At 36.7% G+C, this 243,793-nt stretch overlaps 3 pseudogenes; 2 read left to right on the top strand and 1 right to left on the bottom strand.

Moving 5' to 3' along the window:
• Window positions 1–312: 312 nt before the first annotated feature.
• LOC100683091 lies at window positions 313–121,018 on the bottom strand (annotated as a pseudogene).
• LOC100688485 lies at window positions 83,070–91,795 on the top strand (annotated as a pseudogene).
• Window positions 121,019–166,245: 45,227 nt separating the features above from the next.
• Window positions 166,246–167,087, top strand: LOC100688417 (annotated as a pseudogene).
• Window positions 167,088–243,793: the final 76,706 nt, after the last annotated feature.

The following is a 243,793-nucleotide window of genomic DNA, read 5'->3' as shown; positions in this document are numbered from 1 at the left end:
TGAAAAAAAGTAAGAAAATGAGGTAGGGAAGGCTGACCTAGAAATTGATAAATAAATGCAAGAAACTTAGAACTTAAAAGAAAGTGAAAAAAATGGAAACTCCCCTATCAAAAAAGAAAAAATTTAAACGAGGATAAACCAGTGTCCTCTTTTTTCCCTCCTATTTAAAGTAAATGTTTAATAAAGTACTACTTTTATTTTGTTACTAATGTTTGAAGAATGATCTTTTTTTTTTTTTACACAGGCAGGTGAAACAATTTTATTTCAGTTGTCTTTAAAACCACAAAGACACTATGTTCTTCATCTAAAAACATTAGTACAGATAACTATACTTTCTAGAAAATGATTATATAGGCCCTCTCAAAGAAAAATGCACACCATTATATGGTTCAGACAAGTTACTTGGGAAAAACACATCTGGACCGATTCCTAAAACATACCAGAAGACCACGCTGCATCTTTTGGTTCAAAGTATAGATTACTGTCATCAGTAAGGGCTCCTGCATTCTTACATATTTGATAATACACATATAGACTGGTTTGTGACTTAATGCTCCATTGGTTCATCAGCATTTTCTGCAGGTTCATCAGCAGGTTGACCAGGCTGTGCCTTTCTCTGTGGTCTTTCTTCAAGACCTTCCAGGAACCGAGATACATCATCATCATCATAAATCGTAAACTCCAAGTCTTTACCAACAATTCCAATGGAAACATTCTTTGTAGTTAGGTCCTGTTCTGCAGGAAGCGTCTCTCATAAGGCACGCAGACCATACTTAACCAGTTCATTCAAATTGCACTCCATAAACCCAGACATATGTCCCTCCAAGTAAGTACGAGCAGATTGAGAACGGGCTCCAATGGACATGGCTCTACAGTCAAAATAGTTGGCAGATGGACAAGTTTGGAAAATGTGAGGGCCCATATCATCATAACCAGCAATAAGCAGTCCAACACCATATGGTCTCCGGCCATACCGTTGTGTTGGTATCTGGGTCTTGCTTCCAATTAGAGATACAAGACGAGACACAGGAAGATGTCTGTCAAATACAAATCTGGAATCCAAACACTCCTGGCACATAAAATTACATAACAGTCTAGCATCAGTAGTAAGTCCCGCAATTGAGATACAATATTGTTATCAACATGGAGAATTTTATTCTGATGAGCTGCAAGCTCTGACTGTGCTCTCTTCAATGCAACCAACACCGCATGGGTTTTTGATTTCAGACCAACTGTGGCTGAGCCTTGTTTGACAGCTTCCATTGCATATTCAATTTGATGAATCCTGCCCTGAGGGCTCCAAAGAGTGACCTCGTTGTCATACTGGTTGCGAAACATGGTTCTGGCGTGGGTCATGCTGCGGCCTCCGGCAGAGGTGGCGGCTTCAGGAGCGCGGCCCGAAGAATGATCTTTTTTTAAAAAAATGTACAAGCCACCTTTAGGTTTATATTTCCTTTTAGCAAACCCAATCCTTCTTTTCTTTTTATAAATAAAATTGTACTTAAAGTATACATTGTGGTGATCTGATACACATATACATATAAAAGAATTCCCATCATCTAGTTCATTAATATCCCACACCTCACATATTTACCTTTTTTGTATGAAAATGAAATTTAAGTCATATTGTTTAGCAAATTTCAATTCTACATTATAGTGTTAATAACTACAGAAATCATGTCTAACATTAAATCTTCAGAATTCATTTATTTTATAGCTGAATAATTGTACCCCTTTACCAACCTCTCTTTTACCTACTCACCACTATCCTCTGGCAACCACTTTTCTCTCTGTTTCTATGAATTTACCTTTTTTTTAGGTTCCACATATAAGTGATGCCACGTAGTATCTGTCTTTCCGTAACTTATTTCACTTAGCATACTGCCCTCCAGGTTCATTCATGTTGTTGCAAATGTCAGGATTTCCTTTTTTATCATGGCTAAATAATATTCCATTGTGTGTGTGTGTATATGTATATATATATATATACACACACATACATATATACACCTTCTTTATCCATTTATTCACGGATGGACACTTAGGTTGTTTTTAGCTTGGTTACTATGAATAATGCTGCAATGAACATGGGAGTGCAGAATTTCTTCAATATCCTGTTTTCATTTCTATTAGATATATACCCAGAAGGTATATATCAAAGTATATATCCAGTTCAAACTACTGATAATATTATAGTTCTATTTTTAATTTTTTGAGGTACCTCCATATTCATTTCCATACTAGACACACCAATTTACATTCCCTTGTGTACTAACAGTATACAAGGCTTTCCTCCTCTCCATTTCCTCACCAACACTGGTTATCACTTGTCTTTTTGGTGGTAGCCATTCTAACAGATGTGAGGTAATATCTCATTGTGGTTTTGATTTGCATTTCTCTGATGATTAGTAATATTTCATACTTTTTCATGTACCAGTTGGGCATTTGTATGACTTCTTTGGAAAAACGTCTATTCAAATCCTGTCATTTTTTAATTGGGTTGATTTTTCTTTCCTACTGAGTGTGGGAGTTCTTTATATATTTTGGATCTTAACCCCTTATCAGATGTATGATTTACAAATATCTTCACCTAGATCAATGTTACTACTTATATTTGTTACTTATATTTTCTTCTAGGAGTGCTACAGTTTCAGGTCTTATATTCAAGTCTTTAATCCATTTGGAGTTATGTTTTGTATATGGTGTTAGATAGTGATCCAGTTTCATTCTTTTCCATGTAGTTGTCGAGTTTTTCCAACATTCTTTATTGAAAATATTATTCCTTCCCCACTGTATATGCTTGATTCTTTGAAATTAATTTACCATATATGCTTAGGTTTATTTATGGGCACTCTATCCTGTTGCATTGATCTATATGTCTATTTTTATACCAATACTATACTGTTTTGATTACTATAGATTTGTAATATAGTTTGAAATCAGGAAGCATGATGCCTCTAGCTTTATTTTTTTTTCAAAATTGTTTTGGTTACCTGGGGTCTCTAGTGGTTTCATACAAATTTTAGAATTGTTTATTCGATTTCTGTGAAAAATTCCAATGGAATTTTGAAAGGGACTGCACTGAACCTATAAACTGCCTTGGACATTTTAACACTAATTCTTCCAATTCCTGAGTATGAAATATATTTCCATTTATTTGGGTCTTCTCCAATTTCTTTTGGCAGTGTCTTACAGTTTTCAGTGTATAGGGCATTTATCTCCTTGGTTAAATTTATTCCTTAATATTTTATACTTTTGATGTAATTATAAATGGGATTTTTTCTTAATTTCTCTTTTTGATGTTTCATTATTAGTGTATAGAAATGCAGCTGGCTTTGGTATATTAATTTTTTATCCTACAACCTTACTGAATTTATTGGTTCAAACAGTGTTTTGGTCAAGTCTTTAGGGGTTTTTATACATAATATCGTGTCATCTGCAAAAAGGAAATTTTCACTTCTTCCTTTCCAATTTGGTTATCTTTTATTTCTTTTTCTTGCCTAATTTCTCTGGCTAGGACTTCCAGTACTATGTTGAATAACAGTGGTGACAGTGGGCATCCTTGTTTAGGTAAGCCAATCCTTCTTAAACTGAATATTCATCCCACTTTATTTCATCTGATAATTAGGCCTACTCTCTGAATATTAAATACTCTCAGAATATGAAATACACATAATATTTGAATAATGGATAGTCTAGACAGCAACTAATAACATCCTCTGAATAACACAAACAAATACCTATGAGTCCAAAATAGAAATATACCATAACTTCTAGTGGGTCCTGGGGAGTTATGTACATTCCCTAATTAGTGTTTTTCAAGAGTTACAACACTACAAAAATACATTCTTGGAATATGAACTGCATAAAATGAATTGTTTTGGTCTAAGAGTCAAAGCCATTTGCTTAGGTTGAGCAAAACTATTTCATGAGCCAAGAGACAGTTTGTCCAACCACTTTCAGAAGCACATTTAAATGCCCTAATGTCCCTATGGATTTTTTCCTCTTCAGTGAATTAGATCCAAGTTAATGGGAACCATTAAATCTACTTTAGTCGAATCTCTTAACTGAGTTTCTTCAAGTTGTTTCTTTTTCAGATGCCTTTTGAGATTTTTTTGTTCCATCAGAGTCTGATTTAAAAGCTTTGCTGCCCTACAGAATGTGTGATAAACCAAAAACACTTAACAATAGTTAGAGTTTAAGTGTATATGATCTGTGGGCTGACCATGTACAGCATTGTATAAAAATGCAGCTTGATGCAATGTCTAATCTACTGTGACATTCAGGTTTTAAGTGATGCTCAAGGAGATGGAAGGAATGGCTCTACATATATCCCAATGTACACTGGTCTTCTGTCTGTTAACTTGCTAATGAACCATGATTGAGTAAAGTAATGAAGAGTTTACAGAGAGCCCCAGGAAACCAATTTCCAATTTTGTAACCAGCAGGCTTTAACTTCACTGCAGCCTTTGCTAATTTTGTCTGGAAGTGGACTTGGATACTAAATGCCATCTCTGCCTTGTGATTCAGACAGACTTTTCTCATCCCCATTAATGGATGTTTCTTCGTAAGATCCATTTTATTTCTCTCAATGATTGTTATAAATAGACTGAGTACTTAAAAATTATTACAATGAGAGCAGCCCCGGTGGTGCAGCGGTTTAGCACCACCTGCAGCCCAGGGTGTGATCCTGGGGACCCGGGATCGAGTCCCACGTCAGGCTCCTTGCATGCAGCCTGCTTCTCCCTCTGCCTGTGTCTCAGCCTCTCTCTCTCTCCGTGTGTCTCTCATGAATAAATAAATAAAATCTTTAAAAAAATTATAACAATGAAACATGAAATTTTAACTACTTTGAAAATTAGAAACATTGAAAAGAACTAATATCTTGTCTGATTTATGTAAGGCAGGAAACCAAATGTAAGAGAATTATCTCAAATTAACTTATGATAAAATTAAGCAAAAATTGCAAAACAATTATGCAGCTTTTGTTTCTATTTTTAAGGGAGATTATGTTTAATATCATTTAATGTGTACGAATTCAATCATTATAATTTTTTACTTATAGTTAACTGCAATCTAATTTTAAAATATCTTTTATATATGCAACAAATCTTCTGAAAAATAAGCATGAAAATGTGTACAAATTGGAGCTGCTGATAGGCAAAAATGTGTAGCTGATAGTAATACCTTCACACAGTAACACAGGAGTACCTGGCCATAATTTCAGATACAGTGGGATATGCTTATGTGTCACTGATCAGTATTAATATGTTTAAGAATCATTTCATTCCATATAAATACTGGTAAATGTGAGCACAGCCCTCTTTAATTCCAAGAACACTGTTCCATTTTTTTCTTTTGGTTATTAGAGAAGCATCAAATTACAATTTATTTCTATACATACTCCTTAAAATTGACTATGCTTTTATTTAAAGTAGAGTGGGAGAAAACACTTTTAGACTTTAATGACTCAAAGAAGGAAGTATTCTCAAAGATAAAGAAAAAACAGGACATTTTAATGCTGGCATGGTAAAGATATAAGTCAGTATTCATCGATAATCACCAGGCAGGTGAATGAGTCAGGTTTCCTCCAGACAAGGCTAAAAATCTTTTAACTGGAAGACACAGTAAAGAATAGGAATAATTTCTCCCTTTATTCTCACTTCCATTAACTCCTGCCTTTAAAAATACCTGTAAATGATCACTCATCATCAAGAGCTCCTTCTGGTTAAATATATCAGAGAAATTGGAGTCTGTCAATAGCTTTTCAAAATGTGAGCTATGCTTCTCAGTTAGGGGGAAAAAAAGAACGAAGCTCTTTTTTTCTTTCTATTTTAAAGATGTAGAAAGTAAAATGCATCATCCAGATGAAAATGACTCTAGACATTCTAGCTATAACATTGTTATCTCTGAGATCCTTTTCCACTTGTTCCAGCTGAGTGAAGACTGCACACCTCTTGGGGATAGAAATCTAAATGCTTCAATGGCACTAAAAGACCCACATGTCCATCAGCATTAGCAGCTGGACATTTATTTTGCATTTTCCTTATTTGGATTCAAATGTCTATTTTTAAATTATAATATACAAGAAGACAAGGTATGCAAACCTCAAAGCCTATATATTTTCAATAACCTTTCTCAAATTTTAAATTCTTTTTTGCTTTCACAGTTCCACGCTTGTCCAGAGTCTAGCCTAATAAATGCTGACACTCTTGGCTCAGTTTGATTAACAATGAGCAAGCTTTGTGAAAACACAGTGGGAGCACTGAAGCAGGGCCATGTAGTGCTCCAAGCATGCTACTGCCAATCAAGGATCTGAGTCCAGCTTTCAAAGGAGCCCTGGGTAAGATATTCTGGCAAAGTCCCTGCTGGCATGACATTTTCATTGAAAGTGCTTTTCATTTGCTCCATAATAATACCTGCCTACACATTTTATAATAATTCCAACATTTTAAATTTGGGAACCTCTCTAGAGTTTACAAATGCTTTCATGCATTATCTCACAAAATTTGTCTGTTTTTGACATAAGGAAGAACTGAAGCTCAACAAAGAAAATGGGATTAATCAAAACTATAAAGCCACAAAGAGTCAAAGCCTGAATTTGAACTCATATTTTCCAGCTCTAAGCCTGCATTTCTTCCTCATTCACAAGAGCTTCTTAGAAAGTTCAAGCACAGGTACACATGATTGCGACCACTGTACATGAAGGTGGCAGCCACAAAGCACACTTCATCCTTGGCAGCTCTAGCTACGGTTTTATCATTTTATACACGGATTCTATGGCAAAAAGAAATGTTATAATAAATTTTAACTGAATGAGCTCAAGTATATGAACACAGCAAACTATCTTGATATTATATAATACATCATATAGATGTCAATGAGTAGATGTCAATGAAAGCATTTTTATTCTTAACTGTTCTTCAACTTGCTCAGCTATCACAGTAAATGCATAATATACAACTTAGATTTTCTAAAGGAGGCAGACTGTCCTAACAATATTACTTACTAAAAAATACTATTGCAGTCCAAAAAATGAGACAATTACCTACAAATGAAAACCCACCTCAAGAAATACAATATGCTTCAAGTAATGATGTTAATTTAGCAATATTTCCTGATGAGGACAAATTCAATTCCCCATCAGAATATCACAGCTTTTTCCAACATTTAATTCTATAAACTATATCTCCAACTGTCATTACACAACATATGGACAAGTAAGGAAGAGATGTTGATCTAGCTCAGTAAGACAAATGGCAATGGAATCAGGAATTCTTATACTTTTACTAGCAACAACAACACTCACACTGTGTGGTTGGTGCTACTTTAGATATGTCTTGCATGAAGACAAGCAAACAGTTGAATTTAAAAGACGTGGTATGGGGTTCCCTGAGTGGTTCAGCTGCCTTTGGCCCAGAGTGCGATCCTGGAGTCCCAGAATGGAGTCCCGCATCAGGCTCCCGACACAGAGCCCGCTTCTCCCTCCTCCTGTGTCTCTGCCTCTCTCTCTCTTTCTCTCTCTCTCTCTCTCTCTATAATAAATAAATAAATAAATAAATAAATAAATAAATAAATAAATCTTTAAAAAAACACGTGGTATTCAGGGGTGTCTGGGTGGCTCAGTGTGTTAAGCATCTGACTTCGCTCAGGTCATGACCTCAGGGTCCTCGGATGGAGCCCCAAGTTGGGCTCCTGGCTTAGCAGCCACTCTGCTTCTCCCTCTCCGCTGCCCTCCCCCCAGCTCATAGTGCTAACATGTGCACATTCTCTCAAATAGATAAAAACTTTTTAAAAAGTGGTATTTAAAAACACATTTAACAAGCATGGACAAGCATATTCCCTATGCCAGAAAGGAGGGGAGAGGGAAGCTCTATGAAGACAGACTATATTCACCTGAGGACACTCAATCCTATATGATTTCCAAAGCTAAGCATGGTTGTGTACACTGCAAAATAGGGAGTGAAAGAAATATATGGTGAATGAAGATGTGTCCTTCTGCAGCACTGATACAGAAATTCAGAGTTCAGTTGAAATAGTGGCATCTTGAGTTATAGCCCTCCTCCATAGGATATATCTATAGATATAGAAAGTATATGCCTAGGGTAATATTAAAATCTTTTCACTTCTACTTAATTAAAGCACCAAAAATACAAGTTCTTGCATGACTGGAAAGAGAATACAATCATGGTTTCTGTCTTAACTCTGAATGAAGAATTACTTTTAAAAACCTATTATGCTAATACAGGATTATGAAAATCATTTCAATCATTGCTCTCAGATATTTACACATAAAATATATTTAGTTCATTGATGAAATTAACAGAAATTACTATTAAAATATATCCTGTGGTAAATGAAAGGTCAAGGAACTGAGAGGTAGAGTGCATTTCTGGGTAAACACCAAATATCAAAAGAAAATGAAGTTTGTAAAAGCAGATTAACACAACCATTTGACCCACTAAAATTGAACATAAATACAAATATTCATTTTAGGCTTGCATTTTTGTCATACAATGGTCTATTTTTATGTAATTTTTAAAGGACTATGTTTTGTACACAAATCCTCTGCTGCTAATTGAAAATGTATTTTGAAGGAAATGCATCAGTGAAACACTTTATTCATTTTCAGTAACACATTCAATGACATTTGTAGAAATAGTTCTCCATTATCTACATTGTATTACTTGGTAAATTTAGCAGAAAGAAGAGGATGGAAAAATATGAAAACATGAAATGTGAAAATAATGAAACTTTAATGTAGCACAAAAACTGTGACAGATGTAAAGTCACAAAGAGTCATTAAATTCTTCCCAGTCCATCTCTTTTTATCTCCCTCATCCTTTCACTATCATTTATTCCTAATGTTGTTCCTTTTTCCTGCTAGATTCATGGAAGCAATAATAACTTAAGCAACTTGCTTGTTACCTCTCCATCTAAACCAATCTCTGGTACTATAAATATGACCCCCCCCCCCCAATCACATGGCATGGAATTTCTCTAAGTGAAAAAAATTACAGTAATTTTATCAGAGATGTTTTTAGTCATTTTTATAGTAGCCACAGCATTTATTTTTACATTAATTTTTTTAAAGGCTAATGTAATTTGCTATAGTTGGGTAACTGATTCATTATAAATTTGTCCATTGTTTCTCAGACACACAACATATTGCAATAAGAGCTGTATTGGTCTTCTTAGCATGGATCGATGCATATGAAAAGAGCCTTAAGCCATACTCATTTGTCACTGTCAACTATAGATAGCCACCTAAATACACTTAAAATAAAATTGTACTAGAATCATCTGATGCTATCAACTTTATTCAAAGTAATAAGAACTATTAGGTCTTTAGGGCCCAATTTTAAATTATGATAGCTGACAAAGATGGTCATTCACCCACATCAATACTTAAAGGCATTACTTAAATAGTATATAAAGAAGCAAATATCTTACAGTAGAAGCCTCTTCTCCTTGGAAGATTCTTGGTGCCAATATCTTGCTTTCTAAGATCTTAAATATGACTTCTAATCCTATAAAATCACAAGAAAAGTCCAGGCAGGGGCAATAAAGATGAGTGACTGGTAGTTGCATGTTACTAAATAATTGTAATATTCAAGCATCTTATATTCTCTAGTGTGCTTGGATCTGGGAATAAGCAGAGTTAGGTAAAGATGAATACCTAGAAGTAGTAAGAGATATAAAAAAGGAATAACAAAAGCTTCCTTTCTTCATATCTTTCCTTTGTACACATCTCTAATTGGAAAATGTACTTCCTGGGGAGGTTAAGCTTGGCAACCTCCGAATTGTAGGATTACCTCAGGAGGCAAAACAGCAGAATAGCGGAGAATATGGTCTTGGAACTGATCTCAGTTTTGGCATACACCTATCATGACTTTAGGAGAATTACTTAAATTCCTTCTGATAATACATACAGTGGAAGGAATCTAAAGAGTCTAAATCAGAAGCAAAAATTCCTGATTGTAAAAATTACTCTTGGAAATCCCCATGTAAGTTTTTATTTGTGCTTTATAAATTATTTCCTTAAGTTCTTCCTCAAAGATGCCAAAAAGCTTTCCTGGCCTATGAAGTAATCATGTTTTACTTTTTTGTTAGTAGATAGGAATCCCTGAAATTACATGTTTTTCATAGATTTTGCTACTAATGAATTCCAATGCTTTTACAGGATGTATAAATTCAGACTTGCACAATTTCATAGGAAAAAATTCCACCACCATGACCATCATTTTTTTCCTACACAAGTCCATAGATTTGAATTACTTCCATAGTAGAGGTTTTGTGGTTGCAGTTAGCAGAAAATAAAATAAAAAATAAAATAATAAAATAAAATAATAAAATAAAATAAAATAAATATAGCAGAAACTTACATGAGCTACTTCAATGAAATAGAATGTTATAAAAACATGGGAATAGCTTATGAAAATCATAGATAAGTGTTTCTCGTGAGGATATAGAACCAGAAACTGAAAAGTTTTAGGAAACACAAATTACTCTCTTTGACTTATAGAGACTTCATGAACTGTCCACTCTTTTCTCACTCTCTGAAAACTAGGTTTCCCTCTTTTTGAGAATATTATAGATCAGTGCTTCCCCATTTTATTATAGAAAAATGCAACCAGTGAAGACTGCAACTGGCTACCAGCTCAGAAATCCAAGTAATAGGAAAGAGAATCTTAATAGCTGAGCCTTGATTCAGACGGTGGGCATCATGTGATAAAAAATAGCTATAAGTGTTCAATCACGTAGAGGAGAAAGATTTAAAAAAAAAAAGATTGTGGGTGAGGCAGATGCCCCCCTAATGTATAAAATGGTTCTTTCAAAATACCGTCAGCAGCAGATACTTGTATACTTATATACAGAGTAAGTAGAAATTCTTAGAGGAGTTTCTCTAGGATTAATTAAGGAAAAAGCAGTAAACCAGAAGATCACAAGAAAAACACTGTGAGGTACTTAGAAATTAAGGGATTACGATTGAGCTTTGTGATTCCTTTAAAAATAATCACCCAAGGGCAATTAAACTTTATCTATATGTAGCATATCAGAACATCAGAGGAAAAAAATACATTTTAAATTACCTAAATGACTCCTAGAGAAACTTCCTCTGAGGTGCTGTTCAAATATAGCTTGATTTTGTTTTTGCTTATGTAACTTGGTGTGCTACTTTGCTAATGACAATATTGGTTTTAAAATCCAAAGCAGCCAGTCAGAAATAATAGCCTGTTTCTAAAACAAAATATGAGTCTTTAAAAACCCCAAATGTATAATAATAAGTTGTCTATCATGCCTGCAGAAAATATTTCATTTTGATAAACAGTCACAAAAATGTAAAATTGCATTTTTGAGGATTGATGACAACAGTTTTTTACCCTGTAAATGGGTTGCTGAATGTCTAGAAATTACATTTTCATATAAATTGCACTTTTCAAAAAAATTACATGATTTCTCCCATTTGAACAAATCAAGAAAATACTAGGATATTTTATCCAATGTGTGCATTAATTTTATTCCCACTAGTCACTAACTTTTCCTGAATTTTCCTAAACAGTTAATATTTTTCCCAGAATAAATTACATCTGAATATAAGAAAAACTCATACAATATGCCATTAACACTTCTCCACCCATGGCTCTCATAGTGGGGAGAATACTGTAAATGTTTTGATGGGGAAGACAATTTTTTATTGAAGTTTATAATAATGCTTTAGTGGCCAATTTCAAAATAATGTTTTCCCTAAAATTGTCTGAGAATCTGTGTTTTGTAGAATATTCATTATATTTGCATAATTAGCATGATACACTACAAAAAAAATTTTCATTCTTTGTTTCTGTCTGTGATAACTAGATTAAGACCATAAACTATCTGAAAAGCCTCCTAATAAGAGTACTTGCTATAATTTTTTAGTTTATTATTTGCCATTCACTATACTAAGTTCTTAGTGTTTATAAAGTAATTTCATCCTCCCAATAATTGATGAAGTAAATAGTATTATTACTCCCTTTTTAGAGATAAGAAAATAAGGCCTAGAGAAGTTAAGTACTGTGACCAAGGTCTCATGGCAAATAACTGGTAGAGCCAGGATCTGACACATTTGTAGAACTCTAAAGCCTATGTATTGATATACTACATTATAATTTTGTGGGCCCTACAAATGGGTTGTGGTAAGATAAATAATTATCCTTGGTTAACAAGACCCCAGAAATAATGCCCTGGGTATTATTTGCCAGGCTATTTCCTTTCTCAACAAGGTTAGAAAAATTCTACTGTGAAGCATAGAATTTGTACTGGGTCTAAGGTAAGTGGCTGCTTAATCAATGATAATCTGTGTCATCAGATTACCCTTTTACTTCAGGTTGTGTTTTCAATCTTTTCTTCTAGAAACTAAAATCTACTTCTCCCGGTAAATAAATTTGTCAGGCTGGATCTGATCTCTGAAAATTTAAAAAAAAAAGAAAAATTAAGAAAGGAAAATACTAGTCTCCCTTTAGAAGCCAATTAAGGCAGGTCCTTGCTGTGCTGCTGCAGCACCTCTGCCCTTCACTGAGTAGGGCACACTAGGCTTTTTGACTGAGGCACCCTGACCTCATTGAGCTCAACTCCTAAAACCAACTAAGAACATTTTCACAGCCTCAAAGCTTCAGCTTTATTTTAACTCATAATATTTTAATGCTTTTGGTGTACATTTGAGAAAATTTACAGCAGAAATATTTACTTCATATTTTTGTGGCAATTAATTCAACTGTTGGATGGACATTAAGCACCTGCAACTTAAGATATCTCTTTGTAATTCCTGGATTTCTTTTTCTAAGGCCTGACATATTTAGAATATCTTCATTTTAATAGAACATTCGAGTCTTAATGAAGTAGTTAGAATGACGTCTTCTTAAGCTCAGACAAAATATTCACACCATATTGTCAAGTGACCTAGTTATCATCTTCTTATCCTTCAAAGACTAATTTCCTGCCAATTTGGATTAAATTTCTATTGCATAATTACCAAGAACCTCAGGAATCTCTATACCCTTTGCAGTCTTAATCAGACCTTTAATTTTGCTTAATAACTTTCTGGTCCACAAGGATTGAAATATGGGATGTCTGCCCTATATCCTTAGAACTCCTCTAACTTCTTTTCCTAATGCATAAATGAGTGTTTCACTATATTTAGAACATTTAAAAAAATTTTTTTAAGATTTTATTTATTTATTTGACAGAGAGAGCGAGAGAACAAGCAGGAGAGAAGCAGCAGGCAGGGGGAGAGGGAGAAGTAGACTCTCCACTGAGCAGAGCATCCGACCTGGGGCTCAATGCCCGGACAATGGGATGATGACCTGAGCCAAATGCAGATGCTTAACCAACCAATCCACCCAGGCACCCCTATTTAGGACATTTTGAACTCTGTATTTCCATGATGCTATAGAGCTTTTGAGTTTTTCAGATTAGGCATGATCATTGGTGACAAACAACAAATATCAAACAAACACAGCACAGTTGGTTCAAGTTCTCCTACACCAAACCATAGCTGGATTTTTTCATTCATAAATCTTTTACTGTTCTTCAAACAAAAATACATAGTGATCCAAGCACAATGCTGAAAGCCAGAAAAGGAAAAATCAAAAAATGTGGGAAAACAGAATGACCCATTTTCATCTCTATTTTTACAATAGTCTTATATTCATTCTTCCTTTCCTACAAACTCACCTCTACACAGTAAAGTATCTTTTTTAAAACAAAAATTGATCACACATACTTCTGCTTAGAGTATTCAATACTTTCCCATGGTTTTCTGGTAAGAGTAAATTTCTAAAATGCCTCAAAGCAGATAATCTGATTCTTACCCTCCCAACATTACTGTACTGAAATTACTTCCTGTTTCAACCTTGCTTATTTATGGAAGCCTTCTTTGTTTTTGTTTTTGGTTTTTTTTTTTTTTTAAGATTTATTTATTTATTTATTCAGAGAGAGAGAGAGGCAGAGACACAGGAGGAGGGAGAAGCAGGCTCCATGCCGGGAGCCTGACACGGGACTCAATGCTGGGACTCCAGGATTGCGCCCTGGGCCAAAGGCAGGCGCCAAACCACTGAGCCATCCAGGGATCCCTGGAAGCCTTCTTTGAATGCCTCCTTTCAACTAGGTATATATGCTCTGACTTCTCCTAGAATAAGCCTTTTATCATTCAAAATTTTAATTTGCAATTCTTTATGACTATTTGATTTAGTAACTCCTCCCATTATCATGAAAGCCCCAAGAAGACACCAAGCAAGTCTGTTTTTATCATTTTATCCCTGTTACCTAGCAAAAGTCTTGGCCAATAAAAAAAAATCTTGTTGACTGAATGAATCAATCAATGTTTGTGGGCCAGTATTTTCCAAAACATGGGTCAGTAAAATCATTGTTTCTTGTATTCTCCATTTAGCATGTCAATATACTAGAACCCTACAGCCTGAACAATTCATTCTCATAATTCAGCTAAGGAAAATAAGCCTTTTCAAGCTACTGACCATAGTATTTGGATTTCTTCACATTATTATATTTTACTATGCCATAATTGTAGAAGCATAATCATATCAGAAGTTACCTGGGGCAAGCAGAGTGGTTAGAGAATAGAAAGCAATCACTGCCCAGGAATATCTGTAGAAAACCTATAAGAAGTCCATCTCTAGGCTTATGGTCAGCAGAAAAGCAATGGTGAGAGCAATTCAGGACTACAAGAAACAAATCATAAGACAAAGTGTCAGAGTTGGGGAATATGTAATAGAGAAGAAATGTAGTAACAACTGGGGCCAGGAAAGAAGTTTTGATTTTACATGAGAACCCAGTGATTACCACTGTGTGTCAGATCTTTGGTATGATTATCTGAAAAGGAGAGCCTGGGATCAATATAAGATCCAGGGATCAATTTCATGTTATCAAAGTCTTGTATGCTGATGAAAGATAAGACCCTTTATATTGAGGGGGCAAAAAAAAAAAAAAAAAAAAAAAAAAAAAAGCTTTATGTAGTTCTTTCATAGCTTCCAGGATATGCCAATGTTTATAAATTCTATGTATTGATAAAAAAGAAACTCCATTTTAAAATCCTCATTGCAATAATATATGCAGACCAGAAAATACTGACATAGCAGACAAACTCCAGATTTTAGAAAAATCCAAAGGTATGGGCAAGCAATGGTAACAAACACCAAATCTAAAACTTATACAAGCTCTAATATGTAATTCCACAAAACCCTGAATCTATACAAAGTCTGCAAGTTTCATCCTTGTGTTTTGCAATGCTGTGGTTTGTAAACCAAGCTGTCCCCAAATTTGCCACTTTAGATTCTCTAAATTCTTAGAGAAAAATATTGCTAATCCTTGAAAAGCATTGTTATTAGTAATTTAGATCATGTTATTTGTCTGTTAAATATTACACATCCTGGTAACACTTCAGTGACAGGATAAATAATGGATACCCAAAAGATATCTGCATTTTAATCTCTATAATCTATGACTATTATCTTATATGACAAAAAAAAGGCGGTCTGCAGAAGTTGAGATGGGGAGATTATCTTGGATTATGAGGGTGGGCCATAAATGCAATCACATGATTCTTATGAGAGAAGCAGTGGAAGATTTTACCACAGACAGAAATGAAGGCAGTGGGACCACAGAACAAAGATTGGAATAATGCAACCACAAACCAAAGAATGCCAGCAGCTACCAAAAACTGGAAAAAGCAAGACATAGACTGTCCCTTGAAGCCTCATGAAAGTGCAGCCTTGATTTGACCATATGAAACTGATTTCAGACTTTGGCCTCCAGTAATATGAGGGAATTGAATTTCTGCTGTTTAAAACCACAAATTTATGGTAATTCTTATAGCAGCCACAGGAAGCTATTTACAACTTATTAAAATTATGCTATAATTTCCCATGAGGTAAGAATCAACTAGTTGTAGTTAGGCCGCCATTTTGCTAACTAGAAAGGAAACTGCCTTCGCTTTTAGTCAATTTCCTCAGAAACCTAAGTTAGGACACTCAGGGAATCTTTGTACATTTGTTCATTCTTTTGTATTAAGTTTCATTGGACATCACAATTATTTGAGAGTTCAAACTATAGTTCAAAAAAGTATTTATACACTATTATTTAAAGCAAACTATTACTCAAATTGTCTAATAGTTGACTGTAATACAGCATGCGCATCAGAGCACCTGAGAAACATGACTACAAAGAATACAAAATGACTTTAAGTCTCCCACAAACATTTCATGAACAGGTATTAAGACAAAATAAGCCAATTAAAGATAAGCACCCTGCCCACACTTTAATGGAAGTGAACTGGGAAACAATAGACCTGTGAGACACTACCCCTACAGAGGTAAATGGCAGCTGAGGGGAAACATAATGAAGGGATTGAGCCTCTTCAAAGACTGATGCTGCTGGTATTGCATTACATATATCTCGTACTAATGATAACTTGAAATTCAGTCCTATCTCTATCCTCAGGATGGAAGTGAATATCCATAGAGTCTTGAAAATCATATTTACTGAAATCTAGATCCATCAGAGGAAATAAAACCAACACAGAAAGTTATCTTCCCTGGACCCTCAGTTGGAGGAAGGGGAATCAGAAAATTTGTATCACCTCATTCTCTGATTTTTACAAGACAAATAGGCTTAATCTTCATTAAAGTGCTTCATATAAACCTTGTTCAATTAAATTTCAAAGTAATGGTGTGCTAAGAAAGACTGATAAATTGGTCCAGAAACCAATTTGTGACACCAAAATATCTCACCACCAAAGGTATTCTGGTTGTCTCCAAGACTGACTACAATATCACATCCTTCTCTTTATTATTTTTATTTTGACATTCTATGGCTCAAAGTGATGCTTACCATGAAGCATCTTTCCTAAATTCCTATCATAGCTAACACATTCCTCAACTCAATAGATGAAGTGGTGACCATTAAGGTAATTCATATCTAATGCCGACTTTTCACCACTAGGGTTAAGTTCAAAGAAAAGCTTAGAAGGTCAGGGGCAATGTATGTCTGGAAGGTCAGAGACCCTAACGTCCAACACAGTTCTTCCTTAGATGTAATTACTTCAGATCAAAAACAGAATAATTGACAGCAAAATCACTTCTTCTTAGTCTCTTCTGCTTCCCCTCTGAACAGTTGCAACTATTTATTCTGATAGATGATTCATCAATTGTTTCATTTTTTCTCCTTCATGCTAAAGCGATAACTTGGCCATAGCACCAGTGGAAATTACAACTTGAATTACTTACAAGCTATCAGCAGGAAAAAAATATCCTTCAAAGCAGCTTCTTCAAAGTCTGTTAGCATTAGAGCAAGGACATTTTACTAGTTGCCTATTCATCCAAATATTCAATTTGTTTAAAAAGGCAATAATAAAACCATTCTTGAACATGAGAAATGTTTTCAAGGAGAAATACCATAGTTGACTGTTAATCTTTCTTATTAAGAACATAAAACACATAAGAATTTATTTATACGCTTATTACTAGCATCTCTGTGTTACAGTCTATATTCAGGTTCAGTAGCAAGAAAATTTAATTGTTATACTTACAACAGCATTGGAACTGCAAAATCTAGTTTGGCTGTTTCAGTAGGAAAAAGGCTTAACTCATATACTTTTGTCCAAAAAAGGTTCTCTTCTATGAAGAAAGATAATCCTTCTTTAGTGAATTCTTCTTTGAGGGAACTGTTAAAATAAGACACAAATGGTATGAAGAAGAAAAATGCCCACCCCAACAATCAGGTTAGAAGAAAGAATGGAATCTGCTGCCCAATGAGGTGCTATATGTCAGTTGTCCTACACCTTAGCACTTGTAAATATGGTAAGCATCACAATTAAAATGATCATTCTAGGTACCACTTATTCAGTGTTTAAAATGTGTCAAGGCCTAGTGGATCCAAAGCATCAAAGGGAAACAAACCATTGAATATAATCTACTAATAATGGAAGTCTGGTGTAGTTGAAGACAGACAATGAGGGAAAGTGGATTTTCCTATTGACTGAAGAGTTCTAGTTGTGGAAAAGGCAAGGAAAATTGAAACTCCTTATTTAGAGCTGATGAGGGACAAATAATAACAAAGGAAAACGACAAGATGAACTAAGGTGATGACTAAGAATTGTACTGCTTAAGAGAAGGTTCCAGCTAAGGGAAAACCCATTTTCAGCAGTTCTATCTCTTTGTGAAACACTACTTGTATAAGCAGCAGTTGTACAGTATTATGGAAAGCAGGTCTTGGGGCGTATGTGCAGATGGAAGAATCAGGACAACTATTTTGGTTTAGATACTTAGAGCTGAAATAACAGAGAGAGCTCCATAAACCAAAAGACCAGGTATATAAAAGCTCTTATGGTCTGCTGCCAAGATCAGCTTCACCACACCCCAACCCCCACCCATGCATACATATTTGCAGCAGAATAAGAAGCAAAACAAAACTCAAATACCAACAAAAAGGGAAGAAAGACACAAGATACATTTGTATTTGTATTAGGGAAAAAACTCTATTCATCTTCTCTTACTTCTCATGACCACACTATGAGATCATTTTAAACCTCATTTTACAGAGTAAAACCATTAATGATGGGCTCAAGACCACCAAGGCAATGATCTGCTTATCAGGATCTGAACCTAGGTCCAGGATACTACGCACAACTCCCCAGCAAGGATGCATGCTATGTTTCAGCTCATCATAATTTTTCATTTACTGCCACACTTAGTTTACACAATTAATAGGAAAAGGATTTCCTAAAATTTATAAATTCTCTCTGTCCCTGGATAGCTGAACATAGCATTTTTTACTCATAAGTTGCTTAACGTTTAAATTTAAAATATCAAGATCCTTTTTGACTGTGAGGCTGAAGATTAAAGGAATTGTATTGGTGAGAATTTTTTACTTTTACACGGTAAACAACCCAATTAAGCTTAAGCCTAAACAGAACATTTGCAGGGTGAAAAGACAAGAAATGGATCTGGCTTCATGCAGTGGCTCCAAGGGCCCAAATGCCATCCAGATGCTCTCTCATCCTCTGTAAATTTCATCTGTTTCTCTTGGGGCCAGCTGTCACCAGGGGGCTGAGAAGTATGACTGCAGGCAGCTCTAAGATAACATCTTACGCTACTGAAAAGAGAAATTTTTAAATAAAAATAAGAGTTATTTCTTGTGTTGAAAAGTTTCTAGGCAAGAATGGTCAGATTTGGATGTTATTACTACCTCTTGAATACTATAATTACTTGTGGGCCGTAGGAGGCACTATGATTGGCCTAGGTTGATCACCTGTAGCCAGGAGTGGAGTTCATTACCTGAACAAGGACAGGAGCATATCCATGACAAGCTGGGAAGTCACCATAGTAAAGCAACCAAACTAAGTTGGGTCTACCACAAACCCATTTAATAATCACATCATTTTAGAAATATATGCCAGAAATGATAATGAGGGTTCAGAGACTAGGTCTCAGTTAATAAATGTGGATGTATTTGGAAGAAGAGCAGGTATGATTAACTTTTAAAAAATAAATAACTCAAAATAGTCCAAGAAAGAGTTGGTGGAGGATATATTCTGTAAAGCAAACTTTAGTGAAAATAGAAGATGAGTGCACTTAATGAGAGTTTTAGGACACTTTGTATTTGAAAGTCAAAAGAAAAGATTTGCTGGAAAACTAAACTCAGTCTGTGCTTTTGTCACCATTTTCATCTTTTTTAAATTAAAGAACATAAGATTAGCAGTTGATAAAAACAAAACAACTAAAACACAAAGTATATCTGTACAATGTTGGTAGTAAGTAATGTTAAGATGCTGTTGCTAGCAAGTTCTCTGAAAGGGCAAGTAATTCACTGGAACCAATAAATCCCAAAGACAGTTATCATACACTAGGTTGTGAAAAGATTAAGAAAATACTGCAATAAATAGCCATCAAAAATGTTTGGAATGCCTAAGGCAATGTCGAATAAACACATTTTGAAATTAAATAAAGTTATAAAGGAAAATTAAACTTGAATATAATTAACACCTAACATTATTCCACAAACTATGCTAAATACTGACCATATACTTTCTTACTTAATTCTCAAAATTACTTTTGCTGTTATTACTCCCCATTTTAGAGGCAGTACTTAGAAGTGCTTTAAAGTACAATGTGGCAAGTCTGTTCAAGGTCACACCATGTGTAAGGGGCACAGCCAGGAATTGAAACCAGGCTGCATGATTCTAGTGTCTATACCTATCACCTAACACTATCCCACACAGAGAGATAATTAATGAAAAATATAAGGATAAAGTGAGCAAAAATGCATTACTCTTCTATTTCCACAGACTGTGTCCACCACTCACTCCATATTCTGAAAAGAATAAAAGCTTGTTGAATCTGGTGTTCTAGGTAATTTCCTTTAGCCTGAACTAGCACACACTAGAAGTCTAGCCAACCTAATGAAGAAGTCAGACCACATATTTCTCTCTTCCCTGAGATAACTTCCAACCCAAAGTGAGAACCACAGTTCTAATAACAGCTCCCTAAACCAACAATTTGTTATGCTGTGATAAGTACAGTCTATTCTAGATGGCCTAGGTACCCCTGGCTTCCTCCCACAGCAGTGCTTTCTTCCCTATCCAAGAGGTATTCTTCCTCAAAGAGGCCAGAATCTTTAAGCTCTCCTGAAAGTTCAAAGTCATAGCAACAGGCAATGAAATAATAGGCTTAAATTTTTAGTAAAAAAAAAAAATTTGAGTCAAATAAATGATTTCAAGGTAACAAAATAATCATATTCATGAGCTGGTAAGAGAAGTATGTGGAGACTGGTGGAGAGGGGGGGAAATGCAGGTAGGGCAGGAAGGAAGTCAGAGACCTTTACAATACTCCTAAATTCTATCATCTTCACAATTGCTTTGAACATGTGGTTCACTTCAGTGCTACAGCTACATAAAAGGGCTTAGGCCAAGAATTAGGACTGAAATAAGATTTGTACAGACTTCCAAAAAGCATCTAAAAAGCTAACGACTGAAATATTTGAATACAAACCTAATATTCATATATATGCCTGTAGAAGAGCCTTTTATATTTAGACAAGTGTTCAAGCATATTTGTTGAGTAGAAGAATGAAGACAAATTAAATCTTAGAGACAGAATACTGCCTAGGACACTGCTAAATGGTAAGGAGCTGAAGGGGGATATCTGTGTTCACAGTTTCCTAAGCCTTCCTGACACACCCAGAGTTGCAGCAAATAAGAACTGATCCCTCTGTAGGGTACAGTGCCTCCATAGCAAGAACTCATTGAGGCAGAATTCAATGATGCTGTGATAGATACAGAACCATTTCACTTTGTGTACATTTATAAAGAGAATTAATGGCTCTGGAACTATCTTCTGTAGACATGGGTGCTCATTACTGGACTTTTGTACTAGTGACACACACACAAGCACACATACAAATACATACATATATCTCACTCATTGAATCTACTTTGCCAGGAAAAAAAGAAAAAGAAATAGAGTGGAGCTTGCATACAAACCTACCCAGAACAATAAATAATGATGCACTAATTTTAAGAACTACCAATAGAGAGCCATCATTGACAACAATTTCAGTATGTTTTGAGAGAGGAATGATAAAAATGCAAATCTGAAGTTTCTTATAAAAACAGAGGCAGAGAAAAATAAAATCTTTTAGAAAAGTTCTATTTTCCACCTGTAAGAGAAGCAAAAAGCAAATGGATAGAAACCAGATATCTCAGAAGTCTGAGAGACATGACAGCTATCCCAACATTAAAGCTGGAGTAGAGGCTATGATTTCAGGGGATGCTGAAGAACTGTGGAGTTGTGAGAGAATTTATAAAAATGCTAATACAACTGAATTTAGAAGCCTATGTGCATGTCAGAGGCAAAATATATTTGGATACTAACTTTCCGCTCAAATCCCTCATGATTCACCTATGATTGCTTTGAACTATTCTACAAGTAGGACTTTCTGATATTTTTCAAACTTGAGATCTTTGAAGTATTCCTTTGATTTTCCTAAGCTGAAGCAGGGTAAGGTGTTTTGAGGCCTTTAAACTCTCAGCAAGAAGTCCCAGCATACTTCAAACTTTTGGAAAGGAATTTGCATTATTTTAACAAAGGGAGTTTTAAAACAACTTATAGTTTTCAATTATTAGTGATTTTTAAGTAACCTGTATCATTAATCTGTATGTCTATGTGTGTGTGTATCTTCAAGTTGCTGATTGTCACAGAAATCGAAGCCAGTTCTCCCAAGAACTATAATACTTACATGAAACAGAAGATTTGTAGAAGAGCACTATATTAAGAGTTAGGAAGTCCAGGATCAAACCTCACCTCTTCAAATAACCAGCTGTATAACCTGTATATATTTGGATAGCAATCACAGCTCTCTGGGATGTACCCCTGAACCCCTCCCATTTGAAAGGGGCTGGACTGAGCATCTAAACCATGGTTCTCAAATAGAGGCAATACTTCCCCTAAAGTGCATCTGGAAAACTTATGGGAGTGACACTATGATTGTCAGGTGATTTTGCATTTGGACAAGCTGGGATACTAGACACTAGATAGTTTATAATATTCAGAATAGTTCTACATGATGAGAAATATTTCCACATCCTACAAGATTTTCAAATACCCACCAGACATTCATATAGGTATAAAACCTGTTTGCTTGTGGTTATGTTTATAGAATCCTAGAAATTCTGTTTTATAAAATACTAATAATACAAATATACATGGGTGTGTATGTATATGTCTGCATGTGCCTCTGTGTGTGTGTTGGGCATAGTTCTCTGATAAAACTCTAGATCTTTTCTTCCATTTTCTTGATTACATTATTTTATTTTAAAATGTATGTCTAGGGGCACCTGGATTATTCAGTCAGTTAAGCATCTACCTTTGGCTCTGGTCATGATCTGGGTATCCTAGGATGGAGCCCGGGGTCAGGTTCTCCGCTTAGCAGGGAGTCTGCTTCTCCTGCTCCTTCTGTCCCTCCCTGCTACTTGTACATGTGCTCTCTGTCTCAGATAAATAAAGACTTAAAAAATATATATATATATAATATCTATATCACTTGTAAGTCGGCTTCAATGTTTATTTTTTCTTTTGGTCCCATTTGTCAGTATGCCAGATAATCTCTTATTGAATGTTGGACATAAGATTGAAAGTCTATAGAAACTCAGAATATTATTTTTTTCCAGAGACGATTTATTTTAGCATTTGGCTAGGATTTAAATCAGGTATTCAGTTAATTAAAACTAAGTATCACTTCTCTATAAGATCTGATTTATTTCTGTTATTTCTAGACAATAGTCTTTCAGGGTCCCAAATGAGAGCCTGGGGAACTCTAATTTTTGTCCCCCAATCACCATGAGACTTCCCAAAGTCCTGCTTAGTTTCTCAGTTTGTTGGCAGCCAGTTTGTGCTCAGCCTTTTAGGATCTCACTATTCACTGTTCATGAGTTAACTGACATCTTGAGGGGGAAGGTAGTACAGAGTGTATTCCCTTCTCTCCAGGATCTTGCTTCTTCAGTCCGGCCCCCTTGGTGACTTCTGAGATGCTTTTGAAAAGTTTTTTCTCATCACCTGGATTTTGGTAGGAAATTTCAACTGCCACAATTTAGTCAGTCATAGCTGGAAATGAAAATCCAGTGTGGTTCTGAAATGCACCATGTTTTCTAGGAATGCAACTCACGTAAATTCAAGATCACTACACTTTGTCTTATTCAGAAATGTAATAAAATAGAAAACCACACTACCAATGACATCAGTAGTACTTGAGTCACCAAGACAAAACATTTTTGTATCAGTCTGCATTTACTATTAGTGTATTTGTGATTATTCTGTATGTATGTGTATATATACTTAGTGTTTATCTCAAAATGTTAAATAGAAAATTTTTCTTCCCTCAAATCTGAAGTACTCTACTGTAAATAGGTGCTAGTACCTAAAAATACTGTTTTATATTCTGGTGTAGCTGTCCCTCAGGTGTTATGAGTTCAAAAGAGATGACATCTTAAACCCCCTCCCCTCACTCTCTTTGCCCCCAGCTCCCATGCTTATTCAGATATAAAAATTCAGAGGTTCATTTAATGTTAGTACTAAATCAGAAATATTAAAGAGAATTCTCTTGAGACCTTCATTTGCATTTTCTCACCTGAAAAAAAAGCAGGGCAACTCTAATTGTTTGTGATAGCAAATATTAAAGATAGAGCTATAGTGGCACATGCTCACTCCATGTCCAAGGTTAGGATACAAGGACGAAGGTGCAGAGTTTTCTTGGGGGCTGAAAGAAAGTATCTGGGCTTCACACATGTGACCAGTACTAGACTCACACAAACCACCTACCAGAACAAAGATGTGCAGAGGACACGCTTAGGAGCAAGAACTGAGGAATGGATGTTCATTCAGGACAGCCAGAAAGTAGAGAAAACTACATGACTACAGGTCCCAGGAGAAAGTTAGAGGAGGATGGAGGGAAGGATTCTATAAAGTCCACTAAAGCATCCTTTGAGAAGAAGAGTCAGCATTTAAATATCTGCCACAGTGAGAGCCTCAATGCCAGATTCTAACAGCAACAACCAAGTAAGATCTTGCCCTTTCCTTCCAGTTCCTCCTCCCTGCCCACTTACGGAACCAGAAGTAACAGTTAACAAGTGTATGGAAAAGTAGGACAAACTCAGTGATGGAGCAGGCTATTCTTTACTCCCTTCCCTCACTGCTGCCAGCTATGGAACCTGGGTTATACCTAACTGGGGTTGGCAGGCATGAACACTGGAGGAGAAGCTTTAAACGGTAAATGAAATGAATTTTTTTTATTTGGATTACACAGGTTACTCAATATCTAAAAAAGGTTATTCTGTATTTCAAAGTGACTAAAAAGCTAAGAAATTTGCCACAGTATCATTCAAAGCCATGAAAGGGAGACTCAACCATGTGATTCTAAAGACAGTGAAAAGAAAAATAGAGTTGTTTCCCCAATGCATGCTATTGAGTAGAGCCCCAACACACCAGCTAGAATTTCCCTGATTATTTTGAAAAGTGACAAATGTTAGTAAAGTCAGAATTCCTCTTGTTATTAAATATAGGGTCAATGAGCTTGGGAATTGAAAAGATCTTGACTATACAAATCATTTTCTAATACTTTTTAATTTTTTTAAAGATTTTATTTATTTATTCATAGAGATGCAGAAAGAGAGAGAGAGAGAGAGGCACAGACACAGGTAGAGGGAGAAGCAGGCTCCATGCAGAGAGCCCGACGTGGGACTGGATCCCGGGACTCCAGGATCATGCCCTGGGCTGCAGGCGGCGCTAAACCGCTGCGCCACCAGGGCTGCCCTCTAATACTTTTTAAGTGTATTCATTTAAGTAGTTTCTATACCCAATGTGGGGCTCAAACTCACAACCCTGAGATTGAGTCACATACTCCTCTGAGTGAGTCAGCTAGGCACTCCAATACAAATAATGTTTTTAAATAATTGATATAAGATAAACATAATATTCTAAGAATTAAAGTTTAAGCAATTGGTTAAATATTTATTCTCTTCCCTATATATTAAAAAATACATAAGATGTTTATATATGCTTAAGAGTGTTCAGAAATTATAAGAACGGCAAAACAGCCTTACAATTATAACTAGAAGAGAACAATTCTTATAATGCAAAGCAAAGAAAACGAAGCAATTATAAGGTGAATGTTGAATTATTCCAACCTCTGAAGGAACTGGAATCATCAATGACAATTCTTTCCTGATAAAACATAATAATTTCCTATACATGGAGAGTCATATATACATAAACGTCAATTCGTATGATAAAATGATCTCAAAATATCACTCTTGCCACAAACACACTTACAGAAATTCCTATCATCCCTCTCAGGTAGGATGCAAGATAAGCACGAATGATTTTGCTTGTACATTAGGTAATAAAACTTTTAAATTCAAACATTCAGTGAAATGCCAAGTGAAATAGAACTTTCATACCAAGTCAAGAATTCAAATGCATGTAATCTGTTTAACTGAATGATGACTCAAAGTGACATCCCATCATAATATTCTTTAAAAATACAATAAAATGTCATTAGAAAGTAACTTGCTATTCCACAGATTCAGTTATTCTCCAGATCTCATCACATCCCTTATGTGCTCAAAGATACAGAGTGCATCACACTCACTATAAACATGGAAAACTCTGTAAGGTACCATCACTAGTCCTGGACAACAGCAGCAACAGTGAACTAGTACATCTCTGCAGGAGATTGGACGTAGCTGGTAATAAAACAGTGAAAATATAGGATGAAAAAACTAAAGATATTTAAAAAGGGAAAGCACCACTAACAATAATCAACGAATCTAAAACTGAAATAAAAATAAATACATAAGCTCCAAACTTCTTAACACACAGGAACAGCCCAAAACTTTGGTAATATCTGTCAGAGCATGAAAACATTGGTATAAACAGATTCTATCAGCCACTGAAAATCCCATTATGCATTTGTTTATTTGACAAAACTTTTTTTTATTAATTTCATTATGAACAATAATGGAATTTTGCTTAATATGCTAACATTAGCAAGGAATTAAAAATAATAAAAGTGTGAAGCTGGGAAAACTGACATGGTAATTATATTCAAAGAGATTTTTGTGCTTATTTCCAACATCCTGCAGTTTCTCTTTATACAATGACATGGAATGATTTAGAATCATAAACTTCATAAGATGGAAGGAAACATAAAAATGAGCTGGAGACTTTCCTTCAATTTTATTATTTTGTAAATAAAAAACTTAATCTAAAAATGAGATTTTCTAGGTCACACTATTAATGGCATTTACTCATTAATGTATTTCGTCATCACATATCTGAGGGCCTACTAAGTTTAGGGCACAACCTTAAAAAAATTCAGGGAATACCAAGATGATAAAAACACAGCCTAACCATGTAAGACTTAGGTACAAGTAGCAGAGACAAGACATTTGCCCGCATAGCTATAATAATAATTGCTGTACTGGGGAGCTGGGGTGTCTCAGTCAGTTAAGCATCCAACTCTTGATTTCAGCTCAGATCATGATCTCAGAGTTGTGAGACTTAGCCCCACAGCAGGCCCTGGGGCATGGATTCTGCTTGAGATTCTTCCCTTTCCCTCTCCCTCTTCCTTTGCCTTTCTCCGCCCCCCCCCCCCCACACACACACATACATACACACATACTCTCTCTCTAAAATAAATAAATAAGAAATTTTAAAAACAATAATAATAATTGCCATATTGTAAGATCAACTAAAATGTATACAGCATCTTAAGGGAGCTTAGAACTATGGAAAAATCAGAAACAGGAGCAAAAACTTCAGAAAGGCCAATATATAACTGGGTGGTGAAGACTAGGAAGGCAAGGAGAGAAAAAGAGAAGCATGAGCAATGGGGAGAGCAGGAGTTTAATTTGGCTTAGTTTGGTTGCATCAACAAGGTACATAATAAAGCTGAGGAGTTAAACTGAAAGCATATCATGAAAAGTCTGGAGCACCCTTCAAAAATTGACTTTTGTCAAAAGTCAATTGACATTGAAGACTGTCAAACACAAGAGAAACAGAATCATAAGGACCGGTGCTTTAAGAAAATTAATCTAACAGAGGAATATCAGATCTTCCATTCAAGTGAAATAACAGTGCACGATGAGGTTCCTCATGGGACACTTTGGCTCCACCTGACTAGAGCTCAATTCAGGAAGAAATGAAAATCACAGTTGGTACTACTGATTGAAAGACAGTCATGAGGGGGCACCTGCTTAAGTGTCCAACTCTTGATTTTAACTCAGGTCATGATCTCAGGGTCCTGAGATCAAGCCCCATGTCAGGCTCCCAGCTTAGCCTGAAGCCTGCCTAAGATTTTCTCTGTCCCTCTGCCCCTCCCCTACTTCAAAAAGAAAAGAAGAAGGGAAGGGAAGGGAAGGGAAGGGAAGGGAAGGGAAGGGAAGGGAAGGGAAGGGAAGAGGAAAAGGGGTCTATGAGAGAAAAAGTAAGTCTGTGGGAGAAGAGGGCTCCAATCTGGAACATACCCATGGCAGAGTCCCTATCTGAACTCAGGTGCTTGGTCTCTAAAGCTGTTCTCCTTCCGCTGTACCACATTGTTTTTCCAAAAAGTTAACTAGGGAATAATTAATTGCTTAATTGTTAAGCACAGTTAATTTGTCCACTAGTTCTCTTAGAAATTAGATCTTACATATCTTTCATGGTCTTTGATAATAGTAACTTTTATATTTTTATTTAGTAACAATTTAATTTTACTAGCAAGAGTAATCTTAGTATTACTTTTATATAAGACAAACATTTATACAGTGCTTATAATGTTCCATATATTATTCTAGGTACTTTAATTTTCATAGCAATCTAATACCATCCCCATTTTACAGATCAATAAACTGAGGCCCAAGAAGATTAAATAAGTCTACCTAAGGACATATAGCTAGTACCTGTGAGAGTTCGGTTCATGACCTGAAGCAGTCTGGATTCAGATTCCATGCTTTCTTTCAACCATTGAATATACTGCCTCTCAGAGCCACATTCACCCTCATTACTTCCAGCTCTAGTCTAGCCCCTCCTACCTTTTCCAATAGCCTAAGGAGGTTGTGATGTTGCTCTCTTTCCTCTAGCTAAGATGCAGAAAGTTAATTAGACTTTCTCCTCCCCTCTCCCTCCTTGCTCCATTCCCATTCCCTCTTTTCCTTCCCCTCCCCCTCTCAAGAGTCCATCTCTTGGGGTTTTTTAATTTCTTTTTTTAATTTTTGGCTTTTTTTATTTTTTATTTTCTTTAAATTCAATTAATTAACATAATGTATTATTGGTTTCAGAGGTAGAGGTCAGTGATTCATCAGTCTTCTAGGGCTCCTTAATGTTCATCACCCAGTTACCCAGTCCCCCTATCCCCCTTCCCTCCAGCAATCCTCAGTTTGTTTTTTTATGATTAATAGTCTCTTATAGTTTGTCTCTTTTTTAAAAAATAGGCTCCACACCCAGCACAGAGCCCAAAGTGGGGCTTGAACTCATGACCCTGAGCTGAAATCCAGAGTCCAACACTTTGAGCTACCCAGGCACCCCAAGAGTCCATTTCTCCTAATTCTGCACACAGAATCAGAGCTTTCTTGAGACTTGAGCCAGCACAGACATACAAAATGATTTCTCACTGGCTTACCCATCACTGGCTTACCCACCCTTTTTTTTTTCCTTTTCAAATTGTACATGGGAAAGAGGTAGAGTAATGACAGGCTAAAGGAATATAGTGACGTTTCTACACTCTATGTCATACTTTTAATTTCATCATCCTCTCCTACCAATATTCAAAAGATCTTTACTTAAAAGTAGTATCAAGTGCTTTTTATTAATTCCATGCCAACTTTGGAGTGAGTGCTATTATTTAAAATTTATCATGTTTCTTTGTGGCTTGCACAGTAAGGGCGGGGCTACTAAACACAGTAAACTTATTAACAAAGATGAATTATTTAAAATCTATTGAAAACCACACTAATATGATTGGCTATGGATTATTCAATTTTACATACTGTGTATGTCAGATAGCTTCTTAAATCATCTCTAGAGCTGGCTATAATTCCTTAATGGAGAAGAGCCTGATCTTCCAGGACAGGATTAATTGCTTTTCTACCTTTCAAATCTCCATGCTACAACAGGAGATTAAGTTGAATTTTTGGAACAAGTAGCCCATAACAGACTTATCAGTGGCTGAGCCCTATTTCTAGGTTTACCCCTATACAGCACAAGCTCATAGTTCTTAACATTGGTATGGTGACATATGATTAATAGTGTGAGCAATCTGCTATCTGGTGTTTCTAATCTCCCTTTTCCCCTGAAAAGATTTCCTTAGCTATCTTGCCCTGTTTTTCTTAGGTACCAAAGCTTAAGAAGTCACAATGGTATATTACATTTGTAAATGCTATAAGGTACCAAAACCCATCCACGATATAATTATAAATACTCATGGGGGAGTGGAGATAAATGAGAGAGAACATCATCATGAACCCCTTGCCTCATGATAGATTCACTGACTACAGATCATCTGCAAAGTAGACTCACAAAGCATAATAATTAGCAATTTAAGCACTTTACATTCACTAATTATTTAATCCAATCACCTTCCTATGGAGAATATTTAATAACTTGCGACCTTAACATAAGAAGATTGTCCTGCTGAGCCCTATCCACCTCCCCCAGTGCTTGCCATGAGTTGTTTAGTTAGTAGCAGAAAAGAAGTTGATCCTCTCTTTTTTCACCCAAGCCCCCTGTGAACAACCACATTCTCATTGGTGATGTGAGGGAGGACTACAGACACAGGCCTTGGCTAGAGATAAGGCCAGGACAATGGACAGCCTTAGGAAGGGAGACAAGGCTATCGATTTCATTAGTTCTGTGCACTAATCAGCTTAGCCACTACCACAAAAGATAAATGTGGATGCTTTTCTGTAATAGCTAAAGCTATAAAATTAGCATTATATATTTTAAAAATCTGGTTAAGAGTAATGTGCCTGCTAATCTCACCTTCTCAAACTTTTCTAGCATTGATTGAATATGACAAATTATAACTGGCATTAATTGATAGACATGAAGGAAACCAATCCCCTGGCAGCCAATTAAAGTTCACAGGCATTGATTAAATGATTAAATGGATGTGTACATGCAGAATGAGAAAGAAGGAAAGAAAGTCCACAATCAAAAATAGAAGTGGGGTCAGAAGCAATAAACTCAGAGAAGAGTGGAGACAAAACTGCAAATGTGACAAGAGAAATATTGGTAGATTTACTTGGAGAGAAAAATAAAATTATTTTAAGCTACATATTGTAAAAGAAAAAAATAGCTTAAGCCCTGGAAAACTCCTGTATAAGTAGGGTGTTTATATTACCCAGGCTTTTGCAAGAAAAAGGAGACACTACTATAGGTAGCCCGGGTAGTTCAGCGGTTAGCGCCGCCTTCAGCCAAGGCTGTAATCCTGGAGACCTAGGATAGAGTCCCACCTCAGGCTCCCTGCATGGAGACTGCTTCTCCCTCTGCTTGTGTCTCTGCCTCTCTCTCTCTCTCTCTCTCTCTCTCTCTCTCTGTGTGTGTGTGTCTCTTATGAATAAATAAATAAAATCTTTTTTTTTAAAAAAAAGGAGACACTACTAATGGAACAATCAAGCATTACTGAATCCATTAACTAAAATAAATGCTCATTCTACTTATAGCTATGAGAGTGGCAGAACATAGAAATGAAGAAACATTACTCATTTATGGAAATATTACATATGATAGTTAATTCTATGTGTCAATTTGACTGGGCCACAGGGTGCCCAGATATTTGTTCAGCCATCTTAAGTGTTTCTATGAAGGTTATTCCGTGAGATTTCTATGACGGTTTCCATGAGGGTTTCTATGAGGGTTATTGAGTGAGATTAACATTTAAATTGGTTGATTGAGTAAAGCCAATACCTTCCCTAACATAGGTGGGCTCCATGCAATTGGTTGAAGACCTGAATAGAATTAAAAGGATTACCCCCCTCAAAATAGAAGAGAACTCCTGCCTGGCTGGCTGCCTTGAGTGGGACATGAGCCTTTTCCAGTCTTTGGACTCTGAGACACTAGCTTTTCCTGGGTCTCAAGCCTGCCAGCCTTTGGACTGGAATTTAAAACATTGGCTCTCCTGATTCACATGTCTTCAGACTCAGATTGGAAGTAAACCATCAGCTCTCCTAGGTTTCTAGCTTGCTGACTCAACCTACAGATCTTAGGATTTGTCGGCCTTTGTGATCACATAAGTTAATTGCTTATAATCAGTCTCTTTATAAAAGATATTGTATATATAAAGACATGTATATATACATCCTATTAATTCTGTTTCTCTGGAGAACCCTGACTAATATGTTAGCAAATAAAGTCTGAAGTCATTTTTATAAGGTTATTCCTTCTATAGAGGACTTTTTCTTCCCTCCTATGATGGAAGAAACCTTCATTAAAGGTTACTGTGACTTGTCCAAAATAACTAAAGCCTTGGATTCAGCTGAACATGGGACATAGAGAAAAACAGATAAAAATGATTCCCAAGTTATAAATTCTCATATATCATACTTTCTCCTTGGATACTGAAGTGTTTAATTTCATCAGTAAGAACAAACAACTCATGCAAAAGCATCTTCTACACACTCTGTTTCTGTCCTTGCTGTACCCTCAGAATTTCTCAAGTCAGGTAAGAGCAGGGTAATTAAACCAAAGGGGTAAAACTGGGGCATGGGTCACCCCAAGAGAGTAATAACCTAAGAGAATGACAAGAATTAGGGAATGCAGAGGAGTCAAATTCATAAGGATGAAGGCTTGCTGCAGATTTAAAGAAGAATGGCTCTCATATGCAGGCAAATTTGGTGGGTACAGAGTACAAGTCTGTGAGAGACTAGAAACTCTTCCTCATCTTCCTATGCAAGGAATCTCCTGCAATCTAGCTGCCAGAGATTGGGAGATAACAGAGCTTAGTGTTCAAGAGCCTGGGAGTTAATTGGTTGTGTGTACAAATTCTGGCTCTGCAATTTTCTGTGTGATCTTGAATAAGTGGTTTATTCTCCATCAAGTTCAATTTTATAATACAGAAAATGGGTATACTACTATTAGTTGTTCTCTTTCAAGGAAAGCATTGACTGCTCTTTTAAAAGGCCAGTATCCCTGGACGGATGAAGAGAAACAGATGTCACTTAAAGTCACTAACTCCTTAGGTCTGCTTTAGTATTCTATTAATTCCATTATAGGAGAGAAAAGAGAAAATCAGAGGACTAGTGTTTATGGGTATGGAGGAAGAAGGGTGAATTAAAAGGGAAGAAAAGATACAGAAAATAATTGAGAGAAGAATACTAATCTCATCTATACTAATAAGCAATTTTCCTTAGATCCAGCAGTATATTTGCCAAAACATTCTGTGGGCAATAAACACTAACCAACTGACTTAGGTACAAATATTTTGTGAACAAAAAGTCCTTTCTAGAGTTAAAAATAATATTTCTGAAAGAACAGATAAACCTAATAGTGAACTGCTGACCCTTGGCCTTCACGCCTGGACCTCATTCACATGGCCCTACAACTGAAATAACCCATCACTTTAATCTACTAGACCATCCTCATGAAAGGCATAGAGCTATATTTTCTTGTCTACAGGACTAGAGTTCTGTATTATTTCAGAATATCCTCCTTCCTAAAGAGTATTTTCATATTATCATTATTGTATTTTATCATGTGCCAGCAAGGACGACAACCTTTAACATCAATTTGCACTCTTTAGTTCTTAATAAAGATTTTTATTTACAGTAATACCCTTCAAATTTTTGGCATACTCACCCCTTTATTGAAAGGCCAATCTGAATATATTATTTTATGGCTATAAGTGGTTTCATTTCCCTGAATTGGAATACCACTTGCTTTAAATGTACAGTTGAACATGCAAGGCACTTAGAAAATTTAATTTAAAAGCCTTAGGTAAATGGTCTCTAGAATGAGCTATTTGTATCCTGACTGTCATTAAAGACAACCTGTCAGAAGTTCATCCAATATTTCATTTTATATCATAAGTTCCATTAAATTTTCATAACAAACTGATAAGCACTGCTAATGTCACTTCCCTTTCAAAAGTGTACCTACGCCACAAGTATTTTTCTTCTTCTTTTTTTTTTTTAAATTTTTTTATTTATTTATGATAGTCACACACAGAGAGAGAGAGAGGCAGAGACACAGGCAGAGGGAGAAGCAGGCTCCATGCACCGGGAGCCCGACGTGGGATTCGATCCTGGGTCTCCAGGATCACGCCCTAGGCCAAAGGCAGGCGCCAAACCGCTGCGCCACCCAGGGATCCCAAGTATTTTTCTTCTTAAGAAGTCTTACTCAAAAGTAGATTTTCTACCAGTGTTCATCATAGAAGCCAGGCCTGTTTATGAACCTTATGAAAAAGTAACAGATTATCCTACCAGGTAAGGCCCTTGGTCATCCTATTTAATATTCAGTCACTGATAATGGAGTCAAATCATTATAGAAAGTATCATGTAATTTAGAAAGGCCTGGCCTAGCCGTTGTAACAAAGTTCACCAGAACTGTGACCTCAATAAATTACTCACTAGGTAAATTTTTAACTTCAGTTTATTGGTCCTGTACTTTCCTTATTACAGTTTCAAGGTACTACAGTTAGTGCCTGTAGTACTAACATGTAATTTGGCAAATAAGTCTATATTCACCCATCCAATTCCTTAATCATAATCTCTATCCATCCCTTCCTATCATGGTTCTATTTTAAAGTGAAATTATAAGAAATAAACTATTGATTAAAATTATTACTCTTAAAAAAATAAAATAAAATTATTACTTATCTAACAAGCCACTACACTAATTTAAACTTTTAAAATAGAAGGAAAATAATCCAAAGAGGGTGTATATCCTGTCCTCATATAACTCCTATACAAACTTCTTTTAAAATAAGAGAAATATAATATTTTCATTATATCTATCAGTAGGCTAGATGTTAGAATTAAATAAATTAACATGTTATCAAATCTTGTCATCCATCTGTGTTCAAAGAATGCTGAAAGCTACGGAAGGTTAAACAAAGTAACCTCTCTAGCCATAGTTGGACATAAGAACTTAAGAAAAGGGCTCATTGTTCATGGTCATGGGGAAATACAGGTTTTAAGAAGACCATGATTTCCTGGGAAATCTATATCCATAAGTGATCTATCTACTTGGAAGCTGACATGTGGATTCTATGCACTTCTTAATAAAAATCTAAACTAGAGCATTGCAATGTCTATCATGGGGAAACCACTACTTGCCTCATAGTCATAGATGTTCCCAAGTACATAAGAAACCTAATCTGGGCTCTTTATGGTATATTTTTACCCAAAATTTGAATGGGGTGGAAATTTCATTTTCTGAGATTAATTTTGACTGCATTTTAAAAATTTCTGACCTGCAAGTTATTATGACAATAAGGGAGAGGGGAAATTTAAAGATGAAAAAAGGAGTGGAGTAAATGGGAGGAAGTGAAAAGAAAGGGTAAAAATCAAAGAAAAAAAATAGTATGTCAGAACATTCATAGAAAATATAAAGACTACCATAGACTGTGGAAAATGCCCTGGATTCAATTTGAGAATATTTGGTTCTATCCTCACCTTGTAATAGTGTTTAAATGACAACAAGTTATATTACTGTCAATCACAAAATGTAGGGTTTGAATCAAATCAACTTCCAAAAGTGCCTTTTCTAAAGGTGAAAATATCTATTTGCAAATGTGTATATATATACATATATGTGTAATGTGTATACATATATATGTCAAATATATTAAAATGTTTTAAAACATTATTATGGCTGGATTCCTATTTTGAAACTTCAGAAAAGTTAATGTAAATGATAAAGAAAAAGTACATAAAACAGATCATATAGCCTCCCACCCAAAACAGAAATTCTATGACTTGAATAACCACCAACTTTTCTCCATACCAACCCCTACTTGAAAATAAAAGAGACCCTAAGAAGGATCTAAATATCACATAGAACTTAATATTTTAAGCTCTATTTGTAGCAATGCCACCAGTTAGGATTTATAGGTTACCTTTTCAAAGTACTTCCATTTACTTTCTCATTTTTCTTTCCAACATCCCTGTGATAATTTTAGAGGATAAGGTTAAAATTTTGTTCTTATTTTATAAATGGAGAAATAAGATAAAATTTTAAATGATTTATCCAATCATAATCAACTACTGCAAGATAAGAGTTAGAGTTGGCTTCCAATTTATAGTGCAGTGCTCTATTTTATAAATGGCAATAAAAACTTAGTATTTCTCTATGGATTATCATGCAATTAAGTATATAAAACTCTTACAGCATTCGTTGAAATGTTTATCTGAAGTGTCTTGAACAAGTTCACACAACCATTAAATGAATAAGATAATATCTAAGCTGTTCTCTTCTCATTTTAAAACTAATGTTCAATTATTCCAGAAAGTATTTTATCTCCATGGTTGAATTGGGCCCAATATATTACTGTTTTTCTTTTGTACTTATTAAATCTATCTCTTCCAAATGAGTCAGACTATTTTACATATAGCGATGGAATACTGCATAGTAGTTAAAAATGTGGGCTCTATAACCAGATGGCATAGTTTACTAGCTATGTATTCCTGGTTTAATAATTTAACTTATGTGTACCTTGGTTTTCTCATTTATAAGTGGGGATGATTTTACTACCTTCCTCATAGTGTTGTTAATATAAATAAATTGCTAAGAATAGTTTCTGGCATAGAAATATAATTCTTTTTTTAAAAAAGGTTTTATTTATTTATTCATGCAGAGAGAGAGGCAGAGACACAGGCAGAGGAAGAAGCAGGCTCCATGCAGGGAACCTGACGTGGGACTCGATCCCAGGTCTCCAGTATCAGGCCCTGGGCTGAAGGCGGCGCTAAACCGCTGAGCCAACCTGGGATGCCCATATATAAAGTTCCTGATCAATTAGTTACATCAGCTGTCTGGTGTTAAACATTAGGAGGCAATAACAATACATGCCACATACACCCATTGCTTATGACACACCTACCCATATCAGGAATTGTGGTAGATGAGAGATAGCTATAGATTGCCCTCAAGAAGCAGTTCACTTCTCCCTTTCTTGCTATTTAATGAAATCATGAATAGCTCAGCCTTTTAGAGGAGATTCCCAACATTCCCTGAAGATAAAATATATTCATAGTAACTAATAGAATGTACACAATTTAGAAGTATACTATATCCACACTTCTCCTGAGTCAGAGCAAGAATTTTGACAACTTACCAAAGAATATTGGTAAAGCATTAATTAGGGTAAAAACTTGCATCCTGCCAGATGTCATGGATGATCAAAATTCAGAAGCAGCATCAACACTAAAAGCCTAAACCCTTCATTTGAGTGCTTCGGTGCTTTGTTTCTCTTAACCACAGGAGATACAAGAGATAAGAATGTTTAAGAAATGCTATGTTAATAATAGCAAGGGATGGATGTAATCAAATACTGGGTTGACTGCATAGTGTTTAGGTTGCACATGTACAGTTATAGCTATATCTTTGTTACTGAAATGTACCACTAAAAATCTGACACTGAAACTATAGTTTATAAATGAGATCTTCTACACACTTTTCCCTATTAATTTAATTATGTCATTTTTTTATTTCACAGGTTTTCCTAATAACATAATTATCAGAAAGAAAAGAAATAAAAGTTGGCAAGAATGTGAAGAAAAATGAACCCTCATACACTGTTGGTGGCAATGTAAGTTGGTACAACCACTGTGGAACACTGTATGAAAGTTCCTCAAAGGACTAAAAATGGGAATAACATATAATCCAATCATTCCACTACTGAGTACCCAAAGGAAACAAAGACACTAATTCTAAAAGATATATGCATCCCCATGTTTATTGTAGTATTATTTATAATAGCCAAGATATAGAAGCAATCTAAGTGTCCATTGATAGTAGGATGGATAAAAAAATATGATACACACACACACACACACATGCACACATGCACACATGCACTGGAATAATACACAGCCATAAAAAGGATGAGATCTTGCCATTTGTGATAACATGGGTGGACTTAGAAGGTATTATACAAAGTGAAATAAATCAGATTGAGAAAGACAAATACCACGATTTCACTTATATGTGGAAACTTAAAAAAAAAAAATCAGAATCAGACTTATAAACACAGAGTACAAACTGATAATGGCCAAAGGGAAGGGAGCTGAGGGGATGGGCAAAATGGGTTGAGGAGAGTAGGAAATACATGCTTCCAGTCACAGAATGAGTGAATCATGGGAATAAAGGAACAGCACAAGGAATACAGTCAGTGATATTGTAATAGTGCTGACAGGTAGATGGTAGCTACAATTGAGATAAGCAAAGCCCAATGCACAGAGAAGTTGAACCACTATTCCATATACCTGAAACTAATTTAGCACTGTGTGTCAACTACACTCAAAAAATAATAATTATTATTAGCATGTAACAGAACAGCCTGTATAGGATTAAATGGTAAAAAAATAAATGATAGGTGCTTAAAAGGCACTATAAAAACAGATAGACAAAAGAAAACCCAGATAAACAAATGGTAAAAATGGATAGAGTATTTTCGAAGGAATTTATTTATTTATTTATTTATTTATTTATTTATTTGAGAGAAAATAAAGCATGAGCATCCAGTAGATTGCCTTTTCATTCCATTGATGGCTTCTTTTTCTGTGCAAAAGCTTTTTATTTTGATGTAGTCTCAATTGTTTACTTTTGCTTTTGTTTCCTTTGCCTGAGGAGACATATCCAGAAAAATATTGATAAGGTCAATGTCCAAGAGATTACTACCTATGTTTTCTATCAGGAGTTATATGGCGTCAGATCTTACATTTAGATCTTTAATTCATTTTCAGTTTATTTTTGTATATGATGTAACAAAGTGGTCTAGTTTTATTCTTTTGCATGTAGCTATCCAATTCTTCCAACAAAATTTATTTGAGGGACTGTCTTCTGCCATAGTATATATTCTTGCCTCCTTTGCTGCAGATTTACCATACCATATGGTATGGTATACCATACCATATACCAATCGTTTCTGGGTTCTCTATTCTGTTCCATTGATCTATGTGCCTATTTTTGTGCCAGTACCATACTGTTTTGATTACTATAATGTTATTGTATAGTTTGAAATCTGGATTATGATATCTTTACAGTTTTGTTCTTTCTCAAGGTTGCTATGACTATTCAGTGTCTTTTGTTGTTCCACACAATTTTAGGATTATGTGTTCTAGTTCTGTGAAAAATAGTATTGGTATTTTGATAGGCATTGCACTGAATCTGTAGGTATGGACATTTTAATAATATTAATTCTTCCAATCCATAAGGATGGTATATCATTCTGTTATTTGTGTCATCTTTTATTACTTTCATCAATGCAATGGTTTTCAGAGTACAGATATTTCACTTCCTTGGTTAAATTTATTCCTAGATATTTTATTCTTTTCAAGGCAATTGTAAATGGTACTGTTTCTTTATTTCTCTTTCTGATAGTTCATTACTACTTTTGTAAATTACAACAGGTTTCTATATATTGATTTTGTATCCTATGACTCTTTTGAATTCATTTATAATTCCAATAGTTTTTTGATGGAATCCTTAGAGTTTTCTACATATAGTATTATGTCATCTGTAAACAGTGATGGTTTTATTTTATCCTTGTATTTCTTTTCCCTGTCTGATTGCTGTGGTAGAACCTCCAGTACTGTGTTGAAAAAAAGTGAGAATGAACCGTCTTGTCTTGTTCCTGATTTTAGAGAAAAAGTTTCAGCCTTTCACCACTGAGTATGATGCTTGCTATGTGTTTGTCATATATGGCCTTTATTATGTTAAAATATGTTTACTTTATATCCACTTTGTTAACTGTTTTTATTATGAATGAATGCTAAATTTTGTCAAGGGCTTTTTCTGCATCCATTGAGATGATAATTTTTATCCATCATTTTATCAATGTAGTGTTATCACATAGATTGATCTACAAATATTGAACCATCCTTGCATCCCTGAAATAAATTCCACTTGATTGTGGCGAATGATCTTTTTGATGTATTGTTGAATTCACTTTATTAAAATTTTGTTGAAGTTTTTGCATCTATGGTCATCAGGGATATTGATCTACAGTTTCCTTTACTTGTATTGTCTATGTCTGGTTTTGCTATCAGTGTCATGCTGGTCTTGTATAATCAATGTGGAAGTTCTATTTCCTCTTCTGTTTTCCAGAGTAGTTTGAAAAAGATATATATTAACTCTTCTTTAAATTTTTTGTAGAATTCACCTATGAAGCCATCTGGTCCTGGATTTTTGTTTGCTTGGAGTTTTTTGATTACCAATTCAATTTCATTACTAGTAATCAGTCTGCTGGAATTTTCTATTTCTTTTTTATTCCATCTTAGAAGACTGCAAGTTTCTAGAAAATTATTCATTTCTTCTAGGTTGTCCAATTCATTATTGTATAATTTTTCATAGCAGTCTCTTAAAATCCTTTGTATTACTGTGGTGTCAATTGTAACTTCCTTAATTTCTGATTTTAAGTCTCTTTTTTTCTTGATGAATAGGGCTATAGGTTTATTTATTTTGTTGATCTTTTCCAAGAATCAGCTTTTAATTTCACTTATCTTTCCTTTTTTCTTAATATTTTATTTATTTATTCACAAGAGACACAGAGAGAGAAAGGCAGAGACACAGGCAGAGAGAGAAGCAGGCTCCATGCAGGGAGCCTAATGTGGGACTCGATTCCGGAACTCCAGGATCATGCCTTGGGCCGAAGGCAGGCTCTAAACTTCTGTGCCACCCAGGGATCCCTTCATTTATCTTTCCTATTACTTTTTTAGTCTCTATTTGATTTATTTCCACCCTGATCTTTTATTTCCTTCCTTCTACTAACTTTGGCCTTTGTTTGTTCTTCTTTTTCTAGTTCCTTTAGGTATAAAGTTAGATTGTTTATTAAGATTTTTCGTGTTTCTCAAGCTAAGCCTGTATCACTATCAGCTTCATTTTACAGCTGCTTTTCCTATATTCCAAAGGTTTTAAACTGCTGTGTTTCCATTTCCATTTGTCTCAAGGTATTTTTTTATCTCTTCTTTGATTAAAATCAAATTTACCCATTGGATATTAGTAGCATGCTGTTTAGCCTCCACGTGTGTGTTTTTCCCTTGTATTTGGTTTCTAGATTCCTATTTTTGTGGTCAGAACAGATTCTTACTATATTTTTAATCTTCTTCAATTTATTGAGACTGGTTTTATGGCCTAACATTTGTTTTAACTTAAAGAATGTTCTATGTGCACTTGAAAGAAAAATGTGTATTCTGCTGTTTTTGCATGGAATGTTATATACATCAGCCAAGTACATCTGGACTAGTGTATCATTCAAAACCACTGTTTCCTTATAGATTTCTGTCTAGAAGATCTACCCATTGATGTAAGTGGAGTGCTGTTAAATTCCCCTACCATTATTATATTACTGTCAATTTCTTCCTTTATGTTTGTTAATATTTGTTTTATATATTTAGGTGGTTTTATATCGGGTGCTTAGATATTTTAAAATGTTATCTTATTGGATTGATCTTTTTATCATTATGTAATGCCTTTTTTTTCTCTTGTTACAGTCTTTGTTTTAAAGTTTATTATGCCTGATATTGCCACCCCAGTGGTTTGTTTTTTGTTTTGTCATGTTTTTTTCCTCCATTTGATGATATATCTTTTTATATCCCTTTACGTTCAGTCTGCATATCTTTTGGTTTGAAATAAGTCTCTTATAGGCAGCACAGTGATGGGTCTTGTTTTTTATCCATTCACTCCCCTATGCCTTTGGATTGGAGAATTTAGTCCATTGACATTTAAAGTAAATGTTGATAGATGTACAGTTGCCATCTGGTTAATTGTTTCCTGGTTGTTTTTGTAGTTCTCTGTTTCTTTCTTCTTCTCATGCTCTCACCCTTGTGATTTAATGACTTTTAGTGGTATGCTTGAATTACTTTCTCTTTATTTTTCGTTTACCTCTAGGTTTTTGATTTATGGCTACCACTGGGTTCATATGTAACATTTTATGTGTACAGCAGTCTATATTAAGTTGATGATCACTTAAGTTCTAATACATTCTAAAAGCATTAAATTTTTACTTCCTCCTCCACCTTATATGTACAATTCATAGTATATTTTTACATATTTTATTTTGTATATCCCTTGATATATTTGTAGGTATAATTGATTTTACTACTTTTGTGTTTTAAACTCTGTACTGGCTTTATAAGTGATTAATCAACTATCTTTATTATATATTTGCATTTACCTGTTAATTTTTTTCCTTTCATACCATTCTTACTTTCAGTTATGGCCTTTTCCTTCTACTTAAAGAAGCCCCTTTAACATTTCTTGTAAGGCCAGTATTTTATTTTTATTTTTTATTTTTTATTTTTATAATAAATCAATTTTTAATTGGTGTTCAATTTGCCAACATACAGAATAACACCCAGTGCTCATCCCATCAAGTGCCCCCCTCAGTGCCCGTCACCCATTCACCCCCACCCCCCACACTCCTCCTCTTCCACCACCCCTAGTTCGTTTCCCAGTTAGGAGTCTTTATGTTCTGTCTCCATTTCTGATATTTCCTACCCATTTCTTTTCCCTACCCTTCTATTCGCTTTCACTATTATTTATATTCCCCAAATGAATGAGAACATATAATGTTTGACCGTCTCTGATTGACTTATTTCACTCAGCATAATACCCTCCAGTTCCATCCACGCTGAAGCAAATGGTGAGTATTTGTCATTTCTAATGGCTGAGTAATATTCCATTGTATACATAAACCACATCTTCTTTATCCATTCATCTTTCAATGGACACCGAGGCTCATTCCACAGTTTGGCTACTGTGGACATTGCTGCTAGAAACATCGGGGTGCAGGTGTCCCAGCATTTCACTGCACCTGTATCCTTGGGGTAAATCCGCAACAGTGCAATTGCTGGGTCATTGGGCAGGTCTATTTTTAACTCTTTGAGGAACCTCCACACAATTTTCCAGAGTGGCTGCACCAGTTCACATTCCCACCAACAGTGTAAGAGGGTCCCCTTTTCTCCGCATCCTCTCCAACATTTGTGGTTTCCTACCTTGTTAATTTTTCCCATTCTCACTGGTGTGAGGTGGTATCTCATTGTGGTTTTGATTTGTATTTCCCTGATGGCAAGTGATGCAGAGCATTTTCTCATGTGCATGTTGGCCATGTCTATGTCTTCCTCTGTGAGATTTCTCTTCATGTCTTTTGCCCATTTCATGATTGAATTGTTTGTTTCTTTGGTGTTGAGCTTAATAAGTTCTTTATAGATCTTGGAAACTAGCCCTTTATCTGATACGTCATTTGCAAATATCTTCTCCCATTCTGTAGGTTGTCTTTTAGTTTTGTTGACGGTATCCTTTGCTGTGCAAAAGCTTCTTATCTCGATGAAGTCCCTATTCTTGATGAATAGTTCATTATTGCTTTTGTTTCTTTTGCCTTCATGGATGTATCTTGCAAGAAGTTAGTGTGGTCGGGTTCAAAAGGGTGTTGCCAGTGTTCTCCTCCAGGATTTTGATGGAATCTTGTCTCACATTTAGATCTTTCATCCATTTTGAGTTTATCTTTGTGTATGGTGCAACAGAGTGGTCTAGTTTCATTCTTCTGCATGTGGATGTCCAATTTTCCCAGCACCATTTATTGAAGAGACTGTCTTTCTTCCAATGGATAGTCTTTCCTCCTTTATCGAGTATTAGTTGACCATAAAGTTCAGGGTCTACTTCTGGGTTCTCTATTCTGAATTGTGACCCAGTATGTGGTCTATTCTGGAGAAAGTTCCATGTGCACTTGAGAAGAATGTGTATTTAGTTGTGTTTGGATGTAAAGTTCTGTAGATATCTGTGAAATCCATCTGGTCCAGTGTATCATTTAAAGCTCTCGTTTCTTTGGATATGTTGTGTTTAGAAACCTATCGAGTATAGAAAGTGCTAGATTGAAGTCACCAAATATAAGTGTATTATTATCTAAGTATATCTTAACTTTGGTTATTAATTGATTGATCTATTTGGCAGCTCCCACATTTGGGGCATATATATTGAGGATTGTATTTCCTCTTGTTGGATAGATCCTTTAAGTACGATATAGTGTCCCTCTTCATCTCTCACTACAGTCTTGGGGTAAATTTTAGTTTATCTGATATAAGGATGGCTACCCCTGCTTTCCTTTGAGGACCATCTGAATGGTAAATGGTTCTCCAACCTTTTATTTTCAGGCTGTAGGTGTCCTTCTGTCTAAAATGAGTCTCTTGTAAACAGCAAATAGATGGTTCCTGCTTTTTTATCCAGTCTGAAACCCCACGCCTTTTGATGGAGTCATTAAGCCCATTCACATTCAGAGTTACTATTGAAAGATATGAGTTTAGTGTCATCATGATATCTATTCAGTCCTTGTTTTTGTGGATTGTTCCACTGGACTTCTTAAAGGGGAATTTTAAGAGTCCCCCTTAAAATTTCTTGCAGGTCACATGTTCTTTCAATTCCTGCCTGTCTTGGAAGCTCTTTATCTCTCCTTCTATTATGAATGAGAGCCTTGCTAGATAAAGTATTCTTGGTTGCATGTTCTTCTCATTTAGGACCCTGAATATATCCTGCCAGCCCTTTCTGGCCTGCCAGGTCTCTGTGGAGAAGTCTGCTGTTACCCTAATACTCCTCCCCATTAAAGTAAGGGATTTCTTGTCTCTTGCTGTTTTAAGGATCTTCTCTTTATCTTTGGAATTTGCAAGCTTAACTATCAAATGTCGAGGTGTTGAACGGTTTTTATTGATTTTAGGGGGGGATCTCTCTATTTCCTGGATTTGAATGCCTGTTTCCCTTCCCAGATTAGGAAAGTTTTCAGCTAGGATTTGTTCAAATACATATTCTGGCCCTCTGGCCCTTTTGGCGCCCTCGGGGACCCCAATTAAACGTAGGTTTTTCTTCCTCAGGCTGTCGTTTATTTCCATTAATCTGTCTTCATGGTCTTTTAATTGTTTGTCTCTTTTTTCCTCAGTTTCCCTCTTTGCCATCAACTTGTCTTCTATGTCACTCACTCGTTCTTCCACCTCGTTAACCCTCGTCGTTAGGACTTCTAGTTTGGATTGCATCTCATTCAATTGATTTTTAATTTATGCCTGATTGGATCTAAATTCTGCAGTCATGAAGTCTCTTGAGTCCTTTATTCTTTTTTCTAGAGCCACCAGTAGCTGTATAATAGTGCTTCTGAACTGGCTTTCTGACATTGAATTGTAATCCAGATTTTGTAATTCTGTGGGAGAGAGGACTGTTTCTGATTCTTTCTTTTGAGAGGAGGTTTTCCTTATAGTCATTTTGCTTAGTGCAGAGTGGCCAAAAACAAGTTGTATTGTGAACAGGAGAAAAAGAGAGGAGAGAAATAAGGAAAGAAAAGAGAAAAAGAAAAAAGAAAAAAGGAAGAATAAAAGAGAAAAAAGAGAAGAAAAGGAAAGAAAGGAAAAAAGGGTGGGGGAAGCAAACAGAAATCAAAAAGAAAAAAAAAAACACACGGATTATCTTCTGATTCTGTACACTTTAAGTCCCTTGAGTTCCCCTGGAAGTTGTCCGTCTAGCTGGTCTTCTGGGGGAGGGACCTGTTGTGCTGATTTTCAGGTGTTAGCACTTGGGGGAGCTGCTCAGCCCCCTGCCTGGTGCAGGGCTCAGAGGGGGTTGTTTACCCCGTGAGGCCCCAGGAGGAACAACCACAGTGGCGGCGGCCAGCTCTGGAGCCGTAGATTCAGCTCCTGCAGTAACTACAGAGCTCTCAGTCTGCAGGGGCCTGGATGCTCCGTGGTTGGGGCCGCTGATCTGCTCAGCTCGGGGCAGGAGCGTCCTTGCTGTCCTGGGCCCTCCCGGCCTCTGCCTGTCCCGGGGGAGGCGGGATCCTGGGCTGTGTCCCGCCGCCCTGTGCTCCCGGGCCTGCGCTGTTGGATTCGCGCTCCCGGCCGCAGCCCCCTCCGCGGAGCCGCCCCCGAGCCCCCCGAGCTGCTCCGGGTCCCGCCGTGCGCGCTGCAGCCCTTAGGGAGCTCGGCACACTCTCCCGGGGCGCAGGTGTCTGTTAGTGTCCCAGGTAGCCTGAGGGCATCTCCGCCCTCCTGGGGTCCTGCTCTAACTCCCTGCGAGCCCCTTTCTGCCCGGGAAGGTTGGTGCAGCTCCTGCTCCTCCGGGACGGGGCTCTCCTGTCCCGGGAACACTCGCCCCGGCCTCATCCCGGCTCCTCGCGGGGCCCCTCCCCCTTGGATGCCTTTTGTTTTATTTCTTTTTTCCCCGTCTTCCTACCTCGATAGAAGCGTGAACTCTTCTCACTGTAGCATTCCAGCTGTTCTCTCTTTAAATCTCAGACGGAATTTGTAGATTTTCAGGATGATTTGAAGGTTATCTAGGTACTTTGGTGGGGACAGGTGACTTGGGGACCCTACTCTTCTGCCATCTTGCCCCTTCTCTGAGGTAAGGCCACTATTTAGTGATAATAAACTCCTTTAGCTTTTGTTTGTCTGGAAAAGTCTTTGTATCTCCGTTTCTGAGTGATAACCTTACTGCACAGAGTATTTTTGGTTGTCAGTTTTTTTCATTCAGCACTCTGAATATATCATGTCACTCTCTTCTGGTGTGCAAAATTTCTGCTGAAAAATCAGCTGATAGCCTTATGGGATTTTCTTTGTACATAACTGTTTTCTTTTCTCTTGCTGCTTTTAAAATTCTCTCTTTATCATTATATTTTGCCTTTTTTAATTATTATGTATCTTGGTGTGGGCTTCTTTGGGTTCATCTTGTTAGGGACTCTCCTTGATTCTTGAATCTTGATGTCTGTTTCTTTCCAGATTAGGGAAGTGTTCAGTTATGATTTTGTCCAATAAATTTTCTGCCCCCTTCTTTCACTCTTCTACTTCTGAAATCCCCATAATGTGGATGTTTTTATGCTTGATGATGTCACAGAGTTCCCTTAATCTATTCTCATTTTTTTCTTTTTGCTGTTCAGCTTAATTTCTTTCCACAACCCTATCTTCCAGACTGCTGATCCCTCCCACATCCTCTAATTTGCTGTTGACCCCCTCAAGTGTATTTTTCATTTCAGTTATTTTGGTTTTCATCAGATTCATTTTTATATTTTCTCTTTGTTGAAGTTCTCACAGAGTTCATCCACTCTTCTTACAAGTCTGATGAACATCTTTATGATGATGGCTTTGAACTCTTTATTGGTAGTTTTCTTATCTTCGTTTCATTTAACTTTTTGTGAGGTTTTGTTTTTTTCATTTGGAACCTATTCCTTTGTCTCCTCATTTGTCTGATCTTCCATGTTTTTTTCTATATATTAAGTAGATCAGCAACATCTGCTCTTGAAAATAGCTGCCTATGTGGAAGACTACCTATGGGACTCAGTAGTGCAATATGCTCCCCCACCCCGGTCCCTGCCCCCAGGCCACCAGAACCAGGCCATCCAGTGGTGTCCTTGTGGGTGGGTTGTACATATCCTTTGATTGTGACTGGGCTGCAACTGCTGCAGGTAAACTGGTGGGTGGCATTGGCCTTCAGCCTAGCTGTCAGCAATGACTGGCTATGAATAATGCAGGAGCCCTGGTAAGCAGGAATGGCCCCCAGTGTAACTGGCTGAAAGGCCCAGCTGTCACCGCTGCCAGCTTCCTAGCAGGTGGGGGTTTGCTCCTGGTGCATGTAGCTGGGAGGGCAGGTTGTAACTGCTGCAGGCCTGCTGGTGGGTGGGGTTAGCCCCCAGCACAAGTAGCTGAGAGGCCTAGCCACAGTTGCCACGGTGTGCTATTGAGTGGAACAGATTCTTCTCCACATCAGGGCTCAAGTCACTTTGGAGGAATATCATTCCTGGCCAGAGGTGCCCATCTAGTGTGATGGATAGTAGCTACTCTGAAGAGATGCCAGTCCCAACTAAGTTTGTCTGCCAGGTATGACAAGTAGGAGTCACTTCAGAGAGGCACCTGCCAGGGTGGACAGATACGCAGGAGAATGAGAAGGCAAAGTAAATGGTGCTAGCAAAGAAGATGAAGAGTGTCAGAGTATCAGCTAGGTTGAAAGGGAGAGAAAAAATGGCATTTTCCAGCACTTCCATTCCTGTAGAAAGTTCCTACAGGTCCCTGATCCTTTGGTACATACCCTAAAATTATTCAATATACTCCTGCACATTTAACCCAGATGCTTTTAAAGCTGCTGTTTCAATGCTGAATCTCAGACCCAGTGATATAGCATGTTGGCCCTTTTATAGAGTCCTAGTTTCCCAAAGTGCTTTAGCTCTCCGAGAGTTAAACCCTTCTGATTTTCAAAGCCAGACATTATGGAGGTTCATCTTCCCAGCATAGATCCCCTGGGCCAGGGGTACCTGATATGGAGCTTGATCTCCTCACCCAGGGAGGATCTCTGTGCCTGTATATCCCTGACACCTTGGGTTACTACATTAGAGATTTGGTGTCCAATGGTATCTCTGACCCTTCTATCCTTTTTGATTTGGCCTTCTCTTTCTGTTTAAAACTGTGGAATATCTATTCTGCCAATCTTTTAGATTGTTTTCAGAGCAAGTTGCATTATATGTAAATATAAATATGTAGAAATATACAAATGTATATTCCTTTTGAATTTATATATAATAAGCTCATATATATAGTTTCATATATGGTAAGTGCCAATACCTGAGAAATGGAGATGCATTTGAATGCTAGCACTACACTGATTCTGTGGGCTAAAGCAAACTACAGTGTCTATGAATTATTATGGGGGGAGGGGCAGCAAGGATAAAATACAAGGGAATTTCAAGGATTTTATATTCCATATTCTATATCATACAAAAGCAAGCAAAGACTGTTAATTGCAGAAAGGGCCTTTGAGGATTTCTTTGGCCTTGCATGTTATTCTTAACTTGGGCTGCTCCTTTTTTCTCTCCACCAAGAGGTTTAATTTTTCAATATGTGGCACTATTGGTATAAAGTATGCCTCATTAGCTTGTGGGAGGTAGCTAGTCTTCATTAATTCAGTTCTCACATCATTTGCTTTGCACACAGTCATAATTAGCTTCCAAATAACTTAGGTAACTTCAATAGATTTATTACTACAATTTTACTCTATATGTGCTTTTTTACTCCCTTCTTCCTTTTTTTGATATTGTATAGAAATTAAAATTTAAAAGGACAAAGCTACTTTGGGGAATGATTTGATGTTAACATTTTTGTAATGCAATTGTCTTATATGATTAATGCACAGTGATTTTAGTATTTTGTAATTTTCATACCCTAAAAAGCCTGACAAAAAGGCAAGCAATTGATTAAAAAAACCTGTTGAAAAATATTTTAAACTATAAATTCAAACAAAGAAGAAATCCAAGCCTCATGCCATTTCAGATCCTTTATGTATGGCTTCAATCTATTTTAAAACATATTAATGTTATACTTTGAAAATACAGTTTTCACAGGGGGGTTATACCACATGAAAAAAACAAGGCCATGTGTTGATACTGACAACCTGAGACAGAAAACAAAAAAATGATCAGAGTAAGTTTCAGCTCCTTCCATGTAGAGACAGAATCTTTTTCTCTTTCTCCTGAATTTGGGCTTAGCCACATGAGTTCTTTGGTCAGAAACCCTTAGTAAACATGAGACAGAGACATGAAGAAAGCTTGCACACTGTAGCATGCTCTTTCCTGTTGCTTTTGAAACTCCAAGAAGAAATCTGGCCTAGTCTTCTAGAGGGTAGATAAGTGACTCAGTAACTTTAGGCACCAAACCAAGTGGCACACTTGTGAGTAAAGCTACCAGATCCCAACCTAACTGACAGTTGAATGCATCCATAGAAATGAACTCAAAAAACTGCCCAGCTGAACCTAGCCCAAATTATCAACCCACAGAATCATCAGTGAATGAGCTAATGACATCTTTTTAAACCTCTAAGTCTTAAGATTATCTATAGCACAGCAAATCCTATTGATAAATTGAGATTTTTTTAAGGCAAAACAGATATCAAGGTCTCTCCTCAATAATGACCATAATTTTAGAATCAATTAATCAATTAAAAAAATGGTTAAAATCACCATGGAAACTGCCCTATGATATAGCTTGAATGAACCCACCTCAAAGCAACTAGAATACGTGCATTAGATAGCCACTGAATATTCAACATGATAAATATAGTAATAGAGAGTAAGAACCGAATATAACTGCTATACTTGAGAAGTTTATAGTGCAAAATCTCACTTCTACAGAAAAAAAAAATCAAGAACTTTTATCTAGCTCCATCAATAAGAAACAAAAGTAGGCTATATGCTTGACATTGTGAATTTCATACTATAAAGCTTCCTCCTCTTTACCCATAGATGGGTCTCTCTTAAGCTTCTGTGAGAAATTATTTAGTCTAAATTTATGCATAACTGTTAACAATTTGGATCATATAGTTTCCAAGAAAAATATCAAGTTAAAAAGAAAGTTGTTTATAGACAAGCATGCTGACACCAAAGAGAACAACTGCTATAAACAAAGGAATCAGGGATCCCTGGGTGGCGCAGCGGTTTGGCGCCTGCCTTTGGCCCAGGGCGCGATCCTGGTAGACCCGGGATCGAATCCCATATCGGGCTCCCGGTGCATGGAGCCTGCTTCTCCCTCTGCCTGTGTCTCTGCGCCTCTCTCTCTCTGTGACTATCATAAATAAATAAAAATTAAAAAAAAAAACAAAAAAAAACAAAGGAATCAATAGAAAACACAAATAACATATCCAATAAATTAATAAGCAAGGAATCTGAGGCCAATGGAAAGTTCTATCCTCCTCAGTGGTTTACAGTGCATTATACATACAGAGCATTAGTTTATGTTCCCTGTGATGACTTAAGTCTTCACAAACCTGTTAAGATACTTTTTTGAATATATGCTGTTTAAAAGGTCCTCATCAGTTTTAAAAAAAAAAAAACCATAACACACAAATAATCCAATTCAAAAACAAAGGACTTGAATAGACATTTCTCCAAAGAAAATATAAAAATGGCCAATAAGCAAGTAAAAGTTAAAGGACTTCACAATCATTAGGAAAATACAAATCAAAACCACAATATGATATTATGTTGACTGTTATCCAAAAAGCAGAAAATAACAAGTGTTGGCAAAGAATATGAAGAAACTGGAACTCTTGTACATGGCTTCTATGAGTATAAAATGGTACAACCACCATAGAAGACAGACTGACAATTACTCAACAAATTAAGCATAGAATGATCCACAATTCTACTTTTGGATAGTTACAAAAAAAAAGAACTAAAAGCGAGGACTCAAACATAATCTGAACACCAATGTTTATGGATGCATTATTCATAATAGCCAGAATACAGAAGCAACCCAACTGTCCATCACAAGACGAATGGACAAACAAAATTTGGTATATGCATACAATGGAATATTATTCAGACTTAAGAAGGCATGAAATTTTGATACATGCTACAACATGGACAAACTTTGAAAACCCTATTCTAAGAAAAATAAGCCACACCCCAAAATACAAATACTGTATGTATGACTCCACTTAAATATAGTACCTAGAATAGTCCAATTCAAAAAGAAAGTAGAATGGTAGTGACTAGGTGCTGAGAGAGAGAGGAACAGGGACTTAATATTGTTTAATAGGTACAGAGTTTCAGTTTGGAGATGGACAGTGGGTGGTGATGGTTGCATAACAATGTGAATGTACCTAATGCCACTGAAATGTACATTCAAAAATGATAAATGGTAAGTTTTATCTTATGTATATTTTACCACCACAACAAAAAAAGGCCAGGGGTCCATAAGTTGTGTGTATATAAATCACTGGTAAAGAAGTCCTAGACACATAAGCATTTTACAAGTTTTCATATAAGTTGGACTGGAAGTTTCAATGGCAAAGAAAAATCTAAATGATCCCTGAAGAATAGGTGAAGAAGGAGAGAAGGCTGAGGAATAAGGAGAACAGTGTACACAAAGGCAGAGAAGCTGGAATAAACCACCACAAGAAAAAAATCCTCTTCCTTGGAATGAAGAGAAGATGCAAAGAGAGCTAGTGGGAATGGGAGTGGGGGGATGTTCTTGCCATAAAAAGTCATCAAAGCTAGAAAAGAAATTAGGACATGATATATTTAAATGTTTATTAATCTGCTAAAATTTTATTTTGTTCATGAGGGGAATGATATGATTTTTAAGAAAAATTATTCTGGCATTATAATGCACATCAAATAGAAATGGGGGGAATCTGCTGTTAGAGATAGATGCCTGCTAGTGTTGCTCAGTAACCCTTGCATGAGGAGGATAGGACCCAAACTAGAATTATGCTGTTAGAAAGGTCAGAGAAATAAAAAATATAAAAGACATTTCAAAGGAAAATAATGGAATTGGAGATTTACTAGAATTAAAAATAGATATATTTTCTCCCGTTTCATTAACAGTAGCAAACCTAAGAATATAGAATTATAATATGAAGACAATATAATTATCAGCCTAAAACACTGAGTAGAAAAAAAGACCACTGACTGAAAGTTAAGGATAAGACTTTGCTGTTTATAAGAAGTGCATTGCAAGAAGGAAGGAGAATGCCCAACAACCAGATGCTGGGAGCCAGCATATCTCAGTTCCTTAATGCATCACTATTAGGGCTTCTTTTATCCGGTCTTTATAGAGTAGGACAAAATTGAGACTATAAGAGAAATCAATGACTTGTTTAATATCTTTCAGTCAATAAGTGGAAGACCATACTGTTGCTTCAGCAGTCAAAGAATGCAAATGAAATAAATAGCTCTTGAATATATATTTTTGGACAGAATGTAAATTTTTCTGAGCCACACAGCCCCAATCACTATAAAATAGAGTAGAAGCATGAAACTTAAATATATTAAATATATTAATATTGAATCACAACATCCCATAGTATAGCAATAGTATTCCTCAATCTGAAGTTTTTTGAAGTTCTAAAGTAAAAGAACATAGCATAGGGTATGTTGAAAATTGTTCATTGTCTAGCTAACAACCTTCATTTTTCAGCACAGCATATTCAAATAACGTGTACTTTAGTTTAATGCTATGTCCTAGCACTGAATAAATAAAAATAGAATTATAATCCTAATTTTGCTATCAAATAAGTTATCTGATAATTTAATATACAATTCTTAAATTCTCAAACTGAGAATGCAATCTTTCTAATAAATATAGATACAATTTATAGGATGTGTTTTAATAATGTTGACTAATTGTTCCTGAACTATGCATTCTTCATCTAATTATTAAACTCATTATTATGTACAAAGACATTTCAGATGTTTTATAATGAACCCAGACTGTAGAAGCAAAACTATATTAGAAAATATCAGTTAGAAAAAAAAAAGAAGAAGAAAGAAAGAAGAAAGAAAGAAAGAAAGAAAGAAAGAAAGAAAGAAAGAAAGAAAGAAAGAAAGAAAGAAAGAAAGAAGAAAGAAGAAAGAAAGAAAGAAAGAAAGAAAGAAAGAAAGAAGAAAGAAGAAAGAAAGAAAGAAGAAAGAAAGAAAGAAAGAAAGAAAGAAAGAAAGAAAGAAAGAAAGAAAGAAAGAAAGAAAGAAAATATCAGGTTTGTGGAGTTTTTTTATTTGTCTGTAATTAGAAAGATCTTTTATTAAAGAGGATAATCATGGTAATTTTGAAACATGATAAAAAAAAAGACAATATGGATGACTCCAGTTGACATTAGTACATTAACAGTAGACATTCAAAATTTTCTGGGTCAATATTCCTACTGACTCATGAAGGAAGGACTCCAGTCCCTGGAAAGATCCCCTGCCCAGGAATTTGTGGGCGTCCTTGTAAGGCAAAGAAAAAATCTGCCATTATCTGTTCCCAATTCTTCCTTCTAGGGGGATGCCTTCCAGCATGAAAATCGCTAGTCACTGCCATTGTTTCATGTGCCCTGTGAAATGTCTGTGCCCAGGTCAAGGTGCCACCTTCCTGTGTTCCAAAGTAGTGGGTCCCTGAAAACTCAGAGCTTTGCCTATTGTTGAGGTTGGAAAGAAGTCCTTCCCACATGTTCTATCCGGTGCTCTATCATCATCCTTGGAGAAGCCTAGCTCTTCCCACAGGTATCATGCAAGTACCTAGTATTTCTCATCAAAGCAGCTCCTTCAGCTTTTTCCTCCACCTCACTCTATCAGTGCTCAAAACTCCAAATGTGCTGTAGCCATTCTGCTCCCTCCTTGGTTGATATTTCTTCCACCTCAGCCTGAGGTGCTTTTGCAATTAAAAAAGAAATTCTTTCGGGATGCCTGGGTGGCTCAGTTGGTTAAGCATCTCCCTTGGGCTCCGGTCATGATCCCAGGGTTCTGGAATCAAGCCCTCCACCCCAGTTGGGCTCCCAGATCAGTAGGGATCCTGCTTCTCCCTTCTCCCTCTTCCTCTGTCCCTCCCTCCACTCATGCTCACATGCTTTATCTCTCTCTCTCAAATAAATAAAGAAAATCGTTTTAAAAAATAAAAAATATATATTCTTTCTGCTTTAACCTAAAACAAAATCTCTTAGGCATATCAATACATGCTAACAGATGTCCTCATGGGTCACCAGCATACTGGCTCAGCGAACAGTAAGAGGCTTATTGTCTATTTGAGCTCAGCTAGGATACGCTTTAAATGGTTACAGATTGAAATTATTTCTATAATTTAAATGTAACAGAACAAAAACTTGAATCATAAACAGAAGTATAGTTATATAACATGATGGTACATGCCAGCATCAAGGGATTAAATATTAGCCAGAAATACTTCTTTCTCTATTTATTCATTCCTATTAACTAAACGAAAATGAACCACTGTCTGAAATTACCCAAAAGAGGGCCATTGGCTATTTCAAAAGCATAGCCTAGAAGTGATGAGCTGACACATTTTAATAAACCTTTTTTATTCTCTGAATTTGGAATTCACTGCCTGCTTGGTTAGTTGGTCTCATATAAATCCTCTTTTCTTTGGATTTACTTTCTGAGTAAATGCTTGCTACTTTCTGTGAGAATTCTAAAGCTTTTGAATGAGCTTTGGGGATAAAATACAAAAAAATCATTATTTTCCCCATATCCTTTTTTAAAAGACCAAGGTAATTTGTTTAAAACAGAAAGAAGTACTTTACTAGAAGGCAAATTATGAAATTACTAAAGTGAATTGTACTGTAAACATGCATATATGCATGTATAGAAACAACCAAACAAAAGCCTAAAAATATAAACTTCTCAAAAAATTTTGGTAGCTTTGTGTGTATGTGTGTAACACACACTGAAGAAAACCTCTTCTTACCTCTCTTATGTAGTATAATGTATTTACATATATATTCAAATTCACCAGGGATAAGGAAAGGTTTGTTCCAGTGTGTCTTTTTCAACAGTAGAGTTTACATATAATTCCAAAATTAAAGACAGTCTTTTTTTTTTCATTCAGATTAATGGACTCAACAGTAATCAATTCAAAATGCAACATTTCTCACTGATTGGTTCCATTCAAGTATGTAAATATTTATTTGCTACAAAAGTTTAAAAATCTGTCCTCCAAATGAAAACAGTTGCAAAGGAAAGTTATCTTAGAAAGTAGCTAAATATTTTTCTGGGAAAAACAGGTTATTTTTAAACAAAAAAAAATAGTAAGATCAAGACATTCACAATATAAAAAAGCAGACTGTGGGCCTTTTTTATTAAAGATGAGTTTCAAGGAACTATAAAAAAATAATATGACTTGTAAAGTCCAGAATTCTAGAACAAAAAGGAAACGGACCTCATGGTCATGCTTGCATCAAAACTGACTAAAATGTTGTATCTAAAAATAAAATGACAATATTTCAATGAACTACTTATTAGGAAGTTTATAAATAGAAGCAGAAGTTGATACAATTTGAGACAACAGAATAAATACCAGATAAGAAGTCTGGTACAAGTCTGTGGTCAAGAAAGTATTAAACATTAAAAAAATTTTAAATGTGCTTTAAAAATACACATTGTCCTAAAAATCATACCAAAAAGCAAAGAGAAAATGTTCAGGATAAGTAACAGACATCTTCCACTTGTCCTTTCCCAGAAAAGAGTGAGAATCCATTGTAGGGCTATACCATGGCAGAACTGATAAATAGGTATAGGTCCCACTATCGCCCATAAATTCTACAACAGGGCACAAATAATTATCCATATTCCACTTAGAGAAACTAATTAAGGAATGTCCAGCAAACAAAAGTTAATTAAAAGCAATTAAAAGCATGCCAACTCCTATGCAGTCTCCTGAGAAAAGGCCAAAAGTCTTTCCTAATGAACAGCAAAACATCTGGGTTAATCCTCTCTCACCATTCACTGCCCCCATCCTTACTGCTCCAAAGGACAGCACTCACTTCCCCTAACTTTCCTTTTCCCACTCTCAGCTTCCAATCATCCAACATCTTCTCCCATTCATGCCCTCCATCCTTATACCATGTTACACCATCTCCCTCCCAGGCATGACCACAGGGATTTCCACTAGAACCCACTGGGTCAGAACTACCAGGGAAAACTGAACATCTCCTTCCAAGCTCCATGTTATCATCCTTTGCTTCATGTGAAAAGAAGCACACAGAGAAGCCTAGGAGGTAAAGGTGTTCTTTTAACTGTCTTGCTTGTGAGAAAGTCTCATGAAGAATCCATACAGATTAAATTTATGCACATTTCTCATCTCAGAATCAGACTTCTGTACAAAATTATAAAAGTGCTTAAAAGAAAGCACCAACATTTGGTTACAAGGAACCCTTCTTACCTTACCATATTAGTAATACCATATAGTATTACCTTACCATACCATCATAAGCATCATATGCATAATGATGTCTGAAATCAGGATGGAGGAAGAGTATTTCTTTTGATTATTAAAATTAACATGAGTATGCTTGGGAAGTTGATTCAAAGTCAGGCAGGCGACTAGCATCTAGGAAAGGTATCTACTTCTATAGGTATGGTGTGGAGGAAGGTATGACACAAGAAAACCTAAATGAAAAAGTCTCTACTAAAGTGGAAATGGATCCAGAAAATGAGCTACTGGAGAGCAGGAAAGAAACTACATGTTACCAGAAAAAGAGACTGTGTCAAGATGTTTCCTGTTATATTCAGCTAGAGATGTATACAACTCCATCTGAATGATTTTTAAAGATTTGTTATTACTACTTTTAAACACAGGCTTTGCTATAAAGAAGCTTGTTTCAAAAAGAACTTGTGGAAATATCATATTTACATACAAATACACACAAACACATCTACACATTGTTTTTAATCTAGTCTTACACTCTATAAGCCTGAAACTTGGAGATAAGACTAGAGGTAATATATAGAACCTGATGAAAATAAAATAACAAATTGGGAATGAGAGATAAATTCCTGTCACATAACCCTTCCATAAATGTTATAGTGACTAAATGAACACAGATGTACCCTTGTGAATTGTTCAACGAGCAGATGATACTCTTCAAAATTGTCAGTACACTTGCTTTATTCCCCCTTGTATGAAAAGCTCAACTATTTATTGGTCATGTAAAAAGTATAGTACTTTGGGGCACCTGAGTGACTCAGTGGTTGAGTATCTGCCTTTGGATCAGGTCGTGATCCTGGGATCAAGTCCCACATCAGGCTCACTTCAGGGAGCCTACTTCTCCTTCCACTTCTCTCTGTGTGTCTCTCATGAATAAATAAATAAAATCTTAAAAAAAAAATACAGTGCTTAAATGTAAAATATTCCAATAAATTCTAAATGATGATTAAATATAATGATTCTTTGTGATTTCATCTCAATGAGGTCCATGTAAATATTTCTTCTAGTAAAATGGTTGTCAATATGGAGCAATTTTGCCTAAAACAGAACATTTGACCCTATCTGGGCACATTTTTGTCAAACCTGGAGGATGCTACTAGCATATAGAGGCCAGAGGCGCTGCTAAACATATCGCAATGCACAGGATAGCCCCTTGCAACAAAGAAGTGTCTGGCCCAAAATGTCAATAGTATTGAGTTTAAGAAACCTTCTTTTAGTCCATGAAGGATGTATGCTAATTTGTGAATATTCTTTCCCTTTTACCTCCCCATTTCTCCATCTCCTACTCCAAATCCATTCAGAAGTCTTCATTCAGAATCTTATAGTCCACATGATTTAACATGGTTGCTTTGTACTATTTCAGCTTGCCTGGTCATTTCTGTGGTTCCATATTATCATACAAAGGGCACAGTGCTGGTTTTCATATTCCTGGTCACCTACTTCAGGCCAGATCAGTGTCTGGGTAAATCTATGCCGCAAAAACCATAAGCACCCAAGATGCTAGGCACAACTTACCAGGAAGTTCATACTCAAGAAATCCTTCCTGAATTAATGAAGAAATAATGAAGTTCTTTTTAGAACACTGAGTTGGAGTAGAAGTCAACCAAAAGTAAATGTCTTTATCAAGTTTTTTTTAATTGGCTTATTTTCATAGCAGTTTTGGGTTAACAAAAAAAACTAAGAGGAAGCCACAGAGATTTCCCATATACCCTCTGCCTTTATGAATGAATAGCTTCTCCTATTATCAACATACCTCACCAGAGTGGTACATTTGTTGAAACTGATGAATCTATATTGACACATCATTATCACCCAGAGTCCATAGTTTACATTTGGATTCATTCTTAGTGTTGTACTTTCTATGGGTGTGAACAAAATTTTAATGACATGTATCCACCTTATAGTATCATACAGGGTATTTTCACTGTCATAAAAATGCTCTGGGCTCCATGTGTTTTGTCTTTTCCAGAATGTCATATAGTACATACCCTTTCAGATTGGCTTCTGTTAGTAATAAGCCCCTTGTCTATTCATGGCTTGATAGCTCATTTCTTTTTAGTGCTAAGTAATATTCAATTTTCTAGAGGTACCATAGTATATTTATCCTTTCACATACTGGAGGACATCTTGGTCAGGCTGCTTCCAAGTTTTGACAATTATAAATACTGACATTTGGGGTTTTTCCCCAAGATTTTATTTGACAGAGAGTGAGCATGCACAAGCAGGGGGAGCAGCAGTCAGAGGGAACCCAATGTAGGGCTCCATCCCAGGACCCTGGGATCATGACCTGATCTGAAGGCAGACTCTTAACCTACTGAGCCACCCAGGCACTCCAGTGACATTTGTTTCTTAAAAAGCAAATATTATTTTAAAATCTCTGAGAATGAACAGTCATTAGAAGTAGAGTAGAAAGAAACATTTGGTCATATCTTGGTCCAAGTATTTATCAAATACCAACCATTGCATTGTTTTTTTTTTTTTTTATTGGTCTTCTCATCTAAACCATAATGTATAGGAATCTAATAAAATTTGTTTCTTGTGTTTTATAATATATCACTAAAAATAAAATAGTTCTGAAACTTAGATAAGTATCAGAATCACCTGGGGAACTTAACAAAAAAGTCCTGGACTTGTCCCACCTGTCAAAGTAAAAATAGACTGAATACTTAACAAAAACAGCAAGGCAATTTTATTAGGTCTATTGCAAGTAAGGGAGAGAGATTTTAGTATAGGACTAAGCTCAACTCTGCTGAAACAAATGATGGGAGGGTTTTTAGGCACTGGAGTGGGCTAGTGAAAAAGTACTGAAAAAAACTGGTCAATGTGATTAGAGCACCTGTGTTTGCTAATTGTCTATTATTGAAGGTAGGCTCCTTACCCTAAAACAGAGACTGGGAGACAGGGACACTCTCTTCCCTTATTACATCTCAAAGGAATTGCTCCCAGGTTCTTGAGAAAAACATTAATGTTTTGTAAAAATGGCAAGGGGCTGGAATAAGTTTTACATCTAAAAGGGCAAAGATAAAATTTACAATTGCAATTTTACCAAAATAAATGTTCTAAGAAAAGGGAGATCAGGGACCCATAATCAGAAGAAGCCCTTCTAAAGTTTAGCCAAGCTGAGGGGGAAATGTTAGGGCCATCTTGATCATACTTTAATGGATTTTATCAGTTCTCCAAGCAAGAATCTACTAAGTACTCAAATTTGTAAATAAATACTTTAAAATATTTTTTTAAAAATCTCAAAACTGCTCCAAACTAAATTATACGAAATTTTGGCAAAATAACATTATCATATCAATCTGAATATCATCTGTGCTATTTTCATGATTTCTTATTATCTGTGACAAGAGAATAAATGTAATTTTTATGCTAGATTTAAAAAAACAGAACTCAAAAAAATAAAAAATTAAAAAAATTAAAAAATAGAACTCAAATGTAGAGTTTCCAGATACAATACAGGGTGTATGGCACACACCTGTTTTCCGAAATTCAAATTTAGCTGGGGGGCATGTAATTTTATTCACTAAATCTGGCCACTCTGTGATGGAGATCATACCTATACTTGCCCTATTAGCACACAGAAAGTTCCTAATTAAAAATAATAAAAGAAAGGATAAGAACCATATGATCATTTCAATAGATGCAGAAAAAGCATTTGACAAAGTAAAACATTCATTGTGCAAAAAAAAAAAAAAAAAAAAAAAAACTCTGTACAAAGTAGGTTTAGAAGGAACATACCTCAGCATAATAAGGGCCACATATGAAAAACCCACAGCTAACATCATCTTCATTGGGGAAAAACTGAGAGCCTTTCCCCTAAGGCCAGGAATAAGACAAGGATGTCTATTCTCAGTGCTTTTATTCAACACAGTACAACACAGTCCTAGCCACAACAATCAGACAACAAAAAGAAATAAAAGCCATCCAACCTGACAAGAAATCAAACGTTCGCTATTTGCAGATATTATACTATATATAGAAAACCCAAAAGACTCCACCAAAAATCTGCTAGAACTGATGAATGAATTCAGTAAAGATACAAGATACAAAATCAATATTCAGAAAACTATTACATTTCTATATAACAATAATGAAGCAGCAGAAAGAGAAATTAAGAAAATAATCCCATTTACCAAAACAATAAGATACCCAGGAATAAACCTACTCATAGAAGTGAAAGACCCATATTCTGAAAACTATAAAACACTGATGTAAGAAATTAAAGACAACAAAAAGAAATGGAAAGATATTTCATGCTTATAGATTGGATTGGAACAAATATTGTTAAAATGTCTACAATACTCAAAACAATCTACACACTTAATGCAATCTCTATCCAAATACCAACAGCATTTGGGGCACCTGGGCAGCCCTGCCTTCAGCTCAGGACATGATCACAGGGTCCTGGAATCAAGGCCCCTATGCTTCTCTCTCCCCGCTGCATGTGCTCTCTTGTGCTCTCTCTCTCAAATAAATAAATAAAATCTTTTTTAAAAAACTTTCACAGAACTAGAACAAACAATTCTAAAATTTGTTTTGAACCACAAAAGATCCTGAAATAGCCAAAACAATCTTGGGAGAAAAAAAAAAAGTAAAGCTGGAGGAATCACAATTCCACACTTTAAGTTATATTACAAGGCTGTAATAATCAAAACAGTATGATACTGACACAAAAAATAGACACATAGATCAACAGAACAAAATAGAATATCCAAAACTAAACCCATAATTATATGGTCAATTAATCTCCAACAAAGAATATCCAATGGGAAAAAGTCTCTTTAACAAATGATGTTGGGAAAACTGGACTGCTACATGCAAAAGAAAGAAACTGGACCACTTTCTTACACCATACACAAAAATAAATTCAAAGTGGTGTAAACCTAAATATGAGACCTGAAATCATAAAAATCCTAGAAGAAAGCACAGGCAGTAATTTCTCTGACAGCAGCTGTAGCAACTTTTTTCTAGAGAGGTCCCCTGACACAAGGGAAACAAAAGCAAAAATAAACCATAGGGATTATATCAAAATAAAAAGCTTCTGTACAATGAAGAAAACAATCAACAGAATTAAAAGGCAACCTATGGGATGGGAGAAGATACTTGCAAATGACATAACTGATAAAAGGTTAGTATCCAAAATACATAAAGAACTTATAAAACTCAACACCCAAAACCCTAATTAATCCAATTAAAAAATGCGCTGATGATATGCACTGATATTTCTACTTCTATGTCAAAGAAGACATATAGATGACTAAACGACACATGAAAAGATGGTCATCATCACTCATCATCAGGGAAACGCAAATCAAAACCACAATCTCATATCCGTCGCAATGGCTAAGCATAACAACACAAGAAACGAGTGTTGGCAAGGATGTGGAGAAAAAGTAACCCTCATACACTGGTGGTGGAAATGCAAACTGGTGCAACCACTCTGGAAAACAGTATGGAGGTTCCTCAAAAAGTTAAAAATAGAACTACCCTGTGATTGAGCAATCACAGTACCTGGTATTTACCCAAAGAATATAAGAACTCTAATTCAAAGGGATGTCTGTACATCTATGTTTATTATTAGCAGCATTATTTACAATAGCCAACATATGAAAGCAGCCCAAGTGTCCATCAATTGATGAATGGAACCAGAACATGTGATAGATAGATTAGATAGATAGATAGACAGATAGATAGATAGATACAGAGATAGATATGCAATGAAATATTATTCAGCCATAAAAAAGAATGAAATTTTGCCATTTCCAATGGCATGGTGGAGCGAGAGAGTATAATGCTAAGCAAAATAAGTCAGAGAAAAGACAAATATCATATGATTTCACTCATATGTGGAATTTAAGAAACAAAGGAGCAAAGGGAAAAAGAGCGAGAAACCAAGAAACAGACCCTTACCTACAGAGAACAAACTGATGGTTACCAGAGGGGAGGTAGCTGGGGGAAAGGAAAGATGGTGGGGATTAAGGAGTGTATTTATGATGAGCACCAGGTGATTAAAATAAAAACTTTTTTAAAAGTCTTAAAGCTATTACCTCAATATTTTCACAGAGAGTAATTTTTAACTGAGTCAAGACAGAAAGGAATCTTTAGCCTATAAGTACATTAACTTTTTAGAACTGTCATTTGCTGAACATCCCTTCTCCACAATTCAGCTGGCTTAACAATGCAGCTTCTTGATGTGCCTGCAGTCAGGTGGCTCTCTCAGCCATTGTTTGTGAGGCAAGCCTTTGCTACCTGGGGTGCCTTGATTTGTAGAAGCCACTTATTCTCTTTTAAATGTGAGGAGCTCAGCAGGTTGAAATATAAACATTTTTTTCAACCAAGTTCAAAGAACATGAACAATCTACAAAGGACATAATCAAATGTCATCCAAATTGCAAAGCCATAGGTTCCAGACCCCACCAGATTTCAGTTTTGTGAATATTTCATCAACCATTTGAACAAGAGAGAGCAGCTGACCTACCTGGCTTAGTTATCAAAGGGATCTGTTGTTATCCTGTAATGACAAAAGTAGGTCTGCATGACAATTTAACAGCAAAAGCCATTTCTTTCAATTTTATCCTTTAAAAAACTGCCAGGTAATTAACTTCACAGCAGTTTTGTTGGCAAAGTAATACTACAGATAAAATGAAACTTTCATTAATAATCGACCATGAAAGCTGTAGTTATATGCTGTTGAGCTAATATAATGACTAATGGAAGTAGGTAGAGCAAAATGATTGTGAGAGGCTGGGGCAGAAGCAATCACAGGGTGTTGCAGCACTAAAGGGCTAACAGATGAAATAAAGTGGGAGATCAAAAACAAGAGGCAAACTATTATTTACAATACCTGTATTTTTACATATTTATTGGCTAAACAATTGATTACACTGTTCAAAGTCCAACTTGAATTCTCCTTTAAAAGACACTTACTCAGAAGTCTTTCATTTGTATGAAAACTCAAAAAAGAGAACACATGAACATGATAAATAACCTAAGCCCATCATAGCACATGATGAAATACCCAATTAAGCCATTGATAACTATTCATCAAAGCAAGCACCTTATTTCTACTTTAAGGCCTATGTTTTGTCCATTTTATTGTCCTCTAACTAGTAGGCCTATATCTTTTTACAGTCCATTTTACAGTCCTCTAAGTGCTACTGACAATGACTACTTTTCCAGTTACAGTGTGACTGTTGTTTTTTTCCCCGCATATACAATCTTCTGAATAACTTCAGCAAAAAATAGTTTGAGTTCAAAGGAATCTTTGGATAAATAAAACCTTTCATCTACAAAACATCTACAATTCCTTTTATGCAGAAAACAAAACAAAAGGCAAAAGAAATAATTTCCTTTTCCTCAAAGGGATGTATATCTTAGCTTTAGTATTTAGGTTACCCAAGCAATTTGAGCAAAATCATGGAAAGTAGGGAGACTAACCTCACACTAAAGATAATTTCTTAGCTTTTATACTTGTATGCTGTTAAAATGATGCATATTTATACTACTTTGATCTGAAGATCGCTAAAGAGAATCAAGTCTTTTCTACTGATAATTAAGTATCTTCAAGGATAAATAATAATTAAACTTCCATTTTTTTATAATGGGGAGACCCAGATATTGAACTTGCTACTAAATTGCTATGGACAAAGATCAGAAATAGAAAATAAAATTTTCCACTTTTGTTAACCTGTTCTAAGCAGCAGACCACATTATATCCTAGGGAATTGTTTTTAATAAAATTGTTAAAAAGGAAAAAAGCAATGATGTTGCAGAAAAGGGATACAGGGCACGGATATAGTCATAAACAAAAATCTCTATTGCAAAGGAGTTTTGTTGCACCAACGGTGGCATTAGAACATCAACAATCTGTTTTGAACTGGTCCATAATTTTTGGTGTAATTCAGAAATAATTGCTAATGTGCTTTTTAACTTGCAATTTTCAGAGTCATAAACCTTAAAATTCACTCTGGAAATATTGGGGCTCTTTATTTTAAAATCTGAGAAAGGAAATGCCTGATATCTTTTCTGAATGAGACTAACAACTCTCTGGATCTATAATAGGGAGGTATGATTTGGTATGTTATACAAAGGACCAAGGGCATGAAAAAAAGGTGGGGAAAGGTCAATAGAGATGAGTACTTGGCTGCCCCTCATCAAACTAATACACAAAAAACTACACTTTTCTGACTCAAATATTTTAATTAGTTTAAGTCAAATACAGCCCAGTTATTTGGCTTTAAAGTGAAAAAAAAAACTTATTCTTTAAGCTAAAACACAATTTATTTATGAAATATGATTTTGGATAAATAACTTAATGCCCAAATACTGGAAAATATACTATAATGGATAATTTGTGAGGTTTCTTTTAAAGAACTCTAACAAAATACATTACTGCACAATCTATTTTCCCATTTAACAAACTTGAAATCTTTTTTACAAATCTAAAGTAATTTTAGCGGTGACTGTACAGTTATACAGAAAGCCTGGCAAAATCATACTAATTGAATTTTTAAAAAATTTCTAAGATAAATACTGAAAGTAAAATATTTTGCAAATCCATTCCCAGTCTAATCAGTTGTCTTTCTCACCAATGGACTGAACAAGCACTGTTAAATCATTGGCCTCAACCACAATTACAAACCAGTTACCTCCCAGTTGATTCAAGTCTTCATCTACTCTGGGCTCTTTCTTGGCTGATGCTTGAGAGTGCTGGAAAATGACATTCCCACTTCACGTCTTCATGCCACAGCTACACATGGGACCACAGGAAGCATTCATACAAGATACTTCATATTATAATAACCCTTAATCTAAGACATCTTCCTCCAAACACACACATGCACACATACACACATATATACATACAAAAGCACACATACACACACACACACACACACATACACAAGATCCATATTGTTCTGTCCCTGCAAATGGCTCAAGCACACATCCTGCCTCTCCTGATATGAGCTTTTCCTATTAGAATGAAGAATTCTGGGTTTTATGACCAGAATTAGATACAAGCTCCCAGAAGGCCAGGGTCTGCCTGATGAGTCTGGCGCTGCCTCACTATCCCTTATCAGAACAGATCACCTCAAAATAGGCTCCCTGACAGGTTTGTGTCTAGACAGATACTTAGATATTGAAAGGTTCATGGACATGCCTGTTGTCTTCTGAAGACTGGAATACAAAGGTCTTTAGCTTTCTTTATCATTTTTATAATATAAGAAGTTTTATAAGTATTTTCTTTATAAACTATTCTCTTAAAAGGTATTTTATCCCTAAATATTGCTCTACTCTGTGTCATTTATCTGCTTTGATTTACCAAAGCTGAATAATATCAGTATTGAACAAGATTACCCGTGCTACTCTGTTTCTAAAATTATTTAACAAAGTCCTTAACTTCAATTATTATTTTAGATTACAGGTACATCTTTAAAATTACTATATGCTTAGAAAATCTGTTACACATAATAGTGATTCTAAAACTCAGCTTTTGCTATAAACTCAAATACAGTCTCTGAATCATTTTAGGTAACAAACTGAATCATAGGTTATACATTGATTTCTTAAAAACTAGCTTACAAAGAGGATAAATTTCTTAAAAGCTTTCCTGTGATTTAAATAATTTATAAAAGTAGATTTTCCATTCCATTGAATTAAAGTTTGAGATGTATTCTACATAAAATAGCTGAAATAAATTTTGAGTTTTTAGTGGGGTTAAGTGACTAAGTTCCTAAATTAGTATATATTTTCCTACTATAATATGCTACCCGTTAAACTACAAATGTTTTTTAAAGTTAGATATAATTTTATGAAACATAGAAAGGACTAATGACTATTTTTAAAGCCTTGCGATATTTTGGTTAGCTTTTTGTGTTCCAAAAAATTTTTATTTACAAAATTAGGTGCTGAGCTGGATTTGGCCATGGGCTGTAGTTTGCCTACCTGTGTGTGCTGTAGAAGATTGTTTTATCTGGAATATCTGGGACCCTATTCTCAATTAGGAATTGCAAATACATACTTTAAAACAGTTGTTACTGCCAAAATGTATTATACCTAAGGATTTTCTCAATATAGAAAGATCATCAATGATCCTACAGTCATGGCTGGAGATTATTGTTTATCAATTCTTTTTTTTACTCTTTTATTTAAATATAGTTGACACATAATGTTACATTAGTTTTAGGTGTAAAAGATAGTGATTTCACAACTCTATACTATGGTCAACAGAAGTGTAGCTACCAGCTGTCACCATACAATACTATTACAATACCAAAGATTATATTCCCTATACTGTACCTTTTATGCCTGAGATTTATTCATTCTATAATTGGAAATCTGTATTTCTCACTCCCCTTCACCCATTTTGCCCATCCTTCCAACCACCTCCCCTCTGAGAACCATCAAGTTGTTCTCTGTATTTACAAGTCTAATTCTTTTTTGTAAATTCATTTTATTTTTTTAGATTCCACATAAAAGTGAATCATGTGGTTATTTTGTCTTTCTCTTAGTTCACTTAGAAAAATACTCTCTAGGTCCATCCATGTTGTCACAAATGGCAATATTTCATTTTTTTAATGACTTAATAACATTCCATTGTGTGTGTGTGTGTGTATGTGTGTGTATTGCATCTCCTTTATCCATTAATCTATAGATGGACGTGTAGGTTCCTTCCACAGCTTGGCTATTATAAATGTTTCTGCAACATTAATGTAAAGGTGCATATATTTTTTTGAATTACTGATAAACACCCACTAATGGAATTATTGGATCATATGGTAGTTCTATTTTTAGTTTTTGAGGACCCTCCACACTGTATTCCATAGTGGTTATACCAATTTACATTCTTACCAGTAGTGCATGAGAGTTCCTTTTTCTCCACATCCTCAACAGCACACTTGTTATTTCTTGTATTTTTATTATAGCCATTCTGACAGATGTAAGATGATATCACACAGAGGTTTTGATTTGCATCTTCCTCATGATTAGTGATAATGAACATCTTTTCATATGTCTGTTGGCCATCTGTATGTCTTCTTTGGAGAAATGTCTGTTCAGGTCTTCTGCCCATTTCTTAATTAGATTATTTGGGTTTCTGGTGTTGACTTGTTGTTCTTATATGTTTTGGAGATATCTATATAATATATACTTTTCATATATTATGCATTTTATATAAACATATATTATATATACTTATATATGCATATATATGTATATATATAAAACTCCTTACTGGATATATCATTTGCAAATATCTTCTCCATTTAGTAGGATGTCTTTTTGTTTTGTTGATGGTTTCCCGCACTGTGAAAAAGCTTTTTATTTTTATATAGCCCCTATAGTTTATTTTTGCTTTTGTTTCCCTTACCTCAAGACACATATCTAGAAAATGCTGGTACAGACAATGTTAAAGAAGTTACTGCCTATGTTTTAGGAACTTTATAGTTTCAGGTCTCACATTTAGGCCTTTAGTTCATTTTGAGTTTATTTTTGTATATGGTATGAGAAAGTGGTCCAGTTTTTCTTTTGCCTATAACTATTCAGTTTTTCCAATGCTATTTGTTAAATAAATTATCTTTTCCCAAATGTATATTCTGCCTCCTTTGTGATAGATTAATTGACCACATAAATATGTGTTTATTTCTGAGATCTATATTCTCTTCCATTGATCTATGTGTCTATTTTTGTACCATTACCACACTATTTTGATTACTACAAGCTTTGTGATATATCTTGAAATCTAGAACCATGATACCTCCAGCTTTATTATTCTTTCTTAAGATTGCTTTGGCTAGGGATCCCTGGGTGGTGCAGTGGTTTGGCGCCTGCCTTTGGCCCAGGGCGCGATCCTGGAGACCCGGGATCGAATCCCACGTCGGGCTCCTGATGCATAGAGCCTGCTTATGTCTCTGCCTCTCTCTCTCTCTCTCTCTCTGTGTGTGTGACTATCATAAATAAATAAAGATTTAAAAAAAAAAAAAGATTGCTTTGGCTATATGGAATCCTCTGTGGTTCCAAATAAATTTTAGTATTAAGTGTTCTAAATCTGTCAAAAATGCTGCTGGTATTTTGAAAGAGATTGCATTGACTCTGTAGATTTCTCTGGGTAGTATGAACATCTTTACAATATTAATTCTTCCAATTCATGAGCATAAAATAGCTTTCCATTTGTTTGAGGCATCTTCAATTCCTTTCATCGGTGTTTTACAGTTTTTAGAGTACAGGTCTTTTATCTCTTTGGTTAAGTTTATTCCTAGGTATTTTATTTTATTTGGTCCAAACATAAATGGGATGGTTTTCTTAATTTCTCTTTCTGCTACTTTGCTATTACTATATAGAAACACTACCAATTTCTGGGTATTAATATTGTATCCTGCTAACTTTACTACATTCATCAATTATTTCTAATAGTTTTTTTGGTGCAGTCTTTGGGGGCTTCTATGTATAATATGATGCTGTCTACAAGTAGTGACAGTTTAATTTCTGCCTTGCCAGTATAGATTCCTATTATTTCTTTTTCTTGTCTAATTTCTGTGACTAGGACTTCCAATACTATTGAATAAAAGTGGTAAGAATGAATATCCTTGTCTTATTCCTGACCTTAGGGGAAAAGGTCTCAATTTTTCACCATTCTGATATTGGTGTTAGATTTTTCATACATGGCCTTTATAACATTGAGGCATGTTTCCTCTAAAGTCACTTTGCTGAGACTTTTTGTCATGAACAGGTGCTGAATTTCGTCAAATGCTTTTCCTGCATCTACTGAGATAATCATATGATTTTATCTTTCCTTTCTTAATGGATATATCACACTGACTGATTTACAAATATCAAACCATCCTTGCATCCCCTGGAATAAATCCCACTTGATCATGGTGAATGATCCTTTTGAGCCTTAGGATATTTTTTTAACTTGCCAGGGAAACAGACAACTGACTTTTGTGGCTGGTCAAGGTAAAACGATAAAATGAAAAAAGAATTCTTATTTACCCATCTGTACAGAGTCCTATATAATTTACCTACACATGGCCCAACTATAAAATCATGTTACCTCTATAAAGACTTAATGAAGATACCAGATTTATGTGGTATTTTCAATCTAAAAATATTGTGCCCTGATAAGTATACCAAATGTTTTAGTCAGAATTATATTCTATGTGTTTACAAACAAATTATATATGCATGACAGGACAGTGCTATATTTTTTTCTAGATCTCCAAAACCTACAATGTTTATAATATATGAAATTACTCAATGAATATAAAATGAATTGATATGAAACACATATCAGCTAGTAAGAGGAAGAGAAAGAATGAGAGGAGAAAGAGACCTATATCGGCCAATTATATGTACTCATGTACCAAGTAGTCCAAACATGCATACAGAAATATATTTTTAGGTATAAGAAGCTGAAACCCATTCCTAAAGTTTCCAACAAGCCAAAAATACACATTTTTTTTCAAACATTCATATAGGAGGCCTGTTTTAGGTTATAAATATAACTTTATCATCCTTTGTTAGGAATGCATAATGAAAGGAAGACAAACCCCAGGGTACTGATTTACTGTACTCTTGTGCCTTTCCTTGCTGATTTATTAAGGTGCCTTGAAAATGCCTTTGGAAGAAGCCTGTTTCCATTTTCGGGGAATAGTTATTCTTCTGACACTCATCTATAGAGCACAGAGAGCAAAATATAGAAATTAAGATGATAAAAAGTAATTTTTAGGTAAAATATGTATTTTTCTTCATGCCCCATTAGTTTTTACAAATCATTAGTATTTGAACAACAGCAGGTTATATGGAATTATGCTATAAACTTTCACTACCAAAAATAGTACCTGTCAGTGTTTATAAAGTCATTAGGTTCTAACACTATTCTAAATAAATTTTAGGTGACAAAATACTGCAAAACAGTCCTAGTAAAGTGAAGAAAAACATTAACTGATTTTGTTTGTTCTTGTTAAGTAAAAACTACAGAATTTTTCTGATTAAGAAATGGTACATAATTCCTACAATGAAACCTACAATACTTATACTACCAATAACAAACAGACATGTCCAATGCCAGAACTGTGTAAAATTCTAGGAAAGCTTGAAGTTCCTGTTTACCCCCACCCCCTTCTTGAGATCAATGCAACTACTAATTCCAAACCCTAGCAGAGCAGCACTGCCTTCCTCCCCACTACCCACCCATTGCCCGTAACACATACCAGCAGCCACAGACCAAACAGACATGGGCTACCTTGTGAAGTAGCACTGCCAGAGGAAAAGATGACTACTGAACCAAAAAAGAACAAGAAGATGTGAGAAGATTTAAATTCAGCATGACAAAAGACACAACATGATTTTCAAATTAAAAATTTAGTAAAGAATTTAAGAAAAAGATGGACCACCACCACCACCACCCCTTTTTTTTTAGCCTCTTGGGCCACTAATTCAGCTCCCAGGTGGACAAATATCTAAAAACAAACATCTTCAGGAAAAAGTTAAGGGTCTTTAAGTGCATATCACAAAGGATACGTGGTTCAGAATAAGGAAAAATTAAATGGGATAATGATACAGAGAACAGACAAAATTTCTTTGAGCTGAAGAAAAAACCTGAGTTTCCTAATTAAAACAGCTCACCAAACATGATAAATGTTTGACATACACTTAACCACATCCTGGTACAGTTATTAATTTTGTTACAAATGATCCAAATTTTCAAAAATGAAGGAAAAAATCTTAAAACCTCCTAGGTAGAGAGTACTTGACACCTTACAATACAAAGTAAAACACCCAAATCAGAATAGATACTTCATGATAGTAAACAATAGTGGAAGTGGGAGAACATACATAAATATGTTATATAACAACATAATTTCATATATATATGAAATGACACTTAGGTTAAGTGTATCTCTGACACTTAGGTTAAGTGTATCTCTTCCATGGTATGAAATTGAGATATCTCTATTATTCACATTGAATTATTATTGACCATTTGGAGCATATGTTGGCCCTGGATATACCTCTCCTTTTTTAAGACAAGGGGGGGAAACGTAGAACAAATAAAAATATTTAGTAACATAAAATAAAAAGATGAGCATGCCATAGAAAACAGAAGTATGTGTTTTTTTAATGACCTCAATTTTTCTTAAATGTAACTGACTGCAAAATGAGAGGAGTCTAAAGATTGATTAAAAAAAAAAAAAAGTCTAAACCAAAAGGTTATTTTGCTGAAAAAAGGCAGAAGAGCTAGGTGAGTCACTGAATTTAAACTAAATGTCTTAAAAGCACTAAAGATCAGAGTCAACAATGCAGAAAATCTAATTGGAAAAAATGCTTTAGAATTTTACCTATAACACAGAAAGAATAATTAAGAGATAAAAAAATCATAAGAGAAAATAGATATGTAGGAAAGTGATTCATCAGTACATATAATCAGAGCTACTAAAAAGGAGGAAAGAACAAATGGAAGCAAAGTAGTATAAAAAGTTGTAATACAAGAAAATTTTCCTAAACTTATAGAAAACACATATAAACCTATTATTTAAAAGAATTCATCATAATTAAAGCAAACACAATGAATATAGGCCAACATTCAAAACTGTGTTGGAGTAAACATTTCACTTTTAAGAGTAAATAATGATTTATATATATTCAATTAAAAAAATAGATTTCATGTACAAAGTTCAAAAAAGAAAAGGAGAATTAAGCCATCTTCATTAAAAAGTGAGACACAGTGAAGCAATGTCTACAGAATTTTAGGTGAAAAAAGTCTGACCCAGAGGTCTACACTTAATCCTGCTAACATTCATACATGAAGTCAACAGAAATGTATTCTTCAGTCATACCAAGGACACAAAAAATATTCTACTACATACACCAAAATCAATTTCCAGTATATTAAAAAGTAAAATGTACAATGAAATAAAAAGGTATTAGAAGAAAATATTCATTACTATTATTCTGATTTCATGATAAGAAAGACTTTTTAAGCATAAATACAAAGGTGGAAAACATAGAGAGGATAATAGATTTTGCTTTCAAAAATTCATTTGTATACATAAATATCAAAAGCCAAAAGCTTATAAACTGAAAAAGTTAAGCCCAGGTATACAGCTAGAGGTATAAGACAGCTATACACTTAATATAACAGGAAATTTCACAGTAGTGTGAAGAATAACTCAATAAAAAATAAGTATAAACTATGATCAAGTAAATCACTGAAAGAATATTTAAAATGTAATAAATATGAAAAAATAAAAAATGATCAACTATGCTTTTATACACACACACATACACAGGGAATAATTATTTTTTTGCATATACAATATATTTTATTGTGCACATTCTTTTTTTTTAAGATTTTATTTATTTATTCATAGAAACACAGAGAGAGAATGAGAGGTAGACCCTGCAGAGGGAGAAGCAGGCTCCATGGAGAGAGCCCAACGCGGGACTCTATCCAGGGTCTCCAGGATCACGCCCTGGGCTGCAGGCGGCGCTAAACCGCTGCGCCACAGGGGCTGCCCTATTGTGTACATTCTAACAGAGAAATTCCAATTTCAGAAAATCACCCAGCAATATTTATGGTGGCCCTAAGTGTAATCACCAAAAATGACCAACAGTATTTGATTGTTTCACCATGCTTTCAGAGAATGGAATACCATGCGGCTACTAAAGATGTAATAGAAAAATATCTAAACCCATGATGATTTTCAATAAATATTTAGTAAATTAATAAGCAAATGATTAACTGATTCAGTGAAAAACAGAATACAGTGCTAATTTCATTTAAATTATCAATATACATATAGAATATACTTGAAAAAGTAATTGAAAGATCTATGCCAAAATATTATTTTGAATGATGGAATTATTGGTGATTTTGTGGTTTTCATTATACTTGCATGAAAATTTCCAGAATTATTACAGTAAGCATGCGTTAACTGATATAACTGAAAAAAGTACAAAAATTTTGTGTAAGGTACTGAACACAAAGTAAGAAATCAATAAATTGCAGGCATTTTAAGCATTAAGGTGATGCTTAATGTGATTTTCTCTCTTTAATGAAAAGCAGCTCATCAAAGCTAAAGACAAAGACAGCTAATATTATGAAAAATATTTACTGAGAACCTATTTTTATATTAAGTCTTATAATATTATTTTTGAGACCTTTCCCTCTGGTAAAGAATTATGACATTTTATATGAGATAGTTAGTGCCTAGTGTTTGAAACCACCATTAGAGAATTTCTCAAGAACTTGGATACCAGTTCATTTATTCAGATATATCCAGGGCATAGTGCAATACCTCTGGTTCATAACACATAGAGGGGATTAATAAATGTAATTTTTAAAAAACTAATCTAAATCTATCACAGTCATATGATGGCACGGGAATTGATTTTTATATAAAATCACCTTAAACCAAAAGAAATGAAGCTTTTATTATAAAAAAAAATTTTAAGCTATCAACCAGAGATGAGGAGAGAGTGAAGAGAACTTCCTTGCTTTCCATGAACAGCTAAGCACCCTTAAAATTCATGCCTTCTGTGTGCTATGATCATTTCTTCCCTATATAGGCACTATTTATTTTCAGGGTAGGCCTGCAATTGTACTACTCGAGTCTGTTCTGCAGGATATAATCCAACTTCCCAGGCAGAACTGGTATAAAAATAATTAGTTTTACAGAGCAAGGAAGATCTAGTACTAAAATTATATGGTGGCAATAATAGTAATCACGGTGATCACAAAAGCAAGCATACATCAGACTCAACATAAAACATAAAGTCAACCCCACCTTGACAGATTTATCTAAACTTCACAGACAAGACAAATGAAAAGGAAGAGTAAGGAAAAATTATAAGTGGGAACTGAATATCCATCACAGAAAAAATATCTGGAAATAGGTATATGTGGTTAAAATACATAGATAATGATCTTTCAGTAACACAAAAACATCCCTTATCTTCCTTATTCGTGAACTCATACTATTACATCAAAACTGATATAATCTGTGTTCTCCCATCCAAGGTTGAAGTCTGCATATACTGTACTATTAGCCTGGAGACACCACAGGAACTAGGAGAATGCCAGATAGGATGAATGTGTCTGTCAAGAAAGAAAGAAAAATCCCAGTTTTCCCCATCTCCTGAGCTTTAAAGTGGATTTTTCATTCAACTGTGCTTGAGACATCATTACTGTACATACTGCATTATCCTATAATGTGTATATTTACAAATAAACACTTAAACCAGAATATAACCTGTGACCCAAGACAATGACATACAAACACAAAATTTTTAAAGTAACAATCAAAATGTCAATCTATACAGGCACATCACATAAAACTTGAGAATATTTACACTCATTTTTCTACTGTAAATTATGAACTATGGTCATAATTAATATTACAAAAACAAGGTTTATGAAAAACATTTTAAAATAAAATCAAGATACTTTAAAGTACTTTTATAATATTTACTCTATGCAATGTGCTTTTATTAAGTATAAGGTGTTACTATTTATAATCATCTCTCAATTTTTAGATAAAAATGTAATATCACTGTAATATATTATCCCTTTTCTGTGTACCTTAAATGAGCTAGAGTTTTAAATTAGATACCTTCAGATAATGTGAGAGGTTTTGTACTTGTAAGGAAGTTTTGCAATTATAAAAATTAAATCAATCACTAAACATTAAAGAACATTTAAATTCAACAATATATAGGGACACCTGGGTGGCTCAGCAGTTAAGTGTTTGCCTCCGGCCCAGGGCATGATCCAGTCCCACGTTGGGCTCCCTGCATGGAGCCTGCTTCTCTCTCTGCCTATGTCTCTGCCTCTCTCTCCATGTGTCTCTCATGAATAAATAAATAAAATATTTAAATATATATGTATATATATAAATAAAACAAGTGTGCATTTAATAAAAAAACAGAAAAGAAATATCCCTCCAACTCTAATTGTTAATATGTAAGAGTAATGGAATTATAGTTGGTTTATTCTCTTTTCCAAAGTTAATTTCCTCTCATCTTACTGTTTTGTAAGTAGCAATAACAATGACAATAATAATAATCCAAGTAATTTTGAAAAATTTATAAGGAGAAATAAAATAGGTAGAGGCCTCAGTAAGACAGTTGAAAAAGAGTCCTGAAATTCATTTACCTCAAAACAAGGAAGACAAAATTTGATGCAATGTGGTCTGAGAATATTTTAACCAACACAACATAGAAAGTAGAAGTGAGTGGTATATTTATTAGAAAGATAATGCCTTATTTTAATTGTTTCAAAAGTTCCAATCAATGCAACAAAGCTGAAAACTCTTCACTTTTGAAAAAGAAAAAATGATCACTATTTTTAAATATTTTGATGTTCTATCCAGATAGAATATGAAAAATAGCTAGAAAATTATTAGAATTCATAAAATTAATTATTTAATACAACTACTTGAATTCTAATAGCTTTCATATATTATTGAGATATTTAGAAAACAAGATAGAAAAAGATCCCAGTAACAGAATGAGATATGAAACTAACAAGAAGTCCACAGAACTTATATAAAGAAAACTACAAAACTTTATTGGGAGGGATAGATAAGACTTGAAAAAGTGGATAGACACAACCCTGCTCTTGAATGAAAAAGAATATTACAAAGATTTCAAATCTCCCTAAATCAATGTACAAACTTAGAACTTCACCAAATGATTTTGAAGCTTAGCTAAGAGATTAAAGGACCCAGAAAAACAAAACAGCCAAGACCAATTTGAACACAAAAATAATCAGGGGAAGTGTAAACTATCAGATAGTAAAGCATATTATCAAATTCTAATAAAATTAAAAGCAAATTAGCAAAATATCCTAAAAAGTTCTCAATTTCCTATCACTGGAAGTATAACTAAGAGACATAGTAGAGTATAATAAAGAGAATCTTCTTATTGAGCTATAAGCTGTTCTACATCATTTCTAGTTTCTTTGAACATTATATTCTATGCCTCTATGTATTTACAATGATACATCAGATATCTCTGAAATACATATTATTTTACAGTGAGAATTTCATAATTTACCTTGAGTCATAAGTATATACATGCTGAGTCTGCCTGCCTCTAACTCAAGTGCCCCAACACAGCACAAAAAGCAACCTATACATTCCCAAAGGGTACCCACCTAGTAACTGCAGGAGGTCCAGAAAGTAAAACAAGTGCAAAGGCCTTGAGGTAGAAACAAGCTTAGTGCCTTAGTGTCTGCAAGGTAAGCAGAGAGAGTAGTTGGAGAAAATCTGAAAGGGGAAGAATAGAGATAATGTTGAATAAATACTCGGAGATCAAATCATACAGGGCCTTAAGGCTACTGTCAAGCTATTTGATTTTATTTTATGTACCACTGGAAATCATTAATGGGTTTTAAACCGGAGTGGTTAATTTTTTTCTTTTTTAAAGATCACTCCAGTTGTTATGTGGAAAATGGACGGAGGTAGGCAAAGAAGGAAATAAGATGAGCATTGTAGACAAGAGATGATGGTGATTTGTTTGTTCATTTCTTTTTGATGATGGTTTTTATAAGGGTATTTTCTGGTGTGAAAAGCTGGGAAGGGAGATAGTACCAATTACTAAATGGAAGGAGAGCATGTTTGAGAGATGGCACTCAGGAGTTCAATCTCGAAAATATATATGAAGTGTAGTATAAACATCAGGACCATGGAACTGCTAACTGAGCTGGAGATAAGAATTTGAGTTATTGGGCACCTGGGTGGCTCAGTGGTTGAGCATCTCTCTTTGGCTCAGGTTGTGATCCCAGGATCCTGGGATCAAGCCCTGCATCAGACTCCTTGCAGGGAGCCTGCTTCTCCTTCTGCCTGTGTCTCTGCCTCTCTCTCTCTCTGTCTCTCAAATAAATAAATAAATAAATAAATAAATAAATAAATAAAATCTTTTTTAAAAAATTGAGTTATTTGCCTAGAAGTGGTATTGAAAGCCATAAAACCACACAAGATGACCAAAAGAGAGTGTACAGTGAAAGAAGAAAGAAAGAAAGAAGAAAGAAAGAAAGAAAAAGAAAGAAAGAAAGAAAGAAAGAAAGAAAGAAAGAGAAAGAGAGAGAGAGAGAGAAAGAAAGAAAGAAAGAAAGAAAGAAAGAAAGAAAGAAAGAAAGAAAGAAGAAAAAAAAAGAAAGAAAGAAGAAAAGTAAATACATAAGTAAGTAAGGCTGAGATGGAGTCTTGGTAACTCCAACATCAGAAGTCTGTGAACAAATAGCCACTTCTATGTAACTAGTCCCAAAGAACTTACATCAGTGAGCAATGCCAACTGCATCAACCAGATGAGAAGACTGAGATCCCCTATGGTAGGACAAACTTTAAACCCTTCAGTTACATGTCCCATATTATCAACATACACATGTACAGCTCTACATGCATCAGAGCCCAATAAATGTGGGTTAAGAAGTTACTCATTACTGACTGATTATGATGTATCAGACATTATACTAGGTCATTTGAATACATTAGTAAAAGTCACTGGGCTTTGGAGAGTAATGGCTAAGCACAGAGTACAAAGTTTAAGAAAGATCTATAATCTTGGTGCCAGGCAACAGCACACCAACTTTGAGAAACAAAGACAGCAGGGGATGTCAGACTCCAAATCTCTCTCTGTTCAAGCACATAGAAGATTAATTCCTCCCATTTCCCACTCTGAACTAAATAAGATCCCAGGGTTCTTTGGCAGGCTCAAGAAGAAAATGCTAGATTTTGGCTAAAGGACAGAAGGGAACTCAAATGAGATGTTATAATAGATGTACCCAGATCTGAAACAATGAGTCATAGGAGTTAAATATATATAACTAGTGTTAAATAAGCTTATTCAGGAAGATACACCTAAAAATTGTCTTTTTCCCCTCCTTCCTATTGTCTTTCAATCTGTTCTTTGCATCTCCCATCCCTGTTGGTAGGTTACAGTGGAGATAAGCTCCTATTTTACAAACAGTCTCCTAATAACCAGCGCTGACATGCAGAACGTAAGACAGAACCACTTAAAAACCACCTCTCAGGCTGAGGCCACAGCATCAGGGAGAATCTGTATGGGATGTACTGAAACAGGAAGGCAGGATCATGCATTTAAGGTAACCCCTTCAAATGAATCTTTTATTCTGATCAGTTCGCCTGCAGATTTTCTCTTTATATGTGGCCTTTGTGTATCGAGATGACTTTGGCCACTTCTTACCAAGTCATTCTCTTTAGAATGTTTGGGATCTTGTCACCTATTACCTTTAGCACTGAGGATCCATCCAAGACTCTTAAACAACAAGGTTGTAACCCATTAAGCAAACGCTTTGTCATAAATGATATCATCCCCATTTTCCAAATGAAAAAACTGAGGCTCAGAGAGGTTAAGTGACTTGCCCAAGGTACAGAGAGGCAGAGTGAGATTTGTTCCAAGTCCTGTCCAACCCCTAAATTTTTTTAATTGCACTGCAATGATACATGTTGGAGAAATGAAGTCAGATGTAATATAAGTTAGAACCTATCCACCATATTAATTAGTCAGTATATAACAAATTAGTCATCTTTCTCCAGTCATGGATTAAAACCACTTTTTAAAACTATAGGTGCCAAAATCTCAATCCCAGCACTCTGATTCAGAAGTCTGAGACAGAATTTATTAATATGTACCTATATTCATTTTTAACATGGAAGCTCCTGGGTTAAACTTTCAGCTTTTATTTAGTATGTTATTTGAAACTGTCTTAGAGCCTACTGGAACTTCTAGCAAATAAACCTGTTAAGAAATCTGTAAGCCTAGGAATGGAAGCAAATAAAGTATATTTGTTTCAAGTAAAATGAAGAAGAAAATTATATTGTTGGAGTATATGTCATTAAGGCACACAAAGAATAAGGAGCTTGGGCTCCTTCTATAAGCAAATAACAAAGCCAGCACAGAGGCAAGTAAAGCAGTGATTACCAAATACCTTGACATCTGCCTGAATTCTGTCTGAATTTGATCAAAGTATAGCACAGGTAAATTCCTAATTTACCTTGCTCATAACTTCATCTCTTCAAAAGCAAAGGAACAATGAGGATTTCTTAATTAAAACAGCATCTGTTAACATCCCCTAATGCTGCCTCTCCTAATTTTCACCAAAGTATTTATAAACACATAGGAAAAGATGAAAACACACCATCTAAAATTTAGGATTGTTTTAAGACAACTTGAAGCAAACATCTGGAAAGAATCTCCACAAAGCAAGAGATATTAACCAGTTTGACCTCAAATGGAAGACTGAGAATGGTTTTTTTTTTTTCTCAAACTGACCTCCAAATATGAATCTGAGAAGTGGATTCAGTTATGATTCACATGAATAGAGACTAAAAAAGATAATACAACATCTTGTCTAATGAAAAACAGCCTAGATAAATAGCACCTCTTTCAAAAGGTTAAGAAGTAGAAAACAGCCAACATGAAATCTATAAAATATTTCTTAATAACTTACTTAAGATCATAAACTCTTTCTCTGAATACCGCATTATCTGATCCCACAAGTTTTGATATGTACTTTTGTTACTGTTCCATTCTTAAAAGTTTGTAACCCAGGAGTTATTTGGGAATACATATGTTTTTTAGTTTCCAAACACATGTATTATTTTATGCCATTTTCCTTTTATAGTTAATTTCTAATCGGGTTATTTTAGGATGACATAAAATAATCCATATGATACATATTTTTTGAAATCTGTTGAGACTACTTGTGAGCCAATAGATGCTAAATGTATACTTGAAAAGAATATGTTTTGTCTTGTGTGCAAGATTTCTGTGATTTTATCTTAGATCAATATTACTGAGATAAAATACAGCCAGCCCAGAGATAACATAAAGCAGAAAAAATTACAAAATCTCTCATTACTAATAAAGAACAGGAAAGTCAAATCCTTTGGTATTCCAGACACTGAACTGATTGAGCTTATTTTGATGGTTGTAAGCTACATAAGAAAACCAATGTTTATTATCTCCTAAATATAATAGATGCTCCTAATATCTAAAACCCTTTTCTACAATAAAATTGGAAGTGATCCTAAAGATAAAGATCTGTATATTATCTTTTCTAATAAATGCTAGTATTTTGTATCTAGAAAAAAACAAGTTTTTAAATAATTATAAATTATGCTTAGCAAGAAGCAAATGTCCTATCAACCAGTTCAGACTTTGATGTTGACCACTTCTGGATGGACAAGTAAAATATGAATTGTCCACATACAGAATAACAATATTAGACAAACAATGATGTCTGCTTCCTGAAAGCAGAAAGAAAGAGCTCAAGTTTTGATATATTTGTAGTGACTGCCATTTCTCACCAGAGAAGCAGGGTTTCTGCACTAATCATTTCTAGCTGGCGGTACCATCCTGGAATAAGTTCATCTGGAAATAAGACACACATTCAAATTTTTACCTGAACAAAAGATTGCTATGCATTGAACTGTGCCCCTCCCCCAAAATTCATATCTGAAATCCTAGCCCTCGTACTTCACAACATTATGACCTTTTTTTAAGCGAGAGCATTACAAATGTAATAAGTCAAGATGAGGTCATACTGGAGTAAGCGGGCCCAATTCCATATGACTAGAGTTCCTAGGGAAAATTTCTAAAAAAGAATACCATGTGAAAATACAGAGGTATGGGAAAATGGAGAACTAGAATGATGCATCTACAAACCAAGGAACACCAAAGATTGCCAGAAAACCACCAGAAGCTAGGAATGTAAAAAAAAAAAAAAAAAAGATTCTCCTACAGATTACTGAGAGAATATGGTCTGCCAATACCTTAGGATATAGGACTTCCAAACCCTAGAACTAAGACAACAAATTTCTGTTGTTCTAAGTTACCCAGATTGTGGTACTTTGTTGCATCAGCTTTGGGAAATTAATACAGAAATATCTGCAGATACTCCTTAGAGAACCTGATGAGGAGTTTGTAATAGCATCACAATGTCAAACAATTCAAAATAATATTTTTTAAATTAAAGTGGGATAAAAATCTAACTGGAAACACTGAATGAATATCTAGGTTTTCACTCTGTGAAATCTATAGAATCTATAGAAAATCTAGAATCTATTTGTACTCATTTCCAATGCTCATTCCTGAAAAGTCAATATCTAGAATAACATTTCAGAATTTTTAAATTCCTAAATTAAAAACAGTAGAATGAAAATTTAGCAATTAGCCTTTGTCTGATACATGTCTGTCTTAAATACTCTTCAAAAGTTCTAATAATGCACTAAACATATGTTGTGCTCTTATGAAATCTTAAACAACCTAATGAGACAATATATGTGTATACGCAACCACATGAACCTTGAGGAAGGTTAACCAAGCTTTTCCTTTGGATATCAAGTCTATGATTTATTTTATTCCATCCAGTAATGAGGTTGAGCAAGGGATAATTACTAGTGTGGAAGGTTTCAGCAATCATTTTTTTCAAAGGAAGAAAACAAAATTTAGAAATGGGAAATGACTATTATAACACACTGAGCAATAACACTCCTTTTTAGTAGTATATAAAAACATGTACATCATTAACCCATGCTATGATAACATTTCAATGAATTGAACTCATTCCTTTGTACTAATCTTTCAAGATTATGGACCCCGTTATCAGCTTAATGGCTTTTTAAATGTGTAATTATATATGCTTCTAATATGTATAATGACAGAGTTCAAATGTTACCAGTTTAGTCTTATTTTTGCTCTCCTATCTATTGAATGGCAGGAAAGAAACTTTACTGTTTTCAAATAAAAAATTGCAAATGGCAATTTCATTATTTACAGTAAATTAATTCATACAAGTTAAAATTCATTACAATACAAAAAAATAGTATATAGCATACTTTGGTAAAATTGGTTGTGTTCCAAGACACCTCTTCCCACCCCTACCATCAGCCTGTGCCCAATGCAGCCATCTTACAATGGAAGCCTAGGTGCCATGTGCCTGGAAAAAACCTGGCCTGCACCTGAGCCAGAAGTCCTACCAAAATGGCCACGGTGTAAAGTGCCCCAGAACCCCAGCTGGCTGCACATGATCTAGTCACCCCACCAGAGCAGACCCAGGGTTGCATACCTGGGGCCCCCTAACCCAGCTTAACCTATACCTGCTCCAGTTGCAGCCATCCTGCCAAGGAGGTAATGGCATGATTTACTCCAAGACTCCTGGCCATAACCTTCTCCATCTCCAGCCATTCTGCCAAAGCCTCCAGGCATACACAGTCTATACAGGAAATGCTCCTACACAAGGTCACTGTTTCAACACTAGAAGAGGGAGCTCTTCCACTTAATTCATAGAAACAAACAGAAAATGCCAAATAAAATTAGGAGACAGAGGAATATGTTCCAAATGAAAGAAAAAGACATAATCCAAGGGGGGGGGGAATCCCTAATGGAAAAAGATTAGTAATTTACTTGATAAAGAGTTCAAAGTACATCATAAAAGATCCTCATTGAGCTTGGGAACAAAATGGATAAACACAGTAAGAACTTCAGCAAGAGTTTAAAAAATAAGAAAAAAAGAACAATCAGGGCTGAAGAATACAATAACTGAAATGAAAAAAACACTAGAAGGAATCAATACCAGATCAGATGTTACAGAAGAATGAATCAGCCATCTGCAGACCAGAATAGTGGAAATAACCCAATTCGAGCAGCAAAAAGAAGGGTACCTGGGTGGCTCGGTCAGTTAGGTGTTCAACTCTTGATTTCAGCTCAGGTCATGGTCTCAGGGTCGTGGGATTGAGCCCTGCATCAGGTTCCATACTCAGTGGGGAATCTGAGATCCTTTCCCTCTTCCTCTGTCCCTCCCCCTGCTTGTGTACACATTTGCATGTGCTCTCTAAAATAAATAAGTAACCCTTTATTAAAAAAAAAAAAAGAACAGCACAAAGAAAAAATAATCTTTAAAAATGAGAACAGAATGAAGGACTTCTGGGACAACATCAAGCATACCAACATTCTTAGTCTGGGGAAGGAAACAAAGATCCAGGTTTAGGAAGCACGGAGTCCTAAACAAGATGAACCTAAAGGTATCCATAAAAGATATTATAATTAAAATGGCAAAAACGAAAAATAAAGAGAATCTTAAAGTCAGCAAGAGATAAACAGTCACGCCCAACAGACATCCCATAAGCCTATAAGCTGGTTTTTCAGCAAAAAATTTTTCAAAACCAGAAAGGAGTGACAGGATATATTTAAAGTCCTAAAAGATAAAAATGTAGAATGAAGAATACTCTACCTGGCAAGGCTATCATTCAGAATTGAAGGAGAAATAGACTTGCCCAAATATGCAAAAACTAAAAGAATCCACCACCACTAAACTGGCCTTCTAAGAAATGGTAAAGGGTTTTCTTAAGCATAAAAAAAAAAGCCATAACTAAAATTAAAGAAATACATGAAAGGGAAAAATCCCACTGGTAATGGCAAATGTATAGTAAAAGCAGTGGAGCGACACCAGGCCACCATGAGTTATGTGCCCGGTCATCTTCAGTTTTCAAGGTCGAAGGGAAGGAGAGTTAGGCCCACTGGCTGCTTCTCTGTCCCCTGCCTGTCAACTAGTGACAGCCTGAGCAGAAATAGTGTGTGGAGAAGTTCTTCCCAGGTGCTGGATACCATGGTAAAAGGCCAAGTGGGGGGGGCAGGAGACTAAAGACCCCACCCCCTGATGAATATGCTATATCTCCTCATCTGAGCCCTTCCTTTCCATTATTCCCCAACCACCTTATACTGATGTTATTTTTATCACAATTAAAAATGTTCATTGGTAAAGAAAAAAAAAAGCTAATATGAAATTAAAAGACAAAAATGCCAAAAATCAACTATAACTACAATAAGTAGATAGGGATACTCAAAATAAAAAGATGTAGAATATGAAATGGTAAGCATAAAATGTGAAGGAGGAGAGTAAAAATGTAGCGCTTTTAGAATGTGGTCAGTCTTGGGGCACCTGGATGGCTCAGTGGCTGAGCATCTGCCTTTGGCTCAGGTCGTGATCCCAGAGTCCTGGGATCGAGTCCCACATCAGGCTCCCTGCAGAGAACCTGCTTCTCCCTCTGCCTATGTCTCTACCTCTCTCTCTGTGTCTCTCATGAATAAATTTTAAAAAATCACAAAAAAAAGAGTATGCTCAAACTTAAGTGACTATTGGCTTAAAGTAGACTGCTATGTATACAGTTTGAAAAATGTGAACCTAATGGTAACCACAAACCAAACCTACAGCAGATACACAAAAAATAGGGAAAAGAACCCAAACATAACATTAAAGAAAACCATCAAACCATAATAGAAGAGACCAAGAGTAAAAGAAAGGAAAGAGAAGAACTACGAAAACAACCAGAAGACAATTAACAAAATGGCAGTAGGTACATACCTATTAATAACTACTTTAAAGGTAAATGGACTAAATGCTCCCATCAAGAGACACTGGGTGGTTGAATGGATTAAAAAAATAAGGCCTATCTATTTGCGGCCTGCATGAGACTCACTTTAGATCTAAAGGCATACACAGACTGAAAGTGAAGGCATGGAAATATTATTCCATGCAAAGAAACAAAAAGGGAACTGAAAAAACAATATTCCTATCAGACAAAACAGACTATAATGAAAGAAAATGGATAGCATTACATAACAATTATAAAATAACGAACTAAAGACTCCTAACTCTGGGAAACTAACTATGGGTGGTGGAAGGGGAGGAGGGCGGGGGGTGGGGGTGAATGGGTGACAGGCACTGAGGGGAGCACTTGACGGGATAAGCACTGGGTGTTATTCTGTATGTTGGCAAATTGAACACCAATAAAAAATAAATTTATTATTATAAATAAATAAATAAATAAATAAATAAATAATAAAATTACCAAACAAGAAGATACAGCATTCATAAATATGTATGCACCTAATACAGGAGCACCTAAATAGAGCAAATATTAAGATATATAAAGAAAGAAACTGACAATACAATAGGAGTAGGGAACTTGGGATGCCTGGGTGACTCAGTGGTTGAGTGTCTGCTGCCTTCAGCTCAGGGCATGGTCCTGGGGTCCTGGGATCGAGTCCTGCATCAGGCTCCCCACGGGGAGCCTGCTTCTCCCTCTGCCTGTGTCTTTGCCTCTCTCTCTCTGTCTCTCATGAATAAATAAATAAGTAAAATCTTTTAAAAAAAAAAAGAGCAGGGAACTTTATACCCCACTCACACCAACGGTTAGCTTATCCAAACAGAAAATCAATAAGGAAACATTGACCTTAAATAACACATCAGACCAGATGGACTTAATATGTATATACAAAACATTCCATCCAAAAACTGAAGAATAAACATTCTTTAAAGTACACATGGAATGTTATCTAGGATATATCATAAGTTAGGCCACAAAACAAGTCTTGATAAATTTAAGAAGACTGAAATCATATCAGGCATCTTTTGCAACCACAAAGATATGAAACCAAAAATCAATTACAAGAGGAAAATCTTAAAAAACACAAACACAGAGGGACTAAATAATGTTACCAGTCAATGGGTCAATGAAGAAATCAAAGAGGTAATAAAAAAATACCTGAGACAAATGATAATGGAAACACAACTTTCCAAAATCTAGGGGACATAGCAAAAGTAATTCTAAGAAAGAAGTTCATAGCAATACAGGTCTACTTCAAGAAGCAAGCAAAATCTCACATAAAGAATCTAACTGTACACGTAAGGAACTAGAAAAAGAAGAACAAACAAAATCCAAAGTTGGTAGAAGTCTCCTAAATAAATGGTGCTGGGAATACTCGACAGCTACATACAAAAGAATGAAACTGGACCACTATCTTATACCATGTATAAAAATAAATTCAAAATGGATTAAAGACATGAAGCTCTGAAACTATAAAATTCCTAAAGAAAACATAAGCAGTAAGCTCTTTGGCATCAGTCTAAGCAGCATTTTTCTGGACCCACTCCTCAGGCAGGGGCAATAAAAGCTAAAATAGACAAAGGGCATTACATCAAAATAAAAAACTTTTGCACAGTGATGAAAACTATCAATAAAACAAAAAGTCAGATTACTGAATGGGAGAAGATACTTGCAAATAATACATTTCATAAGGGGTTAATATCAAAAATACATAAAGAGCTTACACAACTTAATATTTAAAAAACAGCCTGATTAAAAAAATGGGCAACTTGCATAAACATTTTTCTGAAGACATACACATGGCCAAACAGGCACAGGAAAAGATACTCAGCATTACTAATCATCAGGAAAATGCAAATCAAAGCCACAATGAGACATCACCGCACATCTGTCAAGTGTAATAATTGGCTATTACCAAAAAGACAAAAAATAACAAATATTGGCAAGGTATAATATAAAGGAAAGGGAAATTTCATACACTATTGGTGGGAATTTAAACTGGTATAGCCACAAATGGAAAACAGTATGGAGGTTCCTCAAAAAATTAAAACTAGAATTACCATATGATCTAGTAATTCTACTATTAGATAATTTACCCAAAGAATACAAAAACACTAATTTGAAGGGATATATGCACCCCTATGTTTACTCCAGCATTATTTACAATAGCCAAATTATGGAATTAGCCCATGTCCCTTGATAAAGAAGATGTAGTGTGAGTGTATGTGTGTGTATATATATATATATATATATATATATATATATATATATATATATATAATCAAATATTACTCATCCAGAAAAAAGAATGAAATCTTGCCATCTGCAGTGATGTGGATGGATCTAGAGGATATTATGCTAAGTGAAAGAAGTCAGAACAAGAAAGATAAATACTGTATGATTTCACCTATATGTGGAATCTAAAAAATAAAACAATCAAAACAGAAAGACTCACAGATACAGGAAACAAATTTGGTTACCAGAGAGGGAATGGGTAGAGGGACAGGAGTGGGTAGGAAAAATAGGTAAAAAGGATTAAGAGGTACATACTTCTCATTATAAAATAAATAAATCCTGCAGACATAAAAACACAGCATAGGGAACATAGTAAATAATATTGTAATAAAGTTATATGGTGACAGTAGTAACTAGACTTAATGTGAGGATCATTTTGTAATGTATAAAAATATCAAATCACTATGGTGTACACCTGAAACTGATAGGATATATGTCAATTATACTTCAGTAAAAACACACTGCACAAATAGTTACAAGGAAGAGGTCAAATTTATTTTTCTTATTAAAAGTGAAGGGAAATAATACATAAGACTGGTATCTTGCTATCTACAGTATCATGGCTTTATTGCACTCATATCGAGATTGAGATTATTGAAAAATAATTCCAAGAATATTTCAATTAAGATATTCTTCAAATATTTTTAATATTATTTTGAAGCTTCATATGAATGTTACCAGTCATTTTCTTAATAGAAGCCTGTGATGATAAGTTTCATCCACATCTTCATGTGCTGCTTAAAGCTAACCAGGACTCATTTCTAAGCCTTGATTTGTCTTTCTTCCTGGAATATTTGTGTTTCTCTGGAAAATCCCTACTCACCTATTTCAGGATTTTTTTTTTCTTTCAAGATTTAATGCAAACCTCATCTCCATATAAACCTTCCATGGTTATTTCTTTTCCTAAGAGCTTTTCATTAGGGAATGAATCAAATAAATTGTAAATTATAGAAAGAATGGAATATTACACAACCATTTAAGTGAATGGCTGTAAGTATATCAAGAACAAATTTCAAAACCCACTGTAAAAAAAAATATTTATTTCTATGTATTTTTAAATATCCAAAGAATAGTATCTACTTCATTCACATATACCTGCATTTGTAAATAGCAGAAAACATGCATAGAGACAATATAGATATCAATTTCAGACGTGGGGTGACACCCATGACAAAAAAAAGGAGCAAGAGAGAATGTATGAACTTTAGCTATAGTTGCAATGTTTTTATTAAGAGTGGTTGTGATGATGATAAAGAAGAATAGAAGAAGGAAAGAGAGAGAAAAAGACAAGGAAAGGGGAGGGAGAAGAATGGAGATGGGAGAGGGAGGTAGGAAAGGAAAAGAAGGGAGGGGAATGAGGAAGCAAAGAGGGGCAAATTATTAACATATATTTAATTTTAGTGGTATATACATAAGCACAGTATTATTTTCTCTATTTTTATTATGATTTGAACATTGCTCTTTGAAGTTCAAATTTTATGTGAAAAATAACTTTAATGTCTCTTCATTCATGCACAGTGGTAATATTTAATAGTTTCCACTAATTTTATCCAATATATTCTGACAATGGCTTCAAAAAATTATCAAAACCTGCACTGTATTTATTTCTTAAGTGTTTGGCTTTCACAGAAATCTCTGTGTGATAGGAACCTAGGATATCTTTGGCTACGTGATTCCAAGATCTCAGTCTAATGTATAAAATAAAAGTAGAATTCAGCAGAAATTGTAGATAAAAAGGTGAAGGAAAAATCTCTGGTAACAATAAATAGGTAGGTAAATGGGTAAGTGTGTGGATGGATGGATGAATAGATGGATGGACAGACAGAACAAATTTATTTATTTTTTATATTTTTTAAAGATTTTATTTATTTATTCATGAGAGATACAGAGAGAGAGAGAGGCAGAGACACAGGCAGAGGGAGAAGCAGGCTCCATGCAGGGAGCCTGAGGTGGGACTCAATCCCGGGTCTCCAGGATCAGGCCCTGGGCTGAAGGAGGCGCTAAACCGCTTAACCACTGGGGCTGCCCAGACAGAACAAATTTAAAGAAAAAGCCACATTCTGTAATAAAGTTATATTTCAGATGCTTAGAAATTATTTTCACCTGAGATACATAGGCTGGAATCATTTATTAAATGGCTAAATGTATAAAGCCTGTATATGATAAAATCATAGTACCTAGAAAGATATTAATTCTCTGCAGTATTGTCAAGTCATTCATTCATTCTTTTATTTAATCACATGACCTTTGCCTACTTAAAGCTTTGATTACTGATTAGTTTGAACACAGTTTCCAAATGCAAAAGTTAACTTCATTGAAGTGACTTAATGAAAATTTATTCTACCTCATTGTGATGTTATTTTAGGAAATATATTTCTATATTGTTTTAATGAAGAAGTTTATTTACTCACCTTAGGTGAGTGTAAATACTAAATGAGAAGGATACTCTTCCTAAATGTTTTTATTTTATATGCTCCATTACCAAGGTCCCTGAATGACAATAATACTTTCCATCAAAATAAACTTAAATGGAGAGACTAAGCTTTTATTTGGAAATAGTCATCGATCAATCAATCACTATCTGCTAGTCACTGTTAGAAACTGGTATCTTTGCCCTCAGCAGAGTCTCTATACCATAGTAGTTCTCAACCTTGGCTGCACCCTGTAATCACTTGCGGAGCATTAAAACATATATACAGGGCGGCTGAGGCTGTCCGGGGGGTTCCGGACTCCAAGTCAGTGTCTCCAGGTGCCATGGGCAGGGCTGAGGCGCGCTGAGGGGGACGCAGGGCACCAGAGGGGATGCGGGGCTGGGCCATGGTGGGCTTCTTCGGGCAGCCTGCCACCGTGGGAGCCTGGGCTCAGGGAGCTGCTGGAGGAGTTCTCCCCGACTCAGGACAGGGCCAAGGACTGCAACGGGACAGGTGGCTCCAAGGTTGAGCGCATGGAGAAGAGAGATGTCTGGAGCTGTTTGGCCGAGACTACTGTTACAGTGTGATCCAAAATGTGAATGGGGATATCTGTGGCCACTACCCCCAGCACATCCTGTTCCTGGAGTATGAAAGTTCTGAGAAGGAGAAAGACACATTTCAGAGCACTGTGCAGGTGAGCAAGTTGCAACACCTCGTCAACTGTAGCAGGACGGCCAGGTGCAGAGGACGGTTTGTCTGTCCAGTGATCCTGTTCAACGGCAAGCACATTTGCAGGTCTGATACCCTGGCTGGATGAGGAGAACTGTTTGGATGCACTGGCTACAACTATATCTTCTCAGGGGGTGCAGACGATGCCTGGGCAGATTCAGAGGACATCCCAGAGGAGGACTGTGCTCAGAGGCTATGACATCAAGCTGCTTCGATACCTGTCAGTCAAATACATCTGTGACCTGATGGTGGAGAACAAGAAGGTGAAGTTTGGCATGAATGTAACCTCCTCTGAGAAGGTGGACAAAGCCCAGCGCTATGCTGACTTCACTCTCCTCTCCATCCCGTATCCAGGCTGTAAATTTTTCAAGGAATATAAGGATCGGGATTACATGGCAGAAAGGCTCATTTTTAACTGGAAGCAGGACTATGTTGATGCCCCACTGAGCATCCCTGATTTCCTGACTTGCTCTCTGAACATTGACTGGAGCCAGCATCAGAGTTGGGACCTGGTGTAACAAACACAAAACTACCCGAAACTGCTGCTTTCCATAATTAACAGCGATGATGACAGCGGGCTGCTGGTACACTGTATCTCAGGCTGGGATCAGACCCCCCTCTTCAGGTCTCTCCTATGCCTTTCCTTGTGGGCTGATGGACTTATCCACACATCCCTAAAGCCTGCTGAGATCCTCTACCTAACTGTGGCCTATGACTGGTTCCTCTTTGGGCACATGTTGGTAGATCGGCTCAGCAAAGGAGAGATTTTCTTCTTCTGCTTCAATTTTTTGAAGCATATCATCTCTGAGGAATTCTCTGCTCTGAAGACACAGAGGAGGAAGAGTTTGCCAGCCCGGGATGCAGGCTTCACTCTGGAAGATATCTGTATGCTGAGACGAAAGGGCTGAGGCAGCACCACCAGCCTTGGCAGCGATTTCTCTTTGGTCATGGAGAGCTCCCCAGGAGCCACCGGGAGTTTCACCTATGAGGCCGTGGAGCTGCTCCCTGCAGGAGCACAGACTCAGGCATCTTGGAGGAAGAGCCATTCATTCTCTCCACAGAGCGTGCTCTGGAACCAGCCACAGCCCTCAGAGGACCGCCTGCCTTCCCACCAGGGGCTGGGGGAAGCCAAGTCTTCTAGTTCCTCATCCTCGAACCAGGATGGGTAGCAGTCTCCTGGAGGTCCCCAAGCCCAGATCAGTAGACTATCCCCTGCCCGGATCCTCTCTCCACAGACTTTGGCAGCTGGCAGATGGTAACAGACTGTGGCAGTATTCAGGAATGGGCTGTCCTGCACACAGACTCCTCTCTCCCTTTCAGCTTCCCCGATGAGCTCCCTAACAGTTGTCTGCTTGCAGCCCTAGGTGAGTGGAGACTCACCTGCAGGAAGTACGTTCAGCTTTCTTGGCCGCATACAGTCCCTGTGGTGCTATTGGAGGCCTGCTGGAGCAGTTGTCAGTGGTGTTGGACTCCAGAGCACCAGCAGCAACATCTTATGAAGTAGCCAGCCTACAACTATTGCCTGTTCCTCTCACCTGGACCCCGAACGGAATCAAAGCCATGCCTGGACAAGGGGTGCTTCAAGATAGGAGGGAAATCTTTTCACTCCTCCTTCTCCATCATGTACATGGCAGCCCCAGAACTGAGCAGGGCTAAGAACAGGGTTCTCCAACCCACAGCTTCCTGACTGGTGACCACCACCCCTCTCATCATTTCCTTTCACCCACCCTAGTCTTTGTTGGAATTCCCATCAACTCTCAGAACTGTGTGGGGTTTCCCTGGGGCCTTGTGGGAGCTGAGACCTCATGAAAGACTCCCCTCTTCCCATTCTTGTTACCTGGAGAGGAGGGATCACCTGCACTGAGAATGAGACAGTTTGACACAGATCACAAAATAAAAATCTTTTTGAAAATAAATAAATAAATAAATAAATAAATAAATAAATAAATAAATAAATAATAAACATATATACAAAGCCTGGATCTCACCCTCAGAGCTTCTGATTTAATTGTTCTTAGATGCAACATGGGTACTGGCGTAAGGGAGAAGTTCTCATATGCCAAGACTGAAAACCACCCCTGGGATTCAACAGCCTAATACCCTTTTCTTCCTGTCTGAGGGCATAGGCTTCCATAATCATGGGATTAAACGCAAAGAATATTTGAGAAAAATTAACAAATGAAGATACTCACTAGGCATAACGTATTTAGCTATGTTTCATCCTTTCTTTTTCAAGCCAACTCTAAAATAAGAGCTGCTCTTTTTCCTTTAATCCTCACTCAGATACAATAACAATTCCAACATGTATAAACAAACACATTTGTCCTTTCATTATCTCATCCAATCAACCCAACAATCTAGAAACCTACAAACCTAAAATCTCTCCCTCATCTAGAAAGAATCCAGCATTTCTTCTTTCCTCAAGAGAGATAGGCAGTTAATTATAAAAACTGCTCTCTTCCATTAGCATTTTCATATGCCAAAATGGGAAGAAGTAAGATGGTACAGGTTTCAAACTGCCTCTAGCTAGAAAAGGGAAAAAAGTGAAATTGGCCTTGTATAGGCTTAAAAGGCTTGAAGAATTCACACAATAGGCCACAGTTCTTTGATTTCCACTTTCCTCTATAGGAATGAATATTAGGTAGGATAATAAGTATGTCAAGGTCATGTTTACCTAATTCTAATGAAGCAAAGCATAAATCCCAAATTGTTAACCAATTGCAGGGAATGAGTGTATCTTTTTTTTTCCAGAAGCCAAGTAATTTAAATGGAAAAATGTGTTTAGTGTTAAAAAGGAACTAGAATGTTACTATATTAGATAAGAGAGCAATCCGTGACCACATAATGTCATTAAAGTGATCGGATATTATGCAGTCCCTTAAATTGCTTTATTTCCCTCAGCAGAATATTAATTTCAGGTGAGTAATTTAAATTGCATTAACAGCAGACTCCTTAAGATGACACTTCATTTAGTCTTGAAAGTTGCTGCTGTTTAAGATATCCCCCCAGCCTGCCATTTCATACTGGTGCTAACTTGTGCCAGATTGTATATTGTTTTTCCAAAATACCATGGGGGTGTCAAATGCTTTATTGCAAACCTGCTGCTTTATGGGAATATGCAATGTAAATAAACTAGAGAGACACTTCTGCAAATTGCCCTATCTTAGATGGAAAATATTTCTATTAGATGTATGAAATCAACTGACAGTTTTATGAGCCAAATCATTTTGGAAATATCCTTCACATACACTGAATATCATCATATTTTCAGAGACCATATGGTAAAATGTAGATGCATAAGCTCTTCAAGGACAGGCAAACTTACAGTCAGCATGAATCTCGATTCCAGTACCTGTTTCTCTTTCACTAACAAATATCCAGGTAAGACAACTCTCAAAGTTGCTAATTTGGGACGTCTGGGTGACTCAGCAGTTGAGCTCTGCCTTTGACTCAGGGCCAGATCCCAGGTCCAGGATCGAGTCCACATCGGGCTCCTGCAAGAGAGCCTGCTTCTCCCTCTGCCTGTGTCTCTGCCACTCTCTGTCTCTGTCTCTCATGAATAAATAAAATATTTTTAAAAAATTGCTAATTTGGTGAAAAGTATGAAAAAGTGTGTAATAAATTATTTATCACTGCTATTTTCCTTATAAAAACAAGATAAATCCACATTCCTCTACATTCTATAGGCCACAAATCCAAAAACTCAAATAGAGACAGATCATGAGAGCCTGGACTAAATAGATAACAAGAGCTACAGGGTAAAGGATGAGTTTGTATAATTGTTGTTTTGTTAGGACCCTAGAACATCAACTTGTAGCATGTTTATGTGAGAATAAAATTTTCATGGATGACTGAATGACATTATTACAAGTCTTGAGATATTTCAACCCAGTAGCAAATATATTATACAAGTTGAATTTACCTTTGACCTCCTAAGCCCTCCTCAAGAAAAGGAAATGTTATAAATTGGATACCACAGTCATTGTTTCAATCCCCCACCTTTATCAGGTAACTCTTCTTCTATTCCTTCTTTTCCATTATTAAAGAAGGTTTACAAGTGCCTTCAGAGAAATGAAACATCTCTTTACAACACAGGGTCTTTGCTTTCAACCATAAATCCTGTGACATGCTTTCCTTTTCCCCTACAAATTTCCTGTTCTAATCAGCAACACCTCTCTCTAATTGCTTGTGCATGCTCTCATGCATTTGCTATATGGCTCCTGCTTTCCTTACTCCCCTGCTTTTTTCTTCTAAGCTATTCCCATGCTGTTTAATTCAGTTGCCATGAAACTTCACTATCCCTGATTGTTGAATGCCTCCTGAATCAAGTTCACATATTCTAAGGCCATCTTCCCAGTAAAGTATTTCCGGTCATGGATTCACTCCAGCCAACCACTGATTTGACTATGTCTCTCTAATTCTCATTTTCTGAAGGATGGAACAGATTCTCTTTCCAGAAACCCTAGTTTTTAGAAAGAAGAAAAACCCAGCCTTCCCAGAAGACCACCAGCAGAAGTAACTTTTCCAAACTGATTTTACCATGCTTCTTGTTTATTTCCCTGAGAATTATCCCTGCCACCACTGTGAAACCACCTAGTCACAATAAGGTAGCAAAGCTGCCTGTCACCCAAGGGGCTATAAAAGATAAATGTACGTTCTCAAACAATCAAATGGAGAAATTTGAAAACTTTCAAGTAAGTAATGACAAAAAAGGATTTCAGTTACTCATCGAGACCAATATCCAAGCAAATTACATACAGCTATCTGGAACAGTCCTTAAATTGTGGATAATCCAAAGTTAGCTTCTGTTAAAAATATAAGGAAAAATTAATGTAGAAAGAAGAAAACACATTCTCTTTATTATGAAGGGAATCAGAATATGCCCCCCAATTATGCCACTTTGGCATGACTGTAACTTGTTCAATCAAGTTACAATCCATTTATATAAGCTATTTTATATGAGACATAAAAGTCACTAAGTTTAAACACAAAAAATTGCTTGCTCCTTAGGGATCCTACTTGATATAGCAGATATTTTTTATTTTATTGTGACTTGTAACTTGTAACTCAAAATCATTATTTTGAGCTGAAGGCAATTAAAAAGGAACAGACACAAGAGGAACTCTCTGCTTCCCCCCTTCCTTTCTTTCTTTTAAAGATTTTATTTATTTATTCATGAGAGATGCATAGAGAGAGGCAGAGGCAGAGTTAGAGGGAGAAGCAGGCCCTGTGGAAGGAACCCAATGTGGGACTCCATCCCGGGACTGTGGGATCATGCCCTGAGCTGAAAGCAGATGCTCAACCGCTGAGCCACCCAGGTGTCCCTACTTCCTCCTTTCTGCCAAAAACAGGGCATAAACTTCCCTTTCCCTTTCCATTTCCCTTTCCCTTTCCATTTCCCTTTCCCTTTCCATTTCCCTTTCAAGAAAGAAGACATGACTCTTATTCTGGTGTTATCACTGACTTGAGGTCTGCATAAACCTTACTCAAATAACCCTTACCTTTCATTACTTTCCTCTATATATTTGCCTTCCCACAATTTACTGTCCCTGGAATCCCAAATCCCTTTTCCTTCGTCTTGTCTCCTTTCCACAATTCATCACCCTGTATTAAAATGGTACATAAGTTCTGGACCTAAAATCATGTTTTTAGAGTTTTCACTTCTTTTCTGTAACACTCCTATGTGCATGCATAACAACCTTTTCCTCCTATGAAATTTTCATTTGTTGGTTTAATTCATAAGCCTCATTCACTGAACTTAAGAGAATATCAGGAAAGTTTCTTTCCTTTCCTACACTTATATTAAACACAATTAAAATCATATTTTTATCCTTTACCAAAGCTAGGAAAACCCTCCAGAAAACTGGTATGTTTCTTTTATAGTAATGAAATGATGCAGGAAAATGGGGAGAAATCATGAATAACTTTAAGACTGCCTCTGCTATGACATATTTATTGTATGTTGCTTTTAAGATGCTTCTTTAAAAAAAATTGTAGAGATGAGGTCTACTCTAAATGAAAAAGCTTTTAGCTCCAACCCCTGATAAATATGATCTGGGTCATAGGTCACTGTTGTCTTGACACACTGGGTAGTAAACAGCAGCAGGACTCTAATGACTAATGCTGTAGTCACAAGAGCTGAGCAGCTGACAGAAATAACACCACTCAGTCTCTGAGGAACTAAAGGCAATTTACAGGCTTATTTAATTTTAGCCTATCTTGAAATGACACTATAAAGTTGTAGGGGAACAGACTGTCACCATATCATGACAAATATGGAAAACAGGGCTCCAAAAGAACAGAGGAACTCAGTTACGTGCCAGAAGAAGAGAAGATACTGCTTTAATATGTACCCCAAGCTGACAGAGTGAACTGTTAGGTGAACCTTCATTTCAACATGAACCTTCCTTGCCCTCTTTAGTTTATAATGCCTTTAGCCTGAGATGATACCTAAAGTGATATGTGCTCACCTCTTCAACCCAGCTTTCAGAAAACTGTTTTCCTAACAGAATGCACCTTCTCTTCCTGGGGCATCTTCTAATTCTTACAAAAGTCATTAAGTTTAGACACAAAAAATTGCTTGCTCCTTAGGGATCCTATTTAATATAGTAGGTATTTTTTATTTTATTGTGATAAAAATATACACAACATAAAATTTACCATTTCTCATTTTTTAGTGTAAAGTTGAGTGGCATTAGGTACATTCACACTTTTGGGCAACTGTCACCACTATTCAACTCCAGAAATTTTTCATCTTCTCAAAATGAAATGCTGTACCAATCAAACAATAACTCCCCATTGCCCTCCTCCCATAAGTCCCTAGTAACCACTATTCTTCTTTCTCTTTGAGTTTGGCTATTCTAGCTCATATAAATGGAATCATACAATACTTGTTTTTGTATCACTTAACGCCCTTAGGGTTCATACATTTTGAAAGCATGTAACAATTTCATTTCCTATTAAGGCTAATAATATCTCATCATATATATATATATGTATATATGTATATATATGTACATGTGTATATATGTATATATATGTATATATGTGTATATATATGTATGTGTGTGTGTGTGTGTATATATATATATATATATACACCACATTTTGTTTATCCATTTATCCTTTAACTGACATTTGGGTTGTTTCTACCTTTTGGTTACCATGAATAATTTTGCTATAAATGCTGGTATATAAATACCTGCTTAATTCCTTACTTTCTTTTTTTTCAGTATTTTATCTTTTTTATTTTTTTAAGATTTATCTAATTATTTTAGTAATCTTTACACCCAACATGGGGCTCGAACTGACAACCCTGAGATCAAGAGTTGCATGCTCTTCTAACTGAGCCAGCCAGGTGCCCCTTCAAGTCCTTACTTTCAATTCTTTTGTGTACCCACCCATAAATGGAATTACTAAATCATATGATAATTCTGTTTAATTTACTCAGGAACCTCCATACTATTTTCCATAGTACTTAAACCATTTTACATTCCTATCAACAATATAAAGAGTTTCAATTTCTCTACATTCTCACTAAATACTTATTTTCTGGGTTGTTGGGTTTTTATTTCCCTTTTTCTTTCTTTATTCTTTTTTTTGGATAATATATATCATAATGGATGTGAAGTGATATTTCATTGTGGTTTTGATAGGCATTTCTCTAATGATTAATGCTAAACATCTTATATATCAGGTTTATGCCTATTTTATTCATTTACGTTTAGCTGATGTTATCTAATTTTTTTCTTTTTAAAGTTTTATTGAAGTATAATTGGCATACAATAAAATGCACATAATTAAAGTAAACAATTTGTTAAGTTTTGACATAAGTATACACCTTTGAAACTATCACCACACATCAAGACAATAAACATACTATTGAGCTTAATAAAACAAAAGATCCAGTTATTTCATCAGCAAAATTCGTTTATTCAGGAATAGCAGAGAAATTATGATTTAGGATGAGCAAATTATGGCAAACCACAGGCAAGTCTGCAGAGCAAAAGAAAAGGGCTTCCTTTTATAGGGGAAAGGAAGAAGCTGGGAAGAGGCTGTTTCACTGAGTTTTCATTGGCTGAGCTGCTGTTGGGCAAGGAGAAATTCTTCCTTCTTCCTGCTGGAAGAGTGTCTTCCTGTTGGGGAATGCAAGCTATGCTTTTCTTTTTTTTTAAAGATTTTATTTATTTATTCATGAGAATACACAGAGAGGAGAGAGAGAGGGGCAGAGACACAGGCAGAGGGAGAAGCAGGCTCCATGCAGGGAGCCCGACTTGGGACTCCATCCCGGGTCCCCAGGATCACGCCCTGAGCTGCAGGCAGCGCTAAACCGCTGAGCCATCGGGGCTGCCCCGAGCTATGCTTTTCATAGTGAGTAGTAGTACATGAGAGGTCCCCCTGCAAAGGTGCCTTATTCTATTTTAAATGAGGTTTCCCTTATTTTCACTATATCCATCATTACCCAAAGTTTCTTCATGTCCCTTTATTACACCCCTCCTTTCACATCTCTGTTCTTATTTTCTCCCCAGGCAAGCACTGATCTATTTCCCAGCACTATAGATTAGTTAGCATATATTAGAATTTATGTAAATGGAGTGACAGATTATATACTATTTTATCTGTCTCTTTTCACTCCACATAATTATTCTGAGGTTCATCCATGTGGTTATATGTAGCAATAGTTCATTCCTCTTTATTGCTGAGTAGTACTCCATTACATATTATTTATCCATTTACCAGCTGATGGACATCTCAATGGTTTCCAGTATGGGGCTATTTCCAATAAACCCTTTAGTAATAATCACATACAAGTCTTTAAATGGATGTATACTTTCATGTCTCTTAGGTAAAAATACAGAGGTGGAATGGGTGGGCCACATGGTTAATGTATGTTTAACTTAAAAAAAAAAAAAAAAAAAAAAAAAAAAACCTGTCAGGCTATTTCTCAAAATGGCAGTACATGACTACCATTCTACACTATACCAGCAATGTACAAGAGTCTCAGTTCCTCCACATCATTGCCAACACTTGGTATAGTCAGTCTTTTAAATTTTAGCCATTCTAGTGTATTATACTATCTCATTGTGGGTTAATTTGCATTTCCCTGTGACTAATGATGCTGAGTGTCTTTTCATGTGCTTACCTTCCACCTGCAAATCTTTTTTTTTTTTTAAGATTTTACTTACTTTTTCATAAGAGACCCTGAGAGAGAGGCAAGACATAGGCAGAGAGAGAAGCAGGCTCCCCGTGAGGAGCCTGACGTGGGACTCCATCCCAGGACCCCAGGACTATGACCTGAGCCAAAGGCAGATGCTCAACCACTAAGCCACCCAGGTGCCCCCATCTGCATATCTTCTTCAGGGAAGTATCTGTTGAAATCTTTTGTGCATCTTTTGGATGGGCTATTTGTCTTCTTATCATTAAGTTGTAAGAATAGTATGTGATTTTATGGATATATGACATATGTCATACATTGTCAGACTAGCTTTGCAAATATTTTTTCCCAGTCTGTCATTTGACTTTTCATTTTAATAGTGTCTTTTAAAGAGCAAATGGCTTAACATTGATTAAGGTCAGTGTATTGATTTTTTTCTTCTGTAGCTTGTGCTTTTGTGTTATATTTAAGAAATCTTTGCTAATCCTAAAGTTGCTAATATTTTCTATGTTTTCTCTTATGTATAATTAACATCTTATTTTAAAATTTAAATAAGTAAGAAATACTAAAACAGCAGGATGACCTTAATTATCCAAACCCTACCTTAAATTAGTGCCACAGACTAATAATTAACAGACTCTGTTAATATCTTTAGACTCTCTATCCTTGATGGTCCTGTTGGCCTACTCTGAAGGAAGCTGACAACTTCATATATACACAAAGCCTAGGAACTGGGCTAACAGAAATTTGTACCCTCAATAAAAATTTCCCATCATCAGCCCATCTTTTACCCAAATTTGTTCTTCTTTTCCAAAGACTGTCATCATTCTATATATCTACCTTCCTATTTAATGACTTCCTTCCTTAGGACAGCTGAAGTAGAAAGCCCATAGACTCAAGCTGCAAAGAAGCTTTCTCTGGGTAGAGAAACTCATAATTCAACAATTTTAGTCAAGTCAGAAATATGTAATTCATTAACAAGATTCTATCAAATCTTTAAAAATAGGAAGTAGAGTCAACAATTGAATCCATTAGAATCAAATTAGTTTGCCATCTTAATCTTAAAATATTGAATGGAAGCCAACATGGAATAATATAAAAATTTTATTTATATCTTTATTCCAAAAGACCAGTGTTATTTAATAATTAATACAAACATTTGAACATGACTCTGTGTCTTTTCACTTCAAAAGAGTAACGTTCAAAACAAATACACGTTTCCTTTTTCTCTGAAATTCACTCTGATTCCCATTACTACTGTCTCTTCAATAACCCCTGGCCATAAGTAAAAAATATACTTTCAAGCTAGTTTAGGCAACAATGGTGAATTTATTATAAGAAAATACAGGTATCACTCAGAGTCCAAGACAGACATCGAATGTTATTGATACCCAAGACTCTTACTCTCTCTGTCTCTCTCAGGCTATATGATTTCACACATCTACTTCTCAGAATGTCCACTTCTTCAGTGAATACCTTTCTCTGATTCAGCATGTACACAACAGATGATTTCTACCTAACAACTGTCAAGTTTACTTATCTTTAAATCAAGTGACCCACCTATGGAGTTTAGGTATCTCTCAATCCCAGTTCTTAATTAGAAGGAAGAACCCAATTGGCTAAGCTTTTTTCATCTAAAGTAACTATGATCCAGAAGACAGGATCACAGGATACACACCTGACTGACAGGGCCCTTCCCTGTGTGTAAGGGGTGGGAGGGAAAAAGTTCTCTTATGATAAGGGGTTGATAAACTGAGGAGATATCACATAATATGTCCACTACTCACATGAATAAATGGAATTATAAAGTAGAAAGATCAGTGTTTCTAAAGATCTAATCTAACTAATCTAGAGATGACGGCTTATAGATATCTGTAATTAATGGGTGCTAAAAAAATTTAAAGCACTATTCATATACTCTTAGTGGTTTCATCCTCCAATTATACCTAAAGATATTATATATAGGATACAAAAATATTGACCACATCATAACTGGGTAAAGATTCATTCTCCTATCTATTGATTTGACAAAGACAACCAGAAAATTAAAAATATTTTAGAAATTTGGCAAGATAAGACTTGAGAAGAATTCAGCAGGAGACTTCTGGTTTTAGTTCTGACATGGAAAAGGGTTAAAAGTGGTCACTCTTGCCCTTAAAACAATAAAAAACTGAACTGAAAACCAGTAACTCTTCTTGGACCCTTCGAAGAACTAAAGGTACAGAATAAACCACCTCAAAATCCAGAGTGATAGGCACATCCAAAGAGATAAAGCAACTGAGATCTGGTTACCTGGAGCAGTAGCCACTGAAGCTACAAACTGGTAGGAATACTTGTATGGAAATTTTGAAAAATTACTGGAGACTAAGAGTGGACTAGTAGGAGAGTAGGCTTTCTCTCCAGGAATACCACCACACTTTCGTAGGCTTTCTCTCCAGGAATACCACCAGGCCCACACTTTCATAGGCTTTCTCTCCAGGAATACCACCAGGCCCTCACAATAGGGACCCAAGAAATATCCCCAATTGGCTTGAGCAGTGAGAGAGGAAAAATAACCATAAAGCCTTCTTTATAAAATAGACCTGCTCTCCAAGGAAAAGGGTTTTTCATAGTTTATTTCTAAAACCTTATCCCAGTGAGGCAAAGCAAAGGGCCTCCTCACCCCAGGTCTTCCAACCAGCTCTAGCCTTGCTGTTTCACATAAGAGGGGGGCAGGGGAATAAGCCCTAGTTAATAGGGGCCAAGACGTCATGGGTCTGTATCCCAGAAATACCTCATCCAGAGAAGAGGGTAGTGGACAAGTTCTCCTTTACACTAAAAAAACACTGGAAGGCCCCAAAACACACACTTTCAAAAAGAATGAATTATGGAATGCTTCCTTTTCCCAGACCTTACCACCATGACAACAGGGCTCCAGTATTAACAGTGGATTGTAGCTGAAAGAACTGTAAAACACTGACTAAAGACAATAGGAGAGACAAAAACAAGGATACCAGAGGAATTGGGGCCTCTAGTAACTACAGCTATAACAAACAGTAAACATAATCCAAATCATAGCCAAATTAACATAAATCATCATGATAAAGATCTATTTGCCTCTATTACCCAATACAATATATCCAGTTTTCCAGAGAAAAATTATATGCCAAATGTAAGTAGAGAAAGCACTCTGAAGAAATAAGGCAATCATCAGAGCCATATTCAGAAAGGACACAGATGTTGGAATTTTTAGACAGGGAATTTTAAATAACTATGATTAATATGAAAAGGGTATATTAGAAAAATTAGACAGCATTCAAGAACAGATGGGTAATGTAAGCAGAAAGACTAAAACTAAAAAAGAATCAAAAGGAAATCCTAGAAATAAAAAATACAGTAACTGAAATGAAAACCACCATCAGAGAATTCAATGTAAACTTTAAGTGACTGACAAAAGAATCAGAGAACCTGAAGAAGGGTTAACAGAAACTGCCTAAACTGAAATACAAAGAGAAAAGAAGAAAACAACAAGAAGAAGACATGAAAGAATTAGGGGACAATATTAAAAGATATAACATATGTAATTAAAATGCCAGAAGGAGAAGAAAGAGAACAAAGCTGAACAATATTTGAGGTAATAACAGCTGAGAACTTTCAAAAATTTAATGACAGACACCAAACCACAGATACAGGAAGCTGAGAGAACACCAAGCGGGATAAATGCCACAAGAAGCACACCTCAGCATATCATATTCCAACTGTAGAACCCCAAAGACAGAGATAATCTTGAAGGAAACCAGAAGGAATGAGGGGAGGGCTATCCCATGGAGTAATAAAGGATAAGAATTACAACAGGCTTCTTGTCAGAATTCAGCAAGTAAGAGGAAAGTAGAATGAATTAAACCACCACCCAAGAATTCTATATCCAGCAAATTATCCCTCAAAAATAAAAAAGACATAAAGACTTTCTCAAACAAAAAAGTGAGGGAACTCATCACAAACAGACCAGCCCTAAAAGAAATGCTAAAAGAAGTTATCCAGGCAGGAAAAAAATGATATATCAAGATCTACATAAAGAAAGGAAGTGTTTTAAAGAAGAAATGTATGAAAGTAAAATAAAATCTTTTTTTTCTTTACTTAATTGACCTAAAAGATCTTTCTTTAAAGCAATAATAGTACACTGAGTGATTACTGATCATAACATATCAATAAATAAAATGAATGACAACAATGCCACAACAAACAGAAGGCATTAAGAATACTCTGTTATAAGGTAACTGTACTCCATATGAAATGGTATAGTGTTATTTGAAGATAGATTTAGATTAGTTTAAAATTATGTACTATAAACCAGAAGACAAGCACTAAAAATTTTTTTTTTAATTTTTATTTATTTATGATAGTCACAGAGAGAGAGGCGCGCAGAGACACAGGCAGAGGGAGAAGCAGGCTCCATGCACCGGGAGCCTGATGTGGGATTCGATCCCGGGTCTCCAGGATCGCGCCCTGGGCCAAAGGCAGGCACCAAACCGCTGCGCCACCCAGGGATCCCGCACTAAAAATTTTTTAAAGAAATTATTGATATGCTAAAAGAGGAGATAAAATGAAATCATATAAAATGCTCAATTAAAACCAGAAAAGGCAGAAAAAGAGGGAAAGGAGGAAACAGAAAAATGCAAGAAAATAGATACAAATGTGATAGATTTTAATCCAACTATATTAATAATCAGTTAAAATGTGAATAGTCTGATTAGACAAATATTAATTCTCTTATCTACTGACTTTACTGACATTTTTTAAAGGATTATATGGCAAGTCTTTATATCAATTTTGCTCTTCTGTAAATTTTTAAATATTCTAAAATAAATATTTTATTTATTCACAAATTAAAAGGTTATTTAGGAAAGAAACACAGCTAAAACCAAGAGTCCATAATCTTAGATACTTTTAAATACTCCTCCCAAAATACATTGCAGTAAAAACCAACAGTATTTGAGTTCACCAATAAATGAAGATTTAAAGACAGTGTTGTAGAGAACAGTATTCAACTCTTCATTTAGACAGCAACTCACTCTCCTATCCAGTTCTAGCATCTGTTTTCTCATATTTTATAGGTTCTACGATTTTCATAGTTGGAATTCAATGACAACATACATTTCAAAAAGTTTTTTTGTCATCTCTACCAGCCTATCTACATAAGTATAATTTTACAAGTATAATATCCAAAGAACAAAAAATAAGATCAATCCCAATTTTAGAAACACCTCATTTTACCCAAATTATAGACTACTATTTTCCTAGATACTCTCTATGACCAACTTTCATCTCAAGAACTGCCTATGAACTAAATTGTTTGCAGAATGGATTCTAAGTATCATCACATATTTAAAGCTTGTATCATATAGTACTACTAGCTTTCAGTTAAAAAGGAATCTCTGAGTTAGAAGTTCCTAAAATGGGGTAATCCAAGTTCCCACTAAATTATCTCCCTGAAGACAAAGACAAAGACTATACACAATAGCAGTGAAAGCTAGGACTAATTTCATGGAAAAATCTTTATTAGTCATCAGGTGGTCAGTGGAACTGGACTGGGAAACACAGGCTGTCTTATGCTAACTTAGCCATTAGAAAAGGGGCAATTTGACTCCCTGAAATAGGCACAAAAGGTTATTTGTTCTCCAGTCATTATCTCCCACTTCATTAAAGATCTTTGTTGACCTGCAAACTGGAGAACTATTCCTTTACCTCAAAAGAATAATTATTGAGGCAGCTTCAGTGAGTACTTGTCTTTTTTTACATGCTGAGGAGACAAATTTTTCAACAAGAAATTCAGCCACAATGAAGACCCTGTAGGTGACCCAAGATGTACTATCCCCAGGAGGCAGAGGTCAGTAAAGCTCTGATGATGCATGGTAGATGGTCTTGCCCAATTCAGCTTCAGGTGATGTGGGAAAAGAAATTTCTAAGTAACAGACACAATGTCATTGAGTCATTGTCAAGCAGGGAACATCTATCCACTTACTTCAGAAGAAGGTTCCTGGAAAACTGTAGGATGACCACAGACTTGATCGAAAAGATGATCATCTGAAACTCATAAAAAATGATAAAAGATACAAAACAATGAAAATATGATAGGAATGGAAGCCAATCAGTGGAGAACAAATTGAGAACTAGTTTTTCCTCAAGTTGTAACCAGAAAACATGTAACAGAAACAATAGTCAGAAACAGAATTGAAGAAAACTTGCCTAATTTGATAAAAGATACTATACTCAGTATAAAAGCCCAATAACTTTCCAAGTAAATTTCAACTAACAGACCAAATATCTACATATTCTATTAAAGTACCCAATTAATAGGCTAAAACAAAGTCCAATAAAGCTCTAGGCAGAGAAAACAAACTGGCTTCTCTACCAAGAAATATTAGTCTGGCCTGAGGATGTTTTTCCTTTAAAATATTTAGTGACCAAACAATGATATTTTTAGGGAGAAAAAGCTATAACCCAAGACTGTAACCCTGCCAAGTTGTCATTCTCGTGTGAAGATAGTAAAAAGACATTTTCAACTACAAAGGGGATTTATTTGTTCAGAAAACATACCTGCCATTATTTTTTAAAAGATCAAGAGCAGTTAGGTTGGTAGAACATTTTTCCTTCACTTACATTTCCATCTCAAACTACAAAAACCATACTCCTGCTTCAGTTCAATGTCTACTTTCCAGGGAATGCTGTGGGACAATTCCCTTGTGCCTCAAAGCAATAAATGGGCCCCACCCATTCTTTCTGATCCTTATCTCTGACTCCACTGTAACTGCCTGATCAGGTGAAGCATGCTCTCCTCTTCTTCCTGTCCTTAAGTGGTAGGCCGCCAGTATGAGCCTCCAGGCTTGAGAAAAGGATGCATGCAGTACATCTGTGCTTGTGACTGAACAGATAAATTCATTTCTGGGAGATATCCTCAGCTTCTTCAGCTATAATACTGTGGTAGATAAGATTTGCCTTTGGGCATCAATTCTATCTTCCTTATAGAGAATACTCCTATAAAGTTGGGACTAGAAAACTAAACAATTCAATTTGTAGGCTCCTTTGCAGCTCAAGTTTCCAGGTATGATTTAGGTTTGGACTGTCAAATGCAGTTACCAGAAATGTGAAAAAGCTTAGTGTTGCAGAAGCCATCTTCTGCAGCTGTTGCTGCTATTTCTGCTGACAAGCACGATCATGGAAGCCTTTGGTTTTCCTGGGGGAGCACTTGCAGTCCAGTCCCTAGCTTCGTGAGCCATCCATTTTGTTGGCACATTTTGTAACAAGTGAGACATAGTTGTAGAGTCAGCAGCAATAGGAGCAGTTTCCTGATCACAGCCATGAAAGGACCACTCTGGAGCTGCCTGCTTCCTGATTATAACAGAGGGAGAAGCTTTCTAAGTAGACTAATTCTGGACTGTGGCCTAGGACTTGCTCTTGTGCATTTAACCTAAAGTCTGTTTCTTCAGCCTTTCTGATATTTCATAAACTATTTAATACATTACAATTTTTTCCTGCTGAAACTAGTAGGAGTAGATTCATTTTTCTGCTACTGAATTCCCTGGAACTAAACTTTTACTAGTAGAGCCAAAGAGCTAAGTACGTTAGGCATTATTGATCCTTCCTGGCTCCTTGTGTCTGTTATCAATTCTTTAGAACTTGGAGAGAAAAAGAAATGGAAGGTTAGGCTCTTCTAAACCTCAAAGGCAGTCAACTAAGAATGACATCAAAATTAAAAATTCAGGGCAGCCCAGGTGGCTGGGCAGTTTAGCACCGCCTTTGGCCCAGGGCATGATCCTGGAGATCTGGGATCGAGTCCCACATCAGGCTCCCTGCATGGAGCCTGCTTCTCTCTCTGCCTGTGTCTCTGCCTCTCTCTCTCCCTCCCTTTCTCTCTTTCTCTCTCTCTCTGTCTCTCATGAATAAATAAATAATATCTTAAAAAAATTAAAAATTCAACATTTTAAAAAACATTACCGCATAAAAGTACTGGTGGTGAACACTGAAATCAAATCATTGACTATACAAAATTATAAACATAATTACAAAATGAAATAAAAATCTCAAAAAAATTACATAAAACATATGTAATGTAAGAAGTACTAATTATTACTCTAACTACTCATATGACATACAACCCAAGATAAAACTAATGAAGATCAAGAATTTAATAATGGGTCAAAATAAAAGTGACATATAGAGACATTTAAAATGCTATGTAATTCTTACTAAAATAAAGACTTGAAATGTACCTGGAAAGTTGTTTTTAAAAACACACTGAGAGATGCCTAGGTGGCTCAGTGGTTGAAGCGTCTGCCTTTAGCTCAGGGCGTGATCCTGGGCTCTGGAGATCGAGTCCCACATCAGGCTCCCTGTGAGAAGCTTGCTTCTCCCTCTGCCTGTGTCTCTGCCTCTCTCTATGTGTCTCTCATAAATAAATAAATAAAATCTTAAAAAAAAAAAAAACCCACAGTGAACCTCTTATATATCTTCTAATCATTGGAAGAGGGAAAAAAAGCAACTTTTTCTATAGAAAAAGTCATAAAAGAAAATACTACCATAGTAAGAAAAAGTAAACCATAAAATATGATGACAACAGATCAAACACTTTAGACCATAAATGTGAAAGGTATAACTTTCTCAATTAAATAATAAAGGCACTACATACTACTTACAAAAGAAACTAAAATTAGAATGATTAAAATGGGTTAAAAGTAAAAAGCCTGATGGGAAAGATACCAAACTCACACCAAAAAATAAAAAATAAAAACAGAAGCATAAATAAAACAAAAACAAAAAATACCAGGAGCAGCATATTAACTTTAGACAAAGCCAAATTTAAGATTCAAATTAGGTAGGCAAAAATGGTCATTTTAAAAATCTAATCCACAGGAAAGGAAATATACTTTGTTTTTCTTTTTTTTTTTTTTTTTTAACTTTTTGTGGATATGACATTTGGTAGCAGCTCTTTGGCACTGACTTCATTTTTTTTAACTCAAATTTTGTTAATTAACATATAGTGCAATATTGGTTTCTGGAGCAGAATTCAGTGGTTCATCACTTATATGCAATACCCAGTGCTCGTCACAAGTTCCCTCTTTTATAACCATCATCCATCTAGCTCATCCCCAACCCACCTCCCACCATCAACCCTGTTTGTTCTCTGTCATTAAGAGTCACCTATGGCTTGTTTCCCTCTCTCCTTTTTACTTTCATTTGATGAGATATGTGAAATAAAAACTAAGAAATACCAGGAGAAATGTATAGGCACGCAATCATTTGTGAAGCTCATAACATCAAGTTCTGGCAGACCATATTAATGTAAACATAAAAATACACAGATATTTTAAACAATACGTAGAAGGAAAGAGAACATTTGTTCCTTGTAAAATGAGAATAAACTCTAAAAATACTCATCTGTTCCTGGTTATAGTGTAAAAAGAAAGATCTTTTTTTGAAAAAAAAAGTTGACAACTTGTGTTAAGAATACTAAAGGATTTATAATTCTAAGTCCAAAGACTTTCACAAATAAAGGCAATTCTAGGTATAGAGCTACTTATAACAGTTACCATTTGAGTGCTAATTATGTCCCAGGCCTTATGATGGGAGTTTTATATATGTGTATATACAACAATGACATAAAAAATAAAAATAGGGAATGAGGAATTTTTACTAACATGGAACAATCACATGATATAATATGAAGTAGGATACCAAACTAAATAACAGTAATGTGAGTTTTTGTGTACTTGTATGTACATATACAAATAGCATGATCAACTTTTATTTATGAAAACAGAAGTCTGAAGAATGAAACAAAAGCAGCAAAATATTCACAGTAGTTTTCTCCAAGTAACGAGATTACAAGTGATTTTACTTTGTTCTTTGTATTTTTCTGTAGTTTCCAATTTTTTCTTCTATAACTTACTTCTATTTCATTATTCAAAAAAAATGTGTTTTAAAATAAAACACGTAGAGAAAGTCTCAGATGAATAAAATCTCAACTCATCACAATATGAAATATGACCATTTTCCAGCCCCTTATCTTAAATTTTACTTTAATAATAGCAACCATATGAACTAAATGGATGTTCTCCCCAACTGTAGCAATGTAGTTAGCTTAGTATATCTAACTAGCAGTTGACTTGAAAAAACCTATTAGCTAGTTATGAAGAAGAAAGAAATGGCAGTTCAACAGATAAATCTAATAAAATCAAAATACTGCCATGGTGTTACAGACCTGTTCCCATCATATAAGAGACTGTTATCAGTTGTGGCCAAGGTAATTAAAATGTATGAAACAGGCCAATCAAAAACACTAAAAATGAAGAACTGTAGGGGTACCTGGGTGGCTCAGTCAGTTAAGTGGCTGCCTTTGATTCAGGTCATGATCCCAGGGTTCTGGGATTAGCCCCTTGTCACTCCCTGCTCAGCGGGGAGTCTGCTTCTCCCTCTCCCTCTGCTCCCCATCCCCCCCGCTCATTCTCTCTCTCTTGTTCACTCTCTCAAATAAATAAATAAAATCTTTAAATATAAAAGGAAGAACTATACAATGTTTGTATGTATATGAGAAGGGAAAAAAGTTACCCAAACTTGTTGAAACTGATTAAAGTATTAAACTATCATACCTTGGAGAAGAATTATTAGTACAAGACAAAAATGAATAAAGGCTTACTTGGAAAACAAAACCTGAGGCTTATCATGAGTTAAGCACACATACACTGTTTTTGTGAAATCCAAAACGAACAAGAATAATCATCAGTAAATTAAGAATGTGAGAGTAGGATGTACTGAGGAAGAATCCACAACCAAATTGACTACTGCCATTTAAAATTCTTGCCTTCTGCAGCTCCTCTATGAAATTTGAAATTTTGTTTTGAAATAACAAAAACTCACACATGCTTGCAATTTGCCATCCACTATGCTAAGTCCAACACATCTGTTTAATTCTTTCATCAACTCTATGTAGTAGATATGATTAGCATTTCCCTTTCACAGATGAGGAAACTGAAACTTAGAGAAAAGATTTTTTAGTTGTCCAACTAGAAAATGGTGAAGCCAGGACTTTAAACTTAGGTCCATCTAACTCTAAGTCCCTGCCCTTAACCATTATGCTATTTCTTTGTATCAATGTTTCCTTTCTGCAACCACCTTTTGCACAACACTTTAATTAATTCAAATCCAAATTAATCATAAATTAAAATGTTAAGAACAAATGTGGTGATAAAGCTAGAAATTATGCTTTGCTAAATCCCCTGCCCTGTATCTTTACAGACTGGAGTTGGCTTAAAGATGAATGTTCACAAGCAGGAAGTGGAAGTCAGGTTTAGCCAAGATTCTCTGACAGCCACTGTGGTTAAATATAAAGATATACTGATGCAGAGCTGGCAGGAGGTTCCAGTTTGCCCTGGCTGTCCTCAATTCCACAGACACTTCCTCTCAACAGTATCCCTAGGCCCACCTACAGAAGTTTGGCAGTGGACGCACAGAGACATTTGCTATCCAAAGTTATAGCTCCCCACAGGTTCTTCCATGACCCTTCCCTTCACAGTCTTATTTTGGCAGCTGGACAACTTTGGATTTTCATATTAACTAGTTGATTTTTTTTTTCTGATCCTTCAATTTCCTTTATGGACCTTCTGTTTCCCAGCTCCTCCCACAACTCTGTAAGTTCTAACTCCTCTGATAAACCCCTTCTCTCATTTCCATAATGGTTCTGCTTCAATCACTGAAACTAATTAAAAAAAAAAAAGGTGTAACTTTTTAAATATAAACTTACTAAAATATATTAAATATAGTTTCAAAGACAAAATAAAGTAGCAGGGCATAAATCCTAATAAACAATCTTTGTCTAAAGAATAAGAAAATGCTAAGGAAGGTTGTTATCCTATCTTTTGTTTACATCAAAGCACAAACAGAAAAAATATTCTGACAGTGCTAACATTGAATTTTCTTTCACTAATAATATGTTTTTTCCCAGAGAGAAGAAAATAAGTCATATTTTAATTAACAAGAATAAATGAACCACTATTCACATATTTATGGATTTCTTATTGTCTTAATCCACTTGGGCTGCTATGACAAAAATACCATTGATTACGTGGCTTCCACTACAGTCATTTATTTCTCACAGCTCTGGAGGCTAGGAAGTCCAAGATCAAGATGCTAGCAGGTTCAGTGTCCAGTGAAAGCCCACTTTCTGATTAACAGAAGATTGTCTTCTCACCATGTCCTCACATGGCAGAAGAGACGAGAGATCTTTGCCATCCCTTTTATAAGCACATTAATCCCATTCATGAGGGCTCTACCCTCATTTAGTCACTTCCCAAAGGCCATGCCTTTTAATCCCATTATACCACAGGTTAGGATTCCAACATATGAATTTGGGGGGCACACAGACATCTAGTCCATAATACTTACTGTCTACAAAGCAATGATAGGCCCTAAGACAGGACATAAGAACATCCTGGTTTTTCTGAGACCCAAAAATAAAGACTGCACACTTACTTAATTTGCCACCAAATGAAAACCTATATATAATAAAGCTACATCAGGATACTGTTACCTAGGCACCACGTCATTTTTCCAAACAAAACACCTACCCCCGGGATGCCTGGGTGGCTCAGTCAGTTAAGCATCTGACTCTTGATTTTGCCTCAGGTCATGATCTCAGGGTTTTGAAACCAAGCCCCTGTCAGCCTCTGCACACAGCTTAAGATTCTCTCTCTCTCTCTCTCCCTCTGCCCCTCCTCTACCTCTCTCAATCACTAAACAAACAAACAAAACCTACCCCCAAATATTCAGATAAAATAATATATCTAATTGGAAACCTAGAAGTAAAAGATATACCCTTTACATATGATTGGGATTGTGCTATAAAGCCCATTGTTAAAAAAAAAAAAAAAAAAAAAAGTCCATTGTAAATAGCCTTAGTGTGTAAGTATGTGTATGAATCTTTAGTTGAGGGCTGGTAAAGGCCAATTAAATTAAATCAACAAATCAATCAGTATGCTTTGGTTGCAAGGAAGAGAAAAGATTTGTTGAGATAATTTAATCCACCCCCAGGAATCCATTCCTATCACAGTGACAACAGAGGACAAAATGGCTGCCATCAGCTTCAGATTTACATATTCTTTTCTTCTCAAACAAAGCAGAAAAGAAGGGTTTCTCTCACCCAACAGGTTGGACAAAAGTCCTGGACCCTGATTTCACTGGCCCAAACGGAGTCATGAACCTATTCCTAAACTGATGCCTGTGGCCTGGAGCATATAAGCTATACTGATTGGCTCAGGCTGCATGCCAAACTCAACCACATCTAGTCAGCATTAAAAATTATAATAACAATAACAACACCAACAAAAATATAATAATTAAAGGAATGGAGGCCTGCTAGGCTCACAATAATGTTCACTACTGTCAGATTTCCCATTTGAAAAACCATATGGGAAATGAACTGAGATAAAGAAATGAATTTAGGGAAATATCTTCCAGCTTTGCTTTTTTTATCTTGGTAACTGCTAAATACTCTGTTTTTCTTTAGTCATGCAGCACTCACTATAACTTCATCCCAGTTGTCTATGAAGCTAGGGAACACATGTCCCAGAAAATCTACTATTACTCAAAGAATACTGACTAGATTTGGCCTTGCTGAATGTCCTTAAAATTTTCAAGTTTTAAAAAAATCCTTGTACTAACCCACAAATTTCTAATCATTCTTCTAGACAGATCAGGATTTGTGACTGAAACTGTTCTCAATTTTTATTAAAAATCTCATTTGCCAATAGCCTCATATATTTTTTAAATGTCTGGCCTAATTTCCTCAAATCTGCATATATCACATATTTTTCTTGGCTATAATTAGTCACTGAGACTTATTAGCATAGAAGTAGTTCCAAGAAACTCTAAATTACAAATCGGCACTGATTTTTGTTTTTGTGTTTTTCTTGACTCTCACAAAAGGTGTTTTTCCTCCTGGAAGAAGCCACCACATTGTTTCCTCTTTTCACCCTTTGGGAATAGCTATTATTAATAGAAGGGAGCATTAGTATAAATTCTTAACACATCAGAAGTATTAGGTTGAGTTTAAGCAGTCTCTCAATTCTGTGACTAGAGTGCAACAAAACTTCCAAACATCAGGAGAAAAGCAAGTTAAAACAAACCCTTTACCAGCTGCTACATATGGGGTGGATCAATAATACTAACTGACAACTTTTCATATGAAATTCAAGCAGTCTGAAGTTTCCTTTTTCTATTCCCTGAATATCTGTTCTCTCCACTTCAAAGGATTGTCTGCTGCAGAGCAAGGAGAGGTGGTTCATACACAACGGCACTCGTCTTCTGTTTAAATCGTAACATCCGGCAGTTCTGGAGCTGCCAGGCAATGATAAAAGGGCACAGGGCTTTGATTGTTTATACTTCAATAGCAAAAGCAGAGGAGCACCGTGAATAAGGGCACAAGCTCAGTAGATGAGCGTTGCTGGGTTCCAACCACAGCTCTGCCACCTACCAGTCCTGTGTGTGACCTTGAACAAATTACTTAACTCTCTGAGCTCTTCCTTTCCTCATATGTAAAATTAATACTACAATAACAATATTTCTCTTTCTTGGTTGGGTAGAATTATGTGAGCATCCACTGTAAAGTGCTTAACCAAAAACTTGCACTGTAAAATAACGGCTAACATTTACTGAGCATTTATTATGTGCCAGGTATAAAAAACACTCAGTTCATCTATTTATCCATTTAACAAATATTTATGAGTACTTTGTACCAGGCACCGTTCTGAACATTAGGATATCAATACGAAAATAAAGATTCCTTCCTGTACTTTAACACTTCTTAGAAAGCTATTAAGATTATAATAAAATTAATAAGCATAATGCACATAATATACAAAAAGAACAATAATCAAAATTAAATGAAATTCCTCAAAGTTAACAGATATGATAAAAACTTACCTAATGTCCTTAAGAGCTGTTGGCCTCTGCAAACACTTCAGGGATAATGGCCCAATGAAGTCAGCCAAGCAAACTTCAGGAAACAGAGACTCTCCTGCACCAGGGGTTCTGATATCATTTCACAGTTGAGTTCATTCTGACTGGAGATAAATGAAAATGAAAGCAATATGAAGATTTTCTGCAATGCTGAAATGCTACTAATGTTCTGAAGATCTAAGGAAATAGAGTAGACTATTCATCTTTCTCACTTTCCACAAGATTTTTAGGATAGTCACTGCTCTCCCACAATTTCAAATTACACCAAAGGGCCATTTAGCAATATACTAAGATTGAAGTGACATGTGGAGCAGAGCTGTGATCTTCAGTTTCTATTCACTGGTATCTGCTCCTCTCACACACAAAGTTACATTTTCATTTTTGGACAATATTCCTATTCTTGACCTGAAAAAATATGTGCGTGTGTGTGTATTTTTAAAATATATATATTCTTAAATAATACGGTCTTTTAGATTTTTTTAAGTAATCTCTATACCCAATATGGGGCTCGAACTTACAACCTGATGTCAAGAGTCACGTGCTCTACCAACTAAGCCAGCCAGGTACTCCTTGAATATATCTTCAGTATCAACCTTCCAAATCATAAACAGGATCAGTATCATTTAAAGGGAAGCCACCATCCATTGTGTTTATCTCTATTGGTGGTTAGTTAGAAAAGGGAAAAAAAAGAAATTTCACTTGACAAAAACAATGGAACATGTCTACCAGGGGTTGAAGGAGGGTGCAAAAGGTGTTGGACAAGCCATCAGGAAAATACAAATCAAAAGCACAATGAGGGGATCCCTGGGTGGCGCAGCGGTTTGGCGCCTGCCTTTGGCCCAGGGCGCGATCCTGGAGACCCGGGATCGAATCCCACATCGGGCTCCCGGTGCATGGAGCCTGCTTCTCCCTCGGCCTATATCTCTGCCTCTCTCTCTCTCTCTCTGTGACTATCATAAATAAATAAAAATTGAAAAAAAAATATTAAAAAAAAAAAAAAGCACAATGAGATACAACTTCAAAACTACCAAGATGGCTATACTCAAAGATAAAGATAAGACAAAGACAAGATAAAATCAAGTGTTGGTGAGACTATGGAGTAACTGGAAGCCTCACATTGCTGGTAGAAACTTAAAATGGTACAGCTGCTTTGTAAGATGGTCTGGCAGTTTATCCAAAGGGTTAATAAACTTAGAGTTACCATAGGACCTAGCTATTTCACTCATAGGTATATCCCTAAGAGAGACGATTCGTCCACACAAAAACTTGTACATGAACATTCATAGCAACATGATTCATAACAGCCAGTGAAAACAACCTACATTGCCAACCAACTGATGAATGGATAAACCAAATGCAGAACATCCATACAATGGAATATTACTTAACAATGGAAAGGAAGAAATATGAATAGCTGCCATAACATGGATGAACCTTAAAAGCATCATCTAAGTGAAAGGAGCCAGTCCAAAAAAATTACATATTGTGTGACTACAGTTACATGAAATGATCAGAATAGGAAAATCCAAAGTAGATTTCTGGTTGCCAGGAAGGGAAGAAGAATGGAGAATGACTGCTAATGAGAACAGCATTTCTTTCTGAAGTGATGAAAATGTTCTAAAATTACAAAGAAGCAATGGTTACAGAACTCTGTGAATACACTAAAAACTGAAAAGTACACAAATGGTTGAATTGTATGGCATATAAATTATATCTCAAAAAAAGCTATTTTTTTAAAGCACTGGACACTGTAGGCAGAAAAAATTGTCTTTACCCAAAATATTTCTTTTTATTGTTACTCCGTATTTTACTCCATGGTGTGATTGCACAGATATGGGGGGAGGACTCACTGTCCCCGAACTGATCTCTTGCCCTTGCCCTACTCCTATTTCACTACCTTGTGAAATCATACTTTATTAACTTCATACTTTCAGCTTAAAGCTTTGCTAACAAATATTCACAACAAATCAGAGAATTATTTCTCATTGAGCCTTTTCAATCATGTGCTGTTTAGTCTGAATGAGTTTGTCAGATCTTCTGCTGACCAAGGGATTTGGTTGAGGGCAAACAGGATGATAAAGTGCTAAGGGATGAAGGACAAGGGTGCAAGAGAAAAGAAGTTTAGGAGCATGCAAATTTTCATTTTAGTATTTTAGTATCACTGATCTTATTGCCTACCTGTCTTTGCTAATGCCCTGACCTGTTTCCTCTTTTTCTTCCTTTTTTCATCCACGATACATAAAACCTCTGCATCTTGCAGGGCCTAACTGAAAGGCCACTTATACCAAAAGCCAAGATTGCATACAATTACTACTCATATTTCTATTTCTTCTGCTTTTGGTCCATATCCTTATTGATTTTCACTTGAAATTACTTTGAAATTTCTTCATTCTGCTTCACATATATTGATTTACATCCTAGTATAAAAAATTCGTTCTAGCGGACGCCTGGGTGGCTCAGCGGTTGAGCATCTGCCTTTGGCTTAGGGCGTGATCCTGGAGTCCCCAGGATCGAGTCCCACGTTGGGCTCCCTGTGTGGAGCCTGCTTCTTCCTCTGCCTGTGTCTCTGCCTCTCTCTTTGTCTCTCTCATGAATAAATAAATAAAATCTTTTTTTAAAAAATTAGTTCTATAACATACCTATGCCATAGATAGGGGGTAGGCTTTCTTTGAAGGATCAACTCCAGTGCATAGTCAGGAACTGTCTGAAAAGGACTCCAAATCATGTCCACTCTCAATAAAGAGTATTGTTGCAATCAACTAGTTAAGTCTGCAATGAGCACGGGAGTGGGTAGAGAATAGGCATGTTATCTCTGACAGCTGTCACTGCTTATAGAATCCTTTGTTATTTGATATTTCCCTCTACCTTATAATCAGACATGATGTTTAATTACACAGTAGAGAAACTTTCTTCATTGTTGCATATCAGTGTAGGCTGACTTGCTAGTGATATCATTTGCTAATAATCCTAATAATCTGTACTTGAAAATACTGCATGATACTACAATATTTCATCTTTCCACACTATGTGTCTTAGATCTTCTGATCTCCATTAATAAGAAAAATAAATTTAAATATAGGTATTTAACATATTGTATATAACAGACAATAGAATTATTGTTATACACATTTTTTTCTACCCAAAAATCCATCTCCTTTATCCTTCCTTTCTCCTTCCAGAAACAATTATAATATTGTTCTATTAGCTACCCTTCTCCACAGGTCCCCATGATTAAAGGAATACTGATGCCAATACCAACCAAGAGTTGAAGTCAATTTGAATGAAGACAATCATGACAATCCTATTCCCCGGCCTGGAGTTGGTTTAAGCCAGGAATGTGATGCAATTCTGATGAGAGGAAGTCTCCTGGGAAAGCCTGCTCTCCTTTCCAAGACTCATAGAAATAGATATTCTTTCTCTAGATATTGTTGAGTCTAGATACTATGGCTAGAACTGCTACAGACATCACGTTGTGGGTCTGAAAACAAGTCTTACCCACAGAGGAAGGTGAAACAGGATAAATGACAATGAGGCAGAGCCAGAGTCCTAACAACCTGCACCTGGAGCTTTCCCAAAAAACGGACTTCTTGTTAAAAGAGGTAATGATCCCGGTATTTTTTAAACACACTTCAGTTCACTAATAGTTCACCCTAAGTAATATATATATTCATTCCAAACTATCGCTATACCTACATATTTGACAGCACAGACATAAACATTTATCAGTAATCAAAATAATATTTTCCAGGTATGTATGTGTATGTGTGTGTAATTTTAAATGCTCTTTCTAAGAATTCTATAAAGTCTATAAAGTAGCTATTTTATAGGAATTACCATCTTCAATTAAAATATAAAGTAACTGAGACTCAGACATGCCAGAGATCACACAATTGGTTAGTGGCATTTTTCATTCATGCATTTCTCTAGGCCATCTGAGTGGCATTGCTGAGCAACACAATCATTGTTCCATCCAAGAAAAGTCAACTGCATTCTTTGTGCCAGACATCAATTTAAGGACTGGTGATCTGCCTGAAAGGACTTTTGATCTCATGGAGCTCTTAATCTGTAGGGAAGAAATATAATAGATAACTACTGGAGGAAAAAAGTTACACAATTAAATTCTATTAGTCCTATGAAGGGAACAGATTTAAGAGTTTTCAAAAGAATGGAAAAGTGTATTACAGGAACCTAATCTGGACCTGGATGTCAGAGTAGTCTTCCTCATGGAGCTGAGCTTTACCCTAAGATCTGAAGACAGGAAGGAGTTAGTGCACTGAAATGGAGGGAAAAAAAAAAAGAAAAAAAAAAAGAGATGGAGGATTTGGGTGGATAGCATTTCAAAGAAAAGGAACAGTATGTGAATATATGCAAGACCCTTAGGCAAGAAGGAGTTTCGGTTTCTCCAGGAACAGAGAAGGCCAATCTGCAGGAACATCATGTTCATGAGGATGCAGACATACCATGGGACAAGGTGATATGGGTCAGGAGTATCAAGAAGAATCTGAAACCGTTACAGAGTTTTAATTAGGTAAGTAATAGCATTTGATTTATAAAGATTTGGAAGATGCACTATAGAGAGGCAAAAGTGGAAGGTGTAGATGTGATTACTGAAGAATAGGTAAGCAATGATGGTGGTTTAGATGAACCTAATTAATCTCTCTTTCTTCTTTCTCTTTCTGCCATACAAATCCTGCACTCCAAAGTAGTTTCTCCTATCCTGGCAACAGCACAGCCTACAAACCTTTAAAGCATTGGGATTCAACTGCCTTTCAATGCAAGATAACTGGACAAGAGTCACAAAGATACAGTTCTTAGGGGCCTAAAGTAGAAGTCACAAAAGTGGATGTTACAGGTAGCAGTGTGCCAGTGAAGGGAAGGTGTTTTTAAAACTTCATTTTCTAGGGGATCCCTGGGTGGCTCAGCGCTTTGGTGCCTGCCTTTGGCCCAGGGTGCGATCCTGGGGTCCCAGGATCGAGACCCGCGGCCAGTTCCCGGCGTGGAGCCTGCTTCTCCCTCTGCCTGTGTCGCCGCCTCTCTCTCTCTCTCTCTCCCCCCGTCTGTATATCATGAATAAATAAATAAATAAATAAATAAATAAATAAATAAGTCCTTAAAAAAATAAATAAAAATAAAATAAAACTTCATTTTCATGAGTATGTGATGTGGGTCCGCTCGTGCACAGGGCTCCTGCAAGGGAGCCTTGGGTGTCAGAGTCGCCTGGCTGAGCAATACAACTTACTGTTTTTTCATCAAAGATAAGCCAGTTACTAAGTGTGTGCTAAGTAGCTGAAGGAACTAAGCTGCTAATAAGTCCAGGAGTGTTAAATACAAGCGGTTAAATGTTGAGGAACCATCATCACCAATGACAGCCCTAGTTTTAGAGTAGGAGAGTAGGACAGGTCTATTCTAAAACTAAGGCTGTCATTGGTGATGGTGGTTCCTCAATATTTAACCGGCTGATATTTAACAATCCTGGACTTACTAGGTTAATAATTGCACATGGCAAATTCAGTTTTATGGGCAGCCCGGGTGGCTCAGCGGGTTAGCGCCGCCTGCAGCCCAGGGCGTGATCCTGGAGACCCGGGATCGAAGTCCCACGTCGGGATCCCTGCATGGAGCCTGCTTCTCCCTCTGCCTGTGTCTCTGCCTCTCTCTCTCTCTCCGTGTCTTTCATGAATAAATAAATTTAACAATTTTAAAAAGAAGATTCAGTTTTATACCAAGGATACTGTTAAGTTTTTTAGTAACTAGATGGAAATGAGACCGCCAAGGCAAGCGAGGGTCCAAGAACAGATTTTATTGCAGGCACCCTCGGGCGAGGTTCCACGACTCACGGGGGAAAGAGAGTGAGTCGAGGAAGTCGCGCCAAGACAAGGTGGTCGGGGGTTTACATAACGTTGTAAGGCAGAACGGTTTCCTATTGGTTGGCTCATATGCAAAGGAAGGATTGCAATCCAACCAGTCAGAGTGACCCTCACTATGCAAAGGAAGAATTGCAATTCGACCAGTCAAAGGTGACTTCCTCCTCTGGGGTTTGAAGGGCATTGGGTTCGGTTGGGGAAGTCCAAAGGAGAGGTGTAAGGGTCTGCTCAAGCTGTCGTCCCAAGTGGAGGTGGTGACAGGAACCTCAGCCATTTTGGCGTATCCGCCATCTTGAGGAGTTTCCCTTCCCGCCTGGCCCCAACAGATACTAGTGTGGGAGATCCAGGGAAGGCGCTGGCAGCAGGAGGCCCAGCCCAGTGCACAGCGACAGTCGCAAAGGCGCAGCCGGCTTGCAGTCACGCCCGGGCGGGGTGCGCAGGGCCACGGTGGCGGCAGCTGCAAAACGAGCCAGCGGCCCGCGTGGCCATTTTCCGGTGCACACAGAAAGGCCTGTTGGTGTCCTCACCTTCACCCTCCCTTCCGGGAGCCCATGGCGGGGGGCGGGGGAAGCTTCCCAGGCGGGCTGAGTGGGCCGCGAGAAACCCGCCGCGGGCAGCCCGGGGACAGGCCCGGCAGCACCCGGCCTGCTCGCCTGTAGGTCAGCCCCGATGCTGGAGGCCGGAAGCCGGCGGCCGGAAGCCGGCTGCAGCTCCCCTCCCCCACGCACCACCCCTGCTCCCAACAACCACCGCGGGTGGAGGAGGGCGGGGCCTACCCAGCCCCTCGGTGAGAGAGGAGCCTGCGGCAGGAGCAATATGGCGGCCCACACGAGCCACGATGGTGCCGGGGGAGTGCTGCCTGGAAAGCACGTTGTCGATCCAGGCTTGTCAGTGTTTCCGGTGATTTCATCTTGAAGGTCACGTGCGAGACGACAGACACAGGACGGGAAATTTTAAGACTTTGGAAGGCCACACGTCATTGCTCAACATAATAGAGCGAGAATTAGAAACTAAATGAAACTACACCAAATGCATCATTACGTTCTGGAACGTTCATGGAAGATGTTTTCATCGTGCTAATGCACAGATACAAGTATTAAAATCAGCAGCTCGAGGATACCCATTCTGTCTAAAAATGAATCCTTCCTGTAAGACTAAGTTGGCCTCAAGGTGCTGGGGATGATGTTCATGTAATGAACAAAACGCGAGTCTAAATCGTGACTGAACATTGAAATGAAGAGGAAAGAAGAGAAATGTCATTGAAGTTCTGCGGGACCCAGGAAATTTGACAAAAATCCCCTACCCCTGGACAAGCAGAGCAGGACTAACTCCATTTTGTGCTGCCCCCGCCACCTCCTGTATCGCCCCCAAATGACCTGCTCATTGCTTAGGGCGCTGGCACACCTATCAGAAATCTGCGCAGTGATAGGCCAGTTCAAATGGATACTTTAGGGTAAAATGTAATTCAGTCGGCAACCTGCTTGTGGACGGACATGACTGTGCAACTTTCTACGTATCCCATTGGCCACTGGCCCCTATAAAGCTACTAAGCCTCTTAGTCTTGGGGTCCAAGTCCCTGCTCCACTGTGTCGGGTATACTTGGACCCAAGCTCGAGCTTGTAAATAAACCCTCGTGTGCTTGCATCGGTGTCAGCTCCTTGGTGGTTTCTCAGATTCCCGATCTTGGGCACAATAGTACCTATCAATCAATCTCTTCTGTCTCCCTGATCCAAAAGTTTGTTGCACTTAAGGATTCAGTCATTTTATCCAGAGATGATGACAATAACAGGACTAACATAAGAGAAAACGTATCTCATGAACTGGATGATCTGGAATGCTCTTCCCAAGCACCATCCTCTGGAAAGGTAGCACTGAATAAAAAGAACCAATGGAGAAGAGCATGAAGTAAGAAGCATTCTGGCAGATTCAGAGTTAAACACATATACATGACCAAGAAAAGCAAGAATAAAATTACTAGTTTGATCATTCTATTGCCAACACACCTTTAAAATGTCCTAAGTGATATCTCGGGAAATTTTAGTTGATCTAATATCTTTAAGCTGGAAATTCCTTTGAAGGTATCATTTTAAATCGTGGAAGTGTACAAATAACACTCTTCTGGTTGTAAATAGAGCCTGTCATTTTTTCTTGAGATCTTACTGAGATACAGCTAAAAGAACTGGAAAATGATCCCTTAAATATTACTTTAAATACCTCTGGCTGGGGATGCCTGGGTGGCTCAGTTGTAAGTGGCTGGCTTGGGCTCAGATCGTGATCCCAGGATCTTGGGATCTAGCCCCTCCTCCGGCTCCCTGTTTGCAGGGAGCCTGCTTCTCCCTCTCCTCCATGCTAGTGCTCTCTCCCGTTATCTCTCTCTTTCTGGCTCTCAAGAATCTTTAAAAAAATATACTTCTAGCCTAACTAAATGTGAATGGTGCAATGTCTGAAAACTAGGATAATATTTCTACAGATGGTACACCCATTTATCAAAGGCTAAGAATAAGCCTGCAGAGAATAAGGATAGAGTTTGGAATAACTGGAAAGAAGTAAGTTAACTATTCTGGAAGAATAATATATTAATTTTTCAAGCTGGCCTGATCCTCTATAAATATGATATTTGAAATTATTATTACTAACATTGACATACCAAATAATGTTTCTAATTTGTCTGTGAAAATTTCCTTTCAAGAAGCCAAGAGCAGATGTGTTGCCTATGAAGGGAACATCAAAGGAAGGTGTGTACAAAAAGAAAACAAAATTGTAAATGTATTATTTCAATCTAAAATGTGACTTTGAAATAAACCATAGTTCCAGTGTTTTGATGAGGAAGAAATTAGAGCCATATCATTTCCACTGGACCTAAAAAAAAAAACAAAAACAAAAACCTGATAGTATATTAAGCACCTCCAACTAAAGGATGCTGTTACTAATGAGGTCCTGCACTACCTCATCATTCAAAAAAATTTCTTATAAGGGTAAGAATCTCTTAATGAAATTATCACAAATTTTTATTTGAAGTAAGTTAATTTTCCACTAAGCTTTTAGCAAGTCTTAGCTTTCTATCACATTCTGTGTATTTACTTTCTGGTGTCAAATTGTCTGGGTTTTGAATTCTAACACTACCACTTACTGTGTGACATTAAGTATAGTTAATCTGTCTCTACCTGTGTTTCCTCACTTTAAAAATGAAAATAATAATATTTGAATAAAAGAGTTGCTGTGAGAATTGAGTGAGATAGTTTATGTCAAGCCCTAGGACTAATGCCTCCTATATGTGAAGTGTTCAATAAATGCTAGCCTACTATTCTGTTATTGTTACAGTGTTTTAACCCTTTTTTTTAAAAAAATGTTACTACTTTAGATCAGGTAATGATTTGTTGAGCAAGTACAAAAGTATGATGTCATTCATTTACTTCAATATTCTAAATACCCCTCACAAAAATTGCCACCATTACCATCATCATCATGTCTCTTTTTATGTGAGGATATGGTTTTCTCTAATCCAAAATAGCTATCAAGATACTATGTTACAAATTACTGAGAATCAGAACTCTGTCCCTCTTATCTGAAGAAAATCAATTGTTATCTGATTAATCAAAAGATCATTATGAATAACCCCAGCTCTCACCACAATACTTTTTATTTTTATTTTATTTTTTTTTTTTAGAAACTGTTTTCCAACCTTATTTCCATTTTCTTTGCCTTTGTAGAAGAGCAGCTTAAGAGCGCTCAGTGGTTGTTCCTACCCATTCAGTAGCCTGAGCTGTGGGAGCTGCAGACCAGTCTTCAGTGGCCTGCTGAGCACTCCAGTCTTCAGTAGGGAACTGCTGAATAGTCACAGAGGGTACCTGCATGCCTTCAGACCAGTCTGCGACTTCAGGTTGAGTAGCAGTGAATGCAGGAGCTGGAGCAGTCCATTCACCCTGATAATATTTAAAGCAAAATTAAACATAAGCATGAATAACTGGGAGAGAAATCAATTTCGTTTTGTCCATAAATTGAAGGCCAATTAATTGTCTACAATGTCAAAACTGCAAACAATCTTGTATTATCATAAAGACATATTTCTATGAGGTAAAGAGTGTAAGTCAATAACAGAATAGCTATGCTTAAATCTTCCCTGTTTTCTTAGGAGGGACATTAACATAAGAAATCAAATTTGCAATTCACCAAGAAGTACATGGCCTATATTGTCAAAGGAATTTATTACACACAAACAGGTCTATAATTTTTCCTCTAAAAAACAAAAGGATGGATTATATTTAGGTAAAATCTTGCATTAATAAACAAAGAAATTGACAAGGATTGGAAAATACCACCTGAAGTCTAAATAATTCAAAAGACATAAAACCTCCCACAAATAACTTAAATTCTTAAATCCACGATAGAATATGAGGAGGCATAGGGAAATGGTTCAGTACAAAATACAAGGCAGGTAATCTTCCTTTTATAAAGCTGGCAAATATAAACATGTCACAAATCTACCAATCCTCTGCCTCACTTTCCAAAATTCTACCTCTAGTAACAATATTTCAAAATCCATTCTTATTGCTCAGTTTGATGGCGCTTTCCATATTGTTTTATTTTACCAGATTTTTTAAAGGGTTTTAGGATTTGAAGTCAATAAAATCACAAGTAGATGCTTCTGATTTTTGTTTTATATGTCAATCACTAACTCTTTCTTTATTGTTGTTTTATTGTGTTTTGTATTGTTTTTGTTTTATTTGCTACCTAAAAGCCTTTGTCAAAGCAAAAAGGTGATTTCCACATTTTCTAGGATACCATGTATATTAAAACACCCTTAGGTTATCAAACTGTTGACAGGATATAGGAAATTTCTCTTTAAGCTACAATTGTGGACTGTGAGAACAGCAGGAGAACCAATATATCTTAAAGCCCCCTTTTGTTTGTCTTAGTCATCTCTGCCTTCTAATCTCATTAATCTAACCGAGTAATACTGGTTCTGGTTTGTTTGGCTTTTTTCCTAAGATGAAAATAAAGGATATTGTCTTTTGATATTTAGTACAAAGCATCCATCTTAAGAAGATCTAGGCAGAGATGGCTTAACATTAAATTATCTATATTGCTGGTTCTCAGAGAGGAAATGTGGCTAAAGTCTCTATTACTGTTCTTACATCTTCCTGTAAAAGGGAAGATCCATGGAGATGGGACCCACTGCAACCACTCTAGGAAATGGCTCCTTTACTTTTACATCAGTCCTGGTAATCAGTGACCAGTGACAACAAATACAGAGAAGTGTGTAAAATAAATAAATTATTATCAAGAAGACAACCAGTGCGTGCCAAGAATACAGAATGCACCTTGACTGTAGTGGTAAATGCTAAGAAAAATCCCTGTCATATGAACTAAGGATCTCAACAGCAAACCCAATCCTAATCTCAGCCAACTTTTTTACCTGCAATCACAAACAGTAAAAAACCCAAAACAGTGAATATGGAGAACTGAATGTTATAACCTCTTATCTTCTCTTATAGTTGTATGATATAAAAACTCTAATAATATTATTACATTAGTGTGTCATTTCTTTTATGACCCCAACTGGATACATTCCTTATATATATAACCAGGTAGCTTAAAATCTATTTTGTCCTAGATCTTAAAAGCTAAGCTCATCCAGTTCAAGGTAGAAGTTTATAGGCTTCTGGCAATAATTGTTGTGTACTAGATGATGTTAATGAGGGAGACAAATTAGGAACTTTATTGAGAACTCTCACCATGAAGACTAGGGGAAAAGGGGGAATTTATTAAAAATATATTTATGTTATAATAAGATACAATAAAAAAATAGGTAAAAGAACTTTTTTAAAAAGTGACAAATTAAATTCACAATTAGGATTAAATATTAAGAGTTAAAAATACTGAAATAAGACATGAGCTTTGAGATGTTAAGTCTATGCCAATAGAATAAAAAAAGAAAAGGAGTGCAAAAGAGATAGTGGATTTTTTAAATGTGAATTTAAACTAGAAAATGTAAAAATATGTAGGATTCAGGTTTAGCAACAGAACAAAGTACTAAAAAAAAATAAATAATAGTAAAACTACAACAGTAGGATGGGAAGTATATTTTTGAAACAATCAAAATACTATGAGAACTAGAAAAAATGTAAGACAAAAAAATTAAAATACACAAAAGAGCAGAAATAAAATACTTGAAATCTAACAATAATTAACATTTCTCAAGTCCTTTCAATTTGTTAATGTTCTTCATCATGGACTAGACTGTGGTGTAAATTAAAATTTCTATTTCTTTCTGTCTATATTGTAATTTCAACTTTATGAATGGCTGCTCCTAAGTAACCTGTTGGCTTTTAACTATGATTGTCTCATTTCTAAAACAGAGGTGATAATTGTACCCCCTCATATAACCTTAGTAAAACTCAAATGAGTTAATTCCTATAAAAAGCTTATAACAGTGGGCAGCCCAGAGGAGAAATGGATTCTGTCTCTTAACGGGGGAGTAGGCAATGTCACATTGCAAAAGAGAAGGTGAGGTACATGTTGTGGCCATCTTTTGAAACACAATCTGCCACAGAAAAAAATACATTAAAAACATGTAACAATGGTTACCAGAGGGAGTGGGTGAACACAGTGTATGAGATAGAATATGAGAAAGATGGAAGAAATATGTAACTTTTCCTTGGGACTAGCTACGTCATTTATGCTCCCTAATCTCCACACCTGGAGAACACCTCACTCCACCTTTAGGCTTACATTTCCCAACAAAATGACTGAAATTCCAACAAGACATCCTTGCATGGTTAGGCCATTCTTTTGGAATCATACCACAGTTCAAACATTAAAATCACTGTATGTGTTCATCCTAATATACTTGGTATGCTTCTTATAAGTTATAAGGTGAGGTGAGAATTTAGAATCCTCTAATCATCTTCTTTATAATTATGTCATATATATTCTTTATAAATAATATCATGTTATTTTTAAAATATTATTAAAATATCTGATGCTTAAATATATTCAAAATAAATATGTGCCACTGTTCATGTTATTACCATCTGGCAAGATTGATGCCTACCTGCTCTTTGCTCAGACAAAACTTAAAGAAGATCCTCATTTTAAATTCAAAAATCTCCTAATACATGGTCCTTGATTCAAGCGTGTAGAACTCAAGGCAATAATTCTAGCCTCCCTCTGTCCCCAAAATGCATGAAATAAAACCTCAAATATAAAATCACAACATCCCTCACATTCATTTGGGTAACAAAGCAGCTGAGGCATACTATCACTCCCGGGATAGAACTAGCCTCTATCACCCTATAAGGATCCTTAATCCTATTCAGTTCAAAAACCAAGGTGCCAGGGAGCCTGGACAGAGCCTATGAGAGCCTTCTAGGACCCATCTTTGTCTCCTCAAGTCCTGCCTCCCAAGTGCCTTTGCTAACCCAGTGCATGGTTAGATCACATGTATTGTTTTGATAGCTGGATTTCTGGGCCATTATTTTGGTCAGAAATCCTTTCAATAGCTTTTCAAAGATGCCATGGAGTAATGTAAGCAAGTAGAAAAATAAGGTTGAAATAAGCAGTCGTTGTGTACCAGAGTATATCACATTGAATCCACCTCCAAAAAACATCAGCTTGCAATGAAAGCCCACTTTGGCTCTTTTAGGAAGATTTGATGATACACATGTGCATTCTTGACTCAAGTGACATCATCTTATCCTTATTTCAGAGCATAATGAATTAATCTAAATTTTACAGTTAAAGTAACTTTCCAAAATACATAACATGTCAATTAGCTTACTGAGGAAGAGATTTTTTGGTTTGTTTTCATTTTTTTTAACTCATTAAGGGTGCTTTCTCACTTTATAGATGAAAGGAAAGTCATTAATATAATGCAAAGTGTGACCATTTGGTAAGGAAATGACATGTTGCCTAGGAAATTCCATGCTTTCCTTTGTGGCCATATCCACCACTGAGCTGCCATCCCTTCTATAGTATCTATCTTTTCAAATATTTTCCTTTAAAATAAATCTCATTATGTCCAATACCTAGGCCAAATCAACCATTGCAGTATATAATAATTTTCCCATTCTTTCTGATAGGTGCATTTCACCATGACAAATACTACATCTGGTGTTCAGTTACAGCAACTGGAAATGTAACAATCTTTACACCACCTCCCAAACTAATCAGGATGCTTAATGGCTTTTTAGATACAAGTGGATGCAAGATCACAATGTCCCAATAAGCTCACACAGTAATTTTCCTCTTTTCTTTTTTTCCTCTTTCTTCTTTTTTAAAAATAAATCTGAAATTTAAACCAAAAAAATCCATCAAAATGTTCTAGAAAAAGAGCCACATTACTACCCATTTGTCAGCCTAAATTATATGCTTCTATCACCCTCCCCACCTTGAAAATAGACTCTTTAATAAACACAGGAGGAAAAAATAAATAGGTTAACCAGGAGAAAGGTCATGCCTTGTCTGTTGTAATACAGTCTGATCACCCAAAGTGATTGATTTCTTAAAAGAATCCATATCTGTGGCTCTTATAGACATCCTGCCATCCTACAGCCATCTACAAGGTAGCTTGCACTTCTGAGGTCATTCAGAGTACTTGAATCCCTGTGGTTCTCTCAGGAAACCCAAGAAGTTCAGTAGTCACCTTTTTTTGTGGATTGAGGCTTTTCAGTCCTTTTCTTTCCCTTCAAAAAAGAAAAAGAAAAAGAAAAACTATGAAAATGGAAGTGCTAAATACAAATGATTTAAAAATACTATGTATTTTTGCAAATCAATACCTTTGCCTCCATTCTTATAAAATCAAGGAAAACTATTTTCCATATGATAATATATTTCTATTTTTCTCTCTCTGAAAAGACATGTGATGGTGAAAGCTAAATACACGTAGTCCTTGACCCAGTCCAAACAGAGCTAATTCAAAGGAACCATTGATTATTTTTGACTGCTTAGTATTAAAAACAAAAACAAAAATTCTATGACTTCTCCTCCATTCTTGCCTATACAGTCTTTCTTCTCCTTCATGTGGATTCTTTCTCCTCTTCCCCAAGAAACACAGTGATGGGGCAGCCTATACAGTCTTTCTTCTCCTTCATGTGGATTCTTTCTCCTCTTCCCCAAGAAACACAGTGATGGGGAGCCCTGGTGGCTCAGCGGTTTAGCGCCACCTTCAGCTCAGGGCATGATCCTGGCATGATCCTGGGGTGATCCTGGGGACCCAGGATCAAGTCCCACATCAGGATCCCTGCATGGAGCCTGCTTCTCCCTCTGCCTGTGTCTCTGCCTCTTTCATTCTCTTTGTCTCTCATGAATAAATAAATAAAATCTTTAAAAAAAGAAAGAAAGAAACACAGTGATGTAAATTCCTAACACTGTTGTAAAATCAGTGAAAGTAATAAGCATTGAGTTTCTACCACTGCCTGGCAGCTTCTTCCTCAAATAAAACAATACAAGAAAAATGAACCAGAAATGGAGAAAAGCAAAAAATTCATCACACTATGCTAACTCTTTACCATCTACTTTGTTCTGACCTGTTTCATAACACCCACTCTTCACTACCATTGTCACTAACACCACAACTACCGGTAACTATTTAGCATGTAAAAACTAAAATTTAGTCCAATGCAATTAACCTTAGTTTCCCCTGATAACCTAGGCTCTCTCCTTATGTAATTCAGCCTCTGTTTTTATGACTCCAACAAATCTTCCATGTTCCATTCATCCCTCCCCTCCTCCTCTTCAAGATGGCATCAGGTGAATGAGGAGGGGTGTAACATACAAGGCATTAGAGATTGGGAAAGGGAGCCAGGATTGCACTACTCAAATATTTAATCACATTTATTTTTATTTTTTGGTGTGAGTGATGACTTGCTGACTCTAATCACTGAAGTCCTTGAGCTCACCCATTTGCCTCTAATCATATAGTATCTGAATGCTACTATCTCCACTCTACCACTCTGTACCTCCACAGCTCTCCCCAGGGCACACAGATGTTTCCAGGTCCCTTTGGTAACCAGTTTATCTGAAACTGGGATATTGAACAAATCCAATGTGATCAAAACACAACTTTTTAAAAATCTTTTTCTTTAAACATTTTTTTAGAATAAGAAAATCTTCTTCTCCCCTGCACTTAGAAACAAACCTTCAGTCGTTGCAACTCATGAAACTTTCTAATTTGGTTAATTTAAGCTATTCTATATAGTAATCAAAACTCAAAACATGACTTTAACTAGCATCTCCTCTCCTCCCTTTTGCTGGGGCCTGAGCTGCCCGCTTGCAGTGGGAAAAGAGGGTTGAGATCATTATCTTTCCTTGCTTAATCTTACTCCTTTTCTTCCACAAGTTTAGTAAGGAAAATTTAGAACTCTCAGGGTTGAGCCCAGAGGAAGAAATTATTAAAAACAGTAGCAGGCTCCATTGTTTGTTGTCTGGTGAGGAAGTCTTCTGGGAAAGATGTTTAACACTGACTCTACAGGGGAGTACATGTGCCCCTTGGGGATTGCCTTTACTGAGAACCTCCATCTCTGTCCCATGGACTGATGTCATTTTTAAGCCCCTAACTTTCAGTGTCTCATTCAATTTGGACTCTCACTAAAAGATCCCTTATCTTTCCAACCCTGGGCAAGATCTTGTTCCATATGGGCTACTACCAGGAACATACATCCTTTGTCCCAACAAACTCTAGCGAGGGTTAGCCAGTTCTCACACTGCCACCTCTATCCTGCTGTCACAGACATACTGATTCCTGCCCTCCCAACTCTCACCAGCAGATCACTGACACAGAATTTCTGAAGCTGGAGCTGGGGATCTTATTCCCTACTTGCTGTAATTCTGAGGGTCAACTATGCTTGGCAACTACTATTTTTTATCATTAAAATTGAAGTCTATTTACAAAACCCAAAGCTAGGAATGCATTTCAAACTCTGAGTGGTCCCATTAAAGCTACCTCCCAAACTGAGCCTTAAGCAAAGGAGATAGAAACATCTCACCCTTCCCAGACACATGCATGCATACTCACATATGCATGTCTCTTTCCTCCTCAATAATCTCTTTATATACACGTTCCCTACCTTTTTCCTGATCTTGATGTAGATGAGGGGCCCATGAGATGTAAAATTTGATATTTTCCATCTCTTTTGTAAATTCAGTATATGGTAATCTAGGATCTCATTTTAGAATTTTACATAATTTCTATTTGTGGGAGTCCCAATACCTGAATTTTACTTTCCTTTTACACATCTAACTGTTCTTCTCTTTGATTCATGCCATCCCCCATTTGTTATGCTATGCTGTGGCATTAAGCTGAAGGCTGATTTTCTCCTAAGTTCTTGTAGTCTTTCTAATAAATTCAGAGAAGCTGGCCAAACACTTCAATAGCCCTGGGCTTCCCACGCTATTTGGTCAAACCAAAGTAAAGCTACTCCACATCAAAGTTTAAAGGACGGGAGGGAGGGAATCAGACATCCTGTTGACTGACTCTCCCATCTCTCCCCCCTGTCTTCCTGCCCATAACCCACTAGGATCAGAAAGGGAAGGGGGTGGTGTTTTCTTCTACTTCTTTTTCTGAGGGGCTGCCGCTGTCTTCTTATTCTCCTTCATTAAGACTATCAGGTGTTGTTACCTGGGAACAAAGCCATAGTATTTCTGCCAGGAATACTGCAATAAGCAGCAGGCCTATTGAAGCAAATGTCCTCTATTACATGTATTGACACTATAATTGCTTGAAATTTTGCCCCTCTAAATTCATGAAGTTGGTTTTTTTCTTCCCTTTCTAGTTGCTAAAGTAGGAAATATGACCACCTCTATAGTTAAATATAAATATGGCTTATTACCAGAATTACATGGGGAGAGTTTTAAAATATTGATTCCTGCCCTCCCAACTCTCACCAGTAGATCACTGAGACAGAATTTCCGAAGCTGGAGCTGGGGATCTTATTCCCTACTTGCTGTAATTCTAATGGTCAAGTATGCTTGGCAACTACTATTTTTTATCATTAAAATTGGAGTCTCTGTAGAGGTTATAAACTACAGAGAAGAAATATTAGAGATAGACAATGAGAATCCTCTGTAATACTTTCAATTTTAATCTCCCCCACATTTCCAGCAATTTCTGGAATATGAGGATTCATGGACACATCTAAAGTTTTGCTACTGATCAATAATCAATATAAACCTATTAATTAAGGCTTAATTTTCGGAAAGTGAAACACGTACTCCTACTGTAGTTCACACAGTACTTTCATAACAATAATTGGAATTGATTGGGGGGGAATTTTTTTATTGCCTTACTTTCATCTGTAGGAAGGTCAGAGTAAGCATTAATAAATTTTGATTTACATTTTCTAAAATGCTAAAGGAACAAAAGCTGAATAGCACTTTGACAAAAACAAAATATGTGGTTCTCACACTGTTAGAGAATTCAAAATCCTCTTGATGTCCAAGGGATATATGATATGTGAATGGAATATATCCAACATTTTTAATGGCTAAGCCTCACAAAATAAGTCAGAAAGATGAGGATGTTATTATCAAGAAGCTTTTAAGGATGAGAAAAAGTCTTCATTGTATCTATTCCCAAATACACTTGCTGGTTTTACACAATGATACAAAAAGAGGCTTAGGATAAAAATGTAAAAGACTTCTATCATAAGAAGTTATACCTCCTCATGCTAGCCTCTTTTGAACAAATAAACTTGCATAGTTCAGATACATCTCAAAAATTCCTAAGCCATAATCTGAAGATGGTTTTAACATCAACTGTTCCTGCAAATAATATTAGGAGGAACTTTTGTTGTCTCTATAACATATAGTCACTCCTTCTACTATGGCTTATGCTTCAAAATTTAGAAGGCAAGTATAAAATATTTAGAGGAAAAAAATACAGAAAACAGACTGTATCATGTTTACCCCCGGATTAAGGAAAGCTATTACTATCTTTCCCAGAGTTAAATATATTATACCCTGAGGTTTTAAGAAACTACTTACAAAGAAATTAGTTCTAATGCTATAGCTATGTAGAATAGTAATTTCCAAACTTATGTAAGAAACAAGTCCCTTTAGCAATCTAAAATTAAGGAGAAGTAATCAGAAGTTTTGTTTTAAGTGTTCTCTCCAAAATAACACTTTTAATCTCTTTTATGTCCATTTTTCTTACAGTCTTTTAAGATCAATTACATTAGTAAATGTTTCAGCTCTCCAACAGTCTCAGAGCATTTGTATCTGTATCTTCATTAGAACCATCTTATAGCTCACAAGTTCAGTTCTAGGGTATTTTATTTTACCTGAACACATTAGATCTCTAAGAGACTGATAGCATTTCTCATAGATGTTACTTAATGGGTTTAACACTATTCCTCAGCAAATGCATATGTGAGTTAACCTGTACTTTAAACAGCTTAATTGGAACTTAATTGCTGGACTTCTCTTCCCTAAAAACTTGTCCTTAATGGAATTCATACAGTAGTGGAGTTAAATGAGGTGATTTTAAATAGTTGTCAGGAGTTGTAGCTACTTTTTTGAGTATGACATTTGTCTTTACATTTATTACTATAAAATAAAGCAAAACTCACCTTAAATAGACAGCTTTTTTTTTATATTATCAATTCATCACATTATCAAAAATGGTCTCCAAGATGGTGTTCCCCACTCCTACCAGAGGGTACTCAGGCAATCCATTTGAGTTGAGAAGAAAATATTAAAATTCTGTTTATTTTTTTCATAAGAAAGAAAATTAGGAGAAATTAAGACCTGGCAGTCTTAATGAAAGTAAAATATACCCACTGCTGTCAGTTTTACTCACTGAACTTTATAAAGTGACACTAACATCAGAAGTAATAATGGATGAAGGAAAGTACCTCTCTTTTGTTTCTAGGTTTTGCTCTTCCAACCCTTCTCTATCCTTTCTGAATATCAATTTCCTTTTTTCTTTCCTTCTGTACAGTAAGTTACCGGAAGATTATTTCATTAAAAAAATTTTTTTACCCAATGAATTATAACTCCAAGCCAAATTTTGAGGCTTATTAAGTTCTAGTAATGGAAAAGTCCTGAAGAGACTGTTGAGCGTCTTTCCCCTGTTCCTAGGAGGGAGTGCCCTCAAGAATCTTAGATAGATGAGTCTTGTGGTTATTTATTATAGGTGTTTTGTAAAACAGGGAGCAGGAGGAGATTCTGGCTTTTAGCAGGTGACTCTGTATTTAACAAGTACCAGGTTAGTAGTGATGAGGATTGTACACTATTAATAAAACAGCTAAGAAAAGGACTAGAGAATTATGGTGGCTAATGGTCTGAAGAACATCTACTATAAACCTGATTTTATGATACATTTTAGAAGAGCAATTTGATCATAAATATTCACTCTCTTGTGACATGTTGCACATAAAGTCTGATCTCAGGAACATTTTTAAAATATCTTTTAAAATTACAGGAAATAAGAAAAGGCAGCTTTCATATGCAAGGGAAAGCTAGGTTTTTGCCACCCTTGGAGTAGGAACCCTCAGTCAAATTATTTCTACTAAAGATTTACCCTTAGGGAAACTCATAGTAAAGTAAACAGGTCAACTCACTGAGAATATTTTAACTTCTATAAAAGCATAAGACTTTTGTTTGGGTGACAAGTGGCTCGTAGGTGTCTAGTTTGGGATTCTATGATAAGCATTTTTTGCTATTTCTGGAGTTGAAGTGCTTGACCTTTTAGTTATACTATCTCTTTACTTCTGTCAGGTAATGGCAACCATTACCTCAACCTTCCTTAGAGGTACTAATGTTAGTGAAAACTCCTTCACTCTACCCCAGGTATGATGGATTGGGCCATAATTTCAAGCATAGCCAGTAAAGTTAGTACAGAGATAGTTTCCTGCTACTACTTCCATATTTCCTCAGGGCATATTTTAATCTGGGATTAAATAAATGTGGCTTTCTTAAATCAGAACCAGAGAGGAGAACCTAATTGTATTGCAGCTCAAGTTGCTGTAGTTTTGTTTTGTCTTGGTTTGGGTTTTGTTTTTTGTTTTTTTTTTTTTACACCTCAGGAGTAGTTCCTTATTTAGTCTGAGTTGGGCAATGGAGAAATGTGCTGAAGAAAGGAAGATAAAAGGGATATTTAGAACTTTTAAGCTCTGAGTCAAATCTTCAGTGTGGGACTTATTATTTTTAGCTTGGTGTGTATTCCCAAAATATAATGCACACTCGTATTCAGAGTAAGTATGAAAACAGTAAAACATATCCCAATAGTGTGTATATATATACTATATGGGTTACTTCATATTTTCTACTGTGTCTCTTCTTTCTGTCATTTTTGTTAGGTCAATGATCCATAGTTTAATTCATTGAACAAAAAAAAAGTTTTTAATGAACTAATCTTCCTGGTAACTTCTGTACAGAAGGGAGAAAAAAAAAAGGAAATTGACATTCACAAAGGACAGAGAAAGGTTGGAAGAGGAAAACCCAAAAACAAAAGAGAGGTACTTTCCTTCATCCATTATTACTTCTGATGTCAGTGTCACCTTACAAAGTTCAGTGAGTAAAACTGACAGCAGTGGGTATGTTTTACTTTCAGGCTCAGTTGTGTGCTATCAAGAGTAAGTGGAGGCACCTTCTAGAGGTCTCTGACAATCCCAGAGGAAATCTTTCTGCTTCCTCACTGAAGCCCAGAGGAGAAGGCTCATGGCAGTTCAGCTGAACCAGATTGCTTATGTGATGAGGATGGACAGCAGGAGGAGAGCGAAGCGATTCTGCACAGTGGATGGTGAATAATCAAAGAGAAGACAGATAACAGGAACTTCAAGGACTCAAGGGACACCATCTGAAGCAAAGTGACATTGATATCAACATCTAGGAAATGATAGAGGCAGATAAATTGCTCAGGCAAGAAAAAAAGAGATAGGATGACCCAGTTTAAGCAAAAAGTAATTTGCTAATCACAAGGTAAAGAAATAACACAATAGGCTCCTCTCTCCACTCACACACAGCAGGTATAGCCATTACCCAGATAAAGCGGTAGACAGAAAAGGAGATCCACTCAAATGTAACTGGTGCTCAAGCCACAGAGGGCTTCTTTGGAACAAGAGCTCACCCCAAAGAAAAATTGGCAGCCAGTGCCACCTGCAGAGGAAAGATATATCTTCTGCAGGCACCAGCTCTCCAAAGCTGACAGGCTGATATATTCTGCTGAATAAATCGAAAAACTTTCAAGTGGTCTAAAAAAGGTAGTCTGAAGTAGACTGCACTGCAGGGATCCAATCAAGTTAAGAATGTCAGGAGCCTGTGGCAACATCCACACCAGGAAAAAAGGCCCCCAAACTCTGAGTTAAGTGCAAATGAGAAAATATCATGGTGGGTTTTGTTTCTTTGTGTGAGTATATTTTGAATTTTTTTTCCAGTGATTGTATGTTGTGGCTTTTTAAAAGATACAAAACTGCAAATGGTTCTTCTCATATATGCAGAAAAGCAGACACAGAAAGTACTTTTTTTCAGGAGCACATATCAGGTGTGTTACTTTCTCCTGATTTTTTTTTCTTCAGCTTTTTGACCCAACCTGGAACTAACTTTCCCTTCCTCCAGGCTCTGCTCAAATGCTGCCTCCTTCTTAAGTCTCTCCTGAATGAATCTTTCATTGATCTCTCTTCTCCTTCAACTTGTAATTTGCTTATTGCCTGAACCATTCAATGCAGAGCTTAATTAAATACTATCTTACCTACTAATTGCTTCCTCTGGGCAAATGTCACCTCCCAAACAAAACTACAAGATCTTTGAAAACACGGTTATGTCCAACACATATATTCTATTCCTTAAGCTAAGCTGAACAACCATAGTAAGGATTTGTCTCCTGTCATCTAATTTGAGAAGTGTGAGGAAGGCCTCCTTACTCAAAAATATCGCCCCTCTCCTGTGTTTATTTTCTTTAAGCCAAAATATTCACTGATTTGGGTTAATAAATTAACTCAGTTACATTATTGAAGTTTCTAGGATGATTTATACATTATTCTATTCTGTAATGACATGCAACGGTAAACCTGGGTTTGACTTCTAACTCAGTCATTTTCTGATGATGAACTTTGGCAAGTTATATCTCCTGGTTTGTTCATTTAAAAAATGGGGAAATAACATTCTATTCATGGTTGTATGACAACTGAAAGAAAAGATACATGTAATATTTAGCACATAGTAAGCGCTTAGTAAACAGTTTTGTTAACAATAGTTATAACAGTAAGTGCTAGAGAAAAACTGTGGATGGTCTGAGATTTAACCCTAATTGCACACTGACAACCCATCCTGCCAGTGCCATGGACACTGGGAAAGGACACTATCCTACTTTGTCAGAGACAATGGACTTTGCTACTCACAGCACAGTGAGAAGCTTGAATATTCTGTTTACATCACTTCCACTCACTCCTCAAGTTCCATGAGCTTTGTCTCATAGTCCAGAAACTTCGAGCCTAAGAAACTCAAATCTTTTGTAGTGGCTGCAAGCCAATCTGCCTGACCTTCACTCAGGAGGGGGCTATTACCCTTTCTATAATCAGTCATCAGACCTGCCCTGTGCTCCAGAGGGAGACATTCTATCTTCCAAGGCAGTTCGCTATACACACATCCTTAAAAAAATAGGCCAGGATCAAGGCTGACAGTGCCATCACTCCCAATGTATATAGAAAACAAGCAATCCATGCAGAACTGTCTCCCAACAAAAGTTTCCCCCTACTAGCAAGGATTTTATAATCTGTATGAAAGGAAAGAGAAGTAAATTTAAATATTGAAGGACAGGGAAATCAGTACTATTTAGAAAACCACTGGATACAATAAATGCATAAATAAACAAAATACCATGTAGCTTTACAGAAGAGTGAAGCCATGTATTTAGTAACATAAAAAATGTTCATGAAAAATTGTTGATTGAAGAAAGTGGGCCTGAAAGGTAAGTACAGTTTACTTCCATTAATATTTGCAGGTAAATCATTTATATGGCATATTATCAGTGGTCAACAAGTAAATTTATTTACATAAAACATTAAATTCACAATATATATTTATAAATATAGGTAACTCCCACTTTTCAAAAGTTCATATTTACACCACTTCTCTTTTTAGGAAAGCCCTACATTAGTACCTATTTTCACTAACTGAAAGAAATCTCAAGAAGATTTTTGCTTTTATAAAAAAAAAAATGCAAAAAGCAAAAAAACAGCGTTCAGTGTTTGTTTTGCAGAGAGCCATTACAGAGGCAGCTTTCACCCATACCTGAATGGCAAGAGTGGTTCCACCACGTTGCTTCTCCCAAGAACTACACTTCAGCATCTCGGCATCAAGCCCCTCAGCTATGAACTCTATCAGGGTTCATAAAAAATGTTGATTAAAATCTGTGCTTTATCTTGATCGTTTTTGTGAATCCTAGCAATATGTGTCCTAAGGTATCAGAAAAGCCTAAGAGAGGTTAATTTTGGGGTCTGGGAACACTCAAGAATTTTTCCAAAAATTAATGGCAATTGCTTCTTCACTTTATACCACTTAAGCTTTCAAAATGTTTCATAAAGATGCTCTACTTTTGGATAGCAAGGGAAACTTATATTGTCCTAGAATGATACAAAGTTGGTCATGCCCTTCAATGTAAGAGCAGTGCATACGAAGTTATCCAAAAAGGACAGGATTCCAGGCAGGTTTCCTGGAGGAAGTAATGATTGAGTAGAATTTTAATTAGATATGAAAAGAAGAAAATTCAGTAAAGACAGATGTGAACACACTAAAGTTGGAATAGCATGATGTATTCATGAAACCACAACACTGCATATTGTTTGATGTAGCTGGCATAAAAGATGAATGATAGGACACCTGGGTGGCTCAGCGGTTTAGCACCTGCCTTCAGCTCAGGGCGTGATCCTTGGAGTCCGGGGACGGAGTCCTACATCAGGCTCCCTGCGTGGAGCCTGCTTCTCCCTCTGTCTGTGTCTCTGCCTCTGTGTATGTGTGTGTCTCTCATGAATAAATAAATAAAATCTTAAAAAAAAAAAAAAGAGCCAGGTCAATGCTGTGCATATGCTGCTGCATATACCTACTCTTTTTTCTATGTTTCCTTCTCAGGAACTGACACTACCATACCCCTGTACCCCACACCAAAACCCAATTCTCCCTCCATTCTCCTTACCATCATTCCCCTCCCCACCCCCTAAAAGTCCAGTCAGACATATTTTCTTTCTGCTATATCCACAACCTCTTAGTTCAGCCCCTTGTCATGACTCTCTGGATGCTTGTATTGGCTTGCTGCCAGGTCCCTATATTATATCTTCTATACAGCCACCAGGATGGAAGTGCTAACATGATCATGTCTACAAGGTAAAGTTCACATTCCTTCTCATGGGATGTGAGCTCATTTATGATCTGGCCTGTTTGCTTCTCTGGCTTTACCTTGACTGCAACGCTACAAGCGCTCCACAGTCCTGACATTGTAAACTACAAAGGTTCTTCAGAAGATACCATCCTCTTCCATTCCTTCTTGTTTTCTCATTGGCTATCGCCTCTGCCCAGAAAATTCTGTCTCTCCTCCCAACACCCCTAGTCTTTACTTTAGCCAACCAGGGAACTATTTGTTATCTTTCAAAATCCAAATGAAGCATCAATCCCCTCAGGAAGCATCTCCTGCGCAGTTAAGTGCTTCTTCCTTCCTGTGCAAACAACTAGTATTATATGTAGCTTGCAGGAGATATGTTACCAATACAAAAACTGATATATTGCTCTGATTATTTGTTTATATCTCACTTTAATATAAATATTAACTAGTTTGTGAAATTCTGGAAGGCAGGAAAAAATCTTATTCTTTGCATTTTTAATGCTCACCACATGATGGATACTTTGTAAATATTGGTTAAATGATTGGCTGGATGGATAAATGGATAGATTGTTGTTTTCTAGTTATTTGCCTATTATTAACATAACTCAAATTGTTAAAAGAACTTTTCCCACAGAAGAGACATGCTGTCTTAATCCTAGCTCATCTTAATGCCTTAATGTCTTCTTTTTAAATACATGCACATGCATACACCCATGCACACAAGAAATTGCCTTAAAGGAAGGTCTGGTTATAGGAAATATGGTAATAATCACCAAAGCCAAATATATTCACTCAATCTAATAAGTATTTAAAGAACATTTAGCTAATAATATTTCTATTTATTGTGTCTTCACTATAAGCCTTGTGTATCTTACAACCCCCTATGATGTATGCATTATTATTTCTACTTTATAGATGAGGGAACTGCCTATTAGAGCATATAAAGATACATGGCTAGGAAAAGGCCAGACTGGAAAAGGCCAAACTATGAATATCTTACCTAAAGTCAATGCTTTCATCCACTGCTAAAATCAAATCATCAAAATTTACATTGGGAAAAACAGCATAAGGGATGTGACTTTCTCTTTAATAATTATGTAAACAGTATCCATATTTTCTTGGACATGTTAAAGATAGGATTTAACCAACAGCTCCACCATGAGTAGAGCTGGAAAGCAATAGCACAACTGGTCAATACAAAAATTCATTTTATACCACATAGTTTACACTGCCTCATTTATAGTTTGTTTAAAAAAAAAAAAGATGAGTTTGCCAACAATAATCTGTAATTATTTTTGCAATGAATATGAATAAGACAGCCATGTTTCCGTTTCAGGCCATGTTCTCTAAATTGTTTTCAAACAATCCAAAAACACTCCTAGCAGGTTAGAGAACAGAATTCTCAGTAAATATTGTCATAAATGTTTTTAGTTTTAAGAAATGATTACTTTTGGGTTTTTTTTCTCCCTAATGAGAATGAAGAATACAAATAAATTGGGGCTTAGCTACGCTGTGGAGAACCTTTTGTATAGAATTTTATTTTCTCAGCTTTGTCTCACATAACTGCTTAGAGCATTAACAAATACTAGAAGCTCAAAATAAGAAGAAACACATACCTTACCTTTAACGACACTATGGTAGACAGCCTTCAGGGAGATCCAAAGATTCCTGACTCGTGGTGTTCACACTCTTATGTAGCTCCCTCCATCCCCATGGTTGATCTGTGTGACCAACTGAATACAGAAGTTATAACATGACTTGCAAAGCTAGGTCATAAAACATATTTTGGTTCCTCTATCCTCCTTTCCTTCTCTCCCATTCTGTCTCGCTCTAGGGGAAGCTAACTTCCATGACATGAGACTAGCCCAGCTGCCTCTCATGCAGCCCTCTGGAAAGGACCACATCATGAGACACTGAGGCCTCCCACCAAAAGCCAGTGAGGAACTGAGGCTTCTGACCATATGAGTGACCATCATGAAAGTGATCTTCCAGCCTGTCAACTTCCATATGACAGTAACCCTTCTCAACCGCATGAGAGACTCTGAATCGAAGTCATCCAGATTAGCTGCTCCCAAATCCTGACTCTCAGAGTCTGTGCAAGAAAATAAATGTTTGTTGCTTTCAGTTGCTAAGTGTTGGGGATAATTTGTTACCTGGCAATAGGTGCATGATAAAGACACTATCCAAAAGTCTACGCACAACACTTATACTTCTTGAATCCCATTGTCCAAAAATGTAGCTTCCCAACCACAATTTGATAAGTGTTAGTGTAGGAAAAGCAATCTTTCTTCTAGGTAGCCATGAATCCTGTTAAAAATTAGGAAAAAGGCAGCGGTGAAAAGATATTAGGAAATAAATAACAGTCTATAGGAGACTCTGACATTGGCAGCCTCCAATAAACCACACTTCCCAGGGCATCCATGTAAAGTTTCCTCCTGTGTGGACCTAGCCAGGTGATTCACATTGACCACTGGCATATTAGTAAGCATGATGCAAGCCAAAGTTTACAGATTGGGTCTCATCCTCTTGGCTAAGAGCCTTGCTGCATTCTGTAAGGAAATCCCAGCGATCCTGCTGGAGAGAGAGCCCATATGAAGAAGGAAAGTGTCCCAGCAGCTGTATGAGTGATCCCAGCCAACACTATGTGCAGCAAAAGAAATCCACACAGAACCACAAGAGAGAACCAATGCTGTTTAAAGCCATCAAATTTGGAGGTATTTTTTACACAGAATAGATAACTGAAACACAACTTTAGCACATACAAAATAATTTACCTGAAAACACAATTCAAACTATAAATTATTTTCTAAATAAAGGCATTTTTCATTCTGTCATACAATAGGGAGTCTGCTATCCTTGATTTCAACCAGATAAGGCAATTGACTTACACAGTTGAATCACACAATTAAGATTTCTTACAATAGAAAGGGCAACATCTTACAGATGACAGTAATTAGCTATTCTTATACTAAATTTAATATTAGGTTTTTCCCTAAAGCATCATTTTTTTTTAGACTTATTTATTTATTTGAGAGAGAGAGCCAGAACGCACATGCATGCACAGGCTGTGGAGGAAGGGGCCAGGGGAGGGACAGAGAAAGAGGAAGAAGCAGACTCTCTCTCTGCTGAGTAGGGATCCCAACCTGGGGCTCAATTCCAAGACCCTGAGATCATGACCTGAACCAAAGGCAGATGCTTAACGGATTGAGCCACTCATGCATCCCAAACATCATTTCTTAAACCGTGGCCTGGAGTCCATGGACTGACTTCAGGAGCCACATGAAGCAGATGTCAAATTCTTTTCTTTAATTTTTTCTAGGTACATTTGAGATAAGAGTCAAGCAAGACTTTGTGATATATATTCTATTTATAATAAACTAAGTTATTAAAGCATTTTTGACTCTAGATAATATAGAATAGCAGTGCACTATCTGGTCATTTAATTTATATCCATTATTGTTTTCTTGCTAAGATATATAAAATAATTTTCCTTTAGAAAGAATAAAAGAAATCTTAAACTGCAATTATTTTTATAGACATATGATTTTTACAAATTGTTTTTCTAGAACTTAGCTGTAAAATACCAAAGAAAATAAAGTATGATAAATTTTCTATAATTTTAGATTTTACTTCTATAACTGAACATAAAGTCTCAGTGCTTTAGGTGTTAAAGGCCTTTTCCAATAAAAACATGAAACCAACAAGTCAAAGGAGTATTTTATGTCTGTCCATGATACATTAGACAATGTGAATCTTCATGAAAAGAAAACTGGATTTGAAAAGGCTGGGGTTTTACTAACTCTTGGATTTGCCCCAACACGAAAGTCTTGTCTTGAAGCACTTGAAAAGAATCTGCACCTGACTGAAAAGATCTCATTGAAACTATGTCTGTTTTGTGACTTGGAGCAGAAAAGTGATAATGAAGCAGTGTCCTTGTAAAATAATATCTCTGACTCCATGAAGCAGGTCATGAATTATAGGCAGCTATGCCATTTACCTACAGCTGAATGAAACCATCTGGAGCTCTTGGAGTAGCTAAAAATCTGTTTCTTACATTAATATACACTGATTTGATAAGGTTTTGGGGGATATTGTAAAGGCCATCTTTAAAATAGAAAAATGTTTTGGGGGGCCTGGGTGGCTCAGTCAATTAAGCATTCAACTCTATCTCAGCTCAGCTCTTGATCTGAGGGCTGTGAGTTTAAGCCCCACGTTGGGCTCCACACTGGGTGTTGAACCTACTTTTAAAAAAAATAGGAAAATGTTTCTTTATCAAGAAAATATCTGGGGGGGGGGGCAAGATGGCGGAAGAGTAGGGTCCCCAAATCACCTGTCCCCACCAAATTACCTAACCTTCAAATCATCCTGAAAATCTACGAATTCGGCCTGAGATTTAAAGAGAGAACACCTGGAATGCTACAGTGAGAAGAGTTCGCGCTTCTATCAGGTAGGAAGACGGGGAAAAAGAAATAAAGACACAAAAGGCCTCCAAGGGGGAGGGGCCCGCGAGGAGCCGGGCTGAGGCCGGGGCGAGTGTCCCCAGGACAGGAGAGCCCCGTCCCGGAGGAGCAGGAGCTGCACCGACCTTCCCGGGCGGAAAGGGGCTCGCGGGGAGTTGGAGCAGGACCCAGGAGGGCGGGGATGCCCTCGGGCTCCGGGGACACTAACAGACACCTGCGCCCCGGGAGAGTGCGCCGAGCTCCCTAAGGGCTGCAGCGGACGGCGGGACCCGGAGCAGCTCGGGGGGCTCGGGGGCGGCTCCGGAGGGGGCTGCGGGGCGGGAGCAGCTGTGGGGGGGCTCGGGGAGGCTGCGTGGAGGGGGCTGCGGGGCGGGAGCAGCTCGGGGGGCTCGGGGGCGGCTCCGCGGAGGGGGCTGCGGGGCGGGAGTGCGAATCCACCAGCGCAGGACCCGGGAGCACAGGGCGCCGGGACACAGCCCAGGATCCGGCCTCCCCCGGGACAGGCAGAGGCTGGGAGGGCCCAGGACAGCGAGGACGCTCCTGCCCCGAGCTGAGCAGATCAGCGGCCCCGCCCCGGAGCCTGCAGGCCCTGCAGACGGAGAGCTCCGGAGTTCCTGCGGGGGCTGACTCCAGGGCTCCAGAGCTGGCCCCGCCACTGTGGTTGTTCCTCCTGGGGCCTCACGGGGTAAACAACCCCCACTGAGCCCTGCACCAGGCAGGGGCAGAGCAGCTCCCCCAAGTGCTAACACCTGAAATTCACAACAGGGCCCCTCCCCCAGAAGACCAACTATGGACAACTTCCAGGGGAACTCAAGGGACTTAAAGTATGCAGAATCAGAAGATACTCCCCCGTGTTTATTTTATTTTATTTTATTTTATTTTGCTTTTTGATTTGTTTGCTTCCCCCACCCCTTTTTTTCCCTTTCTTTCTTTTTCTTTCTCTTTTTCTTCTCCTTTTTTCTCTTTTTCTTGCTTTTTTCTTTTCTTTTTCTCTTTTCTTTCCTTCTTTCTCTCCTCTCCTTTTCTCCTTTACCCAATACAACTTGTTTTTGGCCACTCTGCACTGAGCAAAATGACTACAAGGAAAACCTTACCTCAAAAGAAAGAATCAGAAACAGTCCTCTCTCCCACAGAGTTACAAAATCTAGATTACAATTCAATGTCAGAAAGCCAATTCAGAAGCACTATTATACAGCTACTGGTGGCTCTAGAAAAAAGCATAAAGGACTCAAGAGACTTCATGGCTGCAGGAATTTAGATCTAACCAGGCATAAATTAAAAATCAATTGAATGGGGATCCCTGGGTGGCGCAGCGGTTTGGCGCCTGCCTTTGGCCCAGGGCGCGATCCTGGAGACCCGGTGATCGAATCCCACGTCGGGCTCCTGGTGCATGGAGCCTGCTTCTCCCTCTGCCTGTGTCTCTGCCTCTCTCTCTCTCTCTGTGACTATCATAAATAAATAAAAATTTAAAAAAAAAAAATATTAAAAAAAAAAAAAAAATCAATTGAATGAGATGCAATCCAAACTAGAAGTCCTAACGACGAGGGTTAACGAGGTGGAAGAACGAGTGAGTGACATAGAAGACAAGTTGATGGCAAAGAGGGAAACTGAGGAAAAAAGAGACAAACAATTAAAAGACCATGAAGATAGATTAAGGGAGATAAACGACAGCCTGAGGAAGAAAAACCTACGTTCAATTGGGGTTTCCAAGGGCGCCGAAAGGGCCAGAGGGCCAGAATATGTATTTGAACAAATCATAGCTGAAAACTTTCCTAATCTGGGAAGGGAAAGAGGCATTCAGATCCAGGAAATAGAGAGATCCCCCCCTAAAATCAATAAAAACCGTTCAACACCTCGACATTTGATAGTTAAGCTTGCAAATTCCAAAGATAAAGAGAAGATCCTTAAAGCAGCAAGAGACAAGAAATCCCTTACTTTAATGGGGAGGAGTATTAGGGTAACAGCAGACCTCTCCACAGAGACCTGGCAGGCCAGAAAGGGCTGGCAGGATATATTCAGGGTCCTAAATGAGAAGAACATGCAACCAAGAATACTTTATCCAGCAAGGCTCTCATTCAAAATGGAAGGAGAGATAAAGAGTTTCCAAGACAGGCAGGAACTGAAAGAATATGTGACCTCCAAACCAGCTCTGCAAGAAATTTTAAGGGGGACTCTTAAGATTCCCCTTTAAGAAGAAGTCCGGTGGAACAATCCACAAAAACAAGGACTGACACTGGGTGTTATTCTGTATGTTAGTAAATTGAACACCAATAAAAAATAAATTAAAAAAAAAAAAAAAAAAAAAAACAAGGACTGAATAGATATCATGATGACACTAAACTCATACCTTTCAATAGTAACTCTGAACATGAACGGGCTTAATGACCCCATCAAAAGGCTCAGGGTTTCAGACTGGATAAAAAAGCAGGACCCATCTATTTGCTGTCTACAAGAGACTCATTTTAGACAGAAGGACACCTACAGCCTGAAAATAAAAGGTTGGAGAACCATTTACCATTCAAATGGTCCTCAAAAGAAAGCAGGGGTAGCCATCCTTATATCAGATAAACTAAAATTTACCCCGAAGACTGTAGTGAGAGATGAAGAGAGACTCTATATCATACTTAAAGGATCTATCCAACAAGAGGACTTCACAATCCTCAATATATATGCCCCGAATGTGGGAGCTGCCAAATATTTAAACCAATTCATAACCAAAGTGAAGAAATACTTAGATAATAATACACTTATACTTGGTGACTTCAATCTAGCTCTTTCTATACTCAATAGATCGTCTAAGCACAACATCTCCAAAGAAACGAGAGCTTTAAATGATACACTGGACCAGATGGATTTCACAGATATCTACAGAACTTTACATCCAAACTCAACTGAATACACATTCTTCTCAAGTGCACATGGAACTTTCTCCAGAATAGACCACATACTCGGTCACAAATCGGGTGGGTCTGAACCGATACCAAAAGATTGGGATCGTCCCCTGCATATTCTCAGACCATAATGCCTTGAAATTAGAACTAAATCACAACAAGAAGTTTGGAAGGACCTCAAACACGTGGAGGTTAAGGACCTTCCTGCTAAAAGATGAAAGGGTCAACCAGGAAATTAAGGAAGAATTAAAAAGATTCATGGAAACTAATGAAAACGAAGATATGACCATTCAAAATCTTTGGGATGCAGCAAAAGCAGTCCTAAGGGGGAAATACATTGCAATACAAGCATCCATATCAAAAACTGGAAAGAACTCAAATACAAAAACTAACCTTACACCTAAAGGTGCTAGAGAAAAAACAGCAAATAGATCCTACACCCAGCAGAAGAAGAGAGTTAATAAAGATTCGAGCAGAACTCAACGAAATCGAGACCAGAAGAACTGTGGAACAGATCAACAGAACCAGGAGTTGGTTCTTTGAAAGAATTAATAAGATAGATAAACCATTAGCCAGCCTTATTAAAAAGAAGAGAGAGAAGACTCAAATTAATAAAATCATGAATGAGAAAAGAGAGATCACTACCAACACCAAGGAAATACAAACGATTTTAAAAACATATCATGAACAGCTATACGCCAATAAATTAGGCAATATAGGAGAAATGGACGCATTCCTGGAAAGCCACAAATTACCAAAACTGGAACAGGAAGAAATAGAAAACCTGAACAGGCCAATAACCAGGGAGGAAATTGAAGCAGTCATCAAAAACCTCCCAAGACACAAGAGTCCAGGGCCAGATGGCTTCCCAGGGGAATTCTATCAAACATTTAATGAAGAAACCATACCTATTCTACTAAAGCTGTTTGGAAAGATAGAAAGAGATGGAGTACTTCCAAATTCATTCTATGAGGCCAGCATCACTTTAATTCCAAAACCAGACAAAGACCCCACCAAAAAGGAGAATTACAGACCAATATCCCTGATGAACATGGATGCAAAAATTCTCAACAAGATACTAGCCAATAGGATCCAACAATACATTAAGAAAATTATTCACCATGACCAAGTAGGATTTATCCCTGGGACACAAGGCTGGTTCAACACTAGTAAAACAAACAATGTGATTCATCATATCAGCAAGCAAAAAACCAAGAACCATATGATCCTCTCATTAGATGCAGAGAAAGCATTTGACAAAATACAGCATCCATTCCTGATCAAAACTCTTCAGAGTGTAGGGATAGAGGGAACATTCCTCAACATCTTAAAAGCCATCCACAAAAAGCCCACAGCAAATATCATTCTCAATGGGGAAGCACTGGGAGCTTTCCCCCTAAGATCAGGAATAAGACAGGGATGTCCACTCTCACCACTGCTATTCAACATAGTACTGGAAGTCCTAGCCTCAGCAATCAGGCAACAAAAAGACATTAAAGGCATTCAAATTGGCAAAGAAGAAGTCAAACTCTCCCTCTTCGCCGATGACATGATACTCTACATAGAAAACCCAAAAGCCTCCACCCCAAGATTGCTAGAACTCATACAGCAATTTGGTAGCGTGGCAGGATACAAAATCAATGCCCAGAAATCAATGGCATTTCTATACACTAACAATGAGACTGAAGAAAGAGAAATTAAGGAGTCAATCCCATTTACAATTGCACCCAAAAGCATAAGATACCTAGGAATAAACCTAACCAAAGAGGTAAAGAATCTATACCCTAAAAACTATAGAACACATCTGAAAGAAATTGAGGAAGACACAGAGAAATGGAAAAATATTCCATGCTCATGGATTGGCAAATTAATATTGTGAAAATGTCAATGTTACCCAAGGCAATTTACATGTTTAATGCAATCCCTATCAAAATACCATGGACTTTCTTCAGAGAGTTAGAACAAATTATTTTAAGATTTGTGTGGAATCAGAAAAGACCCCGAATAGCCAGGGGAATTTTAAAAACGAAAACCATAGCTGGGGGCATCACAATGCCAGATTTCAGGTTGTACTACAAAGCTGTGGTCATCAAGACAGTGTGGTACTGGCACAAAAACAGACCCATAGATCAATGGAACAGAAGAGATAACCCAGAAGTGGACCCTCAACTTTATGGTCAACTAATATTCGATAAAGGAGGAAAGACCATCCACTGGAAGAAAGACAGTCTCTTTAATAAATGATGCTGGGAAAATTGGACATCCACATGCAGAAGAATGAAACTAGACTACTCTCTTTCACCATACACAAAGATAAACTCAAAATGGATGAAAGATCTAAATGTGAGACAAGATTCCATCAAAATCCTAGAGGAGAACACAGGCAACACCCTTTTTGAACTCAGCCACAGTAACTTCTTGCAAGATACATCCACGAAGGCAAAAGAAACAAAAGCAAAAATGAACTATTGGGACTTCATCAAGATAAGAAGCTTTTGCACAGCAAAGGATACAGTCAACAAAACTAAAAGACAACCTACAGAATGGGAGAAGATATTTGCAAATGACATATTAGATTAAGGGGTAGTTTCCAAGATCTATAAAGAACTTCTTAAACTCAACACCAAAGAAACAAACAATCCAATCATGAAATGGGCAAAAGACATGAACAGAAATCTCACAGAGGAAGACATAGACATGGCCAACATGCACATGAGAAAATGCTCCGCATCACTTGCCATCAGGGAAATACAAATCAAAACCACAATGAGATACCACCTCACACCAATGAGAATGGGGAAAATAACAAGGCAGGAAACCACAAATGTTGGAGAGGATGCGGAGAAAAGGGAACCCTCTTACACTGTTGGTGGGAATGTGAACTGGTGCAGCCACTCTGGAAAACTGTGTGGAGGTTCCTCAAAGAGTTAAAAATAGACCTGCCCTACGACCCAGCAATTGCACTGTTGGGGATTTACCCCAAAGATTCAGATGCAATGAAACGCTGGGACACCTGTACCCCGATGTTTCTAGCAGCAATGTCCACAATAGCCAAACTGTGGAAGGAGCCTCGGTGTCCATCGAAAGATGAATGGATGAAGAAGATGTGGTCTATGTATACAATGGAATATTACTCAGCCATTAGAAATGACAAATACCCGCCATTTGCTTCAACGTGGATGGAACTGGAGGGTATTATGCGATTGAAGTAAGTCAGTCAGAGAAGGACAAACAGTGTATGTTCTCATTCATTTGGGGAATATAAATAATAGTGAAAGGGAATATAAGGGAAGGAAGAAGAAATGTGTGGGAAATATCAGGGAGACAGAACATAAAGACTGCCTAACTCTGGGAAATGAACTAGGGGTGGTGGAAGGGGAGGAGGTCGCGGGTGGGGGTGAATGGGTGACGGGCACTGAGGGGGCACTTGACAGGATGAGCACTGGGTGTTATTCTGTATGTTGGTAGATTGAACACCAATAAAAAATAAATTTATTAAAAAAAAGAAATTTGAAAATATTGAAAAGCAGAAAAATAAATAAAAATAATAAAAATTTTAAAAAAAGAAAATATCTGTCTAGAAAAAATCATGATAATCTTTCAGAGATGCTAAGCCACAAATCTTAGTGTCCTTCCTTGAAGAAAAGAGCTCTACATATCACCAGGATTCATTGCTTCCAATGACATTATTCCCTGGTATCAAAGACTCTGCCAATACTCACTCTCTGAAAATCTTTAATATGAACAGAGTCAAGGCCTTTACTATGTGGAAGTTCACCAGCATTCAAGCAGCCAACAGAAGCAGATTTCAATTTCATATTGGTCACTAATAGGGTGATCTTGAGCAATTTATCTAATCCCTCTGAGTCTAGAGTTCCCATCTGTAAATTGATAATAATACCTATCTAAAAGTGCTTGCTAGGGAACAAATATTATAACATATAAATAAAGGAACTATGGAAAATGTGCCTGGTACTCAGTAAGTTTTTGGTTGCTTTAAACTGAGTAAAGATCTCAAATCTCCTCTTGTTCATTGTTCTGAGGCCCCAACTCTAAATTTTCCCAGTGGGTTAAGACCTTATTTCCCTTAAGCCTTATCACCATTACCTGCAGTGCTCCAGGACTGGCAAAACAAAGTTTCTCCTAGATCCTCCAGCTAAGATTAGGGCCCCTTTTGTCAAGATGAACCTGTGACTGTCCTAACAGGGCTAACAAGTGCAGTCTCTCTCCCCACTCAGATCTGAGCATTATTTCCACCCTTACATCTAAGCTCTTAGGTGCTCTCTCAAGATACATAAGAAAATCCATCCACTTAACAAGGCAGAGCCTTTCTCTAAGCTGTGTATAGCTGTCTTCTCTGATGAGCAGGGCTGCTTCAACTCAACATCTGTCATTTTAATTTTTAGTCAGTTAACATTTGACATCCACTAATCTAACCATCCTCTACACACATGGATATTGGGTTAAAATAGCATATGACAACTACAATACTCAATTGAACCCTAATTTACTTTGGTGTTTTAAGATTATTCATCACTCCATCTGTAGATTTTACAACTCACCATTTGACTATCAAGTAATTCCATTATTTCTAACTAACATCTATTGAGTGTTTTACACTTCAAACATTTTTAAATAGTTATTTGAACATCACAAAAATTCTATGTGGTAGGTAAGCCAAATAGTATTAGTTCCATTTTTTTCTTTTAAGATGAAGGACAGAAATTTTAAGTCAACTGGCTAAAATGACTTGGCCAATCTACTGTCAGATAAACTAGATCCTAGGTCTTGTGGTTTAAAATCTACATCTTTCCTACTCCACTATGCTGTCTCCTAGTGTCACTGAGTATTTATTATCTTTTATCAAACTGGCAATAGAAATAGCCAAAACAAAAGGAAGCCTCTGAAATTTGTATCAGAATATGTGTATCAAACCAAGTGATTAAAGAAAGCAAAGCTGTACCAAGAAATGCTTTCTTTAATTTGTATATAAAACACCATATTTCTTATAAAAGCAGAATTATAAAACTGAATTGCTTTTTAGGTTGTAAAAACTGTGTATGGTAATTATAGGAAATATTAAAAATGTAAATAAGAAAATAAGAAAATCACCTGGGTGCTATTTTGCATGTATTGAATATTTCTTGAGCATTTTGAGTATGGGGAAAATGAGGTGACTTAGTTTTATGGGATTTATGGAACTGGGGTATATTTTAAACATCCAGATGATGGAGTCAATGTAGGAGGTGAACAAATTAGAGAAGTCAAGACTATCTCAGAATTTTGGTGCAATGGGAAAGGCAAGGGGAGGAGTAGGATTTGCAGGAAAAAGTCTAGAATCCTGTTTTGGATATGTTATGGTTGTTGTATCTATTTGTCATTTATGTGGACTACCCAGTGGGCAATTGAATGTATGAGCTTAGAAAGCATGGGCAAGTTGAATGTATGAGCTTACAAAGCATGGGCAAGTTGGGGCATGGGACAGAAATGTAGATTATTATTGCACCCCCCTGTCTCAGTGCACCAAGACATCTTGAAATTTGTCTCAAATCATGCCTGTGTGATTCAAATAGCTGAACAATCAGCAGTTATTTCAGTCATCTAAGAAGGTCAATTTGGACCAACTCATTTAAATTAGTTGACTATGTGCCTGAAAGTATTAAGTTGATAATGCTACACTTGACCAAGCTGGGTAGAGCTTAGACAAGGGAAGTCATTTGCCTTCTTAATAATAATTTGTTTAATAATTGTTATAAGAAATTGTCCCAGGCATCACTTACTCCCACATGCTTTGTTGGTTTGGATTTTTTTGTTTTTGTTTTGTTCTATTTGGGAATTGAGTACATCCTCATTTCTTTGTATTTAAGAGGCAAAGATATTTGCTCAGATGCATAAAACAATTTTGTTCTATTTTTATGTTTAAATTATATTCATTTTGAATAGCAGCAATTCCAAAATTTTTAGCTGCGTGGTTTGATATTAATTCAAAAATAATTTCTGAATAACAAAGTACTTTTATCCTGTAAAAATAATGGCTGAATCAAACAGCTGTATCGGAAGGGGGGGGGTCATCTCATGTCTCTTACACTGATTCCTAGATCACCAAGCAATCTTTTGATTATCATTTAGCTTCCTATCTTATTCCAGTAAGAATATGCTAGACTGTATGTTATAATTCTCATAGAAATGATTGAATTGATCCTCTGAAATACAATACATAGATACATAACAAAACTTTTCACATGAGAAGCCAAGAAGCAGGGACACTTGGGTGGCTCAGCGGTTGAGCGCTTCCTTTGGCCCAGGGCGTCATCCTGGAGTCCCAGGATCAAGTCCCACATCAGACTCCCTACATGGAGCCTGCTTCTCCTTCTGCATATGTCTCTGCCTCTCTCTCTCTCTCTGGGTTTCTCATGAATAAATAAATAAATAATCTTGGGGGAAAAAAAGCCAAGAAGCAAAAGAGATGTAATAAGATTTGGAAGAAACATAACAAAAGGAAGAGCTTAAGAGAAAACAGACTCAAGCGGATGGCCTTGACCTCAGCCATTAGAAATAACAACTGGGATTCAATAGCTGATGGTAAGAAGTAGTAGAAGAAAAAGAGAAATTAAATGATTTTAAAGCCTAAAGGGACATCTGCCTCCACAGACACTTACCTAAACTTAGGTGAATGTCTTTGAAGAAATGATGCATTGCTGTTGTGGGTTAATAATTATCTCCCTGAACCATGTTGGTCCTTGACAGTGTCAGGGTATTATGAAATGGACAAATCAAACGCTGTATGTAGTAGACTAGCACAAGAGGTGCAGGGAGAAACTGCTATATCCTGCACAGTCTAGTGACAAGCTAGGCTATTAATGATACAATACTGAATCCACAACAATTTTTTCTAATGTATACTTTATGATAGGCACCATGCTAGGCACCATTTAAATGTTTCATTTACGTCTCAAACAATCTTAGAGATAAATTCCATCGCCCCTTTACCACTATGGCAGCAGAGTTCCTGAGAGATTACCATTGTCTAAATGGTACACACAAAAACAGCACAGCAGCGCTGCTTTAGGCAGCCCTCTACTGGGTACCAGTGATAGAAAATCAATTTGAACAAGCTTAAGAAAGGAAAAAGAAGGTAGACGTGATTCATGTAAGCCAAATGTGTTCACAAGCGTGTAGCTGTTTCAGGGACACTGGCACCACAACTGGAAAGTTATAGGACTCTGTCACTCCTCCCTGCTTTTCTCACTGGGTTGGCTCAGTTGCCTCTTTCTTCAAACGGGCTTCCTCATCACCACGAGGAACAGAGCTGCCAGGCAGCTTTCAGCTCATGCCTCCCAACTTCACCACCTGAGAGAGATCCCCTCTTGCTAAACCCAGACCACTTATTTAACTTGGCAGGGTGAGGTGCCCTGACTAGCTTAGCTCTCCCAGTTTCTCTAACCTCTGCATTAACCATGGCCAGCAGGGCATAGGAGCAGCATACACAGATCCCTGGGGGATCATGGTGCCAGTTACCACCAGAGATCACATCCGCTACACCGTCCTTAGAAATGATATAACTTTCCAAAGAGAAGATGCAAAACATGAAAGGAAACGAAATGGGACCTCAGCACACAATTTCAGAAGTTTAGTTCCAGAATATTCATGATAGATTAAATACCAGTTTGTCTGCATTATGTGATACCAGAAATAAGAAATACTTTAGAATATTCAGATTTTCATTTATCTTCATCTGGGAAGCAACACCTCCATATGTAAAATAATCCTCTTCCCCGAGTATAAAGAAATAAACAGCAGAGCCTATTTTAACCTTTGGAGTTCCAGTGCCCTTTAATAATTTCATTAAATCTATGGGCCACTGGTTCAGCGATGAAGCTATTACCTCTGGGCTCTAAATCCATCCAGCTTTGCAATAACCACCAACCACATTTCTGCTTTGTCAACTGATGCCTATTAGAGTCCACCACTAGGAGGCGCTTCAGAGAAACTGGAAAAGGAAGGGAGTACTTCGTTGGCTTCCAGTCCGCTTGTGGTTCCTGGGAACAGTACTCCAAGCAATGCATTCTCTCCCTTGCAGAAACAGTTTGTTTAGGAAACCGCAGTAAAGTCTAGGGAAGAGATTCCAACACGCTCAGAACCAGCCTCTTTGTGCCCCCTTGGAGCCCCCGCACCAGGTGTTTGGTGTTCCTCCCTGGGTTCCCAGCACCATGTGAACAGCGGCTCCCCCAGCCCCTGACCTCTATTTCTCCAACTCTGGAATAGCAGCAGCTTCCTGCGATACACTACTTCTCTGATAACGCGGAATTCCCTTTTTTGCCTTTTTCAATTACCTTGTTAATAATTTTACACTTAGTTAGCAGTTCATTGTATTAAATTCTCTCTAATAAAATAGCTGGTGTGATTTCTGTCTCCTAAATAGATAGTTATAGCCGTATTCCCAGATATAAGTCATATTATATCGTCCATACTCTGCATTTGCATAAAAGTTTTAACATGTTCATCAATACACTAAAATTCATTTACAGCCACTTACAGAATCCATGAAGCCAAAATTAAGAATCTCAGTGTCTGATGCAGGACATGTTCAATAATGGCTCTCAAAAAACAATTTGAAAGTTTTTTGGGTCCCAGGCTACCACTCATTAGAAAGTCCAAGCAGTTTTATAAGTAAATGCATGTACCTGCATTGTGTACTGTTTCCTGAAAGGTGGGCATTTCAAGTGAGATATCACATTAGAAGACTGTATATTCACCAGTGAAAAACAGTTAATATATCATGATCCTGAAGGAGAATTTCATAGTCTTAAGGAGCTTCTTTTTGATCATAGTCTATTCTCTGAATAGTTTTAGAGAACCAATTTTTTTTCAAGTCTATTCTTGTAATGTTTTTCGACCTTTACGTTGGCAGGTTCCAATGAATCAAGTTCCCTTGGGTTTAAGTAGACTCAAGGTAAAAGCTGATATTATTAAGATCTTCTAGAAAATTGCAGGGCTAGAGTCATGTGAGAAGTGTCATCTTTTTCCTCTAACAGAGAGAACTACAAGACAAAATGCAGATTCCCTAGGAAGTGGACAAGATGATTTTCAAAGCACAGAAAGAACTTCTAGAGCTTCTATTTATATCCACATTTTATCTGATGCTTTTTAATTTCTATCTTTGTACATGTTTTATGATGTACATAATATCAGTTAGATAAAAACATATAAACATTTTATAAATAAAAATAAATGCCTGTACTCTGAGTACATTCCCAAAGATTTTTTAATAATAAAGATCAACTTTCAAAATATTTTTGGAAACCATTGCTTTAATGGTGAAGAACTATTTTTTGAAGCAAGGTTCAGCAACATTTAGCTGTAGGCCAAGTCTGATCCATGGCCTGTTTTTGACAGGAGAAGGGGGGAAATATGTGACAGGGACTCTATATGGCTCAAAAAGACTAAAATATGTACTCATTGCCCTTTATAGAAAATGTTTGCAAACCTCTACTTTGGAGTAAGCCCACTTGAAGCAGCTCTAAAATTCTTTGAAAGGGTAAGAGAGATTTCCCTTCTCAATACATCAATAAAATGAGTACAAGTCAGAAGGGAGGGTGAATGCAAGTTGGGCTTGTGGCCCAACTGTAGAATTATTAAATATATAATTATAAATAACAATTGTTTGAACAGGGATGAAAAGTCAAAAACAAAGGGATCAATAGTGAAAGCACTGATAACTTCTCTCAAGATGATGAAGTCTCTTGAAGGGAGTATATTGCACCATCCCAAAGAGTCTGACAGTGAAACAGTCTTCATTTTCTGAGAAAAAAAGCAAGAAAAGGGTTTTATGTCAATGTATATAACTATAAAATTTTATAATGACTGATGTTCAAAGGTGATTCTGAACCATCAAAGTTGGGATAAATGATTTACAGTAAGTATCCTTTCATTAGGGACTCTGAGTCCTTTTTGGTAACATTTATAGCAGAGAAAATCACTGAAATAAATAATGCTGAACTTAATAGTTTTAATTCACATCCAAAAAACGGGGCTACACAGAATGACTTGATACCCAGTTGACCAATTCTTCATAATATAAAGATGGAAACAGAAGCTTAAAGCCAAAATGCTGAGAGCCAATTCATTGAAGATGCCCCTTAGTACCTGTTAATGAAGAAGAGGAAATTAAAATATAAAGTAATTAGGCTACCTATGTTAGGGGCAATAAGGCTTTCCAGTAGGCCTAATTAACTGTAATATCTTCATTCTGTTCCATTTCAGGCTTCACTAAATATGCTATTCACAGTGTCTGAAATCTGGAAGCTGGGAATATATCTGTCCTTTGACCACTGGATCAAACAGAATTAACCTTTTCAAATTTAAATATAAATGTCTAATAAAAAGCATACACCAACCACAGTCTGTGACTGCCAAGAAGGAAAGTTTTTATTGCTCACTGAAGCACCATATTAGAACAGCTTGAACACAGGGATCATGTCTATGGCAGACATTGCCAGTCGACTACAGTACCCATTCCAGGTCTTCCTGTTTTGTTTGGGGCCACTGTATACCCAACTAAAAATACCCAATTTCCCAGTGAAGACTGGCCATGTAATCCAGAACCTGCCAATTAGTATGTGGATGAAGTCCCTAAGAAGAACATTCCCTCCGGAATAAAAATGCAAAGCTTGCAAGCAGAAGACTTTGAAGAAGACTTTCACCTTCTTTCTTCAGGACTGCAGATATAGAGGCCTGGAGGAGCAGCAACCATCTGCCACCATAAAGATAAGAGCTACATGCTTAAGGCAGCGTGAAGGCAGAGCAAGCCTGGGACAGGCAGCATTAGTGAGGAACTGACCCAGTTCTAGATTATCTATCTCTGGTCTTGTTGTTTGGTGAGAAAAGAAAACTCCTTAGTTTTTTAAGCTACTGCTGATTAAGTATTCTGTTCTCAGTCTAATGCAGCCTAATAACAATGTGTTACTATTATCAAAGTACAGCGCTAAGTGCTATAAAAACACAATCTAATTTTTTTTCAGTAGCTCTACAAAGAGGAAATTATTATCACCCTTTTTACAGGGATTTTAAATAACTGACACAAGATGATGCAGCTAGTAAATAGCAGAACTCAAACTCAAATCCAGATCTAATGGGCTCTATTGCTTCTTGATACTTCTTACATGATGCTTCTTGCATGATGCAACCCAGTGTATTGTACATAGATGGCTGCTTGATAACAGTTTTGTTAGAAGATGTTTGCATAACCAACAGCCACAGAAACTAGAGAGAATGTCACTCTCATGGTCAGAGAGCAGATCTATTTACTCACTCCAAGATTAGAAAAAAAAAAAAAAAGTCTTCCTGCTTTCCTCAGAGGAGATTTGTTTGTAGTCCAAGGTAATAGAAATAATGTCTTCTTGGGAACAAACATTGGGCAGATTTGTCAGCAGCCCATTAGAAGCATAGGGGCTTTTAAAATCTCAGGGTTCCTCATCTGTGACAGATGTGCACAGTATCACCCTGGGACCACGTCCATACCATCCATGGAATTTGGGGGAAATTGATGTAAGCATTAAGTCATTGCATAAACTGTCTAAACACATTTTAACTTGTTGTCCCTTTACCAAAGGAATCTATGGAAATGTGGCTGTTCGAAGTAGCAACTGCATTAGTCACTGTGGATTAGGATCTGCTTGACCAATTGACAGTGGACAGGAGATATTTAGGTAATCCAGCTGAGATACCTCTTTTTGGCCCTACATAATGATGTTAAAAGAATTAAGAACTTCTCATACAAGTGCCTCACACTATTTTCTTTAAGATATAATTGTTCCAAAGGAGTAGTTCTCAATCATTTTGGAATTTGTCACACTCTTAAATTTTGGAATTTTGGCAGCATATGGGAAGGGATTAAATACCAAAATCATCATCATTAAAGCTACTAACAATAATATGGAAATCACTGTCATAATATAACAACATCTCACAGTTTCTATAAAAGCTTCCCTAGTTATGGCTTCATTCATAACCTTCATGTAGTCTCCCTATAAGGCTTTCTGTATCGCTGTTTGGATAAAACTGTCTTGTCGTCTGTTCTCTTATATCCTCAAGTTGCAAAAGATCTCACATGTTCCAATAAACATGTTCCTTCTTCAATGGCAATTTTATATAGACTAAACTGCATCATGGAACCCATTTGCTCTGTTACATCTCATAGAGTTCTGAGTGACGGTATTCAGTTGTAGCAAAGACAAAAATGTTATATTTTTATAAAATCTTGTGTCATGTAATTTGGTGAAGGAATATGGTACACATCTATCTAGCACATCAGATGAAAATCACTGCCCTGGGGCCCTGGACAGTGATCAATGTTTACTAAACACTCACTATGTGCAGAGCATGATGTTCCAGCACATGGAACATGATGACAGATATTTTTTTTTTACAGGAAAAAAAAGCTTTCAATAAAATTCAACACCCGTTCATGACAAAATCCTAGAAAACTACAAATAGAGATACCATTCCTTAATTGGATAAAGAGTGTATTTTGAAATAATCCAGGTCAATACAGTTCTTAAAGGGATAAAATTGAAATCTTTCCTTCAGGGACCAAGACTGAGATAAAGCCGAGACCACCGCTCCTACTAGTCAGCTTTTTGCTGAAGGACTATCAAATATGATACAGCAAAATGAAAATTTAAGAAGCATACAAATGATGCAACAAGTAAACTTGCTATTATTCACAGATGACATGAATTTGTATAAGAATATCCAAATGACTCTATGATGACAGATATTTTTAAATGATCCTTGCTATCAGATATAATGTACTTTGGAAAATAGGACATGTGTGAAATATTCAAAGAGTATATCTACAAATAATACCATAAGAGCCAATTATTGCAGTGGGGATAAGCTCAGTCTGTAATCCAGGTGCACAGAAAACATTAAATAAGCTAAATCCAAGTCCCAGTACCCAGCCTACTGAGGTTTCCTTCCCTTCAGAACACAAAAAAGCTGTATGTGTTAAAGCACCAAGGGTAGAAGGGAACTCTCTCTCACTACCCAGTCCTGGTTCATCCATCTTCATCAATCACTGCTGAGATCTGGCTGAGATCATCCCTTCTTTGAGACATGGGATTCTTAGGCAAGGCTGGAAGGCTCTGTGCTCAAAATGAAGGCTCCCGGTGTGAACCATGCAACCTTCAAGAAAACTCTCCACTCATTCAGAGAGTTTGTTTCCATGGAGGAGTACCAAGGAACACATTGGCTGTGATCCACCAACCTCTCTCCCCTTCCTCATCAGGAGAAAGACCCTCTCTCTCTTGTCCTTCCCTCTTTCCCTCTCTCCTTCTCTATACTTCTCTTTTTTTCTTGGACACTTACTTAACATTACCTCAACTACAACAGTTATACAATTATTATACAATACAACAAAACTACCAATTAGATGGTGTTTGTTATGTGCCAGGCACTGTTCTAGTGCTTTATTATACTTATTATGTTTACTCATTTAATCTTTACATAAACTTCTATAGCACTACAGTTATCTCCATTTCACAGTTAAGAAAACCAAGGTATGTAGAAGTGACATTGTCCGAGGTCACATAACTCATAAAACTGGCTGGTTGCTAGTTTTGACCTTTAGTACAGTTAAGAAGAGCCATTGACCTCAAGAAGCTTCTGTTTTCCAATACACACCTGTTTGCACGGTGCTGTGGAAGTTTCCTCATAGTATACAAACCACAGACAAAGATAGGACATGAATATGTTCTAGTCCCCCCCCCCCCATAAACCATAAATTAAACCATAAATTAGGGTCAGCAATATTTTAAACACTGTTTGAAAAACTTTACAAAGTTGTTTTCTACAGTAGTTTCTTAAATTTAGAGTAGGGTCAGGTTTTAATAATAACAGCGCTTAAAAGGTTTAACTCAATTGCTCAAAAACAGGGAACATTCGACTTTCTGAATTTATTACTCAATTTTATCTGGATGTTGGACAGCTGGATAGCTATCCTGTGGCGATGAGTCCTAGCAATATCAATTTGTGGTTTTATAGGAAGGAGGGTCAAGAATGTTTAGATCACAAATCCTCAACCCTGACCCAAAGGTTTTTCAGATTCACCATCCACAGGAAATTTCAAATAACACTCAAGTGAAAAGCAATCTCCTGGACTCCCAGAAAGTACTCTTTTGAGGGTTCCTGCCCTTCTGGGATAGAGGAAAGCTGAAAATAATTATATCTCTTTCTCTGTCTTTCTAAGGAGTTTTAAAAGTTAAGGCTAAATCAGTATACCCTTCATATTGTATTTCCAGAAGGGAGATTTCTGGGACATCTGGCATTTGTTCCCCTCTAAATGAACACTGTGAAAAAGCAAGACTTATTTTTCTCCTGACAATTCATCCGACATGATCAAATGTGAAAATGATATAAATTTCTTGTGTCATATTTTTCTTATTCCCAATAGTAGTAACTATTATGAAGGAGCTTTCATTTTTAAAGGGGAAGTACAAAATCTGGTGGGTATTTCAAGAAGAAAAAAACCAACAACAATTGATTCACTCTATCAAAGCTTGTCATGTAACAGCTGAGACCTGGCATTACCAACAACAAACAACAAATGTGCCAAAGACAGCAAGATGCATTAGAGAGATAAAGCACAGCTTTCTTCATGCCAAAGCACCCACTTGAACAGATGAAGAGAGGGCACGAATGCAGCTTGAGAAGGTGGATGCTGAGAAGGGGGTAGTGACAGCACAACACTGGGCAGTAATTGAGAATGTCGGTCTCATTCCAGACCTCTGTGACAGGGCAGCTGTGAAGTGTCTTTTGACATTGCCACTTGGAGCCAAGTCATCTTTCTCATTAGGCTCTTTAAATGCCACCTGGCCATGCTGAGGAATCTTCTGCAACAGAAAGAAGAATGTCAGTGTTCCCCAAAGAAAGGTATAGCAAAAAGCTAAACAAAGACAACGTTAACACAACGCAAAACTCTAACCTGCCACTGGCACATTATCTAACCTTCAGTGTTGTAACAGATCATGGTTGCTTAATCTGAAAACCTAACTCCAAATTATAGAATATTTTGGCAGTTTCTCCTGGAAGAATTATTCATGTGCTGAAGCTAACTATGCCCACAACTAAACTCCGAATGTCATCTTTTAAACTCAAATCAAGAATTTGGTGGCTGTCCTCTCAGTTCCCAGATGTAGGGTAGCCAGAATAGGTTTCAATCCACCTCCAATCTATTACCGTAAAACATCCAGAAAGCATCCCAGGAAAGATACTCAGAGAAGAGTTTTGTGAACTTCTGGAAGGTTACTTGTCACAGAGTCTCTGATTCTATCTCCACCTCTTTGGTACCTTTTCTGACTATTCTTGATAAAGGAGCAGAGAAGAGACAAAAAAATTAAGAGTTAAGGTAAGATAAGGTTGAGGTGATTGTTGTTAATGCATCCCCTGACAGTGAAAAGCAAGGAAATGCTAATCACTTAACAATTAGCGATGTTGTTCCCTTAATTAGAAGTATACCGCATTAAGGAGAAACTTGACCAAATAATTTCCAACTTGATTGAGATGATTATTACCCTGAGAAGGACCACTGGAGCACAATTTAGGAAGGTCTGTATATACATGCTGGACCCTGGTTGCTAAGACTACTGTGATTTTATATTACTTAGGATAGTCACTCTCAAAGTATGATCTACAGATCCACCAGGAGTCCTTAAGATCTTTTCAGAAGAAATATCAGGTCAAAACTATTTTTATAACAATAAGAAGCAGCTATTTGCCTTTTCTACTGGGTTGACATTGCACTTACAGTGCAAAAGCAATAATGAGTTAAAGAATAAAATCACTGGGGATCCCTGGGTGGTTCAGCAGTTTAGCACCTGACTTCAGCCCAGGGCATGATCCTGGAGGCCCCGGACTGAGTCCCACATCAGGATCCCTGCATGGAGCCTGCTTTCTCCCTCTGCCTGTGTCTCTGCCCCTCTGAGTGTGTGTGTGTGTGTGTGTGTGTGTGTGTGTGTGTGTGTCTCATGAATAAATAAATAAAATCTTTTAAAAAGAGAGAGAGAATAAAACCACTGACTTGAGTCATCATTGCATCTTTCTGTACCTAAAAGTGGAGTGGAAGGGTTGTTTCGCTTAAGAGTGTCCTTGATGAATCAGTGAAAAATATTAACTTATAAAATTAACTCTCAATTCCTAAATTCACTTCTTTTTACACATTTTGAGTGACAAAATATACATGAAACCCTTCTGCTCTATAGCAAAATGCAATGGTTGCCTCAAAGAAAAGTACTTATGTGATTGCTTGAGTTGTGAGGAGAACTAGTTGGCCAGGCATTTCAGTCAATAGAGAATGATAAGCCATTCACTTAATGAATGAAAACTTATTGAGTTTAATGTTCTTAGTGTGAATTAATCATAATCACCATTAACTCTCTTTCAAAGTTGAATTTTACATTGGTAAGTTTCTAATCTTGTCTTAATAATATTAAGTAATTCACATTCTGCACAATTCACAAATTTTAAGTATTACAATTCAATGTTTTTTAGTATATTCACAGATTGTGCAACTATCACCATAATCAGTTTCAGAACATTTTTATCACTTCAAGAAGAAAACTTGACAATCCTTAGCAGTTTCTCTCCATTTCTTCCCAACATCCCCAGTTCTAGGTACTCACTAATCTAGCCTTTGTCTTTATAGATTTGTCTATTCTGGGCCTTTCAAAAATCATACAGTATGTGGTCTTTTGTGACTGGCCTCTTTCACTTTGCATATTTTTGAGGTGCATCTATGTTGTAGCATATATCAGCACTTCATTTCTTTTTATTGCCAAAAAATATTCAATTGCATGACTACACCACATTGTATTTATCCTTTCATCAGTTGATGGAGATTTGAGTTGTTTCCACATTTTGGCTATTATGCTGGCAATATGCTGCTATGAAATTTTATATATAATTTTTTGTGGGAGTTACATTTTCATTTCTCTTGGGTGAATATGTAGGAGGACAATTGCTGGGTCACAGTAACTCTTTGTTTAGCCTTTTGAGGAACTGCCAGACCATTTTCCAAAGCAGCCAGGCAATCATTCTTAAAAACTTTCAGGATTAATTCATTCACTCATTTAGGAAACATTTACTAGAAACTTACTATGTCCAGATCCGTGTGCTTTATATTAGAGATATAATGGCAAACAAAACAGAGTCTCTGCCATATTATAATCTAGCAGAGAAGATAGACAAAATCATAACTTCTGGGATAAGCCTAATGAGAGGCAAAGTACAGGATATAAATGGCCAGATAATAGAGGAACCTAACAAGTTTAGATGCCTGCTAAGATTCCCTGAGAAAGAAATGTTTTTGCTGAGAGTTAAGTGAAGGGATAATCAGAATTAACTTGGCAAAGAAGGAAGAAAACATTTGGTACAAAGGAACAAAGTCATGTAAAACCCTGGAGGTAAGGAGGGAATATGTCTTCCTTGAAAAAACAAGAGGAGTTCAAGTTGATTGTAAGATGTATAGATATGCAAGATAAAATAGGGTAAAAATTGAATCTGGAGGAGTAGACAGAGACCACTGTGTGTTTTTAATAGAGCAGTAATGCAATTAGATTTTTGTTTTTAAAAGAACACTCTTGTTTCTATATGAAGAATAGATTGGAGAAAAGCAAACTAGAAGCTTGAAACCAGTCCACAGTTTATAGAAAAAGAGTGTCCAGAAGTTACAGTGGCCCAGACTACAATGGTGGTAGTGGACTTGAAGGAAATGGAACAGAATCAAGAAACAGAGAACAGAATCAGTAGGACTCATTGATCGATTGCAGGTGGAGAGCAAGAAACAGGAAGAAGTTAAATAGATTTTCTATTCAGGTACTAGGTGGATGGTAATGCTATTTACAAAGATGGAGACACAGGGAATGTGACAAATCATGATCCACAACTCAATGCACAAACAAGAAGCATTTCCCACATACTCACTGAATGCAAAGCACTGGGGCTAGAGGTGTGAATACAAAATTAAGTAAAATACATATGCTATAGGGCAGATAGTGATCCCTCTGAATACGTCCACATCCTTATCCCTGAAACCTGCAATATGTTACCTTACACAGTATGAAGAAAAGAGTTAACATAGCTTTGCAATTCTAAATGTCTATCCTTGAAAAGACCTTGCAAATTAGCGCTTGGCTAGCTTCTAGGAATTTGGATCTTGGAGGGTTCCACCATTAACTGGTAAGAATGGCTTACTGTGTCTAAAATGTTTGTGCAAGCAATATGGTTTGTGCTGAACATCTGCATTCCTTCTAGGAATCTGGGATTCTGACACACGGCAGACAAAGTATGCCTACATAACCACCTCCAATAAAAACCCTGAGCACTGAATCCCCAATGAACCTTTCTGGTTAGCAAAATTTTACATGTGCTGTAACAACTCATTGCCCAAAGAATGAAGCACACCCTATGTGATTCCACTGGGAGAGGACCCTTGAAACATTGCACCTGCTTTCCCCCAGAATTTGCCCCATGTGCCTTTTCCTTTCATTGACTTGGCTTTGTTTTGTTGTTGTGATTGTTGTTTGTGCTGCAATAAATCGTAGCTGTGAATATTACTATATGCTTTGAGTTCTTTGAGTCCTCTTATCAAACTATCAAACCTGAGGAGGACCCAAAACACACATAGCAAAAGGGATTTTGCAGATGTGATTAAAAGCTTTGAAATGAGGAGCTTGTCTTGGATTATCTAAGTGGGCCCAGTGTAATAGAGGCAAAGGTCAGAGTGGTGTGATTGCTGTTTCTGAAGATGGAAGAATGAGCCATGAACCAAAGAAGGCAGGCAGCCTCCAGAAGCTACCTAAGATAAGGACGTGGATTCATTCATAAAACCTCCAGAAGGAATCCTGCCAACACCTTGATTTCAGCCTAGTGAAAGTCATTTCAGACTCTGACCTCCAGCACTGTAAGATAGTAAGTTTGTGCTGTTTTGAGCCAGTAAATTTGTGGTAATTTGTTATGGCAGCACTAAGAAACTAATATAGATGACCTTGGGGACCACGAAATTTAATGAATGAGACAAATACATATACAACAAAATACTTCCAAATATTTTAATTACAAACTTTAACTATTGTGTACTATCCAGTTTACCACAACTATTCTCTTTTCCAAGGGTAATGATAGTATTTATGAATTATCAGAAAGTAAAGCCTTTCCAAGCTATCCGGAGAAGGATCTGTGTTGTGTTGCTCTGGGTTTCCATTCTAACTTAAAAGGAAACTTTCACAATGTCCAGAGTCCTTGATGTCCTGCAAATGAAAGAGAAGGATGTCCTCAATTTGCTTGCAGCAGGAACCCACTTAAGTAGCACCAAACTTGACTTCCATCTACAAAAGGAAAAGTGATGGTATTTACATCATAAATCTGAAGAGAATCTGGGAGAAGCTTTTGCCAGTATCTCATGCCATGGTTGCCATTGAAAACCCAGTTAATGTGAGTGTCATATGCTCCAAGAATACTAGCCAGTGCTTAAAGTTTGGGCTTGTCACTGGAGCCATTCCTATTGCTGGCTGCTTCACTCCTGGGACATCCACTAACCAGATCCTGGAATGGAAGCGTTCTAGGAGCTGAGACCTCTGGTCTTTACTGATCCAGGGCTGACCACCAGCCTCGCAGAGAGACATCTTATGTTAACCTACCTACATTGCTCTGTGAAACACAGACTCTTCTCTGTGCTAGTGGATATTGTCATCCCATACAACAACATGGAGCTCACTCAGTTGGTCTGATGTGGTGGATGCTGGCCCAGGAAGTTCTGCACGTGCATGGCACCTTCTCCTGTGAACACCCATGGAAGGACATGCCTGATCTCTCCTTCTACAGAAATCCTGAAGAGATTGAAAAGGAAGAGTAGACCACTGTTGAAAAGGCTGTGACCAAGGAGGAATTTCAGAGCAAATGGACTACTGCAGCTCCCAAATTTACTGCTACTCAACCCGAGGTTGCAGACTTGTCTGAAGGCACGCAAGTGACCTCTGTGACTATTCAGCAGTTCCCTATTGAAGACTGGAGCACTCAGGCTGCCATTGAGGATTGGTCTGCAGCCCCCACTGCTCAGGTCACTGAATGAATAAAAATAACCACTGAGTGGCCCTAAGCTATTCTTCCACAGATTCTTAAACAGAAAATAGAAATAAGGTTGACAGGAAGTAGCATTTCTAAAAAAGAGAGAAGAAAGAAAAAAAGAAAGAAAGAAAGAAAGGAAAGAAGGAAGGAAGGAAGGAAGGAAGGAAGGAAGGAAGGAAGGAAGGAAGGAAATAGATTTCAAAGGAAAGCTTGTTACAGATTAAGAAAAGTAAAATAAAACTGACCTACTGGATATTTTTCAACTTTTCTCACACATAACAACATTTTGCAATACATAAGCCTAAATGACAAGTTGGTTTACCAAATCATGAGTCAGGAAACATAATATCAGGTTTTAATGCTTGCTTTGAACATTTTTTGAGGAGGTGGGGGAAAAAAATAGCTAGAAATTTATCAGGTTAAAAAACTCTAGTAGGTTTTCTTGATATAAACTAGAAGTTAATTATTGTGAGACAGAGTTAATTGATGGACTGGTCAATAATACACATAAAATAAGATTTCTACTACCAAGAAAACAGGTGTCTGTTTGATGGAAAGACAAAGTTAGGCAATACAACTGCCTTTAATTTCACAGTCTGTGATTCTTCATAAAACTTTTAAAGATCAATTATGTCCTATCAATGTTAGATCCAAGCCAAACTAAGTGATTTATGTACAAATACCCCACACATGGAGTAACTGTTGATTGAGTAACTTATCTTTATTAAACATAAACTCAAGAGATTATATTAGGAAGCAATTTACACTTATGACTTTCTATATGCTTTTTAATTCACCTCTACTTTCTCTTTTAAAAATATACCCTTTCAATAACTGGAGGACAAGAGATACTGCTTTTATTTTAGAACTAAATTAAACACAGCAGTTTAATGCAGTGATTCAGATGTGTCTCTAAAATTTAAGTGATATTATATTTAATCCAGTTTTTCAAATAAGATCTTTCAGTGGTGCTGTCCCTCAATGAAAATTCCAGTCCCTGAGAGTTGATTTCACTATTAATTATACAAACAAACATTCATACGGTATTCACTACTACACTGAAGACACAGTGTTTGGCACAGATAAGTAAAGAATAGCCCCTGGTCCCAAGGAGTTCATAGGCTAATGATGGAGACTGACACATGAAACAAATCATAATAAAGATGGGATGGAAAAATACAGTGATAGAAATGTGCAATATACAGGTACCTAACCCAGCCTAGTGATAATAGGAAACATCTTAGAATCAGGAACACTTACTACCAGCCTGAATTATGTAGACTCCAGCAAATGGGATTGGGTCAGTAAAGACTAAAAGAGAATAAAACCTTTTATTTAGCAAGTTGTTAGAGGGTGGTTTGTTTCTCTGATAGCTACAGATCTAAGTTTGATGTGAGTAATAGCTAAAGCGCCATAACATAGTATGTGCTTGGTTGGGGGAAAAGATATTTAGAACTCACTTTTGTTTTAATAGTACCATTTTTGATAGATCCCTCTGTATACCATCCAATCACTAAAAACAGTTAATGTTCAGAGTCAGTTTAACACTTTTCCCAATTTTTGTTTCTGCTTTCTACTGTACTAAACGATTTTATATTTAAATGTTTTAAAAAAGAGAATCCTAAGTCTTCTTTTGCCACACTTCTTAGATTAGACACTGCAAAAGAAAATCCCTTGGAAATAATATTAAATCCAAGAAAAAAAAATTCCAAGAAGAACCTGGGAAAATACCCACATGCAGCCTAACACACCAATAGCATTACTAAATTTTTGTTGTCCCTCAGCTTTCATGTCATCCTGAGCTGTAAATGAGTTGAGTGTATCTGCAGAATCCCCCCTGTGGAGACAATCAGATTACTAGGAAGATATTCCTAGAGCAGACTGTAGCAATAATAAACTAACCTACTCATTGCCCTAGAATACCTAGAACTTAAAGGAAAAACCCAAAGCATCACGTAATAACTGAACTCAATAATTTTACTATGTAAAATAATGATAATGAGTTATATAACTAGCTTATGAATAAATATATTAATAGAATACATGGAATTAATTATATGCCTTCTTATCATTTATATTCCCAATAATCAATGAGAGAAGAAAAAGAAATCATATTACTACCTAGTATTTTCATCATTAAAGTGCAAAGTACAATATTGAGTATAATGTAGACCTAGAATCTAAAGCAATCATGCTTTGCAAAATCTCAGAGAACTTTCAGTTTCTTCAACCCATCTGCTAAAATTAAGTGAGGCAAACTGGACTATCTAAATATTTCGGGTACAATTCCTCCCTCAGAATGTGTTTTAAGAAAGAAAAGCCTAAAGATATGAAAAAAAATGAACTCTCTTTTTGTAGTAAGATGTAATTTCAAGTTAAATGTAAACTCAGTAAATCAAAACTTGCATTTCACAATTGCCTTCACATCATTAAATATATCAACTGTTCAACAGCCCAGTCTTTTGTTAAAATAAGTTGTTATGGATCACATAGAGACAGAGCTTTAGATATAAAAATGTAACAAATTTCATTTTACTTATTAAGCAGCCACCAAAAAAAGAAAAAAAGATTATCTACCATGTGCCAAACACTGAAGATCCCAGGAATATAAAATAATATGTAAAGTGTTCTAAGAGTATGAACAAAGAACAGGGGATGTGGAGACAGCTTCACAGATAAAGAATCATCCCCAAAAGAATTTAAGCCTTGAAGGTTGAAGTTCACCAAGCAAAGATGGAGAGGAAGGAAATTGCGGGCCCAGGAGTCAACCAAGTCACTAAGGCATGCAAGACATGGGAGTGTGGGAGGAATTCATCTAGTCTGGTGCTGCTAGGGCATGAGCACAAGGGTAAAAATGGCGGGAGAATAGTTAGGGCATGTGGGGAATGATTATGGGCTTCACTGAAAGTAAGCAAGAGAATGAGATGCAGGAAAGTGTGAGTAAAAGGACAGCTCAGGAGTCAGATGGTAACCTGGAAGCAGGGACACAAATAAAAGGCACTCTAGCTGTGCTAGTGAGAGCCGATGGAGACCTTTACCAAGTCAGTGGAAAGAGGGAGAAGGAAATGGACCTGAGAGACATATCAGAGGCAAAGTAAACAAGAAGTGGCAGCTAAACAGATAATGAGAGGATGATAAACTTGCTAATATGAGAGCTTCAGACAATGCTATTTAATAGAGAAAGGGAACACAGGAGAGTAGGGTTACAGGGAAAAATAATGAGTTCTGGTTTCTTCCATATCCAGTGTGCAGTGCCTACAGGACTTCCAAGCAGAGATGCTAAGTATATGATTTGGGGCTGGGACTGCAGAGGAGAGGAAGTGAGGATAAATGATTATCGAATTAGTGAGAGACCGAACTCTTAGAGTCTGGAGCCTCTGCCTTGGACCACCTTGCTCCTAGTGCTTTGCACATTATTTGGCATATCGTAGGATTCAATAAAATTTTATTATATAACTCTTTTTCTGAGGAATGAGCATGAAAGAGAAAAATAAGGCATTAAAAGGAGAATCTTTTTTTTTAATTTTGATTTATTTATGATAGTCACAGAGAGAGAGAGAGAGAGAGAGAGAGAGCAGAGGTAGAGACACAGGCAGAGGGAGAAGCAGGCTCCATGCACCAGGAGCCCGACATGGGATTCGATCCCAGATCTCCAGGATCGCGCCCTGGGCCAAAGGCAGGCGCCAAACCGCTGTGCCACCCAGGGATCCCTAAAAGGAGAATCTTATAAATATACTTGGGCACAACTATATGTAAAGACAGGCAAAAGTCGAGATTCCAAAAACAAGAACAAGAAAATATCAGAGGAAAGGAAGAGACCCAGGAAAGAGACACATCTTCAAAACCAAGAGAGAATACAATGATGTGTAGGAGACAAAGAAAGAGAGATCTAGTATGCAGGCTGGTAGCAAACTGCAAAGAAGAAAGCTGACACCGAAATGCAAATTTATTTCTAGGACATATTTAACCTATGTGGGCATATCATCTGCTATAAATTAGCCTTAGGGACTGCAATTTTTTAATCTGGTAATTAGTTAACATTTATATTTGTAAATGTCTCAAAATATTCTTTATATTTAGCACTATAAACATGCAAAGATAATGTCATTTAATCCATTTAGTAAGACAACTGGAACCTAGAAATATGTAACATGGGAGAGTCCCCACAAAACAGAAATCCCATAAAATTGAAAACTCCACTGTTCAACAATTTGTTACATATCCCTTCATTACACTGTTTTTCAATGATAAGATTCTTTCGTCCTAAACTATTTGTAAAAGCCTATCAGAGAGACAGTCCCATCTCCACTCTCTCTTAACATTAGTACCCCCTGATAATTTCCTATCCTAAACTGATAATTTCCCAACACCTTCTCTGGCGATTGAGATACTTTCTTCTCACAACCACTTCTGATTTTCAAGGGGCCATTGCATTTGTTGGAAAAATGTTTCCAAAATGTAGTATCTCTGGCCAGAAACTAAACTTAATCCAATTAGTATCCAGAGAAAGAAGAAGAAGAAAAAAAAAAAAAAAAAAACACTTAGCAGGCATCCACAGGGAATTTTAGCTCCAAGAATCATAGAAACCAATGGTTTCAAAATCCTTAGAAATCATCTAGACCAAAAGACGCCAAGCTTTACTGCTTATGGGAAACACCTGGGGGAATTATTTATCTATCAGTGCTTCTCAGCTTTTTCCTAACCCACTTGCATCAGAGCCTACAGAGCTTCAAAGAGATTACTCATGTCTATGGCATGTCTACGAGCACTGGCCTCATGAAGCCTGTAGGGATCAATATCTCAAGCCACCTGGCTAGCCCTGTTCAGTGAAGACTTAACTCAGGAAGCCTGTGTTGCTCAAACACTGAGCTTTCTAAAGAAAGAATTAACCTTTGACTGATGTCTGGGTCATATAGAGACAGAGACATTATATTAGAAGCAGAGTCATAGAGTTGCTGGGGTGATATCCAACTACCAGAACAGCAAGAGGTGAAATAATTCAAAGGAAACCTTTTATTAAAACTGATGGGGGGTAAGGTAGAGACAGGGCTGGAGGCTGCCAGAGGAACCTTACCCTGTAGACTGTCTTATAATACTTCAGAGGAGTAAGTGGTCATATTGAGGTGAACATGATTTTCCAACGACACGCCACAAACTGTTCTCTAATAGTATTTTTTACTTATCATCAGAAATGCATGCTATGTTATGTGGTTAGAAGTCATATTATTAAAATATAGACTCAAGGACAAAAACAAAAACAAACAAAAAAACCTCTTGGGCCTTAGAATTCCTTACCTGATAAGAGTTTTTTTGTATGCCTGAGCCCCTAGGCATGCCTTAGTTTGATCTCTAGGCACCTAGAAACCAAATAGGTAAGGTCAGTCACTCAAGCGCTGAATGCCTGACTGACCCACAATTAAAAACCTGGACACCAAGGCTTGCGTGAGTGAGCTTACCTGTTTGGCAATACTTCACACATTTTGTCAGAGATCACTGCTGAGAGAATTAAATGCATTCCCATCTAACTCCACTGAGAAGGGATACCTGGATGCTCACCTGGCTTCTCCTGGACTTTGCCCTATGTGCCTTTTTTATTAGCTGATGTTAATCTGTATCCTTTCATAATAGACCATAACCACAAATATAACAGCTTTCCTGAATCATGTGAGTCCTTCTAGCAACTTATGAGCCTAAGAGTAGTTTTGGGGACTCCTGACCCAAGCCCATTCATGACACCCATTGGGAAGCTATGATCTACATTATGAGGATTTCCCAAAACTCTGTGAATCAGAATCTCTATACAGCATTCTTTATATTTTACACACTCCCTGGGTTAATCTAACACAGTCAGTGGGCCACTAGCTTCAGAACAGGTTTTCAGGAGCTTCTGATCAAGCCAACCAGTCCATGTGCTGCTTAAAATAACCTCTAAAAAATCCCTATCATTTGGTTTGTTAATTCCTAGAGACAGGAAATTCATAATCTCTCAAAAACAGCCATCTTCAATAGTTAAGTGGTTCACATTGTTGGAAAAATTTTCTTATGTGTATGCAAAATATCTCCACGTGACTTGTAGTCTTTGCTCTTAGTTACACGCAATGAAGCCATTCAGAGTAAATCTCATGTACCTTCCACATAATAGTCCAAACACTGCAGTTTTCTTGTTTCTCTTAAGTCTTCTCTCTTGTCTTCTCATGCTGAGTCTCTTTAATCTCGATCAGGCTGATGGAAAAGGCACTCTTCAGCAATCATCTATGTTGAGACACTCAGGACGATGAACCCAATGGAATTAGGAGGGTGTAATAAAATTACTAGCCAGGGAAAGAGATCATAATTTTTAAGTAATACAATCTTTATTCTAATGCTTTCTTTTCAAAATTATAGTACTGTATCAAACACAGAAAAACTAGTTTAACAAGAAGAAAAAAAACCCAATATATACATTCAATATGTATATACACTGATGCCACACAAATGTACAGACTTAAAGAAAGATGAATGTTGGGATCCCTGGGTGGCGCAGCGGTTTGGCGCCTGCCTTTGGCCCAGGGCGCGATCCTGGAGACCCGGGATCGAATCCCACATCGGGCTCCCTGCATGGAGCCTGCTTCTCCCTCTGCCTGTGTCTCTGCCCCTCTCTCTCTCTCTCTGTGACCATCATAAATAAATAAAAATTTTTAAAAAAGAAAGATAAATATTATTGTTTGTTAATTTGGTTAGTTGTATTAAAATCAACTTAAAGAGTCCATTAAAAACAGAATAAATTTGGGGTACCTGGGTAGCTTTGCCTTCAGCTCAGGTCATGATCTCAGGGTCCTGGGGTTGAGCCCCAAGTTGGGCTCCCTGCTCAGCGGGGAGCCTGCTTCTCCTTTTCCCTTTGCTCTCCCCCTGCTCATGCTCTTTCTCTCTCCCAAATAAATAAATAAAATCTTTTTTAAAAATAGAATAAACCCTAGAGGATGATACTGGGCAGATGGATAGGGGAAAGAATATGTTTCCAAGGGAGGAGAAATGGATTTTCTGACTCATGAGCTAAGAAAGTGCAAAGAGTGGTATGATACTTCAGGTTCTCTTTTGTAGCTGTCTACCTACAGCCAAGGTGCATCCTGTCTGCTCTCTGCCATGTGATAAGGCTGTCTCTGTGGAGTGTGGCCTTCTAGTGATGGGCAGCTAAGTCTGCCTATGTCAGTAGTAAAGTATTAAAATGTATGCAGCCACACATCACTTATGTCCTCCAACTGAGCTTCCGTTGGTAAAAAAAAAAAAAAAAGATGATAATCTCCCCAAGTGTCCCTAGATCCTATGTTTTTCTTTCAATATATTTGGGAGAGCAAAAAAAAGGTTTACTTGTTGGGCTTCTAAAATATGTCTTCTTTTACCATCTAGGCTTTACCTGGGTCACAAGTTTCTCTATGTTTACAAGAATGTATGTGTTGTAATATAAATTGATCCTCCAAAGTGATAGCTCCAGCCACACCTTCTTGAGGCTGTCCTAAACCTCTAGACTGGACAGAAGTAACTTTTCCTCTGATACCAATTTAGAGTCCTCAACTTATTCCTCGTTGGTTTATTTCCATTTCATATATGTATATGTATTTCCCACATGTGACTGTAAGCTTTTCAGAGGGAAGAAGTATTGTATTTCTCCTTTTTGCCCCTTGGCTGCTTTCTTAGTTATATACAGTGGAGGCAATCAGTTATTGTGGATGCCCAAGTAGTCCTCCCCAGAAGCTATGACATCCACAATTGAAATGGTTTGTGAGTCACATTAATCTCACAGTCTACAAACAACTAACCTCTCCTCTTTTCCAATTTGATCCATAGCAGGATACAAAGTGTATTGCTGTGAATTCTTGCCTCTCTACAGGGCTGCTCTGCTACTATAAGTTAGGTGCCAGTGTGCCCTTGAAGCACTTCTTCTGTCCATTTCACATACAATTATATCCCTTCAATTCACCACACATCAAGGGCCCTGGCATCCTGGTGTCATCCATTCTCATTGCACTATTGGCCAAGCATCATGGAATTGTAATAAGCTTGGCATGAATGCCTATGGAAGGTCTCTGTTTCCAAACCTCTTTACTAAACACCATTTGATGTGAAATAAAGCAAGCAGGTGTGGCAATGAACTCCTTCCTAAAGCCAAAAGAATATTGGCTGCTAAGAGGTCCAAATGTCACACCCATATCATAAATAGAGCAAATTTTGCTTTGTTGACCTTTGCATTCTTTAAAGGCTGAGCTCTCTTCTCCGCCATAAAAATCTGTTAGAAAATTGCCTCTTGGAGCCAACTATAAAAACGGAATGTTTCTGTATAGTGTGGGCCTAGGAGGGAAGTGTTAAATAATTCTAACATTTTCAACATGTTCCTAATATTTTTCTTGTTTTGTTCAGGGAGGGTGATTAGGCACAGACCCAGCTGAACTGCAAAGGCATCAGGATGCAGTCTATAATTTAAGACATTCAATAAAACTGACAAGCAAAGGTACTAATGGAGACTTGGGGTTAAATAAGCTGGTGGAGTCAAAAACGCCAGGATCTGGGTGCAAAATAAACATTCAAGGTCGGGATGCAGGTTGAGGATAATATAGGACACAGGCTTATAGGAGTATAGTTCACGGCCACCAAAAAGCTGGGATAATCAGAGGCAAGTGTCAGAGAGGACAGTCTCTTCTTGGAGCTCAGAGCCTGGTAAGGGAAAGGCAAACCAGCAGGGATGACCTTCTCACCTTACCACTAAACCTAGCTAAAGCTTGCCTCAAATACATACACCAACATTTATATAGCAATGCTTCTCAAATGTTTAATGTCAACAGGAATTTTTCTGAGATTCAGATTCTGATGCTATAAGTCTGGAACAGGGCCTGGGAATCTGCATTTCTAATAAACTGCTGCTGCTGTTGGTCTGCAGACCACACTCTGAATTATTATCCATGTGCCAGACACTGCTTTCTGCTCTTCATATATGTTTACTCATTTCATCCTCATTACAGGTGCCATGATTCATTTTTCTCATCCCAGAGGGCACAAAGAGGTCATAAATGTGCCCCAATTTTCATCGTTAGTAAATGGCAAAGCAGGATTTGAACTCAGACAGCCTAATCCTAGAGTCTGTGCTGCTGTGACCACCAAGATACACTGCTCTTCCAAGGCCAAGTAGCATGTACCGCTCCTCAGCATCCCTGAGTAGAACTAGTGCTGAGCTGAATCGGATGGCCTGCGAGAGTTAAATCATTGTAACCATCACTTTAGTGTCCAGCTTAATCCAACAGGAAGAGAAAGTGACTTTAATAATATTCACTCAGTTGAATAAGAGTCATCTGATCTGCAGCGTGCCTGCTACAGGCTTGTAGCACGAAATGGTGTGTGTTTGCATATACTTTCTCCCATCCTTTGTGTATTATATCATTCCTACCTGAATCTGTCCCTGAGAATTGAAAATAGACAGTAGATGAGCACAATGAACAATACGCACATGGATTTACTCTCATTTTTTTCTCCAAGGGAATCTGGCTCAACTTCTTCCTCAAGACGTTGTAGCTTACCAGCCTCTCTGTACAGTTTCTGCCCGTCTTTTTGAGGCAGAGAAATGCTGGCATCTCCAGGGGATTAAAATAACTGTAAAAAGCCCTGATTTGAAAGAGCCTGTGGGCGCGTTGCCTGGCTGCTCCAGGCAGCTAAAGATTTGAATTCTATTGAGTTACAACCCACGGTGGTCAGCGGCAGGGGCAGCAAGGGAGGCGGCGCCAGGCTGTGGGCCGGCGGCGTCGGCTGCGCTGGGCCTTTGCATCAGCTCCGGGCAGCTCTCCTCCAGCTTGGGGCGGCCGCAACAGCGCCCGGGCCTCCGGGCCTCCGGGCAGCCGGGGCTCCATCTCCGAAAAGGCAGCTCAGCGAGGCTGAACGGCTCTTATTTTTAGGATAAATTCCCATCTTGAGCACAAAGTCATAACATGGAGAATAGGCAGGAAGTTTAAGTGCAGAGAATGGCATGTGACTTTAGTCACTGTTAACAAAAATAGGGAGTCCTTTGCCTTTTTTCTGTGATGCTATCAGTTTCATAAAAGGGAAAGCAACTTTCCTATAGTGATACATGTTTTAAAGATAGGTTTCGATTTTTGAGGTAGATTAAACTATTATATGTATATTATGTGTTTCGGCCTATGAAGTATATTATTATAAAGCTCAGAAAATATCCAAGTTATGTCTCTTGGACAAATGCCAAGATAAAGTGCTTTTTATTTATCATAATTGATTTTTTCAGGATAAGTGGATGTGAAAATATATTCACACACATGTTTGGATAATACAAATTTTTTTCCAAGTAACTAAGAATTTGAAATGCAATAAAATTTTTACATGGTTTTCTTTTTAGATTTTCTTTTCATTTTAATTCATTAGCCAGTGTACCAGGATAGCAAATATTTAACTCACAAATCAGATGTGCAGAGAAAATGTAATTTTTTGATTTGTCTATAATTAATCAGACTTCCTCTCAAGCTGGTTGGCAAGGAAAAAAAATAAATAACCTACATGCCTAATCTGTTTACTTAATGTCTGATCCTGTAGTTAAAATAGTGCCTTTTAGGATCACTAAGTTTCTTTTGGATAAAAGTGCTTCTCAGAGGCTTTCTCCCTCCTCTGCTTCTTGAGTTTGCCTCTCAAGTTTGGGGGTGAAGCAAGACATGGAATCTCTTGGCTTTACGTATAGTTGTGGTTCTTGGATCCATTATGAGTCTTTATATCACATCATACTCTGGTCCTTTTGGTGTCAAGGACCAGGATATCCCTTAACTGACTAGACATTGGACCTTCTGTATTTAAAGACAACTCTGTGTCAGGTATAAGCTGTAGTTTATTTTTTTCTAGGTCAGGGCCTGGTAGTGTTCCTGGGGTGATTCAGCCTCAGCTCAGCTGGCACTAGTGGTTAGACTCCTTTGAGGTCTAAACTGAACTTCCCAGACATTGTATTAAGTGAAATAAGCCAGTCACATGGCTGCATGATTCTACTTGCATGAGATATCTAAAATCGTCAAACTCATTAAAGCACAGAACACAGTAGCGGTTGCCAAAGGGGTAGGAGAAATGGGGAGTTGTTAGTCAATGGATATAAAGATTCAGTAGCCAGATGAATGAGTTCTAGAGATCTGCTGTACAACATGGTACCTGTAGTAAACAATAATGTATTTATTGTATGCTTAAAATTTATTAAGAAGGTAGATCTCAGGATCCCTGGGTGGCGCAGCGGTTTAGCGCCTGCCTTTGGCCCAGGGCGCGATCCTGGAGACCCGGGATCGAATCCCATATCGGGCTCCTGGTGCATGGAGCCTGCTTCTCCCTCTGCCTATGTCTCCGCCTCTCTCTCTCTCTCTCTCTCTCTCTGTGTGTGTGACTATCATAAATAAATAAAAATTTAAAAAAAAGAAGGTAGATCTCAAGTTAAGTATTCTTAATACACACATACAAGAAAAAACAAAGAGACACAAGGAAACTTTTGGAGGTGGTAGTTATGGTAATGGTTTCAGGGATATATGCATATGTCCCAAATTCATCAAATTGTATACATTACATATGTATAATTTTTTGTATATCAGTATACCTCTATAAAAGTTTAAGAAAATTAAAATAAGTAAACTGGACCTCCCAGATGGCCTCAGCCCAGATGATCTACTCTATAGCCCTCCTTGCCCTGGCCCACTTCTCAGCCACTTCTATATCCAACTATGCCATACTGAAACCAAGAGTAAATTGGGAAATTAGAATTTGAGGGATTGAAATCTCCAGAATCTAAACAGAAAAACCAAGGAAGGGAAATTGGAGCACATACCTGATCAACTCCCATTTTGCTCACCTTTTCCTCTTCCACAAATCCCCTTACGTTTTTCTTTGAAAACATCTCCTCTAGCCTCACCTTCCTACCATCAAGCAACAAGACTTGTGTTTTTTTCTGTCATTGATGAAAATGACAAACTATGACAGAATTCTATGCACAGGGGCCTTTCGTATTTGGTTATTATATATTTTATAACAAGTGATAAATTTTGTAAAAGTGGTTTTCCCTGGATCTCAAGATTTACTTGAAAATCCCATTTTGCATTTTAAAAATGGGCCATTATCTTATTCTCTTTCTGCATTATTTGTAACAAACATTACCTTTCTCATATAGGTAACTTAGCCTTGGGGAAAGATCCAGTCTTCAGAACTGGGGAGAAGATCTAGTCCTCAATTTAGCAAGAGAAAAGAGGATATAACTAAAACGTAAAAAAAATAATAATAATAATCTCATCAATTGCTCAAGGCAAATTTAGATTACATTTGGAAATTAGTGGGCTGTCCTCTACATCTCTGCTATCTTAAGTGATTATTATTAGCTTATTAAATTTAAAACACATTTAGAACTAGCCACTTGGTGGAGAATGATGTCTCTAAAAGATTAAAAGAAACAAAGTTTTCTGGAGAAATAAAATATAACTTTGTCTTTGGGGACTTAATTATTATATGAAATAAAAATAATATAAACAAGGGTGTTCCAACCCTGTGCAAAAAGCCACAAGAGAGAGAGGCCCGATTAGAATTACCCTGCTTCTCCTAGCCCTCTGCTACAGACTGACTGACTGTGTCCCCCTCAAAACTCACCCATAAATCCTAACCCCTAATATGAGGGTGTCAGAAGGTAATGCCTTTAGAAGGTGATTAGGTCATGAGGTGGAGCCCTCACAAATGGGATTTAGTGCCCTTATAAAAGAGACCTCAGAGAGCTCTCTACCACTTTCTGCTATGTGAGGACACAGTGAAAAGGTAATTTTCTATGAACCAGAAGTGGGTCTTCATCAGACACTAAGTCTGCCAGTGCCAAAATATTAGACTTCTCAGCCTCCAGAACACTGGAAAATAAATTTCTATTGTTTGTAAGCCAGCCATTCTGTGATATTATGTTATAGCATCTCAAACATACTAAGACAACCTCCTCAGGTTGAGTCTCTGTGAAAACCTCTGACTATAGAGTTACTCTGATCCATATCCAACCAGAGTGGATTGACACAGCACTCATCCACTTTCTTTTAATCCAAGGCAACTTTCCTCTAGTTCTGTAAAACTTCAAGACCCAGATCACAAAAATAATGCAATTCTCAGTGTACCTTGTAGAATGACTCTTTTCTAGAGCTTTATCATTGTTGTGGCTTTTCAAACAAAAACTACAGTAGAGGAGCACCTGGGTGGCTCAGTGATTGAGCATCTGCCTTCAACCCAGGGCATGATCCCAAGGTCCTGGGATCGAGTCCTACATCAGGCTCCCCACAGGGAGCCTGCTTCTCCCTCTGCCTATGTCTCTGCCTCTCTGTGTCTCTCATGAATAAATAAGTAAAATTGTAAAAAAAAAAAAAAAAAAAGAAAAAAAAGAAAAGAAAAAGAAAAAAATTACAGCAGAAAATATATAACTTTAAATAATCTAACATCCTGGTTTACCTGGAAGAGCTAATTCATGTTAAGCTGTTGAAGAGTGTAACAGAGACTCCTGGGGCCCATAATATCCTTTTCTTCTCCTTTGGGCATCCAGCTAAACTATATTTTTGACTCTCTTGCAGTTTGGTTAAGACCATGTGACTCACTTTTGGCCAACAGTATGAGTGAGAGAAATATAGGCTCTTCTGTGCCTGAGTCATAAATATAGTCCACACAAGACTAATCCAGCAGTCAGCAAACTATAGCCTGGTGGCTAAAGCCAGCCCACTATATATTTTTGTAAATAAAGTTTTATTGGAACAAAGCTACAGTTATAACTGCTTTTCTGTTATCATGGCAAATTTAAATAATTGCAACAAAACTATGGGATTCACAAAATGCAAAATTTTAACTGTACAGTCCTTTACAGAAAAAGTCTACCAACCCTGCTGTAGTCTCTCTGCCTTCCCGCTCTGCAGTAACTTTAGAGGCTATATTTGAAGATATTGGTCCCACAATTTAAAGAAGCCTGAATTCTTGAACTACAGTATGTAACAAAGCTCATCCTTCCCTAAGAGACTTTATGTGAGTGAAAAATAAGTTTGTATTATGCAGTGCCACAGAGATTTTAAGATTATTTGTTGCAACCACTAGTATCACTTTCCCTGGAAGACCCAAAGGCCACCATGAATATAGCAGTGTGCTTTTAGTTAATCATTGACATGCAAACTGGAAGTATGTTACTTTATAGTGGAATCACTCAAAATATCTTCCTTATCAATGCCTGTGACACTACACTAACTCACATAACTTTTAACAGGATTCAAACAAGCAGATGACTCTAGAAAAGATCTCTGTGTTCTCTTTCTCTGCAAAAGTAAAAATTCTGCTGGTTTAGGACAAAATTAAGAGGGCAGATAAATCTCTAACTCTCTAGGTCTCAGTGTGGATTCATAGTCTCCACCCATTGAACAAGACTGTGCAAGGGCATAGCTCCCAACAGGAGCGCTTCACAATACATTTACCAAGGGGCAGTTTCCTTGAAGGGCCACATGGGAAAGATGTTGATTGCTGCTACCCACTGTCTCCCACACGAGCCTCAAATGTGATAGACGAGGACAAGACCTTTGTAAATGTTACAATATGGATTTCCCTAGTCAAGACAACACCTGTTCTCTTTCAACACAGCAGGAATTTCCAAGGTTTTCATCATATCATCTAATGTGCACTTTAAAACTACAATTTGGATCCTAAGGGTAGAAGAGAGAGCATCTTAATCAAGACCCAGAGATTTCTTGACTCAGAGAACAAGGAAAAGTAGACCATAAAATGACTCCAAGACCTTCATTACCTCATTTCTGTGCAGCAGCTGTAGCCAGAAAAAAACACAAGATCGCTTTTAATGGTGCCAAGTAACTCTTCTGACAGTGGGGCATCGATAAGAGGTTAGCCTTGAGAATGAATTCTCCCTAGGACCAGTGTGTCTTGATGATGAGAATAAACATCCTTCTATAAGCTGGTGCCAGGGAAGTCAGAAGGGTGAAACAAAGCAGTCAGGAGGATAAGCACATTTCAGATTTTAATTCGTCCCTTATTGGGCAGTTTTGAATTAAAAAAAAAAAAGCAAAACAACAGGAAAGATAGCAAAACAACTCTGAAATTATGCAATCCAAAAAAGGAGGAAAAGACTCCAGATGCTCCACAGCCTACACTACTGAAGACTATTAAATTATTTACAAAATCTCCCCAAGCCTGTTTCTCGGCAGGCATAGGAAGCTAGGTACATATCATTACCTTCAAATTATAGTATAAGTGCTAATCTAAGCATATTGGTTTTTAACCAGAATTGTACTTGTGAAAGAACATGTGAACATTCATTCTAGGTACAAATGTCCTCATAGGAAATGTATTTCTTTGTACAGAACATATATAGAGAAAAGTAACATATTACCTAGGCAAGTTTTTATGGTAGTTATTCTCAGAAGAAACCATTTCTTATCTTTTAATCTTTTTTATTGAGGTAAGATACACATATATAAGTTTCAGGTATACAATATAATGATCTGATATTTGTGTATATTGTGAAATGATCACCACGATGATCTAGCTATTATTTTCTAATCTTACAAGGTGACTGCTCATAAATCATGACAATGCAAAAACAGACAAGTAAACAAGCACTTTATATCAAAGTATACCCCCCCCTTGTCATCCTCCCTCCTTGCAAGCATCACTTCCCTCTGTTACATAAGGAGGGAAGAGGTGGGTCTTCTGTGAGACTTCCTGTACTGCCTGCTTCGCGGTTGCTATCACCATCAGGGGCTGTTTTTGACACTTAGAATACCAGAGTGGACCGGCCTGGCACGTCCCAGGCCCCTGGGATTGATGCTATTCCTTTGTTATATCTCTCGGGAGCTTATGTGAGGAAAGTCACATTTTCCTTTACTCTCACTTTACCCTTAACAGCTCTACCACATACAAAGAAGGAGTATTCAACTTCACTCAAGGGTTGAAGAAATTAGAGAATTATGCATGGGAAAAGACCGAAAGTGTATAGTAAACAAGACTTTTTGGATAGTCCAAAGGAAAAACATCCAGAGAAATAAACCTTCCTGGGACTCCTTGCTTGGTTACTTCCCACTCATAACCTTTCTCTGCTATTCTGAGGTGTGCACGCTTCCACCTCCGTTCCATTCCACTCCCAGCCACACATGTGGCTGGAGATCCACATCATGGCAAATCCCACTGTATGCCCACAGGTACTGTTTTCAAACCAGATTCATCTCTTTTTTCCATGCAGTGTACTCCCTTGAATCAGATTAATTTGACCTAGAATAAAGTCTTGGAGGGCTTCAGCCATGTGATCAGTGGTGGTATTTGGCATTCTGGATTTGAAGAATAAGCGTGAAGAATGAGATAAAATATGACATTAATACTCCAAAGTCCTCCAGGACAAAGGACACTTCCAGCATTGTGCCCTTCAAAATTTTTCCACCAGGTGACTTCCAATCACATCTTTTTACTTTCCCAACCATTGAAATATTTGCTTACCTACACACACAAATACATACACAATCACAATCGTATAGAGACCTCTTCATAAGCAAGCATTAATTCTGTGAGAAAGTACACACTAAACAGTATTGTCATTTTGTAAAAATGTTTCCTCTTTTGTAATTTCCCCACCCTGATGTCAAATTATGTCTGCTCAGATCTGCTGAGAATATAAATTAGCCATGGCTCAGCTATCCTTTTCTCTTAATAGGGGCTTCCTTAATAGCACAATGACTGGCCTTGGGTAAATTTCCAAGTTTGGAGATAGCTGGACCTGATTCACCTTCTCCTGCCTTCCAGTTAAAAGACTCTTGAAAACAGAAAAAAAACTCAAAGTTGTAAGTGAATTCAAATAAAGAATATCAACAAATGGGGATCCCTGGGTGGCTCAGTGGTTTAGCGCCTGCCTTTGGCCCAGGGCACAATCCTGGAGTCCCGGGATCTAGTCCCACATTGGGCTCCCTGCATGGAGCCTGCTTCTCCCTCTGCCTGGTCTCTGCCTCTCTGTGTGTGTGTCTATCGTGAATAAATAAATAAAATCTTTAAAAAAAAAGAATATCAACGAAGGACTTACCCAGTTTGAGAAATAAGTTATCTCTAAATACAAAGCAAATTAATGGATTTGAGAAATGATTAGCACCTGAGTCATGTCTAAAGCTCTTCCATATGTGGCGATAAGAGGTGGAAAAAGACTTCCATTACCCCTAATTTATACATTTGCAACTGCAGTTATATCCCAGAGAGCTGAGAGTCACTCCCCACCATCCCCATTGCACAAAGAAGCTCTTTACCTTTAATATCAGTGTCTCTTTATATCCATTCAGAAGACCACAGCTCCCAATAAGATATACAGGGCAGGGATGCAGCACATCCTCAGCTGTTACACCAAAAGTACAGCTCTGGTGGTCAAGAACCATAATTCATTGCATCAGTTGACAATTATGATGAAGCCAATAGAGTTTAGTAGTAAGATTATTAACACTAGAGTCAGATAGATGTGAGTTCTAGTCCTAACTCTTCTGTTTATAGCTGTATGACCTTGGGAAAATAACTTCAGCTTCCTGAGTCCATTTCTTTGTTAAAAAGAGGGCAATACCACTATGATTATTTTTGTAAGGAAAAATGAGTTAATTTAAGAACTTGTCGTAGCATCTGCCACATGGTGAGCATTTAATAAATAGTATTCAAGAGAGGATGGAATAATGGAAGAGTTGAAAACACAGAGTTGAGATCCCAAGCTTCACTTCCAGCAGGTGCGATTAGATTCAGCTAGGTCTAAGTTCTTGCCAACAGTGAGCAGAAATAATGTGAGCTGCATTAAGGAGAGATCCTCCTCTTTCCCTCTTCCTTTTGCTGGATGAAATGCAGATATGGTAGTGAGCCATTTTGGACCATACAGATAAGGACAACACACAAGATCTTGAATTAACGACACCTCTCTCCTCCTGCTCCAATTCAGACTCATTATACTCTAACCTGATCCATAGCTGTCATTCTGACACTTCCTGCATTTCTCTCCTTAGTTGATTCGTTTTGTTCCCAAATGTCACATTCCTCCATTATTTCATTCCCTCATTATTTTGTTTCATTAAAAACAAAATGTCCCTGCATGTCTCAAAATGGCTTTTCTCTTCATGTTGAGTGATAGTTTAACTAAGTATAGAAGATGAGGTTGAGGGGATCCCTGCGTGGCTCAGCAGTTTAGTGCCTGCCTTCAGCCCAGGGCGAGATCCTGGAGTCCCAAGATCAAGTCCCGCATTAGGCTCCCTACATGGATCCTGCTTCTCCCTCTGCCTGTGTCTCTGCCTCTCTCTCTCTCTCTCTCTCTTTCTCTCATGAATAAATAAATAAAACCGAAAAACAAAAAGAAGTTGAGGTTGAAATTCATTTTTGTGCCCTTTTTTAACACTATACTCCACTGCTTTCCAGAATCTAATATTTCCCTTGAGAAGTCGTATATTTATTTAATTTAGTATTGACTAATTCTCTTTCTTTTGAAGAGTCATGTCATTCTTTAGCTGTGAGAAACTACATGCTTTTACTCCATTTATAACTTTCTCTGTTGAATCTGTTCTCTCTTTCTGGAAGGCTTATTATGATATGTTGAAATTTCTGGAATTACTTTCTGTATCTCTGAACTTTGACTCCTATTTTCCCTTTATCATCTTATTTTATACTATGAAATGTCCTTAACTTTTTCTTCCAATTCTTCTATTGAAATTTTGTATTTATAAGATAATTGTACTTACCAAGAATTCCTTATTGTCTATAAGTATGTATACATTTTCTTAAGTTATCAAATTGTGCAAACTCTTTATATGGATTATCTTATTATTTCCTGAAATCATCCTCTGTGGAATAAAGAACAAATATTATTACTTTACAGATAAGAAAAATAAGCTTAGCAAAATTACATTAATCATAAAAGATCATTTTTTCAGATCATAAAAGAAGTAAGTTTAAGTGATACGATTCCCACTCAAGTAGTCTGACTTTAGAATTAACCATTCTATTTTATTTATTTATTTATTTATTTATTTATTTATTTATTTGAGAGGGAGAGAATGAGCACTGGGGAGGGGCAGAGGGAAAGAGAGAGAGAGAGAGAGAGAGAGAGAAGCAGACTCCCTGCTGAGCAGGAAGCCCAATGTGGGGCTTGATCCCAGGATCTGAAGATTATGACCTGAGCCAAAGGCAAACACTTAACCTACTGAGCCACCCAGGTGCCCTGAATTAACAATTTAAATGACCACATCGTAATACTCTTATTTTCTTCAGATATATTACAGTAGGCTAAATAGTGAACCCCCAAAGATTTCCACATCCTAATACCCCAAATCTTTGAATATGTTACATTTCGTGGCAAAAGGGACTTTGCAGATGCGTTAAGGTAAGGACCTTGAGATGAGGAGATCATTCTGGATTATCCAGTTGAGCCCAATAAAATCACAGTCCTTAAAAGATGAATTAAGGAGACAAAAGAGTCTAAGAAGGAGCAGAGGTCAAAGCATCTATCTTCAAAGCCAGCAGTACATGACTTAAAAGTTTTGTAATTTCAAAATTCATTTATAATGAAGAAAATTCATTTTCTTTATTTGAAAAGTACTAAGCAAACAGAGAATGTGACTTTTGCCAATTTAAATAAGACATGATCCACATACTCTAATACTCAAGATCTCTTTTTGGAATTGCATGTAATAATTACTTTCAGTCTTAAAAATCAATATATTTTACATGACCACAAAGAAACCACAAGTGTGAATAACGCGAATATTTATGTATGTAAGTGTATTGCCCATGAACTCAAACAAAAATCATACTTTATTCACCATTTTTATCCCCAGCCCTAGTACCTTGCCTGGCAAAACGGATGGGAGACTAGAATAAGGAAAATGCAGGAAAGGAGGGCAAACGACAGAAAGACAGGAAGATAACATATAGTAATTTATTGACCCAGAGTAAATATTCAATAAATATTTAATTAATGAAAAATAAATGAATTTTTTTAAAAAGTGAAACAGGAAAAAATGGGATGAAGTAAAAGGCTAGGTAGCTGGGTAGCTATTATAAGAATTTTGTCAACCAATAAAATGCATGACTTTTTATATTATTACCAGACAAATGTTATTTTATTTTTCATGTTTTGCTTCTATAAAGACCTATGAAAGAAAATACTTGGCAAGAAATTAAATGCTATTCCAGAAAGAAGTGTTTTAAAACACAAAATAAAATTTTATGTTGTTTTAATTAAGACTGAGGAAAAAGATGTCATAAAGTTTTTCTTTTGTGTCTCAAAGAGAATCTGCAAGCTCAGAAATTTATGAAAACCTCAGGAACTCATGACTAATGAGTTCTCAAAATTAAAAGAGAGATGTTTTGTTTTGTTTATTTAAGTGGAACTTGGAAAGTATGTTTTATTCCCATTATCCCAAAGAAAGCATGCTTACCAAGTTACATTTCTTTCTTTAGAAAGTGTACAAGTCAAATTACAATAGATTTTTTATAAGAAAGGGTTGGAGAGGGGATGGATGCTCTAAAGTATAATCTTTGGTTACTATTTATTGAAATGATACCTTGGTTAATGGCTAATTCAAATACATTTTTGAATAAACAGTTCCATAAGAAAGCTAAATTTAAATGAGATTTTAACTTTGGCATAAACTTGCTTTATGTGTTTCAATATGGCACAGATTACTCTTCTATATAGTTCTTAACCCATTAAAACCCATTAAAAATATTTGGATACAGAAGTAAATCAATCATCCTTCTTCACAATTGCACTATCAACTTTGTTGATATATATGATTTTTTATGACCTATGGCATAAATTTACATATATTTTATGTCATAGAAATATTTGTATATATTCATATTTATATCATATAAATCTAAGTGTCTTCAGCTACAAATGATTCTATCAGAGTTTGTTTTCATCATGCCCAATGGAAGGCATGGATTTCCTTCTTTTTTTTTTTTTAACCAATTCTAACATCTCTAGTTCTAAACTCTTACAGATTGGCAAACCCAGCCAACCAACAGTTCTTCCTTTCTGGATCCATCAAACCCTGTCAATTCTATCTCTGGCAATTCTGGATCCTTCTCTCCATTCCCATTGCCTTAATTGTGGCATCCTCATCACTCTAAACATTACCACAAGCTCTAGTCTTATCTCCCTAAACCCTGTCAATCCACCCTTCACAAGCAGCCTACGTAGGTTTTCCAGAAAATGAGCACTCAAAATATCTTCTTACTTAAAACTCCTGGTGGTTTCCCTTTGCCAAAATTGGAATAGGAGAACCTCCCAGCCCTGTCTTACAAGGCCTTTTTCAACCCAGATACACCCAACTTTCCTGGCTGATCCCCTGCCCCCTTCTGTTCCATAAACCCACTTAATTGTCCTTACAGCCAGACTGCCAGCCTTCTGAATGCCACAAATCTTTTCATACCTATCTGCTTTGGAAGGCTCTTATTGCCAACTTCTATTTGGTAGACTTTTATTATTCAAGCTCCAAGTTCAACTCTTACTTCCTCTGTAAAATCTTATTAAATACTCCCTCTGACCATTCCTGAAAGAAGCTTTTCTTCCTCAACTGGAAAACATCACACATTATTATTATTATTATTATCATCATCATCATCATTATTTATTTAGCACGTTACTCCACCCACTCTCCTAGAACACCTTGGAATGAAAGGATTTCAAGTTCAGAGCCTGGCCCTTATGCACCTTTGTACTTTGAGGCCTAAAGCAATGTGTGGTACATAGGGGATATTCAATAAACATCTACTATAGAATACTTTTAATTTTTATTTATGTGTAGTGGGGAAATGAGAGTAACTCAAAGCTACCATTAAAACAAAACAACCATCTCCTTTAAAATATCTAGAGGTAGATTACCTCTGGTGGCACTCTCTTCCCCAGTGGGCTAAATATTAAAACAGTGGCTTGTGACAGCTGCTAGATAGGGAAAAGAAATTGAAGGAAAAGATTGAGTCTTGAAGCCAGGCAAACACAGAGGAGCTAGAGACAAAACATGCCTGGAGAAGACCTGCGTCTACCTACTTTACCAATATCAGCACCTGGAACCAATTTACTCCTCTCCTCCCAACCCCCACCATCTTCAATAACAATCACCCACTGCCTAATTTCTGAACTTCCCTAAGGAGGTAAGATTTTCCTTAATTCTTACTGAACATCACTTCCGTTAATCCAAAACTTTATCAGAGTTGCCCATATAGGAAAGTGGTGAGTTGTTCTTCATCTTCTGAGCCCCCATTACTCTAAAAAACAAAAATAAAACCGATATCTCAATAACAAGAAAGAGATCCAAGATAACATAAATAACAGACACTGATTGAGGGGAGAGCAGGATTTATAATTTGCTCCTTTTCAAGTTGTAACTCATTACATGGTGGGAGACTGAGAGAAGTCAACCTTAGTAACATGAGAGAGATTTAATATAAAAAAAAATGCCCTAGGTTCTCTTCTTGCTATGCCAAATTTACACACACACACACACACACACACACACACACACCATCTTTGTCCATTTGAGTTGCCATAATCAAATACCATAGACTGGGTGGTTTAAGCAACACAGCTCTCACAGCTCTGGAAGTTGGAACGTCCTCAATTAAGGTGCTGATGGGTTGGTTCTTTCTGCAGCCTCTCTTCTTGTCTTACAGGCAGCTGCCATCTCATAAGGTGCTCACATGACCTTCCTTTGTGTGCACAGAGATAGAGAAAGAGAGAGAGTTCTTCTGGTATCTATTCTCACCAGGGCACTACTCCCATCATGAGGGCCTCACCCTATTGACCTCATCTAACCCCAATTACTTCGAAGGCACTCTCTTTAAATACCATCACACTGAGGTTTAGAGCTTCAAATAGAACTGAACACAAGTATTCAGTCCATCACAGCCCCAAATCCACAAAATAAGTAGCATTTAACACCTTGCATGACTTGAGCTCTAGGCATCATGTATTCTTCACTGGAAAGTATTGCCACTAGTTGTACTATTCCCTCAGTTTATGGTTATATAATAAAAAGTTGACATTATCCACAGTTCTTTTTATATCTTATATTGTCTTCCTTAAGTTTACTATTATTTGTTGGACTTGTCGCTCTAACACCAGTATAAATGTTTCCTTCAAAGTAAACAATACCACTCCTGATTTCTAGTTGCCAGGATAATCTATCAACCACTATTTGTTCATGATTACCCAACATGCCAGTTGAGCTAGTTCAAATGATGCCCCAGTGGCAATTTCTACCCTGGAAAGGAGAAGCCAAATACTTACAAAAACTCTTCATGCAGATATATAAAAAGTCCACTTGAGGTAGACATGTGTCATTTTCCTGAGTGTAATACAAATGCATAATACTCATAGACATTAAAATAGAAGATGTCAAAACATTCTGATATGAAACAGAATTGATTATTACAGAAATTCTATAGGGATCATATTTTTATTAATATCTTAATGGAAGTTTTAAATTCCCTAAAGCAGGAGAGTAATTTTTGTTCAGTTTATTTTCGGAAAGGGAAAAAAATTCTTAACTCCTGTAACCAGCTTAGAAGAGACAAAATGGAAGGAAAATTGGTGAAAACAGGGATGAACAGAAGTGCAGCCCTTTGAACTGGCAGAGGAACAAATCCTATAGTACTGCAACATAAAAAGAAAAATCCATCATTGACAAAAGAGACTGTCTGAGGACACTGGTCTCCTTTGAAAGTCTGGAGAAGCAGTTCAGAATAACAATGATGGCCATTGCAATGACTACAATTTGTGCATTATAAATGGTATGTTTTTAATAAGTTCTTACATTGATATATCTCTTTGTTAGAAAGATCCTATTTCTCCCTGGGTCATTTTTCATGTTCTTCTCCCTGAACATAGCCTCCTTTTTCTAGCAAAACAGCAATGTCCATATTTTTTTTTTTAGCAGTGCCCATATTAATGGTGTAAAATGGATCTCCGTAAAAAACAAATTGTGTAACATAGCTGTAATAGCTCCATCCCTGTCAACTGAACTGCAATTGACCTTGGAGGGAAGGTTAGGTGTTACATCCCTAAGGACACTCTCAAGCTGAAAAAATGCTGACTGCAGAGGTGACAACTCACTGAGGGAGATAGAAGGAATGACAGCTGTTTGTTTTACCAATATAGATGCTGGGGAATTCATGGTTCAAATGGTAATTCTAGCCTCCCAAAGTAGTCATGAGGCATGGAATGGCTTCCCCTTGATAAACCATCCCTATTATACAATGAGAGGAAACCATCTTTATTTCCAAAATCTTTGCAACTAGAAGTGACTGTGGCTGTTTCTTTAACATACAACATATGTGCACAAATATGTGTTGTTTTACAGAGGAGCCCATTGTAAGCTTTATATGTCCATTCTATTGGGGATATCATTATCCAAATCACTTCAGAATAAAATAGGGCAAGGCATTCCAAGTTGAGTGAAAGCAAGTAAGATACATTTAGTGTTTAGAGAGCACCCGGACCAACAGAAGCAGAGCCAGACAGGGGAGATTTGCTAGGAGAACCAGGCCTATTGGCAGCAGGAGCTATAGCACACCCTACTGGGCTTAATAGGCCATAAAATAAAATTTAGAACTTCTTTTCAATTTGATGGAAAAGCATTAAAAATCTTAACCAAGGGAATGATGAGATACATTTAAAATTCACTCTGGCTACTACGTAAAGAACAAATCATCTAAACACAAGATTAGAAACAGAGAAACTATTTGCTAAAATGCAGGTAAGGTCATGGTGGCTTTCTGTAAGAGGCAGTGATGGAGACGGTGGGAAGTGGTTAGACTGAGTTTCTAATTTGTATGCGGATGGAAAGAAAAGGAACAGTAGGTATGAAAAAGAGTAAAGGATATCAAACATATCCTTTATTACTCTTTCAAACATTGAAGATAGGAGATTAGGAGATTCTGACTCTTGCATTTCTTTGCAAATATTTGACTCTACTTAAAGAAATATTAAGAAAACATAAAGGAAAATTGTGCTATTTTAAGTTTAAAGTTAGTATCCTTTAGCTCCATTCCAAAATTCAGATATTATTTTTTCATTTATTTCATAGTTATTTACTGAACATTTACTATACATATAGTGTCATTCTAAGTAATAGAGATTTGAAGATGGGTAAGATACAGTACAGTTCAGCAACAGTGTCAAAACCATAAAATTTCCATTTCATGGAAATATCTACCACCTCCAAGTCACAGTGTATTCCCAAACATGTATTTTTTCCCATGTGACCAATCTATATACATTGTAGTAAGGGATAAAATCATGTGAACTATAGTTGTAGGTTTGATGTGATCTCATAGTTGTATGAGAAAGAAACAATTAGGTGGCCTCAGGGAAGATGTGGTCAGTGCCATTCCAGCAGTCAGGGAGGCATGTCTTTAAAGAATACACTATTTTTCTAACAAGATTTCAGTGTCTTCTTTAAAACTGAGGTAATACCTCCCAAATACCTCAAGAGGTTGTTCCAAGGTCCATCTCACCTTTTCTTTTTTTTTTTTTTTTTTTTTTTAGATATTATTTATTTATTCATGAAAGACACACAGAGAGAGGCAGAGACATAGGCAGAGGGAGAAGCAGGCTCCATGCAGGGAGCCCAATGTGGGACTTGATCCTGGGACTCCAGGATCACGCCCCAGGCCAAGGGCAGGTGCTAAACCGCTGAGCCACCCAGGGATCCCCCATCTCATCTTTTCTATATCTGTAAAATCATCCTATAATATTCCAATTGTGGAATTTACATAACTTATTTTCTCTCATAAATCTCAATAATCATTCCTTTCATTATTATGTTGTGGCTTGACTCTTCCACTTAAAAAAAGTTTTAAAAAGGGAAGATTAAGGTTTTAGCCTTGTGCATTTCCACATTAGCTGTCTTTGCCCACTTACATTTTAATTCTGTGTTTGAGTTCTAATATTGTATATCTTTTGTGCCATTAGATTTCAAGTTCCTCAAGGCAGGACTTTGATTAATTAAAATATAGCTATAGTACCTATATCTAGAAGGCTTAACATATATTAAATAATAACCATTTCAATATCAGAACACATTAAAGGAAAGCCCAAACTATTTACATTGTACGTAGGATAAATTCTCTATGTAAACAGAAATACTGCATCTACCTATCTCCTTATGTATATCTTAAAATATTATTTTATTCTTCTTCAAAAGTCAAACATTTAGAAAATTCGTTTTTGGAGACCTCTTCTAGCCAAGATTAAGCAATGCCCTCCCTGAAACAAACAAACAAACAAACAAAAACAAAAATAGATAAAATAGAGGAAGCAAGGTTTTAAGATATGGCACAAGGAATGAAGAACTGTGGCCCCTGAGAGACAGGAAACAGGTGAAGAAAGCCCTACGGTTGTCCAGCTTACCACTTGAAAGAGTTTCCAGGAAGGAGGAATTACCAAACTGAGCTTGATAATCTCTCTGAGTTGAGAGGACATGGTTGAGATTCCAGGGAGACCAAGGAGGCTAGAGAGCTCATACAAGAATATCAGATAGGAGAGAGTTACATGAAGAGAGAAATCCAGAAAACTTCAGAGAGTCCCACTTGAGTATTTAGCTGAGTACTGATCATCACTTGTATGTGAGAAAACTACCCAAATCCAGGGAAAGAACCATCTGAAATAATTAAACGGAACAGTTCCAGGTGTTTGCCCATAACTGGAAGTAATACCTAGTCACAACAGCCAGATTTCAAAACTTCAAAATGCATGAGGCATTGGGTAGAATATTCAGGAGGGTCTTGCCCCAGTGGTAGAGAATAATTAGTCCTAGACTGATCATTACCCCAGATCCACATGACAAATCATAAAAATAAGATGAAAGGTTCAAATCAATTCTAAGCAAATTAACTACATCCCAGAACAAAGTTCAAGAAGATTTATAGAAACACAAAAACATTCAACACTTAATAAGATAAAATTCACAATGGCTGCCATCCAATCCAAGATTATCAGTCGTGCAAAGAAACAGGAAGGTACAACCCATAATGAGGAAAATCAGTTGAGTCAGAATTGATACAGATATTAGAATTATTAGACAGCAACATCAGAATAGTTATTATAACTATTCCATATGTTCCAAAAGTTAAATAGAGAAATTGAAAATCTAAAATAAGATCCATATCAGAGTTCCTGGGTGGCTCAGTCAGTTTAGTGGCCAACTCTTGATTTCAGATCAGGTTATGATCCCATGGTCATGTGATCAAGCCCCAAGTCAGGCTCTGCACTCAGCATGGAGTCTACTTGAGATTCTTTTTCTCCTTCTCACTCTGCCCTTCCCACACACACACTTGTACACACTCTCTCTAAACAAATAAATTTTTAAATCTTGAAAAAAAGATCCATATCATACCTTCATAGATGAGAACTACAATGCTGGAGTTGAAAAATACACCGGATGGGATTACAAGCAGATTTACACTGCAGAAGAAAAGATCAGTGAACTTAGAGATATAGTAGCAGAAACTATACAAAATGAAATACAGAGAGGAAAAAAAACATTTTAAATGAAAAGTAAATCAGTGATCTCAGACAACCTCAAGTGACCTAAGATATGTGTAATTGGAGTCCCCAAACAATAGAATAGTAAGAAGAAAGTGGAACATGTATTTGAAAAAATAATGGCTGAAGTTTTTCAAATTTGATAAAAACTAAATCTATAGATTCAGAACCTCAACAAACTTTAAGCATAAAAAACTTCAGTAAAAAACCTACAGTAAGGTATATCATAATCAAATTGCTTAAAACCAGTGATAAAGATGAATCTTAAAAGCAACTAACGAAAAATATACATTACTCATAGGAGAGCAAAAATAAGGAGAATAGCACATTTCTCTTCTTTGAAAGGCACAAGAAAATTAAAGTAAAACCACAAACTAGGAGTAATGTTCAGATCTAGATCTGATCTAGAACTTGTATCGACATTACACTGTAAAAAACAACTCTCAAAACTCAGTAATAAGAAAATAAACAACTAGATTTTAAGATGGTAAAAGATTTTAACAGATACTTTACCAAAGAAGGTATACGGATGGGGATCCCTGGGTGGCGCAGTGGTTTGGCGCCTGCCTTTGGCCCAGGGCGCGATCCTGGAGACCCGGGATGGAGTCCCACGTTGGGCTCCCGGTGCATGGAGCCTGCTTCTCCCTCTGCCTATGTCTCTGCCTCTCTCTCTCTCCTTCTCTGTGTGACTATCATAAATAAATAAAAATTTTAAAAAAAAAGAAGACATATGGATGGCAGTAAGTATATGCAACCACGTTCAACACCTTTAGTCAGGGGGAAATGCTAATTAAAACTACAATCATAAACTATCACCCACTTAGGAGAATGTCTAAAATTAAAAAGACTGGCCATACCAAGTCTCTGTTGGCAAGCATGTGAAGGAACTGGAACTCTATTGCCTATTACCTATTATTACTCTATTACCATACTACTAGTGGTAATGTGAAATGGTACAGCCACTTTGGGAACATTCTGGTACTTTATTAAAAAGTTAAATATACATGACCATATAGCTCAGCCATTTCACTCCTAGGTATTTTCTGAAGAGAAAAGAAAGCATATATCCAAAGACTCATACACAAATGTACATAGCAGCTTTATTTGCGACCGCAGAAACTAGAAACGGTCACATTTCCATCAACAGTCGAATAGGTAAACAACCTTGGTACACCCATACAATGGAATACTACTCAGGAGTAAAAAAGAAATGGAATATTGATCAATGCAACATAGATGATTTTTAAAATAGTTATTCTGAGAAGAAGACAAAAAGATAATATAACAGCTTTAGAAAATACCAACTTATCTATAGTGACAAAACACAGAATAGTGGTTATTTGGGAACTGAGGTCTGGTAGGAGAAGGACGGAGGATTTCAAAGGGACATAAAGAAACCTTTAGAAATGGAAATGTTCACTGCCTTGATTGCATTGATACTTCTACTGGTGCATGAAATGTCAACACTTGCCAAAATATGCACTACAAATATATTCAGTTTATTGTATATCCCTTATACCTCCAAAAAAGTTGACATTTAAATATAAAAATAAATAAAAGAAAATGAGATTTTAAAAATAAATTTTCTTTTTCAGAGCAGTTTTAGGTTCATAGCAATATTCAAGCAGAAAGCACAGAGATTTCTCATATAGTCCCTGCCCCAACACATGCACAGCTGCCTTCATGATCAACATCCTCCACCAGGATAGTACATCTGTTACAGCCAATGAACCTACACTGACTCATTATTATTACCTAATGCTCTGGTTTACATTACTGTTCATGATTGACATTGTACATGCTATGGCTTTAGACAAATGCATAATGACAAGTAGCCATCGCTAGAGAATCGTACAGAATAGCTTAACTGCCCCCCAAAAAACCACCTTGAAAATGAGTTGTTTAACTCCTTTTAACACTTTAATTTTTATACATATCTTATGTGATAATTTTATAAACTAAAATTTGTATCTTTTTTATTAACTCAGCTGCCTTTTGGAAAATGAGTGATCAAAGAAGATATATCCTTGTACACCTGAAAAATTCATCTTTAAATTTTATATGGTTAAGTACATTTATGTAAAACTTTATTGCAGGAGTTCAGGAGTTCATGTTTCTTTTTAAAAATTCTGTCATTGCTTGGTTGGTCTCCTGCATGCTTTAGGCTTTTTGACTCATTCTTGATGCGAAAGATTTCATACTGAGACTCCCTGGTGGACACAATAATGAAGGTTGTTTAGTTGATATGGTTTTTTTTTCAAACTTTACCACTACACTGACCCCCAAGTATTAAATCTCAGCATGAAGACATTTCTAAGTTACATTTATACAACATAGTCATCCATAACACTTCGGGGATTTTATATAATGGTGTCAAGGTTATCTTCTCTTAGCCACTATAGTTTTTCATAATCACTGGTCCCTAACATTATGGCTACTGCTTATAAAAACAGTGTTTTAAAAGATTTTTCTTATCAAGGTGATGTAAAATGAATATAAGTGCAAATTTTCCCATCATTATAAAATAAAAATCCTTTATTACCTCATATTCCCCTGACTAGTGGCATGAATACACATGGTGTGTTTTATGACTTGTGTGATTTTTTTTTAAATATCACATTTACTGATATGAGAATTTCAGAAAAAAAATTTTAGAGAAAAAATGTTCCTCTGATCTTTCTGTTGTATTTTGGTCGATATATTACTAAATTGTTTAAATACTAGATCTTATCAAGCTATTTATGTGTTAAACAATGATTCTTCATAATCCTCCACCTAATGGAAAAGAAATGAAGGTATTATCTAACAAATATCACATGGCAAATTTACTGTGGCACAAACCACAGAAAATCAGAGGATTTTAGACTAACACTCAGAAATAGAAAATCACGTGTTACACGATGCATTTGGTTTCTGGTTAGAAATAAGGCACAAGTTTTCAGGAAAACTGAAAATTGTTTTGATGTCTTTGTCTCAGTGTTTCTGTAATGGCACCATTTTTCAGTTTTGGTACAGGTCACAAAAGGTAAATAATACATTCTTTCTATTCTTTTGGTGGGGGGAGGGAAGCGGAGCCTTTACAAATATTGGTATTATTAGAGTTGCAGTAGCAAGAGGATCCAGTTCTAAAGGTCATTTTTGTGACATTGTTTTATTCTTGCTTACTATGAGGATTCTGCATTTTATGCATCTAGATTTCATCCAACAAGCCAAAGAATGGATTTCCACAGGAAATTCCTATTTTGCTTGCCAATAAAACTATTTATTGTTTTCCAAATATGTGGGCTTAGTACATCTAAATATTTTTAAAGGGAGAGTCTAAAGAATTCTGGGCTAAGGTTAATTAAGAAGCAGCGCAATGAATTGACACCCCTCTTTTATTCAGACCCAGTTATTTATCAAATCCTTGGTGTCTTCAGCATTATAGTAGGATATACTGTTTGTTTGATGCTAGTATTCTTGGTGGTAAAAACTGAGTTGCCAAATACAGCCTAAAAGTAGGAGATTATTAAACGGCATAAGGTAATAGGAAAATTAGATAAATTTTATTGAATAAGAAATCTAGAAGTCAAGCTCACTACCAAAATTTACATATAAATTTGCTTATCAGGCTGTTCAATCAACAATGATGTGTAGGACACTTTATAGGGAAAGGACACTAAGGGTTGTTGGGAGAAGAGGCTTTCTCTGGATGCTGGAAACTCTGTGATCCCTAAGAGTTAAAGGCTAGAACAGGAAATATCTGGGAAATGGACATCTTCATAAGAAGAAAACTTGGGGGATCCCTGGGTGGCGCAGCGGTTTGGCGCCTGCCTTTGGCCCAGGGCGTGATCCTGGAGACCCGGGATCGAGTCCCGCGTCGGGCTCCCGGTGCATGGAGCCTGCTTCTCTCTCTGCCTGTGTCTCTGCCTCTCTCTCTCTCTGTGACTATCACAAATAAATAAAAATTAAAAAAAAAAAAAAAAAGAAGAAAACTTGGGAACTCAATTAAGGAAATAAGCTTAATGCCTGATTTTTATCAGCCAATGTTTAATACATAGAAGTTATAACTTCAGAGCCAGTGAGTAGAGACATAATGGAGGTAGCCAGGAACTACCAAATACCTATAGTCCAGGAGGCCAGAGATTAAGCAACTTCTAGTATCAGAATGCAAATGCCAGGGAGATCCTTGGGTCTTTGAGAAAGCTCAGATGAAAACCCTTGATATGTATTCAGTCATTATGAACAGTTAAAAGCTTTTGACAATTTGCACATCACTCATAATAAAGAAACACAAATCATAACTAAAATGAGACACCACAGGTTATTTCAACTTGGAAAAAATTGAAGTTTGATATTTTTAGCACATTGTTGATAGAAGTATACATTTCTGCAACTTCTGGGGAAAGCAATTTGGCAATACATGTCAAAATTACAAGTGCCCATAGCCTTTGACACAGCAATTCCACTTCTAGTAATTTTTCCTATAAATACACTCACAAGTGTACAAAATGATCTATTCATTTAATAAGTAGTGGGTGAGCATTAGCTGCATGTAAACTTCCATTCTAGACACTGGGAATAGAGCAGCAAACATAGTAGAGTCTCATGAAGCTCATGTTGGTTGGAGAGACAGGCTGTAAATAAATAAATACAGAATATGTCAAGCAGTAGAATGAATAAAAAATAGGGTAGGAAGGGTAGGAAGTAATGAGAGAAGGATGCTATTTTGTATAAGTAAGGAAGTGACATTTAAATAGAGATCTAAATGAAATGAGGAAGTGAGTGATATAGATGCATATGGGAAGAGTGTTCTAAATACACATCATCACTGGAGCATCTGGGTGGTTCAATTGCGTGAGCCTCCAACTCCTGAGTTGGGCTCACATCATAATCTCAAGGTTGTGAGATTGATCTCCATATTAAGCTCCACAGCAAGCCCTCCGCTCAGCAGGGAGTATGCTTGAGATTCTCTCTCTCTCTCTCTCTCAAGTAAATACATCTTTATATAAATAAACATGCATCATCAAAGCATCATTTTAAAAAATGGAAAACAACCTATATATATAATCAATAGGGGCTCAGCTCAATTAAATAAGTTAGATATAGTACATATGTTTTATATATATTTATATATGAACATGGCCAGGGTACTGACCTGTATTTCACTGAATCTCTGTGTTGTACCTTTCAAATTTTGTACCATATGTATGTACTCAGTTTCATATATAAAACACATATGACGTGGTTTATGTTAAATGTCTAAATTTAGCTAAGGTCAAAATTATTTATCCTGCTTAAAACATTTCTGGGAGTTTGGGGAATCCCAAATGATAATATTCTATAACGTAAAATACCTGGAGAAATTTATACACAAGTATATGTCACATGTGTTACACTAAGAATATTTCTGGAGTTTTTTTAAGATTTTATTTATTCATGAGAGAAACAGAGAGAGAAAGAGACATAGGCAGAGGCAGAGGGAGAAGCAGGCTCCCTGTAGGGAGCCTATGGGGGACTCGATCCCAGGGCCCCGGATCATAGCCTGAGCCAAAGGCAGATGCTCAACCACTAAACCACCCAGGTGCCCCATTTCTGGACTTTCTGATAAAGACAGGCCCTCAGCAAAGGGAAAAATATTGTACCTTCGGAAAGAGCAATTCAAACCACACATCATCATCTATGTCACTAAACAGGACTGAATCTCACAGATCCATAGTATCCTGTCAAATTTTTTAAGAATTCATATTACCACTCTTTTGAATGAAAAACATTCTGTATGTTTTGCCTGTTTCACATTTGAATGAAAAATAGTCATAAAAAAAGAAAAAAAAAAGAAAAATAGTCATAAAGCAAAGGCCTAACACTGAAAACAAATTCAAGCCGACAAACTAGGACAACAAATCAGAACAAATACACTAGCACTGAAGCCAGGGTCCTGACGAAAAACAATGCTAAAATAAACTTAATACATTCAATGTCCCTGTCTTTTCCTTGATTTTTTTGGAGGAATATGAATTTGTCGGGAAGCCATAAATTTGCTATAGTCAGATAAGTTATAGAACAGAAAATAGCTTTAGTTATAGGAAAAAAATTCCAATATTTAACTGACAAAGCTTGCTCATGTTGACTTACTCTTATTGACCAGGCACACCAAAACCTGACAGCTGTAATCACTGTTCCCAGTGATGTCTTCAAACACTCAGGTGTGAGAATGGCAAAATGAGCAGAGGCCGTGCTGGGAGAGATGCCAGCAGGCATGGTAAATGAACCATGGTGATGGCTCCACACCAGTGGATCTGGACGATCCATTCCCCAAAGCCCTTCACCCGTACTTTGCCGTCCCCTTCCCCTCCCCCCCCCCCCCCCCCCCACTGCCAGTAACTTTCAGCTTGAAAAGACTCTGTATAGAACAGCTGTGATAAGGAGAGTTTCTGGGATTCTTCTCATTTTACTTAATTATTTTCAAAGCTGAGGTAAAAAATTATAAGAAGGGCAGATGATTTTGAGACTAGGAAAAGTGGGGGGAAGAGTATTATTTTCCCAAAGTATGCTAATGCAGTCTGGGAAAGCACTATTCCCTAAGCTATTCCTTTGTGGTGTTCAACAGTTATTCTGAGTTTGGACTCAGGAGATGTGTTTAGAGACAAGCTCAGAATGTGCTGCCTTTACTACATTTCTGTTTTTGTTATATACATGTTCATCCTTCCTGGTGTTTTAGCAAGCAAAACTGTATCTTCAAATCAATAGGAGACATACATAGTAACTTCTCATGTTGGCATTTCCTGTAATTGGCAATGGTGTCCACTGTATTGGTCTGCTCCTTTTCTCAGAACTTTCTTATCTCCCTTCAGTTACCTCAAGCCCCATTGAAATAGACCACCTAAATCAGTCTGAGATATTTCAAAATAGTGTCCTATCTGTTTTTCAGAACTCAAAGTGCAGTTGCATGATACTATTTTCTCTAGCCCGGTAACCACAGAATATAGCCAAGTGAGTGATGTGTTCCAGTACAGATCTAATCCCAAATCCTTTTCAGATGTCAGAGAAATCAATGAATCACGAATGGCATGTACGGCTGTCAACTTATACATGTAATAAACACAGTGCTTCATAACAACATTAGCTGAAACTGCTATAATGGTTTTACTTTGGTGTATTACTCTATAAACCTATAGCAACACAGGATTTGTAGATGAAATGCGAAAGGGGCAGGAGACAAAGAAACTGACCATGATGGTGAGGACGGTTGCCAGAAGCAAGTAGATAAAGATTTAAAAAACTCCTCTAAAAGCATTCCTTTGCAATTCATGACAGTTTCAGTGGTAATATCAACATTATGTTGAGCATTCTCACCCTCAAAATTGCTTGCCAGCCTGTACTGCACAGCCACCACACGAGGGACCAGAGACAAGGGGAGCCCTGGTCTTGCTCAACGCTCCTGGAAATGATACCACAGAGAAGAGATCTAGCTAGACCGCAGGAGCATCATGGATTCTACAAGTCCCACAGACTGTTTCAGGATTTGGAAGCCTGTACTGTTCGAGATCTTTTTGTTTCCTGTGCAGATGTAGGTACACATGGTGAATAACAATAATCCCCACACTGTAAAACTGAAGTTGCAGCTTTTCTGCAGACTGCATTCTGCCCAAATCTGTTTCCAAGGCAATTGGAGTTTTATATCTTAAGACTCAAGAACACATAGTAGAAGCTTATTGATGGAGATTTCATCTTAAGTGCAAACTTTGAGGTCCGAAGAAATGATGTAGAGTATTTATCAATAAAAGTTTATTGGATAAAATTGGAGTATATTTGTGATAAAAGCTGAGCATGCTTCTGTTTATATCAAAGAATTTGCAGTGCTGATTCAGGAAAGGACAATTGAAGAAAAAAGGATGTGAAACTCTTAGTAACAGCGCCTACTGGTGAGATAATCAGCTGAGAAACTGAAGGCTCTACCATAAATGTGACTACTATGGATTAAAACACCAGGTACAACAAACACAGTGGCTCCCACAATTAGCGGTTAAGTGTGTGCAAGGAGTGCAATGGAAAATAAACTGGCTGTTTCCAAATATAGCAGCATAGTAACTTTTGACCATATATACAACAGCCTGCCTTTACCAAGCAGAAACAACATGAGGCCATGTGCAAAAAAGGAAAGGTACAGGGGCTTAGGTCAGAACACAGTTTACACATGCCCATCATCATTTAAAATCAATTTATTTCTCTGTGAAAAAGAAAATCTCTTCAGAATTTTTTTTGAACACTCTGGATTCCAATTAAACTGTGGTATCTGGGGATGTGGATTATAGAACCAGGAGAATCTTCCCTTATTAGTATATCATTATAGGAAAAGTGTCAGTCTGCTCTTCTGGGTTATGACACCTGGTTTGTGCCAGATAAACACAAAAATATTTTAAGAGGAATCAAAAATTAAATGGCAAGTACTTTACCTTTCCCTTTCTCAGAGGATAAGTTTGACTTTCAAAATAAGATTTACCTGCTCTTACTACCTCACAGAAGGCTATTACTGGCTTCAAGATTTTTCTGAATAGAGGAGCAAAAGAAAGCATTTGTAGAGCAAGATGAGCCATATTGTCACCCCACCCCCACCACATTCTCTGGGCTTCTCACTTTCCCATCCATGAGAAGTTTTCATTGATTTGTCATTGAGTGCTCCCTAGAGTCCCATGAAAGCATGGAAAATGTGACCATATGTTTCAGCCGTGCCCTTGGTCGTGGAGCTGCTGACACCTTCATTGTCCAGCCTTCAAGATTCTTTAGTACATTTTATGTCTTAGAGACAGAAGTTATTTTAAAGTGATTGACTGAAGCAGAGCTTCTGGAATTAGAACAGGTGTGATTTGCGTACACATCTGTTTGGTCATAAAATATTGGCAAGTAAGTGGGATATCCAGGCTTGCAGCTGCTTTCTGAAAGCTGCACGCTGCAGTTAATACCCTTCTAAGACAGCAAGAGTAGGGAATGAAATATTCTCTCATTGTAGACAACAAAAATTAAATTAACCATGTTTTGCTTACAATTTATCATATATTTCTCAATCTTTAATAAAATTAAGTCATCTAAATCCATTGATTCTAATTTATTCTTTTCTTTTTCTTTCTGTTTCCTTATGGAACCCATTGGCAGAGATGTAAATATTTAACAAAATATTTTGAATCACACGTAAACATTCCCATTTGCTTTCATCATTCCCTTAGAATAAACCTCTGAGTAATAAATATATTTCTTCTTAAGAGGGAAGCATATGCAGAGAACACACACATGCACACACTTAGGACCAGTTAAACCATTCCACTGGTATTTGTCTCATCTTTGCTCTGTTGTAAAGATATACTTTAATAAGTATTGACCAATTTTGAGATGGAGACTTCTAGGAATACTTTATTAATGTGTTCAGATAGACAGACCTCTGGATTAGTAGTATTATATTAATACATGCTCAGAGAAAGTAAATTTTAGCTCTGCTTCTGTAATTCCCCTTACACATTTATACGCAAATAGTTTCTTAGGCCAGGAAACAAACTACCCAAAGGAAAAATCATCCTGACTTTCACACCAAGATATAAGTTCTCCTCTCCACAAGGCCAGTATTTCCACTGAGAGAAGTTGCTTATGGCAAGATTTAATATTCATTAGAAAACCGTGCCTTGGAGGTTATTTTCATCTGTTTTGGCACCTCCAAGTTCTTCAAGAGAACTTGACACATAAGCCATTTGACTTTAAATAGCTTAAGGCAAAGAAAAATACCTAGCTATCACTAGATTTCTTAAATGCTGTTCTTTCCCTTAGACCATTTTAAATGTTTGTTCCCCAACTGTTGGGCACCTCCGTAGTGTCCATCAAGACCCTCGTTGAGGGCTGCCTAGGTGGCTTACTTGGTTGAGCATCCAACTCTAGATTTCTCCTCAGGTCTTGATCTCAGGGTCGTGAGTTCAAGCCCCACATTGGGCTCCACACTGGGTGTGGAGCCTATTTAAAAAAAACAAAAAAAAAACCTTGTTGAAATTACCAGGTGTTTCACATTGTAATTCCCTAGGACTTATGAAACATATATAAAGAACATGCTTAAGATAAGCCTAACAGACAGTGTGAGCCAATGCCCATGCAGAACTACCAAAAAATAAGTCCTCTCAGCCATCTCCCAAGGGCAAACTAACAGGGTTGCCCAAGAGAAGGTGCTTTCAGAGCTCACAGATGAGAAGGCAGGAATATGAAGGCTGGAGGCAAGCTGATCTGCTTGCACACTCAGGATGATGAGAATCAAGAACCATCTGAAGGCCACAATCAGTATGGAATTTCTGTGTGTGTGTGTGTGTGTGTGTGTGTGTGTGTGTGTGTGTGTGTTCTACTATGATGTTAAATACAACAGGTCCAAAATAATCTTCTGCAGAAAAACTGAATGCAGGCCATATTTTTATCTGGTATCTCTGTTTCCAACTTCTTATTCATCTTTCAGTTTTCCCAGTACATCTTCAATTTCCATAAAATATTCTTTCATCAAGTTATTTCACTGCTGAGCATCCTCTAAAGATTCCTGTTTCCTTCTGGGAAAAATACATGGTATTTCTAGCTATGATGCTCTATAATTGATCTCTACATTACCTATTTCTGATTTCTCCCCCAAGACCTACACTACATTCCAGATCACTTATTTTTTTCATTCTTTTGACAACATACCAAGCTTAGTTTCTATTCTAAGTTTTGGTCCTGCAGTTCCTTTCACATAGCCTTTCCCCTCATTCCTAGCCAATTCCTACCCATCTTTTAAAAAGCAACTCTTTTAACATAAACAAGGGAGTTTTTCTATCCGATCCTGGCTTTATTAACCCTCACCTACCTACATGACTCATTTTAGCCATTCGTATACTACCACCCATTCTTATGTGTATGATCTATATTTCTAATTATATTGGTTCCTCCTAGAGAACAGGTACTATTTCTTACATTTTTTTTTCCTAGCATTGAGCATAGCAGGCACTTGACAAATACTTAAAGAAGAACGAACACACGAACCAATGTGCATGGAATAAAGAGCTGAGAAGAGGTCAGGAATTGAAGCTGAGTTAGGTCTACATTATTCCTGTTGAACTCTAAATTGCCATTGCCAAATGTCCATGTTAACTCCAAATCCTTAAACACATTGTAAAAGCCAGTTAAATGTAAAATGACTTCATAGAAAAAAACTGTAAAAACAAAAGTATCACTGAAGCACCAGTTTCAATCTAACATTTAAAACTAACTTTGGGGCAGCCCTGGTGGCTCAGCGGTTTACCGTTGCCTTCAGCCCAGGGTGTGGTTCTGGATACCTCCACATCCGGCTCCCTGCGTGGAGTCTGCTTCTCCCTCTGCCTGTGTCTGTGCCTCTCTCTCTGTGTCTCTCAGGAATAAATAAATAAATAATCTTTAAATAAACAAACAAATAAATAAAACTAACTTTGTCTTCTATATATCAGGGTAATATTTCCAGGGTAATATTATATACTGGAGATAAATATATGTTAAAGAATTGCATGTGACCAAAGTAAAAATCCTGGAAGGACAGCAGATACATAGATTATTTCATTAAGTGTATTTTCATGTCAAAAATTAAAACTTCTAATGTTTATGGGTAATAATTTCTAGTCAAGTCATCATGATATGTAAATATGAAAGTAACTAGGTCAATGATACCTGTAAAATATAAACTATTATAAACTCTTCAGTCATTTGAGAAATATCTAATTAGCAAAATAGTGCTTGATAAAAAATAACTGGGGTTTGCTTTGTACAAGATCTCGTCCTACGAACAGTCTCAATTAATCTTCTTAACAAATCTGTGAATTAGATACTATTTTTCCCATTTTACACCTGAGGAAACTGAAGCCAGAGAGGCTAAGTAACTCGCCTAAAGTCACACAGCCAATAGAGGTCAGATCAGAATATGTACCCAGGAGTTCAATAGCACTTTAGAAACAATCCATGTGTCAGTTCCTTTGTCCAGGCAGATGGTATTAATAATGGTGAGTGACATCATGATCCATGATGATCCGTGGCTGAAAGATGAATCCTTGCTTAGCACAGAGGGACAGAAGAGTTTGTACATTTTCAAAATATTAAAATCCTGGCTAGAATCTGTTCTTAACACTCTTGCTTTATTGTTCATTTTTGCATCATTACTGCCTTATTCAACAGATCTAATGGACTTCCAATTCCTTCACCATTTTATGAAGGACTTGGTTAAAATAGAAAGCATCCCTACTGATATTTTAATCCCTGCTGAAATGTGAGAGAAACATAGCAGATATAAAAAGAAGAAAAACAAAATCCTTGAAAGGTCTGTTCTCTGTGATAAAGTATATTACAATGAGCTTCCTCAAGCCAATAGCTTGGAAAGAGAATTTCAAGTATCCAAAGGACCATATTTGATGGTCAATTGCAGTCTAAAACTCAAAAAAAAAGTCTAAAGTCTTATACACATTAGAGTGTGACCTTAGGGAAGTTAATTTATTTGTGGATCTGTGTCTTCATCTGTCAAGTAAAGAGACAGATGCTTTCTATTTACATCATTTACTCCTTAATGTACTTGTATGTTTGTTTCTTATGTTTGCTTTAATTTACAAAAAATTTGAAATAATTGCATAAATATCCCTGTATACCTAATGACTATTTAACGAATTGATGGTGAATTTTCTTTTATCGCTTTTCTTTTTATTTTGAAAAAATGCAAAGCTATAAGAAATTGAAAAAAAAATAGTTTAATAAACAGTATGTGTCCTTCACCTAGATCTACCAGTTGTTCAAGTCTTCCCACATTTGCTTTGTCTTGTGCCTCCCCCTCTCTCACACACAGGGGCATATCCAGTTTTTTGACAAAACTGTTCCAAAGTAAATTATAGATATCATGACCCTTTGCAACTAATTACATCACATACATCTCTTAAGAACAAGAATATTCTCTTACATAAACACACCATTATCACACTCAAGAAATATAACACAATATTGTTTAATATACAGTCCCTATTCAAATTTCTCTGATTGTCTACAAAGATGTCCTTTCTAAATGTGTTTTTAAATCCAAGATCCAATCAAGAATTGTACATTTAGTTTTCATGTCTTTCTACTTTCCTTAATTAGACATATTCTTTTTGTTTGTTTTTTACCACAGTGACATTTTTTTGAAGAGTCCAGGACAGTAGGTCTTAGGAAATGTTCCACAATCTGAACTTGTCTGATTGTTTCCTTGTCATATCAGATATATTTAATATTCAATATGCTATAATCCATTACTATTACTAAATTTTTAAGATTTATTTATTTTAGAGAGAGATAGAGCATGAGTGGGAAGGAGAGAGATTCTCAAGCTGACTAAGTGCTGAGTGTAGAACCCGACATAGGGTTCTGTCCCAAGACCCTCACATCAGGACTTGAGTGGAAGCCAAGAGTCGGCCCTTAGCCAGCGACACCACCCAGACACCCCATCACCATCACTTTTTAAAGTGTTCATACTGTTTCAAATTTAGCCAGTCAGGTGGTTGTTCTTGTGTTCTCTGACATGTTCCCATCACTTTTTCACCACTTCTTTGATCTCTAACACAAGATGCTCAAAGTTTATCTTATGCTCTCTCTCAGTGCAAGAGCTGGAATCGCCCAATACTCCAAAAAGTCTTGGTTCTGATTAGTGGGAATGGTATTTAGAAACTACCATTTCAGTGCTTGCAAGGTGCTACTTGCATCTTGGCCCTTTCAGTGGACAGAGCTAGGAAAGAGAATTAATGAAAATCATAAGTTCAGACATAATGAGCACTGGGTATTGTATGCAACTGTTGAAGCACTGAACTCTACCTCTGAAACCAATAATACACTATATGTTAATTAATTGAATTTAAACAAAATAAAAATAAATAAAATCTTAAGTTCACTAAAATAGATGATCGGTTTGGAGTTTATGATAATGCATGTTTTGAATAGGAACTCTACTTCCCCTTTTTCAAGATTATCTTATTGTTCCAACACCATTTATTTAAAAGTCCATCTTTACCATAGTAATGTAATATACAACCTTATCATATACTTACTTTCTATATTTACTTGGGTCTAATTTCTATATATACTTGGGTCTGTTTTTGAACTTTCTATTCTTTTCCAATGGTGTATCTATTCATGTGTTGGTGTCCATATTCCTTATGTTATTGTGATAAGAACACTTCACCTGATATCTAAGCTCTCATATGTTTCAGTGTAACACATTGTTGTCGACTATAGGTTCAATGTTGCCAATTAGATCTCTAGAACTTATTCAACTTGCTTCACTAGAAATTTATGCCTACTCATTAGTAACTGCTCATTGCCTCCTCCTTCAGACCCTTGACAACCACAATCCCAGTCTTCAAGCCTATGAATATTATTATTTTAGATACCTCATATCTGGAGACTACAAGATATTTGTTTTTCATGACTGCAGATTTCACTTAGCATAATGTCCCTCAGGTTCATCCATATTGTTGCATATTGCAGAATTTCTGTCCTTTTTTTAAGCTGAAGAATATTCCATTGTGTGTGTATATACTACACTTTCTTTATCCATTCATCTATCATGGACATTTAGGTAATTTCCACATCTTGGCTATTGTGAATTGTGCTACAATAAACATAAGAGTGCTAATATCTCTTCAAGATCTGGATTTCAATTCTTTTGGATAAATATCCAGAAGTAAGATTGCTGGATCATATGGTAGTTCTATTTTTAATTTTTTGAGGAACCTCTGTACTTTTCCACAGCAACTGCACCATTTACATTCCCACTAACAACACGCAAGTGTTCCAGTTTTTCCACATCCTCACAAATACTTGTATTTTGCTTTTTTTTTTTTTTTGATACTAACCATCCTGACAGGTGTGAGTCCCAGTATCATATTCTTTTAATATAGAAGCTTTAAATATGTTTTAATAAACAATAATTCTCTCCTCACTGCTCTTATTTTTGGGGATTTTTGCTGCATATTTACTTTTTCCACACTAATATTTTTATATGTTATTTTTAAATAATTTCTTCTTTTTATATTTTATTTATTTACTCATGAGAGACACAGAGAGAGAGAGGCAGAGACATAGGCAGAGGGAAAAGCAAGCTCCACCAGGACCCCAGAATCACGACTTGAGCCAAAGGCAGAGAGACGCTCAACCACTGAGCCATGCAGGTACCCTAATAATTTCAAATTTATACAAAAGTTGCTGAAATAATATGATGTCAAAAAAAAGAAATAATATGATGTCCCACATATACCATAGCTATAACAAAAATTATGTGTGCCTTAAGGTAGATGCTTCAAACTTTAACATACTTCACTGGCTCCAAGCTGTAGGGGTTCTCCTAAGTGACAACTTATTCAGATTCTGATTCAGTTATCACAGTAGTATCATAGCCCTTGGAGTTTTTGCTTTAATTTTTAAGTGAATCTTAAAAATGATTAAAATGAGAAAATTATATATCAATATTAAAGACAACTAATTTTTTTTTAAGATTTTATTTATTTATTCATGAGAGACACAGAGAGAAAGAGAGGCAGAGACACAGGCAGAGGGAGGAGCAGGCTCCATAAAGACAACTAGTTTTTAATTATTCTTAGTTATACCACTTAAATGAAAAAATTATTTCCATTTTTGCACATTACCCTTCAATTTTTGTCCACACGCTCCTATGACCTCTAGCTTGAGTCGTTTTTCATTAATCATATCAAAATCATTCTCCAGGTTTATATGTAATCTACCTAATTGTCATTTTGGGTGATTGAAATAATATTTTGAATTGTGTCGACATTCATTCCATTCTACCAGGCAAGTTTAGTTCCATGTTGTGTACCCCCACAATATTACCTCCTCACAAAGGTAGCTGCTATTTTAAATTTGTGTCTAGGGGATCCCTGGGTGGCACAGCGGTTTGGCGCCTGCCTTTGGCCCAGGACACGATCCTGGAGACCTGGGATGGAGTCCCACGTCGGGCTCCCGGTGCATGGAGCCTGCTTCTCCCTCTGCCTATGTCTCTGGCCCCCCCTCCCCCCGTGACTATCATAAATAAAAAAAATTAAAAAAAATTTGTGTCTATCATCACATACCTTTCTTTCTTTCCCTTTCTTTCTTCCTTCCTTTCCTCCTTCTTTCCTTCCTTCTTCTTTTTTTTCTCCTTTTTTTTTCTTTACTACAAATGTAGAAATGTATTGCTGTTAAGGCAATATTCAGTATTGTTTTGCATGTTTTTAAACTATAGAAACGGTATCATATTGTATGTATTCCTTTATAATTTACACCTTTCATTCAAAATTATGTTGTAAGAATTACCTTGTGGATATATATTGCTCTAGTTCCTTAATTTTCACTGCAACAAACCATTCTACTATTTGATTACACCTTAATTTATTTATACATTCTTCTCTAATCGGACATTTAGGTTGTTTCTAATTTTTACTATTACAAATATTATCAAATTATCATTCTTGCAAATACATCTTATATGCTTCCATGGGAGCTACTCTAAGGTACGAATGTAGCAATGGATTGCTGATCCATAGGATATTGTATCTTAAAGTTATCTAGTTATTGCCATATTACTGTCCAAAGTAGTTTCATATTGTTCTTCCAATATAGGTCTTGGTATTCTAATAGGTGCTATGATCTGAATGTTTCTATTCCCCCAAAATTCATATGTTGAAATCCTAACCTTCAAAGGTGATGGTATTGAGTAGGTGGGACATTTGGTAAGTACTTAGATCATGAGGGTGGAGTCCTCATGAATGGAATTAGTGCATTAATAAAAGAGGCTCCCAAGAATCCCTAGCCCCATTACTATGTGAGGATACAAGAAGTCTTCCACCTGCAACAGGGCACTTACCTGACCATGCTGGCACCCTAACCTTCAACTTCTCAGCCTCTAAACTGTAAGCAATAAATTTGGGTATTTATAAGCTACTCAGTCTGTGATATTTTGTTATAGAAGCCCAAATGGAAAAAAACAATATATATTTTTTTGACTTGTAATCTTTGCCTATCTGATAGATATTTCATTTTGATTTTTTATTGTAATTTCTTAATCACTATTGAAGTTAAGCATTTTTTCACAAATTTATCAGCTATTTACAAATCCTCTTCCACAAATTTCACGTCTATTTCCCATTTTTGTTAGATTATTTTACTTTTTCTGATTAATATAAATATGAAGGAATTCTTTTATATTTTTTTCTCCCAGATTCCACTTTGAGACAAACAAGTATCTTTTTTTACCTCTCTTTGCTATCAGGTAGAGATTTCTAGCAAATTCTTAATTTTTTAGTATTTATTAATAGTAATATCTCAATAGAAATTCCTGTGAACATATTATTATGCCTATATGAAAGTATTTCTGTTGTATAAAGTGTGAATTTCTAGAAGTAGACACACTGCTTCAAAGGATATGTGCATTTTTAGTTTGCTCGCCAAAAATTTCCATAAATTTATATTTCCATGAACATTAGGTGACAGTGACTAGGTTTCCATAGCCTTGAAAGTACTAAATCTTATCAATCTTTATTGGCTATTGACATGCTTTGTTTGTTTTTTCCATTGCATTGTATATGCTTTGTTTTCTTATTACTTTGTAAAGGTGGTTTTAAAATTCAATATTAATCCTTTTCTATAGTATGATTCAAATATTTTCTTCCAGTCTGTTTTGTCCTTCAGCTTCATTCATAATAAATACCCTTTTCAAACAGAAGTTTCAAATTTATGTCAATTCAAAGATGACATTTTTACTTTTATTTTTTTCACTCCCCCAAGATTATAGACATATCACACTGTATCACACATATTGAAAGAAATTTTAGTACTCTTCAGGATTTAGAAACCTACTCAGAAATTATTTTTATGTGGTATGAGGCAAATATCAGTTTTTAAAAATCAGTCACTCATTGTTCCAACATCATTTAGTTGCTCATGTTTTCTTCAGACTTGGAATCATATATTCACATAGGTGTGTGTCTGTGTGTGATAGAATTCCTTTAATCTATTTCCTTTTTCTTAAGCCCATACCATGCTCTTTTGTTTATTGTGATTTTACAATATGTTTTGATATCTGGTGGGGTAAAACCCCAATCAAAAGAGGAGCTTCTTTTCAAAACCCCGCTTAGCTATTACTGTGCACGTCCAGATGAATTTTGGAATCATTATCTCTTCAAGGTCATCCCAAGGGATTTTATTTTCTCATATTCTATACAGATACACACTTTCCCTAACCAAATTGAATGCTTAAGAGATCCTTTATGATTCAATTAGAAGTCCTGAAAATTGAGTTCTACAGAAGAAATAAAAAGTAATAACAACTAAAATGGGCAGCCCGGGTGGCTCTGTGGTTTAGTGCAGCCTTCAGCCTGGGGTGTGATCCTGAAGACCCAGGATCAAGTCCCACATTGGGCTCCCTGCATGGAGCCTGCTTCTCTCTCTGCCTGTGTCTCTGCCTCTTTCTCTCTCTCTCTCTCTCTCTCTGTGTGTCTTTCATGAATAAATAAATAAAAATTTTTTAAAAATACAAATAAAAATACCCATCACAATCACTTTTCTTTCAATTGCTTAATAAACATGATCTCGTTTCTTCCTTTTAGCAGTCCCACCAAGGATGTTTTGTTAAACTATTATTAACAGAGAAGAAACTGAAGTTTAGGGAGCTTTATCCACTGAAAGGCTACCGGACTGGAAAGGTGGTATATGAGGCAGTGTCACTGACTCTCAAACGAGAACATTTTAGTTTCTAAACTAAACACACCTTTAGTTTCTCTTATCTCAAGAGCAGTGGTTCCCAAAGGGCTGTTCCTGGACCAGAAGCTTCAGAATGCCTGGGAACTTGTTAGAAATGCAAATTCCCTGGTCCTGCCCCAGATCTACTAAATCAGAAACTTTAAGGATGGAGTCTAGCAATCTGAGTTATAAAAGCCCTCCAGTTATTTTGAAGCAGTAGTTTGAGAACCACTGATCTAGAATCTAAAGACTGAGAGTAATAAGAGTTTTGTATAACAATAATTACTTACAAGATTTAACAAAAAGTAACAAAAATATTTTAAAATATTATGGCAGATGGGGGTGTGGTACCAGAAAAGAACAACACCTATTGAAATGAGCAAGAAGAAATGCTACAGACTTTCCAGTTTTTCTATTAAATGACTATTGTGTTGTTGTTAACAACAATCTCTACATGGCTCAGAGGATTAAAAGTAAAACAAAAAAGTGTTTAGCTAAATAAGTCTTATATACTTTCCAGATCTGGAAAACTGAAAAACCATTGAACTAGAGCATATAAACATCTAAGATGTATCATCCCAGTTCTCTGAGATCCGTAACCAAAAAATGCATTAGTAACTCTTTGCTAAGACCCGAATGCCTGTCCATATGAATTTTTATCTTCTTCAGAGGTCAGACTATAAACAGATCTGGGAATGGAGTGAAAAAGTTTTTAAAAACTCTAAGAACAGAAAACGCTGACAGAAAATGAGGGTAAACTGTTCAGAAGGGCCAGCATAAAGCAGCAGTGCATCTAGAACTCTAAGGAGAAGGGGTGGCGGCCAACAGAAAGAGTGAAGGCTGCCAGAGTGGACACTGAGGAGACAGGGCCAGCAGCACTGTCTGGGGTAGTGAGGTGAGCCATATGCCCTGTGCATTTGGGGCTTTCCACAGCTGACTCTGATTAAAATGGGAGTGAAAAATAACTTTTTCATTATTATTTTTGAATTGGATACATATACCATTATTTGCAACAATATACAGTTTGGCCAAATTCAAATTTAGTGAAATTAGTACGTTGAACCAGCTGGATTCGTCCATGCAAAGAGGACTTGGTGGGTTCAGGTGTTTAGCCTCTTTGTAAGAATTGCCTATTAATTAAGTGACTAAAAATAATTAGCCTTTCAGTTGGGTATCCTGTCAGGATTAGGGATGAATTCTTGGAGAAGACTGACTGGAAAAGGAGCAGGCTTGGATTAAATACATTTAAAATATTCCCTGGGTCCTTTATTCAGTAGTGAGGTGGCTGCTGGGCTCAGAAAAATACACACAAGATTTTCAAATCACCCTATGAACAGGAAGACTGTAACTGTAGCATATCTTCACCACCCTCTTGGAATTTAAAGCAGCATTTTCAAGGTTTATTATTTGTATTGGTTTTAATAGGATTCTTTTATGAACCAGTTTAATGAGGAGTATTCAATTATTGCTGCTTCCTGAAAACACTGCTGTAATATCAGACTCCGTGCTGTGAGGCCTCTTTCAGTAAAAGTGTATGTGATCTGAATGAAAAATAAAAGAACTATTAAATAGCCATCCTTTCCTTTACTATATTAAGCTTTCTCTCTGCCAAATGTGAATGAATGGTAGGTATATGCAAACATCCCATCTTTTTAGTTTGGTAAAGTTATCACATTTAAAAAGAAATGTATTTAAATCTTAAAAATCCACACATGATGTGACTCTATCACAAAAAGCCTTTTTCAGAGTAAGACCTTCCTTATTTCCTTTGACAAATCAGAAAGGATTGGTCAGAGGTTTTCTAAACCTATGGGATCATTAATTAGAGAGGGTGCCCCAGGCAAAGCTCAAGAATCCAAAAACAAACACTCACATTTAATATGTAACGCTCAGTCTGGAGTTTTAAGCTGGATCTAGCCACTTGGAGCATGTGCTCCAAGGCCTGTCTCAGAGACTCTGTTAAAGAAATAGGAGTGATACTCCTAAGGAAAGAGACTCAAATTGTTAATCCACTTTTAATCACTAATCTGAACCTTTTTGAATGCTTGATAAAACAAACCAGCATGCAATTTGAGTTAAAAGTGTTGGTACTTTTGTGCATATTAAGTTACAGCTATGAAAGCTCTCAAGAGCTCATGCACATAGTAGATAATATTTTATTTCTACGAATGATAACTGGGAATTTTCAAAACCATTTAGGAGGTTCTAGAATAAAGCCATCGTTGACATAATGGTTGGGGCAGAGAGAACACATTTATCCTGATCAGATCAAGACCCTCTTTATCCTGCCCTCATTACCGATGTATAATACTCAAGCTTTGAACTTTTATATAAATGGAAGTGTATGAACTCCTTGTCACCCAAACATTTGTTACTTAATACTAGACAATTTCATATATGACGTGAAGTGTACCTCATGAAAGGATCTCATTAACTTCCATGGAGGCCTTTCTTAGGCACTTCAGTCTTAAACAGGTTATCATCATCTTGTGAGAGAATGACATGAAACAGAAACTACAGAACAAATAACACTTCCTTTGAACAAAGACTACACAGGGATTGTCTACTGTACTTACATTGATATGAATAAATTACTTTGAGTTCTGAAAAGGCAAAGTTCCGTGTATCAGCCAGCATCAAGGAGTGAAGAGAGGGAGTGAGGCAGCTTGACACCATCCCATCCCCACTATCCCTCCTCCCTGCACCTGCCCCATCCCAATTGTGATTTTTGATAGTTGTCATTCTCTCAATCTTAGATAACATGGTGCAACCTCAAGACAATACCCTAGCTTCCCCATCCCTTTCCAACTAGATTGTCACCCTTCTTCTACACAGAATGTCTCGCTCTTATATCATGTAAACGCTAAGTACTACTGGGTTTTTTTCTATTACTGTTATTACAATTATTATTTTTAATTGTTCCCAGGTGAGGTTGAAAAATTCCAGATCTTCCTGTTACAGTTCTCTCCCTCCTGCAGAGCTGAAGATTACTACCTCATTGTGCCAAGTTTTTTAATATACAAAGGGATGCACTGGTATGGGGATATTTTTATTAAAATATTTTTCATAATAGTCTGATGATTTTGATTAATATGATTATACTACTTAATTGAAGGGAGAAAAAAAGAAAACAGAGGCAAAGATGCCATGTACTTTCCTAAACTTAACATCAAGGTAGAATTTTCATGCTGTGACTTTCTTACTGGTAGTCAAGCCAGTTATGAAATAAAAAACACTGCCACTCAAGGAAGTGTTTATCCTGGGGTAAGGAGATTGATATAAATAAACTTACTTTATTAGTTTGCTAGAACACTGCACTTTACCACTCATTCATCTTTTCTTAGACAATTCTATTGCTATTGAAAAACCTTCACAGGAAGAGAAATGCCCCATCATCAAGGATATGGCTCAGTGGAACCAGCCTTTATTGAGTACACACCAGTAAAAATGTACTAAAGCCCAGGGGCTGTGAAATTTTCCAAGATAAACAAAGTTTGTCCCTACCCTTAAAGACTCCAATATGGTCCCATGTTTTTGTTTTTCCCATCATTGAAGCAATTCCTGCTAATTATTCACCAGAGTCATTGATACCTAATACAAATACCCCTTCAGGTCTAGGTTATGAGATTGTTACAATCCACTCCTCAGCCTCTGGGACATTGATTTTTATCAAATTCAAATCCTTCAACTCATTCATTTCCTAGATAGATAGAAAGATGATAGATAGATAGATAGATAGATAGATAGATAGATAGATAGATTAATAGATAATAAAGAATTGACTCACATGATTACAGAAGCTGTTGAGTCATAAGATCTGCAGTGAACAAACTGGACACCTAGGAAAGCCAATGGCTTAAATTTAGTCCAAGTCCCAAGGCCTGAAAATCAGGAGAGCAATGGTTCCAGAAAAGTTCAAGTCTGAAGACAGGAAAAGACCAATATCCTAGCTATAAGACAACCAGACAGAGAAAGCAAATTCTGTCCTACTCTGCCTTTTGTTCTGTTCAGACCTTCAATAAATTGAATGAAGTCTGTCTCATTGAGAAAAGCTGCTTTACTCAATCTATCAATATAAATGCTCATCTTAACCAGAAACACCTTCACAGACATACTCAGAATAGTGTTTAATCAAAAAAAAAAAAAAGAAGAATAGTGTTTAATCAACTTTCAGTAATTTGGAGCTAATGAGTCAGGTATTGTTACCCAGATTTCAAGACTTATCCAAATGGTCTTTCACTAAAGATGATCAAATACAGTCTCTAGAAAGATACTACCCTTGTATCCTTGAAAAAAATTTTTGAAGACAAACAGGGAAAAAAAATAAAACTAACATCTCAAGAACAGAAAAGTCAGCATAAACAAATAGGCTGTGAATATAGAGACCAATTAAAATGAGATTATTTAAATAATTGTAAATCTGGTTACAAAACTAGAGGCAAATGTCAAAAAGAGAAAATTTCTTACTGGAACAAAGTCTTAGTAATAATATATATCTAAATTCAAGATTTTAGGGGCACCTGGCTGGCTCAGCCAGTAGAGTTTATGCCTCTTAATTTCAAGGTCATGAGTTCAAGCCCTGCATTGGGAGTGGTGCCTACTTTAAATAAATAAAAAAATAAAATTAAAAAATAAATTCAAGATTTTATTAACAAAGACTGAGAGGTAATGAGGAAAGACTAGAAATCTTTTTTTAAATGATTGATTGATTGATTGATTGATTGATTGATTGATTTTAGAGAAAGAAAAAGCAAGGAGAAGGAGCAGAAGGAGAGGAAAAAAGAATCCTTAAGTAGACTCCCTGCTGAGCAAGGAATTAGAGATGGGGCTTGATCCCAGGACCCTGGGATCATGACCTGAGCTAAAATCAAGAGTTGGCCACTTAACTGATTGAGCCACCCAGGCACCCTGGAAGAATAGAAATCTTCTTAAACAAAGGTTTCAAAATACACTATCTCATTCTTGATTTTTACAATTATGGAAAATGTTAATGCTTCAGAAAAACTTAATAATAATCACATATGAAATGAAAATAAGATATACAGTTTCCAAAATATTAAAGAAGATTAAAGGAAAGAAAATAGTTTATTCACTTGCTAGACATTCTCTTGAGCAACTACTTTTGCTGTCACTGCTCTGGTTTGTGGGTTTATGATAGTGCTTCATAATCAAGAGACCAAGTGGTAGATATTGTCCCTTAAATTAGGTCTAAAAATTATTTGGAAAAAATATGTCATTTATATGAAATAGTCATAAAACAAAACAAGGCCAAAATGCAAAAAAGTTAAAGGTTAAAAAGTTAATGCAAAGACCTACCAGATCTTAAAGGAAGGAATCGGTACCACTTTAACCATCCCACTGGATTATATTCTTTCTGGATACCCCAGGCTAGACCATCTCTTCAACCTCATCTTGAACATCACTCGCAATTAGTCACAGTACTCTACTCCAATTGGTTCTCAAAGGTGTGGTACAGTCCCTGGGAAGTACATTTTTGTTTCTCATAGAATTGGAGGCCACTATTGACATTTAATGGGTGGGACCAGCATAGTATAGAAATAGTCTAGATTCTATACAACTGTAGAATATCCAACCAGATATTAATGTAGGTAAAACAATTTGTTTTAAGTTTATTATTAAATTTTATCCAAGAAAACTATTTTGGGGAGGATTTTAATATAAATGATTTTCATTGATCAAGGGCAGTAGTATTTCATTTTGTTCAGAATTTTACCAAAATTTATTCACCATGTGGGAATATCAAATTATCAATAGCAACTCAGTTCATGGAATGTGTTACCAACCAATACTTCTGAAATCAATCTGCAGTTTAACTGGAGCATTCATGGAGATTTGATATTTGGATACAAACAACATGACAACTTTATAACACCTAGGATACTTAGAGCCAAGAGTTCACACATTAAATTATTAACTTACAATATATTTATTTCTTTTTGATTTTCTTTTGTATTCCAGTTAGAGCATTATATTGGTTTTTTAAATTATTTACAAAAATATATTATATGTGACCTTCATTTCAGGATAGTAAAAGTGATACTGCAAAATATTTGTTATGAAAGGGCTCCACATTAGCATCTCTTGAGTTATTCCAAGAGGCCAAGCTTTTTCCCAACTCATAGTTTTTATATGGGCTGGTGAAGTTTACTGCTCTCTACCATTCCCTCAAATCCTAAAATGCCTGCTACACACCCCAGAGGCAAATTTCTGTTCTTTCCTTCTTTCTTTAGTCTCCCCAAAATGACTGAAATATCATCTTTGTTGGGAGGTCTTTCCTGACCACCCTAGCCACTGGATTTCCTTTGTTACATTCCACATCTTCATATGTTCATCATGTTCATTACTTTCAGAACTCTAATTACCATTGGTAATTATTGCTGTGCTTGTTTATGTGGTTAGTACCCACCTCCCTGAGTTAAAGCAAGACTAAGCCTTTTTCTTTGTTGTTTACCACTATATAGCCGGGGCCGAGTACAAGGCCTGAAACATGCTGAGAGTTTGATATATATTGGTTGAAGAAATAAAAAGTGTTAGAAATTCAAGGGAAAAACTGGAAGAAAAAAAGAGCATTTCAATGTTATAGGATGAATTTAAACATAACTCCCAATCTCGGAGAAAACCAGTAGAAAATAATAAATAAATAAATGCAAAATCTGAATAATATGATTAATAGGATTGCTTTCCTAGACATGCACTAAATTTTGTGATCTAGGGGATATATCTTTTTCAGTGATCTTGAAACATTTTGAAAACAGACCATGTAATAAACCACTTAGAAAGTCTCAAATATTTCCACAAAGCAGAAACTGGACCACCGTATTCTATGGTGATAGTACATAAAGCTAGAAATTACTTTTCCATTCAACAAATATTCACTATGGGCCTATTATATCCAGATCCTTGATTAGACATTCAAGAGATAGAAGGAAATAAGATAAGCAAAGTCCTTGCTTTCACCATGCTTATCTACTGGAAGAGGAAAGACAATATAGAAGCAAATGAGCAAAAACCAAAAAAGTAATTTTTAAAATATTAAGTGAGTTTTTAAAACTCAACCACGTAGAAAACTTAAAATGCTCTAAATAACTTCTATGGTAAAAAGAAAAATAAAACTGCTAAAATGTTTTGCTTTTTTAAAGATTTTATTTATTTATTTTAGAGAAAGAGAGAACAAGGGAGCAAGGGGAGGAGCAGAAGTAGAGGGAGAAGGAGGAGGAAGGAATCTCAGGCACGGTCCATGCCAAGTGTGGAGCCTGATACAGGGCTCCATCCCACAGTCCTGAGACCATGACCCAAGCCAAAACCAAGAGTTGGTCACTGGAACCACTGAACCACCCAGGCACCCTGCCAAAATGCTTTATGAAGTGAAACAATCAGAATATTAGAAATCAAAATTTGGAGATGCTGCCAAAGTTGTGTTTAAAGAACAATTCCTGGTAGCAAATGATTTTATTATTTTAAGAAAGGAACGAAGAAGAAAAAAATACTAAGAATTTTGACTCAAACCAATGGAAGAATATGGATACATTGAATGAAAATAAAGTGGGAAGATAAAAAGTAAATACAAATTTAAGAAGAAGAAAACATAAAAATAATATTCTGAGATGTCTGTATAGATCATAAATTTACTTCAACGTAAATTAAGTGAATTTGGAATACTGTCACATAAAATTTTTAATAAAGTATCAATTTATGCACATAATTTGAAATAATATTAATTTCCCTCAAATTAAAAATTTATTAAGGAGTACATAATTTCAGATCAAATTTTTTTTTCAGATCAAATTTAAACCACAATTATATTACTGCCACATGAAGGTGCCATGTTGTGCTATATGCCATCCTTTGTCAGTATCAGTCTTGAATTATGCAAGTTTTAAATTATGGGGGTTTTGGGATTAGCTGCATCTCGCAGAAAACATAAAAGCCTTATATTTACAGATGCAAGCATATTATACATAAGGTAGAGAAAAGACCAGAAGAGAGATTCCTAAGAGTGAACAATGGTTCTCTCCAAATGGTGGAATTGCATGGATTACTTTTTTAAATTAAAAAAAAAAAACAAAAGCAAAAACAACTGAAACCTAAGTAATTTTCTATCTTCAAGTAACCTAGGGGATTCTTTTCCTCCTCTTCTCTGCAGGCTGGATTTTGCTCTATGTCTAGTGGAAGGCAGAGGTTATGAAGTCCCAATCATCTTACTACAGTGAAGATGGAAGTTATAGAAGTTATGGAAGCATAACTCAGGAGTGAAGACACAGGCCTGGCTTTGAATGCTGGCTTTGCCAGAGGCCAGAGGCCTCAGTTTCTTCATCTGTAAAAGGAGAATAACAATGGTACTTATCTCACAGGGTTGTAATGAAGATTAACCATCTCAGAGTTGTTATGAGTATTAATTGAGGTAATATATGTAAACTCCTTGAAATGATGCCTGTGTATAGCATGGACAATAGAAGAACAACGTCATTATTGGAAGGCTGAGAAATGTGCTATTCAGCTAGCTGACCATAAGCCCGCTAACAACAAAGACCCTATATATATATATATTTTTTCATTGTAGAGTACAGTTGACAATGTTACATTAGTTTCAAGTGTACAATATAGTGATTCAAATTTCTAGACATTATGTAGTCCTTACCACAAGTGAGGTGAGTCTTTACCCATCTGTCCTCATACAGTGCTATTACAATATCATGGACTATATTCCCTATGTTGTACCTTTCATCCTCATGACTTCTTCATTCCGGAACTGGAAACTGATTCCCACTTCCTTTACCCATTTTAGGCATCCCACCCCTTCACCCCAGCAGCCATCAGTTTGTTCTCTGTGTTTTTACAAAGATCTTATATTTTAAAAGAGGAAAGGGAAAATGCACATTGGTAACAGAAATCCTGGCTTCACTCTACAAACCAGTTAGCATAATGCTAGATAATCCAGAGTTGTTTTTGGTATGATGAGGGTGTTTCTTCTCAGACCTGCTTAGAGTTGATGTTAATATCTCACTTTTATCTTACATATGCAGGAATTGAATCTTATGTTAAATAATTTACCACAGATCACACAATAGTAAGTAGAAAATGTGGGATTTGAACCTTCCCCTTTCTGACTTGTTGGTGATGACAGGAGAAGACAGTCTAGAGAAGCTCTGGTGCCAGTGATAGAAATGAATGTTGGCTAATGATATATTTTTCCTATAATAATAATGAGTGTCCTCTACTGAGGTTTCAAGACATAAGTATAAACAACAATGGAGATTAGGAGAATATGAAAAGTCTATCCTTTGAGATTACCGAATTGGCTTCAGAGGCACATTTCTAAGCAACCATCTACTGTTAATGGAAACCAAATAATTTGTTGAGCCATCAAAATTTGGTTTTGTAATTGGATATCCCAGTAAATTTTCAGTTTGGGGTTGTAATTAATAGAATCCCAGGTAGTCTAGTGAGCAAAAAGAACATAATATTATGAATTTATTGAGGTGGACCATGGAACCAAAGGCCTGTTGTTGGGATCACAATAGACTTGGACCAGGAAAAGGAAGCCCATCAAAGAACAAGATAACTAACCTTTAGCCTCTCTCTCACATTCTCTTGCTCTCACTCTCTTTACCCATGTGATTTCATCTCTTTATCTCTCAGATGTTGGTTTAGTTTTTCTTTTCTCAGAAAATCAGTAGATTCAAAATGGCCAACCCACGTGAGTAGCATTTGTTTGGGAATTTGTGTCACCTTGGGCAAGACAACTGAAGAAATTAACTATTAGCATTTCTGAAGTACAATGCCAAATTTCCAGTTAAAAAAAACTAAATTGACCCAGCTGAGTTAGAAGTTTACCCTAGTCCAGTCCAGTCTGCTGTGGCCCAAGGGCAAGACATTGTAGGTGGGTGGTGATAGTGCAGCTATCAGAGGAAGAGGACACTGAATTGGGCAGATGCTCTACTAAAAAATGCATCTACTCAAGTGGACTTTTTTTGTATTAAAGACTATAAAGTTAGAGAATTGGTCAAACTTACATTCATTTTTGTGAAGAAAATTAGTAAGACAGGATTATTTTAAAACTAAGGAATCATTTGTCTGCAGTCCCTTTAAAGAAAAGAAAAGCCACATTATAAATGGCAACACCAGGGGCTAAGGAGACTCTACAGGAAAGTGTGGTGTCCATATTGATTTTCAACATCAGCACACCTTTTCCTTCCTCTAAGGAAAGCTGGCATGTAATAAAAGAAAAAGCCCAAAACCATTCCAGAAAGCTCAGGATCATTAAAAAAAAAAAAAAAAGGAAAATAATTCTACATCTCTTTTTCTACTCCTAGATTTTTTTTTTCTTTTTTTACAAGTAATCAGCTGAGTTCAGTTGGAAAACTGTTTGCAGTATTCAGTGCCTGGAAACAGCTACAAAGAAGAGTCTTTCAAAATAAGAGACTTTTCATAGTCTCTGAAAGTTATTTCCTACAGACTGTATCAGTTTCTGTCCTGATGAATGTGAGATCATTACTTTGACCAACTCGAGGAAGTTGTGCCATGTGAGAAGACTATCATGTTCACTGTCCACATGTGTTAGGTGAGGATTAATCAGATGATCACTGAGAATTGAAAAGTATCCAGAGCATGGGAGAAGGTTCTGCCCTCATTATCCATGGATGATTTCACTCCCTAAAAGAGCTGGTAGGTTCCCTGAAATGAGATATAGCTTCCAAATTTTGCCTAGGTATGTGAAAGCTAGAAAAACACCTCAGTAGCCAAACCAATATATCATCCATGAAGGTAGGACCAGAAAATAATGTGGAATAACGTGGCACTTTATGTTAGCCTCAGCTGATGTCACTTACAAAATAAGGTGAGGGAAAAAAGAACTGACAAGCACTGACAGTGAACAAACTTATTATATAACATTTTCTTTAGACCTGATTTTGTAATCATCAGCTTTTATAATTGTCAAAGAAAGCTTGGCAACTTTTTGTGGACAGTTCTCAGAGTTACAGATGTCTTCTTAGTAATAAGCCCTACAGCTTCCATCCATAGGTCCTAGTACCATCCTCCATGCATAACTGTAGAGAATAGTATATTGAACAAGTAAGACTTTCAAGGTATAATAGGAAAGAACTTTATTCTTTCCTCCCACTACCCATTTAAGCCTACTCTGAATGGCTGCTACTTTCCTTTTCCTGTCTCTATAAACACCTAGTAGATCCTCATAACCTTTGTCTATATATATATATATATATATATACACACACACACACACACACACACGCATCTGTATATATACACACACACATCATATAATACATCATAGTATATTAACATATATTTATATATTAATTATATAATATATTATATAATATATAGTATATATTAATTATATGGGTGTTGATATAATATATGTATACTTGTATAGTAAGAAGAAACTTACAGCTTCATTTAGAGTTAAAGCTTTTTTCCCTGCTCCCTCCAACCCCTGCTACAATTTGTCCTGCTTTGGGCCAGCAGCCTGCAGTGGCAAAGGGGGATGATATGGTCATCATGTTCTCTTTTCCTGAATGGCACTTCTCCCAGCCATTCAGTAAGCTACCTCTGCCTCCTCGAGGTTATAGTAATATAATTTTGGTGTTGTTGAGCTTGGCAGATGTTTAAAACTGGGCTTTTCTCTCATAACACACTTTGTAGATTCTTTGAAGCCCCTTTGCATTCCATCATTGGATATTCCCTTGATACAGTGAAAGCTGTGAACGTCTACTGTCCTCTCAGCCTCTATGCAATTGAAGGACACCCGATATCCTTCTCTTATGACTGCCTTGGGCAAGACCCAATATAACACTCTTCTGATCCCTCAATATATGACCTCAACCAATTCAGAAGAAATACTCCTGCACCCTTAGCTAGACAAATACTGGATGAGCAAGTGCAACAGTCTGGCCAAATAGCATTAAAATCCCAAATTATGAGCTGGTTACTGCCATTTTTCTCTCTACAGTCATAGCCAGATGGCCCTAATCATCAGCCAAGAAGATATTTTTCAGTAATAAATAGACAAGAGAAGCATGTCTCGTTCTTCACAGGGGTCCACTGAAGCTCCTCTTCCTGGACTTGAGAAGAGAGAAAAACACTCGTTTTACTCCTGTTCCATGTCACCAAGAGAGTGGAAACTCAAAACATATTAAAGGTTCTCTCCAAAAAATCGTCTTAACACTCCAACTCAACCCTTCTATTTCCTTGATAAGAAAAAGAAGCTAACAGTTGCCTGATTGGACTTTGAACACCACCTTAGAAGTCTTTTGTGATGGTTTAATACCTCACTCTCAAATACAGAGTAGCTGGCCACTCACATTTGGGGCTGAAGTTGACAGTAAAATTGATATAATTTCATTTGAAATTGTGCTATATCTATAGGAACATAGGCAACATGGACAATTCTTCTTCCAGAGGAAAGCCTTTCAAAGGCTCTTTGAAAGGACCCTCAGGGCTCTTTAGAGTTTTCAGGTACTTTACTTACATTCATTATGGTATTTGAAATTCCTCTGTAAGATAAGAAGGATGGGTACTAAATGAGGCCCCAAAGATGTGGAAGTAAGTTGTTCAAAGTTCTGTACTAGAAAGTTTTTCTGATCACAAATCCAGTGCCCAACCATAAGTTGAAAAAGTTTTGAAGCAGGTGCAATTGTCTGGTAATGTAGAATTAAAAGTCCAGTTATTGAAGAAAATACTACTATCCTGTCTCTCAAACTACAAAGGTCCATTGATAGAACAACAACCTCCCTAATCCAGTGATTCCTTTCAAGATGTCTAGGTATGTATACTTTGGGAAAAGCTTTCTAGGTGATATTGTTTCTGATATACACACCACTTTTAATTCCTTCTACTTCTTTTCTCCCTACCTTTTTCATCCTAAACCCTCCCCAAGAAACACCACCTTATTAGGCCTGAGAAAAATGGTGGCAGTGAATTAAGTTAACACAAAACTTACTGAAATAAAATAGTATCTGCAACCCAAAAACAACTGGCTGTTTCGACAAACAATCCACATTTACCCACTATTGTCTCAGTCTTGTCTATCTATTAGGTTGGAAGATGCGAGAGACTGGAGAACCAAAAAAAAAAAAAAAGGAATGAGAGTCCATGTGATGGCTATTTATAATGATATATTTAATTACCAAGCACTTTTCAAAGTACTACATTAACTAGACCAGAGATTAAAAAAAAAAAAAAAAGAAAAGTAGTTGCCTATGACCTTTCTCTGGTCCTTATATTTAATTTCTTTTCATTTTTTTTTCAAGTTTTTCCTGTCAAGTTGCAGCATTAAAAGAGATTGAAGAAAGCAATCCTAAGAAATAATTTGAGTGTAAACAATTTTATTTGACTTAGGGATTCTTTAACACATAAATCTTAACCCAATCTGAATATTCCAAAGACATGGCCATTGTAGCAGAAGACAAAGTAGAGAAAATAAGAAGAGTTGTTTTAAAATTGTGTGTATGTACAGTAGAAAGAGTTTATCAAGTCGTGGAAGGAAATAAGTATAAGGGAATGATGTCAGTGATTATGCAATAAATATGGAGGAAATGTAAGAATTTAGTACCAGGAAATGTAATGCTAACACAAAGGTAAAATATGCCATTGGCTCTGGAACTAGGCAACAAGCAGAAGCTCAAAAAGTCTAGAAAGACCTGTTGGTAGGGGTTTGCAGGAAGTAGGGAAGATAATATATGGTGATAGAAAGTTTGGCAATGCTAGTGCCTATGGTCATGTGGGAAACAAAGTATCTAATGAACTCATGAGGTCTGGCAGGGAGATTACCAGACAGAAAGTAGAGAGTGCCATATTTCTTCTAGATGCCTAATCACAACATACTAGAAAAGATAGGTGAACTTTTAAAAGAACTCTCAGGTTTTCAAGCAGAAGTTAGAGAAAATAGGAGGAAACTAGAACTTGCTTGGTTTGAAAATAAAAATTGTTTCAATCTCTCCCAGCAAAATCTTCTCAAGGAAATAGTTTCAGAGCAAGAGATCAAGCCCAGGGTATTATCAGTAAATCAAGACTTCAGGGTAAGGATTTCAAGACATGGCTGCAAGATCATTTGTTAAGACCTCAGAAATAGGGCAGCCCGGGTGGCTCAGTGGTTTAGTGCAGCCTTCAGGCCCTGGAGACCTGGGATTGAGTCCCGTGTTGGGCTCCCTGCATGAAGCCTGCTTCTCCGTCTGCCTGTGTCTCTGCCTCTCTCTCTCTCTGTCTGTGACTTAAATAAATAATAAATAAAATACTAAAAGGTAGACTTCATAGACCTTCTCAGTTAAGCACTAGGGCTTTTTAGAATCCTAAGGGTGTTATCCCATAGCAGCCTCAGAGGGAGCTGAAAGTAGAGAAGGACCTAAGAAAGAAAAGGTATAGCTTTTGTCCAAAGAAGTTTATTATAAATTAATACAGAAGAAACCCAAAAAGTTTATAGAGGAATTTTATGAGCTTGGACTAAAAAAGAACAGAATCAGTTCAAAATGAAAAAAATGCCTTTCAGTTCCAACCTACTTAGGCAGGAAGCAGGTTGGCAGAACTACTCTGCTTCAAACATGGGCTACATACAACAGGGAGAATGATTTTGGCAAAACCCAGAAGGTAGAGCAAAGAGCCATGAAAAAACCCCTCCTAGAGAGCAAGACTGGGCCATAATCAAGGAACTGGCAAAATGTGGTGCTAAATTTTAAAACTGTGATGGAACAGACACTGCTATGTGCCTCTCATTCCTTTGTGAAGAGGACCACCGTCTATTGGGGTTACCATGTCTCTGGACTACCATTGTGTATTGGGAATATACACCATGAGAGAGCTAACATATCTCTTGAGTTGATCATGGGTCTTCAGATAGAAAGTCACTGTACTTGAGGAAATGCACCTAAGGAGCCTCATCTGCACCTTGCCCTGATTTAGAAGATAGAATTCTGGACTTTAAGCTGATAGCAGAGTTTGGCCTGATAGTAAATACTTTAGGATTACAGGTGATAAGTTCTCCGTCACAACTACTCAGTGCTGCCATTGTAACATGAAAGCAGCCATAAGCAATATACAAATTAATGAGCATGGCTGTGTTCTAATAAAACTTTATTTATGAAACTAGGTGGTAGGCCATAGTTTGCCAAGTCCTCATGTAACGGGATGAGATTTTGTGACCGTAGATGGAAGTATTTCGCAGATTCGAAGAATATATAAAATTTGTGACAAAAGGGTAGACTATAGCACATTAAATATGGCTACAAATTCTTTGACACTTCTTCCTGAGAATCTGGGCAGAGTCTGTGACTTCTTATAGAATACAGCATAAGAGGGATGCTGGGTGGATCAGCGGTTGAGGACCTGCCTTTTGCCCTGGGCGTGATCCTGGAGTCCAGGGATGGAGTCCCACATCAGCTTCCTGCATGGAGCCTGCTTCTCCCTCTGCCTATATCTCTGCCACTCTCTCTCTCTACCTCTCTCTCTGTGTGTCTCTCATGAATAAATAAATAAAATCTTTAAAAAAAAAGAGAGAGAGAATACAGCATAAGTGACATTGTGCCAGAGCACTTTAAAGATGGCTACAAATTATTTGACACTCCTCCTGAAAATCTGGGCAGAGTCTGTGACTCCTTATAGAATACAGCATAAGTGACATTGTGCCAGTTTCCTCACTCCCTAAGACTAGTAGCTTCCACCTCCTATTTCTGGGATTTTGCTCTTGGACCCTTGATCAACTAGGTATGAACTCCATTTACTTGCTGGATAGATCATATGGAGAGCCTTACACTATTTGGCAAGAGAGAAGAGGCCAGTGGAACCATCATGGTCAAAACACCAGGCATGTGAGTGAAATGGTCCTGGACACTCCATATGAGCCTAGTTGAGTACTACCAAATGACTTCAGTCAACACTACATGGAGCAGAAAAATCACCCAGCCAAGATCTGCCCAAGTTCCTGACCCACAAAGTGATGAGATATGACAAAGTAATTGTTCATTAAGCCACAAGTTTTAGGTTTTTGTTGTCATTGTTACACAGAAATAAGTAGAATGCACACACAGATGTACACACCAATATTAGGACCAGTTTAGGGATTATGGGGAATTTCTTTGCAGTGCACCCTTGTTTTGTTTTTCATGATTTATTATGTTTTTTAAGTTTTTAAAAATAAACCTGATTTTACCCTGACCAAAAAAAAAAAAAAAAAGCAATTGAGAGACAAATTTGGACTCAAATAAAAAGGAATGACATAGTCAAAATGACCCTTAAGAGTGAAGAATTATTTCTGCTGCTGCAAGAGAAAGGACATCCAGGAAGGCTGACACAGGAGCTTTACTAGGAAAGTTGATTAGGATCTGGCTGTGAAAATGAAGGGAAAGAGGCAGATATTTTTAAATGTTACTCAAGAATAGATGCTTGCTCTTCTCACCTTCTGCATTTACATTCATAGAGATGTGAAAAGGTCACAGGAATTGTACCCAACAGCAATAAGACTGTATCTCCATTTTTCTATTTCCATTCTAAATTTAAAGAAAGGAATCAGTGAACATAAGACAGGAACATTTTTGCATTCCATCAGACTCATGGGGACAATATTTGTGTTTTGTTTTGCTTTCAAACTGGATTCCTTTTTTTTAATAGTCTTTAAGCACTGGAGTGTCCTAAAAAGTAGACCATCTCTTCTTGATCTACAACAGCCCCCTATACTTACCCCCATTTAGACTTTGTTTTCAAACACAGATACCAAATAGAATTTTTTTTTACAAACTATTTCCACCACATATCAAAAGTCACAGGCTGCTTCCTAATAGATATTTTAGAAACATTAATTGTCTTCAAAGTGTTTTTTGTGTGTGAGTGTGTTTTGTTTTTGACAAGGGAGACAAACTGTTCTTTTCAGCAAAATGTCCGGGTAATCTGTACTCTACTCTAAAAACCCATCTAGGACACTTGTCAAATAAGTCATTTGCACTTCAAGACATTAACTTTTAAAGGCAAATATTTGACCCAATTTACAACACCCCACTTTTTTAAGGTGTTGCATCTTTTTCTTTTTTCTCTAGTCTGTATTCATACTGCAACAATACAAAGGATCTATACAATAGGTGGCTTTTATTGTGCCCTGGAAGCTTAAATTCCTGCTCTGATTCTCCAGAAAGAGAGAGATGAGACATCTTAATGAAGGACAACAGAACACATAAGAGAAACTAATGAAAAAAACACGATGATGCCCAAAGGTGCCTAATACATTGTGAATTCCATTATAAATAAAACCTGATCATTTTTAGTTTCTTATAGATGCATCCTCTAAAGCTTGTCTTTCATTCCTGCTGCAGGAAATTCTTTACTGACACTGAATTGGAGAAGTGATTATTTTCCCCAACTGATGGCTTTGTGTTTCTGCAAAGATGACTTTCAACATGCAAATTGGATATATCAAAAATCATTCTGATGCAAGACCAGAGCTTTACAACTCTTTTTACAATTGCAAAATGAGTTTGCTGCCCAAAGGAAAACATAAAACACAGCAACTCAGGAGAAAGAAAGTAACCATTCTAAATAGCTTAGAAATTTCCCCGTCTGATGAACTGTTTTTATTAGAGTTTATTGTTTTTTTCCCCAATTTTAAATGGATGTTTCTAAAAATGAACAGAAGGTGAGAAGGTAAAAGGAAAGAAGTTGACAAACTTGTAACCATAGTAGTAACCAGACTCAAACTGGAATGGAACAATAAACCAGGAAAAATGCTGTTGACATAATAATGACAGCAAGTAATTACATAGTGCTTACCTGTGCCAGGCACTCTTGTAAACCCTTTACATAAAATGACTCATTCAATTTTCACAACAAGAATCATTCTAATATCCACTTTACAGATGAGAAAATTGAGCCACAAAAAGGTTAAGTAAGCTGCCCAAATGCTGGAGTCAGGATTTAAACAGACAACTCTGACTCCAGATCCCAGGCTCTATCATCATGCAAGACTGCCTAAAACAACCAGCTTAGGACAAGTAAAAATGTCCTGTGAGTCTCAAAGAAATTGCTGGACTGTTTTCTCCAGACAGCAAGGAGACAGAGAGAGAAGGAGAGAGAGAGCACAGAGACTCCATTCTTCCTTATCTCTTCAAAAGTCTTCACAATTTCTTATGGGTAGTGAAAGAAATGTCTCCCAGGGTAAGTAGGTGTCCGGGGAATGATAAAACCAGCAACACTGACTAATGCTCCATAAATCATCTTCCAGGCATTCCATAAGAAAGCACAACCATGGTCTGATTTTCAAACATTCTTTCTGCTCCTTTATAGACCAAGAAGTTTAGATATATTTCTTCTGAGCTTTTATAGCCAAACTAGGTTTATAGACAATTTGTTTGGAGAAAAAAAAAAAAAAAACATCAAAGAACATTCCTATATTTAGTTGGTAAATGCATTTTGGGTTGATACAGTAATTTTTTACCTTGAGAGTCAATAGGAAACCCATGAAAATTATTCAGTATCCAACAGGTCCATTGAGTTATCATATAAAAGCTATAAGTCATCAGGGCAGACCAAATGTGCCAAATTGTGTACTTTAGTTAGGGTTTTAGTCAACATGATGAACTTAGAAAGATGTTGCCTGAATAGATTTTATTTTTATGGCTAAACAGAAATCATAAATTACTTCAAAAGTAAAGTATAGTTACATCTATCTTTCACATAGCAAATTTTTTCCCCAGGATTTCATTTGTTTCAAATTATTATTTTTCTGAGAAGGAGGGATATGCAATCTGATAATGTCTTGCTGGAAATCATGTTTAATTCATTTTACTTAAAAAATTTCAACCACTTATTCCTCTGCCTTAAGTCAACTTTATTATAGAATTTTAGAACCTCTTGGAATGAATAGGGATTATTCATTTATCCATTTTCATCAAGCATATGTCAGGCATAGTTCTGGAGGCTGGAGTCCAATTTCCATTTTATTTTATATTTTATTTTTATTTTTAAAAGATTTTATTTATCTATTCATGAGAGACACAGAGAGAGAGAGGCAGAGACACAGGCAGAGGGAGAAGCAGGCTCCATGCAGGGAGCTGGATGTGGGACAGGATTCCGGACTCCCGGATCACACCCTGAGCTGAAGGCAGCCACTCAATCACTGAGCCACCCAGGCGTCCCCAGTTTCCATTTTAGAGATGGTAAACCAAGAGCCAAAGAAAGAACGTGCCAGTTCAAGGTGGCAAGTCCAAGACCAGCACAGACATCTCTTAATTTCAAAAGCAAGTTTCCTCCCTCTCCTGACATTGCCTCACAAAGGTGACACTCTGTGTAAGACACAAAGCATTTAGTAAGACTCTAAAAAAAAAAAAAAAATCTTTTAATATAGTTGCAGAGATAGAAGCACATTTTGAGATGAGCAACAAGTGTTATACTATAGGTTGACAAACTAAATTTAAATAAAAATATTTTTTAAAAGAGAAAAATAAACAGCTATAAAAAGCCAAGCAAAAAAACGTAGTTCTAGAGTTAAATTCCAAGCAAGGCAATAATACAGAAACAAATGGTTGTCTCAACAGAAGTTGACATTACTTATTCCACTTACTCCTTCTGAAGCCCCCTTAGTCCTTGGGGGAGAAAAGAACTCATGTTTATTGAGCACTTACTCTTGGTACCATGCTAAACATATCACTCGTGAGATAATTTTGTTTTCACAGCTTGCGTTTAAGAAAAGAGACTCACAAGTAATAATTTTTCCAAGGTCATAGAGGAGGTAAGTATCAGAAATGCAATCTAGCCCACGGTTTCTTATAGCATAGCCCAAACTCTTTCTATTGCAGGACACTTTCTCCCTTTACACCCCATAGAAACCATGGTGTTTCCCTTCCCTGGTCACAGCAAATAAATGCAATGGAGGTTGCAAAGACGTCTGGGAAGTGGTAGCTGCTGTGCACTGGCTTCCCCCTGAACCAACGCAGTCTGGGAAATCACATTAGGCACCACGTAACACTACGGCTGAAACTGCTCTTCCCCATGCTGTTTATGCTCAAGGCAAAAGTGAGTTTTTCTATTTGTAGTAATTTGGATTTTTTAGAAACATTCGGTGTCTTTCCCCCCTCTTCCAGGCAAGTGTTTCCTTACGTAACTAATATTCAGCTTGGTTGTGTGATTCACTTTGGCCAATTTTTATTGTTAGCAGATTTGCTTTTAAGAGATTTGGCACAGAGATCTCAAATTCACTCCCGTGGTTGGGCGTGTTCTTTCGGGCTTCCATCATCACTCTGAAAAGAGTACCATCCACTAGATGAGTATCCATGTATCTAGTATCCACTAGATACATGGACCCCCACAATGTATAGCCAATATCAAGAATAAACCATGTCATTTTGAAGTACTGAGATTCGGGTGGTTTTTATGCAGCAAAGCTAAATAACTCAGTGTTTTAGATCAATAGTCTAACCCATTGAGACTTACCTCTCAAAAACTACCCATTACCTTTAGCCATTTTATGAAACTGTATTTTTCATTGTAGATTGACAGACCAAGATGTCTTGTGCTCTGGGCCTCTATTCTTAGATCTTGCCACAGAGGTTATTTAAAATAAATATAACTAGTTAGCTAAATAGGAGAGAGAGAGAAAGAGAATAATAAAGTGGGAGGAGAGGCGGTATGGGTTTTGTGTATATGCTTATTTGTGTGTGGTTTTAAGAAAAACTACAGCATCTGTACAAATCATGTCTGCCTCATCTTTATGAATAATGTACTCTGCTTGACCATTTTAGGAGCCACACTTGCTGACATTTAATATGCTTATGATATTCCTGCGAGGAAATGTTCAAATGACATAGATGCTTTTTTATCTGAAAGAGCACTTATAAATCTAATGAATTTTTATTCTTTGCACTTAGAGAACCCCTTTTCACCAGAGAGCTCAGGTGCTATTCTAGTTCTTTCTTGGTCCTTAGATAGATTTTAAAATATAAAGTCACTTACCAGACAATACATGTTGTAGGGATATCCAGAGAACATCTGGGACAAGTATTTTCCTGTTTTGTCCATTTTATTGTTCTTTGCCAACCTAATGTTATTTCTCCAAAATAGGTAGAGAAAATTCCACTTCTCTCACATAATAGTAAAGAGGCTGAATCTCACAATGTGCTCATTTTTCTTTTATTGCAATTCCACTAGATGTCTATGTCTTCAATCCATACTATAATTTTTTAAATTCATGAATAGGGACTTTCATTATTTAATCTCTCCCCTTCATTGGATGGATAATCTACTAAAGTGCAGTCTACAGGGATTTTTTTTATGGTTAGAGCACATTCTTGTGACAAAGAAGAATTTTTTAAAAAACACTTTGGATATATCTAATATGACTGTGTTCACTTGCACTTGTGCAAATATTACAAGACAATGGAAGAACAGGTGAAATAAAGGAAACAAAATTTTGACTAATGTAATAATGACCTCGCCCTCTCTCCACCTGGCTGCCAATTTCTACTCAGCGAATAGTCCCCATCTCTTTTTGTCAGCTATTTCTTGTCATCCATCCTTCTGTGATTGCCAATATTTCACTTCAGGCTATCAACCTTGCCAGGCAACATTTGTCAGTGTTTTTATGCTTACATTGTACATGAGCAGGTCAAAAAAACCAATGTTAGCCTAATTTTTAAAGATATTATTAAAGATAACTCCACAGCAGTTATGCTATAGCAAATCCATATTTTCTAAAAACTATAGGTATTAGATTATAGAGCAAAAAAAGAAAAAATCCTTACAACATTCCCTTCTTGTTCTTTACTTCTTCTCCACACGGAGCAATTTTATCCTATTTAAAATACAATGACTACGGCACCTAGGTAGCTCAGTGGTTGAGCAGCTGCCTTCTGTTCAGGCCATGATCCCGGGGTCCTGGGATCGAGTCCCACATCAGGCTCCCCTCAGGGAGTCTGCTTCTCCCTCTGCCTATGTGTCTGCTTCTCTGTGTGTGTGTCTCATGAATAAATAAATAAAATCTTTAAAAAAAAAAGATACAATGACAAAAATAGATAAATAAATAAATACATTCATTATTAAAACATTTTCTAAAGTTTGTTCTTTTTTCTTTTTTTTCCTAAAGACTTCTTTAAAAGATTTTTAAAAGATTTTTTTGAAGCTTCTTTAAAAGATTTTTTAAAAAGATTTTTTAAAAACCCATGCAGACCGGATGGCTCAGTGGTTTAGTGTTGCCTTCAGCCCAGAGCATGATCCTGGAGTCCTGGGATTGAATCCCATGTCAGGCTCCCTGCATGGAGTCTGCTTCTCCCTCTGCCTGAGTCTCTGCCTCTCTTTCTCTCTGTGTCTCTGATGAATAAATAAACAAAATCTTAAAAAAAAAAAAAAATTTTAAAAATCCAAACAGAAGGGATGCCTGGGTGGCTTGGTTGGTTAAATGCCTGACTTGTGGTTTTGAGGTTCTGAGATCCAGTCCCATGTTGGGCTCTGCACTCAGCGTGGAGTCTACTTGGCAATTCACACCCTTCCCTCTGCCCCTCCCTCCGCTTGCACTCTCTCTCTAAAATAAATAAATAAAAATAAAATCCTAAAAAAAAATAGAAACCTTTTCTAGGAAAACAATTTATCATCATGATGAAATGTAAAAACCACTTGCTTAGTTGTCAAAAGACTGACTACTATCATTGATCAAAGTTTTGATTTCAGGTAAGGTGCTCCTTTGCTAAAGGTCAGTTTTCTATTTTATAATATTAAGATAATACTAGTTGTGTCAATGTAATAGAATTGTTGAGAATATAAAAATGATAAAAATTAATTAATATTATGTTAATCATGTTGAAATGATATCAGAAAAAGTTTTAATTAGTTTAAAATAAGGTAAAGAGGGCAGCCCCAGTGGCTCAGTGGTTTAGCACCACCTTCAGCCCAAGGCCTGATCCTGGAGACCCAGGATCGAGTCCCGCGTCCGGCTCCCTACATGGAGCCTGCTTCTCCCTCTGCCTGTGTCTCTGCCTCTCTCTCTCTCTCTCTCTCTCTCTGTGTGTGTCTCTCATGAATAAATAAATAAAATCTTTTAAAATATATAAAATAAAATAAGGTAAAGAAAAATCATGAATTATGATTAACTTGAATTTAGTGATACTCAATGCTGGAACATACTATTAGTTTACTTTCTACCTACCCATTTTGAGGATGTTTTAATAAGTGAACTTAGTCTTATTATAATCTTAGAATTCATAGTTTGAGAAAGCCTTATAAGGAAATGTGTGTAGTAGGCTAAGAAATGACATCTCAAAATATGATTGGGGAGGTTATCAATGTGACTGCTGATTGATCTGTAAGTTAGGCCTGGGCAAATGGAGGTTCCTTACCCCCTCTTCTGTCCTTGTCATATGGGTTCCACTTGCCTTCCCAGCTCCCAGAAGCTTCCTCAAGGACATAGTCTTGAGACAGTAAGGTGGTGTTATCTAGACCATCTGGATAGTATATGTGACTGGACCCAGTTAAGGCACCTATATAAACTTTTAAGATTTGGCAGGCAGGTGCAGAGATATACTTGTCTTGTGGCCACCAAGACAAGCTTCATATGTAAGCTCCCTGCTGCCTACCAATCTGGAGTGGTCTGCTTCTTTCTGCAGTTTCTCTCTATCCTCCATGTTTGGCTGCCAATTTCATATTACACCTGGGAAGCTTCCAAGGATATTATAAACCAACAGATATCCATGCCCTAATCCCTGGAACCTGTGAATATTATCTCATATAGCGAAAAATTGGTCTTTGCAAGTGTGATTAGAATTCAAAATCTTGAGATGGGGAGATTATCTTGGATTATATGGGTGGCCCCAAATGTAATCACAAGTGTCCTTATTAGTGGAGGCAAAGGGATATTTTACATACATAGAAGAGGAGAAGGCACTGTGACTATGGAGATAGAGCTTGGACTGATGCACCTACAAGCCAAGGAAGCTGGCAGCCACCAGAAGCTGGGAGCAGAAAGAAACGGAATGTTCTTCAGAACACCTAGAGAGGGTGCATGGCTCTCCTGACACCTTGATTTTGGCTCAGTGAAACTGATTCTGGACTTTTGACCTCTGGAATAGTTAAAGAACAAATTTCTGATGTTTTAAGCAACTAAATTTGTAGTACTTTATTACAGCGGGCTTAGGAAACTAATACAGGTACTTTAGTCCTGCAGTTACTAGATCTCCTTAAGTAGGATGCAAGACAGACGTGCTTTATACAAAACTGCTTCATAACAAATAAGCTATGTAAAACAATAGGTAGATAGTAAATCCTCATTAAGTTTAAGTCTTTGTTCTTCCAGTCCATTAAAAAAGTATAAGTTTTTGTCATATGCTACATTTTACTGAGAATTTACTACATGCCAAGTACCAGTTTGGATGTTTTTGTCTGCATTAACTGTCTTTCACCCTCAATATAACTCTCTAATCTCCTTTTAAGGACAAGGACACCAAGACATTGAGAAGTTATGTGTAACTTGACCAGGTCACATAGTCATTGGCAGAACCACAACTCTAAACCAGGCAGTCTGGCCCAGAGTCCATTTTTTTTAAGCCATTAAACAATACTATGTCTCACTGTAACAGAGTAAGACACAAATGTGATTCTCAAAGGAGTTATAGTCAAAAAGCATCAAGACAAAAACAATGTAGATACTTTATTAATTTCTATGTTATGTAATACACTGGGTTTCCTGCCACCCCCTGGAAAAAAAAAAAAAAACAAACAAACAAAAACCATGTAGTTGCACTCCTTTGAAGGACTAATTCAGTCCGGAACCATTACCAGTCACGTTAAGTGCAGTGACACTTTGGGCCATATTTAATGTGATCTGAAGCCTGTCCCTTGACAATGTAGTCAATGTGTCTTTCACTCATCCAATCAATAGATGGTTAGCGAGCAAGTATAGTCTTCAAACTCCTCTGGGTGATACAAAGGTGAACAATAAACAGCGCCTGCCCTGAAGGAGCTGACAGTATGGCAGGGGATCCAGGTTGTCATTTTGTGTTTCCAAAGCACTTAATGACCCAGCCAATGCATTGCAAATCCACTTGGTTCTCACTGCTAACCATAGACATTTGGCAAGATAAATTTTATTTAGTGCTATTTGAATTACTTTTATTCGTAAGCATTGCCAGAAGTCTTATTTCCATCATAAATAGAGTTTTTCCTTGGAGCATTTAGAATGATATTTTAAGGACAGCTGTTCTAAGGGATGCTGGTCCTATTTTATATTCTGCCCACAGGCACTGAGCTATGAAGGTGACTGGGTGAAATCGAGACTGCCTGTCATCCTAGTCACACACCGGTCCAACCTGAGTTCAAAATTCTGTGTTCCTCTTGAAAGAGTTGAGGACATTAAGAGCATCTAAAGCAGAGCTTTCTCCTGCATTGTCTTCAGACCTTGAGATAATAAACATACACTTGCTGGATTCTTCCCATGTAAAAGACAGAAAACTGACATCTCAATTTTTTTTTTTATATAGTCTGATTCCTCTTTCTCAGAGCAATATCAGAAAATCTTGACCTGTTTGTTTGAAACAGACTGCATCGGTCAAGATCTTGTTTTCACTTAATATGTGAAAACAGTCCATCCTAAGCTGGAAAGAAGGAAAAAAAAATGTATTTTACCTCGATAGGTCATCTTTGATCCAACTTTAGAAACATTACCCAAAATTTCCAAAATGTTCTGAAGAGAAATTAAGAAAATTATTACATGCAATGTTCATGAAATTTGAAAATTTCTTCTCTAAAAAACAGCTTCAATTCTCAAGATAGTAAAGTATATCAATTTGTGAACACCAACATAAACATTTTCTTCTAACAGATATTTCACACACACAAAAAGGAATTTTTAATTAAGAGAGTTTTGTGACATTGCATTATGAACAAGTTCTAGAAGTAGCAGCCTTTCTTGATGGACCATGTGAATTTCCCATGTTTAAGGACCAGAACCCACAGTTGTCTATTGAATGCCATGAAAGGATATATGCCATATATAGAAACATGAATAAAATAAATTTTTGTGTCTGTCCACAAAAATAAGTATAGAATACCACATGCAGGACACTATGCTCAATGCCTTCAACATGTAATAGTTTATTCATAAGATGAACAAATAAATAGATATAGGCCTTTTTCAAACTCCTACTACTCCTACTCCTACTGTTTTAGATGCTTTAAACATTATTTCCAATTCTCCAACATTACTGAGAGGTAGATATTATGGTCCCCAGTTTACAGATGAAATTCTGAGAGGTCACATGGTCAATATGTTACAAGATTAGAATTCTGTTCTAGGACCCCAAGCTTTTGCTATTTCTCAGTATAGAAGCCTGACACAATGTGTTGCAAGAAGCTAATGGGTGCAACAGTATCTTTCTAGAAGTCTCTTCAAGTCCAGCAGATAAATCCTGCAAACTCCTATGAACTTTATAAAGTGGAAGGGAAAGCAGGCAAATTGCAGAGGTGCAACTGATTGACAAGATAGACCAGATGCTGTGCATACTTTGGTAATGCTCACCATTTCTAAAATTACTTGGGACAGGTTAAAAATCATTGTATGCAATTGGCCAGGACTTTGCAAACAGCCATTCAAAAATTCATATATATATATATATATATATATATATATATATATATACACACACACACACACACATGCCCATACATACACAGGCTCATATATATGCATGTATACATATACACATATAATTACAACCCATTCTTTTCAGAACTAGATTAGCAATAGCTAGCAATAGAGATGATAGGCTAAACATTAAATGAACCATGATAACTTCTTCCTCCACCCTAGGCTGTTTATCTTGCCAGAATCCCTTGGGACCTCGAACACAGAGGGACAATCAGTATGGTGATTCTTCCCATGTGAATGGTATGAAAATGTGTTCATTTACAACTCATTTGATACATTCATACAACCTCCTTACCTCACCTGAACATAAGATTATTTATGTCAGAGGGTAAATTTCAGCTTTTGCTCTTGCACTAATATATGCTAGAGTGACAAGCCCAGTATCTCAGAAATGAGAGATGTTCAATAAATCAAAATAAGGATATAATACCTGCAAATGTACTACAGTTCTTATAAGTGATCCTCAGAACTTCTACATAATTTCAAAAGCTTAATTATCCTTATGAAAAAGCAGCATTATTTAAATATGATTTTGGAAGATCTGGAAAAGTACCCCTTCCCCTTTACTTTCTCCTTCAATACCTTTAATTTCCCCTAAAAACCCATCCCTTCAAGTTCTCTTTTTTTTTTTTTTTTTTAATTTTATTTATTCATGAGAGATACAGGGAGAGAGGCAGAGACATAGGCAGAGGGAGAAGCAGGCTCCATGCACCCGGAGCCCCACGTGGGATTCGATCCCGGGTCTCCAGGATCGCGCCCTGGGCCAAAGGCAGGCGCCAAACCGCTGCGCCACCCAGGGATCCCATCGCAGCTTTATAGGGGCCAGTGGCGAATGGGACTATAACATACGCAAAGTTGCCTAGTCATGTCGGTCCACACGCAGGTGGCCAATTGAATTACATCTTACCCTATAGTATCCATTTGAACTGGCCTATTTTTTTTTTTTTTAACTGGCCTATTATTTTGGTCAGAATGGGCGCGCAGTTTTGGAGGGCACAAGGCGAGGTTACATTGTTATGAGCCGATTTCCGATTAGGGTGTGCCCAGCGGCTTGACTAGAGTTGGGGAGGCCTTAAGCAATAAGCAGGTCATGTGGGGGAGATACAGGAGGTGGCAGGTGCAGCACAAAATGGAGTTAGTCCTGCTCTGCTTGTCCAGGGGTAGGGGATTTTTGTTAACTTTCCTGGGTCCCACAGTTCTACATAGCAAACAACAGGGAAATTTACCTAACTCCAGACTCAAGATTTTTTAAAAAGGAAAGTATTCCTAATCAATTTAAACTCCAGGTTTCTTTTTTTAATTAAAGATTTCATTTATTTTGGAAAGAGAGAGAGAGCAAGAGCAGGGATAGAGGGAGAGAGAGCAACTCAAGCTGGCTCCCTGCTGAGCACAGAGGCAACATAGGGCCAATCCCTGGATTCTGAGATCAGGACCTGAGCTAAAATCAAAACTCCAACACACTTAACCCACCTAGCTACCCAGCTGACCCTGGATTTGTCTTACAGTTTTACAATTTTAATTGCTTCCACCTTTGTGGTCTGGGAACCTCTAAACCAAGAAATTACCATAAAAATCAATCCTGGCTCAGTGGTGCCCATGGATCACATTGAGAAATAAAATGCAAAACTACTCTGGAGGAATTCTTCCATATTGCAGGCTTCAAGTGGGAATTTCCAACAAAAAACAAAAGCAAAATAACAGCCCTCCCCTAATTTGAGTCACAATAACTTAGGGACAAACACCACTGGGGAAGAGTCCTTAGACACAAGCAAGAGGTTGGAGCAGCAAGACTATGAAATAACTGAAAGATGATCTGAAAGAGAATGTAAAAACAGCATTTTTAAAGTGATAAGAGAAGGAATTAATCACCTATTTTGCTGGGAAAATACAGAGGTAGTAACTTTCCAGAAAGAAATCAAACAAACCTCTGAGAAATGAAACCCATAATTGAAAAGAAAATCAGAGAACTGAAAGATAGATGTGAAAAAATGATTGTATCCCAAATATGGATGTCATAAATGACAAGTGAAATCTTGGAAAATTGACTAAGAAAGTCCAATATATTTTAAATAGGACTTTCCAGGATAAGAGAATTGAAAGAATGGGAGAGAGGCAATATTTAAAGAGATAATAGCTGAGAATTTTTTAGAATTAATTACCTCTATGAATTCTTAGCTTCAAGAAGCTCAAAATAAAGAAGCTAAGGGATGCCTGGGTGGCTCAGTGGTTAGAGCATCTGCTTTCCACTCTGGGCATGATCCCGGCTCTGGGGATCGAGTCCTGCATAGGGGTCCCTGCAAGGAGCCTGCTTCTCCCTCGGTCTGTGCCTCTGTCTCTCTCTCACTCTCTCTGTGTCTCTCATGAATAAATGAATAAAATCTTAAAAAAAAAAAAAAGCTAAAAAATCCACAGCTACACACATAGCAGTGAATTGATAGAAATGAGAGACATGTTCTAACTAGATGGTTGACTGATTTCACAAAAGAACCATATGGGGAAATAATTTCAAAACGTTATGAAAATAACTGTCAGCCAAGTATTTTATTTCCAGATAAATATTACTCAACAGACCTCGAATAGCCAGGGGAATTTTAAAAAAGAAAACCATAGCTGGGGGAACCACAATGCCAGATTTCAGGTTGTACTACAAAGCTGTGGTCATCAAGACAGTGTGGTACTGGCACAAAAACAGACACATAGATCAATGGAACAGAAGAGAGAATCCAGAAGTGGACTCTCAACTTTATGGTCAACTAATATTCAATAAAGGAGGAAAGACTATCCACTGGAAGAAAGACAGTCTCTTCAATAAATGGTGCTGGGAAAATTGGACATCCACATGCAGAAGAATGAAACTAGACCACTCTCTTTCACCATACACAAAGATAAACTCAAAATGGATGAAAGATCTAAATGTGAGACAAGATTCCATCAAAATCCTAGAGAAGAACACAGGCAACACCCTTTTTGAACTTGGCCACAGTAACTTCTTGCAAGATACATCCACGTAGGCAAAAGAAACAAAAGCAAAAATGAACTATTAGGACTTCATCAAGATAAGAAGCTTTTGCACAGCAAAGGATACAGTCAACAAAACTAAAAGACAACCTACAGAATGGGAGAAGATATTTGCAAATGATGTATAAGATAAAGGACTAGTTTCCAAGATCTATAAAGAACTCATTAAACTCAACACCAAAGAAACAAACAATCCAATCATGAAATGGGCAAAAGACATGAAGAGAAATCTCACAGAGGAGGACATAGATATGGCCAACATGCACATGAGAAAATGCTCTGCATCACTTGCCATCAGGGAAATACAAATCAAAACCACAATGAGATACCACCTCACACCAGTGAGAATGGGGAAAATTAACAAGGTAGGAAACCACAAGTGTTGGAGAGGATGCGGAGAAAAGGGAACCCTCTTACACTGTTGGTGGGAATGTGAACTGGTGCAGCCACTCTGGAAAACTGTGTGGAGGTTCCTCAAAGAGTTAAAAATAGACCTGCCCTATGACCCAGCAATTGCACTGTTGTGGATTTACCCCAAAGATGCAGATGCAATGAAACGCCGGGACACCTGCACCCCGATGTTTCTAGCAGCAATGTCCACAATAGCCAAACTGTGGAAGGAGCCTCGGTGTCCATCGAAAGATGAATGGATAAAGAAGATGCAGTTTATGTATACAATGGAATATTACTCAGCTATTAGAAATGACAAATACCCACCATTTGCTTCAACGTGGATGGAACCGGA

This window comes from Canis lupus, chromosome 12 (assembly GCF_011100685.1).
Source record: "Canis lupus familiaris isolate Mischka breed German Shepherd chromosome 12, alternate assembly UU_Cfam_GSD_1.0, whole genome shotgun sequence".
Lineage (NCBI taxonomy): Eukaryota > Metazoa > Chordata > Mammalia > Carnivora > Canidae > Canis > Canis lupus.
Note: the sequence above shows the minus strand (reverse complement) of the source record. Positions and strands in the feature narration are given on the sequence as shown.